General features: G+C 44.7%; 7 protein-coding genes across 23 annotated transcripts; 3 read left to right on the top strand and 4 right to left on the bottom strand.

Annotated features, from left to right (window-relative positions):
- Nucleotides 1–5571: 5571 nt before the first annotated feature.
- Nucleotides 5572–6504, bottom strand: LOC311592850 (olfactory receptor 5P53; the record flags this gene model as incomplete). Its single annotated transcript, XM_084773698.1, has 1 exon — nucleotides 5572–6504. One exon carries the CDS (start codon nucleotides 6502–6504, stop codon nucleotides 5572–5574), a length of 933 nt encoding a protein of 310 aa, XP_084629824.1.
- Nucleotides 6505–22938: 16434 nt separating this feature from the next.
- On the top strand, nucleotides 22939–40566 carry LOC311591882 (uncharacterized protein; the record flags this gene model as incomplete). Its single annotated transcript, XM_084771702.1, has 2 exons — nucleotides 22939–23860; nucleotides 39593–40566. The coding sequence occupies 2 exons, from the start codon at nucleotides 22939–22941 to the stop codon at nucleotides 40564–40566; spliced, it is 1896 nt and encodes a 631-aa protein (XP_084627828.1).
- An 8737-nt stretch (nucleotides 40567–49303) lies between these two features.
- LOC311592845 (olfactory receptor 5P4-like) lies at nucleotides 49304–50242 on the bottom strand (the record flags this gene model as incomplete). Its single annotated transcript, XM_084773693.1, has 1 exon — nucleotides 49304–50242. The coding sequence occupies one exon, from the start codon at nucleotides 50240–50242 to the stop codon at nucleotides 49304–49306; it is 939 nt and encodes a 312-aa protein (XP_084629819.1).
- Nucleotides 50243–59528: 9286 nt separating this feature from the next.
- OVCH2 (ovochymase 2) lies at nucleotides 59529–92826 on the top strand (the record flags this gene model as incomplete). Its single annotated transcript, XM_084771701.1, has 16 exons — nucleotides 59529–59616; nucleotides 62207–62316; nucleotides 63844–63935; nucleotides 65944–66116; nucleotides 66453–66548; nucleotides 66807–66958; nucleotides 67445–67634; nucleotides 70257–70347; nucleotides 70456–70580; nucleotides 71454–71594; nucleotides 71925–72055; nucleotides 75259–75352; nucleotides 76150–76281; nucleotides 79107–79188; nucleotides 92464–92550; nucleotides 92739–92826. The coding sequence occupies 16 exons, from the start codon at nucleotides 59529–59531 to the stop codon at nucleotides 92824–92826; spliced, it is 1872 nt and encodes a 623-aa protein (XP_084627827.1).
- Nucleotides 92048–100188, top strand: CYB5R2 (cytochrome b5 reductase 2). Of its 7 annotated transcripts, none has more exons than XM_084773709.1 (10): nucleotides 92048–92155; nucleotides 92469–92550; nucleotides 92859–93006; nucleotides 93195–93267; nucleotides 95452–95558; nucleotides 96244–96373; nucleotides 96947–97030; nucleotides 97740–97825; nucleotides 98869–98968; nucleotides 99786–100188. In XM_084773709.1, the coding sequence occupies exons 3-10, from the start codon at nucleotides 92926–92928 to the stop codon at nucleotides 99956–99958; spliced, it is 834 nt and encodes a 277-aa protein (XP_084629835.1). In that variant the 5' UTR covers nucleotides 92048–92155; nucleotides 92469–92550; nucleotides 92859–92925; the 3' UTR covers nucleotides 99959–100188. The 7 variants fall into 7 exon arrangements, with proteins under 7 accessions (XP_084629835.1, XP_084629836.1, XP_084629837.1 ...); XM_084773710.1 differs by having other exon boundaries at nucleotides 92052–92155; nucleotides 92464–92550; XM_084773706.1 differs by lacking the exon at nucleotides 92048–92155 and adding an exon at nucleotides 92177–92265.
- A 1988-nt stretch (nucleotides 100189–102176) lies between these two features.
- On the bottom strand, nucleotides 102177–248107 carry PPFIBP2 (PPFIA binding protein 2). 11 transcript variants are annotated; one of them, XM_084773638.1, is made up of 25 exons: nucleotides 206957–207053; nucleotides 193464–193678; nucleotides 164887–164979; nucleotides 160562–160675; nucleotides 148500–148631; nucleotides 137339–137431; nucleotides 132233–132344; nucleotides 129618–129679; nucleotides 128557–128632; nucleotides 127068–127171; nucleotides 125185–125252; nucleotides 124618–124675; nucleotides 123869–123910; nucleotides 119729–119867; nucleotides 118276–118417; nucleotides 117546–117674; nucleotides 110749–110899; nucleotides 110367–110478; nucleotides 110066–110154; nucleotides 109634–109756; nucleotides 108189–108314; nucleotides 106893–107081; nucleotides 105701–105877; nucleotides 103680–103745; nucleotides 102177–102566 (listed from the first exon to the last, which is right to left on the bottom strand). In XM_084773638.1, exons 1-25 carry the CDS (start codon nucleotides 207018–207020, stop codon nucleotides 102516–102518), a joined length of 2727 nt encoding a protein of 908 aa, XP_084629764.1. In that variant the 5' UTR covers nucleotides 207021–207053; the 3' UTR covers nucleotides 102177–102515. The 11 variants fall into 11 exon arrangements, with proteins under 11 accessions (XP_084629764.1, XP_084629765.1, XP_084629767.1 ...); XM_084773641.1 differs by lacking the exons at nucleotides 102177–102566; nucleotides 103680–103745 and adding exons at nucleotides 118809–118841; nucleotides 247805–248107 and having other exon boundaries at nucleotides 105156–105877; nucleotides 206957–207056; XM_084773640.1 differs by lacking the exons at nucleotides 102177–102566; nucleotides 103680–103745 and adding exons at nucleotides 118809–118841; nucleotides 247805–248107 and having other exon boundaries at nucleotides 105156–105877.
- A 3619-nt stretch (nucleotides 248108–251726) lies between these two features.
- OLFML1 (olfactomedin like 1) lies at nucleotides 251727–274497 on the bottom strand. The gene is made up of 3 exons (XM_084773660.1): nucleotides 273973–274497; nucleotides 269448–269736; nucleotides 251727–253008 (listed from the first exon to the last, which is right to left on the bottom strand). The coding sequence occupies exons 1-3, from the start codon at nucleotides 274099–274101 to the stop codon at nucleotides 252218–252220; spliced, it is 1209 nt and encodes a 402-aa protein (XP_084629786.1). The 5' UTR covers nucleotides 274102–274497; the 3' UTR covers nucleotides 251727–252217.
- Nucleotides 274498–288358: the final 13861 nt, after the last annotated feature.

Here is a 288358-nt window from a genome sequence, read left to right as displayed (position 1 = left end):
TTTGATATTCATCATCTTCTTTGAGGTAGGCTGAATATTGCCAGAAGTTAAACTGTATTATTGCCAAAGAATGTTTAAAACAATAAAAACAACTTTAAAAGCCATGTTCTATAAGTCTCTGAGGTTTTTGAAGACCTTATCTAACTATTTTACTTTATATATTCATAGAATATCTGTTATACCTAGGATGTATATTTTTGTGATAAAAATAGACTAGTAACTGACATGAGCATGATTTGATCAACTAAAAATTACCTTGTATAATTTGCCATCCTAAACAGCCTGCAATAGCACTTTCAAAGTATTGGAGGTAAGCCTTGTATTCTACTTGAGCTGTGTAGGTACAATACCTCATATGAGAGTAGAAATATATATAATGTGTGTGAAGAATAATCTTAAATTTCAATTCTATAGCAATGTATCAAAATTAAACTTATTTTGCATCAATATACAAAATTCTACACCAATGAATTAAAAGTTAAGGCCTTAAGTTGAGGGATAGACTCAATAATCTACTTTTTCTCCTATCATCTTTATATATTTCTATATTTCTCCTTCTTTCTTTTCAACACCCATCTCCAAACCTAAGAAAGAAATGTAAAAGAAAAGAGAGACAACCCTGAGTCCAACTTCATTTTCTCTCTGAATAAGACCAATAGTAACTTATAACCAACTCCTAATGAAAATAAACATCTATACCCCAAGAAAGCAACCAAAAACCTACCCGACATCCCTTAAAGGAAATGGGGCATCATTCTCTTAAGGTTTCTTCTGGCTGATTTGGGATGAATAATAACTTTGTAGGGGGCCAAATAAAATTGAGGAAAATGATTAAACAAGCATTTGGAATAGCATTTGTGGACCAGTTTCTAAATGTTGAGAGAATCCAGACTTAATAGAAGTCCTGTGTGTGACAGTCTGAAATTGCTGATCAATTGGGACCAGAAAATTTCTTAAAAGCTGTCTTGGTAACTGCCTGTCCTGTTCTGGTGGGGAACAGCAACTGAAAAACTTGGTGCTGGAACATGGAGGATGCAGGATGTCAGCATCCAGCATGTTGAGAGGAATGAGTTTTGTCAGGTCTGATCCAGCTTCAATGTCTGATTCTTTTGTTCTGAAAACATATAGTTTCTCACAAGCATTATACAGTCCTAAAATTATAAATGTATGAGGTGTGCAAGGTACTCATAACTATTAAGGCTGGTTCTCTGCTCTTTGTACGAGCAGAAGAAAGACATCTGTAAATCTTCATTCATGTCATAGGAAGAATGGCATCTAATCTTAAATCACAGGGAGTCTGTAACCAGCAGGAAGCATTGTCTATGCTCACTCATGTCTCAGCCCGTCTCAGAGCTATTCCCATGTACTGTGATTAGCACTATAAGTTACCTGTTTTCTCTGCAGTTAAAATTCTTTACATCCTAACTGTAGCCCCCTACCTCATCACCTCTGGATCCCACCCTCCCTTTCCCCATCCCCTCTCCCTCCCTCCCCTAGTTCTCAGAAAGATGAGCCCTCCTCCCCTAATATCTGACCTCAGCCTATCAAGTCTCATCTGTACTACCTGTATCCTCTTCCTATGTGGCCTGGCAAGGCCATCAAGCCAGGGGGAAGTGATCAACACTGCGGGGCCAGAGTCCACATCAGAAGAAGTCCCTACTCCCCATATTGGAGAGGCCATAAATTTAAAAAGAGAGCAAGGAAGAGTATATGAAAGGATGTGCAGAGAGAAAAGATGTGGGGAGCCATGCTAAATTCAGCCATGTTAGAAATCCAGTGCTTAGGCTGTACACTGTGACCTTTGAGTTGTTGACCTTTACTGAAGGAGGTCTTGTGTTTAGGATTTTTCAATTATTTACCTTTGAAAGAAATAGGGACATTCTTACAAGGAACTACCCAACCAGAAGATTAAGGAAGTTCTTACTGGACACTACCCAGAGGATTAAGGAAGTTCTTACAGAGGATTATATTCTTGCCTGGGGCCTAGGGGAAGTGAGATTACCATAGAGCTTCTGGTAACCTTGCTATATAAAGTCTACTCACCTGCATTAAAGTGATTCTTGATCAGAAATCTCCAGACTTCACTCAATTTCTCACATCTCCGTCCCCCATTTTCTTTTTTAAATATATTTTATTAATTTATTCATATTACATCTCAATTGTTATCCCATCCCTTGTATCCTCCCATTCCTCCCTCCCTCCCATTTTCCCCTTACTCCTTTCCCCTATGACTGTGACTGAGGGGGACCTCCTCCCCCTGTATATGCTCATTTTCAACCCCCCACCCCCTCTTCCAAGGAACCATGTTCAATTTGTCCCACAGGCTAAGACAAAAAGAAAAAGGAGAAATGTTGTAATTATATAATAATCTCAAAAATAAAATATTATTTTATATGAAAAATATTCACATAAAATCCAAAAGAAAAATTAAATTTAAAATAAAGAAATTAAATTTAAAATATGTAGGAATTTGTTTCCCAGAAAAGAAAGGTAAAGAGTTCCTACGTTATGGGCTACAACAGTGAAAAAGCACAGTGGGCACATGACAAAGGCGAGGTTAAGTAGGGTGGGTAAAAAGAAAATGGAGAAAGTGCATCTATACAATGACAATGAGGTTTCTAGGCCCTTTACTTGAGCCTTGAACATCATACTCTATGACACTCCCCCCAAAGAAAAGTGTATAATCAAAGTACTGAACAATTTTGTCAATATGTTGCCTGGCTTTTTTTGTCAGCTGTACAAAGGTCCATCCATAGGAGACTGGGGCAGTAGCGCATCCACTCACAGAAACCAAGCTATGGATGACTTCCTTACTCTTCATTCTCTCTCCTTGTGGCCCATCCACTTAACAACATCTACTCCTTTTTACCTATATTTTTTGTAAAGTTGTTCAAATATGTATTCAATTTTATTAGTGGTATTTCTTCATAGCAAACAAAGTATTAAAATAGAAGTTTAAAATGCTGAATAATAAAATCTCATTTCCATTTAACTTATCCTTCTTAGCTTTCATTTTTTAACTTTAATATACTATAATTTCTTCATATTACATCCCAATTGTTATCCCCTCACTTGTATCTTCCTGTCTCCACCCTCCCTCCCTCTTCTGCCCTATTTCCCTCCCCTAGATGTCTGACAGAAGAGGCCCTCCTCCCCCACCATATGACCACAGACTATCTCATCCAAATAGCCTGTGTCCCCTTCCTCTGTGCGTCTTCCAAAGCTTCTCCACCAAAAGGAAGTGATCAATTTGGGGAGCATCAGAGTTCATTACGGAGGCAGTCCCTCTTCTCTCAGCAGCTGTGAATAAGGGGCTGTTTGTTGGCTGTATCTGAACAGGGTGTCTAAGTCTATTGTATACATTGTCCTTGGTTGGTGCAAAGGTTTGTGCAGGCCGCCCTGGATCCAGATCCACCAGCCTTGATGGTCTCCCTGTGGGGCTCCTGAACCCTCTGGGCCCTTCCTTCCTCCCATTCTTCCATGCCACTCCCAGCGTTCCTCCCAGAATTTAGCAGCTAGTGTCAGCATCTGTCCTGATCCCCCATAGGGTGGAGTCTCTCAGAAGGCATCTATGTTGGACTAATATCCACTTATAAGTGAGTATATATCATGGGTGTCCTTCTGGGTCTAGGTTACCTCACTCAGGATTATCTTTTGTAGTTCCATCCATTTACCTGAAAATTTCAAGATTTCTTTGTTTTTAATAGCTAAACAGTATTGTGTAAATGTACCATAGTTTCTTTATCCATTCTTCAGTAGATGGACATCTAGGTTGTTTCCATGTTCTGGCTGTTATGAATAAAGCTGTTGTGAACATAGTTGAACAAATGTCCTTGCTGTATGGTAGAGCATCTCTAGGGTAAATGCCCAGGAGTCATAGGTATAGCTGGGCCTTGAGGTAGCACTATTCCCAATTTTCTGAGAAAGCACCAGATTGATTTCTAAACTGTTTGTACAAGTTTTCACTCCCACCAGCAATGGAGGGATGTTACCCTTTCTCCACATCCTAGGAAGCATGTACACTTGATTTTTGACAAAGAAGCCAAATCCATACAATGGAAAAAAGATAGCATCTTCAACAGATGGTGCTGGTCTAACAGGAAATCCACATGTAGAAAAATGCAAATAGATCCATATTTTTCATCCTGCACAAGCTAAAGTTTAAGTGGATTACATCAACATAAAACTAGAGACACTAAATCTGTTAGAAGAAAAAGTGGGGAAGAGCCTGGCACTCATTGGCACAGGAAACAACTTCCTGACCAGAATGCACAGGCTCTATGGTCAACAATTAGCTTTCATTCTTTACTATAAATTTACATTGAAATTACTATAAACTTTCATGGTACAGACAAGTAAGGTATTTCTGTATTGCTAGAATTTATAAATATCTCTAGTTCTTTGTGTCTCTAATGCTATTAGATTAAGGAAAAACACTTGAATTCTAAGTCTTACTTTCTAATTTCATGCTTTTCTCAGTATCTGCTTTAGAGTTCTCATAACCTAGAAAAGTTCATCGTCTCATTATCATGTTGATGATCATGGGTGTTAAAGTAGATCTGGCCCACAGTAAAACTGTGAAGTTCAATATGAGACAATATATTTAATATTTTTAACAAGTCCTAGTTTGTTCAGTTATCTATACCAACAGAACTAAGACTGTTGTACAGCCATTAACAGTAACATGGAGATTTTTAATATCCCCAATAACTACTAATATTTACATCATGGCAACTATTCTGTTTTTAAATGTGTGTGTAAATATTGCTATAACTCAAGCCAGATCTTGTAACTATGTTATCAAAATCCAATTTCCTAAAACTGGAGATTTATCTGGCTTTTGAGATTTATACTTACTCTTAGGTATGTATAGCCTAGGTAATATTTGCATGACATTTGTTGAAAATGGTGACTCAATATACAAATTTAATATTGGTGACTCTGAAAAGATCCTCTAGTTGATAACAGTGCTGACATCATTAGTCAGGGTGTGCTGGAGTGTACACTAAGTGCATGGTGCAAAGAAACAGTACTGAACACACACTCTCTGTAAAGACAACTATATTTCTCCAGGGATCTTTTCTTGTCTGAAAACAGTTATTCTGCAATGGCTGACATTATATGTTTACTGTAAAATTGAAATTAAAAGCCTCAAGATTTTGGAGACAAACTCTTTACATACAAAAGACCTACTTTCTGTCTTTGCTAGGGCCATTTATTGACAAAATAAAACAATGGTGCTACTTACTTAGGTTGTTTTGAGAAATAAATGAATTCATATATGGGACTAACACTTAGCATGACTCATAAAAGGTACAAATCATTTTTTCTATATAAATTCAATAAAGACAAAGATATTGACAGCTGTAAGAAGTTCTATAGTAATGACGATTATTTTGATCACTTAACAAACTTCAAGTAGTACCACAAGTGATATACAAGCGTATAAAGGTAAGAGCTAGTGCAAAGAAACAGGATTTAGTATCAAGCAATCATCTAAGCATCCTGTGATAGATACTAAGTGTGCCATGGGTAAAGGAAATCATCAAATTTTCTGAATTCAAAAAGAGTCTATGAATATACTCTGACAGTTGCCTTCCTCAGAGCATCTTTTACATCTCTGTTCCTCAGACTATAGATGAGGGGGTTCAGCATAGGGATAACCACAGTGTAGAATACAGACAGCACCTTGTTCTGTTCAGTGGAATAATTTGACCTGGGCATCACATAGATGAATGTGATGGTCCCATAGTAGAGAGTGACCGCAGTGAGGTGGGAGGTGCAGGTGGAGAAGGCCTTGTGGCGGCCCTCAGTGGAGCGCATCTTCAGGATGGTGATGAGGATGTAGATGTAGGAGATGGCTATGACAAGCACTGTCACCAAAATAATGGAGCCAGAAGAGAAAGAGGGAATGATTCCAATAATGGAGACATCTGAGCAAGACAGTTTCAGCAAAGGGGAGAAGTCACAGAAAAAGTGATCTATCTGATTTGGTCCACAGAAGGACAAATTTAACAAACAGCCAGTAAATGTCCAACCATTCATGCAGCCACCAACATAGGAAGCTCCCAACAACAGAAAACAGACTCTGGGGGACATGAGTGTTGAGTAGAGGAGAGGAGAACAGATTGCTACATAGCGATCATAGGCCATGGCAGCCAGTAGAAAGCATTCAGTTGACCCAAAGGACACTGTAATACAGAGCTGGGCCTCACAGGCAGCCACAGGTAGGGCCAGCCCATGTCCAAGGAGTTCCATAAGCATTATAACAGAGACTGAGGTTGAATATAAAATGTCTACAAAGGCCAGGTGGCTGAGGAATAGGTACATGGGTGTGTGCAGCTGGGAAGATATTCTTATCAATGTGATGATGCTGATATTGCCTACTAAAGTGGCAATGTATATGGCTAGAAATATCACAAAAAAGACTATACACAGTGTGGGGTCCTCTGTTAGTCCCAAAATGATTAGCTCTGTCACAGTGGTGTGGTTATCAGCCGCCATCTCTTGTGTGAGTTGTTCCTGTTGAAGAAAATGAAAATATTCGTTTTTATGCTGTTCTCATTTTGCCTGTTGCTGGTTGCACTGATTTTCCTCACATTTATTCATGGTTTTCTCCTCTGTCCAACACATAAATACTGTGTTCTTGGAATCATGGATTTTGTCTTTTTACCCTTGAATAACATAAGAATGATTTCTTCACTCTCTGGCATTTATTTTTGTATGTACTATTTCTTAAATGTGATTTCTCAATACTTTACCATCAATACCTCTCTACAGTGGTCCAGGTTTATATTTCAGTGATCTATTTATTCTCACATATTCATTGTTTATTGAAAATCCCACAAACATTTCTCACACTGTCTTTTCATACAAAGCTAACTCTTCTTTAACCATCCCACCTATATTTTGTATCTGAGTGATACTATCCAGCTTACCCTGTATTTAACTTGGGAGCCTTGCCAAGCATTTTTTAATTGTACTGCATATAATAAAATATACCTACATGCCATTTCTTTCCCAATTTCACAGCTTTTTAATACAAAAACATAGCTATCATCCCAAAACTCATGGAACTAGTTTATTCTAGAGTCAAATTATGAGTGACAATGGCCCAGATGGAGTCAGGTTGCCCCAACTACCATTATCCTATGTGACAACAGTTTTATAAGGAGTTTTGTAGATACAGAACAAGTAAAAGCCATAACTCATCACTTTACAAATATATTAGTGGAAACATCAAGTAGATATGGTTTAGAAATAGTGAGGAAATATCTGTTACAGGTCTCAGATGTTGTCTGATTACAACCTCAACTTATGGCTTGTAGTGGTTAATAGTCTAAGAAGACATTCTGAAAGATTTTTTATGCTAGCACAAGGATGGTAAAAAATAAAATTAAGCTAAATTTTTAAATGGATGTTATATAAGTCACAGAAATGGGCAGTTTGGACAGTGGGTAGCTATTAAAGAGTATATGATAGCCCAAGAATATTTAATGTAACTTTGACTGTTTTTGGTCAAGACTCTAGTCATTCTACTTTTGTATTTTGTTTACATTGTTTTTCTTTTATATTTTACAATAATATAAAATGATGACCTCTTTATTCATGAAATACTTTCAGTACTTTCTCAAATCTTTATGATGTTACATAACTTCATTAAAACAGTGTACATCGTGCATATCTGTGAGTATGATCTTGTCTCAGGGTGGTTTTGCCCACTACTCACACCAAACAAGCTGTTCTCCATTCTGGGGTAACTAACTCATCCTCATCTTTCAACATTATTTTCTCTATAAAATCTTCTCTGGCTCTTAAGGTTAGATCAGATTATCTTTCCTTGTGTTATAGATGTCTCAAATTCCATTTAGAACACTAGACTTTTCTTGACGGCATTTTGATCAGTCATTCTTCTCAAACCAGCATATAGTCCTATCAATATGGGTTTTATCCTTGTCTTTAAAATATCCAGTACGTGGGCATAAAATTGAATTTAAAAGTGGTGAACGTATGAAATGAATAGGCTCTGAGGCTCAAGATTTGATTATAATTTGTATCTCTTGCCAAGAAAACCAGGCTTTAGAGAGATAAAGAGCCAAAGAACTTTTACTTCAGGGAAAGTGCTACCATAGTACTGCACATGATGACTCCTTATTCTAATTTTTAAAATATTTATAACAACATTGGGGGAAACTTGAAAATTGCAAATAAACATTAAACATATCAACAGTGAGAAATTTGGTACATTTATGATCTTCCCTTTCCCTTGGTATTTATTAATTGGCCTTTAAATACATATTATATATGTAAATGCCTACATACGTATATGCATGCATATACACACATATGCACACACAGCACAATATCTTACTGTGACTCCCAGGCTAGCTTCAAATCTCAATCTTCCTGCTTCAGCTTAATGAAGGATATGTTTACAATTATAGGAATGTGCCACTCTGCCCATCTTAAATATAGTTTAGAAGTGCTTACTTAGTTAAAGTTGAAATAAAAGAATTTAGTTTATATTATGAGTCTTTATCTACATAATTTTGAGATTTGCAAGATATGCCATGAGTGAATAGAATATAATTTAAATAATCATCATCCTTTTCAGATATTCATCTTTTACAACTGTTAATTGTCACATTCATGAATCCCAGAAATATCCCAACCACCATGACACAAACATGAAAAATATAATAAATAATTATAGTATTCCGATTCTTACTTGTTTTTTTAGGGCATTTATTCAAGACACTTATCTTTTGGGCTCCAAGGTAGGTTTATCTACCTAATTCTCAGTAATGAAAACCACTAAGACAAAAAAAGAAAGAAAGAAAGAAAGAAAGAAAGAAAGAAAGAAAGAAAAGCAAAATACTAAGACAAATTGCTCCCTATAGCTCATTGATTTCTGACATTCTTCTGGAAAGCTGTGGCGTGAAGGCAATGGAGTTTTCCAGAACATCATCCCTGCATCCACAAGTGCTGCCAAAACACTTGTGGGCAAGGTCATCCAAGAGCTGAACGGAAGCTCACTGACATGGCTTTCTATGTTTCTATCCCCAATGTGTCCATCATGGATATTGCATGCTGACTGCAGAAAACCACAATGTATGATGACATCAAAAGGGTGGTAAGGCAGGCACCTGAAATCCCACCAAAGGGCATCCTGGGCTACACTGAGGAGCAGGCTGTCTCCTGCGACTCTAACAGTGACTCCTACTCTTCTACTTTTGATGCTGGGGCTGGCGTTACTCTCAATGGCAACTTTGTAAAGCTCATTTCCTAGTATGACAAAGAATATGGAGACAGCAATAGGGTGGTTGACCTCATTACTTACATGGCCTCCAAGGAGTAGAAGCCCTGGATCACCAACCTCATCAAGGACACACGAGCAAGAGAGAGACCCTCAGCTGCAGAGGAGTCCCTGCTCCAACTCAGCCACTCACAGTGAGCATCCTACTCACAGTTTCCATCCTAGACTCCCAGAATAACGGGAAGTGCCCAGGGAGCCCTGCTCAGTTGAATATCATCAATAAAATTCACTGCACCTTAAAAAAAAATCTGTGGCATTGCAATGGAAGCCCCATTGCCCTAAATTTCCTAACTGAGATATGAAATTCTTAATAGCACCTTTATCATTCTCCTGGGCTTGATGTCCAGAACAATGTAATCCACCGTCAATCATTTCTCTAAAGGAATCTCCCTATAACATATAATCCCTTCCATTACTTTTCAAGAGTCAAGATAGAGGATGCCATGTGTGTCTCCCCACGCTTATTATATTTCATATGCATATAATACAATGTTCTGCTGACAATGTGTTTCTGCTGACAATGGCTCCTAAGAATATTTAAACTTTACTGCAACTAGCAATATCAGTATTAAATATCTTTCAAATATATCAACTCCTTAAATGTGAGCCTGAATTCTTCCAATAAATTAATTGTGAAGAACAAGGAATCAATAGTTAAATGTACATATGTAGCCCATTCAAGGGTGTCATCTATCTTATCTCCTATGGATCCTGATTGTGTTCAGATAACACTAGCAACAGGTACCTTGCTGCCTCGATGTTAGCTCTATCATTAAAACTGCTTTTCCTTGTATTAATTGTCAATATACAATGGTACAAACTATCTTATGCATACTTGAATAAGGCTATCATCCCTTCACTGCTTTCTGTATTCTAAAATGAAATAGTCACAATTTCTTAGAAAAATAAATCTAACTATCAAGCTTACTGGGTCCACTGAACTCTTCTCCCTGTGAAATCACTTTGGTCTGAAGAACAAGGTAAACACAACATACCATCTGTGCTCCGGGCGTCCAGCTTTGATGCTCAATGCTGGCAACCCCGCTTTCATTACACCAGCATTAGGAGTCATTCTGGGCTGGCTGCAAAGTCCTAGGGAACGGAGTCAGACAAGGCAGCTCATCGGCTGAGTTAACTCGCACACGGCAAGCTCTTTGCCTCCCAGATTTGTGTTTGTTCAAGGATGTTATTTATCCATATACTGCAGCTTTCTTTTAAGATTAAAATAAATGGGGTCTACAAACCAGTAGAGGCATTTTGTCATACAGATGTGCTAAATAACTTTTTTCCTTTTATTGAAAGTTAATTTTTTCTCACATAATATATCCTGATCATTGGTTCCCCTTCCTCCCAGTTCTTTCCCATCTCTCCTTCCATCTGGATCTACACTGTGTCTGACTTTCATTAGAAAACGAACAACCTTTTAAGGAAATTATAATATAATATAATATAATATAATATAATATAATATAATATAATATAATATAATATTAGCATAGAATAGTAGGTAAGATATAACAAAAACTAACATGTTGGAATTGAAAACAAACAAAACAGACGGTAAGAGCCCAAGGGAAAAAAAAATCAGAGTCCAACTCATTCAAACACTCAGGAATCCCGTAAAAACACTAAACTGGAGCCAGAGTGTGTATGCAGAGGACCTGGTGCAGACCTCTGACACCTATGCAGGCCCTGTGCATGCTGCCTTGGTCTCTGTGAGTTTATATAAACCTTGATCATGTTGACTTAGAGGGCCTTGTTTTCCTGGTGTCCTCCATCCACTCTGGCTCTTACACCCCTTCTGCCTCCTCTTCAACAGGATTCTCTGGGGCCTAAAGGATTTGTTAAAATTAAATAAAATAATAATGTTGGCGGTTTCAACTGTTCCATGTTTTTAAAAGAATAACTTGACTTTCTACATGCCAGGGCTTCCTACCACACACCTCCACGTAAGCACAGTCTCTGCTGCTGCCCAGGCATGGACTGAGACATTCTTATGTGTGCTCGCTGACTCCTGTTTGCCCTTCTCTTTCTCCCTACTACACACTTAAGTTCCTGATCTGTAGAGTGGCGTGTATGCTCGTCACCAAGGGTCGGGAACAGTGACCATTCTAATATCCTCCCTCCTTACTGCGTCAGTCACTTGTGATGGTAAAATAGGACAGACCACTAGACACCTAATCCAATCTAAGTATCAGGCTTTTTCTCCAGATTTCTTTTTTTTTTTCATACTCTCAGCTCTCAGGCTTAGCAGTGGTTTTGGCTGACATGGACCCATAGACCCATATTTTCTTGGGTTCCAAGGTCCAGCTAGTTCAGCTGTCTGAAGAAACCAAAAGGCTATCTTGCTCATCATCTTCAACCAGTGAAAATCCATCTCAATAAAACCCACTGCTCTGGCACTTACCTTTCAGAAGCAGAGTTGTGACACTGAATTCCAAAAGAGGCTTTATGAAGGTGTTTTCCATTTGCTTCTATGAGAAAGTCAAAGGCTGAATATACTTTGAACTATTGGATACTTTTGCTGGCCAAGGATATACATGCAGTGGGAATAGTGATGGATATCTTTGAGCATGAAGGGAAAGAAAAGAGTCTCTCAGCAAGCATGGGAAACCCTTGGGGCTATTGCTGCCTGCCCCTTTGAGAGACAGGTCCCTTCCTTGGGTTTTTTGGTACAGAAATAATATCTGGAACAAGGTGGCTCATTAAGGCCTGGCTGACCCTCCCTAAGGGGCATCTACAAGCTAAAGTATACTTTGGAATTCTTTTTCATTGTTTACCAAAGGCCAGTTAAGTGGCTTTTGGTTTCCCAGAAGAATATAGGACATTCATAAAAAAAAAACTTATTTTAACAATTGATGCTAGGTACTGTGGTGATGTAAGAGGGCTTTCAAATTAAACTTTGAATCAAATTGGAAAGCCATGTCTAAATGAGAGATAAATGAGAAAATAATGAAAACACTAACTCCAACTACTGTTCAATTTCCTGAAGAAACATTAAGATGATGCTAGAATTCTGTATATGAGATTCACTCTTTTTATTTATTTTTTCACCTTTATTAATTTATTCTTGTTACATCTCAATGGTTATCCCATCCCTTGTATCCTCCCATTCTTCCCTCCCTCCCATTTTCCCCTTATTCCCCTCCCCTATGACTGTTCCTGAGGGGGATTACCTCCCCCTGTATATGCTCATAGGGTATCAAGTCTCTTCTTGGTAACCTGCTGTCCTTCCTCTGAATGCCACCAGGTCTCCCCCTCCAGGAGACATGGTCAAAGGTGAGGCACCAGAGTATAGATTCACTCTTTTTAATTAATTTTTTATTTATTCACTTTACATCCCAATCATAGCCCCCTCCCTCCTCTCCTCCTGGTCCCACTCTCCCTCCCTCTTTCTTGTGTCCCTCTTTTCCTACCCCTCAGAAAAGGGGAACTTCCCCTACCTACCCATCCCAGCATGTCAACTCGCATCAGGACTGAGCTTCTCCTCTACCACCTTGAGCTGGCAAGCAAACTCTGCCAGAAGGAAGTGATCAAAGAGCATTCAAGAAAGTCCATGTCAGTCCATGTCAAGATAGCCCCCATTCTCCTTACTAGGGTACCCACATGAATACCAAGATGCCCATCTTGTACATATGTATAGGGGGCCTAGGTCCAGTCTATACGTGGAGATTCATTCTTTTTCAGGTATCTTGAACCTATTTCTTCATACCACTCAACACAGGAACTTTGCAGACACTAAGCCAACTGCCTTAAACACTTGACTCAAAACACCAAAATACTCCACCTTCCTCTCTGTGTCTTAAAGGTTTGATGCAGGCATCCATCATTTCTACAAGTCTTTGATGAATACCAGAATGCAGAGCATCTGAAAGTGATTTGTTATGCTATACATAACTGTCATAACTGCCCTCTTATACTGCACCATACATTTATTTTCATGTCCCCTCTAGAATCATTTGCCCACTTGTACATTCTTCAACACAAAGCCATCAGAGTAATATTCTTCTGCTGCAGGTGGAAGTAAGGCCTCACTGTGGGTCCTGAAATGGCCCTCTAAGGCAGCTCCAACTCCTGTCAAGTACATTCTAAGACCCACAACCTGTGTGAGTAAAGGTACCCCTGGCCATAGATGCAGACATAAAGAACTTAGCTTCATTCCAATCATTAACAAAAGTTATTCTATATTTTCAGCACCTCCCAAACACACACTGACAATTCTGAGTGCACAGACACTTCACAGTCTTCCATTTAGACTCCCATGGACCCTAAGGAAATATAAGGAATTCATGACCTCTGCAGACTCTCTCACCCCCACGTCTCTGTCTCTGTCTCTGTCTCTGTCTGTCTGTCTGTCTGTCTGTCTGTCTGTCTGTCTCTCTCTCTCTCTCTCTCTCTCTCTCTCTCTCTCTCTCTCTCTCTCTCTCTGTGTGTGTGTGTGTGTGTGTGTGTGTGTGTGTGTGTGTTACATATCTTTGTTCATTCTTATGTTGATCAACACCTAGACTGATGTAATAGCATAACTATGTGAATTGTGATATGGGAAAGGTGGATGTGTAAGTATCTTCTTGGCATATTGGCTTATATTGCTCTGATATATACACGGTCCTGTATAGATGGGTCATATTATATCTCAACTCTTGAGTTTGTAAGAAACCTCAACATTGACTCCATGGGTATTAACCCAGTCTACTTCCTTCCAGGGATAAGAGTTCCTCAGTCTCTATACCCCATTAGCATTCATTGTCATTTGCTTTCTTTATGACAGCCATTCAAACCAGCTTGAGATGGATTTTCAAAGCAGTTGTAGCTTGCATTTCCCAGATATGTGTTGGCCATTTGTATTTCTTCTTTTATGAACTCTAACTTGAGTTCATTGGGTTGGATGGCTTGGGTTGTTTTTCCAGTGGTTAATTTTTTACAAGTCCTTACAAAGTCTGGATGTCAATCCTCTATCCTATGTGTATTTGGCAAATGTTTCCCATTCTGCATGGTGTCTCTTCACTCTGATAATTGTTTCCTATGCTGTGCAGCAGTTTTAGTTCATGCAATCCCTTTGGTACTTCTGGTGACTAACTACTGTGATACCACTGTATTTTTCATAGACTCCTTCATATGTCTGTATCTTGAAGTGTTTTACTAATGTATCCAGAAGTTGCAGGTTCCAGTCATGTGTTTGTGTCCTTGATCCATTTTGAATCAATTTTAGTGCAGAGTAGAAGTATGGTTTCATTCTTCCTCGTGTGGAAATCCAATTGCTCCACCATGATTTGTTAAAGAAACTTGCCTTTGTCAGTCTATTTTTTTTATGCTTTTGTCAAAATTGGATGGCAGTAGCTATGTGCATTTGTTTCTGTATTTTCCATTTCATCACACCGGTCTATATTTCTGTGTCTGTTCAGTACAATACTGCTACTATGACTCTGTCATATGACTTGAAGTCATTACAATGATATCTCCCAGACTGCCCTTTCTGCCAAGGATTATGTTGGCTTTTGTACTTCCTCTTAATCTTTAGAATTGTTTTTTCTACACATGTGAAAATTATCTTTGGGAATTATATTGCTCATTTTTAGCAACATGAGCCAATTTTACAATATTAATTCTGTGGCTCTTCAAGCATCTCCTTTAATTTCTTCAACGTTTTAACATTTCACCTTGCAGGTCTTTCAATATTCTAATTAGGTTTGTTTTGGGGTGTTTTTTCCTCCATAAGCTCATGATTGGTATATAGAAAAGCTATTGGAGTTTCTGTGTTGATTTTGCATCTTGTTACATTTATAAGGCTATTTATTTAAAGTGTGCATATATTGCAGTAGATGTATACAGTTTTCTAATGCTTGAATCAAGTTAATTATATATCTTTTTAACTATTTTCTCATTTCTTAATGGTGAACATATTTAAATCCTTTCCTTTAGTGGGTTTTCTTTTCCTAAACTGAAGGATTAACATGTAGTTATTGGTAGAGTTGCAAGAATAATTACTATAAGACCCATAACTTCTAAAAAGTATGTCATTTGTTTGGATAATATTTCCTTAATACCCTCACTAGTTAATAGATATAGTTCAGCAGATTATTCAAGAAATTTCCCCCGAAGTGCAAGATAATAGATATCAATCCTGGGAGGCAGCTCAGTTGGTAAAGTCCTTGTGGTGGAAATATTTGGACCTGAAATTTGAAGTCCCAGAACTTACGTACGGTCAGGATCAGCTGTGCACTGGGCAGCAGGTTCATGAAGCTGAAATAAGAGGATCCCAGGGCCTCACTGATCAGACGGCTCCGCTAAAGCAATGAGCGTCAGGTGTCACCAGCAGGATCCAGTATATCTTATGACCTCACTGGGCTGTCAGCCCAGTCAAAACTGCAAGCTTCTGGTTCAACTAGCAACTCTGTCTCAGGAAAATAAAGTTAATAGAGAAGGACACCTGTTGGCATAATGGTCTCGTGGACTGTGTTCAGTTTACCCTTGTTCATTCAAATGCTGGTTTCTCCACCTCACTATCTGGTTTCAATCAGACATTACATTGTGATGTTTATTCTCAGTATCTCCTGTCTCAAGTTGTGTAAACATGTCACCATTTGTTGTTTGTATTGCCAATAAAATCCAACTAGCCAATGCTGAGCAATAATGGAGAATAGGGTGGGACACCCTGGTCTAGTGAGGGGAGGAGAAAGAACAGGAAGGAAAAGGAGGGATTCACATGGAAAGGACTGGGAAACATCAGGAGAAATAAACCATGCCTAGGAGATGAGTAAAAAGCAAGTATAATGTGGGAAGTCTGAGTGGGAGGAAACTATACTAGTTTGGAGGTCTAGCATACAGTAATTATTGCACAGCATTGTGTGTGAGGTTAGTTAAATGGATCCTAGTCTCTCCATATGGTTATTTGGGTATAAATCCTGTTAAAGAGTAACACTGATTTATTAAAAATTATAACTCAATATTAAATATTAATAGCCTTTTCAACAGACACCCAATATCCTGCTCTGGCATCTGCATACACATATACAAGCATAGGCACCCATGCACTCATGAGTGTGCAATACATTCAGATACACGCACAATACAAACCACCAGTACACATGAGCATGTGTGCATGCTTTTGTGTGTGCACGTGCACACACACACACACTCACATACACATGATTAATATGTTGTACCCATTTCACGAGACCCTCAAAAGACCAACAGGAGATGAAACCGATGCAAGCACAAAAGGATCTGTATTTTCTGCTCAAGGCGGGCTCTGACTATCCCCAAGGCAGTGGTATATGGAGAAGAGCTTGGAACCCTGAGCTGAGGGTAATTTATAGGTTTCTTTCCCTCTCAGCCTCCCAAAGCAGGGGAGTTCCAGCCTGGCATAAACCTGTTGGTTGAGATACAAAAGCGATATTGTGCTTTAAAATGACTGGTTGTGAGAGGGCACCAAAATCACAAAAAGTTCTGGTTTCTTCTCCCTCTCTCTCTCTCTCTCTCTCTCTCTCTCTCTCTCTCTCTCTCTCTCTCTCTCTCCCTCTCTCTCTGGGCCAGTGTCCTAGCAACCTTATCTCTTTTGGGAAGAAAGGAATGCAACAAGACTGGTTGCTGCTTCTTCCCTGCAGCTGGCCAGAAATGCCTTTTCATGCTTGGTCTCTCCTGTAAGCCTATTTCTTAACCTTTTTCCAGGTACCCTTGAAATCCAATTTTAGTCTTCTGCTCTTTCAAATAAGTAAATAAAAACCAGAATGAAACAGGTACAAAAACAGACATGCAGAAACATGGATTAGAAGAGGGGGCTTATTTATATAAATAATCTATACAGCTACAGCCTAACTTTTGATAAAGATATCAAAATCATACATTAGAGAAAAGATAGACTGTTGAACAAATGATTCCGGCTTACTTGGACTTCCATGTACTGAAGAATGTAACTAGATCCATATCTTTCACTCCCACAAAAATCCATTCAAAATAAATCAAAACTTAATGTAACAACTGAAACTTTAAATGGGAGAGACCAAACATAAAGAAAATATTTCAAGATATAGACATAGCTGCAAGGACAATTTGGTCTGTAGCATCTGTCACCAAGGATGATTCCACTGATCTGTCTGGCTAACAGGTGCTGCCTTTCTCCATAAATGATTCGTGTTCATTTGTCCAAAGCTGTGCATTCATTCAAAGAGGAAGGCCATCACCTATAGATCTGTTCTTCAGTCAAGGACACATGTGGGGCTACACTCCCCTGATAGAGCCTTCAAAAGCAAGTCCTCAAGATAAAGTCGTAAGAATCTCAATCATTAACCAGTATAATTATATGAAATCTAAAGCTTCTGCATAGCAGAGAAGTTGACATCAGAGCAAAGAGATAACACACATAATGCCAAAAATTCAATAGTGTACTCAACTGCACATTAGAAAGTGGATTACTGTCCAGAATATATAAAGAACTGTAAAATTTAAATACTAAAAATAATTATTAAGTCAACAAAGGGACTAGTGAGATAAATAAACTGATATCAAAAGAATTGCAAATAGCCAGTAAGCATTTATAATTTTAAATTTCCTTATCCTTTAAGGAAATGCAAATCAAAACTGCTCTGAAACCCAATCTCACCCAAATCAGACAGCCATTACTAAGGAAAGCAAAGACAGCAAATGCTGGTTAGGATGTGGAAAAAGATGAACTTTTGACCTGTTGGTGGGGACTTTATTTTGTGTTATCACCATGTAAATGAATAAAGACTTTACTAACAACTACCACTATCATATGGCCTACCCATACCACCCTTGGGTATATAGTGAAAGCCTTTATATCAACATACTGGAAAGACACTTGCACATCCATGTTAACGCTACATTAATCTCAATAAAGAGAAAACAGAGCTAACCTAGATGTCCATCAGCAGCTGAACACAACACAGAAAAATGGTAGATAAACAATGGAACTTTATTCAGCCATTAAGAAATCTTGGCATACACAGGAATGAGATGGAAGTGGAATTCATTAAGGATCGCAAAAGTATATTCATACAGACAAATATTCCATATTTTCTCTCATGTATATGACCTACATTTAAATTTTCTTCCCTCCCTCTCATACTCCCTCCTTCCCTCTCTCCTTCTTCTACTCTGCATGTGTGTCTTAGATAGGGTTTTCATTACTGTGAAGAGACACCATGACCAAGGCAGCTCTTATAAAGGAAAAAAACTTATTTCAGAGGTTTAGTCCATTATCACCATGCTGGGAAACATGGCAGCATGCAGACAGACTGGCGCTGGACAAGGAGCTGAGAGTTCTACATCTTGATCCACAGGCAGCCAGGAGGAAACTGGATCCCACATTTGGAGGATCTTGAATATAGAATACTTTAAAGCTTGCTCCCACAGTGGCACCCTTCCTCCAACAAGGTTGCACCTACTCCAACAAGGCCACACCTCCCAATAGTACCACTGCCCATGGGTCAAGCACTCAAACACATGAGTCTTCTGTGGGGGCCATACCTATTCAAACCGCCTCTGTCTTTATCTCTGTCTCTGTTTGTCTCTGTCTCTGTCTCTGTCTCTGTCTCTCTCTCTCTCTCTGTCTCTGTGGGGGGGGAAGGAATGATAAATATAGAAAGAGGATAATGGAAGAAGAAAATATCTTAAGATGTCTTAAGATGAAAATGTTAAGGTAATGGAATACATATGACATAAAAGCAGAAGGAGTTATTTCCAGGAGGGAGTGAAGGAGAAACCACCAAAGAAGGAGGTAAAAGCATGTTGGAGAGGATAGCAGGGGTGGAGGATAAATTTGAGCAAACTAAAATGATACATATGTACAAAATACATAATGGAACCCTTTACTTTGTGTATTAAAGATAAAGGGTAAAATGGGGGAGGGATAAAACAAGAAGTTGTATCTAATGACTTAATATGCATTCTATATCAAATAATGTTGGCTTTGTTTTAAGAGATATTTATTTAGAATTTATGCTGGTCAAACATTTTTTACCATATTTCTTTTTTTTTTTTTCTTTTTTCTTTCTTTTTTTTTTTTTTTTTTTTTTTTTTTTTGTCTACATTGAAAAGAAACAGTGACCCAATGAAGCATTGGGAATTGTATAGTTGAACAAATAGGTATTAAAAAAAAACCTCATATGAGTCACTTCAAAGCATGAAGAAGATTAAAACCTCAAAAACATTTATATTTAAAAGTGTTCAGAACAATGCAAAAATAACATATTGAATATCACATGGAAATTAGGAACAAGAAGGGAGTTTTGGTTCATCCTAAAAGGGAGCATTAGTTTAGACATAATATTGGCTTTGGAAGGAAATGTCTTTAATAACTGCAGTGCTGCATAACTTAGGAGTCCAGCATTTAGAGTGAAAACACGTATATGTGAAAATGTCAATACTGAACTAAAATGCAGATCACTTTCACACAGAAGCAAATGTCACATCTCTTCCTGTAGCATCCTAAGGTGTAACTACAAAACACACAATGATGCTCAGAACAGTAGTAGTTCCAAGCACCTGCTTCTTGGAGATGCCACAGATGAGCATGGCCTAGCCCACACTAATTATAATTATCCAAATCAAGTTACCAAACCAACTAGATCTTTGCAGTTGTAATACTGTCTGTTAATAATGAAGAGAATCCCTTGGGATTTTTAAGGAATATCTCAGCTAGCAAAGTGTATATGAAAACAGATACACGCAATTTTCTTGTCTCATTGGATTTTCTCCCACTGGAGTTTCAATAGTATGCTAATAAAGATGAGTGTGTCTAGTGGTGTGGTATTTATGATCTAACATCACAAACGGTCCCAAGTCTTGCATAAGAAAGCCCTGCTATAAGAATATGATTCCTGAAGCCTGTTCTTGCTGTAATATTTGACCAGCAGGTAACATTTAATCTTTCCATATATATTAATACGTAAATGTCCCAAAGTGGAGCATGAAGGCTCCTTCTGAACTAACCCATCTCAGGTCAGAACATCACCTCCACTTCTTTTACTAAATAATGCTATGTTTATTTCTTGATAATTTCAGACAACGTATTTTATCATATTCATTCCTCTCCAACTTTTCCCATATCCTCCCATGCCTTTCTACTCATCCACTCAACCAACCAAATCATAGGCTCTCCCTCTCTCCCTCTCTCTCTCTCTCTCTCTCTCTCTCTCTCTCTCTCTCTCTCTCTCTCTCTCTGTGTGTGTGTGTGTGTGTGTGTGTGTGTGTGTGTCTGTGTGTCTGTGTGTCTGTGTGTGTCTCTGTGTGTCTGTGTGTGTCTGTGTCTCTGTGTGTGTGTGTGTGTGTGTGTGTGTGTATGCATGCGCATGAGGGCATGCACACATTAGTCCATCTGTCTGTCTGTCTGTCTGTTTCTTTCTCTATGTGTCTGTCCCTCTGTCTATGCCTCCTGTCTCCTAAGCCTACCCTCTCCATTTAGTGTTGGCATCTACTCCTGAGCGTGGTGTCTGTCTTGAAGTGTGATCAATATACTAGGTATCACTCCATTGAAGAAACTGACTTCCACTCTCACAAAAGTAATCAAATGCCAATAGCTGCTCAGACAGGAGTGGTACTCTGTCCCCACCTGCCCTCCTCCATGCTGGGTTCTTTGTCAGTCTTGAGCTCATTACAGGTCTTGTGCATGCTGTCACAATCACTGTAAGTTCATATGTGCATCTGTTGTGTCTGAAAAACACTGCATCCTTGAAGTCATCCCCTGCTTCTAGCTCGTAATCTTTCTGTCACCTCTGCATAGAGCCCTGAGCCTTGAGGTAAGGGGTGTGATGCAGATGTCCCATTTATAGATGAGGACTCTGAAGTCTCTGCACATTGTCCAGCTGGGAGTGGTCTAAATACCATCTACTGCAAGAAGCTTCTCTGATGAGGGCGAGTAATGTGCTGACCTATGTATAGCAATGTCACTAGATGTCATTTTATTTTTTGTCCTTTTAGCTAACTCACTAAAACCTGCTTAAGTCTAAGTGGTAGTGACTTGAACTCCTAAACATACATGCATCCACGAATGGACTCTTAAATTACTTTCATATCTTGGCTACAGTTGGTAATGTTAAGAGAAACACAGACATAGCTCCAACATAACAATTTCTGTGAACATATACACATAAGTATAGTTGCTGCACTTTATGGAGATTCCACATTTAGTGTATTGGAAATCTCATTTTTCAAAATGACTGTGCTAATTTAAATTCAAAGTGAACTGTGCGCAAATATCACCCTGGTGAATTAATTTATACTCACCTAATGATAACTGAATGTATCTATTGTTTTATTACCTAAGTTGGTAATCCAAATTTTCTTTCTTTTTTGTTTTTTTTATTAATTTATTCTTGTTACATCTCTGGTGCCTCACCTTTGACCAAAATTTCATAGAAAATATATTAGGATATTTCTTTTTTTTCAAAGATTTGTTTATTTATGTTCTGTCTTTCTGTATATCTGCATTACAGAAGAGGGCATCATATCCTATTATAGATGGTTGTGAGCCACCATGTGGTTGCTGGGAATTGAACTCAGGACCTCTGGAAGAGCAGCCAGTATTCTTAACCACTGAGCCATCTCTCCAGCCCCCAGGATATTTCTTGTTAACACTATTTCCTTAATAAGAGTCTACCTTCATTTTATTGTTCTGTTCATTCTCCTGATTAAACTACTCATTTAGTTTTTATTAACTGATTTCTTGAGGTTCCTTTCATATGAAACAATCTGATGCCCTCATGTGGCTAACATAAGCATCTGATCTTTTCCTAATATATTTCATAAAATACCATAATATTATAGAATACATTACTTAGCTCATTCTTCACAGTTCTTGAAGTTCAAATAATGACCTCATATAGAATTATCTGTCATGCTTTTCTCAGGATTAATCTCCATGTAAAACTTCTATTTATACTAATTTGTAAGTATATTAACAAGCTGGTATTAAGCTTCCCCAATAAATTAGCCTTGGAAAGTTAGTATGAGATAACACAACAGCCCTATGTCTTACTTCCAGTGCATGTACAGTATATTCCCTGTTCTCACACTTGAAGCCCAGACTGGTAGAAGGTACAACTGTGCTGTAGATGAATCATGTCAAAGGTTTCACTGTGGAAAGCAAGTGAGTTGCCCACTGGTACTGCAGTGTGATTCTGAGAAAACACCATTCACTTTCACAACAGATTGGCATGCACTGCCCTCAGTGGCACATAGCTACAAGAGGATTTGGAAGGGTGGGCTCCAATGGGACTGAGAAGTAGCATTGAATTAGATGCTGTAAACACCAGCATACATCTGTCACATCAGCCACTGGGCTCCCAGGACATCAGGACTCTATGCATTCATTACACCTCCTGACTTGATCAAATGTCACATCTGTAGTGAGTCCTGTGTTCTGATCTGAGTCACTGTTCAGCTTGTACCCATGGCCTTAAGATAAAGGATGCTTAATATTCTGAAATCATGCATGATGCATTTTGGTTTAGAAACTCTTGGAGGATAATAAACACATGACCAAAGTGAGATCTATGTTTATTTTTAATGGTATAAATATGGAATGGAGTGTAACAGTCATGAGGTCACTTAATGTATTCTGATAGCCACTGTTTTTATTTCAGTAGGAATTGTCTCCAAAAAAAATGGAGCCTGGAAACTATACAATGGTGACAGAGTTCGTTATTTTGGGCCTAACTGAGGACCCCATCCTTTGTCGTGTCTTCTTTGTATTGTTCCTGGGCGTTTACCTCACCACTGTCTTGGGCAATGCCAGCATCATCATGTTGATCCGAAGAAGCCCTCAACTTCACACCCCAATGTACCTCTTCCTCAGCCATTTGGCCTTTGTGGACATTGGGTATTCCAGCTCAGTCACACCTGTCATGATCGTGAGTTTCCTGAGAGAGAGAACTGCCATCCCTGTGGCCGGCTGCATAGTCCAGCTTGGCTCTGATGTGGTCTTTGGGACCGCTGAGTGCTTCCTGCTGGCTGCCATGGCCTATGACCGCTATGTGGCCATCTGCTCACCCTTGCTCTACTCCACTCTCATGTCTCCCAGGGTCTGCTTCATCTTACTAGTTATTTCCTATGTGGGTGGCTGTGTGAATGCTTCATCATGCACCAGCTGTTTGTTGAGCCTGACCTTTTGTGGATCCAATAAAGTCAACCATTTCTTCTGTGACCTCCCACCGCTGGTGGAGCTTTCTTGTACCCATGTTTACCTTGCTGAGATGTCTCCTGCCGTCTCGGCAGGCTCCATTATTGTTATCACCCTGTTCACTATCATTGTTTCCTACCTCTACATCCTTCACTCCATCCTCAGGATGCGCTCTCCTGAGGGCAGGCGCAAGGCCTTCTCCACCTGCACCTCCCACCTCACTGCAGTCACCTTGTTTTATGGGACAGTTACGTTTGTTTATGTCATACCAAAGTCAAACCACTCACCCAACCAGATAAAAGTGGTGTCTGTGTTCTACACAGTGGTGATTCCCATGCTGAATCCCTTGATCTATAGTTTGAGGAACAAGGAGGTAAAAGAAGCCATGAGGAAATTGATGGCCAGAACACACTCCTCATTTTGAATGAAATTCAATATGAATCTACAAATCACTAAGCGATCATTTTGGGGAACATATGTGATCAATATATTAAATTATATTATATTATTTATTATATAATGGCTATTAACTCAATTTGTGTGTTGTGTTTACGTATACAAAAGCATATGTGTGTGCAGGTGTATATACATACGTGTGCATGTATATCTAGAGGTCAGAGAACAGTCTCAACTGTCATTTCTCAGAACATCATCCATCTCGATTTTTTTTTGAACCATTGTTTTTCAGTGGCCTAAAATTTGCCAAGTAGACTGGGCAGGTTGACCACTGATTCTGTCTCTATCTCCCACTGTAATTATAAACATTCACTATCCTGTCTAACCTTTATATGGGCCCTGGTGAGCAAACTCATATGCTTGTAAGGCAAGCACAGTACTGACTGAGATATCAGGTTTATTTTATATTCATATACATTCTATTTATTATTAATATTATGTAACTTATCACTGTCTAAAGTCATACAATAAAATATTCAATTTTTTCACCTGTCTGCTGGGGTTCAAATTAAATGTATACATTTGGAGATTAAGGTACTTTTTCTTCCTTCCACAAATAATTATGAGAATCTATGGCTTTAGGATTTTTTCTGTCAATTAATAAATATATCCAGATGTTATCTTATAAATTACCATCTTAGAAGTACCATGTGCTCCATGGCCAGGCAATTGATGACAATATTTCCCGTGCTCCTTTATCTGAGAATTCTGCTATCTCTTCTTTAGCAATAGCATAATAGTTCAAAATAATGAAGTTTTGTAGTACACATATATCAAGGGGAATGAAGTAAACTGATTTTGAAATTTTCTGTATCTTTTCTTATATTTTTTTCCTTTCTTGATAAGTTACTGAGATGTGTTTTTAAATACTTTTCATGGAACCATAATGCAGTTCTCTATTTTGAAGCCTCATTGCTTTTGTGAGATTCAGCTGTTAACTGAAGCATTGTTTGCACTGCCTTCTGGCTGCCATAGCCTCTCGTCATTGTGTGGATTCTGTTTGTACCTGATCTTCTCAACCCAATGTGTCCTAAAGTCTTCATCATCTCATTTAAGCCTCCTTATCTCTCTGTATGGTGAATATTTGAGCATTTGAAAGAAAATATTTTTGAGACAGGGTCTCTCTGTGTAGCCTCAGCTGTCCTGGACTCACTTTGTAGCCTAGGCTGGCCTCATACTCGCAGAGATCTGTCTGCCTCTGCCTATCCGAGTGCTGGGATTACAAGCATGTGCCACCGTGCCCAGAGAGAATTTGAAAATTTACCACTTGAATTTTGTGTCTGTCCTCTACAAACCAAAGGAGGTAGATCACTTCTTCTGTAACGTTTCTCCTTTGCTGAAACATCCCTGGTCAGATAACTTTCATTGGGATTATCCCCTGTATGTCTTCTGGCTCCATTGTGTTTGCCAGGGCTCTCTCCTCATCGATATCTTCATCATCATCCTGAAAATGTGACCCATCAAAGGCTTTCTCCACCTGCACCTTCCATCTCACTATGTTCACTCTGCTTTATAGGCACATCACGTTCATTTACTTGAAGTTGTTCATCTACAGTCTGAGGAAGGCAACTGTCAGAATATATCCTTAGAATCTACCCTTCATTTCAGGATAAACTATAAAGTTTCCATTTCACAGTATCACAGTTCAAACTGATTGTTTAAGCTTTAAAAAAAATTCATGTATAATGTATTTTGCAACCTGTGGTTTTATGCATGCTGAACAAGCATTCTACCACTGAGCTACATCCCCGGTCTTTCATGTCTTTATTCTAATTCTCTCTTTTTTAAAAGATTTATTTATTACATATACAATATGCTGCCTGCATGTGTACCTGCCTACCAGAAGGGCAGCAGATCTCATTATACATGGTTGTGAACCGCCATGCGGTTGTTGGGATTGAACTCAGGACCTTTGGAAGAATAGCCAGTGCTCTTAATCTCTGAGCCATCTCTCCAGGCCCTAATTCTCACTTTTAAGCGCTTCCACACCAATTAGGTAGGAACTTGAGAACCATTATAGCAATGGCCAAGTTCCTTTCTTACCAACTGTGACATTTATTTGTCTGTTTATTTACTTATACTCTTAAAGATTCTATGCTTTACAAATTCAGACTGTGACTATTGTTAACAAATTAATTACAGTGACATAAAATGGAATGAAATGACACCATGCTGGACTCCTACTGTATTGGTTATTTCCCCCCTTTGGACACAGATTATTTATTCACTTGAAAGTTAAAAATAATGGTAATAAAATACCTTGTGGTATTGTAACAAGGAGATGAGTTCATAAAAGTAACCTGCTCAGAATAAGACCTGGCATACTGTAATTGTAAGTTATTATTTGCTGAATAAACAAAGTGATTGACACCTACAGTTAAATAATAGTGATCCTTTCTGCTACTATTCCTTATGGTATCTCAAAGAAAGCGCAGATAATCCAGACCTCAAGACAAAGTCACTACCTTTACCACCCTCAGATCCCAATAGGAGTCTTGTTAAGGTAGTGATTCCTCCATTACAAAGGTTAACAAATAGAGAAATCCCATCTTATCACCCTATGTGACTCAGCAGTTAGACCAAGTACCATCTTGAGGGTGGGCCAGTTGTTGAAAACTATGCTGCCCTAGGGGCCTGAGAACAGGGAATGGCCACAGATTTGAGAGTCTCGATTTAGAATTCCATAGTCTCAGAGTGAGGGAAGGCCAAGGAGGTAGCTGTGAGAAAGCAGAAGAGGCTAGGTGTCAATAAGCCCAAAAATACAGGTGGCAGGAGGCTCAGACCAGAGAGAACCATGCATAGAGATACCATGACCCTCAATAGCCCACAGCAAACCTCAACTGGGGATCACCTTAGAGCTCAGTACCTCTGAGCCTGCAGCCAGAAGGCGGATAAACATCTGCTCCTCAGCTTCATAAAAGCCTTGGAACTCTGATGTTTCAGCAGTGTATTGGAACACCCTGTTGATGCATCAGGGTAATTAATGCATAGAAGGTCTTGAAAGCATAAAATAATGGCCTCCATGTATTCAGATCACAGTGCTGTGATGGTTTATAAATCCCCAAAACATATTGGGAGACACTCCTAGCTGTGATATTAGCCAACTCAGGGCTTACAACTTGGGACCTGGGGGTGTAGGAGAACCTGTCCAATTCATACACTTTAAATCTGTTTGTGGCCAGCAAAGGTCCCTGATACCAAAGAAGGAAAGCTACCAAAGTGAAAGCAATTTGTCAGACCTCAAACACCTGTTCAAGGCAGCCTCAGGAGCTCCTAAACAGTAGAAAGGACAAGAGGCCGGATCCAGGCACTGGACATTTTGTGAGTACTCTCTGACATTTGGAAACCCAGAAAGAAATTGCAACAACACTTCATCTTTTTACAACATTTCCCTCTCTTAAGGTGCATGTGTGTGTGCAGGTGCACGCGTGCACATATGAGGGTGGCTGTAGAGGCCAGAAATTGACATATGGATCCCATGGGGCTGAAGCTCCTGGCAACTGGGGTGTGCCCTCTGGAACCAAACTTAGGTCCTTTGCAAGAGCAACATGAGCATTTTATGTTTATGACTTCCTTTTGCTTTTTACCAGACTTTTTAGCAGCACTTTTATTTTTGAAATTTAGATTTTTTTGCTATTTCCCTTCATAGTCATTTTAATGCAGTCTTTAACATTATTAGGCAATACATTTTATTTTTCTTAGGTTTTGGCTTTGTTTTTTGTTTTAGCTACTGTTTCCTCTCTTTCCCCCACCACAGCGTTTAGTAGTATTTTGACGTTTTTCTCTTAAATGCATCTTTTTGTTTCTTACATTTCTCTACTCCAAATTCTGCTCTTTTTTTTCATTATTGGGATTCTTTCCTTTTCTTTTCACTAATATCTTGCTCTTTTCCACTCTGTCGACATCTCCATTCTCCCTTTTCTTTGCTTAAATCTGTTTCCCCATTCTTCCTTCTCCTTTCACTTTCCTCTATCATTTATGATTTCCCCACTTACCATAAGTAAGTTTTAACTTCATAGCATGCTCTACAGTGAGTTTCAGTTTTACGCCATCGGTGCAGACTTACCAGGCTTAACTCCATTTTAGGTGTATGTCTGTGTCTTGAAAGGTGTGGTGTTACTGTTGCAATGGTTTATTTTTTTCTAAGTGCTAGTGATCATCAAAACTTCAGCAGCAAACCACTCAGTGAGATCCTCTCAGAAATATCCACACCAGGAGATGCACACGTTGTAACATGAGAACACGAAAGACACGGGCCAGCAAGGCGCAGTGACTCCTCTAGAAGATCCCATCTCCTCAACCATTAAACTCAAAGATACTTAAGTACATGAATGCTAAAGAGTTTTAAAATTTCAATGGTTTAAAAAAATGATTAATGACTTGGATGGAGGAATATGCAAAGAAAGCAGATAAATTCAGCTCAGATAAATTCAGAAGAAAAAGTGAGAAAAATAAATGAGAATGTCAGCAGTGTAGATGAAATGTTACCAACATGACAGAAGACTTCCACAAAGTTGAATTCTATGGCCAGAGCTACCACCAAGGCCATACATACATGTCCATGGTCTGTGCTGCAGCTGAAGTCATGTTGTTTGTGAGTCACGGATGGGTGGGGGCCCAGGATGCTATGCTGCCACCAAAAGCCATGATGAGGTCAGGGTCTGTGCTATGGCTGGGTCCATGATCTTACTGCAGCTGAGTTGGCATTGATGTCTGTGGCCCATGCCACCAAAGGCCACATGGATGTCCGTGGTCTGTGCCTCAGAGTAAAGCCATATTGATGTCTGTGAGCAATGCTGCTGCCAGGAGACACACTGATGTGGATGCTACCTGGGTCCATAGTGATACCTGAGCCTGTGCTGCTGCTGAGCCAGGTCTGTGTTGATGTCCATGTCCTGTGCTACCACCGAAGGTGATGTTGGTGTCTGTGGTCTGTACAGCAACCAGGAGCCATGTTCATGGGCTGTGCTGCCACCAGGGACCATACTGATCTGAGTGCCCTGCACTGCCATCTAAGGCCACAGTGATGTCCTGGTCCATGTGGCAAAGAGGTTCATATCTGAGTCCCATGGTTACTCGAGCTGGGATGGAAAGTATTGCCTCTAGGTTCTGCAAGGGTTTCCGTGGTTTTTGCTGCAGCTGGAAGCAACGTTGATGTCCATGATCCAAGCTGCATCAGAGGGCCTTAACCAGTACCATGGCCCTGCTGCAATGGGGAACCCTGTTCCTGGACTGTGCTGATGCCAGAAACCATGAGGAAGTCCATAATCCATGTTCCCATGGTCCACAAAGAGCAAATAAGCTGCCTTCGCAGTAATATAGATCACTGCAAACTCACAGTTAAGAAAGAGAAACATAGGAGACTTCAGTGGCAACTCCAACCCCCGACCTGCCACCCCACCCCACCCACCCCAAAACAGTAACAGCCTAGACAGAAATCCATCAGAGAGAACTCTTAAAAACTGTGATAGAGCATCACAGAGAGAGTATCAAGAAGAGACTTGATACCCTAGGAACATATACAGGGGGAGGAGGTCCCCCTCAGTCACAGTCATAGGGGAGGGGAGGAGAGTAGGGGGAAAGCTGGAGGGAGGAAAGAATCGGAGGATACAAGGGATGGGATAACAATTTAGATGTAATATGAATAAAATAATTTTTTTAATATATATATGTATATACAACTGTGATAGAATGCTGGGGTACCGCCCCCCACAGTAGATGACTTCCTGCAAGGATATGGGAGAGGAAGGACTGAGCTCCAGCTACAGGAAGACCACTGAGTTTAACCACGCCCCAGTGAATATAGACATAAGACAAATAGGACTTTTTTTCTTTTGGCATTTTTTGTTCTGTGTTTGTTTGTTTGTGTGTGTGCTGTGGGGGGGGGGGTAAGAAGGGTACAGGGGAGGACAAGGAAGGACTGAGAAGTGATGTGGAATCTCCAAAGACTCAATAAAAATATTATGTTAAAAAAAAAAAGAAACCCTGGAATGAAAAGGCAAGTGAATCAAAAGTAAAACTTGATAGAAAGCGTCACAAATTACCTCGATGAAGCAGAAGAGAGAGTATCAAAAACACAGGACAACAAAATACTATATTCAGACACCAATTAGGAAAAATAGTATGAACCACACATACAGTCAAAGCAATGAACCTAAGAATCCATGGAGCAGAAGAAGAATCTCAGATAAAGAATAAAAGCACAGGAGAATCAAGCCAATAAAATGATAACAGAAAATTCTCCCAGAACCCAGAAAGAGAAATTGGCATTTAAATACAAGAGGAATTTAGAACACCATGTAGTCATAAATGAACCAGAATTTTCCACAACATACTACACTATAAGATATCAAAGACAACAGAAAAAAAATATTAAAAACTATAGGGGAAAGACATGGACCCAAGAACAAAGGCAAGCATGTCAAAATAGTGCCAGAACCTTCATCAGCAACCCTGGAAGCCAGGAAAACGTGAAGTAACATAGTTCCTGCCCTGAAAGTAAAGAACTGTCAACCATGGTTGCTATATCCAGGAAAACTTTATTATAATGTCTGTGAAAGAATACAAACATTCAAGACAAACATAAACTAAGGAAGTTTGTATTTACACATAATATCATACATTTCTAAATTATACCATCTTGCACTAATGAAAAACATTTCTAGGTTTTCCACTCCCTTTAAATAATGAAATGCAAATATTTTTCCATGCTCTGTGTCTCTGCATAGCTTACCTTGGCCTCATTTTTTTTATTTGTTGAAGTTCCTGAGAGCTTTGCATTTCCTGTTTATGTCTGGCCATCTTTCCTTCCCTGCTTGCGTCAATGGGTCCCTTGCCATTCTTACTCAGATACCATCTACTATGCTTGCATTTTTTACTCACTACAGCTACCCTCTAGGCAACATGTAAATCCATTGGTTTGTTTCTGCCACACTGTGTGTCCGCCATGCACTGAGTTTATTGGTAGATAAAAGAATTTTAATACAGCAACACAGCTGCTCTGGCAAGGGATCTCATCCAAAGACCTGTGATCCAGCTGGCATACAGACATACACTTACTACACATCTTTAATCCTTATGGCTGGCATCCACATCCCTTAATCCCTCTGATTGGAATACCAATGTGACAAACCTTTAATCCCTCTGACTAGAATCTAGTACACATCTTTAACTCCACACAATGAAGTCTAATTGAAGGGCAAAGAACGTGATGAATTAGAAAAGGATTTGACAGAATGAGTCAGAGATAGGATACATCCAACTCTCACTAGAACAGACAAGAAAGATAAACGAAGAGCAAAGCAGAAAAGAATAGAAGAGTTTGGTAGTACAGCACAGTTCAATGCAATTTAGTTGAGTATCATTCAGTTCATGGAGTTCAGAGGCAGTTTTTCCAAGCAGAACAATTCAGGGAGAAGTGGAGAGTAGTCAGTTTGAATCACTCAGCTTAGAGAAGGTTTTTTGAGCCAGAACAGCTGAGTTGAACCAGCTATCCAGAGTTCAGAAAGAACTAGAAAGGGTCAGCTTCTTCAGCAGTTAAGTTTCAGAAGCTAAAAATATTCTAGGCCTAGGTTAGCAGACAGAGGCTGGAAGCTGAAGCCTCAAGGTCCAGGCTTGCAGATTAGATTGTACAGAAACTAGAAGATTCCAGGCCTATGCCTAGGTATAGTTAGAAAAGAAACACTCTGACTCAGCCCAAGCCATGTGTTCATAAAGCTTGGGTATAGCTCTCATCTCATCCCGTCATCTGAGGAAATAAAAACTGCACTTATATTTATTTTTTATTTTTAATATTTATTTATGTTTATTTATGTATGTGCCTCTATGTATATACCCATATCTGCTGGCTAGATCCATGTCAACTTGCCACAAAATATAGCCATTTGAAAGGACAGAGCCTCAATTAAGAAAATGATTCTAGGGGATCCACGATGGCAGCAATCAGACACTGTGTGATCAGTAGTAGGACTGAGCCAAGGGACAGGGCTGGGAGCTACAGAGCACAAGAGCTGGAGTGCTCTGGGTGGGAGGGGCTCACATTATGTGGAGCACAGGTGGGGCTGGCCTCAGGCTATCTAGATGCTCCATGGAGGAGTCCCTTGGTCCCTGAATGTGGTGCTCAGGCCCCAGAGTCTGGACACATACCTGCATGCAAGCTGCATCTGCGCTCTACATCTCAGACTCTGTGTCTCAGACTAAACTGTGGCCTGCAGAGCACCAGCATTTGTGTCCCCCAGGGTGTGGAGCATGGGTAGATCTGACCTCAGATCACCCAGCCAATACATGGCAGGCTCCAGGGCCTAGGTGGGCACAGACACTGTTGCTAAAGCCTAGCCACATGCCAGCCAGTGCACTGCATTGGCAGTCTGTCTTAGACTGAACTGTGCACTACAGCACACCAAGGTCTGGAGCTGCTAGCCCAGGGGAGACTCCAAGGTGTAGAGTACAGGTGGATCTGACCTCAGGTCACCTGGCTAATCTACTGAGAGTTCCCAGGTCAAAGCAGGTACAGGCACAGGCTCCAAAACCTAACTACTGCTCTGTGTTTCAGATGGAACTGCGGGCCTTAAGGCAACAGTGTCTGGGCGTTAGTGCCCAGAGGAAACCCCACGGTGGATCTCAGGCTACCCAGCCAATCCACAAAAGTTCCCAGATCTGAACTCAGATCACCTGCCTGAACCACAGAAGGGTTCGTTAATCCCCACAGGTGAGGGGTCTCAATCTATAGCCACTACCTATGAGCTGCTCTCAATAGCCAGTGAAGGACACTAGAAAATATCACCCAATGTAAGAAACAGCAAGATGATTAAAAACCAGTGTGAAAACATAAACAACAAAAGCCAAAATAATATGACATCTCTAGAACCAAGTTATCTCAAAGCAATCAGCCCTGGAATCTCAAACACAACTGAAACACAAGAAAATGACCTCAAGTCCTTCATAATGAAGATGATAATGAAGGAAATGAATAAAATTCAGAAATAAAATCCAGAAAGATACAGCCAAACAGAGTGAGGGCCTTAGAAAGGCCATGACACAGGACTATAGAGAGGAAATGAAGAAATCACTGAAGAAATTCAGGAAAACACAATCAGGTGAAGGAAATTAACAAAAGGGTTCAAGATCTGAAGATGAAAATAGAAACAATGATAAAAGCCCAAACTAAAGAAAGCCCAGAAAGAGAGAATTTAGAGAGGAAAACAGAAACTGCAGAGATAAGCATCGCCAACAGTATAGAAGAGATAGAGGAAAGAATATCAAGTGTAGAAGATACAATGGAAGAATTTGATACAACCATCAAAGAAAACGTTAAATCTAAAAAATTAGTGATACAAAACATCCAAGAAATCAAGGACACCATGAAAAGATGAAACTTAAGGATAATAAAAATTAAGAAAGGACAAGATGCTCTGCTCCAAGACACAGAAAACATTTTCAGCAAAACCATAAAAGAAAAGAAATCCCAATTTAAAGAAAGAAATGTACATAAAAACATAAAGAGGCCTACAGAACACCAAATATAGTATGCCAGAAAATAAAATCCTTCTGCCACATAATTATGAAAACACTAAATGTGCAGAAAAAAGAAAAATATTAAAATCAGCAAGGGAAAAAAGCCAAGTAACATAACATATCAGAATCACACCCAACTTTTCAGCAGAGACCAAAAAAGCCAGAAGGGCCTGGGCAGAGGTCTTGCAAACCCTAAGAAACTATATATGCCAGTCCAGACTACTATACCGAACAAAAATTTCAATAACCACAAATGGAAAAAACAAAATATTTCTTGACAAAAACAAATTCAAACAGTACCTATCCACAAATATAGCCCCAGAGAAAATAGAAAACTCCAACTCAAGAAGGCTAACTACACCAAAAATAATACAGGAAATAGATAACTTGACTTTAGACAAACAAAAACCAGACAAACACACTACCACAATCAATATCAAACTCATAGGACCTAACAGTCACTAGTCAATAATTTCCCTCTACATTCATCAATGGTCTCAACTTTGCAATAAAAAGAAACAGACTAACCAGAATGGATGTATAAACTATACCCAACATCTGCTGCATTCAAGAAACATATCTCAGCCACAAAGATAGGCATTACCTCAGGGAAAGGGGGCTTTTAAAAGGTCTTCCAAGCAAAAGGGCACAAGAAGCAAGTTGAAGTAGCCATTCTAATATCTAATAAAATAGACTTTGAACCAAAATTAATCAAAAGAAATGAGGAATGACACTTCATACTCATCAAAGGAAAATTCAACCAAGATGACATCATAATTCTCAACATCTATGCCCCAAATATAAGGACATCCACATTTGTAAAGGAAGCATTAATAAAGCTTAAACAACACATCAATCCCCACACATTAATAATGGAAGGCTTCAACACTCCCATTTCACCAAAGGATAGGTCAATGAAACAGAAGATAAACCGAGAAATAATGACATTAACCAATGTCATGAATCAAATGAACCTAACAGATATCTACAGAACTTTTCGCCCAAACACAAAAGATTATACCTTCTCCTCAGCACCTCACAGAGCCTTCTCCAAAACTGACCATATAGTATGGCACAAATCAAGCTTCCACAAATACAAAAAGATTAAAATAATACCTTGTTTGCTGTCAGACTACCATAGACAAAAGCTGAACCTCAATAACAACAGAAATAACAAAAAGCCTACACAAACATGGAAACTCAACAACTCTCTACTTAATGACAACTAAGTCAGGGAATAAAGAAAGAAAGAAATTAGGAACTTCCTAAAATTTAATGAAAATGAAGGTACAACATACTCAAATTTATGGCACACATTGAAAATAGTGCTAAGAGGAAAGTTCAAAGCACTAAGCACCTTCAAAAAGAGATTGGAAACATCTTATACAGGCAACTAATGGAAGCCCTAGAAGAAAAGAAGCATAAACATCCAATAGCAGTAGACAGCTGGAAATAATCAAACTCAGAGCTGAAATCAATAAATTAGAAACAAAGAGAACAATTCAAAGAATCAACAAGAGCTGGTTCTTTGAAAAAATCAACAACATAGACAAACCATTAGCCAAACCAACTAAAAGGCAGAAAGACACTATCCAAATCAAAAATCAGAAATGAAAAGAAAGACACAACAACAGACACTGAAGAAATCCAAAGAATCTTTAAGTCTTATTTCAAAAAACCTATTTACCACAAAATTTGAAAATCTAAAGGAAATGGGCAGCTTTCTTGATAGATTCCCCTTGCCGAAGGTGAATCAAGATCATGAAAACATATTAAATAGTCCTAGTCATCAAAAGTCTCCCAACCAAAATAGCCCAGGGCCAAATGGTTTCAGCACAGAATTCTATCAGACCTTCAAAGAAGAGCTAATATCAGCATTTTTTAAACTACTCCACAAAATAGAAATGGAAGGAACATTACCAAACTCATTCTATGAAGTCACAGTCACCTTGATACCTAAACCTCACAAAGACCCGACAAAGAAAGACAATTTCAAATCAATTTCTTTTATGAACATTGATGCAAAAGTAGTCAATAAAATACTCACAAACCAAATCCAAGAACACATCAAAGATATCATTCACCATGCTAGGATTCATCCCAGGGGTGCAGGGATGGTTCAATATACAGAAATCCATCAGTGTAACCCACCATATAAACAAACTAAAAGAAAAAAAACCACATGATCATCTCCTTAGATGCCAAAAAATTTTCTTACAAAATCCAACACCCATTCATGTTCAAATTCTTGGAGAGATCAGGGGTACAAGGCACATACATAAACATAATGAAGGCTATATACAGCAAGCCAATATCCAACATCAAATTAAGTGGATAGAAACTCAAAATATTTCCATTGAAATCAGGGACAGGACAAGGTAGTCCACTCTATCCGTATCTCTTCATTATAGTTCTTGTAGTTCCAGCTAGAGCAATAAGACAACAAAAGGAGATCAAGGGGAGCCACATTGGAAAGGAGGTCAAAATATTGCTATTCACAGATGATATTATAGTATACAAACATGACCCCCAAAATTCCACCAGAGAACTCCTACAGCTGATAAACACCTTCAGCAAAGTGGGTGGATTAAAAAATCAACTTAAAGAATGTCAGTAGCCCTCCTGTATACAAATGACAAATGGGCTGAGAAAGAAATTGGGGAAACTTCACACTTCACAATAGCCACAAATAATATAGAGTATCTTGGTGTAACTCTAAGCAAGCAAGTGAAAGACTTATATGAAAACAATTTCAAGTCTCTGAAGAAGAAAATTAAAGAAGATAACATAAGATGGGAAGATCTCCCATGCTCAGGAATCAGGAGACTCAACATAGTAAAATTGGCCATCTTACCAAAAGCAACTTACATATTCAATGCAATCCCTCTCCAAATACCTACACAATTTTTTAAAGACCTTAAAAGATCAATTCTCAACTTCATATGGAAAAAAAACCAGAATAGCTAAAAACAATCCTGTACAATAAAAGATCTTCCAGAGGAATCTCCATCCCTAATCTCAAGCTGTATTATAGAGCAACAGTACTGACGTAGAAATAGGCTAGTTGATCAATGAAATTGAGTCAAAGACCCAGAAAGAAACCTACACACATATAGACACTTGATTTTTGACAAAAAAGACAAATCCATGCAATGGAAAAAAGATAGCATCTTCAACAAATGGTTCTGATCTAACTTGGTGTCTTTGTGTAGAAAAATGCAAGTAGATCCGCATTTATAATCCTGCACAAAACTAAAGTCCAAGTGGATTAAAGACGTCAACATCAAACCAGACACACTAAATCTTAGAAGAAAAAGTGGAGAAAGCCTTGAACTCATTGGCACAGGAGACAACTTCTTAAACAGAACACCAACAGAAGGGGAGGAGGCCCCCTTCTGTCAGAGGTCCAGGGGAGAGGAATAGGGTGGAAGAGGGAGGGAGAGTGGGAGCGGGAAGATACAAGTGAGGGGATTAACAATCGGGATGTAATCTGAATAAATTATAAGAAAAAGAAAGTGCCTCTATAAGACTTGGCTGTGAGCCAGCCTGTAGACCATTTTCTTAATTAGGAATTGATGGGAGAGGACGCAGCTCATTATGGATGGTGGTTCAAGCCCTATAAGAAAGCTGGCTGAGCAAGACGGTAAGCAGCACCGTCTTTGCTCTTTGATGTCCTGTCCTGACTTCTTTAGTGATGGACTACAATGTGGAAGTGTAAGGCCAACAAACACTTCCCAACTTGCTTTTTTGGTCATGGTGTTTCATCGCAACAATAGAAACCCTAACTTAGACAACATGTATGTGTGAATAGGTCCCCACAGAGGTCAGAAGATGACATAGGATCCTGGAGCTGGAGTTAGAGGCAGCTGTGAGCTGCCTGAAGCGGATGCTGCAACTGAATTTCAACCCTTGCAAGAGAAGCAAGTGTCTAAACCACTGAACCATCTCTTCACTCTTGCACATTCTGTGTTTATAAAGTTGGTTCATTCTCTGCTTCTTTTTTCACTGAAATCTCAAGTGCATGAAAAAATTTTTATTCATTAGTTTATCTTCAGTGTTTAATGTAAATTGAAAGAACTTATTTTCCACCTGTGGCTATAAAATTATGTGCATATTTTAAATAGTCATGTTATTTCCACCCCTATACTTCTAAAAAGAAAAAAGAAATAGCCAGGTGTTGGTAGTGCACATCTTTAATCCAAGCACTCAGGGGGCAGAAGCAGGAACATCTCTGTGAGTTCCAGGATAGCCAGGGCTGTTACACCAAGAAACCCTGTCTCAAAAAAGAAACTAGAAGAAAAAAATGGAATGCCCTTTATTTATCATAAAACACTTATTTATAAAGTGAAGAGAAGTTAGCTATGTTACATATTTATATTTTCAATTTTGTATTATTTTTATTAATAAATTTCATTATTTGACAATTTCAAACATTTATATAATGAATTATGGTTACTCTTCCCTTGCCAAGATTTATTTTCTTCCCACGCTGGCCAGCCTTCATTCTTTATAAATCACTTTCTCATATGTACAGGGCTTGTTTTGTTTATGTACCATAGGCTAACCTGGCGGGCTAATCTGAAATAGCAAAGTAAACTTAGTATTAATATCTAGGTAGGGGACAACATGTTATATTTCATTCTCTGTAATCACTAAATAAAAGTGTATCACTGCTTACTTTAAATAGACATTTCAGGATGGATAAAATCCTTGAAAATTAGATATATTGGTATGAAATTGAACTATTCAATATTCACTTGAGACTGGGATCATGTTCCCTGTTGGATTTGAATTCACTTTTTAATTTCTGGCATCTTCAGAGACGTATCCTCAGCCAAACTTTATAAAAGACGGCTTAACTGCTGTGAAATACTAATAACTGTAAGATAAGTTCTTCCTTCAAGAGGTAAGATTTGAGCTTTGTGAACGAATCTTGTTTCTTTCCATTTGCCACTGACAAGAACTATTCCTTCAAATAGTATCTGTATCTTAAAGCCATCCTTTAGCAATAGTGCAGATATAACAAGCAGTTTGCTAGACAGTAACTTCAGCTATGGTGAATTAAATCCCCATTGTAGAGTTCACATGGACAAAGTAGCATGGTCTCTAACTATATGAACTTAGCACTCCGCCATGAGGCTAAAATAGTGAATAATTTTTTAACACTGGTAATTTATCTTTAGGAATTTTCCTTTAGAGAAGCTTGCTTCGTTTATTGATATATAGATGACTTCTTAAAGCTATGGCTAAATTGAAAATATTTAAAATATTGTTTAAATTTTAAATAGTGGCTTCATTTGTAACTTTAAGTTCCTCCCTAGGTCTTCCATGTTCTATGAACAACATCTGGCTTTTTAGTTTAAATTTTGTTCTACAACATAGTCTTGCTTAGCCAATAAGCATTGTGAACTAGACAGCAAAGGAGGTGCCTTGCTGGAGCACCAGAAAGCTAAAAAGTTAGGCAGCTGCTCCTGTTTCCTGTTATGGTCATTTACTTGACTGGGTTGATGACTCCATTTACAATACAGTTCCAGAACAAAGAATAAAATGAATTCAGGCAGCCTGAGTCTGATATTCCGATCCACTTCCTGACGTAAGTAGCTTAACATTTCCTTGCCTATAAGATAGAAATCATAAAAAGTATTTAATATTATCTCCTGGAAACTAAATTATACACCTACATATGAACTTCTGGGCTGGTAATTTAGTAAGCATTCAGGAAGTGTGACCACATAGCCCAATATTTAGATGCTGTAATCATTTTGTTATATTTATGATTCCTTTTTTTTTTTAAAGGCCCTGATCAATAAAACCGGTCAGCACATTTAATAACATTTAATTCTATAAAATGTTACATATTGTATCTAACTTACAAAAATGTTTTCCTACAAAGCTCTATCTGGGGAGCACTCCTGAAACAAATTGTCTGGTGTTGCCATTAAAAACAAATTTTGATATATAAGAAGTTTCATTGTAACTAAATATATAAACTCTAAGACTCTGGAGCAAAATAACAGTTAAATAAAGAAAAACTAGTTTAAATTTTTCTTCAATGAATTTTCCTGAAATTTTTAAAAATTACATATTTGTTCATAATAGCATCCATATGCGAGTTAACGAAAATGATGCTGCATACTTATTAACCCCTTCCTGTACTGTCTCCACCACAGCCTTGATCTGGCAGCAGCTACACTGGCCCATGGCTTTCTTGAAGGATGGGAACCACACTGCAGTGACAGAGTTCATTTTATTGGGCTTAACAAACGACCCTGTCCTTAGAGTCGTCCTCTTCACCATCATCCTGTGCATCTACCTGGTGACTGTCTCTGGGAACCTCAGCACCATCCTTCTCATCAGAGTCTCTTCCCAACTCCATCACCCCATGTACTTTTTTCTCAGCCACTTGGCTTCTACTGACATAGGCTACTCATCTTCTGTCACACCCAATATGCTTGTCAATTTCCTGGTGGAGAGAAGCACCATCTCATACATTGGGTGTACCATCCAGCTTGGCTCAGGTGCATTTTTTGGGACACTTGAATGCTTCCTTCTGGCTACCATGGCTTATGATCGCTTTATAGCAATCTGTAGCCCACTAATGTATTCAACCAAAATGTCCACACGAGTCTGTGTGCAATTGCTTGTAGGATCTTACATAGGGGGCTTTCTTAATGCTTCCTCCTTTCTTCTTTCCTTCTTTTCTCTTCTCTTCTGTGGACCAAATAGAGTCAATCACTTTTTCTGTGATTTGGCTCCCTTGGTAGAGCTTTCTTGTTATGGTGGCAATGTTCCCATAGTTCCTGCCTCATTTTGTTCTGCCTTTGTCATTATAGTCACCGTGTTTGTCATAGCCGTCTCCTACACCTACATCCTCATCACCATCCTGAAGATGCGCTCCACCGAGGGTCGCCACAAGGCCTTCTCCACCTGCACCTCCCACCTCACTGCAGTCACTCTGTTCTATGGAACCATCACATTCATCTATGCGATGCCCAAGTCCAGCTACTCCACTGACCAGAACAAGGTGGTGTCTGTGTTCTACATGGTGGTGATCCCCATGTTGAACCCCCTTATCTACAGCCTCAGGAATAATGAGATTAAAGGTGCTCTGAAGAGACAAGTTGGTAGAAAAATATTCTCTTAAGTGGTGTCTGTTGTATTGTAAGATTTGACATAGTAACAACATCTTACAGATACAATAATGAAAAGACACTAAATGCCTGTCACTGAAATATGTGTTCAGATATATAATTAGCCACTTGGAAGGTTTTAGTACCTGTAGAGGGTTGATGTTCAGATATTAAGTAATAAATCATATTTTCATACTAATTTACATTTAATAAATTTAAATAAACTTATAATTAATAAAATAGTTATTTCTATAAAAAGTAATTTCCTGACAATTATTTTCATTTGCAGGCATTTGCTTTCAAAAGTAGTTATGTGCTATAAATTACCATTATAAGACATGCAAATTAAATGTATCAAATTTTGAACAGTAGCTCATTCTGCAAAATGCATAATAAGAATAATAATTTCTGAGGATATATTTTGAGAGAAAATGACAAACAAAATTCCTAGAGTTGTTCTCAGATTTATTTTATGAGTGTTTTGCCTGCACCCTGAGGTCTGTTTTGGGTTTTTTTGGTTTCTCTGTCTCTCTTTTTTTTTTTTTCTTTTGTTTTTTGTAAAGCACTATTAACTACCAGAGATATGTTTTGTGGACTCATTACATTCTGGTCTGGGTCCCTGGTCTGTGAATCTGGGAAAGCGAGCTTCTCATGAAAGAAAAGGACGAGAGCTCCTGATTAACCTGCTCTCCTGAAAATCTTTCACTTCCCTCTGTGGTGCTGGGGATGAAGCCTGGTGCCTGGTCCTTGGTAACTGGGGTTTGTATCACTGACCACACCGCAGCTCCTCCTGAGAGTCTAACCTGGGTCCACTGATGACCTCCACCTTACGCATCATTCCTTCCTCTCTTTCCCATCCAGCTTGGTCTTCTCTAGTAAGGGGCTCTGATTCAGTCCCCCTGTGGATTCAGAAGCATGAAAATATACCTTCCTTCTCTGCACTCCTTCATTTGGTTATAAAATTTTCTATGTTTGGAGCCACAATTTATTTACTTCTCTCTGCCTTCATTGCCAGTGCATCTGCTTCAGGCTGACCTCTTTCACAGTCAGCTTACTAACCAGTGAGGTGGTTAACTTTAGCTGTGACCTTGAAAGTGTGTGTCACCCAGGCGCTTGGTCGGACACTAGTTCAAATCGACTTTTGATGATATTTTAAGACAGTCTTGACATTTAGACTGACAGTCATCAAACACAAATTCCTAATATAGATGGTCCTTGTCTAACCATTTAAAGAGAAAAGCCCAAGGTCCTCTGAAAAGGAAAAGTCCTGGGATTCTAGACCTCTAGACTGCAACATCAACTCTTACCAGTATTTTCAAGCTGTTCGCCTACTTTACAGACTTTGTATTTGCATGAGACAAGACCTTAATCTCTCCTTTCTTTTATACACACACATATATAAATACATTTATAATTTTGGAAATATAAATCACCCTTATGTATATAATTTAAAATGAGATCAGGCATGTGAAATTTGTAAAAATATTGCAATATTGAAATAAGTATATGAGCACATAGTAAATATGCAAATAAGTGTATAAATGTAGATATCAATGTATTTTGTGGATATATACATAACTTGTTGTTCTAGGGAAATTTTAATGAATATAATACTAAATGAATTTTATCATCTTCCAAGTCATGCTACATATAATCACCATAGCCATATATCTAAATAAATTATTTTCTTCAGTATAACTTCAAAAGATTCTACCCTCTAACTAGGAAAGGGCCCATAAGAGTTGAAGAAAATGAAGCTTTAAGGAAGTAGAATGGAAAAGAACAAACTAGAAAGAAGAATATTGGTGCCAAATGATACAATAGGGAGGGGGAAGCAAGGAGATACAGGAGGGAGGGGAAAGACACAGCCAATATGAAATATGTATATGTTACTTTATGGATAAGATTTTAAAATAAAAATATTTTTAAAAGATTTGTTTATTTATTACGAATCCAGTGTTCTGTGTATACACCTGCACACTAGAAGAGGGCACCAGATCTTATGGTTGTGAGTCATCATATGGTTACTGAGAATTGAACTCAGGACCTTTGAAAGAGTAGCCAGTGCTCTTAACCTCTGAACCATCTCTCTAGCACATAAGTGTTGGTCAGTTTTTTGTTTGTTTGTTTGATTGATTGATTGATTGGTTGGTTGGTTGATTGGTTGATTGGTTGGCTGATATTCTGCTTTGTTTGTTTGTTGTTGTTGTTGTTGTTTGTTTTGTTTTGTTTTTTGAGAAAGGGTTTCTTTGTATAGCTTTGGCTATCAAGTACTCAATTTGTAGACCAGGCTGGCCTCAAACTCACAGAGATCTACCTGCCTCTGCCTCTGCCTCTTGAGTGCTGGGATTAAAGGTGTGTGCCACCATGGCTGGCTTAAAAATAAAATACTTTTAAAAGACCTTAGATATGGCCTTTGTTATCTCTGTCTCTCTGTGTGTCTCTGTGTCTCTGTGTCTGTCTCTCTGTCTCTCTCTGTCTCTGTCTCTCTCTCTGTCTCTCTGTCTCTCTCTCTCTCTCTGTCTCTCTTTCTCTCTCTCTCTCTTTCTCTCTCTGTCTCTCTCTCTCTGTCTCTCTCTCTCTCTCTTTCCTTTTCTTTCAAAATTTTTGCACACACTCTGCTGCCTCAAGACTCCCACACACCCTCTACTTGCAATTTTCTCATCCCTTCACTGGTGTAGCGCCTACTTTATGTTGCAGATACCAACCCATACTTTGTTGAGCCATTTATAAAAAGTCTTACTGAATCTCAAAAGCTAAGATCACCACTGTACCCCACAGGACACTGCTTATCTGTGTTAGTACACTACACTTTATGTAGGTAGGCCTTGGTTTTCACCAATGAGATACCAGAAGCATCTTGTAGCTAGACACAGAGATGTCCTTTTCTCCCAGTGTCTAATTCATACAACACAATAAGCTTAAATAAAAGTTTGATAGGAATGAAATAAAATAACTGATAAACCAGTGGGTAGAAGGATGAACACTTCATCTTGTTTGAACTGTTGGTACCACTGGGATCTAAACCTTATTTAACAGAAGCTGTAATTGAGGCATGCACAGAAAATATCAGGCTCACAAACACCACTGTGAAACTTTGAGTTCTAGTTTTGAACTCATAGAAAATGTTTAATATATCATATTAAGAGAGTTAATTTTTTAAGTTTTTTTAAATTGTAATATAAAGTACTAGATACCATTGTGACATTTTTTAACCAAGTGTTGTTTTGAGACTTTTTTTTTCTCCTCTATCTTCCACTCCCTGCTACTCCTCTTCCCCCTTATAACCTTGGTCACTGATTTTCTTCATCTTTTATGCCCCATCTGTATTTTTCCCATGTCTCCTTCCTCAATGCCTTTTTTTTCTCTGTGAGCCCCGATGGGCCCAGGTTAGTTACTCTGTAAGTCTTCTTGTGATGTCCTTGACCCCTTCAGCTACCGCTATCCTTCCTCCCACTCTTCCATAAACCTCCCCAAGCTCGTCCTATTGTTAGGCTATGGCTCTCTACATCTGTTTCCATCAGCTCCTGGATGAAACCTCTTAGAAGACAGTTATGCTAGTCTCCTGTCTGCAAGCATACCACAGTATCATTTCTAGTGACAGATGCTGGCTCTTTCCCATGGGGTGGATGTCAAGTTGAGCTACTCCTCTATTCGCCATTCCCTCAGTCTCTGCTCCATCTTTGTCACTACACTTCTTTTCGGCAAGACAAATTTTGAGTCTAAGATTTTATGGGTGGATTGGTGTTCCCCTTCCTTCACTGGAAGTCCCACCTGGCTATAGGAGGTAGCAACTTCAGGATCCATAAGCCTGATGCTAGGAGTAATAGCTAGGGTCACCCCCATAAACTCCCAGGAACCTTCCCTATCCCAGGTCATCCCTTCCACCACCACCACCCTAGCTCTCCCCATACCTGATCCCCACCCCTGTTACCCTCCTCACCCCCTCCCCCACCCAGATCCCCCCTCGATCTACTTCAGATATCTATTTTATTTTCTCTTCTGAATGAGATTCAAGCATCCTCCCTTGAGCCCTCCTTGGCTTTTTTTGGGTCTGTGGATTGTAGCATGATTATCCTATACTTTATTGCTAATATCCACTTATGAGTGAGTACATAACATGTGTGTCTTTCTGGATCTGGGTGATGCTTTGTTTTTAATAGCTGAGTAGTATTCCATTGCGTAAAAGTACCACATTTTCTTTATCCATTCTTCTGTAGAGGGACATCTAGGTTGTTTCCATTTTCTGGCTACTATGAATACAGTTACTATGAACATAGTTGAGAAAGTGGCCTTGTTTTTTGGTGGGACATATTTTGGGTATATGTCCAAGTGTGGTATAAATGGGTCTTGAGGTAGATCTATTCCCGATTTTCTGAGAAAACTCCAAATAGATATCCATAGTAGTTGTACAAATTTGCACTTCCACAAGCAATAGAGGAGTGTTCCCTTTGCTCCGTATCCTTACCAGCATATGCTGTCATTTGAGTTTTTTATCTTAGACATTCTGATTGTGGTAAGACAGAATCTCAAAGTCACTTTGATTTGCATTTCCCTGATGACTAAGGACACTGAACCTTTCTTTAAGTGTTTCTCAGCCATTAAAGATTCCTCTGTTGAAATTTCTCGGTTTAGTTCTGTACCACATTTTTTATTTAGTCATTTTGGGGTTTTGTGTTTAATTTCTTGAGTACTTTATATATTTTGGATATTAGCCCTCTGTTGGATAAGATTGGTGAAGATCTTTTCCACTGTGTAGGTTGCCATTTTGTCCTGTTGACAGTGTCCTTTGCCTTACAGAAACTTTTCAATTTCATGAGGCCCCAGCCATTAATTGTTGATCTTAGTACCTAAGCTGTTGGTGTATTGTTCAGAAAACTGTCTCCTGTTCCAATGAGTTCAAGGTTATTTCCCACTTTCTCTTCTATTAGATATAGTGCATCTGGTTTTTGTTTTGTTTTGTTTTTTGGTTTTTGTTTTGTTTTGTTTTGTTTTTTTTGAGGTCTTTGGTCCCCTTGGACTTGAATTTTGTGCGGGGTGAAAAATATGGGTCTTTCTGCATTCTTCTACATGTTGACGTTCAGCTAGATCAGCACCATTTGTTGAAGATTCTTACTTCTTTACATTATATGGTTTGGTTGTCAAAAATCAGATGTTTGTAGGTGTGTGGGTTTATTTCTGGGTCTTCAATTAGATCCATTGATCAACATGTCTGTTTCTATGTCAATACCATGAGGGTTTTATTACTATTGCTCTGTAGTGCAGCTTAAAATCAGGGATGGTGATACTTCCAGAAGTTCTTTTATTGTACAGGATTGTTTTAGTTATCCTAGAGTTTTTTTTTTCCATATGAAGTTGAGAATTGCTCTTTCAAGGTCTGTAAAGAACTGTTTGGTAATTTTGATAGGATTGCATTGAAACTGTAGATTGTTTTTGGTAAGCTGGCATTTTTTACTATGTTAATCCTACTGATCCATGAGCTTGGGAGAGTTTTCCATCTTCTGATATCTTCTTCAATTTATTTCAAAGACTTGAAGTTCTTGTCATACAAACATTTCACTTGCTTCGTTAGACTTACACCAATATATTTTATATTAGTGGCTATTAAGAAGGGTGTTATTTCCCTAGTTTCTTTAAAGGAGGACTATGCCTTTTTAAAAATGTCTCCATGAGGAAAAATGGCTGATGGGCTGAGCAGCTGAAGAACAACTCACCACTAGAGGGCGCTGTGCTAAAGTATGTTAGGGGAGGAGGGCTCCCCTTTCTGAGGACTAGAGGAGGGAGGGGGAGGGTATGAGGAAGAGAAGGTGGGATCAGGAGGCAACTAGGGAGGGGATTAATTTAAAAATATTTTTTAATGTTTAAGTTCTTTCTAGTAATCCTTTTCATTTCCAAGGAAGCATAGAGTTGTTCATGTGTCATAGTGTGCTATGGTATAGACTAAGTGCATGGAGCCTAAAACAAACTTGAAATCACATCTATATCAAATAATCCACTGGAACTTCCTAATAGTTAGAGAATTCATAATTTCCAGCATCATATAACTCCTGTGAAAATTGAAGTGAAAAAAAAACAAGGTATTTTGGGAAACCAAATACTCTGGATTCAAATAACAAGTACGTATCTTCTAAGCTAAATCACTGTGGGCTACCTACTTACATATGTGGGGCCTCATGTTATTTATTTTTAAATGAAAACTAACAGGGCCTCTTCATTGGGTTGTTATAAGGAATGAATGATCTAATGAGAGTAACATTCTTAGAATGAGATTTGACGTTGTAACTACAAATTGTTTTTCCTAAATAAACTAAATAAGGAAGACTGGATGGCATTTTCAGAAGTCTAATAACAGTAATTACTGCTATCTCTCTCAGATAGATAGATAGATAGATAGATACACAATTTATAGATAGATGATAGAAACCTACATACATATATACATAGATGATGATTGATAGATATAGATAGATAGATAGATAGATAGATAGATAGATAGATATAGATAGATAGGACAGATGATATATAATACAACAGATTTCATTGCCTTCCAATTAGATTACTTGTGCTTAAACCTGAGAATTACTGATGGGCAGTCATAATGCACACCTTTAATACTAGCACTCAGGAAGGAGGCAAAGGCAGGTGGATCTCTGTGAGTTTGAGGCCAGCCTAGTCTACAGAGTGAGTTCCATTACAGACAGTTACCCAAAGAAACCTTGTCATGAGTTTGTTTCAAGTGATAACTACAACAAAGTATGATCTTAATTTAAAGAATCACATACATATCAATTGGCAGATCCTAAGGATGACACTAGTATATGAAAATTTTTAAAGGTTATCTTTAATTCAAAGAACATATCCTATGAATATATTCTAACAGTTGCCTTCCTTAAAACCTCCTTTGTGTCTTTGCTCCTCAGGCTGTAAACGGGATGATTTAACATGGGAATCATCACTATGTAGAACCTTGTTCTCATCCATTCGTTCTAACCCATTCAGCAACTGTTAAGGTTAAACAGCATAAATGAAAGAATCCATTCATAGTAGAGAATGAGTGCAGTGAGGGGAGAACCCCATCTGGAGAATTCCTTGTGTAGCTTTCCAGTGGAAAGAAGAAGTAGCAAAGGAAATGAGCTATCTGATTCCATCCACAGAATGGACTCAATATGCCATTAGCAACTTTCCAAGCATTCACACAACCACCTACATAGGAAACCGCCTTAGGACATAGACCCTATGTAGAAGACAACCAAACAACCAATATAAAATATGTTTGAAAACCTGTTACCTGATTAATAATATTTTTTAAATAAAATTAAAATATTGGGTCTAAATTTCTAAATGGACGTTAATATCTATCACATCTCATCTCTCTTAACTTAAAACATCTATCTTGATCTAAAAACATCTTAACCTCTAACCTACTAAGCTTAATTGAAAGACTAAACTATCTGGTCTTCAAACCCATCAGAGACTTGAAGGGATAAAACTTAAATACCTGAGTGAACCTGGAGTGCAGGTTAGCAGCTTCCAAAATGAAAAATTGACTGATACGAATAAAATAGGAAAGATATTTACTTCAAATTTGCCAAGTACAAGTGGCCAACTCGCTATGAATGTAACATTTATATAATTCCTGATTGTCTCGTGGTTCTTCCTGTTGTGTGTAGTTTATTTTCCTCATGTGTAATAATGTAAATGTATACGTTAAAAAAGAAACATAAAAATTTTTTCAAAAAATGTATACTATTATTTAGAGACCTTAGATATGGCCTTCGTTTCTCCTCTCTCTCTCTCTCTCTCTCTCTCTCTCTCTCTCTCTCTCTCTCTCTCTCTCTCTCTCTTACCTTTCAAACTTCTGAGCATGCCCACACTCTGCTGAGCAGACAGCCACTTGAGCCACAGCAGGGAACAGGAAGCACTCAGCTAACAACCCAAACATCACCAAGGAACAGAGTTGGGCTTCTTAAAAACAATGAGCTTCAAAATATCAAAACTGTTAAAATTGATAGAATTAAAGTACTTTTATTAAAACTAATAGGGTTAAGCCTTTCAAAAACTTTGATAATTTTTAATACAGAAAAAACATTAGTGAAGATGTAAACATTTCAAAGATTAGTCTGATTAATCCTGCTGAAATGTGTATAGTGTAGAGTTTCACAATTTCTGGATTCATGGTGATCCTATTCAAGAGTTGCCAAGTATTCCAGATGCATGGTGATCCTGTGCAAGAGTTGCCAAGAGCTCCAGATACATGGTGATCCTGTGCAAGAGCTGCCAAGAGTTCCAGGTACATGATGATCCTGTAAAAGAGTTGCCAAAAATTCCTAAGATAAGGATGAGAGCCATCAACATTTCATCAATTGGATTGAAAAGGAACACATGACATATTCCAGGTGATAGTTAACATTTTAAAAAATACAATACTAAATACATGAGAAAGTAACTGTAATCATAGACCACCTAAATAATACAAAGTAAAGAAAATAATTCTACATCATCTTGGCATTACAACCATAAAATATACACATTTAATTTTAGTCAAGATTTTAGTGCAAATGATCAATTTTCTTAAACTCTTGAAAAGTATAAAATAAGTTTTCATTTATAAACATACCACTGCACATTTAAGAAATGTGTGTAAAACAAGGCAAACAACATATAACTATTGCATTGTTTCCAAAAAAGTGTGTGTGTGTGTGTGTGTGTGTATATATATATATATATATATATATATATATATATAATTGTTTAAAATGAGGAGTGTGTTCTGGCCATCAATTTCCTCATGGCCTCTTTCACCTCCTTGTTCCTCAAACTATAGATCAAGGGATTCAGCATGGGAATCACCACTGTGTAGAACACAGACACCACTTTCATCTGGTTGGGTGAGTGGTTTGACTTTGGTATGACATAAACAAACGTAACTGTCCCATAAAACAAGGTGACTGCAGTGAGGTGGGAGGTGCAGGTGGAGAAGGCCTTGCGCCTGCCCTCAGGAGAGCGCATCCTGAGGATGGAGTGAAGGATGTAGAGGTAGGAAACAATGATAGTGAACAGGGTGATAACAATAATGGAACCTGCCGAGACGGCAGGAGACATCTCAGCAAGGTAAACATGGGTACAAGAAAGCTCCACCAGCGGTGGGAGGTCACAGAAGAAATGGTTGACTTTATTGGATCCACAAAAAGTCAGGCTCAACAAACAGCTGGTGAATGATGAAGCATTCACACAGCCACCCACATAGGAAATAACTAGTAAGATGAGGCAGACCCTGGGAGACATGAGAGTGGAGTAGAGCAGGGGTGAGCAGATGGCCACATAGCGGTCATAGGCCATGGCAGCCAGCAGGAAACACTCAGCGGTCCCAAAGACCACATCAGAGCCAAGCTGGACTATGCAGCCGGCCACAGGGATGGCAGTTCTCTCTCTCAGGAAACTCACAATCATGACAGGTGTGACTGAGCTGGAGTACCCAATGTCCACAAAGGCCAAATGGCTGAGGAAGAGGTACATTGGGGTGTGAAGTTGAGGGCTTCTTCGGATCAACATGATGATGCTGGCATTGCCCAAGACAGTGGTGAGGTAAATGCCCAGGAACAATACAAAGAAGACACGACAAAGGATGGGGTCCTCAGTTAGGCCCAAAATAACGAACTCTGTTACCAATGTATGGTTTCCAGGCTCCATCTTTTTTTTTTTTTTTGAGACAGTTCCTACTGAAATAAGAACAGTGGCTATCAGGCCTCATGACTGTTACACTCCATTCCATATTTATCCCATTAAAAATAAACACAGATCTCACTTCGGCCTGGTGTTTATTCTCTTTGAAATGTTCCCAAACCAAGTAACATCATGCATGATGTTTATTATCCTCCAAGAGTTTCCAAATCAAAATGCATCATGCATGATTTCAGAATATTAAGCATCCTTTATCTTAAGCCCATGGGTACAAGCTGAACAGTGACCCAGATCAGAACACAGGACTCACTACAGATGTGACATTTGATCAAGTCAGGAGGTGTAATGAATGCATAGAGTCCTGATGTTCTGGGAGCCCAGTGGCTGATGTGACAGATGTATGCTGGTGTTTACAGCATCTAATTCAATGCTGCTTCTCAGTCCCATTGGAGCCCACCCTTCCAAATCCTCTTGTAGCTCTGTGCCACTGAGAGCAGTGCATGCCAATCTGTTGTGAAAGTAAATGGTGTTTTCTCAGAATCACACTGCAGTACCAGTGGGCAACTCACTTGCTTTCCACAGTGAAACCTTTGACATGATTCATCTACAGCACAGTTGTATCTCCTACCAGTCTGGGCTTCAAGTGTGAGAACAGGGAATATACTCTACATGCACTGGAAGTAAGACATAGGGCTGTTGTGTTAGCTCACACTAACTTTCCAAGGCTAATTTATCAGGGCAATTTAACACCACTTAACCCGGTTAACATAATTCTAGGTTATTGTAAGTTTCACATGGAGATCAACCCTGAGAAGAGCACAGAAAATAACTCTATTTGTGGTCATTATTTGTATCTTAAAAACTATATGGTATAAACAATAGAATACATTTCCTAATCTTATTTAGATAAGGCAGTTAATTATGTTAAGAAAATACCAAATGTTTGTACTATGCCAGCCATGTTAGAACAAGCATGGTAGTATACAAGTAGAAGGAATAACAAAAGGAAAATAACTGATCAAAAAGTAATTAGGAGAATGCAAAAGATTAAAAAAAATGAAAGTAATATTTCCTTCTAAACAACTCTGTCAAGAGGGGATATCCACCTGTATTGTCCTTGGCTGGTGCCTTAGTTTGAGCGGGACCCCTGTGCCCAAATCTGCCTATCATAATGTTCTACTTGTAGGCTTCTAGGACCCTCTGGATCCTTCTACTTTGCCATTCTCCCATGATTCTCTCATCTAGAGTCCCACTAGAATGTCCTCCCCTCTGTCTCGGTTTCCTGGTAAGTGAAGTCTTTCGTGGGACATGCCCCTTGGGCTAATATGCAGATATAAGTGAGTATATACCATTTGAGTCTTTCTGCTTCTGGGTTAACTCACTCATTATGATCATTTCTAGCTCAATCCATTTATCCACAAATTTCGGGAATTCCTTGTTTTTAATAGCTGAATAGTATTCCATAGTGTATATGTACCACAGTTTCTTTATCCATTCTTCTATTGAGGGACACTTAGGCTGTTTCCATGTTCTGGCTATTATGAACAAGGCTGCTATGAACATGGTTGAGCAAATTTTCTTGTTGTGTGCTGGAGCATCTTCTGGGTATATTCCAAGGAGTGGAATAGCTGGGTCTTGAGGAAGCCCTATTCCCATTTTTCTGAGATAGCACCAGATAGATTTCCAAAGTGGTTGTACTAGTTTGCATTCCCACCAGCAATGAAGGAGTGTTCCTCTCTCCCCACATCCTCGCCAGCTTGTGGTGTCGCTTGAATTTTTGATCTTAGCCATTCTGATGGGTGTAAGATGGAATATACCTTAAACCCCTACCCAGATCTAGACAATGGACAGAACACTCTCCACAGTAGAGTGGAGAGTGGGATATTACTTTCTCACATACTCTGGTGCCTCACCTTTGACCATGTCCCCTGGAGAGGGAGACCTGGTGGCACTCAGAGGAAGGACAGCTTGTTACCAAGAAGAGACTTGATACCCTATGAACATATACAGGGGGAGGTAATCCCCCTCAGGAACAGTCATAGGGGAGGGGAATAAGGGGAAAATGGGAGGGAGGGAAGAATGGGAGGATACAAGGGATGGGATAACCATTGAGATGTAACAAAAATAAATTAATAAAGAAGAAAAAAATGAAAAAAAACAAAAACAAAAAAAAGAGGGGATATCCAAAAATATTTTCAATACTTATACTTTTAACTTAGGTGATAAAAGCATGAAAAATGTTCAACATCTACAACCACTATATAGATGCAAATTAATTCACAGTGGGATTGTACCTCCCCCATTTTAGAATGCTTATTTCTAAAATGATATCTGCACAGAGGACATTGTGCTGTCTTTAAAGGGAAGGAAACCTCATAATTGCACTAATATAGAAAGTTCTAGAAGACACTGTATTAGGAAAGTTAGGGAGAGAAAAACAAACGCTGAATAATCCCATTCATATTTTGAAGCCAAAAATTCATTACATAGAACAAAGAGCAGAATGGTGGTAGAGAGTTGAGGCAGTAAAATACAAGAGTAGAGAATAAGGGAATGAACAAACTGGTACAGTGTTAAAATTAAATAGTAATAGTGTATCTTAGAAATTAGTTGCACAGTATCATAATCATAATTAATAAGATAATATATTCCAAATTTGTTAATAGATAGATTTGAAGATTTTGAAATGCAATGTTAAAATGGCAGAAATGTAATTTGATGGATATGGTGAGCAACTTGATTTGACGTTTCTACAACGGAAATACATATGCATCAAACTACCATGTTGTGCACAATAAAATATATAACTACTATTTGATCATTTATTGATTTAGTACTTTTTAAGTAAGAATTCAGAAATTGAATTCTGTGAAATAAAAGATCTTATTGGGAGTTGATCACCAGCATTAAACTAGCAACTATACAACCACACTATCTAGAGATGCGAGCCCCACTCCAAAGCTGAGGCTATGCAGGCATTGAAGACAGAGACATGAGACAGTGGGGGGTAGAGAGTTGAGGTTCCCAGGCCTTCCCCCCGCCCCCCTGCCCAACTTCATATCTACTCGAAAACTGCAAGAATCCCTCTTTTGGACCTTAATGAAATGGAGGCTGAAAATATCTCCCTACCAGCCAAGGGGGATGAGAAGGAAAGTTTTCTATCTCTACCTGATCTCTGGGTCAAAAACAAATGCCAAACAGAAAGCAACAAAACCCTACGTATGCTCCCCTCTCCTAAGACGTCTTATAATTGTTCTTCCTGAAGCAGACTTCAAATTTGAATTTACATTTCTTTTTTGGCTTAAATAACCAAGCTTTGAAGTATCATAAGTAGTAACACTTTGGTAATAATGTGGAACTGATTACTGCGATACTCTATAGACATTGTAAATTATAGATTTCTTTGTGAAAGATTAAAGGTGAATGCAAATTTTTTCCCAGGAAATGCACACATCACTAGCAAAGAATGAGTGTTACCTGATTGCTACACATTAAAAGGAAACATTTCAGGAATCATCCTCACATTGTAGGGCTTTCTTCTGCAGGACTCAGGACCGTTTGCAGTGTAAGACATAAGTACATCATAACCAGACATGCTCCTATCTGCTAGCGTCTTACTGAAAATCCAGGGGGAGATAATCTAATGAGATGGAGAAATTGAGTGTATTTGTGTTTTCATTTATTATTGTGCTGAAAAAGTCCCAAGGGCTTCACTTATTATCTTCATTATTGGTAGGCAGTACTACAACTGCAATGATCTCATTAAATTTGAGACTTGATTTGTATAAACACAATTATCATGGGCTATGCTGTGATAATCTGTGACCTAATTGAGAAACAGCCATCACCATGTACCTGAATTACAAAAGGACCAAGGGATAGAATAACATTAAAAAGGGAATAGACCAGGAATATAGATCAGGAAGGTCAGCATATAAGAGTCTCTTGAGAGTAAGAATGGTGAAATCAAACGAGGTAAGATATTTGTAGGGAAAAGGGGCCATCAGAGGTAAAATTCCCCTAGGTACCACCTCAGCAAGCTCATCAGATCTCAGGAAACTAACTCAATATATTTCAGAGTGCTTAGTAAATTTAAAATATCATAAATAAATATTATATGGAGTTTCTTGAAGTGATAAAAGGAAATTTTAGTATAACAATGATATCTCCTGTTGCCATGTTTTTCTTGGCCTCTCATCTTGAAGAGACTCATTCTGAATTATAAATGAAGTAATATAATACCCAGGTTTTGTTTCTAAAACAAACTTAAGGAGTGGAGTGCTGAGAGTATCATAAAGAAATGAGAAGAGATGAATGTGAGCCACTGTTGAGGCCACAAGATGTGTACATAGAGGTCCCATATTCTCCTTTCTCTACTTGTGTATTTTATATGGAATTTAAGTTGGTCATTATTGTTCATAATATTTTATGTCCTCTAGCCTGTGTATAATTGACTGTTGTCATTCCTGTTAGGCATTCATTGGACTTTCTCATTCTTCTCTGAGCATGTAGGATATATAGATATAGATATAGATTTTTTTTTTTTACTTTCTGTCCACCTCTATCCTCACTCTCACCAGAGTAATTTCTTAAGATCCACCTTCCAACTCACTATCTCCCTATTCAGTTATGTCAAACCTACTATTTATCACATCTTCCCAGAGTATATAGTTTGTAATTAGACTATCTCTGTTGGGTTTTTTTTTTTCCGTTTTGTTTTAAACATGTACGGAATGTTTCATTGTAGCTGTGGATGTGGTGGTTTGTTTTGTTTCTGTGCCTTTCTTGGAGTATTTGTCCTTTTATTTCCTCAAAAATCTTAACAAAATATAACAGCATTCTATTATATATCCTGTTACTTAGCCTCCTTAAATATCTAAGTCTTCTCTCTGGCACATTGATTAACTTTGCCTAGGTTTAGCTTTTACAGCACCTGCTTTCTCTCATTGGTTCAAGACTGTGATGCTAATTCCTGTAGGCGACTTACAGATGTGGTTCTGGCTTTGGAGTCAATGATACATAAAATGGGTTTTGAAATCTTCCTCCATGGCTAAGGAAAGCTTCTGAGGTCAGGCATGTGACTAGGGTGTTCCTACAAGGGGGATCAGATAGGCCATCGCATTAAAGCTATGAAGGTGAAGCCTGGATTTTGATGGAGGCCCAAAGATATTGGAGTTGCCAGCACAGTAGGATAACTGCCAAGGAGAGCAGCTGAGCAGGTGTGGTACAAGCCAAAGAGAGAGCAACGTGCTCCAGTCAAGAAGAGGAGTTGAAGATTGGAGAAACATAATGAATATCAGGTGTGAAGATGTAGAATTTAGAGTTAGTCCTGATGGTTTTTCGGTCTTGCTTTGGTTCATTATTTGGTCCCCCTTTCCTCCCTTTTGACGTGGTAATGTATATTCTGTGTAAAAGTATGTAATTGGGGTTTTTTTTTAATTTTGATTTTACAGAGTGTTACAGTTAGAGATTACCATGAGTCTCAGAGACTTTGAACTTTGGACTTTTAAAAAGTGTTGAGACTGAGATAGACTATGAAGACTTTGGAAGTTAAACTGAATGAAATTTGCATTATGAAATGTCTACAACCCAGTGCGGGCTAGGAAGTGGCATGTGGGGGTTTGAGTATGAACGGGCCCCATAGACTCATACATCCAAATGTGTATCCACCAGGGACTGGAACTCATTGAAGGAATTAGAAAGATTAGAAGGTGTGGCCTCGTTGAAGGAAATATGTCAGTAGAGGTGGGTTTTGAGGTTTCAAAAGCAGATGCCAGGCATAGTCTCTCTCTGCCTCTCTATCTGCAGATTAGTATGTAGCTCTCAGCTACTTTGTAAATACCATTCCTGCCTGCCACCATGCTCACTGTCAAGATGATAAGGGACTAAGTCTCTGAAACTACAAGGAAGCTCTAACTAAATGCCTTCTTTTATAATAGTTTGCTTGTTCATGGTGTCTCATCAAAAATAGAACACTAATGCAAGATTTATCCCAAAAGATGAGTGCACCAAATTCTTAATTCCCAGCTTCCTGTTGTGCATTGGTGTTGATATGCACTCACAAACCACTGAATATCGATGTGCATTCAGTGCGGTGACAAATGAAGGAATAAGTAGAAGCTTGTTATATTGTGTGTGCACACGTGTACACATAAGTGCATGTGTGCATTCTTAAATAAAGAGAGATAATGCTTCACTTCTTGGTCTAGCATTCAGTTTGCTATCCTGTGATGCTAGAAATGAGCAGTACGTAATATCTCAATGATCTACTTTAGGTTCCTCAACCCTGAGAATCCCATGTCTAATTCATACTTTTGGCTATTAGTAGCACACAAAATTTAGGGAGAATGTGATAGTTTGGGGAGTCAGGAGAGCTATGAGCCAAGTTACTCTGGAAAAGGACTAGAAAAGCACAGAAGACCGTGTACAAATCACACAAGAGCTCTTGCTATCAAAGAAAGATTGAGGTTTGAATTCTAGTTTAACCATGGATTGACTGCCTATATTGTGTAGTGTATATCACACCCAAATTAACAGCTTCAAATTTTAGCATCAGAATTAAAGCATATGTAGACAAAGTTTCAACCGTGAGTTTTATTTTCCATCTTTACATAAACATTTCCTAAGTGTGTAGCAATCACAAATTTGAAGGGTTAAAAATTATCTTGTTCAGCCCTAAGTAGAAAAATCTTTGCAGCACCCTTACTCTAAAGGTTCAAGCTCACTGTGGAAGAGAGGGTGGAAACAATACAAGATCTCAAAGTGGTGGGTGACTATACGTAGACTGTCTTCTGGACACAACAAAACACCTGCACATATAAACTCATGGTAGTCCTGACAGCATACACAAGATGTGCAAGCTCAAGCCAAACCAAATCTCATCATGTAGATCGGTGCTGGACATGAAGTTCAACCTCCAGCAAGGGAGCCATTGGCAACTGATAGATGTTAGGAGAAGGGGAGTCTATTTTCTCTGATAATGTAGCCCCTGGTAAGTCAACCATGGCCCAAAAGAAAGACATGCATGCAACATTTGGGGAGCACAAATTGCTCTTGAGAGGTTTAGGAGAAAAAAGAAAGATACAAGTTGGGTGGGAAGTGGAGGTAGATCTGGGAAGAATTTCAGGACAGGGATGATGAATATAGTCAAATTCCCAAATAACTAGTGAAATATTAAAAATGTAATATCATTTAGAGAGAAAACTCTGAACAAGAAAATTGAATTGCTTTGAAAACAGAAATAATTATTATGCACTTACAATTGTGTGTGTGTGTGTGTGTGTGTGTGTGTGTGTGTGTGTGTGTGTGTATGTGTGTGTATTGGTTCACAGATTTAGTTTGTACAGCTCAAAGTTTTGTCATAAAAGAGCTAGGAGACTTTGAGTTTGTCACTTGCTATTTTTGAATATGTAATTTCTAGAAAGCTCACAGAAACATTTCGTGTTCTCACATGCTTATTGCACTGTCCATATGCATCTCTTGCACACTGTGTGTCTTAGTTGGGGTTTCTATTGCTACGATAAAACACCATAACCAAAAGCAACTTAGGAAGGAAAGGCTTTATTTCATCGTATAGCTTGTAGTCAGTCCACCATCCAGGGAAATCAGGGCAGGAACTGTGTCTTCTCTTGCTCCTCCTTGCTTGTCCAGCCTTTTTATACCATCCTGGATCACCTGCCCATGTGTAGCATTGCCACGGTGAGCTGAGTCCTCTCACATCAACTGTTACTTAAGAAAATACACCGCAGACCCTCCCCTAATCAAACCTTATGAGGCATTTTCTCAATTGAGTCTCTCCTTCTAAATGGTTACAGCTTGTGTCAAGTTGGTATAAAACAACCTAAGAAAAAAAATCAAGAAAAAAAAAAAGAAAGTGCTGGATGTTTGACAAATGTCTAGATCTTCAAAAAAATTTTTAAAGATAAGATCAAAAACAATCCTTTGTCAGTTAATGATTAAAAAGTATACCCCAGAAAAAAAAAACTGCCCAACACAATGTGCCAACAAATTCATCCAGGAAAGAAGAAAATAAGGAAACAATCATAGCCACTTTTCTGTGTCTAGACATCTACCAAGTGTAGAAGTGGAGATTGCTTGCCTTCTAGAATATTTTTCTTTAAATGGTGGGAAGTGAAACTTCAAAAACACCATAACAAACAGCATCCTAAAATCCTAAACGTGTCTGGCAGCATGCCTTACAGAGTGTGCTACCGAGCTACATTTTTCTCTTCTTCCTCACAGCCACATGGTAATACTAACCATGCAATTACACTTAGAAGAGAAGAGGAATAAGATGTTTTAGTACATTCTGGTGGGCTATTTGCAGACAGCTAAGAATGTTTACCCTTGCAAAGGGACAATGTTGATATTTGTCGTGTGGAAAATTCTTCAGAGATAAAACATTTTATCACAGAGGGAACCCTTGAGGACTTAGGAAATTGTAAAGGGAGGCTAGTTAGGGCTCAAGAAGTAAACAAACCAAAAGCTTTATGAAGTCCCTGGAACTCACCAGATTCACTAGGCCCCACCCTTCCAAGCATCTGTAAGCAGTAAAAACTGTGGAAAGACACTCCTGGATCCACTGAGCCACCTAGAAGAGGCTTGAACCAATAGAGCTGCCTACAAAAGACTCTCTACCTGTCCAGCTGTCTGCAGGCTCTGCATTGTGCTCTAGGTTTCCAGTTTTTATGAGCTTTTGAATATAGATTTCCAGCTTTATGTTACCCATGCTGGGGTGGGCTTTTGTTGATGCACTATCTTTGAGTCATTTCAGCTCCTGTGAGTAATCCCTGCCCCCCCCCCAGTCCTATAAGTAACACCAATAAAACCCATTGGTCCACCAAGGTGGCTGTGTGTGGTATCCTTACTTTAGTCTGTTATCAATTACCTATGAATGGTGCCTAGAGAGTTGTTTTCATCTTCCCAGGACTAGTGTCACACATTAGTGTACACTTACAAAAAAAAGAAGGAGAAAACAATCACAACAAAACCTCAGACTCTTTGCCAAACCAGAAACACTAGGGGAAGCAACTTATTACTGTAGGTGGAATAGAATATGTTAGGGCTGCTCAGCCAAGACTTTGCTTCCGTAGTTGATTCCTCCACATCTTACAAAAGACATTTCCAAGAAACCACATTCAGAAAACATCCTATGGACAAGGTTGAATGCCTCAAGTCTCGGTTAATAAGTAAGCATGTTTTAAGTTGGACAGTTGCTATTCTTCCAACACTTGCCACTTGCCCCCTTCATTTTCTTTAACCTTTAACATTGCAGGGGGAAGCTTTGGCTCTCGACATGCCTATAAGCAAGAACAGGTTGATTTTAATATTAGGGATGGTCTGTTTGGAACAAGGTCATTCTGCAACTGTTTCTTCCATCAGAGGTAAGTTTCAAATTAACCCCAGAACTACCCTCGTTCTTTGTCTGATGGGATCACTCTCCTGAGGCTCAGAGTAACAGCTCCACTTCACACTCACTTGGGAATTCAAGAGAAGCAACTGTTTCAGAAATGTAATTGGTTCTCAGAAGCATTTATTTGGCTTTTTCTTCTGTGATCAGCCTATGAAATTGAAGCAATATGAAATAAATATAAACATGTATAGAGAAGCTAAGTATTTTCTTCTGGTTTTATCAACTGGCCTGGGATTGTCCACTTACTTGGATGTATAACACAACCTTATATTCTTTCATGGGGCAAATTCTAGAGATCAGCACAGACTTGGACGCATTTAGAATCCTCAGGGAAATTATCCTGCTAGGCATATGATGCACGCTCACTGACATATAGTATAAATGACTTCTCTGCCTTGGTTCTAATAAGCTGAAAACAGTTCTTGGCAGGCTTCTCTATGGTCAGACTTGTGCCAGCCTGGAGAATCAGCGTGTTTTCTGTCTCTGTTTCAGGGACTTCAGGGAATACTAAATTTCATGTCTAGCAGATTTATGTCTCATTCATCTGAAGCATTTGGGGAAGCTTTTGATCATACCTTCCCTGAGTTCAGAATGAAAGCACAATTGGTTGCTTCATGCTCTGCTGCTATTAGCTATGGGTCTCTTTGATTTTTAGTTTTCACATCTGCCGCGTGAAGATGTAAGTGCTTTTTTTGCAGGCAAGGTGTGGGGATTAAGCAATAAGTTATATGGGGGAGCCGTATATGCTTTAAAGTTGATCTAAATAGCTGTCCTCTTAAGGATCTATTTCCAAGAAAAGTCATTTGCTCATTTAGTCATACTTTTCAAGTGCAACTTGTAAGCCAGGAACTGGGATAGACCTTACAAGTGCAGAAAAATAGGAGCCTCGTGCCTACGTTTCTCACTCAAGATATCTATAGACAAGTGAGACAAGTAAACAATTTTCTCTCACAGTGTAGATTTGAAAGAACTGTTAAAGGGTGGCAGAGAGTAGGGAGAGAGAGCTATACTGTGGAAAATATCCAGAACCCAGTCTGAGGAAATCAAGTAAGACTTCTCAGATGAAATGGTCAGGAAACATTCAAAGAGTCATTCAGGTGAGGAAGCTGAAGATGATGAGGCAGAGCTTTATATGAACTCCCTGAAAACCTCATAGGAAAAAGTAACCTCAGAGGAACAAATTCACCACTGAATTATCCAGTGCAAGCAAACAAACTTAAACTCGCCCCTTATCCATGAAGTCAAAAGCCCACATAAATATACACATATTCAAGTGTTTTCAGGGATTAAGTCGTTTTTGTGACATTTTTCTTTCCCTTTACCTGACAGGCACCTGTTTTAACACTGGTATGTGAAGCGAGTCTACCATTATACCACTGTTCTTGAACAACCTGTTTTCTGCCCTGCATTAAATATAACTAGATTAGTTCAGATCTTACTGTGTGGCAGGCACCATTGGCCATGGTTTCAGACTCAGTCTCATGGGCATAACGGAGGGAGCGAAGTGAAGACAATTATAACTAAGACAGACCAGAGTATCATCTACAAGTTAACTAAGCAACCTTGTACACCAGGACTTGTAATATCTGTTGTGCATATGGCAGATGTGGTATTTCACTCCTGTAATCCCAGAATTCCAAAGGCAGAGGCAGGAGAATCATGAACTCAGGTCATCCTGAGTCCAAAGTGAAATGAAATGAAAAGGAAAGAGGGAAGAAAGGAAGGAAAGAAGGAAGGAAGGAAGGAAGGAAGGAAGGAAGGAAAGGACTAAATCTCCATCTCTGTGTAGTCCACAGTCTAATTGGGTTGAAAGCCAGAAAGGATCATCCTAGTACCCAGTAAGTGTCATGGGGTACCACAGAGTGCTGTGAGGAACCTCTTTTTTCAGACACCAGAGAGCTCAAAAAGAAAAGAGGCTGCATTCCTAGCAACCCAGCACCAATCTATCCCTGAAGCCTTTAACCTTTTTTGTCCATTGGTCTGGGGAAATGGTTCAGTCAGCAAAATGTTTGTTGTGCAAACATAAAGGACTGGTTTTAACACCCAGAAACTATTTTTTAAAGGCTGATATAGTAATGCACATTCCGGAATGCAATCCTTGGGAGGCAGTGACAGGCAGATTCTTGGGGTAAACTGGCTACCAGACTTGCCTATTTGGAGAGTTCCAGGCCAATGAAAGACCTTGTCTCTAAAAACAAGTGGAAAGGGGCAGAGGAAGATAGTCAAAGTTGATCTCTGGCCACATGCACATGTGGACACATACAAATGAACACACACACAGAGAGAGAGAGAGAGAGAGAGAGAGAGAGAGAGAGAGAGAGAGAGAGAGAGAGAGAGAGAGAAACATAGAAGCTGTCTCTTGATAGCATACATCATATGTGTGACAAAACCTGTAATCTCTTGTTTTGCCAGACACAGCTAATCCCAAACCATCAACTTAAAGCCAGGTTGTAATTTTCTGCATATCCCACAGACTGCATTTTGTTCTTGCTGAGGAGATTTCTCTATATATCTCAGTCCTAGAAACTAATGACTCGGTGTCTGCTTTACCTTTTCCCAAGTTCCCAACTGTGGGCAGAGTCTGGTTAAGCCCCAGCCTCAGAATTACTTCAGCCTTTTCAGTCGCATTGTTGGAGGAAGCCAAGTGGAAAAAGGTTCCTATCCCTGGCAGGTGAGTCTCACAAACCCTTCTCTGGTGGGTGAACTAAGACGTGTCCATCTTGTATCCCCCAGGGTCAAATGCTACCTCCCTTAGGTCACCCTTTCTTAGGGGAAAATTTTCACAACACACCCAGAAGTATGCTTTCCTAAACTTGAAAGAAGAGTAATATTAACAGTTGAATTTGTGCTTACTGGGATGCCTGAGTGCCACTGATAAACTTAACAAATACTTGTTTGAGTAGATGACCTGATCAATTGGTCATCTGTTTACTTCAGAAGTTTATATTCACATCATAAGAATGGTAACCCATTGTTTTTTCTTTCTTTTTTTTTAAATTCTATGTCTTCTATCCTTAGCCTTCTCTTAGTAGTCCTCCTTTTTTATTGTTCATTGTTTGTTTAGTTTGACTCAAATGATTTAATCTAGAGCCTAAAAATCTCTAAGCATTCACTGCACTGCTGAGCTGGATAGCCTTGGATTCACTGTACACTGAGCTGGGTAGCCTTGGATTCACTGTACACTGAGCTAGGTAGCCTTGGATTCACTTACACTGAGCTAGGTAACTTTGGATTCACTGTACACTGAGCTGGGTAGCCTTGGATTCACTGTACACTGAGCTGGGTAGCCTTGGAGTCACTGTACACTGAGCTGGGTAGCCTTGGAGTCACTGTACACTGAGCTGGGTAGCCTTGGATTCATTGTACACTGAACTGGGTAGCCTTGGATTCACTGCACTACTGAGCTGGATAACCTTGGATTCACTGTACACTGAGCTGGGTAGCCTTGGATTCACTATACACTGAGCTGGGTAGCCTTGAATTCCTTGTACACTGAGCTGGGTAGCCTTGGAGTCACTGTACACTGAACTGGGTAGCCTTGGAAGCTTTTTCTGTGTCTCTTTGTGTTTCATTTTTTCTTTTTGATTGTTCATAAGTAATTTGTACTTAAGGGTGAAATTTTTTAATAAGCTGTCATTTTCTCGTCCTAAAATATGCGAAGCTATTCATTGAAGGTATTTTCTTGTCAGTTATAAGCGACCATAAAATCAAATTGAATGTCATGAATAGATTGAGTTGAAGACAGAATGTTAATAAAGACCAGAGACAGTTCAGTGAGCAAACTGAAACCTGATTTTGATCTCAGAGATCACATGGTAGAAGGAAAAAACTGATGCCTAAGGTTTGCCCTCAGATTGCTACATACTCACCATGCATGCTTGCAAATGTGTACACACACACACACACACACACATACACACACACTCCAAGGGGATGGAGGGATAAATAAATAAACATCATTTTAAGTATGTTGAAGAGGCAAACTGAAGAACAGTCTTGAAGTTCTAGGGGTCAAATAGTTCATTAAGAATATGTGAAAGCAGTAGGCCCAAACTACTGTCATATACACCATCCTGGTGCCTGAGTCATGAGCACTATGGTTAAACTATCTGTATCTGTCTTTCAGAATAAGCTCAGTCATAGTTTTGGGGGTACCCCACAGCATTAACTTTCACCACCTTAAATCTCCATCCTCTAGGTGTCTCTAAAACAAAAGCAGAAGCATGTCTGTGGAGGAACCATCATCTCTTCACAATGGGTCATCACAGCTGCTCACTGCATGGCTAACAGGTAGGAACACTTGGCTTATAGAGAAAGACCAGGTTACCCCAGTATTTCCTTTAGAGTCAGAATTGATTACTCTTGTAAAACACAAGGAACTTCCAAATTGGGTTTCACAAATGAGGCTTGGTGACCTTGTAGGCTGAGCCTCAAGTTAGTAGGAAAATGATTCTTGCAGAGGTCAAATACTGTATTTACATAAACCCACTGACGTCAACAGAGAGTAATATCAAAAGACTGACTAGCAGAAGTTTCCTACTAGTTTTGATAAAATATTACAGCAAAAAGCACTACCTGTTTCATTATACATCTTAAGTAGGTTAGAGAAAGCAAAAACAGACCAGTAAAATATAGATTTCCCAAAGACCAACAGAGCCAACAAATCTGGGCCCAGAGGGGAGAGCAGCAGAGATGCACCAAACAAGGACCATGTATGGTGAGGACCTAGGCATCCCCACTCAGATGTAGCTGATAGGCAGCTCAATCTCCACATGAGTCCTCTATTATGGAGGGCAGGGGCTGTCACCACCATGGGCTCTGTTGCCTGCACTTTGATCACTTCCCCCTGGTGTAGTGCCTTACTACGCCACAGAGGAAGAGGATGCAGGCAGTACTGATGAGGCTTGATAGGCTGGCCTCAGTTGGTAGGGGAGAAGGGCTCCCCCTCTCTCAGGACTAGGAGTAGGGGAGGAGAAGGAGAGAAGATGGGACTGGAAGGAGATGAAGGAGGGAGCTACGACTGGGATGTAAAGTGAATAAATGTTTAAAAGTAAATTTAAATTTTAAAAGACAGACAGAAAGATGATAGATAGATTCTCATGTCTTCCCTCCCTCCTGTTGGTCTTGTTTCTCTGAACTTCAGCCTGTGAACTTTTATCTTTTATCATATTTCAAGTATTATCCAAATATTGCACTCTCCGTGTTCTGTGCATACACCAGGCTGTAACCAAGATCATGTTCCTTTCATTTCAAGTCTGTAAACAGTTTTTGGGATGCTCACTAACTGCATCATGCCCCCTAGAGGACCCATAGTTTAAAAGAGAAATTAGCCTTAATGGTGGTGAACATTTGTAGGCACAGCTATTTGAACAGCTTGAACAGCTGAAGCAAAAAGATTTCTTGAGTCCAGGAATATGGAAGCAGCCTGAGAAACATATAAAGACCTATATGTTGAGGTAAAGTACAAATAAACAAGCAAACAAACAAATAAACAATGCCCTTAGAGTATAGGCAGCGGTAAGCTAGAGAGATGCTTTGTACTAGAGTAAGAACCTGATATATCCAAGATTCAGGAAAACATTCCAAGAGAAATGATGCTGCCCTTTCCAATATTGTATAATTGGAAATTGTATAATTGTATAATTGTACTATTGGAAATGAAGGGTCCCCCAAAAATGAAAAGCTCAAAGTGCTTACTCCATCCCATCTCATCCTATAAAATTCCTCCTAGATAACACTGACTTGAGGAAATGGCATTTTTCTCATTTCATGGGATGACTATAAATTACAAATATAAAGAAGGTAAAGAGACAAGTCCCACTTTCCATCGTTGTATTTGGTCCAAAGTCCTTCAGTATGCATACTCCCTGGAACATCAGAACTGGGTTGCTGCCCTTCATAATACACACACAGCATGAGATTTTTAACACTGAAGTAACACTGTTACTGGGAATCACAAATAATTCACAAAACAACTCACTGATACTATGACTGGGACAGCCTTATAAGATAGTTGAATAGTTTCATATATCTTTTAGCTCCCTGAATTACAAATGCACGTGTATTTCTCTAGCTGATTACAAGTAACACTGACAAATATTAAATATATCCTGTCACTATCTCAATACTATATTTCCTTTTCCTAATAGCGATGGACTCATTCTCATTTGCTTTGCTCGGCACTCCCATGCTCCACCTTATCCACCCACGTCACTTTGAAGAGGCCACTTTCCCAGCATTTACAGCCACCATCAGAGGATCATTAAAAGCCCACCCTTATCCTTCTCCCTTTTTATAGAAACATTGCATTAACTTTGAACGTTACTGCTGGGGAACACAACTTGAGCCAAGCTGAGCCAGGAGAGCAAACGCTTGCCATTGAAACCATCATCATCCACCCACAGTTCTCCATCAGAAAACCTATGAACTATGACATTGCCCTTCTGAAGATGGCTGGAACCTTCCAGTTTGGTAAACGCTTACGGTGCACCCTGAATTATTAACCCGATAACCTTTCATTCACACTATGCCCCTACAGATCATGTTATAGCATGAGAGCAGCTCTTCTAGATCATCACTGGAAGCAGAGATTTTTCTAGAGGGTCCCCCTTCTTAAAATGCCCTTTCCCTATGGCTCTGGGTGTAGTATTGGGTGGAGTTAGGAGACAGGAGTTGACACTGAGCCCTGAGGATTCCAGGCTGACCTATCACGATCTTTAAGGGCTCTTTGGGGACCACCCAGCTGCTGACAAATGGAACTATGATAGATTCTTCATACGCCAAGCCTTGCCTTGATCTTTTCTTCAGGCCAATTTGTGAGGCCTGTGTGTCTTCCAGAGCCAGGAGAACACTTTAAAGCTGGATTTATTTGTACAACTGCAGGCTGGGGTCGCTTGACTGAAGGTAAGAGCTCCGGCGCCACTCCTCTTAATCCAAAGTCAAAACTTTCTGGTAGATAACCAGAAATTTAAAAAAAAAAACACTTTAAAATTATTTTTTCTAAACAACCAGACAAACATTTCAAATTCAGGAAGAGAATTTCACAACATGGTTAAGAAATTGAGACTCTTCCAAAAAGACACAAACCTGCATCCAACTGCTCGTCATGGATGGATGGGGAAGATGAAGGCTTACCTGGATGTGCCCATCTCTTCCCTCCAGGTGGCAGCCTCCCACAAGTCTTGCAGCAGGTGAACCTGCCAATTTTAACTCAGGAGGAATGTGAGGCAGTTCTGTTGACCTTAAGGAACCCCGTTACTGGGAAGACATTTCTCTGCACAGGATCCCCTGATGGAGGGAGAGATGCTTGTCAGGTAAGCGGGCACAGCTATGCTCCAGGACCAGCTGTCGAGGAGCCTAAAAAGGCTGAACCCAGATAAAACTGGAATCCACAATTATAGAGATGGTACCGAGAATTCAGGGTTCTCCCATCCACTAAGGATGTCTCTTCTTATTTTGAGAGGTGTTGGGAATGTCGATTCTCAATGTTTAGGAAGACAACAATCAGTTGTATCATTAGGCAAGACGTCCCGGGTTGTCTAGGAACAGGAATGAAAAGAAATTCTGCTGCTTTGAGGAGAGCCAAGGGAGGGGAGAAGGAGTAGCAATTGACAGATTCTGATGTTTGGGGATCAAATGAAAATTGTACCCAGATATCCCCCCAGGGTCCTGAGTCTAAATTATCAGAAGTGAGGACGTGTTAGTGTTTGTTATTATCATCCGAGTTGGGAAGAGAGAGAGTACTTTGAGTCACCACCACCACAATCACGCTAACAGAGGCTTCCTTCTTCCTTCCTCAGGGAGATTCAGGAGGGTCACTCATGTGCAAGAATAAGAAAGGGACCTGGACTCTGGCTGGTGTGACTTCCTGGGGCTTGGGCTGTGGTCGAGGCTGGAGAAACAATGCAAGGAAAGATGAGCAAGGATCTCCCGGGATCTTCACAGATCTTAGGAGAGTGCTTCCCTGGATCCACAAACACATCCAGCCTGGTAATGAAGCCATCCTGCCAGCTTAGGAAGCTACAGATCTATGCGGGTACCCAGCATCAGCAGGCTAGACAAGTTGGCACTGGGAGGGCCACTTCTGTAACACATAAAGATTTTTAAATGTAGGATCTAATATAAGAGCAAATGATCATACATATCCAAGTATTAAAATGTTCACTGAAGAATGAATGCATTCCTCATAAATTGCTTAAACTTTGCCTATGATTAAAACTATGTTACCTGGTGATACATACATACACACATGCATACATACATACATACGTACATACATACATACATATACACATACATACATACTACATGCATATCCATCTACTTGGTAACTGCTCTAGCAAGATTCAGCAAGCTAAACCATAGCTCAGTAATGATCAACCACTGATAATCAGACCACCCAGAAAATGATATTGGGAAATATTTTATATGTTACAAATAAAGAAGGGACACCAGCACCTAGTGAATAGAGGTCACAGGAACTGCTAAGTCATGCACAGTACAGCAAGTAGAGTCCACCATAATAAATAATCTCACCTCAAATTAGTAAAACAAAGATTGAGATACCCAGGCACAGAAGCAAAGTGGTAAATCTGAGGGGCAGGCTCCACACTCTCCCTCCTAGCAGACCAGCCGGAAAAAAACTGCAGCTTCTTTTCTACTTCCAAACTCAACCATTTCCTTAACTGGTGTCCTCCAATCTCAAAGTGGCTTCCATCATTTCCCAACAGGTTAACTAAAGTTAACTCACAACTGGTTTTTTTTTCCCCAATAGTATGACCCAACAGCAGATATCTGAACCTTAATATGTGACTATTCACAATACTCATTCTTAGAGGAAGATTATTTCTATCTCTGGCCTCCACTCCCAAGCATCCTTGCCTCTTTTTGTTCTGTGTAATCTCCAAGTTAATCACTGATTCTTTGTTAGTAAGAATAAAGTGAGATCAACTCAAAATGCCAGGACCTCTGTCCTTCTTTGTCATTTTGTCCATCCTGCTCTTTTCACAGATTAAATTTTCAGTATTTGCATATTGACTTTAAATGATCTGCTTATTATTTTTTTAATCAGTTTCTTCTCCAAGGTACCACAAGCTTTGAAATGCATCTTTCTTTTCTTTCTCAGGCCATCGGAGAAAGGGCAGAAGAGGTGGGTGCTTGTTGCAGCCTGCACTCACAGAAGCATGAGCTAACATCCTAACATTTCTGAGTCAGTTTCTGTCATCATCATCAAAAATCTTCCTCTGGTGGTGTTTCTGTGAGCTCTTGGCATAAAACTCTGATGAGCATCCACAGCTATCCCTGCTGGCCGACCAATTCCATGACCATAGCGACCCACTCCCCTTCCCTGTGTCTTCTTGGCAAGCCATAGCTTTGACTAAACTCAGCAAACACTAATTGGTAAACAACGTCAGTAAGATAATAGGAGAAGAGGGAAGATGGTACAGACAGCTAACAATGGTTCTCCCTTGAAAGATTCCCTGCTAACACAAAGGGCGTGTCCCTGTTCGTTGGGACTCTTCAATGAATTCAAAAAGATTTGGGGCAAGCTCTTTTCTCAGTTACATTATCCATAAAGAAATGAGATTAGATTTTGGCTTAACTATTCACTGGGCCTTTGACCTGGTAGGGCTTTTTTTTTTCCTTCAAAAAACAATATGGAAAAGTAGACTCCCCAGAGTTAAGCTTCTCCCACATATAAATGACCAGTCTAGGCTTTGCAACAGAGACATCCTTATCCAGGATAAAGCACAAAGGGTAGAGAAGGAAAAATATGGGGTGAAACAAGTCAACCAAAGCAGTCTTAGTGTAAGATGTGTAATGAAGTCACATAAGAAAAGAAAAATAGAAAGATAATTTGAGATCAAATTCTGAAAACTGCACATTTCAGTCAGAAACCAAACTTCATTTTACAATGGAAAGTTGATTTAGGTAAATACATCACATCCACACTATAATAAAATAACAACATAAAGAAGAATAAGGGAAGAGTAAGTCAAGTGAAATTCATGACAGATTTTTTAAAATGATGGATTAAAACAAGGTAAAGGCCAGAAGGTGAAAAGAAGGAAATAGGGAGAAAAAAAACACTTAGAGCCAGTTTTGAAGAGAGAAATCCAACTTGACTCTTGATACTATCACAGCTTTCCAGCATGAGGGACTGAAAGCTCACACCAATCAGATCAGAAGCAGCTGCAGTTTTACTGACGAGGCCAATTCCACTTGTACCATGTTGAGTTTGGGGAAGATAGCTGGACATTAGTCTAAGTCTGACCTAAAGCCCAGAAGAGCAGTGGTAAAAGTTGAAACTGTGGTGTGACTAGGGCTATGTTGGTGCCCCTGATAGAAAAGGAAAAGGAAGGAGAGGGCAGAACCTGGGAAGTGCCTGCACTCTCAGAATGAAGTCTCGGGGTCAGGGGAAAAGAGGACAAAAGGTCACAGCATCTCAAGAGTAAGAAGGACCTAAAGGGGACAAAATTCTAAACAAAGAGACATCATAGAAGCCAAGACAGCAAAAGAATAGTGCAACTAAAGTGTACAGAAAGGAGAACCAGTGCCTCCCATGTCTTCAGCATTGGCTGCCAGCCCTGATGCTGTGACTTTCCCTCTCAGCCTCATGCAGTGAGCCTGATGGGCTAATCAGTGGGTCTGAGGGAGAACTGCACTTCCCAGAAAGCCTCCACCTATACTACGAGAGCAAGCAGTGAGTACTCCTTCTGTAGTCCTCCCCGAGACTCCGCCTCCAGCCTGACTGTGCCATGGCTGTCACTTTGTGTCTAGAGGTTACACTTTCTTGTGTATCTGCCTGCAGACTGTGTGTCTGGACCCTGCTGGTTCCAGAGGACATGCATATGTTGTTCAATTTCTCCCACTTGGATGTAGAGTCTTGTCAGCACAATTACCTGGCAATGTATTCCTTAGACGACAGGCTTGTTGGTGAGTGGACCTTCACACTGTCATATGGAAAGCTAAGTGGACTTAACAAGGTCTGGGTACAATATGGCTGTCACAGAGCCATCTATAAATGCTACATTTTCCTCTTCTAATTTTTAGAGTCTGCGCTAAAATGGGGGGAACTGAGCCTGAGCCTGCGGCGGGGGAGGGGGGGCACTTCAGCGGCTCCACCTGATACTTGTAAAGCCAGGATGCCTGGATCTTGACCCCGTTAGGAGTAAACTTTACATGCATTGCTATGGCTATCCCCACCCCACCTCCCAGTCACCTCAGGTGCTACACTGCTTAACTGTGGGTACAAGTGGCTCTTATCTGCCTCAGTAGGCTATGAAGGATGATACCAGGATACAACCATGGGGGGGAAGCAAAGCTTAGTTATATAAGAAAGATAAATGAAGCCAGGCACAGTCGCATACATCTGTAATCCCGGAATTTCGGAAATTAAAATAGGAGGAGTGCAAGACCATGGCCAGCTCGGCATGTAGAGTGATATTCTGCCTCATTCAATCAAATTACAGAAATGGAGTGGTGTTTCTGTGATTCTCGCCCTGAAGTAATTTCACTCACCCCATTGGGAGATACTGGGCAAATTTTTAGAAGTATTCTTTGCTGTTACAACTGAAGAGAGCATATAGGAGATGAGAGAGAATATGGGAGAGACATTGAAAAATATATCCTGCAAAAGCCAAAAAGCAACATAAACACAGAACATTCTGGATCAAAACCCTACTAGTACAGAAGCTGAGAAGCCTAATTCAGAAAATCCTGAACTTCCAGGACAAGCTCACATCTCCTTAGGTCACGTGTGTGGCTCCATTTTCCAGACATTGATCAAAGCCTCTCCTCACACTGCAGGGAAATTCTGTGGAGAACGCCTCCCTTCGTCCATTTTCATTGGCTCCCGTTCTATCCGGCTGAGATTCATCTCTGATGCCACAGACTATGCCGCTGGGTTTAATCTCACCTATAAAGCTCTCAAGCCAAGCTACCTTCCTGGTAAAACTACTTGCTTCCGTTTCTTACTATCTAGGCCCTTTGCTGAGGTTTGACAGCACGGGAGTGGGGGGAGGGTCAGCAGACCCACCTGAGCTCCGCTGACTCCATAGTGGAAAGATGTAGTCTCTCCTCCCCTGTCCCTGAAAGTTCCTGGCGATCACTGACCCTTGAGCTGAGAAGACCTTAAGAGTTGTGTGAGCTAGTGCACATTAACTCTGCCTTTGTGTTGGTTCTGCTAAAAGATGTAGTTTATCACTTGGCAGAGACAGGAGGGAGACACAGATAGCCATTCTTGGGTGCTCCCATTTGTTCCTCCCTCCCTTGTTGTAGATTCTGGCTGCAGGTCTCTAACTGTCCTCTTTGAAGAAGGCACCATACAGAGTCTTCACTACCCTGAAGACTACAGTGACATGGCTAGCTGTACCTGGATTTTCCAAGCCCCCAGCCATTGCCTAATTAAGGTATGGATTGTGTTAGTCCTAAATCAGACATGATATAATCACGAGAAATTTGGCAGAGGTGTTGTGCGGGCAGAGGTTTTATCTGATTTTTTTTACAGCCATATTTTACCTGGCACACTACACACTGAACAAATAGTCACATGAAGGGCCAGGCTTGTTTCCCCTGCAGTCACCACTAGATGGCACTTGCACTCTTTAGGTCTTTTTCAAAACAAACAAACAAAAAATAAGTTCCCAGTGTTGCTCTAATCTTTAGACATGGGGACTTTCACGAGTTCCATACCTTCTTTTAGAAACAAACATTCTTTCTTATAAATACAAATTCTGGAAAAAGACATTATGACTAATTAAGAAGTTGATAACAATCATGTCAATGTCATGAAGAGTTCCAAGCAGAACAGTAAAAAGGAGCCAGCACAGGCCAGGGCCAGGGAGTCTCCAACTCCCCAGAGTTAGAAAGTGTACTTAGAAAAAATATGAGAAAAAAAAAATATGAGAAAGTGAGGCTGAGGCCAAAATATAGGCCGTTACTGTCATGATAAGTGCAGTGCTCATTTGACCTCAGTAGTGTGACGGCCACGTGTTTGCTTCCAATTAAACAGCAGTGGCCCCTCTGTGAAGATACGTCACTACATAGGTGAAGGCGGGTCAACAGTCAGGATAGGGATGGAGACCGGTATTTGTTTGTTAAATCCTTCTCTAAAATAATAAATGAACAGAGGCATATGAAGGAAAGGAAGGTAAAGGGGAAGGAATAAACCCTAACGCTCCTGCCCAGTCAACTCCACTGGTGTAGACATCTGTATTAGTTCTTTTCTTTATTGTCCAACTAAGCCCCTGACAAGAAACAGCTGAGGAGAGGATGGGTATATTCAGCTTCTCAGCTTGAGATGATACAGACCATCATGGCATCATTGCACATTGGCAGTAAATAAGGGGGACGGTCATATAGTATCACCACTCAGGAAGCAGAGGGTGGACAGAAAGTGGTCACAAATCCCCAAGGCCTGCCCCACAGTGACCCACTTCCTCCAGCGAGGCTCCGCCTCCTCAAGGTCTCACAACCTTTCAACACATCCCCATCATCTAAGGATCAAGTATTCAAACATGTGAGCCTAATGGGGACATTTCATATTCAAACTATGATATTATAAAGCCTACCTCCCTAAACCAAGACAAGTACATCACTAGGCGGCACAATCAAGGAGTTCGTCGTCTTACATACCGCAACATTGTTGCTGATGTCTAACTGTGTCTGAGGAGGAAAGGAGTCTAAGATACTGACAGAAAACCAAACTGATGAGTCTTTATGACAGCTCATAAAATGGAGCCTTTAAAACACAAAGCAAACCAAATGAACAGATGTGACCAACACTTTGGGTTGACCTCAAGAGTTAAAATTTAGAGAGAATGAGAATGAAGAATGAATTATCCAGTCCCTACTCCACTCCTCAAAAACAAGGCAGACTAATAGGACTGACCTGTGAACATTTGAGAGAAGCTGGGATTCGTAGTATGTGAAATGTCAGATACTAGCAGAGGTTAGAAGCCTAAATGAAATCATAGTTGGCTTTAAGAATGGACTGCAGATGGAGATTGCAGGACAGAGAGAACATCTTCAATGATTTCCAGAAGTGGTCCAGTGTTTTAACTTTATAAAAATACAAAATGGTAGAAATATGCCTAGGTACCTTTCAGAAATTGTTGGAAACATCATCTTAATCCCAAGCCAAAATTCTTTCCTTAGTTTTCCTAACTTCAAGTAGGCAACTCAAACAGAAGTTCTTAAAACCAAATGTTCTAACACAATCCAATCCAAGATCTGACAATCTGACTCATCCTGGGCAATGATGGTAGGGAAATACTTGGATCTCTGGTTTTTAGAATGAAGCTACTGTGTCTCTATAAAAGCGGAAAACTTTGCATATGCAGCAAAAACACCCGAATTCATAACAGGCGCTGGGATTGCTTCTGAACCATGGTGTTTCGTGCAGCATCCATTTGTGTTGCATTATGCAACGGCATGCTTAGTCCAAGGGGTGCTTGATACATGTTCCAGAACCAAGGCTGTAGTAAAGTCATATGATGCAACACAGGCAAGGACACAAGAAACACTGTGGATTCGTACCATGTTGATTTTTAGTTAAACTCTGGCCATTGCTCCTTAAGAAAATGTTTAATGATGCCAATTTGTTGGCAATTCCTTCATCCCCTCCATATGAAATCACAACCCGCAGTCTGCCTGCTCTTCCCTGAAATCCTTCCCTTTGTCTGTATACTGCCCCTCCCCCTGCCAAATGCAAAATAAGCACACCTGGTAGAGACCAGTGCAGAGGAAGAAAGGTAATTGCTTAAAGGTAGCTTCTGACACATTTTTTGAGATAACACAGTGGTACCATGCACAAGAGAGAGAAACGAGCCAGGCTTCCATTTAACATTGGGATCACAGAAACCATGCAGGACTAGAACTGTCATGATTGGTTCTTAGTAAACTGCTGGGGTTTGCGGTCAGCTGGGCACCAAAAGCACCTCTCTCTCTCTACCCTTCACCAAGCTTCCTGCTTACAGCCGTGATTTCTCCAAGCTCACCACTCTGACCCCGAGTTCCTTCTGCAGGTGCTTCCAGTAGCTTCCAGGCAACACGTGTTTGGTAGCAGCTCTTGCATCCGTTTGTGACTTGGTGAGGCAAAGGTACACAATAGTAGCAATAGGGAGCAAGTGTGACGATGGGTCAGACTCATCCTTCTGGGTACATCCTCCCAGGTAGAAAGACATGCCTTGTGAGAGGTACAGTTACCTTCAGCTTTGAGTCAATGAAGCTGAAAGCCTACATTTAAATACCAAGAACAAGGTGTATGGTGTAAGATCCCGAGAAAAGCTGCATGTATCCAGACCAGCACTTACATATCTAAGTAGCACAACCCAAAGTTGCCTCCAGAGAAGACAGTCTCCACAGGGTGGTTCTTCCATGCTCCTGCGGCTACTAGGGAGCTCAGATATTTGCACAGATTCCCTCCCTTACACGCGGACTGCATGTGATAGCGTCTATGTGTCGGGATTTTGGGAGTCTACTGTCTTTTCCTAAGTAACTTTCCCACTCATGAATATCTCTAGAACTTTCTCAACCAAGATCGTACTCTAGAGCAAGGCTAGTGACTGGGAGTTCTCTGCTCACTCCTGGGTGTAACCAAGCGTCTTCTCAGCTGTCGTTTCAGAGCCTAGAAATAGAAGAAAATGGAGACTGCACTTCCGACTATGTGAGTGTACATAGTGATGTCGAGAGGGAGAAAGAAATAGGTTTGTATTCCCCTGGAGCCCTGGCTTGCCCTTGGGCCTGATCTTGAGATGAGAAATAAAAGGATATATCTTAATTTTCCTTTGTCCCCAGCACCTTCCTCCCACTCCCCCCACCTCTCTCTCTCTCTCTCTCTCTCTCTCTCTCTCTCTCTCTCTCTCTCTCTCTTTCTCTCTCTCTCTTCTCACTGCCACTCCCTCTGCTTTTATGTGGAGGAGTGAAAAGCAAGAACCAAAGAACGATTTAAACAAAAATGTGAAATGCCAACGAAGAGGAATCAGATAGACAATCCTCACCGGCTAGGGAGGCAGCTCGGTGGTCGATTGCTTTCTGAGCATGCGCAAGGCCCTTGGTTTCACTCAATACCCTGCCACCTCAAAAAAACTGCCTAAGTCTTGTGGCTAGAGGCAATTCTTTAGCACAGTGATTCCCAACCTTCCTAATGGTGTGACCCGTTACTACAGTACCTCATGTTGTGGTGACCCCCAACCATAAGACTATTTCATGATTACTTGATGACTGTAATTTTGCTACTGTTATGAACCATAATGTAAATATCTGACATGCCACCCCCAAAGGGGTCACGACACACAGGTTGAGAGCCACTGCTTTAGCAGCACTTCAGGAGTACTTGGCAGCTGAGACAGGGAGCAAATACACATTTTGAAGAGGCATATCCCTTTGTATTGAAGACGAGTTGTGGTATTTGTTATAAAAGCCTGTCAACAACTGTCTAAAGCACACTCGTTTTTTCTTTATCCACCCACTTGGCATCACTCCCCTATGTGGGGCCTCACAGCTCGGCTCTGTGGCTATGTGGTACCCGGCCCTGTCCTGAGCTCCTCCAGTGTGATGCTCATCAGCTTCCAATCAGATGAAAACGGCACCTCCAGGGGCTTCCAGGCTAAAGTCTCTTTCGTTTCCAGAGCAGGTAAGACGTGAGAGGCATCAGCTCTCCGGTTCCCTGTTCTAATCCTCATGTCCTGATAGAAAAGGACAACAAGCATGCATACTACCGATGCTCCTTACGGCAAGGGCATCCTATGAAGTCACCAAGAACACTGAATAGGGGACACTAAAGCATTTGATGTTCCTAGGAATAAATGTGGTTAGGTTTTAGAAAATGCTGGTTATAAATGTCTATGCACAAAATAAAAATTTAAATTAAAAAAAAAAAAGAAAGAAAGAAAATGCTGGTGTGTGTCTATCAACCAGTCAGTATATAAGTTTCACTAAACCTATCTTATTTAACGTATATATTTACTCGTTAACATTAAATTCATGGGGCACAGCACTATAATGCAGATCTAAAAGAAGCTTATCTGACATGTGTATTTTGTTTTGTTTTTGCTTTGAGACTGGCCTAGAACGTGACGTAACCTCAGACTATCTTCCTGCCTCCTCCTCTGAAATGATGGGATTACAGACTGTACTGCCATACCTAGGTCACGCATTTCCTTTCTTTCTTTCTTTCTTTCTTTCTCTCTCTCTTTCTTTCTTTTAGAGAGAGAGAGAGAGAGAGAGAGAGAGAGAGAGAGTGTGTGTGTGTGTGTGTGTGTGTGTGTGTGTGTGTGTGTGTGTGTGTCTACACATGCACAAGCCACAGCAGGCATTTTGAGATCAGAGGACAGTTTGCAGGAGTCTGTTCTCTCCATCCACCATATTGGTGCCAGGAATTAGACTCAGGCCATCAAGTTTGGTAGCCAACACCTTTATCAGCTGAGCCATATTGCCAGCCTCAAGGTGGTGTATTTTTCATGTGAGATATAGTATGCTCTTCTTGGCACTTCATCACTATGCTTAGGAGCCATATTAAACAGCTAAATCACCAATAAAAACACAAAAGCACACACACAAGCAAAATGACAGAGCACTAAATAGACTGTGAAAAGGACTTTTATGGGCTGGAGAGATGGCTCAGCGGTTAAGAGCACTGACTGCTCTTCCAGAGGTCATGAGTTCAATTCCCAGCAACCACATGGTGGCTCACAACCATCTATAATGTGATCTGATGTGCATTGTATACATAATAAATAAATAAATCTTTAAAAAAAAGTAGAATGCTTTTAAAAAAAAAAAAAAAAAAGGACTTTTATTTGTAGAATAAAGGTTGGAACAAGAAGGTAGAATGTGAGCCTGAAGAGGTGGAGGTTAAGAACACTTTCTGCTCTTGCAAAGGACCCAGGTTCAATTCCCAGTATTTAGGGCAGCTTATAAGCATTTGTAACTCTGGTTTCAGGGAATCTAGCACCCTCTTCTGGCCTCCCCAGGCATCAGTCTCCCTCTCTCTCTCTCTCTCTCTCTCTCTCTCTCTCTTTCACACACACACTCTCTCTCTCTCTCTCTCTCTCTCTCTCTCACACACACACACACACACACACACACACACACACACACACTGCATATATATACATGCACATACATGTAAAACATTTATACACATAGAATAGAAAGAAATCTGAAAAAAGAGAAGAGCGCAGTGGCTAAATGTTGCCCTATTCCACCTCTGCTGGTAGCTTGAGCATCAAATGTTTCACAAAAGCACCATGACTGTTGCTTACGGGGTTATATCTTACCATTGCTGTAAAGAAACACTGTGACAAGGCAATTCTTATAAAAGAAATCATTTAACTAGGAGCTTAAGGGTTCGGATGTTCAGTCCATTACTATCATGGTGGGAAGCAGACAGATGTGGAGCTGGAGCAGCAGCTGAAAGCTTTTCATCCTTATTCAAAGGCAGAGAGAGAGGGAGACTGGACTAGGCTTGGGCTTTTGAAACCTCAAAGTCTACTCGCAATGATACACCTCCTCCAACAAGGCCACACCTCCTAATCTTCCCCAACAGTTCCACTCCCTGGTGACCAAGAATTTTAATATATGAGCCTAGGGGAGGGGCATTCTCATTCAAACCACCACAACTGGGCTTTTGAAGCTTCTAAGTCCACCCTTAGTGACACACCTCCTCCAACAAGGTCCTACCCCCTAATCCTTTCCAAATTGCCCACAAGCTGGGAACTGAACATTCAAGTATATGACCCATTCTCAACCAAACCACCACAGGTTACAAATAAACTTTAGTGACTAGGCAGGCTCACATATGGAATCACAAAGAATGAGGAGAGACTGTCGGTCTGAGTCTTGGCTAGTCCTTTCTAGATGTGTGGTCTTAGGAGTGTCATCTAAGACTCATTGCCTCCAACCTTATGATGGGAGAATAATTCACACATCAGAGTGGCTGGGGAGGTGCTATCTGAAGTAGAGTACCTTCTTAGCATGCATAAGGCCCTGGATCCAACTCCTAGTGCAGCTAAGAATAAATAAATAAATAAAAAGAAACAGAGTGAGATCAGGGTTACACCAGAGAAGATTTGATTGGCTATGAGCAAATGTGTAGTGCACATCCAGGGAACAGGTCACGAAGTACCTTCATCCATCCCCAGGCCCTGGACATTTGCTCTACTCAACCTCCACATCTTCACATTTGGAAGTCCTCATGATACTTACTTCTTCTGTGAGGGAAATCCAAGGAGCCAGCTATCTACTTCCCAAGCTTTCCATTTCACTTAGAGCTTAAACAGCTGCTGAAGGGGAGCCAGGTGGAAGTTAAAATACCATCCCACCCCTCTGTTAAGAGACCCTTGTGGCCTTTTTGACTGAGCTGCCTCCACAATTCTGACAGTGTTACCGTAAGTCATGTTCTGATTCCCCAGTCTTGACAGTCTGTGAGCCAAGCAATCGCATTATGTTTATACTCAGATTTCAATGTCTCCGTATCAGAGGATGAGCCAGTGCCTCTTGAGACATGGGATGTGTTCACCTGGAGTAATGGAAGTTTCTGGTAAGCTTCTTTGAGGAATGTGACTAAGCAATCAACTCAGGGCCCAGTAACAGCTGGGATAAATTAATGTCTTCGAAAGTGAGCTGGAATCATAAACTGCAGGACCCCAGAAGGTGACCCTTACATTTGGAGATGCAGCCCGTATAGAACTAACTGGTTTAAAAGTGGGTCATTAGAACATGCCAATTCTGTATATCTTATGTCTTTGTAAAATGGGGATATTTGGATGCAGAGAGAGAGACACCCATAGATGAGCACTATATGAAGATGAAGACAAACACTGGGGAGACCCCAGCAACTGAGAGTGACCTACAGAAGCTTGGGGAGAGGTATGGAAGGCATTGAGAAGCAGTGCAACCCTCAGAAAGAATCAACCTGCTGGCACACTCACCTTGAGCCTCTGTCCTGTGGAAATGTGAGACAATAAATCTTTGCTATTCTAGCCACTGGTACACTTTGTGGTGTGTGTGTGTGTGTGTGTGTGTTTTTTTTTCCTTTACCAGAAACTTTAGCAAATTAATTCATCGGAAGTGGCTAGCAAATTTGTCAGGGCTGACTAAACCATCCACAGAGCTGGCAATCAGAAAGAAAAACTAAGGGAGCACCAGAGTCCAGGGCTAAAGTTGTTCCTCACCAGAAGCCTCTCTCTGTCTCTCTCTGTGTCTGTGTCTGTGTCTGTGTCTGTGTCTGTGTCTGTGTCTCTGTCTCTGTCTGTGTCTGTGTCTGTGTCTGTGTCTGTGTCTGTGTCTGTGTCTCTGTCTCTGTCTCTGTCTCTGTCTCTCTGTCTCTCTCTCTCTCTCTCTCTCTCTCTCTGTCTCTCTCTCTCTCTCTGTCTCTCTCTCTCTCTCTGTCTCTCTCTCTCTCTCTCTCTCTCTCTCTCTCTCTCTCTCTCTGTTGTGTCTCTCTGTATCTTTCTTTCTCTCTCCCTCCCTTTGAGCCAAGGTCTGATATAACTCAGGCTGACCTCAAGGATGACCGTGAGTACCTGATCCTCCTGCCTCCTGCTTCAGTGTGATGGGATTACAAATGGGCACCACCATGCCTGGTTTATACAGTGTTGGGTATCAGACTCAGAGCTTCAAGCACGCTGGCCAAACACCCTATTGATATAGCTTCATACCTATCCGTCTCCTCTTTGGGGGGTTGGGGTGGGGGGAAACCACAGCCCTTCCTTGGAGGGCTTTTAACTAATCAAGCCAGGCCAACCCAGATAGTCCAGGATGGTGTGTACCTGCAGGTAATAGGTTATAGATTTTAGTTACACTTTAAGATTCATTCTCAGCAAATCTTAGGTGGGTGCCTGGTTGAAAATCTGCAGGTGGTAGCCTGGCCAAGTCGATATCATCAAAAAAGCTAATACAGAGTGGCGTGAGAAATAATCATTGTCTTTTCTTCTCAGAGCAGCACAAAAGTTTCCAAACACAAGGAGAAAAAATTCCTTTCCAAGCCTGGTGAGGAGGCTCCACTGTGTGTCAAGTCATGGTCTTGCTCATCAGACCCCTACACTGAGCACTATCAGCTGGTCTGCTATGTTCTTGTGCCAGTGAGCACTGAGAAGGGCTGGCCCTTTCTTTTAGGTGGTTTCTTCATGACACCCATGACCACACTGTCACATTTCATACGGAAAATACAGTAGTGAGGGGACCAAGCAAAAGATGGAAGTGGGGAAGCTTTTATAATGTGCCATTCTGATAATCTTGTAAAAGAAATAAAGAAAAGCAAGATGGGAGGAAGGAAGAAAAGGAAGAAGAGCGAGAGGGGAGAAAAGGGAGTTTTCATTTTACTTTTTTTGTCGTTATTTCTCCACACTCTTTGACATTTAGAGCCACCAGGTAATGTAACGAGGAGAGTAAGGCTGCCTTTAGTGAGAAGGGATTTGAGTGACCTTTTTTCTTCTGGCTTCTTTGACATTGGCACTCTTGGTAGGGAGACATCCAAGGTGACGTATGCCGCAGTGTTTTCTTCTCTTGGCCACGAGGGGGCACATTTAGCAAACGGATGTTAGCATCCTAAACCAAGACCAGTATTTTCTAAGGTAGAATTACGACACTGAGCAAAGCATTGTCGTTTTATTCCCACGGACTACTGGGGTAACCAGAGCATATAAAAATTTGGTAAATAAAATATAATCCACAAATGGCCCCAAAAGTCAAACTTCAAGGAGGAGCAAACCCTCACAAATTTCTTGCTTTGCACAAGGATCAAAGAACCTTTAAAAATAAATAAATAAATAATTTTTTTCCTCTTCTTCATATATATATGAAGTTCTCCAATTATAATTTCAGAACTTTGGTTTCCTTCTTGCTTTTGGATTGATATTGGCCATGTATAAAGCAAGGAATAAGCCAGGCAACCTAACAGCTTCTGAGGATCTCATCCTACTTGGGAAAGTGTGGTCTAATCAGTAAATTTCATATTACTTATTCCTGCCCAGTCCTTACCACAGTGATTCTTAACATGCAGATTAAGGGGTTAAGGTAGCAGATACAATATATAACAATCTACAGTTGAAGACTCACAGATATCTAATGAGACCCAAACTCATTAGAAAATCTTACCTGTTCCTGTTTGCTTTCAGGAAGCTCTGAGCATAATTATTTCCGTCAAGTCTCCAACCCCCTCAGTCTTGTAGATATATATTACTATATCATCTTCAGCTTTGATTTTTTGTTTGTTTTAAAATTTTTTATTATATTTGTTTACCTAGTTTGTGTGAGACAGTGAGAGAGAGAGAGAGAGAGAGAGAGAGAGAGAGAGAGAGAGAGAGAGAATAAGAGAATAATAGAGAGAGAAAGTCAGAGAAACACTTGTAGGATTCAATTCTCTTCTACCATGTGGATCCTGGGAACCACCCTCAGGCTTGGTAGAAAGCGCCTTTAGCCACTGAAACATCTCACCCACCCTTGTTTTGGTTTTCTTGAAGCAGGGTCTCATTAGGTAACCTAGGCTAGCCTAAAACCCACTATGTGCTCCAATCTGGCCTTATTTTAAAATCCTTCCGCCTCCACCCAGCGAGCGCTGGAGTTACAGGCATGCACTGCCATGGCTGGCTTACTGCACCCCTTACAGGTGCAGTCAGCTTGAGCCCGGGCTGAGGACAGATTCACACGGAGATGCTTCCACGTGCATCAACACCCTTGTTGATGGTTTCGGCCTGCATCTTCATGGTAACAAGACTTTAAAAGAATATGTTTGCTGAGTTGTGGCACTTCCTTCTCATAATGTCCACCCTAATCCTTCTCCCCGCGGTTTTCAACAGGAGTCATGGAGCCTTCTCTCTTGAGAAAAGACCTCATCCCTGCTCATGAAATAAGTACATGTGATACCCTAAGACTCATGTTCAGAGGAGATGAGCTCGTTAGTAGCAGTTAAAGTGAGGCCTTTTGTCTGTTGTATTAATAACCTAAAAAATGTTTCAAGTAAGTATTTGTCTAGAAAGAAGCAGAGCAGTAGATCCAATAACAGGAAGAAAAGCATAGGAAAGGGGACACATTTTCTATTGTTTCTGACTTCTCTTCCACCATGCCAGAAATCCAACTTGTTCGCAACAAAGGCTAGGCTGGACGACCCTGCCATCTCAACTCACATGACCCAATTATAGTCCTTCTTCCAAAAAGCATCATTTAGCATCTGTCTCTGGGCCCCATCAGGTAACCATGCTTTCAGGAACAAAGGTTGGGAAAGAGACACCGTTCTGACGGTTCTGACAACTTGTCAGACCACCTTGCAGGACAGACTGAAGCTGAGAAAATGACATGCCTGTGCCACATCTTAACCAGGACTACTTTAATTACATAGACCACTCGTCTTCTTTTCAAATGTTATTCTTGTGTGAGGAGCCCAAACCCAACGATGGGCCTCATTGTTTGTCTTCCTAGTGTGGCCACATTCATTACTACTGATTGCCTTAATTGCTCTGTTGAGGATGTGTGTGTGTGTGTGTGTGTGGCAGGGAGGGGGGAGGGGCGGTCAGCACTGCCAGGATCCAGGCTCTAACCCTAACAACTCTGATAACAAGCTGTCAGATGAAAAATGAGGACGTCAACTCCAGCCAGGGAAACAGGCTGACTGCAAATCCTCCATCTCTCTCCATTTCTCCAAGTTCAACACCCCAATCTCATGCCCATCTCTGTAGCAGGACTCCTGTGGCTCCCTTCCCCCACCTCATCTCTGATAGATTCCCACAGATCTTCCTCTCCTAACCTCCCTCCCCCAGCTCTTTGCTTTGTCTCACCCCTATCTCCAGCAGGTCCTCCCTGAAAACACACTGTCCATTCCTGCCAGGGAAGCAGATAGGTAACTACAGATATTCTCCCCCCCCCCCCTGCTCTTCCAAATCAATTCCCCCCTATCTTTTCCTCAGCTCTGCAACAAAACACCTGCTGCAGCCTCCCCCATCTCCTGGAGAACCCGCAGGCAGATCCTCCCCTCCCAATCTCCCCTGCTCTCAAATCCAGCATGTGCTTTCTAGAAACCCTCAGGCCATCCCTGCCAGGAAAGCAAGTGGGCTGACTGCAGATCCTCACCTCCTCCTCCACTCCTCCAAGTCCAGGCCCCCACTGTCATCCCCAGATCTTTAGTAGGCTTTCTGCTCTGCCCTTTTGGCACTCTCTGCCCAGGTTCACAGAGGACTAATTAAGCAGACCCTGGTAGAACAGCCAGCTTTTCTCACTTTTGTGAAGCCCCCTGACGATCCCCATTCCTAAGTCTCAGGTCCTAACACCCACAAGCAAATTTTACCTGGAACCCTCAGTGGCCACAACTATCAAGATTCCCAGAAGAGTTTCCTAGAGGCAACACACAGCCATTGCTGTCTCCAAAAAATCCAGTAAGGAAAAAGAAACCAAGAAATAAAATACCCACCCAACAAATACAAAAGCAGCTATCAGTCCCTAGAAGTACAGATGCCTGCATACAAACACAGTCAGTCTAACCAGGACAATGTGTCTTAACTAGAGTCCAGAAACTAGAGTCCACAGCAGACCCTAAACATTCCAACACATGTGGACCACAAATAAAAGACCTGAAACAGCCTTTATGAATGTGAGAGAGGCCTATAAAAAGGAAACAGATAAATTCCTTAAAGAAAATTATAAAAAACATAGTGGGAGGAAATGAATAAAACAGTTCAAGACCTAAGAATGAGAACAGAATCAATAAAGAAGCCAAAATGAGGAAAAACTAGGAAATAAAAAAGCTTAGGAATTTGAACAAGAAACACAGAGGCAAGCTTCACCAACAGAATACAAGAGATAAGAGAGATGGACTCAGACACGGAAGACACAATAGAACAATAGAAGAATATATATATATGTCAAAGAAAATGTCAAATCTAAAAACCTCCTGGCCAAAAGAAGGGAAACGCACACACTACCAACAACAATATGAAATAACAGGAATTGACAATTATTGGTGATTAATCTCTCTCAACATCAATACACTCAATTCCCCCAATAAAAAGACTTAGCCTAACAGAATGGATGTGAAAACAGGCTGCATCACTCAGCTGCATACAAGAAACCTCAGCAACAAAGATAGGCATTACCTCAAAGTAATGGGCTGGAAAAAAGTTTTCCAGGGAAACTTGACACAAGAAGCAAGCTCAAGTGGCCATTCTAATATCTAATAAAGTAGACTTTCAACCAAAATTAATCCAAAAAGATAGGGAAGGACATTTCATACTCATCAAAAAAAATCCAACAAAACTACATCTTAATTCTGAACATCTATGCCCCAAATGCTAGGGCACTCACATTTGTAAACACACACACACACACACACACATACACACACACACACACACACACACACACACACACACACACACACACACACAAAACAAACTTAAAAACAAAACAAAAAACATAGCTAAAGCTTAAATTACACATTGAACCACACATGGTAATACTGGGAGACTTCAACACCCCACTCTCTCCCATGGACAAGCCCTCCAAATAGAAACTAAACACAGAAATAATGAAATTATCAAATGTTATGAATGAAATGGACCTAGCAGATATTTACAGAGCATTTTACCTAAACACAAACGAATATACTTTCTTCTCAGCATCTCACAGAGCCTTCTTCAGAATTGACCATACACTTGGCCACAAACCAAGTCTCAACAGATACAAGAAAATTAAAATAACCCCTTTTATTTTATTAGATCACCATGGACTACAGCTAGATTTCAACAACAACAGAAACAAAAGAAAGCCTACAAATTCATGGAAACTGAACAACTCTCTATTCAATGACCACTGGGTCAAGTAGGAAATAAAGAAAGAACTTAAAGACTTTCTAAAATTCAATGAAAATGAAGACACAACATACTCAAACATATGGGACACAATGAAAGCAGTGCTAAGAGGAAAGTTCATAGCACTAAGCGCCTTCATAAAGAAATTGGAGAGATCGCATACAAGAATTTAAAAGCACACCTGAAAGCTCTAGAAAAAAAAAGATGCAAACACACTCAAGAGTAGATGGCAGGAAATAATCAAACTCAGGGCTGAAATCAATAACTTAGAAACAAAGAGAATGGTTAAAGGATCAACCAAATCAACCGTTGGTTCTTTGAGAAAATCAACAAGTAGTCAAACCCTTATCCAGAGAGACAGTATCCAAATGAACAAAAACCTCTCTCTCTCTCTCTCTCTCTCTCTCTGGTTCTCTTGGACTCTTTTCCTTCTGTTGATCCGACTTGCTAGTCTTCAATGTGATAGTTTTTGTTTTATCTTATATTTTATTTTGTTATACTTGTTAAAAATGAATGATTGAATGCTGAATGAAGACCTAACCACTAGGGTAAAGGTTAACAATGGAACTGTCATTAGATCTGCTGGGAGATGGAAAATTGGTTTTCTCCAGTGGGATAACACTGGGTACATCATCCGCCCCAGGGCAGATCTCAGAGTCAGGAGTAATTGACTACAAATAATGGACTCCACAGTTTTTTGGGCGGTGCTTTTATTAGGGCACAGTTTGGTGGTTGGTTGGTTGGTTGGTTGGTTGTTTTTAGTTTTTGTTTTGCTTTTCATTTTTGGATGATGTTGTATTTTGTTTTTTAGGTTTTGGGTGCTTTGTAGTGGGTTTGTTTTTGAGAGATAATGTAAAGCTGGTTGCCTAGGAAGGAGAAGAGGATCTTGGACAAACTTGGAGGAAAGGATAAATACGATTAAAATATATTAAAATTTAAAATTTGTTTGAAATAATAAAAAATCTTTTAAAAAAATAAAATAAAATTTAAAAAGAAAAGTGAGGAAGTATTTTAAAATTAGAAATCTAGAATCTAGATTCTATACCAGGCATGGTGGCTCACACCTTTAATCCCAGTGCTCAGGAGGCAAAAGCAGGTGGATCTCTATGAGTTTGAGGCCATCCTGGTCTCCAAAGAGATTCCAGGACGGCCATGGCTACACAGAGAAACTCTTTCTGGAGAAAAAAAAGAATCTAGCTTCTAATTGCACCAGAAACAGTTTTCTCTGTATATTTACTGCTTGACAGGATGATGTGGTGGGGGGATGTTATGATACAGCGGTGATATGATGGAGGGATGTTGTCATACAGGGATGTGATGGTAATGTTGTCATATAGAGTGTTGTTGTATAGGAGTGCTACAGTATAAGGGTGCCATAGTGTAGGGCTGGTGTAATGCAGGGATCCTGTGGTACAGGGGTGCAGGACGGCTACCGTTTCTAAGTGAGACTTCACTGTGAAGCCTGTGACTCCGCGTTAATAAAGTCAGTGGAGACTTGATACTGCATCTTAGATTGTCTGTAGTCTGATTTATTCTGTCTTCACTTCATTTTTAAACTCACTTCTGAGACATACATTGTCCTTACAATAAAACCCTTTTCTGAAAATCCCCTGCTTCTGTGCTTTTAAGAGATAAAATAAACACTGGACCAAAGCTGTGAACATCTCAAGTGTGAGGAGGTAAAATATGCTGCTCTAAACATACTTCCTTGGCATATAAAACTACAGATGGGAATAGCTCAAAAATATGTCCTTCTATGAAAACAATTTACATCTATCTGCGATAGTAAAGTCGTGGAGAATGAAGGCGAAGATGTGTCCTCTGAGATGCAGGCACCTATTTATCTTGGAAAGATCTTTTCGCAGGAAGAACAGGTAGGGGAGGGGTTCTCACACCTGCCCAGCCAAGATCATGGCAGGTTTTCCTTTGAGAGTTGCTATGTAGGTAACCGGGCTTTATAAGGCAACACTTGGTGCCTCCTGTTAGTGGACATTTAGGGTGGAGACCTAACAAACCTTGCAAGCTAGACTTGGATACCAATCCTCAACATACCAATCAAAAGACACATGATATCGAAAAGCAGAAAGAAATGATTCAGGCAGCCACACAAGAAAGAGCTATAAGTCCATTTTCAGGGCTCTGACATAAGGGTTAGGTGTAAATTGAGTGCACAAGATACACAGACCCATAGTCCTGGTCAAAGTGTAGCCCCATCATGACCCATCTTTGTCTCCTGGCTCCCAGGCCCATCAGTCATCACAACTGAGTGAAATCTCTTCCAGATAAGCCTCCCCTCTGGCTTTTCCTTCCCTAGCATGACACTCCTGAAAAAATTCCATTTCTTTGAGGTCCACTGTGAGAACATAGGCACAGGTGTCCCTCTCCAGCATGTTTCCCTGCTGCCAGGACAGTTACACACACACACTTCCTCACTCACTTTTTATTTTAGCTGTTTTAATTTTTACTGTATGTATACAGGTGTTCTTTGCCTGCATGTATGTCTGTGCACCATGTACATGCCTTGGTGCCCAAAGAGGCCAAAAGAGGACTCAGATGCCCTGGGACTGGAGTTATAGATGGGTGCAAGGAATTCAACTGGGCCCTGCTGAAGTACAAACAGTGTTCTTAACCCCTGAACCATCCCTCCAGCCCCACCCTTCCTTCCTTGACTATCCCATGGCTTGTATTGTCATGTTACCACCTCAAATAGCCTCAACTCCCTCTTCCTTTGTGTAGCATACAAGGGACAAGCATCTGTCCCTTCCCACGAGACTCAGAGTTTGCTAGCCTCTGTGTCTGTATGATTTCTGTTAACCTGTGGAGTGTCTGTTCATTTCACAGAGTAAACTACCAAAATTTTAGAAGGAGGAGAGGAGAATGTTAAGCTTTTCTACCAGTCCCAGCTAAATTCAAGTGGGAGTTGGGGAGGTTCCCCTTAATTTCTCTTCATGCACCATTCCCCTTCCCCACTCCTGCAGCCCACCTCTCTCTGACTGGAGGTCTGGGGATCTCATCCTCAGATTGTAGGACCCTGTGCAGGTGGCAGGTCCCCTCAGGAACAGCATTTGCTTCCCCCATTGACTCCCTGTGGCTCCCGGCTGCCAGCTCACAGTCACTCCCTTCTGGAGCTCAGCCTCTGCCACAACAGACGCTGTTTGGGAAGAGTTGGAGCAACTGCTGTAAATAAATGTGAGGAGCTTGTCTAGCATGGTTGGCGTAGCTCAGCAGACATAGCTGTTAAGGAAGAGGAGATCCCTGGGAGTGGGAAGGACCACAGGAACAGGATTCTGCAAGCTGTTCTTTTTCACTCAGTCTCCAGCCAACTCTGGTCAGTCGGGAGTCTCAATCCTCTTTGCCTTTCGACAGTCTTGCCTGAGAAGATCCCTGAGGTCCCTCAGAGATGTGTAAAGCTTTCCATAGCCTCCTTTTTGTTTTGAGATAAGGTCTCTCGTAGCCCAGACTGGCCTCAAAGTCATTATGGAACCTAAGATGACCTTGAAATTCTGATTCCTCTGCCTCTGCTTGCTGGCTTACAGGTATGCCAGCATCTCTACATGTGGTTTATGCAGTGCTGAGGATCGAACCCAGGGCCTCATGCACACTGGGCCATCACTCTACCAACTGAGCTACATGCCCAGCCTACCATCAGCATAGTCACATTTCTGTTATGAGTGTCTAGGTTGAAGATATCTCAAAACTTCAAGTGCAGCCACACTTCTATCCCATCTGCAGTGCTCAGTGGGGAATCTCTGACCAGGTAGCAGCAATATGCTTTATTCTCAAATCCTTAAAGAGAGAATAAGGGGAAAATCCAATTCTGCCTTAGTCAGTGTTGATGCCTAGAGTATTCTAGTGCCTCATAAAGCTCATTCCAGGCAAAGAAAAGTGGTTGCTATGATGCTTTGTCCTGGGTGACATTTTTAGCAAAATACACAAAGGATGGGGCAGCACCAGAGGGGAGAGGAAAGCTGCTCATGTGGCCTGGCAGAGACAGTGAGCTGGAGTTGTGACCGGACAAGAGGCAGCTTATGAGGAAAGAGGTTGGCAATGAAAGCGATTAGAGCATTAGAAAGGGGAAAGACATTTCTGAGCCAGGACACAGGCATACACACAACTTAAAATTGAAAACAATTAGCCATTTCTTAATGATTATTTGTAAACATTTGTTCTGGTTACATATTTTATGTATCTATCTACTCAGGGTTACAAAAAATTTTTCTGCTCTAATTCACCTTGATTCTGTGTGAGAGTGAAAGATACAAACACTTGCTATACACTACTATGATTAGAACGGTGTATGACCACAGGGTTGGGCAGCCAGGCTGATGGAGAGAACAGTGGAGAGGCAAGGCTCACCCATGTATGAGATTGATGCGTGATGGGATGTATTGCAGGTCTGGCATGTACAATTTTATAAATGTTTTTGAGAACACATTAGACATACAAGAAAAACAAAGTTGGGTCCATGTCTCACATCATGCAAAATTCTTTATCACGTGTTTGGGAAACTTTTAAGCAAAAGCCTTAACACCCCAAGCCAAGGCTGGTGACTCAGACACTGACTACATTACAATGAGAAATGTCTACTCATCAGACACACACGGGGGGGGGGGGGGCAGGGCACATTTAAGAAGAAAGTTGCATATTGGGGGAAAGCCTTTATAACTCATCTGTCTGATACACATGCAAGCCTCTTCAAAATCACTGTGAGGCAGTCAATGAACAAGAGTCCTAAGCTGTCATAGTTTTATGTAAAGGTAAGAGCACCGGGTATCAGAACTGAGATGATGCCCTTTATTGTACCTTCTTTTAAAAAAAAATATTTATTTATTATTTACACAGTATTCTGCCCACACGTGTGCCTCCCCACCACAAGAAGGCACCAGATCTCATTATAGGTGGTTGTGAGCCACCATGTGGTTACTGGGAATTGAACTCAGACCTTTGGAAGAGCAGACAGTGCTCTTAACCTCTAAGCCATCTCGCCAGCGCTTATTGTAGCTTCTTATGTGATGTAAATGCCTTCCTGAGATGCCATTTTACACTTTAGGCTTGCTTTCCCTCTGTACTAGAGACTCAACTCGGGCCTCACACACGCTAAGCTAATGGTATCCTATATGCACAGCCCTTTCCTTCTGTCGTTGCTGTTGTTTGGCTGGATTTTGTTTATTTGTTTGTTTGTTTGTTTGTTTTTAAATTTTGAGACAGAGTCTTACTAAACTGCCAAGGTTGACCTTAAACTCATTCTGTAGCCCAGGCAGGTCTTGAACTTTTTGATCCTCTTACTTCAATGTCCCACAAAGCTAGGATCTCAGGCAGGCACCGCCAGCCCTGACTTTATATTTTAAACACTTAAGCTGTCAAAAAAATCAGGTTATCTGGCAATGGCACGTGGGCCCACGCAGGTATCATGGGAGGTGTCCTTGCGTGTGCCTGCGCGTGTCTGCTGAAGCTAGTTACTTAGCAGAGCGGAGCATGACACGTGTGCTGTTTTCCCTCACTTCCCTGTCTTACACCCCCAACTCCAAATACCGACAAATGTGTCCTCAGTGGAGATAATTGAGGTTATGAAGCTAATCCAGTATGCCTGAGGTCTTCATTACAACGGGAAACTTGAACTCAGGGACATGCATAGAGAGGGTGGATGATATAAGAGAAAAGCAAAGGAGAAGGGCACAGGCTCTTCACTCCCCAGCAGTCCTCAGAAGGACCACCCTGGCTCGTTGCTTGATTTTCAGATTATTAGCCTTCCTCACCTAGTCAGTCTGTGGTCCTAGCCCAGTGGTTCTCAACTTCCCTGATGCTGCGACCCTGAAATCCATTTCCTCATGTTATGGTGACCCTCGATGAGAGAATTATCTGGTTGCCACTTCATAATTGTAATTTTGCTAGAGTTATGAACAATAATGTAAATATCTGACTGATATGAAGGACATCTGATGAAATCATGGCCCGCAGGTTCAGAACCGCTGTACCTAGCTGATAGGGACCTGTTTTCTGTTTTGGTTTGGTTTAGTTTGGTTTGGTTTGGTGTTTGTTTGTTTTGTTCTGTTGTTTCTTTTTGTTTGTTTGTTTGCATCTCTGGCTCTCTCGGAATGAAATGAATTTACTTTTGTCACTAGCAAGCGTGGAAAAGGAAACCAAGATTCTGAAATGCATTGTGAAGAACCCTCAGAAGCTGCACTTCTTCATCTTGTCTCCCAGAGTCTTGTCCTGTCTCCCACTGGTGAAGGCATGACATGCTGCATCAGCCCCATCCTGCAAATACTTAGTCCTGGGAGACTCAGGGTAGCAGCTCAGGAGGCATGTCAAATAACACACCTCGTAAGCTTCCTTTAGGCTATAACTCCCATTTCTTCAGTTTGTACTATAACCGGTTTACAGCAGCTCCTTCCTCTGTCGTGACGCGGTGTTAACAAGCTGAGGAGGCTGAATTTTCCTCAAGGCTGTTCGAATGCAATGCGCAGGGAAAGTCAAGATGCAGAGAGACCCCTGTCGTGAATAGGAGATCTAGAGATGTGCCCCATCCCCACAGGGCCACTGAGGAGGCTTAGGGCTGGACCAATGCCAAAGTCACGTGACATAGCAGCCTGACTTTGTCGCTACAGCACAGGAATCAGCTCGTCCCTGGCCACAGCTGGGTGTCCGACTTTCAGGCAATCAAGAGGCCCTGCCCATCTCGAGGACAAGTTGGGTATCTCGCTCCAGGTGGGTTCCGCGAGAAAGGCACAAGGCGCGTGGGGCAGGAAGGAACCCCCGGGGGCTGGAGACAGCCCCAGGCGATGGCTGGGCAGGACTCACTGACGGTTCCCCAACTGGTGCGGACACTGGGCCTCTGAGCTAAAGGACTGGGCAGCGGGAGCCGGCGGGCAGACTTCTCTGGAACAGGTTGGGATGTGAACAAACAAACTGGCCTAGTAAGGGAGTGGAGTGCGGGGCGAGAGGGCGGAGTTGAGGGCGGGTGTGGGGAAGCGGGCCACACCTCTGGCAAGTGAATGTTTACTTCTGTTACCAAGTCTAGAAGTTGCTAGCGAGTCACCTAGCCACTCACTGCACCACTGCTCCCGCGGGATACGACGTGAGTGTGGGAAATCTCTGGAGAGGTGAGCCCTGCACCATTCGGCAAGCATACCACAGTCATGTCCTAGGTAGCCTGTTAAAACTAATGCCATCACTTCTTCCCAGCCATTGCTGGGCAAGGAGTCCTGGAGACACTGGCACTCTGGGGCAGATGTCAGGCCTGGTCCAGGGGGCCTGTTGGACTAATCTCTTTCCCCTCTGGTCTCCACAGGCAGCCTTCTGTGTTAGCACCTTTCTCTCTGAGCCCTTTGAGACATAAGATCCGCCATGCTTGGAGCTGCCTAGCCCAGGATGGGTGAGATCTGAGATTTGTGTTCACACTGTCTGCCAGGACCAGTCCCCTGCTGTTGGCCCTTGGTGCCCTCAGGGCTGCTGTGATTCTCGTGGCCCTGAAGAATATGAACATCAAAAAGAAGAATCATTGTATCACCTTACAGGACCCTGAAGCCAAGTACTCTCTGCCCTTGATTGAGAAGGAGGTAGTGTGGGTCACCCAAACCTTCTCCTGGTTAAATTAAAGAGGACAGGGGTTTGAGAATGCTAGCTGGGAAGGTGGGGTGAGCGGTCACCTCAGGACCAAATGGAGTGTTTTTCTAAGGATCTGGGTTGCACAGCAAAACTCCTAGAGAGCTAACAGAACCTGCCTGATTTTTTTTTTTTTAATCAGCAAATTAACCACAACACCCGAAGGTTTCGCTTCGGACTGCCCTCACCGGACCATGTCTTAGGACTTCCTGTAGGTGAGCAGCGCTTGGTGGCATTTCCAAGTCTGGGCTTTTGGGGTCACTGCACTCCTATTAGCAATGGCTTCCCATTCTCATGGGCTGTGGAGGGTACATTGAGATAATCCTGGAGCACATAAATGGAGGGAGATAGGCAGGTGGACTTGAGGACAGTGTCTGTGTTGTTCCACTTGGACTGTCACAACGGCAGTACCATGAGGATCACTGAAAAGAAGTAAGCCCAGAGCCAGAAGGTCTAACATTTCATTAAAGCTTCCTGCCCATGCAATTTAAGTCCCTCAACCTCTCTGACCTTCTGTCTATAAAATAGTATTTCCCAGGGCTGTCTGCCTACTTGAGGTATAGTGAAGGTAAAATGATTAATAAGTGTGAAAATTCAGAAGCTTCATACTGGAGTGAAGGGATGAGAAGAGCAGATGTTCCCTCGGAGTCGACACCCAAAATGTGAGGAAAGTCAGTAGTGATGCAGATGCCCTACATAGATGGATTGTCTGAGAGGCCCTGAGACTCACAGAAGGAGGGACCCACTGTGGAAACCAGCCCTAGGTGTCCTCCTCAGATTCTGAGTTGCCCCATTTCCAGTGAATCCACTCTCCTGGGGTGGAAAAACCTAAGGGACAGGCATGGGGCAGAGAAGACTTGTCGCTTGCCTGCCTATTAGTGGACAGTCTGATTGGTGTCCCACTTTCAAAGAAAACCCTGACTCCAACTTCTGTCAAGTGATGGAATTATAATACAAGGACTCCTGCTGCCTGCCACTGCCCCCCCAACCCCCTACCCCGAGCCTGCTTGCTGTCCCTCACTGCTCTGTACATAAGGGTGCTACGTCACTGTGCCTTCCTCTACTTAGCCTGTCACCATCCTGTTGGGTGGTAGCATAAAAGCATAAGCCACTTGAGGAATAGATTTCACAGAGACTTTTCTGACCTGCTCTCCCTGAGGCCCCAGTGGAAGCAGTGTGGTCCGTGGGACAAGACAATGTAGTGGCCTCTGAGAGTCTTGATAGCAAAACTGTGGCTGCCTCACGGTTCAGCTGACGTGAAGATGGTTAGAGGCGGGGCCTTGGGATCCAAGACCCAGCTTCATTCTGTGGGGACGTGAAGGAACTGACCTTCTAGGTCCCCAGCTTCAGACGAGCTCTCAGAAGGAAGCTGCTGCTTCAGGCCTGTATTGTCCAGTGTCCCTGGTGCCCAACCCAACCCATACCCAGGCTCTGGCTAGAAGTTTGCACCTCAGCCTCAAGGGATTCCTCCAAGGTCCAGATTTACACTGCTTAACATTATGAACTCAAGCACCCCACTCCGCCTCCTTCCTTTATGTCCCCTCCTCATCTCTGCCTCTCTCTTTCTGTTTCGATTTCTGTCTGCATTTCTAATTTCCCAGGCCCACTTAATTTCTACTCCATATGAAGTTGGCCTGGAACCTTCTTTTGCCTCTAGCTTTTAGCATCCCTTGATGCAGTTCCTCCCTTCAGTACTAATCGCCTTGGTCTCTGAAGTCCGCTTCTATCTGGCCCATTATCTGCCATTGGGCTACAGTTCAAACTCAAATGTCTTTGGCTCTCCAAGCCTATAGAGTCAGATTCTGGACAGGTAAAGACACAATGTAAATGTCCCTGCTGCCTCTCAGCAGAGCCAATGGCCAGACTGCACCCACTGTTGCTTTGTTTGAAACAGGGCTGTCCAGGACCTTGGACCCTGTAGCACCCATGAGGATGGAACTCAGATGGGTGCTGGTGACTCCCTCTCAGTACCCAGGTTAGAAAGAAAAAACTTTACACACAGATAATAGCTTTCTTTAAGTGGAAAATTTTCTGATTTCTTTCTTGAGACAAGAAAGAAAACGCCTCTTGGCCCAGACTGATCTACAACTTACAGCCCATTTTAGCTTTGAACTCACATCTTGTCTCTGATACCCAAGCACTGGGATTACAGGTATGAGCCACCACACCTGGATCCTTCTGATATTTTTAGTATCCATTCCCAGCTTTAGTTAAGTCTTACTCTAAGAGTTACAGTGTGATCGTGGCTGGACAGGTGTTATCAAAGTGAATCCTTAGGGGATTCCTGAGTCCTATTTACTGTTCTCAGACTTAACATTTGATATATATATATATATATATATATATATATATATATATATATATATATTTTTTTTTTTTTTTTTTTTTTTTTTTTGTAGGTAACTATGTCCATCTCTTGGCCCAAATTAACAATGAATTGGTGATCAGGGCTTACACGCCTGTCTCTAGTGATGATGATCAAGGCTTTGTGGACTTAATTATAAAGGTAATAATGCCTGGTTTACCCAGCTGTCTGGAGCCCCCAGGTATCCTAACAGAGAGCAGTGCTTTCTCTCTGAGGGGACTCATGGCCTGGACAGCGCTTTCCAATAGTCTCATATATCAGCAATGCTACACTTTGCCCTGTAGTGCCTCAAAGGATTACTGTGGTTAGTTCAACTGTCAACTTGCCACAATCTAGAAATCACCAAGAGAAGAGTCTCAATGAGGGGCTGTCTAGACCAGGTTGTTCTGAGGAAGTGTCTGTGGTGAGTCATCTTGACCATATTAGTGTGGTGTAGAAACATCCAGCACACTGCGGGTGACGCCATTCCCTAGGCAGAGGACACTGAACTGCATAAGTACAGAGAAGGAGCTGAGCGGTACTAGGCGCCCATGCATTCACTTCCCTCTGCTGGAGGTGACGCGGTGAGCTGCTTCAGGGGCCTGCCTTGACCTCCCTGCAGTGATGGACGTTAACCTGGAATTGTGAGCCAAAATAACCCCTTTCTCCCCGAAGTTGTCTCGCCGGGATATTTTATTGTGGACGCACAAACAAACAAACAGTTAAGTTGTTCACAGTGAGCGTGGCAGTATTCGCTCGCATGACTTCGGCTGGCACATGCCCTTTCCAGCTGCGTGCAACTGTAGCCAAAGGCTTGCAAGTGTAAAGACCTGGACTTGCTTTTCAGATCTACTTCAAGAACGTGCACCCAAAATATCCTGAAGGAGGAAAGATGACTCAGCACTTGGAGAACATGAAAATTGGGGACACCATCCTTTTTCGGGGGCCAACAGGGCGCTTGTTCTACAATGAGCCAGGTACCAGGTGCTGTTGAGTGGGGTCTCACAATCAGGGGAGTCCTGCTGTGATCTCACTGTGCTCTTCCTTAGCCCTGGAACACATGGGCTTGCATTTCAAGTCTTCACACATGCATTCGTGTGAATACATGTATAGCAGCTTCTGTCACTGCTCAAACTTGTTTCAGCAGTTTGTCTGCTTCATCTGAAATGTCGTTACTGTCCCTGCACAGAGACCTAAAAGGCGCCTGCTGATGTGTGCATGGTGGAGGGAGCCCACATTAATTGGTTCACCCAGATTCTCCATTTACTCACTCATTTCACCATTATCATAGAGGAGGTTCTAGGAGGTTCCAGGTTAATTGCAGCTTGGCTAAGGAAAGGCCCAGCTATGCCCTGGGATGCCCAGCCTCAATTTCCACTCTGTACACTGGCATACAAGAGGTGACCAGCGAAGCTACTGTGTCTCACGTCCCTGGCTTGGAATGCCACAACCTGTCCCTTAGCTGGACTTGCTTCCTAAGAGTCAGATATTTTTTTTGTAGGCTGCCAGACAATGGCTGCAGAAGTCAGAAACATCCTTTATGTTTCTAGGAACCCTTACAGTCAAAACAGGCAAAACAAGTGAGCCTGAAAAGAAGCTGGTTCATCACCTGGGCATGATTGCAGGTGGCACAGGTAAGAGGTTGCTGGGGATCCTTCAACCCTGTGAGAGGTGATGTGAGCAATTCATCCCTAGCTATGGTAGTGGGAATGTGGACTCAGACACAGAATCTGACCCTGTTCCTCTGCTCCCTAGAAGCTATGAGACCCTTTCAAGTCTGGGCTGTGGGGCCAGGCTGGGCAGGCTTTGCTCACTAGTTCCTAAATAATGGAAGATCCAGGTCCAGCCTGACTTTCCAAGTCCTTTGAGAATGAACCCTCGGGGAGACGCGCAGCTTTGGCTAGTACGGCACCATCACAGGCAGTTTTAATACTATCATATTCACTGGCCATTCATTCTATTATGCAGATGAGGACATGAATTAGTTCTTTCCCTCTTGCCATAAGAAAATAAAGCAAGCGGGCTGACAATGTGGGAGAGTGTTTGCCTAGCACACGTGAGGCCCTGGGTTCAGTCCCCATCCCCACATAAAACCAGGCATGGTGACACATGCCTGTAATTCCAGCACTTGAGATGACCAGAAGTTCAAGGGCATCCCTGGCTGCATAGCGAGATGAGGGCCTGAGATATATGAAACCATGTTTCCAAAAGAAAAAGTGGCCTTTGTCCTTCTGTTGTATTAGAAAGGAACACCAAAATGAAGAGCTCTTCCCTAATTTGGGTTGCGGGGGGGGGGGACAGAAGGGAAAGTGGGAGCAAGCTGGCCTGCCTACTGTTCCACAGGCATTACACCCATGCTGCAGCTCCTTCGTCACATCACCAAGAACAGCAGCGACAGAACCAGGCTCTCTCTCCTCTTTGCCAACCAGGTCAGTTCTGCAGAGTCAGCCCAGAGCTTGCCACCGTGGCATGGAATGTTCCCTGCGTGGGGCTCTCTATGGATTCATTCCTCTCCTGTTGCCTGGGAATGCGATGCTTGGCTGCTCGCAGCTGTGGGTGGCTTAGTGGGCTCGGCAAGTCTGCTGGCAGTAGAAAAAGCTGGGCCCAGACTTACTCTGTTCGTTTCTGCTTAACTCTTATTTCCTATAGACCCACTCCATGCACTGAGCTTTCTCCTTAATGCCTAGTTCTCTGTTTTTCTGACTATTAAATAGTGGATGTTCCCACTAGAAATTCAGAAGAATATAAATACTTTGTCTTTTGTCTTTTTTTCCCTATACATACTATGTATTTATATGTGATATACACCCACATACTATTTTTTCCACTTAATAGTGTCACATTAGCATTTTCCCCTCGCTAACTTTAAATATTCACACCAGAGTCAAAGTAATGTTTTACTAAAAACTTCATTTAGGTTCTTTCCAGATACTGGTCATAAACAATAAGTAATTATGAGTAACTTGCGAATGACCTGGTAACTTTTATTTTCTGAAGCAATGCCAGAAGTAGAATTACCAGGAAAAGGGGGCCATGGAGGGTTTGAGGACCCAGGCCTGGCCACTCTCATGGTGCCTTGGACTGCTTTTCCCAGTTAGGAAGGTAGACCGCCTTATTCTTCACATCACCAGCACCGCCCTCCCCTGGCTCCTCACAGAAGGCCAGCCTGCACTAGCCTGTGTCTGTTGGGCTTGCTGGGCTGGATCCCTGGATGTAGGGAAGTGAGGACCTTTTCATGCAGACAGTGGTCTGTGTAGCCAATCCTTCCAGCCAGAGGGAAGCCTCAGTGTTGGTACCCCGACCCCACGCCTCGGCGCCCCCTCCCCAGCTCCTTATGTGAGAGAGACAGGGAGTAGCAGCACCTCCGAGGACAATGGCAGTTCAGGTGTTAATGTGCTAGACCCATGTATTCAAGCTCAGGAGCATACTGGCAGTTCCTAGGAGAGCCTTTGTAATGTTGCTTCTTTTCTAGACAGAAGAGGATATCCTGCTGAGAACGGAGCTAGAAAAGATCACCACAACTCACCCTGACCAGTTCAACCTGTGGTACACCCTGGACAGACCTCCCGATGGTATGACCCATGTTGCTTTCCCTTATTCTGAGCCAGCTTGCATCCTCTGACACAGCTATGGACTGGTCTCTATGTTCTGTTTGTCTTCCTCGTTTGCCTTTAAGGTTTACCGCAAAGGAGACTAAGCCCAGGGGCTCTTGTTCTGTTATAGGGCATGCAAGAATCTGAGTGGGAGGAGATTGGGAGCAGCGGTTTGCAAGTGGGCATCAAGGGCAGGCTCTGAATACCTCTACACTCCACACACTGCACTGAGTATAGAATGAGCCAGCAGGCTACTTGAACAGTCAGCCTTTCACAGTCGGCACATTGCGCCCAATATGACCACTGCTCCCTTAACCTCTTGTATCTGTTCATGGTTACTCCTCCTCTCATTACCAACCTCTTCTGTACAACTGCCTTGATATGCTGAGCCTCAGCCAGCTCTTGCAGCCTCAGCTAGCACCCCTGGAACCACCATGCGCCTTGCACCATGGCATACCTCCTGCTTCCCTCATCTATACCTGTCTTGGCATATACCAAGATGTCCAGCAGGGGGCGCTGCCCAATTCCACAAACACCAGAGTGACCTCACCCACCCCTACCTAACAGCCCCACTCTTCTCAATGCTTAGAGCAGGGAGGCATCATCCTGAGTCTGAGTCCAAGGCTTGAACCTGTAACCTGGAGAAAAGGCTACAGATGGCTGGGAACCCCTATGTCTGCTTCTTGGGTCTATAGGAACCAGCAGCGCAGATATCTAAGCGTTTGTAGGGTAGCCTGGTCTCCAGCATCAGGGGGAAATGCAGACCCATGCTTTTCCCTGCTCTGGTTCATTTCAGGCTGGAAGTACAGCTCGGGCTTCATTACTGCTGACATGATCAAGGAGCACCTTCCTCCCCCTGGGGAGGCCACACTCATCCTGGTCTGTGGCCCACCACCTCTGATCCGGGAGGCAGCTCACCCCAGCCTGGAGCAGCTCGGCTATACCAAGGACATGATCTTTACCTATTAACACCTCCCACTCTCTTTAGCGGGTTCCTCTGTTTCAGAGTGAGTTTGGCTTCACCCTGTATTTCCAAAGCGTCTCTCCATGCGCCCTCAGGCATGGGGTTTCTCTTGTTTGTGGGTCTAAGAAGAGTTCAGGGGGGCTGAAGACAAAGTGGTTGCAAGCCTCCAGGTGCGGAGGCTGGGAAGGAAGCCACTGTCTCCGCAGCTTAGTGAAATAAACTGGACTGCTCTTGATTTTGCTCACAAGTGTGCAAACAGGTAGGGAACACACTGGGCAGCCTGGACCTGCCAATGTGGCGTGGGGTGGGGGTGAAAGGGAGTAGGGGTGTTACCAGAACTGACAATATAGCAATGGTTATGGGATAGAATTCCTGCAGGATCCAAGCGGGGTCCCATCAACTCCTACTACCCACTCACAAACCTTATTTACCTTCCTCTGCTTTGAGGACCAGACTCACAAGAGGGGGAAAGGCCTTGTGTGTTCTTCCTTCCCAAGGGGGGCACTTTGAGACAGGAATCCGATTAAAAAGCTGTATGTCAGGGCAGTAAATCCGCAATAGGTGGGCTCCAGGAACCCTTTCCTAACTCCCTGTGTTTTGTACAGCACGTGGAGACATGGGGGGAGGTATTTGTATTTTAGCGTCCTCCATCTTGGCAAAGGGGCAACATAAGCATGGTTAGAAGTTTCTCAACTTACCAATTCTGGTTGTGTTTCAAATCCCGTTATTCAACCCAGATAACATGGGGACCACTAGTGCCACCTGCTGTTCAGAGGGAGAATAACACACTGCTGTTCTGCTATTTCATGTAACTCCACTTCATATAACCTTTATAGCAGACAAATAAAAACCTGCTGGGTTTGTTACTCAATGTGCACATGTGGATTTGGGGGATGGGGGTGGAGGGTACAGAAAAAGACGGAGAAGAGAGGAATGTGGCCCTAGGGGGCTTTGCTATACCCTTGAATCTCACACACAAGGAGCCAAACACAGTCTCAAAATTGACGTGGGAGGGGCACACCTCCTTTGATCCCACTTGTGCTCAGTGTTTCCTTGGGGAATTCCCTACTCAGGGAAAGACACGTGCGCCCACTTCAGCTACACTGCCCAGCTTGGCCTTGAACTCACTCTGTAGCCCAAGTTATCTGTGAATCCATAATCTTCCTGCCTCAGCTTCCTAACTATTAGCTGCTAGGATTACAGGCCTGTGCCACCAGATTCAGCTGCAAAGCCTTTTCCCGTTGGACTTATAGCAACATCACTGGATTTTCTTTTTCCTTCTCTAGGCCTTCCACTCTGACCTCATTTTCCAGCTTAATGGTTTTAATTGGGGGGAGGGGGGTTGTTGGATGGTTTCATCCTTCAGGGTACATCTGACAAAGCCTGTAGACACTTTTTGGCTTTCCTAACTGGGGGTGGGGATGTGTGCAAATGACATAGCAGGGAAGACTAAGGAACCTTATCAGAAAGCAGTACAACCAGGACCCCGCCACAGAGACTACAGCACTTCACCAGGTTTATGCAGCAGGTCCAAGTGCATGGTAGGATGGCAACATAACCTCAAAGACGACCGTGCACATCTCAGAGGCAAAGGCAGACAGCGCTAAAGGGCAGGGGTGATTTGGAACCAGAAGAAAAAATAAAGAGAGTGAAGAAAAGAGAAACCAGTGGACTCACAAAGGCTGTTTGAGACAGATGATGGAAAGGGGCTGGCACGCCCATCCGTGGGCATTCTGTGGCTATGCAATTCAAAGCAGAAAAGGTTGACAATGTGACAGAGGTGGAGAATGTTTGGCAGGGACCAACTAGGAAGGTGAGGAGCCAAGTAGAAAATCACGGGCGGCGATTAGATTAACAAGGCTGGAACCAGAATTGTCATGGCCTGGGTAACAGGGCCAGGGTAACAGAACCGGCTTGAGTTTGCAAACTATCCACTAGGGGGAGATGTTTGATCAGACACCGTACTTGAGGCAGGTGAGGGGAAGTGTGTCAAGTCACCTTGGGTGTCCTGGGATGTCCCTGAATGGAGGCTGCTAGAGGATTGAGGGAGGACAGGATCCTGGAAATGGCAATGCGCACTTCTATGAAGCAGCCCCAAAGGATGCCGCCCCCCCTCATCCCTTATCCCCCAGACTCACTTTACCCAGCCACTGCAGGACACTCAGAACAGTTTGTACAATCCCTTTCCCCCCCCCCCCCAACCAGAGGCTTTTATGGAAAAACAAAAACAAAAAAACAGCTCATGGCCTTTGCTCTGCATTTAAAACCACACTTCCTTCTCCACAGAGTGATCTACAGTTTGCATATAAAAGTAGAAAAGGTAGAAAGGCTGTAATGAAAAGCAAGCATTGACAACACAGAGTGACGCGGGACACTTCCGGACACCCGTCCCATCCCTCTGCTTTTGCTCCTGTCAGCACCTACATCCAAGGTGGCCCATCAGCCCTGTCTGGGTTCTGTAGATGGCTCTGGGCCAATTCCCCCATTGAGGCAAACATTCAGGCTCCGCATGTGCCTCTCTGGGCTCTTAGCCATGACGAACGTCATCCACAGTCATCAGCGTCAGGGACCGCCAGGCGAGTCATTCAGTAGTTGGTCCTGGCTCAGCAGAGTCTGGAAGAACATAGCCAAAGGGGCAATTTAACAGTCCATAGGCCAAGGCTACCCTGCAGCACTGTCATGAAAAAACAGAGAGGGACATTGGGAGTGGCCCATCTCCAACACCACTGACCTGCAAAGTTGTGGTGTCCCAGGGAGCCTGAGCGCTGAGTGTGGAAAAGTGGGCTGAGGGCAAAGCTTGGCGTACACAAGCACTTGCCTTGCTTGCACAATGTGCTAGGTTCAATCCCCTATACACCTATACATACATAACACATAAAACTAAGCCCTTCATTTAGAGGTAAACTTAGCTCTAAGGTTTCACCAAAGGTTTGGCAGAGATCACGGGCCAGGATTGAACAGAGACATTTCCCCCTACACGAGCCAAGAGAAAAAGCCTGTTGCATTGACATAAGGAACTCTTCTATTTTGCCTTTAGATTTTTTTTTTAAACTGCAGGTAGCTATTTCTTGCTACCTCTGGTCTCCCTTGTGATTCTAAGAAGGCTACCATTAGCCTGCATTACAGGTAGCTAAAGCTAGCCTCAGTGGAACAGCGGCACACCTAAGCCCCTAGGGCTAGTAAAATGGCAAAAAGGACGCGATCACTCCTACCTTCCCCCAAACTGTCCCTCCCTTGGGACCCAGCTGCCCCCCCTCATGGACTGATTTGTATTCTTAGTCATGGCAGGCTCTCTTAGCTTGTAGGGTATATCCGTATTGTCAGAGAAGTGATGGAGTGCACGTTTCTCCTGTGCCAAGAAGGCGGCAGGACAGTTTTCACTGGGCCAGAAGTGAATCTGGGCTTTGGTCGGGCTGGGTGGGCGACCTAGAACTGCTTGGGGACTGTCCTATCATTTACCAACTCTGAGACCAGAAAAAAGATCCAGCACCTTGCATGTTTTGGCTGACTCTGCAAGAGGCCTGTGAGCCGCCAATGCCCTGCTGAGGCTCAGAGCCAGCAACAGGCCAATGGAGGAGGTCTTTGGGCTGCTGTGTGCCTCAGAGCTGGCTCAGGCTGTCACCCACGATCAAACATCATCCTTTCTTCTCCTGTGGCCACAAATGCCACCACAACAAGCTCACTGGGCTTCCCTGACCATGTCACAAGGAGGAGTCAGAATCCTACCGTGAGGCGGTGGATGTCTTGGGAGAGGAGCCCTATCTGTGTCACGGTACCTTCCGAAGATGCCATCTGTAAAATGGGCAGCAGCCTGGTCAGCAACCAAGGGTTAAAGCCTATGCTTTGCAGACACAGTGGCATGCAAAGCCCCTTCTACTCAGGCCTGTCCCCTCCAGGACATTCTTCCCTGGGGGGTGGACATGGTGCGTTCTAGGCCGAGGAGTGACTGCTGGTGAGACCCATGCAGTTTTAGCTCCTGCACGCATGCATGTGCTCCACCCAAGCCACACTCAGCATCAGCGCTCAGTAGAGAGAAGCAGGCAATGGGCAGAGCCTGCCTATCAGCTTCGTGCACGTGTCCAGTGGTCCAGCTATTTCCAAAAGCAAAGAGCAACAGGGATGAAAGCCTCCAGGTTACTGGACAGAAAGATGACTTCCAGGCACAGGACTCCGGATACCAATGCTGTGGCATTAAGAGAGCATCTTCAGGAGGCTGTGGCCTCTTCAGGGCACAGAAACCTCCTTCTCCTGCCTTCCTCCTCCTTGGGTACTGCTGGCCCACTCCTGTCTTCCTTACCCGGAAGCTGCAGACTTGGAGGCACCAAGATTAACCCCTTATATGAGGGAAAACTCAGGTCCACTAAGGGAATGGGAGTCACACAAGGCCTCACAATCCCATGCAAGGATGCAGACAGGTGCATGCGGCTCCTCACTGGAGCATAACCAACAAGACATAAAGCCTGGCCTGACCTGCTCTACAATAGCACTGGTCATTGGGTACCAGGACCAAACACTAGTATTGCACCTGGCAAGCTTGGGCCCCTTTCTCTCACTAGGCAAGACTTCAGGGGAGGTGGCGGCCTTAGGTAACAGACTGTGGCTGAGTCTTCTGTGTGTGCTAAGAGCCAACTGTTAAGCATCCCCTGCACCTGAGGCAGAATCAGAATGCCATAATGGGTCCATTGGTCCTGCCCTCACTGCCAGATGGCCATAACACTGCTGTCATTCTATAGACGGAGCCCGCTGGACCCAGAAGGAGTCAGATGCTGGCCAGTCCCAAACTGGAATTCCCTGAGCATGAGCTCAGACTGGCTGGCAGAGTACACATGTCTCCCCGGTCAGTCTCCGGCCAGACACAGGCCATCTGGTGAGCCCATTACCAGCTAGTCAGGGTCTAAAGCAAGAGACCAGCTCTGTTTCTGCTCTTCCAGGGGACAGAAGTGGGCAGAAGATGAAAAGCAGAGGCTTGCCAGAAAAGCTGCCTGCTCAAGACACCCAGGGTCTGTGTGACAGATGTGACCTCCAGCCAGGGTGTGTGTGACACCCAAGCTGCCTCTTGGCTTCACGGAGGAAGACAATGCCCAAGGCAACAGGGCCACAGACACCCTGTAACAGACATTCCAGCCCTTTGGTTGAATCCTAAGCTATAGGCTCTAAAGCAGTGTAGTCAGTATTGCCCTACCCCCAACAAAATTAAACATGTTTTGTACTTTCTACATAAATACTGTTTTTATTATCAGAAAGAAGTGGCCACCCCATAGTAATGTACAATCAAATTATGTTGTCACCATGGCCTAAATACCCGCTGTTGCCTCTTTGATCTCAGCCAAGATTCTGTGGCCCACAGGCCTAAGGCACTTGAATTCTTCCCTCAGCTGGAGCAAAGGGGCAGTGTCTGAGAGCTGAGCCTCTTGGGGTTGCCCAGGGCTGCCTCTGCTCATGTGTTTCCAGCTGAAATATGGATACGGAGAATGACAAAAAAAACATGTACAAATGTGTTCAAGTGACTTCCCCCGAGTCCCCATTTGGCTATGGTCCCCAGAGTCTGTCTCCTTTGCAGCTGTGTAACTGCACGTCCTGCCCATCCCTGGGGTGTGCAGGGAGACCAGCCCAAAGGTACACAGTTGCTGTTTTCCGCAGGTCATGCACAAGGGCGCAGTGCAGTTACATGGTGACACTCGGTGTTACTGTAAGCTCTCCATGCACAGAGAAAGCAGGTGACAGGGGTGTCAACTGGTCTGTCCCACCTGGTCCAGCCCATCTAGTTCATGGTTATCAAGGGGACTGAGGCCCCGGTAGGCACCGTAGACCCTGTGGCTGTCACTGACAGCATCGCTGGGCTCCATGGGGCAAATGTAATCCGTGGATTCATCAAACTTCTTTTTCCTCATGTTTCCAAAATGTGAAAATCCAAGTTTCCTAGGCTGAAACAGCAAATGCAAGATGATGAGAAGGAGCTCCAGGGTGGCTGTGCAGACGCGACTGACAATATATTTGGGAGCTAGCTCAGGAGGAAAGAAATGAAAACGCCGTGGGAAGCAGGGCTCCTGAGGACATATTAGATGCTGAAGCAAGGCTGACCAGATGGATGACCTTGAACACGGAGAACTGCTCCTCTGAGGCTGTGCCTCAAGATGAGGCTCTCTCCCCCCAGTGACTTCCTGTTTCCCAAGATGCACCAAGGCGTGCCCTGGAATGCTCCTGTCTGTACCTGAGATCAAGCCCAGGAGACCTGTCCCATCATAGCTGCTGGCATGTGAGTGAGGAGCACTCAGAGTCACGAAGACCCTGGAGGGCCCCGGGCTGGCCTTCTTCCTTGCCTTAGTTTCCCTATGCTGTTTCTGCTGGACTCCCAAGACATACTACCTGTCCTGTATCCTTAGGGAAGGGAGGAGGTATAGCTGGACCTTAGACACCAGCGATTGCTTGGGAAGAGCTCAGCTCAGCCACTGGAGGTCATGTGTGGACTGCAGATAGCTTCAGACTGAGGATTGTACGACTCAGGCTAGTCTTAGAGATGCTTCGAGATGTCCTGGCTACATCACAGACCAGGGCGAGCTGCTATAGGAGCACTCCTAGTGCTAGCAAGATGGCTGTGTCCAAGACCCCAGGGCACTGTGGCGCACACATGGGCCTGACTAACGGGAACCCAGAGCTCATCTGCTTGGCAGAACTGGAGTGGAGAACAGCTTCACCAGGAAGAGCTACTTCCTGTACATGTTTCCAGTGTACAGAAGTCTGTGCTGTTTTCCTGGGACTTAGGCCAAATGAGGAATGGATCTAATAAAGATGAACAGACCTCGGGAGCAGGCTCCTGCAGCAGGAGACACATATGCCCCCCATCATTGGTTTGGCCCAGGCATCCAACTAACATATGTTTAGCATACGGTTCAGAAGGCAGGCCACAGGGACCCATCCACAAAGGCTTGGACAGCTCACCCGAACTTTGGCTGTGGTGGTCAGAGGTGTATAAGCTGGTGAGGCCATTTTATCTCGCTTTTCCTGTTCAGCCTCGGGCCCAATCAGGGCACTGAACTTGGTAGTCAGATGGCGCCTGAGGAGCGTCTTCTGCGGGGGGATATTAAGAAGCATAGCCAGAGTGTCCCCAGTGAAGCGTGGCTCCAGGATCTAAGAAGAAAACACAGACAAACCTAGCGTGAGTGCACATCGGGGGGACAGGAAGGACTCGTCCCTCTGAGTCCTGAGTGTCTCAGGAACAGAGGCTGTGTTCTGTGTCCCACCCACGCCGCCTCCCCAGCACAAGGCCTGGCTTTTAACAGACCAGCATGTTTGTTGACTGACTACCTCATCTTCACATGCCAGCAGAGAACCAGGACCTCTCTGATAAGGCTGTTTTCCAGTCCTCTCTGATGGCATCTAGGCCACCACCTCCACACTTCCCTTCTGGCTTTGACACTTGACAGAGCTAAGTGGCGATAAAGATCATATCACGACAATCAGGAAGTGGCAATATGGTGACCTCCCCCTCACGTCCCCAGCCCCCGTGTTCCTCTGGGAACAGGTGGAGCTGCCACGTTCAGGGCTGATCTCATGCAATGACCTGACTAACTGGAATCTTCTGGAGTGAGGCTGAGGGAGTCCTTGCAGAAGCCATCTTAGCTCTTTTTATACGGCACAATAATGCTCGACCAGAAACTACAGAAATACGTTGAGGTTTCAGATTCTGTAAACTGGTTCAGATGAAGAATCTCATTGTTTTTCCACCAGAATGTCTGGCCCTGACAAAGTAGGAGGCTCAGCTTTATTCATCAACTTGACACAGCAGAATGACCTGAGAAGAGTCCTAAGGAGGAGTTGCCTGGATCAGGGTGGCCTGCAGGCGTGAGTGTGAGGGATTTCTCTTAATTGATCAGGTTAACTGAGGGGGGAAGACCTGCCCTGATTGTGGGTGGTACCATGTCATGGCCGCCTTCTGGATGGTGTAAGAGTCAAGAAAGGGACTGAGCAGAAGTACGCCTGTGTTCATCCTCTCCTCACAACTGCCGATGTCACGTGACCAGTGGTCTCAGGCTCCTGCTATTCTGACTGCCCTGAAGCGATGGATTAAAGCCTGCAATTGAGCTAAAATAAACACCCTTCTTCCCTATGTTGCTTTCAGTGGGGGTATTTTTTTTTTTAAATCACAGCAGCATGAACAAAAACAGGACAGAAAGGTGGGTTGGGAATACCCCAGTGTGCACCAAGGCATGTGGGCTAACCCAGAGAGCCACTCACAATGAGGCCACCATGGACGCCACTCCCTCGAAGATTGGGTGCATATTCTGCCAGGTCCACAGATCGCAGCCACTCCATTACCCTGTGGTTGGACCACTGCACAACTTCTGAAGGAGAAAGGTTACTCTGTGATGGAGGAGAGTAAAGAAGTTAGGTACCACATGGTCCTCTGTCGGGAAGCTTCCCTGGAACAGCAGATTCTCAGGCCTTGCAACCCAGGCCATCCTGGCCACATGCCTGAAAACCCACCTAAGAAATCAGTACCTTACTGAATTTTGCTGCATTGTCTACACTTAAATATCTGAATCTACCATCCTGCGATGCCCTACTTTTCTGGCTTATTTTGGCACAAATGAATAAAGGCACAGGTTTTTATTCAGTGATTCAACAGAACTTTAAAGATTCAATTATGAGCCACGTGTTTTCTAGGGAAAAGTACTCCCTGGCATGGGCAAATATTTTAAGATCTTGAAGCTGGGCCTTAAGAGATAGCTCAGAAAACAGAGAGTGAGAGAGACAGAGACAGAGACAGAGACAGAGAGAGAGAGAGATAGGTAGATGCTTAGCAGTGTATATTCTAGAGGCCCTAGGTTCAATTCCCAGCACCCATGCCAGCTGGCTCACAACCATCTCTAATCCCAGCCCCCAAGGGATCTGCTGAAGTCCTCTGTCCTCTGTGGGCACCCACATTATGTGTGACACATACACATATAGAATAAAAAGTAAATATTTTTATAAAATATAGAAATATCTACATACTTTCACATAGCTTTGTGGGCTTCAAAAGGCTCAGCTCTCACACAGAAGGTGTGCAAGATCTATTTGTTGGATAGCAGGGAAATAGAGGATGTAAGGTAAAGGCAGGCATTTTGGGACCCTAAAGTATCATAGTTAGACCAGTTCTCCACAAGAGAGGAGGCGGCACATGATCCACAGGCCTTCAGTTTGGGGCCCACCGGGGAGTTCTGATGTTTACAGAACATGATTATGTATAGCACCCATTTGGGGTCCTTTGTTTGTCCTCACTAGCTCCCCTCTACTAAGGTCCTGTGCATCTAGGCTGAAGGCTAGTTAATCTTGTACCAGCAAGGACAGTAACCTACTCTGAACTGCCTGGTCCTCTGGGAAGCCTTCTGTCCCCCTGGACTCTGCCTCTTCTGCCTACTTTGACACCCAGGCTCCATGCTGTTTTTCCGGTCTTTTTTATGCCATATCAAAACCTTAGATCATTATGAGGACTTAGAAGAGCTACACTGAGTGAGGATCAGGCATCAGAAGCTTAGTGACGACCAACAGACACAAAATATAAGCAACAGGGATGTTTTAGGTACCAGAATCATAAGCCCCATGGTCTATTTTGTGCTGGTATCATCCTTATTTTTTCACACTCGCTATTTCAGGTGTCCTGACTCAGGACCACCTGGACAGCTAGCAGGCTCCCTCACCTCATCAGCAGGCCTCCTGTGTAGGCAGTGGGGGTTGAACTTGTTGACATGTAGCACGTGAATAGCACATTTGATGCTGAGATGATGTAGTTGGCTGGTGACTTTTAAGAAGAGTAGATCATTCTGAGGGAGAAAAAAAAAAGTTATGGTTGATGAGCCAGTTTCTGAGGTAACAAAAGACCCCAGAAGTTCTTTCCTGACCAAACAGACACACCTTCCACATCTCAGAAAGGTGCTCACAGACGTTTTGGCAGCTTCACTTAGCACCATGGTTTGCTCTGGCACTTGACATGCCTTATGTAATAACGGCACCATTTCAGGGCCTTAGGAATGTGCGGCAAGGAGGAGAATCAAGTTCAAAGTAACAAGAATGGGGACACCGGGGTCGAGTGCTCGCTGGAGCAACAGGAGTACTTAAGGGAAAGTTCTTACCACGGTTAGGTACTGCAGCATTCGCCCATCAACTCTGGATTCATGAAACTGGTCTTTGTATTGGGGTAAGCCAATGTCATCGAGCCATCCTACAAAAAGAGATGTGTTAGGATTCATGAGACTATCTGGTGTGAATGTCAAGGGGAAAAGGCGACAAATGCTTTATTTCCCCCCGAAGCATCAGCAATCCATTCATCTGTCACACATATACTGCTGTCTTTGAGGCACATGTTCAATGGGAAAGTCCTTTGCCCTTCAGAACCACCAGAAACATTCTTCATAAATATATGCCTATCCTTACGTGTCACCCAAATGTGGTCAAGCAGTGCAGACTTCTCCTCCTGCTTGGCGTTGATAGCTTTCACGGCTAACACCAGCTTCTTCCGATGGAGGGGGTGTTTAATCCCCAGCTCCTGAAAGCAAAAGATGAAGAAGACCACATGTGAGGTTTTGGCAGACAACTTGGTCCTCAGAGGATGTCATGTCAGGATAGAGATGGCGCTCAATGGTGGTGGTAGTGCCTGGGGGTAGGTGCACAGTGCCCTGCAATGTTAATCTATACAGCCTTCCCCACGCACCTTCTGTGTATACGGGGCAAAGGGAGACCATCACCTACCCATACACTACTCCCCATCCACTGCTCTGGGGGAAAACAGGAACTTCTCCTCACACTCAGCCCTTACCTTTTCCATGTCCTGAGGGGTAGCTGTTAGTAGTGTGTGGCCAGATGTCACCCACTGTCTGGCAAAGATCACGTACTGAGCCAGGCCGAAATCCTCCAGCCATGCACACACACGCTCTGTGCTCCACTGGGCAAAGGGGGCATTGGCATCACTGGGAAGCAAAGAAGAGCATGCTTCTGTTATAAGGCACCTGGGGCTTTGCATAACATAAAACCTCAAGGGAAAAGAAAAAGCTTTTAAAAGAACCAACAATGTGAATGGCATTCAAGGATAACCTACCCATGTGTGTGAGGCTCCAGAGCCACCTGATACCAGGGTTAGCATTCCACCTTAACACCAGGGTTAGCATTCCACCTTAAAACCAGGTGTTAGCATTCAACTGCAGCTTCTCTGAGCATGCAGCAGCCTGGTGATGCTCTCAGGGACTGTTCAATGCACACAGGTCCAGAAGAGCAGTATGAAAACCTATTATCAAATTATTTTGTCTGTAGGACTCAGCAGTCTGTGAAAAATGCTTAGTAAGCTTGGAAGAGACAGTCCATCCTCTAAGAGGGAAAGGTGGAAAAGCCAGGCCAAAGCTCATTCTAACAATGAATACCTTATTAATTAAATATGAGGCGCATTTCCATTATAATCAGCAGAAATGGGTATGTGTATGTGTATGTGTGTGTGTGTGACTATTAATACTTATTAATAAAACTGGTAGAGAGATCTATCTAGGTAAGGACAGATAAAAGAAGTAGTACAGCTTTAGAAAAGTAGAAATAAAGCAGGGTGTGGTGGTGTATGCCTTTAATCCCAACTGTGAGTTCGAAGCCAGCCTGGTCTACAAAGCGAGTCTAGGACAGCCAAGGCTACACAAAGAAACCCTATCTCAAGCAAACAAAGAAAAAGAAAGAAAGACAGAAAGAAAAGTAGAAATAAAGACCCCAATTCTTTTGATACTACATGATTTCCTACCTAGAAACCGACAACAGCCAAGTCACTGGAGGACAGAAAACAAATGTATATTATTTATGGAAACAAATGCATGTGCTTATACGTATGGAAATGAGCACTACATGCAAACGTCAATCTTCTACGTATTACCCATGCAGATACTATGGCATACTATGGCTTTTATTAAAACAATGAAAGCCATCCCCACCAGACCAACTGGAATTATAATCTTTCTAGGAGCTGCCATAACAAGGAGTGTGGACGCTCCCTGGCTGTGTATGAAGCCAGGATGGAACACAGTGAGTTGACGTAGCTGCAACACTCGAGTGAACACATAAAAAAAGAGACATGAATAAATGAAGAGCTGGGTCATGTTCCTGACAGGACGCCTTGGTATTAAAAACCATCCGTTCTTAAGAACATAAATTTTTCATTTGAAGCGTGAATGTAATGGCACATTCGAAATCCCAACCGAGCCATGGGGGGAGGGCAGACAAAACAACTTCATATTCGGTTTTAAATATAAATGGGGATGGAGGGATCTAGAAGACTAGCTAGTCAGAGGGATTCCCTTCTAGCAAAGTACAGTTCTCCCCTGGTACCCATGGAGGATGGATTCCAGGAGGATGCTCCAGCCCCAGATATAAAATCTAGTATTTACGTAGAAACTACACACTCCTCCCAAATACTTTACATAATGGCCAGATTACTTACCACATCTAATGCAACACAAACAACATGTGCAAATGTCACCTTTTATTGTCAGGGAGTAACAAGCAAACAGTTCGCGCGGATTCAGTACTGCCTACGTAACCACTGTGGACAACCTGCACCATCGAGCCTCATTTGGTTAAATCTGTAGACCCAGAAGTCTCGGGTACCTAGGGCCAGCTGCAGCCCTAATATGCAGGTATGATATTAAGAGCTTTTTGAACACTTAGCTAAACAGGAGATTCCTTAAAGGGCCAGAAAGAAGCCAGCATTCTAGAATAAATACCAACAGAGGTTCTAAACACTCTCGCCTAGAGCTTGGGTTTCAGCAGGTCTCCAACAGGTGCAAATTATAAGCCTAGAATTCATACAAATTGGAGTGCCCTCTGCACAGAAAAATGTAAATTTTAAATATAAAATTGAGGAATATTTGGAAGGAGAAAACATTGTAAAAAGCTAGAAATTGAATGTGAACCCACAGATACGTACAGAATTCAAAAATTTTAAATCAATTCCTAGCTACAGCTCTGGAGTACTTTTCCACGTTCACATTTTAGGTGTGTACTCTGAGCAAAACTCTGTAATACCTTCTATGAGAACAGAACTTCACTCAGACTGTTTTCTAGCTTGACTGCTAATACATACATATTTTTGTTTTTATTTTTGAGACAGGGCCTAATACAGAATGACCTCAGACTCAATTTGTAGTTAAGGGTAACTTTGAACTTCTGAACCTTCTGCCTCCTCCAACTCAGGCATACTGAGGTTGCAGGTGTGCACCAGCATGCTCACTTTGTGCAGTGCTGGGGATGGCATACAGGGCAGCATGCATGTCAGGCAAGTGCTCTCCCACAGAGCTCCATCAGCAGCCCTCAGCATCAGCTCCACGCTGACATGTCAGTGGCAGCACTATACAGTTCAGCGTTTTCAGTGTGATAGCCAATTGACCCCTTAAACGGTGTGGTATCTGTGTCCTGCCAGTAGGAGCTGCTGGAAGATTTACTGAGATTTATGCTGCTTTTGTTGATGTCAGTACATTATATAAAAACAGGAAAAAATGACAGCCTTTTTACAGTGAGCCCACGTGACTCAGTTTATATGAATATCAACTTTCTCTCCACCACTTCTATACGATGTTCATCTCCTGCCTTTACTGCTTTTGGTGTGATCTGGCATTCTGGCTTATAATTTGTTTTATTTTAGTGCTTTGTGTTTTGAGATAAGGCCTTATCCTTCAAATGCTGGCCTTATAAATATGAGCCAACATAGCTTTTTAGTGTGTTTATTTTGCATGTGCATGTATGCACACATGCATGTGTGCTACACTCATGTGTGGGCATGTGCCTGTATACACACTGTGTGTTTGGATCCCAAAAGCCAACACCAGGTGTCTTTCATCATTCCCCACCTTATATGTTGAGTCAGGGCCTCTTGCTGAATCCTGAGCTCAGCAATCGGCTAGACTGCCTGGCCACCAAGCCCCAAGGAACTGCACATCTCCAGTCACCTCCCTGGGCACTAGGGTTGCAGCCACCACACTTGGCTTTTCCCAGGCTGCCGGGGACCTCAACCCAGGTTGTCAGGCTTGCGCAGCAGGCACTTTACTAGTTGAGCCGCATCCTCAGCCTGATACTTTGCTTCGTAACAAGAGAATTTCTCTCTATATCAATGTTCACTTTATCTCTTGTTTCACATGTGTATAGGTTTTCATTTCATTCATATCCTCTCCCCCGCCTCCCTCCCTCCCCCTCCCCCTCCCCCTCCCCCTCCCTCTCCCCCTCCCTCTCCCCCCCCCTCTGTGTCCCCCTCTCTCCCCATCTCCACCCCTCCCCCTCTCTCCCTCCCCCCTTTCTCCCTTTCTCTCTCTCTCCTCCCTTTCTATTTCTGGAAACTGGGGAAAACATTCTATGTATTTCCTTCTGAAGGAGGGAAGTAATTGTTTCTGAGATTACAATTTGAAAACTCTGGTCCTGTGTACCTTTCAAGGCAATCAGATACAGCTGTGTCTCTATTTTCAGGCTCCTCCCACCATTCCTTTGTAAACTGCCCCCCACCACGCTTCCTGTCCTATAGTATCAGAGCCAGTACCTCCACATCTGAATTCTGTTCCCCTCAGCAAAAACAAAGAAGTCAATGGACCTCATTATGTGTAAATATAAACATTTCATTGATCAAAGTATCACTATCAAAAGTAAAATTCTGGTATAAGCCCCAAAGCATCTTACCAGTATTTGTCAGACATGGCTTAACCTTAATATGCAGAGATTGAACAGAAATCTATAACAAATATTAAAACTGGCCCATAATACAGAAAATTCACAAACTAAATTGACAAATGTGAAAAGCAAACTGATAAAAACTGTAAGCTTATGGAGTTCTGTAAGAGTAGAGAAAAGTAAACAGTAAAAACTTGAATGTATAATTTTAGTAAGGCTGTGGTGGCAACAGCCTCTCTCTGTACAGTGTGCTATGGGGCATAAGTCAGTAAGACCTTACCTAGAGGGACAAAAACAATGAAATTTGTTTTTCCATGATCTGAATTGTTCTATAAAACATTACCAAAATACAAAATACATAATTTTCATTGGGAAAAGAACTGGGGCTGGGAGCTCTCAGGAACCAAGCACTTCTCTCACAAGAATATTAGTGGCAAGTTTTTTTTAAATAAAATATTATGCATTAAATATCTATGAATTGCATGCCAGAGGGCATGGGCATATAATTATATTCTCCTGAATGGTACTAACAGTCTTTTTTCCTGGGAAGGTTGCTACGACAGGCATTAGTAAGCTAAACAAAGCCAGCTCATCGGGGTCCCCTCACTCTTCTTCCCTTCACCACCCACTGCCATGGCCAGGAAAGTACAAAGACACCAGCAAAGCCGCCTCTGGCACTGCAGCTCCTTCCTCAGGCAGACGGGGTTTCTGCCATTGTCACTCCTCCCCTGGAGTGACAGGAGCACCGAGAACTGGCTAAGAAAATGCCTGCTGGTCTTTCAAACGTTCTTCCAGCCTGACACAAGGATTCCTCCTCTACGCTCTCTCCCTTAAGACACAGCCAGAACTAGACCAAAGACCACTCACTGAAGTTTACTGTACCTTTACAGTCTCATGTCTAAAAACCCAGAAACAAAATGTCTAAATTAAAAAAAAATATTGCTCAGCAATGACAATATCTAATTATGGAATATACAGGTGAGCTTTCTTTGGCTCTAAATTGATTGACACCCTTTGAGGTTGTGCCTTTAGATTCCCTAGCCCCGCCCCTCCCAAAGGCTGGTATTTACTGAGGATATACAGCCAAGATTAGAAGGATCAGCACCACCCTCCTCCTTTGATCATGGATTACAATACAGGCGTGAGGATGTCCATCCATGTGGAAGCCAATGGGGGAAGGTCCTCTGTCTCAAAACACTGTGAGGATCTGGCAACATCTTGAAATTTGAGGGTGGTAATAAATTAAAGATCTCTTCCTGGGAGGGGTGGGGGAGAAAAAAAAGGGCACAGCAGGTCTTCAAACAACAGAACATGTTTCAGGAAATGATCCTTTCTCTTAGTTGGAAAGCTGTTATTTCAGAGAACTATTATTTGCATTGCGAGTATCTCCCAGGCCTCTCTCCCCAGTGTGTGTCAACCCTGAGGGCAAACAGAGTTCGTTTATTTTGGTTAGGTTGTAAGTAGCACATTCCAACCAAAGCTGGCTCTGCAAAGCAGGCTTCCGAGGCTCTGATGGAGGTGCCCATGTAAGGGGGTGGGACTGATATAAAGGGGGTGGCACCACAAACGAGCAAGGACTCACAAGTGCAGGTTTGTCCAGAGAAAGTAAAAGAAGGGGATTAAGAAGAATAATGAGCTGGGCGTGGCAGAGGCAGGTGGATTGCTGTGAGTTCCAGGCCAGCCTGATCTACAAAGCTGGTCTAGGACAGTCAAGGCTACACAGAGAAACCCTGTCTCGGGGCAGGGGTGGGGGGAGAAGAATGGGAGCATGTCCATTAGGGACACCTCCAAACAGAGTTGTTTTTGTGTCTTTTTATCAGGGCATGACGGGACAGTGATGTGAAACCCAGCATTTTGATGTCCATGCCACTCACACTTAGCAGCCCCCTTCAGTTGCCACCTTTCAGTGCAACTTGCTACAGTGCAGCCATGAGGGATACTGGCAGACGCTGGCTGCCCCAAGACCCTCCGCAGAGCCAGGAGGAGGAGGAGGACACTGGCCCAGAGGCAGGGAAGAGAGCATGCTCTCTCTCCCAAAAAGACAAGAGGATGTTGACCCCTGAGTGGCAGGTGGCTAATGCCTGGGTTGAACGTGCAGCGGATCACATAATTCTAATTAAACTTTAACAAACGCTTAGTTTCAATCCCCACTTCACACATGGGGAGTGGAGGGGCAAAGGCTGCGTAACAGCAATGCAGCTTCCAGCTAGGATGTGCTTGGACAGAGGTACCGACCCAGCTTTGGGAGGATGTGCTTGGACAGAGGTACCGAGCCAGCTTTGGGATTCTAGCATCTGCTCTGGCTTTACCATCTGGTATCAAAGGCATCCGTGAGAATGAGTGACAGGAACAGAGCCACCACCAGCCGTTCTGACGCTTAATCCTGTCAACTTGGCAGGACCTATCATCACTTCTGTGAAAGAGTGTCTAGGTTGGGTTCATCAGGGTAGGGAGAGCCACCCTCACTTTAGACAGCGTCATCAGCTGGGGTCGCAGACTGGGTGACAAGGCTGGAGTGAGCTGAGCACCAGATCTCATCTCATCTCTTCCTGCTTGCTGTCTGAAGATCGGGCTGCCACCTCACGCTCCTGCCACCCTGCCTGCCTTCCTCTTCACAATGGGCTGTGAGCCAGAATAATCTCTCCCTTTCTCATGTTGCTTTGTCAGGATTGGTGTTTTCCTGTTTGTTTGTGAAAAGTAACTAACATAGCCTTCCTACCCCAACTGTGCCCCACTGCAGGGAGTCTCACGCACTGCCGCAGCACCTGTGAGTGTGAGTATATCCACTCACACCAAGCAGACAAGTTCTGTATGGAAGACTCCTGCCTTTAGCCTCTCAGGCTGTGGGGCACCCAGCCCGGCTCCAGGATGCACTGCGTCCTGGCCAGGGTTTCACAAAGCTCTTTGCACAAGAGCTAGATGGAACCTTACCATTTCTGTCCCTTGGTGTCCCTGGTTCTAGAAAGCCTTGGCCCTGCAGTCGCCCGGAGCCCACCTCGTCGAAACTCTGCCATCCCTGGTGCATCCGTGTTGAAGTTTCCTGACTGAGTTCTTCGGATTCTGCAGGGAGAGGAATCCACAGGGACTGTGAGGGGCTAGACAGGCCAGATCAGGGCTCTGAGCAATGCCGTCCCTGGCCCCTAGCCTGCAGCCAGGGAAGATGACCTTATGACACTGCTTCCGCTGGACTCCAGATCCAGTCCTGAGCCTGACTCCGGGATCTGAGCTACTCCTTGTAGGATCAAAGCGAAGGCTGGTGCCTTTGAGGGGACTCCAGTTCCCCCCACTGCTCAGAATCAATCAGCTGGACTAGCACGGACTTGGCTTTGGGGCTTTAAATATTCTATGAGACACAGGCTGGCTCCTAAGAAAGAAGAACGTGCTCAGGTCTGCTTCTTCAGAAGTGCAGGCAGTGTAATGTGCTGAGAATGGAAACGGATGCAGGGCAGAGGGGCGCCTAGGAGGGAAGCTGCAAGGCAGCTAGCTCGACTTGAGGAATATCTGCCACACTTCTTCTCTGAGTGCTGAAAAAACAGCTCATATTCTTCTCTCTGAACGTGACTTTTCTGCGTTTGCAGACCTGCAAACATGTGACGGAGCAGAGACTCTCACGGCATCTGCCTGTCTAAACACACGATCCCCACCAGGCCCACCAACTCACTTTCCCCAGAATTTCTTGATGCCTTTGGGGCTCCGTTTGCCATCTGGTGTTAGGGGAGACTGGGGGCTGGACTCGGTGCCAGATGAAGTAGATGAGAGTTCATTGACCACGACTGCATCTTCCCAAGCACCTTCTGTGTCTCCTAAAGTGGGCAGGATGAGAAGACATGTGGGCGAGAGGGAGGAGGTACCGTGGGCACCCCTCCCCTACACCTGGGCTATCCTTTGGGAACCCAGAGCACTCTTCCCAGTGCTGCCTCGAGAACTGAGCTTCGTACCAAGATACCAGGAGCCAAAACAGCTTAAGAACACCTCCAGGGACTCTCACTAAGAACTGCAGAGGAGGCCAGTGTGTGCAACCTGGGTGATCTAGTGTCTTCAGATTCTGAGGCTTTGGGGTCCAATAATTGTAGACTATTCCAACAAGGAGCTGGCTATTCAATCTGAGGGAGACTTTGGGATGTGGGCAGGGCATCAGAAGTGGGGAAACAAAGGTATTCTCACAGTGTACCTCACCTGGAACAGGTACAGTACCTAATACCGGAGCACTGACACTCCAGCCGCGATCTCCAGCAACCCAGAAGCAGAGAAGCCACATGAAGAAGCAAGAGAGGCCAAAGTCCAGCCCAACAGTAACGGAGGGGGCGGGGAGCAAAGAAATAAAAAGAGTATCATCGAGCAAAAGAGAAAAACTCAAACAGAAAAGAAAACAATCCCACAAAGGACAAGGAAAAGGATGACCAAGCCTGGCCCGCAGGGTCGGCATGCTGAGGGGAGGCATCAGGCCGAAGGATCCTGGTGCCCTTTCCTCACAAGCTGAGGTGCCCTCGGGCAGGGGACGAGGGTCAGCAATGGCAGTGAGGGGCATTCTGAGCCATAGGCACATCCTGCACAGGTCTCAGGTACTCATACTACGGCGACACAAAGCAGTCTGCACAGAACTGAACACAGTTAGTTAAGGGCTTGTCTGGAGCTCTGGAAGCCCAGGGCAGAATTGGGTTTCAAGAAATAAAGCAGGAGGTGGCCCAGGCACAGCCAGGTGGAGCTGCTGACCACATTTGCCTAAGGAAATACTAATGTGGAGTGTGTACCCTGTCCACTTCATGGTAACAGGGGCTGCATCCAAGGCAGACACACAGAGGAGAGAAGGCCAGGGTGACAGAGGAAAGAAGCAGGCCATGAAGAGTATATGGACATGTTGGGAGGGGACGACAGGCAGGAATTCTAGGCGGAACGGACACAGGGGAGAATGGAGGTACAATAACTTGGGAAGCAGCTTATCCAGACAGGGGGATCTTTAGAAGTGGGACCACTTTGGGATACATCCTGCCCAGGAACAATCCCCTCCCCCCCACCCCCACTGCCCCCGATTCTTAATCGTGGACTGCAGTTCTAGCTACAGAAGAGTTAAGGACACTGTTGATGAGGCCATCAACCTGGGGCTGGACACTCACTCAGCCTTGGCAGGCTGCCCCCTGAAGAGTCAGGCTGGGGGGAGACAGTGGACGGAGACTTGGCAGCTTCTCCATTGGGCGTGGCTCCTGAGAGCTTCCCAGGTAATGTTGGGTATTTCTGCTCCAGGAAAGAGCTGTCCTATTGGAGGAAGAGAGAGAGGGAAAGGGGAGGGAGAGGTGGCAAATTAACCCTCAGAGTTCAGCTCACACCATCTAGGAAATCCGTGTGTGCACAAACCCTTTCTGCAAGAGCCACTTTTCACTTAGTTTGACTCAAAGATCTTGCCAAGATCACTTCTGCTAGTCCAGGAGAAAGGTGAAGATTTACCCATGCGGCGAGACAGAGATGGCATCCAGCCCAAGTCCTGAGGCGACTGTAACTGCTCTCAAAAGGGAGCTCTGTGCCTTTTGTCCCGTGTTAGAGGCTCAGTGAACTCAGAGTCATGAATTCTCCCTGGGTTCTTCAAAACCATGTGCCACAGTTTGCTGGCTAGTATTTCTGTTGATCCCGGGGGAGAGGAGAGCAAGGGGAGTCTGGTCCAGGTTTCCCTGCTCTCCCCATATGTGCTTTCCTCTGGTCAGGAAAGGGAAGCTTTTGCTAAGTAAGTAAGACCCTTATTCAGACTGAAGCTGTGGTCTTAGGCATGAGCACAGATTACACTGGCCACGGCTGATGGGGGGCCATGTTACAGCAGTGACATAAGAATGTACAGGGACTCAGACTCGTCCTGTTTGAGGTACTTCTTCGATGCAACAAGCCCTGTGGTTGGATCCTGGCTGAAAAGAAATCCCAATGAAGCAAGCTGATTTAAAGAGAAAAACTAGCACTTATTTTGCCAGGAAGTATATAAAGATCACTAATGCTACAAACAGGAGAAAAACAGAAGACATTGCAAGTGTAAGGATAAAGACAAAATAAGATGACATCACTGAGAGACTCGACCATGGACCGTTTGATTGGACCCAGAAAAAAGTAATATGAGAGGCAGAACCAATTTTAAAACCAGCAAGTCAGAATGGGGCTGGATGATTGCCAAGACCAAGACGACACCTTTGAAGCTTCATTCACTGAAAGTCAAGCGTGCAGTACATTTCTGAATTCACTTTGCTTCCATGTCCTAGGAGCTGTTTGAAATTCAGTTCATTCACTGCACATTGACAAGAGCCTCCACAGATGAGCTCAGAAATGAGAAATATGGAGGGAGAGATGACACTGTTAAAGCAATCTGGTCCATGAGTAGACATGTGAGAGCCTCCAGACATGAAGATCAACACATCGTCCCGCTTGTGATGACTTGCAGGGCAGAGAGGTCAGACACGACCAGACATGTGGAGCAGTCCAGAAGCTTCCCAGTGGTAGCTCATCCACTGGTAGATGCCTCATTTACCTGAGGCACTGTGAAAAACAACACTAACTTGCAAGCTCCTCCCTGGCTCTGTGAATTAGGCCCTCTAAAAATGAACTCATTTCAGAAGCCTGTATGTTTAACAAGCGTCTTGGATTATTTTGATGCTCAGTCAGACTCAGACCATGGGAAAAAAGTAGTCAACACAGTTAGTGAATTGTGGGTTGAAAAGATGGCTCTGTAGTTAAAGGAGCTAGCTACACAAGGCCATTTACCCAAGTTCAATTCCTGGAACTCACATAAAAAGCCAGATGTGGTAGCATACATCTGTAATCCCAGCAATTCTATGATGACAGGAGAATCACCCAGAAACTTGAAGGTCAGCCAGCCTGCAGTGAGGTCAGCTAGACTGCAGTGAGGTCAGCCAGCCTGCAGTGAAGTCAGCCAGCCTGCAGTGAGGTCAGCCAGCCTGTAGTGAGGTCAGTCAGCCTGTAGTGAGGTCAGCCAGCCTGCAGTGAGGTCAGCCAGCCTGCAGTGAGGTCAGTTAGCCTGCAGTGAGGTCAGCCAGCCTGTAGTGAGGAGGGCAGCAACAGAAGCAACAAGAGAGGTCCTGCTTCACTGAAGAATAAGGTGAAAAGAAAAAACAGCAGCCTAAATTGACCTCTGATGCATGTGCTCACACAGACACAATAAAACAAGTTGTTTTTGTTTTGCTTTAAGGTTAGAGAATCAAAGAGCCTGACATCAAGTTCCATCTTCCATAAGAAATACCAAACGAGGAAGGACTCTCAATATGGGTTTTTGTTGAGTCACAACATAAGATCCCCCAGGACACTACATAAGATCTGCCGAGACGGCAGAAGACACTGATCATGACTGTGCAGAGTTCTCTGAAGAGCTTAGGTTCAAAGAGAATACGCCCTAACCTAAGGATGAGTGAGGCTTCAGGCCAATAAGGAACAGAAGGCAATGGAGTAGGCTCTCTGCGCTCTGCCTCAGCCAAGAGGCGAAGCTGAGGGAATGAGTCACTGGGGAGTAAGAAGAGCCATGTTAAGGCAGGACAGGAAGGAGACAGGAATTCCTGACCCCAGTCCTGTCTTCTGTCCTCAAGTATAACCCCAGGGGCAGGGAGCCAAAGAGCGGGGCAGAACCTATCACCAAGTGGCTTTAAATCAGAACTTTAAAAGGATGGCCCATCAGCTAGGTCAGAATGACTCAGGGGAAGCCCTTTGCAGTTAACCTCTCAAACCCTCTCTTTGGTCATTTCTAACAGACTAACAACTGCCCAGGACTAGTTGAAAAATAATATCCACAGAGCAAACAAATCGAACGATAGCAAACATAACAGGCCGGGTCCCAGGGGGGACAGCAGCCAAGAACAGACCGTTGGCCCAGAAAAGCACAGCACTGGCCGCATCTAGACTACCATGCCCACCTGTCCCAGGGCTCACTGAAAAAAAAAACCAGTGCTTTGACGGCTGCCAGCCCAAATACAGGAAAAGCCAATGAATGTACAGCTCTGAGCAGGAAGTACCTGCAGAGGGCTGGAGGGAGTGGGAAGAGACCGATGCGTTCCACAGGAGACCAGGTCAGGGTGCATAGTCTGGGGAACTCCGGAGACATGGCTAGCAGTCAGAACGCAAGGGTGACTGTGACGTAAGGAACACTAAGGAATGAAAAAGCTTGGGTCTAAGCCCAGGCAGCATAGGAAGAAGATGCTGTGGGAAAACTACTGTACCTGTTGAGTACTGCTGGGATGAGGTGGCGTGTGTGTGGAGGGAAGAGGTGCTCATGTTGAGCTAAGGGAAGTTTCGTCACATTGTAATTATGATCAAAGGTGTAGGAGAACTAGTTCCAACCTGGAAGATGCGCTCTTTGTAAGCAGCTCTGCGCCACTCAGCTTCCACGGTAAGCAACTCTGTGTCTTAAAGCATGAGTGATGAGCCAGCTGCATCCACAGAGGAGGAGGAGGCCACTTACAGGCATTAGTTAGAGACAAGTGTGAATGGCTTCTCAGAAGCTGAGGCTGGAAGACTGATGGCTGGCTGGGCACCAGAGCTTTGCCAAGAGGCCACAAAACACAAGGCACCGGCTCAAGAGCAGGCAGAAGTCAATTAACAATCCCCATGGCCTGAGGAATGGCTGGCTAGCCACAGCACTGACTGCCATAAATAGAGCAGTGAAGAGAAACTCTTTCCTGATATGAATGTCCCGACGATGTCTTTCTTCCACAAAGAGTTAGAAGAGCAGGAACGCCCCATTCTGCCAGGATGGACTAAAGATATAAACACCTTCTCAGGCCACATGCAGTAAGGCTTCGTGTCTCCTTTGGATGGCAGAGGGGACAGAAGGGCCAGGCCCAGTACATTTCCCTTACAATGGTGGGCGGGTGGGAATGGCACTAATTATAGAAAGCCTCATTTTACCATGAGCTCAGTATTGGCCTACCAGCCTAGGGCTGTAATCACTGGTCATTGAAGAATTCTAGGAGAAAAAGAGATCTAATGGAGTTTTGATAACATGACTTGTTCCCTCAACATAAACTGAGTGCATACCTGTGTATTTAACCGTGGCATCTCAGCACAGAAGAGGAGGGTTGCCAACATTCTTCTGTGTAGAGGTTACAGCACCGTGTGGACCACTCAGTTGTGGTACTTCCCTTTCCCTCATCCCTTCTTAACGCTTACTAAACTCTTACAGTTAACACATTTTCAGGTTAAGAGCTAGACCTTGCTAATATACTCCAGCAACCATTAGAACCAAGGACAAGTGATAAAGACATAAATAAACGTACCTTGGGCTCTCCCACCAGGGACAGCTGGTTCCCATCAACACACTACGCAGTGACAAGAAGAATTCAAACATGAGGAGAGAAAGAGAGCTGCGTTAGTCATGATTAGCCCCTCAGAACCACCTTGCTGCTTAATCTGATGCACCACATAAGTACACTCTGCCTCACTCCTTCCCGCCAAATGATCACCAGCAAGAAACAAGCCCCTTTTGAGCCAGGGAACAGGGAACAGAGCAAGAGGCACATGGCCAGGGGCTGCCTCCTGTGAACTCTAACTTCTGTGGATCTCCATCGTGTCACTCTCACAGAGACCAGGAGGCAGGATGAAGCATGGCTCACCAGAGGCTCCATCAGGGCAAGGCTGTCCCTTCTACTGTCCCTGCCAACACTGGGCCCAGTCACATGGTCAAGCCCACCCTCACACAGGGGCCACAAAGCCCTCTTCAGATTGCCCCAGACTTTTTATTTTAATCTCCCTCTCTAATCTTCTAGGTTATCCCAGCCTGTCCTCCTGACATGACCCCCTTTACCTAACTTACTCCTTCATTGAGAATCCGTGCAGAGATCCCAGGTACACTGGGGAGACGAGGCCAGAAGCCATGATCTTCTGTGGCTTGATGTGACATATGGCTCTGACCTGGCTGGTCCTTCTATGATTTCCCAAAACCTGCTTCTGCCCACCCATGCACCCCAGCACTTGGCAGGCCTACAGGAGTAACTCAGTAATTGGCACAGCTGATTAGTGAGCTGACCTTATCCCCAGATTCACGTCTCAAGTCTTCCAGACTGCAGGAGAGTTTCTTCTGGGCCCTGGATAAACACAGAAAGGGATCACAGTGACCATGAAAAAAGAGTCACTTGGTGTCATTTATGCACAGCACATGTTAGATGCTTAACCAGCAGCCTGCCTTAGGCTTGGAGTAAAAGTCAGAGAGAAATCACCCTTATAGTAGATAACCCATATATAAGGTAAGACCTTGGGGGAAGCCTGGCCCAACAGTGTGTGGTACTGATGAGAGATGACTGCTGGGTCTCCCTAAGGGAAGAGGCTGTTCTGCTGAAGACAACAAATGCACAGAGAGGGGGCAGTGCTACCAGTTGCTATACAGGAAATAGTGGGACTACAGCCTAGGAATCCCCTGGCTAGCTCTTTCCTCAACATTAGTGACTTCAGCCTATGGGAGAGGAACCCCCACTCCCAGGCGAGATTGGCTTGACACTGTGCCCAGAACCTTGTGGCTATGCTCAACACACCTGCACAGTCACCATCTACCTTGTGAGCCCCCAAGAAGAGAGCGACAGTTGTTCAATTCTCCTACCTGGTCTCCAGTGATTTCTGCGGCAAAGGAGGTGGCCCTGGACTGGGAGAGCTGCATCGTGGTGATATCTGTTTCACAAACAAAAGGGCAACAATGGAAGGCAGTTACCATTTGGTATCCAACCTTTCTCCCTGATGACTCCCCTGAGAACAATCTATCTGCTCCTGGCTACAACAATGGTGGGTGTACCCGTATGGGTGCATTGCTATTTCAAGAAACTCTCCTTCGGGATAAAGTAAAACCACCGAGCTCGTTCTGAGAGACAATAGACATACCAAGTCACTAGGGCCAAACCACTCTCTGTCCCTAAGCCCTGGATCTTAGACATTAGTCCGGATCTCAGCAGCAGACTCCCAAGCCTCAGGGGCCATCACGGGCTCTGTCCTCTCATGGCTTGTCTCTTACCTTCTTCACTCAGTGGACCATTACCCTACACTACCCAAAACACTCCCATTGGCTTAAGCGAGCCACAAGTCAAATCATCAAATCCTGTGACTCTCACTGAGAGGACCCTGAGTCACTGAGCAATCGTCCACACCATCTATTGCCTGCTGACCCTCTGTGAGGAATGAAGCATAGCCCACACCAAGAGGCAGATTAGTAAGCAAGGATAAAGAACCATGCCACCTGTCTGTGGCACTGGCACCAAAAACATAACATGGGATGGGGGAGGGACTTCCGTCTCCACAGGTAGATTGTGACGTGACTTCAGAAAGAGAACACTAGGGCTGAACCTTGAGAAGTGAGAAGGGGTTCATTAGGAAGGAGAGAAAGAAAACACTTCAGGGTGAGCCGGAGACAATGAGGATGACAGTTCTGTCTTCAGGGCTGTACTGACCACAGAGCCCTGTCTTTTCCCTCAAGCCTCAGGCCTTTATGGTTTGTGCTAGAAAACTCTCTAACATCATAGCACAGGTATTAAGAGCTTGAGCCCGTTAGTCAGACAGACCTGGGTTCAAGTCTTATTCTGCCAGCTACCTGCAGTGTAGGGATAGAGACTATTACTCACCCTTTCTGAACCTCAGCCTTACTGCAGTAAAAGAACAGCCCATACAGGATGTCATGAGAACTGAGCCACGCATACTGCTCATGTCAACGACCACCAGACACACTGAGTGAGTCCTGATCATTGCTCGGATAGATTTACTAGTAACATAATGTACCTTCATTGAGAAAATAATGGGGGATGGGCGTGTCACTGGATGACATTTGGTCCTCCCGTAAAGAAGTGATTAAGCTGGCCTGTTAAACAATCGCTTTCAGTTTGAACTTTCTAGATCTCATGAATTTGTGGGCCCTGGTGCAGCCCCACTCCCTCAAGGCTTCCGTCTCTGAACCTGTTTATTCATCTGTGTTTAACCATGGCCCAGAGAGTAATACTGTACAGACAGATTTTTAAAGCAAAGAGAAGAAAATCTATGTACTCTTAGACGGGCTGAGGGAGGCCTGTGTGAGGCAAGAATATTGCTGTGAAAGCTGCTGTCTCTCTCTACATGGTCAAGACGGACTCATTCGTTCATCAGATATGCTGAGGTCCACTTGTATAAGCCATGACTGCAGACCCTAGAAAAGCCCTGGTAAATAAAACAAACACCACCCTTGTGCTGTCTTCATGCCAGAGAGGAAAAATGAACAGGAAGTCAGTTAAAGAGGAAAATTTCTGCTCTTCAGAGTGCCAATGGCCACCATGCTGTCCCTAGGCAGAGCTCAGGCCTGAGGTCCTTGCTCCTCCAACCTTCTTGCCAAAGCTTGAGGACCGTGCCCTGGACTGAACGACTCATTAGTTAAGTTGTACAATGGACGTGTGTCTGTCTGTTCCCTCTCTAGGGCAGGGCAAGCATCAACGGCAACTGAGCCCTATACTGTGGGAGGAAGTGCAGTACCTCTTGCTTCAATACTTCCTCTGGGCTTTTATTTGTGGCGTTCCATTTCCTGAAGCTTCCTTCTAGTTCATCCTCACTGATTGAGAGGGTTCTCTCTGAAGACCCTAGGAATAGTAAAACAGTAGTGGTAAATCACTATTGAGACTTGCTCCGAAACTCATACCATGAAACCCTAATGGTGTTTGATCTTCATTAACAAATACTGAGAAGGATTGCTTTGGCTTAGGGGTTTGAGTCCACTCTGTCTAAAAAACAAGAAAGGCTAAGACATAGGTAAAGTGTTATGGTTTGTGTATGGAACGTACATCACAGGCTCATGTGTTCGGGTCTCGGCTGGTACTGCTGTAGGGAGCCTGTGTCGCCTTGCAGAGCTGGAGCCTCATGGGAGGAAGTGGGCTGCTGAGCTGAGTGGTGCTCAGCCCATTGGGACCCATCTTTCCACTTCCTGGCCAACCAGAATACAGGAGTCCCTGTTACACACTCCTACTGCCATGGCACACTGTGCCTTCAAACTGTGAGCCAAAGTAAAAATGTCCTCTCTTATCTTGCTTATCAAGTATTTGACCAGAGCAACATGAAAATTACTAATAAGGAGACATTTATAGTGAGATTGGGAAAAACTCTTCAGGGCATCCAATCAAGGGTTGCCACAAAAGTCACTTTAAGGTCAGAGTTTATCCCTGAACCAGAGGTAAGCTGCTTCCTGCTTCCAACTTCTTATTTATTGGCCAAGGGCGATGAGGTCCCATGAGGGATTTGGCCCAAGATCACAAAGAATTAGAGAAAAGAGGCTGCAACATTTGTGTGGGGCCTGGCGGGTGCCTTGGGCAGGAACCAGTCAGTTCCCATGTCAGCAGAGAAAGGTTTGCTTCCAAACAGAGTCAGTAGCTCAGCCAGAATCAGATATCCTCAGCCAGCCCTCCTGTCAGAGAAATAACTGCTCCTGCAGGACCAGCAACGGGAACGAGGTCCAGTGCATGCCCACAGAGCAACACTGTGCTCATTCCAACATACAAAGTGCCTGTAATGCTCCACTGGTCTGGGTGGTAAACATGAAACACATGACTTTCTGTGGCAACCTGGGCACCTGGCGGCTCACGGAAGTCCCTGTGTGCCTTCTGAATCTGCAGGAAACTCCAGATTCTGTGAGAAGCTGGTGAGCTCTTAGGCCCACGAGGGCTCTGACTGACCCAGTTTGACTCCTATCACACCTCGAAGGGGGATACTAAGAAGGCCGTTTGGAGACCCTCTAATGACAAGGATTCCCAAGAGCTAAAACTGAGTGGGCAGTCCCTAGAAGTTCTGACCTGACTGCCATTTTGGTGAAATTTCCAGAAATCGCCATCTGCACCACTGAAGTATCTACACACAGATCCACTCCCAATCTATCTCCATCCAGTGGCAAAGGACCTGACAGCAGAACTGCTCTTGCCTCTGACAGAGTAGACAGAATATCTTTCAGGGAAAATGGGAGTTTCTCGTCTCTTACCCTGAGTTGCCATCACAATCTCCTTCATCCTTAGGTACTGGTTCAACAGCCCCGTCAGCTCCTCTATCCGACGGTCCTGCCGTGGTACGAGAACAGATCAAGATTAACACCGCCGCTGGTCCCTAGTCAGCTTTATTTGGAGCACAGTGAAGAAAATCCCAAAGACCCCAAAGAGAGAAAGTCAGGGTCCCCTGGGCCCTGGTGGCCTGCCTCACAGGCAGCTATAGACACTCACGGCCCTATCTGAAAGTGTGGGCCAACAGTCACGGCATACCCTTGAAAAGGCCTATGTACTGGCAGAACTGTAACCTTTCCAGAAACAGCTTTGATGAAGTATGCATCTCATTCCTGTGTCACTCTCTGGAGCTACACTTAAGACATGTCCCAATCTCCTCACTTGTCCATTGGAAGTCTGAAGTACTTTATGTAACAGAAGATATTCCTAGAAAGGATCCATTTCCAGGCTACAGTCTGGGGACTTCAGTCACACAGATCTTGACATTCGTGGGTTTGAAATCTTAGCTCTACTATCTGCTGGCCACCTGACCCTATGCAAAATTATCTAAGCCTTTTGAGTCTCTTTCTTGAGCTCAGAGTATGGGGCTGTGATTCTCAGAGACATTGTTTACACCAGCTAGATATTTTTCTGTGTATGGATGTGGTTATTTTATGATTATGCAGGAATCAGATATGATAAGGTAGCAGGGTAAACTGAGGCACTATATGCTGCTAAGTGTCTCTTTGATAGTTCTGGCACGAAAGGTAAATTGCAGACATGGGAACTGTTGCTGAGTTCACTAAGAGTTCTGACACGAGTGGGCCCAGAAGTTTTGTCACCATACTCCTGTGAACAGGCAGGGATCCCAGCTGCCTTTAGGAGATTCAGCTTAGGTGACATTCTCAGGCATCATACACAAGTACTGAGGCAGTCTCTAGTGACAAGAGCTATTGTCATCTTGCCAGCGACAGCACAGCACTGCCCAGTAGAACAGAGACCAGAGGGACCAAAGAGTTACAAGCACCTGCAAGGAAAGGACAGGGCTCCATAGCAACTGTCTTACCTTATCCTCATTGGCAACCAGCAGCGTTTCCATCCCCATCTTCAGATGGTGGATTTCTTGGTCTAAAAGAATTGCGGTGCAGAAGGAATTACTTGTACAAATGCAAAAAGCTATTCACCTATGCTGATGACCTTCACGTTCAAACTTAAAGACTTGGCATGTGAATGTGGCTCCTTTTTATTTGTCCAGAGAGCCCAGGAGGGTGTCTAGCATTGTGTGCCTCATTAGACATTTGTTGCACACATTTATGAATAACCTAGTGCTTTGTCTTCTCTTTCTAGATAGGCATCTATGGGCAAAAATAAAAATATCATGTACTCAAAACTAACAGAGAGAAATAAAAAAATTCATAAATAGCATAATCTAAGAACATAAATATTCATACTCTAGGTAGGCATATGTCTAGGCTCCTGAGTAGTCTGGGGAAAGACCATGCTGTCAGACAAACTAGAAGCAGAGGAAAAATGTAGAAAAGAAAACCCAAAATAATGTATGGTTAATAAATGGAGACTGAGCATTACATAAACATTTGGTAGCTGGTTTATTTTAAAACTGAATGATCTTTAAAAAAAAAAAAACTGATCTGTGAGCATGGAGCAGTAAGCCGGTCACAGCAGCTATTCCTGGGCTGAGGTGGGAGCTACAAGGCCCAAGCCTGGCCTGGCCAACTTAGTAAGACTCTATCTCAAAAGTAAAAGTTTTTTTTTCTTTAAAAATAGGCAAGAGATATAGTTTAGTGGCAGAATAATATGTCTTCTATGCACAAGATCTTGGGCTCAATAGAAAACCTAAAGAAAAGAAAATTAAGGGGGAAACGGGGGCGCAAGATGACTCTGTGTATAAAGGTGGCGGCTATCAAGCCTGACAACTTGAGTTTGAGCCTCTATGAGAGAACTGACTCTCACAGGTAGGTTATTCCCTGATATCCAAACATACTATGGCATGTATGCACCTGCTTGCATGTACACTCTCTCTCTCTCTCTCTCTCTCTCTCTCTCTCTCTCTCTCTCTCTCTCTCTCTCTCACTCTTTCTCTAAGTAAATAAATAAATATATATAATAATAATAACACCAAAAACAAAATAAATGAATGTATAGATCCACTAATTAATACAGGAGAGCAAATGTTGTGGCTAAAGGACAGAAAAATGTGCAGGTTTGTGCAGGTCCATGGTAGAAAATAATGGCTTTCTCCAAATTTAGACTTAATGGGGACACGCCTGACTGTGAGTGCACAGGCCAATGCCTGAAGCGGGAAGAGGCCATTTGTGAGATTCTTAGAGGTTTGGGAATGGGAACAGACTAAGATATTCTAGAAAAAAAAATTATGCTTAATCCCAGAATGAGATAAGCAAGCAGGAGATGTTGTATAAGAACAGCACAAGAGGACAAGGGATCCCAAGTAGGACAGTCCTTTCGTGACGGTTCATGAGAAACAGCTTCAGGGTGTATGTGGACTTTGTGTGAGCAGCTATGGGACTCGTTCTCAGGGTGGAGTCTTAGGCTCCTGGTACCAACATCAGTTCTGCTACTCAGTTTGCCTGGGGCGGGGCAAGTTGCTGAGGGTGGGAAGGTAATTTCAGATAAAGACTGGTCAGAACCCAAGCTGACTGCGCATAAGCACAGGAAGGTTACCTGTGAAGGGGGGGGGGGGAGGGGTGAGCCTGATGGTCACTGGTTTCTTTTTCTTTTTCAAGCTTAGATCCTGACACAAGACTAGAGAATGCTCTCACTCCAGCTGGAGATCCAAGCTAGGCAGTGCCGAGACACACAATATAAGGCTAGGCAGTGGCAGCAACCTATAGGACTGACGTTGCTCAGTATCCAGGAGGCAAGATCCAGGTGTGTGATCTTTCTGTTTCCTTGGAGAACTGCCACAAGCATACCATGTATGTTAAGAACATTTGAGGGTTTCTTCTGTTTCTGATTGGTAAGACTTGAACTCCCCAGGGAACATCCAGTATCATTTCGCTTATTTGATGACTCAATTTTAGGCTGGGCCAAATATTGTGCTAGACTCTGTGGTGATTTTAAGTGAAGATAAAATCCTTGACTCAGGGTAGGGTGACCTCAAGACCTCTGTTGGGAACAAGAGCCTGCTGAATTTGAGAATAAGAGGATCAGAGTCACCTACTTGAGGTTAAGAGACCAGGAAGAGCTCGCCAAGAAATGACATTTAAGTGGAGCTCAAGGATGACAAGGAAGTGGCCTGCTCCTGTAACCTTCGGGCCTTGTACAAATGTCAGGCGGCGTGAACCGCTAAGCCTCCTCTTTGGTGGTAACACCGAAGCAAGGCCTTTCAATCCAATGACGTCAGGTCGGTTTTAGGGAGAAAGCTCCAGAGGGGGCTGCACTGAGCTTCAACCAATGTTGTGAGAAAAGCCTTCAGTGCTGAGTGTTCTGGATAGGGGAGCAGGTGTGACAACGGTCCCACACCAGAGCTCAGCCTCACAGGCAAGAATGTAAGTGCACGCTCACACACACAGATGCATGTGTGCACGGTATTCACACCCACGTATGCAAGCACACACACACTCATTCACAGAGACATGCCCACTTGTAAGAGTGGGGCCCAGAGGCTAAGACAATATGTTCTGTCACAGGCAATCTAGTTACCTCGCTCCGCATGGTCACTGTGGAGAGCTGCACTCCGGGAGAGTTGGCTGTGAAGACGCTCAATTTCTGCATCTTTTAGGGCCACCTGTTCTTGCAGCTGGGCCACCTCAGCCTGAAGAAGCAACAGAGAATCCCCTTCCAGGTCAGAGGGACTTCCAGCTCACAGCAAAGCACCTCATGTCATAAGCCCAGAGACCGGAAGAGTGAAGGACACAGGTAAGGACTGAGCGTGGCCAACCGCCCTCCCCACCACGTCGAACTCCACACAACAAACTCACTCACCTGCCCTCACCTTGCTCCTGCATCCCCTTAGCAGACCAAGCTCTTTCTCTTCCCTCCTCTGTAAGGCCTGGGTAAAACTGAGCCCAGAGGAGCTGTGATCATATCCCATGGGAAGGGTCTGTCCCTGCTGTGTGAGGGGGGTTGCTGATTTTGCACATGGTGTTTCCTCTCCTACCATGCACATCCTCGCTTAGGTATGCCATTGTAACAACTATGTGTAACTCGACCTTCCCACCACACTTGGAAATAGAGTGGACACCAAATCACTATCGCTGACACTGAGGCCAGCCAAGGGTCCCCTCCATAGCTACCTTGCTTCTGCGCAGCCAATGCTTTTGCCTAAGCTGCAGGCATGGCTGCAAGCTTGCACACGTGTACACCTTCAAGCTTTGGAGTGTGTTTAATATGCATACATTTTCGTATGTGAAGGGCAAGCACAGAAGCACACTGCACACGCGTTCACATATGCACACACACTGGCACTGGGTAGTTCCCATGTCTCCACTCTGCATAATACGTTCACACACAGCACTATGGGTGGTCATCCAGGCTCTCCAGACCGATTAAAAAATCGGAGCTCCTTCTGTCTTACTCCAATAGGCCCTTTGTAGCCAAACAGATCGAGGCCCTCTCATGTCCCAGTTGGATGACCTTGAACAGATAATTGCAACTTTCTGAGTCTTGGCTCAATAGCTCCTACTTCATGGCCTGTGGGAAGACTACATAATATAGCCATTATGAGCAACTAGGTCTAATGCTTATCACATAGAAGGAGCCTAGTAAATCCTGCAGAGAAAGCATTCTTTCCATCCTATTCCTTCCCTTAGGGAAAAAAAGCTCTATTCTGAACATCAAACCAAGAAAGGGGTTAGAACTGAGCTTGGAGCAAGAGGACACACAGTGAAGGCATCTGCCCTGCCCTCTGCTTCCCAGGCAGCAACCTAATCATATTCCAAGCCTGGTCATCAGAGTATAATGTGAGGCCCAAGTGAACCGTGAAACAGCAGCAAGGAAGCAGATGAGCACTGGTCCCACTGGTGACTCCTCTCCCTGCCAGGGCTTTCCTGCAGCCACTGTTCTCACTACTTTCAAATCCCAGGTAGTTTCATAAGAACCCATGGGGGAAACAATATTCCTGGAAGAAAGCAGGAGCAGTACAGGTATCCACGGGAAACCAGACAGCTAGTAAATGACCAGGCAAGGATGCTGTCTTAGTTACTGTTCTATTGCTGTGAAGAGACACCATGACTAAGGCAATCTTATAACAGAAAACATTTAATTAGGGGCTGGCTTATAGTTTTAGAGGATTAACCCATTATCGTCATGGCAGGGAGCAGACAGGCATGGTGCTGGAGCAGCAGCTGAGAGCTTTACGTCCTGATGCGCAGGCAGCAGGCCAAGCAAGAGCAAGATTGGGCCTGGCATGGGCTTTTGAAAAACTTAAAGCCCATCCGCAGTGACACATTTCCTCCAACAAGCCCTAATCCGTTTCTAAACAGTCCACTAACTAGGGGCTGGACATTCAAATACATGAGCCTATGGGGCCATTCTCATTCAAAACAGAACAGATGCCAACCTGAGACTATGCGCTCTCACGCACAGTGCTACCCACCCAGCCTGCCGGCTCCAATGGGGGAGCCTTACTATCTCAGGCTCCCTGCTCCATCACAGGACTTCGCCAGCCAGCCTGCTGCTCCGACGCAGAGCTTCACCCACCCACTCAGTCTGCTCTCCGCCCTCCTGCCCTGCTGCTCCAAAGGAAAGCTCCAGGCGCTCCAGGCTGCGTGCCATCAGAAGTCTGGTAGTAAGGCAGAGATGGGGGCTCCGAGTCCCTGCAGGGCAGAAATGGCTATTCTGTGTCCATACACGGCTATGTATTACTAAGCTCAGGGGACAAACTCTACCGCTGCCTGCACTGAAGATGAGCCACCTTTAGGGACTGAGGAAGCTTACACAGAGAACTGAACAGCTCACAAACACAGGAAGGATTTCAGGCAGAGAAGCTGCCACTTCAGGAAGAAGCAGGAAGGAGCAGAAAGTGGAGACCAGGGCCTGAACCTCACCTTGGCCACTTGAAGTCTCGTGTTCCTTACCAGCAAAAACCAGCATCAAACATACCCACTGCACTATTTTCTGACTTAAAAAGGGAAATTGTGCAAAGGGATGGGTGGGTCTGGCAGGAGCTGTTTCACACCTGGTAATCATTAAAGACGCCTCAGCCCGCATCTCACGGGTCCACATGCCAAGGCAGAGAGCTTGGGTGAGTTAAAAGGAAAAGAGTTCCTTGGTTTTATAACAAAGGGTGGTGTGTGTGCCTTCAAAGGCTTCAACCGAGGCTGGACTTGCAGGATTGAGTGCCGTAGTGGAAAGTTTTGAGCTACTGGAAAAACAAGGTTCTTAGAATTGGTGACAACAAAGTCCAGCACACACACAAAGCTGGATGTGCTCACACAATAGCCTGTTGACAGGCTAGCCTGACTGGCTGTGAGAATGTGGCAGAGTTACTCAATCTCTCCAGGCTTCCATTTTGTCATCTGTAAAAACAGCTAAGCATATATTTTATATTTATGCATGGGAATATGATTATATAAATGCTAACATTACGTTCAGCGTTTCTGTTTTCTTAATTTAAGAAGTCATAAAATTTTAAATGGAAAAAAAAGCACAATATACATTTTTAAAAGACTTATTATATGTATAGTATTCTGCTTGTGTGTGTGCCTGCAGGACAGAAGGGGACACCAGATCTCATTATAGATGATTATGAGCCACCATGTGGTTGCTGGGAATTGAATGACCTCTGGAAAAGCAGCCAATGTTTGTAATCTCTGAGCCTTATATAAATCACCAACACCAGAAACTGAGGAAGAAATGGGGAGAAGGAGGAAGAGAAATGCAAAGTACTGTTTTAAAAACTTGAACACAAACTGAACACTAAAATGGCCACCTGCATCACCAGGTGTCACCTGTGGCCAGTTCTCCACGACTGGAAAGGCAGGAAGGGCAGGAGTGTTTTCTCTTAAGAGCAGCAGCCCAGGCTTCTTCCTCCAGCAGAAACCTGATCTAGGGTTGCTAAAGAGTTTCCTTCCTCACTCTAATGCCCAGATGAAATCCTTTTGACTGAATCACACTACCTGTCCCTCCCCAGAGGGCACAGTGTGATACAGCAAATCAGGGTGATCAGATCTTTCATCTGCTCCACTTCTGTGTGTTAAGAGTTTCTGTTCTTCTATTCATTTTGGATTTTTTTTTTTCAGACAACAAATTTCTGGGCTGGCAAATGGCTCAGCAGGTAAAAACTCTTGCCACCCAAACCTGGCAACCCAAGAGAACCCCACTCCCCAAGTCATTGTGACCTCCACAGGTAGCCAGGGCACATAAATATTCAAACCCCCTCCCTCCCTCCCTCCCTCCCTCCCTCCCTCCCTCCCTCCCTCCCTCCCTCCCTCCTTCCCTTCCTTCCTTCCTTCCTCTTCTTTCTCTCTCTCTCTCTCTCTCTCTCTCTCTCTCTCTCTCTCTCTCTCTCTCTCTCTCTCACTCTCACACACACACACACACACACACACACACACACGGACAATTATGTTTTAATGTGATGTTTCCTGATGCTCACTTGACAACTAATTTGCCATTTTAAAAAATATAATATGCGCTGGGCAAAGCGCAGGCCTGTAATCCCAGCACTTGGGGAGGCAGAGGCAGGAATAAAGTGAGTCTAAGACAGTCAAGGCTACACAGAGAAATCCTGCCTCAAAAAATTAAAAATAAATAAATAAACATATTATGCAAAACAAAAGTAATTACATCAGTTTTGATTGTTTTTGTTTGTTTGTTTTGCTGTTACTGTTGTTTCCTGAGACAAAAGCATGCTATGTAGCACAGGTTGGCCTGGTACCAACTATGTGGTCCAAGATGGCCTCAAACTCCAAGTGATCCTCCTGATTTGATATCCTGAGTGTTGAGATGACAAGTACCCCACCAGACCCAGTTAACCCAGGACTTTTAACCCCGCAATACAACAAGGAAGAAAAATTGTCTCACTGAAGTATTTATTTTCGGTGTCCTTTATAGAACAAACTCTCTAATACAGTAAAAATGCTTTGTTTGGGAAAAAATAAACCACATACTTTTATCATTTTAGGAATGCATTCATTTCTAAAACTAAAGCACGATTATTATCATTCTTTAGAAAACAAAGGCTAGAAAGATGGCTCATTGGGTAAGAACACTGGCTGCTCTTCCTGAGCTTTGAGTTCAATTCCCAGCACACACATTGTGACTCACAACCATCTATAATGTTACCTGGTGCCTTCTTCTGGCATGCAGGTGTACATCCAAACTAGAGCACTCATATAATATATATATATATATATATATATATATATATATATATATATATATATATATATATATATATAAAAGTATATATATATACTTTTAAAAAGAAAAGAAAAGAAAAATCACATTAATAGGGACTGTTGGGTTTAAAATGATGTCCTCAACAAAACACTGATGTTCACCCTCCCTCATTCTATTTAGGATTTGTCACCTACCACTGTCACTTATCTGCCAGCCCACTCACCCACTCAACTAAGAACCTCCTTGGGTAAGTCCACAAGGGACAATAGGATGGCTGGGGCATCTCAGCAGGTCTCACTTCAGTGTCCCAGGCTCTTATGAGGAGCCTTCTTCCTGCATCAGATCTGCCTGCTATGCTAGTCTGGGTACCACTGTGTGGGGCTGGTTTGCACTTTCCCAAGGGTGAACCCCTCCCAGCAGAGCCGCCAGCCTCCCCCTCCGTGGCTGTCTTATGCCGCCTTTTACCTTAGTGGCCTTCAGCTCCCGCTCGTACCGGTTTCGCTCATTCTCCAGCTCTTCCACTTTGATTCTGAGGTGCTTGAGTTCTTGCAGTAACTCCTGGAGAGGAGAAGGACAGTGACAGGGCAGTGACAGATACAGAGCAGAGCGTGCACTAAGTCTCTGGATAAAGCTCATGCAGAAGGAGCCACCCGGGGCCAGCAGCAACTGCACCAGGCTCCGTGACTGCAGCTCTGAACTTTAACCATGGTCTGCGATCCAGAAAAGGCTGCGTATCCATTTGAAAACAAAGGCCAGGGAGATCCAAACAGAAGAGAGAAAAAACACGTGCATTTGCATGTATATATGCAGACTAGAAGACAACCTTGGGTATGTTCCTCAGCCACTGTCTTTTTAGAACAGGTCTCTTGCTGGCTGGCCAGCAAGCCCCAGGGGTCTCCCTGTCTCTGCCCTGCAGTGCTAGGGCTGCATGTGGACTGCACGTGGTTGTTTGTTTTAAACATGGGTCATGGGAATGAAACTCAGATCTCATGCTACCCTCCCAGCCTAAAACTCAAAATGATCCACTTATCCTTATAGTCTGTCACCCCCTTTATCTGACATCTGAACCACCCCCAAGAGACACGCCCAGTCATGCACAGGGTGTCAAAAGCAGACAGGTCAAGTTTGTGAGTGCGAGGAGCAGAGATGTTGAATGCAGGCAACTAACTGCCCTGCTGGTGCAGAATGGGGAGCAGGAAGCAAGGAGCACCTCTCTGTGCTGAAGATGGGGAGCCCAGAGGAGGAAGTGGCGATCCTCGGAGGCTCCACAGCCAGTAAGATTAGGAGAACAAACACTAAGTGCCAAAGGTAGATGCCAGTGTGAGTGTCCCGATTGGGGGAAGAGGTTAAGCAAGAGGACGCAGTGCAGGCATGCAGACAGGAATCACAATCGGAGGCAGAAGGTGAGACAGCCCATTGTGGTGGCGCAGAGATTAGATGTCCGCTTGTTCTAGAGATGAGACTGGGGAGCTGGGGGCGGAGGCTCTACAAATGAGAGTATTCAGAGTGACACCGTGTGGCCTGGGAGCCAGTGAAGCTTCCTGAGTGGGGAAGGGATGTTCAGACAACTTTCATATCCACATTTGTACAGGTAGTGAGAGGGGCCAGAACTCAAATCAAGCTCATCTCTTCCAAATCTAGGACCCGTGGCTGAAAACCTCCTCGATAAAGGGGGCAACATGTGTTGTCTTTGTTGGTTTCATCTGTTCTGTAGAGAGAGAATCTCATAGCCCAGGCTGGCCTGTAACTCACTACATAGCACAAACTGGCCTCAAATTTGCAGTCCTGCTTTTACCTTCCAAACATTGAGGATACCACTGTGCTCTGCCAGCATTGTTGTCTTGAACCAAAGTTTACTTAATGGACAATCAGTTCAGGTAACAACTACTTCTGATCATAAGAACTGGCATAAAGGTCATTAATGCTATTTGGAGCCAAGCTTTATCTATGTCCCGCCCCAGAACATTGTTACAATATCTCATTTCCCTCCCATCATACACCATGACTCTGATCTTGCAATGAGATCTGGTAGCCTGAGTGTCTTCAAACGCTTTGTCCTTTTGTGACCTTGGCCCTATGGAAAATCCGACTGCTAAACAAGAGGAACAACAGTGTTAGCACACCCATCTGATCATGGCATTCTCCTGCTTCTAGAAGCTTCTAAACCTGAACTCATGAACAGCCTGCCTTGCCCCAGCTAAGCTCTGAATGTCACACTGGAGAATTTTAACTCCTCTTCCTAGCTTACACCTCTATCCATGCAGCACTCTCCTTCTAACTGCCCACTATGTTAGCTCCTGTCTTTCCTTCAGCCTCCCCAAGCAAGGCTCCCCAGACCTCCAAGTACATTAGACCCCTCTGCAGGACTCTCCGGTGTTTCCCAAAGATGCCCTATAAGGCTTAGCTGTAGGGTTGCTAATGGATAGCTCTGTTCTCCTTTGTGAGGTCTGGGAAGTCTTTATGAACCTCTTACCCAGCCGGTCCTGGCAAGCAGCTGTTGATGACTGAATACCTGATACTCAAGTCATTATTTGACTGGCTTAGGCGTCTTTGCATTCCGAGATAATCTACCGTGAAGTAACACTGCTTCCACACGAATCTTTGAATTTATTAAAAATGACTTAGGGCTGAGGTATTTCTTAGTACCTGCTGAGGAGAAGGCCTGCTAATCTAAGGTGACTGTGCGCTTCCTCTTCAGCACTGGGCTTCAAGACTTCTCGCTGTGTGCTTGGACTTGCCAGAGATTCAGAATCATTTTCTAGTAATATTGTTGGCCCTGCCTAAGCTGCCCCAGCCCACAGCAGGAAGGAAGAGTCTATCTGTTCATCCTGCTCCTGTCTTAGCAGGGCTGCTCAGGTTGCTCTGAGAGGGCACCACGCCCGATGGAGGCAAATCAAGAAAGCACAGGCTACTGCTCTCTGGGTTCTTGTGACTTCTTTGGCATATGGCCCCAGATGTCATGAACTCTCTATACTGTGACTATGCTGTGGGCAATGTTTTTCCTGGAAATTCAGGTGATGACTTAATTGTTCGTAACAAATGAAACACATACACACCCCATGTTGTGTTTACTCCCTGGGGTAGGGGTGGGACTAAATATCTCTGAATATGAATTTGAAAGGGTTTTTAATTTTTTCCCCATGATACTGTTTTGTTTTTTGTTTTTGTTGTTGTTGTTGTTTGGTTTAGTTTTTTCTTAAAGAGAAGCATACAACGAGGCTTCATTAAACCCCAGTTTAGGGCCAGGGATGAGTGTCTGGATCACACACTGGGAAAAGAGAACCCTGAATCTTCCTTCGGCCCGGATCCCCCACCATTCAGAGCCTGCGACACACCTTGATCTATTCCTAAAGAAGAGGAATCTGGCCTTCGGAGGGCTACTGTCACCTGCTCAAGCCCTGCTTGATGAGGGTCCCAGCGCCCATCTAACATCAAGAGAGGCCCGTGTGAAGGCAAGTTCTGCCCTGAGGTAACAGCAGATCCATGCAAAGCCACTGCACACAGTTCTGGTTAGGAGAAACCTCAGCCTTCCGCCACTGATGCATCACACACACACATGCTCTGATATACTTAAGTATGGTGCCTACAGGTGACCCCTCCCAAGGGGCATAGTCCTGGCTGCAGGTCTGGGGCTTGGCCTCATGGTCACCGGCCACCACCTCCTCAGGGTGGTCCCTATCGAGTAATAGGCGCTCTTGAATCTGCCTGTGGATGTCCAGCTGCAGCCTACACATCTGTTCCTGCAGCTCACTGATCACATTCAGAACTGACTGTGGGGAAGAAGGAGAGAAAAGCACTCAACATCAGTCACCAGGAGATGCAGACCACCTCGGGAGAACAGCTGAGAAGAAAAGGAAGTATGCAGAGGGTGATCATGATGGGGGGCGGGGTGGCCCCCAGTCCACGGCCAGGTCCCTCTTTGATAGAACAAAAATACTTCCCCATCCCCCTCCCGGTCCCCCTGTGGCCTGCTCCATCCTTGGACCTGTCTTGAAGTTTGACATCTACTTTGTGCCAAACTGGATGGATGGCCATTCATCTAAGTCAATAGGTAAGGTACAGAATCTGGCAGATCCCTTCATCCAAGCAGAAGCAGCAGCAGCAGAGGTAGATGACACACAACACAGGTGTGTGCACACGTACACACACACACATACACTCTCCCTCCACACCTCCATCCATGCCACACTTGCCTACACCCACCCTCACATTCAAACATGTCAACTCCTGCTTACAGGTGAGCTCTCTACAACACATACCATGCTTATACAATGATAACGTATCCCCAACTCTAATCCCATTCAGATACTAATAGGCTTAGTTTAACATGCAGCCTATATTCCTTGTCAACATATGTCCCGAGCAATGCTTTTGTAGCGCTGCACTGAAGTATGGGGGTTCCTGGTCTATCAGAACAGACCCATTTCCAGTCGCGCCAATGAGCAAAGTCTAATGAAACTAATACCTTAATCTGTGTGCACGCCTATCTGACTGACAGACAGACAATGACTAGACCAAAGGACAACCTTGGCTGTCTTGACCCGCCATTTTTTGAGGCTTGGTTTCCCACTGGTCTGGGCCTCACTGATTTGGCAAGGCTGGCTGACCAGTGAGCTCCAGATAGCCTCCTGTCTCTCTCCCCTTGGGATGACAACTATACGCCACTAGACCCAGGTTGGTTGGTTGTAACTTCTAAGAATCAAACCCCAGATGTGACTCAGTCTTTTTTCAACATTAAATTACGTTTAGCTATTTTGTGTTTGTGTATGTACAGAAATGCGCCAAAATGTTCCTATCCAAGCCAGAAATCAACTCAGAGTGAGTCAGATCGCTCCTTCTACCTTGACGCTGAGTTCCAGGCTTACAGCGAGCACCTGCACCCACTGACGCACCTCACTGACCTGTGACACCCTACTTTAAGCTTCTCAGATCCCTCAGAGGCTTGACTCTCACTTCAGAGAACCCATATAATCTTTTTTTTTTCTTCCAGTTTTAAGATTAAAAAGAGACTGGTTCATTTCCCTGATGCCTTAAAGCTCACACACAGTGGCAGGGGTGACACTGCACGGTACAGCTCTTACCTCGCACACACAAGGTCCAGGCTTAACTCTCTAGCACTGAAGACAGAAGAAACAAAATAAGAAATAAAACCTCACTTGCAGCGGGCAGTGTGGGGACTGCTGTCCAAATTCTTCACACCTGTGGGAGGCGCAGCAAGAATCAAGTCCACCCTTTCTTTCTTCTAAATAAAAACATACCTTTCCTTTAAAAGGCTCTTGTTCTCAGCATTGTCCTTTGTTTGGGGTCTGACCCACTTCATACGGTTCATACAGGTGCACTTTTGTCCTTAGTAAAAGCTCTTTCCCATCTTTGTGCTGGTCCCTGTGAAATCCAGTTTCCCTCAGGGCTAGCTACGCTAAGCCCTTCCTTCTCGTTGATACTGCGTGGGAAATGGTGCAGTCAGAACTACCTTAATTCTCAGCTGTGCAGGATGAGCGAGTCGTCTTCACTGTGGAGTTGTCAGCCTTTTCATCACTGGAACTATGCCTATGCCTAGCTCTGTCCTTGATCAGCTTCATGAATCTCTGGGTAACAGTGGCCACTTCCTCTCACCCACACCACTCTATACTGTCTCCCCTTAGCCTCTAAACTGAAACCAAGTTGCACTTCCCCCAGTTTTGGTTCCCTGGCGTCTGGGTAAGAAAAGCAAGAAAAACAATCAAACATATTTGAATCATGTCAGCTTCGGCTGAGGACTTTTAAGATCCAGACAGCTGTGCTCCCTTTCCTCCACTTCCGTCTTTGTGTGTATCAGGCAGGTTGGAAATGTAGGTCAGAGGTTGGGCACACACCTGTCTTCCTCCCTCTGCCTCAGCAGGACCACGTGGTACACTCCACTTCCCTAATGGCATGCTGTTGTTCTGTGTGTCGCAGTCCTCAGAGCTGGCACTGAGACTGAACACTCCAACTCCAGGGCTGGCCACCTTCTCTAGTCCCAGGTCGTTTTCTGTCCTGTGGGGCAGAGCCTTTGGCAGCACTAGTGCATCCTTGGGTTGCCAATCATGAAGTGCAGGTGATAGTTATGAGTTTGTAATTGCTGCCCTATATTGTAATCTCAGCTGATTTTGTATCTTCACTCTGCTTTGCCAAATATCCACTCCCTTTTCCAGGGTTCTGTCTCTGGGCAGCTATTGAGCACCTCCCCTAACCATCATCTGTTCTTACCTGTTAAACCTGTTCACAATTACCCTTGTTCTTTCTCCCGCTCTTCCTTCATTCTCAGCTTAGCAGTGGCCTGGCCCTCTCCTAGCACACGCTGCTGATGAGTGTATAACCTCTGTATTCTATAGAGGGAGATTTGGAAATACCTATGTCAATATTTCAAGTGCAGATGCTCCTGACTCATCTCTTCCATTATGACAGCCTCACTCATGTGTAAGATTACTTACTACAGCATTGCAGAGAACAGCAAAAACTTAGAAACAAATTAAATGTTCATCAAAACATTGTCCATCAGCTAACTCTGTTAGCTACATGAGGGCGTAGAGAGATGCTAGAAAACACGCAGACATAAATATAAATGAAGAAGGGTTTGCTGTTTACCATTCTTTTTTTAAAATATATTTTATTAATTTATTCATATTACACTGTTTACCATTCTTGCCATGGAAAGAAGTGTAAGATTATTCCTTGCACTTAAATAAATAAATAAATAAGTATGCCGGGCATGGTGGCACACATCTTTAATCCCAACACTTGGGAAGTAGAGGCAGGTGGATCTCTAAAGTTCAATGCCAGCCTGGTCTACAAAGTAAATTCTAGAACAGCCAAGGCTCCTACACAGAGAAGCCCTGTCTTAAAATACCAAAAAAAAAAGCAAAGAAAAACAGTATGAAAATAAAGGAAATAAGTGTGCCTGTGTTCTGTGTTCATGTATGTGGAATGTGTGCACATGGTGTGTGTCTGTGTGTGTGTACGCACGTAGTATGTCTGTGTGCAGTGTGTGTGTGTGTGTGTGTGTGTGTGTGTGTGTGTGTGTGTGTGTGTGCCTGGGATATGGTGTGTAGTCGTGTGTCCATCTGTCCATGTGCATTCACTTTTCCTTGCATAAGATAACTCTGGAAGAATAAAAACAAACTGACAACACTGGTTCCTGCCTGCCAGCTACAGAAGAAGTGTATAAAACCTTTTGTTAAACATCCTTATGAACTTTTGATATTTTTCGCATTTTCTTTCAAATACATGAAAAAGTAAATGAATAAAACAAAACCAAAAATATTAAAATTCTTCTCAGTAGGCCAGTTCAGCTGAGCAAATACATCCTTCCCCGAACTTGCTCTGTGGTCCACAGCAATCACTCTGGTTGCTCTAGTCCAGAAATCAAAATTTCCCCTTTCTCATGTACAGAGCACAGGGATAAAATAGTGTGTTGTAAGCAACTGTGTGTTCTACAAGAAAACCCTAAAAATTATCTTTAGCTCTCGATTAACTAAGATGATGCCACTTCCTGGAGCCCACAGTATGTCCTCTGCTCTCCTCGCCTGACTCTGACAACTGCTTGAACCCCACTGGGTCCCACAGTGGGACCCAGCTGAGCGATTCCTCCCCACCTCACCCCCGTGCCCCACCAATAATCCCAGTGCAGAAGGAATCCTTCTAGCTTCTGACCAATGTGCTCTGGGTACCACAAAGAGGTTTTCTTTTGCCTCAGAAACTATCTTTTGTGTTCCATCATTTCAATTCTGGTATTTACTTCTCATGTTAGTCACTCTACTACAATCCTGCCTTTCAGAAGTAAATCTAATATCCAATCTTGGGTAGCTCGACATGACTCAGGAATACTGGAGAAGGCTAATGAGGGAAACTAAAGCAAACTTCTGCATTCACTCACATCTCGTGTGTGCCACTACCAATCTAGTCCTCGGAAAGCCTGGTCATCAGGAAGCCTGTACCTCCAAGCCCCCAGGCCTCACAGACAGGTCGCCAGGAATCATCTGTACAACTCAAGGACTAGCATCACTGACTGAAGCCACAGTGACTTAGGATCAGAATAGCGTGTGGCGATCCTGTTAAACACTGACCCTATTTTCACTGAAACAAAAATTGAATCTGAGGACAATGGCCAAGCTGCATGGAAGAAGCATTACGGCTTCAGTCTGAAATGCCTCACTCAGGAAGGCTCATGTGCTAAAGGCTTTGGTGATGGGGTATGTGGGGAAGGGACTTGATCATGAGGGCTATGACATCATTGATTATCCCACTGATGGGTTATAATTTCATGGTAGAAAAGGGAAGTCATAGGAGGCGGAGCCAGGTTAGATAAAGTGTGTCAACGAAGGCATAACTTGAGAGGTGTATCTTGCTCCAACCCTTTCCTGTTTCTCTCTACTTCTTCACTACCATGGCTTGAACAGCCTGCTCTGTCACACATCCCCTATTGTCACAGTGTTCTGCCTCATCACGGTGAAGCCAGCCTGGAATGCCTGAAACACTGAGCCAATAAATCTGTCATCTTCAATTTTATTTGCATGCTTCTATTTTGCCATGGTGATTGCTAGAGTTTGCATGTCAAAGGCTCCTCATAGACTCGAGTGTTTAAATACCTGGTCTCTATCTGGTGGCACTGTCTTGGGGGGCTCTGGAATATTTAAGAGGTGAAGTCTGGCTGGAGGAACCAGGTCACTTAGTACTGAACTCAGCCCGTAATCAGACACTCTCCCCCCTCTCGCCCCCCCCCCCCGTGTGTGTGTGTGTGTGTGTGTGTGTGTGTGTGTGTGTGTGTTTTGATCTAATGATGCTTAACAAGCCATGCCTTGAGCTCCTACTACCATGGATGGAGACCCTGTCACCATGTTTTCCATACTATGACACACTGTATTGCTTAAATATGAGTCAAAAATAAATAAGTCAAGTATAGTAGTGTACACCTTTAATACCAGCCCTGGGGAGGTAGAAGCATACAGATTTCTGAGTTCTACATCAGCCTAGTGTACAGAGTGAGTTCAAGAACAGGCAGGGCTATACAGAGGAACTCCTCCTCCTCCTCCTCCTCCTCCTCCTCCTCATCGATATAATTATAATAAACAACATTTTCCCCTTCTGGCTTCCATTGGGGAATTTGTCACAGCAACAAGGAAAAAAAGTGTCTAAAACAGTGACAGAATGCTAACTAGCAGAAATGTTTCCATCTGGGAATCTCAAAAAGAAAAACAGTATTGCCTTTCTTAAACCACACTCAGCCTTAGGCATATGTATTCACTGGTAAAAGCAGCACAGTTTAGGGACGGAAGAAACATTCACTCCCTTTATTCATGGAATTCCAACCACGAGTGACCTGAGCTAGCAAAATGCTCTCACTCAAATATTACCATCACGTGACAGCAGTAAGGCTTAAGCAGTGCTCACCGCATCCAGCCATTAGTGCTCCAGATAACTACACCAACAAGAGGCTACAATCCTGGCCAACCAGCAGAGAATGCTCAATTACAAGGAGGAGGAATGTGTTTCGGGTCATGTGGCTGCTCACTGCCTCTCACAGGTTTGAACAGCCTACAAAATTCCTCCACATGGAAACCTAATATTTGTACTGGCAACTGGGAAGGGCAGTGATCTGGCAGATTGGAGCCCAGGAGCTTGGGAGCGATGCTGCCTCACGCATAAACAGCCTGATGGAAGACAACCCCAAACTCGGATTTGAAAAACAATCCAACAGAGAAGAAACCAAGCTATCAGGGAAGCAACTGCTTTAGTATCTATCACAGAAAAGGGAATTCACCTCCTTCCGGAATCCCCTAGCCCTCCCCCCACCCACCCCCCGCCCAAAAAAAATTGGAATACCTGGTTCCACACTAACTCTGCATTTTCTTCACAGACAGACTGACTCACATTCACACACTCCAAGTGTTGTCATCCCTAGAGAGCCAGGCACAGGCAGGCTTTTGCTGGAACCTTTTAAGAAAGACTCTCTATAGATCAATCTAGAGCCATGGATGGCTCTCTTTGTCATGAAGGGGTCAGCCTTCCTGAGAACAAGGCGAACAGAGAATCAAGGACTGCCCTCAACTGGGCTTTTGAAGGCACAGTGAGGTTGTCTGGCTCTAATTATGCTGTACTCTAACCCTAGACTTCTCAAGTTGTATCTTCTAGCAACTCCCCTCTCCCCACCTCTCCCCCAGCTGCCCCCTTTTCCCTTAATGGCTTTGAGTCTCTGCCCATTTGCACTTTGCAGCATGTGAATGATCTGCCATAGTCTGCCTTTCCAGTGTCAGTGTGAGTAACACTGTCAGTAAGTAACCAGGAAAAGTTAGCAACTACTACATGACCCACGCTAAGCTAAGTCCTCCTCCAGTCCTCAGAATGGCCCGCGAAACAGCAAGCATTACTACCATCTTCTAGAAACAGATAAGCAAAAAAGAATCACTAAAGCTTTGGGAGTTCAATTAATGGCCAGGAGGTCAAAGCTAAGGACTATCCAAGCACCGCAGTCACAGATGAGATCCAATACACTTCACTCTTAATGAGAGATCCTGTTCACAGCTCACTACACATCTCTTCCTTTGAACACTACACATGTTACTGAGAAACATCTTCTCAAAATTAACTTAAGAAATGTTCCATACTATGTGAGCATACTATTAAGTGTTCCAAACTCTATTATCACCTCAGGAAAACAGGGCAGATGTCAATGCAAATAATGTTAACACTTCAAAGGACCACTTTTCCATCTTTTGACTTTTGAGAGGGATAGAGGGAACGAAATAGAAACCAAGTGCTTACGAAAATGCCAACAACTATCACAGCACGCAACATCTGTGATTAGTTGGTCTTTAATACATTAACTATTTTTATAAAGAAATTGATGTTCATACAAATTATATAATTGGTTTGTTAAAGTCCAGAGAGCTATTGAACGGATCAGTCGGTAAACACACACAGTTCTCCTAATGCAGCATTACCGTCTTCCCTGTGTCATGGCGCCAGGTGTGAACACAGAGCACGAGGGCGATTATCTAAGCTAAAGCATGCTGTTCCTTGGGAAGAAGGTGTTCTGGCCCTAAAACTCTCTGACTGCTATCCAAGGCAAGACTCCAGCATGTTCTAGCCAAAGATCTACAGAGTCTGAAAAACAAAACAAAGCAAGCCAGCAAACATTCTTTCAGAGATGGCCTGAATGTGGGCTCACCCACACAGCCTATCAAGAGGAGAGAAAAAAAAGGACACACATTTGGGAGGTGCGGGCAATGAAATATGTATCCAAAACTATCCTGAGCCTGCTGGGAGGCTGGCTTCCTTCCTGCTGTTGTCATTACCTTCGTTTTCACAAAAGGCGTCTTGTGCCCCTCCACATGTGCCTGATCCTTCCCTCTCAACTGCTTCCCGTTCCGTCCCAGTCAGCAGTTTGAGGATAGGGCCCTAAAGCCAAAACTGAGTGGTTTGGGCATTGCTGAAATGTGCAGCGGCAGCAAAACCTGATAACTTGGTATTAAACAGATCATTGTGTCTCTAGTGCATGAATATTCCTGGTACCCAGTGACTGCTGGGACTGCAGTTGGCCAGATGGCCTGGGAGCCTAGTGCAACTTCAGGCTCCACTGCCACCCAACCCCAAGGTGGCGCATCACACTCACCTCTGCTTTTCTCTGTTTTTCCTCTTGTTCTTTCTGCTCTTTCTCCATTCCGACCAGCTTGAGCTTTAACTCAGACACCTCAGTCATCAGATCCAGCTTCTGCGTCTCTAGAGATGTGCGACTTAGCAGCTCCTGTAAGCAAAAGTGGATCTCAGCATCATAAGCCGCCATGGCAACAAGACCAGCAGCAGTCCAATCCATAGCACATGAGGTAACATCTACACTGTGTCTGCCACAGCCTAGGGTGGGACTACTGCATAGTAGTCTGTTGGGTAGAAGTTTGGCTGACTCTAGGTTATTTGGGGACAACACAACCCCTGACATCACCCAGCATGCTTTGAAAGACATTTCTCAAAAAACATATTTCTCCATAGTAACCATTATTAATTATTTTCAGAGAAAATGAATGGGCACTTTCAAAGGATGAACATTTCCCATTTATTTCTGTTTTCAAGGCAAAGAAGCAAGCCCTCTGATTCAGAACAAATGAATATGAATTTGTGTTGACAATACAGTTTTGAAAAAGGAATTTCTAGACCAGCTCCTGAGTACAATCAAGGACCAGTCTAGTCTTCTACAAATCCCAATGTTAGACATCATTACAGTAAATGCAGAGAGAAGTCGGAGTATAAAGTGGGCTCCTGATGAGTGGTCCAGTGAGATGGCACTTTCCTGAACTACACAAAACTTACAACTAGGCACCATGGAATATAGGTAAGGTTATTCTTTACTTATTGTAGAATGACCAAGTTCATTATTGCTATTTCTGCTGTCACCAGGACAGCACTGACAACCATATATTCCAGCTCCTGGATACCAAGGCTCCCATTAACACATGCACACACACCTATTAAACACAAACAAGAGAAAACAAGAAAAGATATAGGCAGGACAACTATAGAGGCATCATACAAACCAGAAGCATTTCCCGAGCTACAGGCCAACTTCTCTCTGCATTTACTGTAATGATGTCTAACATTGTAGAAGACTATACTGATCCCTAATTGTACTCAGGAGCTGGTCTAGAAATTCCTTTTTTCCATCAACAAATGGTGGTGTCTTGATGGCTAAGATCCTGGTGCACGGTAAGCCTTTGCCCACGCAGGTCCTAGCACTGAAGATACACATGGTAACCAGAGGAACAACTGGAAAACAAACAGCCGCCTGCACAGCCTGAACATCATGTATCATCTCAGGCAACCCAACCCTCGCACAAAGAATGATGGTCTCTGAGCTCAGAGATACCAAGCTATCCTGCCATCATGAGTCAAACCACAGAGGAAAAGGAGTTTGAGTAGGAATAGATGCCTCACTAACCTAACCCTGAAGGCCACCTGGCCCCAATGAATCTCAACTACAGACTAACTGAATCTAACTAACTGGGCATCTAGAAGGTTCTCTTGGGCCCTAGGCCACGTAAACAGGTTTTTCCTGGCCAGCCAGACTTGAGGCTGGATGACAGGGCAGAGGCAGGAGCACTACAGCATTAGTGGGATGCTTGGCCACAAGGCAACAGTCTATGAGATGTCCCCAATAATGACAAACTTTGGATTTGCTGCATGCCTTCTCTGTAGCAGAGACTGCAGCTGCTTTTGCACACATTCTCTTAACACACCTCCCAGGATTTGGCAGCAAACATTGGCTTCTGAAAATGAAAAAACAGGTCCAGGGAGAGTAAGCACGTCTCCTGGGCAAGAACATAATCCTAATCATAAGTGGAGGTAGTTTGTATATCACCACCCACTTGACTTCAAAATTCATTTCTGTTGGACATATCATCCTGTTTTCCAAACTGTGGAGAGAGAAGTATGTTGTGAATCAAAGACTTTAAAGAGAAAGAACAAAATGGGCAGTCAAAAAAAAAAAATAGTCACTGCACCCAGAAAACATCCATACAGACCGCCAGGGTGTCACTGAACATATACTTTCTACGGAACTCTGTTGCTGACCCAGACCAGGCTGGAAATAAGTTCTTCCCCAGGTAGGTGGGTGCACCAAAATGAGGAGTTCTATTCTCTGGGACCTGAGTATGTGAAGTTCATAAGATGTTCAGAATCCTCCTTGCTTAGCACTGATTCTCTTCCACACCCCTTTTTCCTCTTCCTGTACCCCTTTTCTCCTCACACCTGTTTCTCTGAGTCCCTCCATCCTTGCAGCTACATGCTTTGTTCTAAAACTAGTTTAAGGCAGATTGCAAAGTAGCTATTCCTAGTTCAAAATGTATCAAAGGCTAGGGAGATGGCTCAGTGGGTAAAGAGCTTGCCAGGCAAGTGTGGGGACCTGAGTTCAGATCCCTAGAACTTATGTAGTAGGTAGCTGGCCACAGTAGCACATGTCTATAATCCTGATGCTGTTGTGGCAAAACGGGCTGCAGACACAGAGGAGTCCACGAATGCTGGCATACTACCTAGTCTGATGTACTCGAGGCCATGAGACCTGTCTCAAACAAGGTAGAAGGCAAGAAATAATACCTGAAGCTTTTCTATAATCTCCACATATATGTCACACACACACACACACACACACACACACACACACACACACACACACACACACACACACACGCCATATCCACAAAAGAAATCATAAAAGTTAAAGCAGGTAAGAGGAGACATAGTTCATAGGAAAACTAGTAAGTTACTACAAAGGACTGGGGATGAACCACAACATGAAGACATACAAGCTTCCCAGCTTCTGTGCACAGGGACAAAAGGACAATTCCACAAGGTAAAAATCCTTCTACCAACTGGAAAAGACACAACCTCCTGCGCGGCCTGAGCATCGTGCATCATCTCAGGCAACCCAACCCTCGCACAAACAATGACGATCTCTGAGCTCAGAGATATCAAACTATCCTGCCATCATGAATCACTTTGGGGTGATGAGATCGAAGAAAAAAAGGGGTCTTCTGTAAGACTTCATCCGTTTTTAAACACCTACCAGTGGCCAACGTTTAGGAGCACAACAATTGAAAACACAAGCCCTGTGGGCTGCACGGTGATCCTAGGATGATACGCACACAACACTTCTGTCCAGGGATCAGCATTCCAGACGCTGCTTTGGTGAACTTTAAAAAGCCTTGCAAAGTGTCTAAGTTTCCCTCTGCTCTCACCACCGTCAAAGCCCCCCTAGCTGTTTAAATTCCCAGGTTGCAATTAGTCACACCAATGTTGCAGCTGATGAGGACAGTGCTGTAATTAGTTCCAATAGCCATCCTAATTAGTCACGCCAGTGTTTGCATTGGTCATGCTAACACTCCAAGTGGACGTTTGGGTTGGACATGATCAAGGTTTAATTGGAAACCCGAGGTTGTTTAATTGATTACAGTTCACTGATAATAAAGCTTTTACGGGCTCCCTGGTGTTTCTACATCTTTCAAGCCTTTTGTTGATATCCCTGCTTTATCCTTGTCATGAAAATGACTATTCCAGACAATGAAATAAAAAAAAAAAATCAGGCTTTGTGTCCACACATCACAGAGATCCTTGCACATCCATGTTCACTGCAGCACTGTTCACAACAGCTATGTCACAGAGCCAACACAGGTATCCACTGACTGACAGATAGATTAAAAAAAATGTACATATACACAATGAAAAAATTTCAACCATAAAGAACAAAGTTATGTCACTTGTAAGAACTGGAAATAATAATATTAAACAATTAGGTTAGTCTCAGACACATGCATCTTATTTCTCAGTTTGGGACCCAGATTTTATGTAGCTACATAGAGTCATATGTATACAAGGTATAAAGTACAACTGAAACTGTGGCGAGAAAAGGGGAATTTACAGGAGGGGCAGGGATAGGGAAGGGGAGGACCCCAGCTATGCGGGAGGCCTACTGGACTACAGTATGAAAAGTTTGATTCTTTTTTTAACTCCTTGGAATTTAAAAGGGGATAAATCAAAGTGCACATTGGTAAGAAAGGGATCAGAAGTGGGACAAGAGAAGGTAATAGGGAAAATATGATCAAATTAGATTATATACACATGTGAGGATGTCATAATTGATATAGACTAATAAAAAGACCAAAAAAAAAAAAAAAAAGAATTCTAACGCTGATTGTTGTTGGAGGAAAAAAAAAATCAGCCTTCAATAAGATTAAGCCAAGCCCAGTTTAGTCCTCTATCTCAAGACCCAGCAAGGCCCCCAACCACTGTTAGGAACTAGACTCTCTCAAGTGCACAACTTAACGGACAGTAGCTATCCTGCGGCCTCCATGGTCCCCTCTACCTCAATGTGAACAGCAGTTGGATCTGACATGCTGTGTTTCCCTCTCCCCAGTCATTTCAGATGAGAAACACTCTGCCCACATCAATCCAACTTAGAGAGCACCCTTCTCCCCGTCTTAGGACTGCCTCCAACCCCATTCACAGAGATGCCTGTCTTCCACCTCAGGCTGCCTCCAGACCACTGTCTGTTCCCACCAATGGTCCTAGGACAGGGCTGTTCAGGTCTAGTACATTTTCCCAAAGGCAGTAGTTTCCACTCCCCCCAGGCATTTGTCTTTTTAACCAATGGCTTTTCTACCTACATTAGGTGATCTGCGTCCCCTCAGGAGCTTCAGCATCCTTGCGGATGACCGTCCCGTCCTGGGTTCTGTATCTTCTTGCAGACCTTCTGTTCAGCGTCACACCGACCTCGGCTTCTTAGGGCGTTCCTTCTCGGCGGCCGGGTCACAAGTAGGCCCTCATCTGTGCCCAGAATGTGTTTGCTTTGTCTCCAAAGTCTTCAGCTCTTAAGTTCTCTAGGCTGACCTTTTCAACTATCCCTCCTGCTCCCTCAACCTAGAATTTCTTCTTCTGTGTCCACTGGTTACTTAGTAACTCCCTGTTTTCCTGGTCTATCAACTTTCTTTAGCAATATTTGTCTCCCTGGCCACTCTGTACTTGAAGGTTTGTCATTTTATTTGTACTCATATCTACAGCAGAAAAGTCTGTCTCCCTCCCCCCTGCCCCCAGACTGATGGCCTTTGTTTACCAGGGCCCAGGTGGAGCCAAATCTCAGTTGTTATTTGTTTTCACTCCTCATGACCTGAGCATTGCTACTGAAAGTAATTTAATCACGCCCATCAGTTTCAATACAAACTCACCATATCTGATTACAGCTTATCTGACAATACTGTCTGGTAAGTCTTCTACTTATCCGTGGCTGTGCCTCTCAGTATTGTTCTAAATTGTCCTATCCTTCCAAGTTTTAGACCCCACAATGTCCTCTTGTCAAATAATCCCTCCTCCTATCTACCAAAAACAAAACAAAACGTGCCACCCTCAGCAGAACTTCCATCCTTTTTATTTCAGGGTTTTCCACATCAACTCGTTTGTCTTTCTTCAATCCCTGTCTCAGTCCTGTCTCAGTGGGAGCAAATGTGCACACACTTTGTTCTAAAGGTAGTCTGACATGACTGCACACTGTCATCTTCTGTCAGGCTCTCTCATTTTTATGATCTATTTTCTATCCGCCCCCCCAAAGCTGGGTGTGTTGACACACATCTGTAACCCTATCACTCAGAGGCTGTTGGGGGGGGGGGCAGGGAGATTAGGCTACACTGACCCTGCAGCCCCCCTCTACCCCAAGGGAAGGAGAGAGGGAGGGAGGAAGGGAGGGAAGAAGGGAGGGAGGGAGGGAGAGACAGACAGAGAGACAGATACAGAGAGAGACAGAGAAAGAGAGAGAGAGAGAGAGAGAGAGAGAGAGAGAGAGAGAGAGAGAGAGGAAGGCAGGCAGACAGACAGACAGGGAGGAGGAGGGGGAAGAGGACACAATGCTTCCAGAATGTTGTTTCTGAAATGCACCATTTTGACTGACCTTCCCACCTCTGCCCTTCAAGGCCTCCTCACACAACTTGGTGAATATCAGTTACGTTACCGTGGCAGGTAACCAGTAGTCTTTGGTGCTGTCCCCTGATCTTCCTCTAGCTAGTAACTCAGACAGACTCCCACTCACTGGGACCTAGCCACTCCCTTACCTTTGTGCTGCCTTGGAAGGAGTTCCCACCAAGCTAGTCCGGAATAGGACCATCAATCATGCACTCTGACCGGCATTTAATCTTGTCCTCACCATCAGCTCTCGCTCCTTGGGCTATAAACATGGTCAAATTTCTGACATTCTAAAGAAGCCTCTGAACTCCCTGGCCCTTCAAGCTACCACCACCAACTCTCCTGCCTCTGCATAAGTAAATGCATGCTGTGTGTGTGTGTGCCTGTACGTCTGAGAGAGAACCCTCTCTCCTATGCCCTTCTGTCATGCCTCTTCTTCCTTTCACTCCTCAGCAAGATGTCTGTCTGGTTGCCTCCTGCCTCCACCTAAGTAGGGGCACAAACAGTTTTACTTCTGGGATCCAATGTGTAAGCTGCAGCTGCGCCTTATTCTGGGCTTTTACATCCGCCACAACATCAAGTCAACATAAGTGCCTGCCAGCCACCTTGTCTTCTTTGTGCCAGGTGTCCCTGACCTTTCATTTTGCTCTCCCATCCCCTCTGCTGCCCTTATTCTGTCTACTTTAAGGGAAATGTCCTTGTGTCCCTGCTAGCCGTCACTCTAGGTCTTGGTCAGCTCTGGATGCACCCTGCCTGACTGGAGCTGCAACAAACCTGCCCAGGCTTCCTGACACAGAGGGTGGGGCTCCCCTCCCAGGCACTGCTTAGGATCCTGAAGCTACCATGGTGCCTGGGGGAGAGACAGCAGCAGGAAAGCAGTGGGCTGAGGGGAAGGGAAGAAATTTTCCCAAGCAGCACTGCGCTTCCTGCTCCTAACTGTTTCAAGGTTGCCTGCAGTTTAAAGGGAAGAGGGTGAGGAGGACGAGGGAGGGGCATGGAAGGCTTGCTTCACTTACTGTGAAGGACTGTGAAACTGGGTAAGATCGCTTTAGGGAAAAAAAAAGAATGAACAAAATTATCACTTGCTCCTCTCTTGGAGCACAAGAACATATTGTCTCTCAGAGATGAAAGAGAGTTTACATCTCGGAGTAACAGACCATTTCCTTTTTCCCAAGGCTCAGGTCCCGAGGAGCTGATAAAATAAAATAAAACAAAATAAAAAAATCTTCTGGCTTTCAACTCATTCTCTCCTTAAGGGGCCACATCTTGAAGCAATTACCTCCATCTTTAAGAGTGGAACATGAGCCAGGGAATTACTGACCAATGACAGGGGACCGCAGCCTGCTTGGCAACCTAAAACCAGAGTGAAAGAACGGGCTGTGGGGGGACAAGAAAGCAAAATCCTGTCCCTTTGCCCTTTGAAGTCAAAGGCTCCAGCCTTGCCAGGAAGCCAGGCGCTTGAGGAACACTGTAGAAAAGGGGCTTTCCTACCCTCCTCTGTCTACTCAAGGCTCGTTTCCCACTGCCTGGGTCCCTTTGAACCCACAGCCTCACCTGCAACAGGGGTTGAGGTAGCAGTCTGCGCTAATGTCTAGACATACAACATCAAATAAGATGAAGAAACTGGGTATTTGTGCCTTAAAATCTCTCAAAAGGGTTTCAGAGAATATGAGACGCCCATTTTTCTCCCTCACGGCTTGCTGCCTTGTCTCCCCTCCTCAGACAGACCTATGTGCTTGCCAGATCATGTGTGGGGTTCTATTTCATCCTGTTTTTATTTCTTATTTTTTTTAATGTTCATTTTTTAGCATGTTGCAGGGCCTGTGTCCTGGCCTTACAATCCTTGCACGGTGTCTTCAGGTACACTGGCCATTTGTATGGTAGTGTGTTTTTAACAAAAACGGAATGATTGCATACAACTTTGTGACTGCTTGGCACCTCCATGGGTAGCCCCTGGCTTTGTCATGATGTCTAGGCACTTCCTGCTTCTCCCTGGAGCTATCTAACTTGTCAGAACTTCCTTTCACTGGCACAGCCCTCTCCTTCACCTCTGTGCTGCCTTGGAAGAAGTTTCCACCAAGCTCTGAGCTCATCGAGGGCAGGACCATCGATCATGTGTTCTAATTGGCATTTACCCTACCCCTCACCATCACTCTGCTCTCCTATGAGCAAAGAGCAGAGATGCACAATTTACAATCCAGACCGTCATCTGTACTCTCTGCAACAAAGAAAAGCAGAGAGCCAGGACTCAGCGGCAGTAGTGTTTGCCTAGCATGCATGAGGCCCAGCATTGCAAATAATAACAATTTTTTAAAAACCAGATTTACTGGCCTTGCCATATTAACATACAGGCCCACTGACTCCCAGTCACTCCACACACCTCAGTTGGCGTCACATAAATGCTGGGGCTCTAGTTCAGGCAGAAGGCTTGAATGAAGCACACCAACGTTGTCCCCTATTTCTCCGAGCAGGATGGTGGCTAGCGAAACTCAGGACAATTTGCATCCTTCTTTCCTTTCCAGGGTATCTTCAAGTGTATCTGTGGTGTAGGAGGACCTGACCCTGAGTCCATTCTGTCTACTTCTGGTTTATCTAATACCAAGAGAGGGCTTCGTGTTTTCCTGGAGACTGCTTGAGTTCACATTGAGTCACACCAGGCAGCAGGGGGAGGATCTGAGGTGAACAGGGGCTGTGCTGGGCCGGTCTGGGGAAGTCTGAGGAGGCTAGCCTCTTCCTCTTGACTTCACAAGAGTCTGACACTGGTACACCAGGCTGTGTGAAAAGATGGCTCAGCGGGATTGCTGGAGCTGAGCAAACCACAGGGTTTGGACTATACATACTGCATCTGGGTTTTCTTAAGTCCATGTGGTGGTTTAAACGTATGGCCACCCCCTACCAGGCCACGTTATGTTTGAATGCTTGGTCCCAGTCGCTTGAATTTGGGATCTTGTTGGAGGAGGTGTGCCACTCGGGGGAGTGGAATTTGAGGTTTCAAAAACCCACACCGTTCCTAGCTAGGGCTGTCTGCCTCAAGCCTGCGGATCAGAGGTGAGTTCTCAGCTACTGTTCCAGCCCTATGTCTGCCTACCTGCTGCCATAGCCCAAGCCATGATGATCATAGACTCTCTGGAAATAGATTTCTGGAAATACGAACTCCAATAAACTCTTTCTTTACTAAATTGCCTTGGTCAAGTTATCTTATCACAACAAAAGAAAAGTAACTCAGACAGTAGCAACACACAGCTGGTGGTGGGGAGGGGAAGGTCAGTCAGAGCACACCTTGTAGGCTAGAGGGCCCCAGGTCAGGCACAACCTATAGTTACTTCCTCTGCAATTGACACGGGATATTTCAATATTGAAATGGGTTGTCAAATTTTAAAGATATCCTTAAATCTTTAATTTCCACCTCTGTGTAAAATAACAAACTAGACTGTCTTGTATTAACTGGGTCTATAAAGGCAGTACACCAGCACTGAATAACAGTTGTTACCTTTAGATAGGATTCATTAGTGTGCAGTGCTTTCTGGACCAGTGCATCCAGGAGAAACGCTGGGTTCCAGACAAACAGAAGGCCCTGCCGGAGACAGGGAAAGACCTCCTTCAGAGCCACGGACCAGGTCTGGCAGAAAGGAGCGAGTATGTTCATTCTCTACCTGTAGGTCATGAGTCACTCTTGTTCCAATCTCAGAAGCCAAGAGCCCTGCAGCCAAGGATATCTCAGCCAGACAGGGCAAGTCTCTAGCTGCCCCCCAGCTCATAGGACAGACGCATAACGTGCATCAGCACTGCAGTGCAAGAACCAAGAGTTTTCACCACAGCGTCGAGCAGATTCCAGGCTAGCAGCAGCCCTGAACTTGAGATCCAGAGCTGGAACCACCAAGTCTGCCAAACACCTCGTAGAAGCTGAGGTTCGAATGTGACCCCCAGTCTGAACATGTAATCTTTACGAAATGCTACTCTTAGAAGACTGAGAGGCTGTACAGAAAGCTATAGGCACAGAACTCGGTCAAGTTCTAGGTATCTCACAAGTGATATCTCACCTACAGCTCATGGGAACGATCTATAGTAAGTAGGATACAAAAGCTAATTGACCTAAGACTTTTAAAATGTCCAAAATGTGCTGGGAGGTGGTGGCGCACGCCTTTAATCCCAGCACTCGGGAGGCAGAGGCAGGTGGATGGATCACTGTGAGTTCGAGGCCAGCCTGGTCTACAAAGTTAGTCCAGGACAGCCAAGGCTACACAGAGAAACCCTGTCTTGAAAAACAAAACAGAAAGACAAACAAAGAAAATGTCCAAAATGCTTTCTGTGTGCTAATGCTGACAGATAGGCCAGCCTCTGCCCAGGCAGCGCTGGCCTCCTCCAGCAGGCTCCTTGACGGACAGGGGCACTGCCACAAGGGGAAGGTGAGCAGTCCAGAGGAGAGGCTGTAGTCAGGCACACAACAGCACCACAATGCAGCCATTCTCTAACCTCCGAAGGCATGGCTTCTAGCCAGGCACCGCCTTCCGGAAAGGCAGCCCTCTGACACGTTTCTCATGTATTTACTTTCATGGTCAAGTTTTCATGGTCTCTTTTTGAACTGTTCATAACAGTCTGTCATCTTCCTTCCTTAGCCCCTCCCCCTCGAAACCACACCTCAGGCAGACCTGAAAACTGGATCCACCTGTGTCCCGTGCAAGATTTTTCCCCCCTCATCGGACTATTTTCTTCTTCAGGTATTCAAGTGACAAATTCCTCCCCCCCCCCCCCATTAAAAAACCTTCTGGAGCTGGAGAGATGGCTCAGTAGTTAAGAGCACAGTCTGCTCTTCCAAAGGACCCAGGTTCAATTCCCAGCCACCACATGGCAGATCACAACTGTCTGTAATTCCAGTTCCAATGGCTCTGACACCCTCATGCTAAAATAAAATTAAATGAATTATAAAAAAAAAAATCTTCTTACTGATCATAATTTCTCAGGAAAAAAAATAATAAGAAAAATGGTATATAGTCTAAACAAAGTCAAACTGAGCCAGGAATAGTGAACTTTCTCAGGAATGTAAAGACAGCAGATTAGTAGCAACTGCAGGCAGCAACATAGATTCTACAAAGGCATGTCCATTGAGATACTCACTTCCCTTTTCTCCCCCTAAATTCTTCAAATGCATCCAAACAAAATTAACACACCCCGAAAGACCAACAGCAGAAGGCAAAGCCTGTGCTCACAGGCTGATCTTGACAGTTTGTGGAAAGGATTAGAATCTAAGGGAATCCAATCATTTTGAAAGAATGGCTTTTGTTCTTTGAATAGAGGGTGAGAGCCTCTTCCCTATGTCAGGTATCACATCAGCGGCTTCAAAGCACACGCGCGCACGCGCGCACACACACACACACACACACACACACACACACACAAGCTTCCAGTGTGCTGTAATTTCCAAAATAGCCCCGTCTCCCAAAAAGCAAAGGAAATCTATGAATAGACCAAATCAAAGGTGTAAGGATGTGCCCAGCAGGCCTTAAAGGCACCTCCTGACAACTCAGCACCCCTCTGTGAGCTCCAGACCACTTTTTACAATAGACAACTATTTGGGGGTTAGGTTAATTCTGATATTGCCACTTAAAACAACTGTAAAAGGTAGTACAGATGGCTACAGTTTTCAAGGAAAAGAGTCACCACGTCATATTTAAGCATACAAGCCCGAAGCACTAGCTGTCCCTCTGTGGGACTACAGCTTGGCAAATCATGTGGACATGAACTAGAAACAGCAGAAGAACTTAAGGAGAGAACTCTATTTACAAAGTAAGGAAGCAGCTACCTGCTGCTCTCCTTTTGATGTCTACTGAATTACAGCACGATGGTATTTACATGATAGTAGTTAATCAGAAGAAACTACAGAGGGAGGGAGAGGAGTCAGGGTGGGGGAAATAAGCTGAGAAGTTGACTTTCTACAACCCCAGATGCCGCCCCTGGCAGAAGGCAGCTTCTGTGATAAGATGAGGTGACACGGCCAGCAGAAAGAAAGTGCTCCTGCAACTCCGTCTAACCAGCTCAACAAGTTGTTCTCCACTGGGCAGCCCCACCCCGCCCCACCCCACCCTCAACGTTCAGGTTGGTTTCACCTGCTGTCTAAACACTGCACAGTGCAGAGCCAACCCCACCTCCAGGCATCACGGGAGAGTAATTGTGAGCCCATAAAGGGGCATTTAACACCAGAGCTGCTGCAAGCCCGAAGCCCTCCACCCCATCTGCCCGTACCTGCTGAAGCATCTCCTCAGCAGCATTGAGTTTCACCTGGTGTCCTTCCAGACACACTTCAAGGTCCCGAATCTTCTCTCCTTGGGCTTCCACTTGGTCCGTGAGGACGCTCACCTGTTATAGAACATAAGCCACAGTGAGGGATCTGGACTGCATGTGAGGCAGGGAAGTAAGTCCCCACTGTGGGGTGGGTAGGTGAACTGGGAAAGCGACCTACTGAGACTCACCTGACAGGAGGTCTGTCTTTTAGGTGAGTGAGGTTGAGGAAGTGTCCCAGAGGAAAACAACTCCAGTTAGAATCTCACCTTACCAGGGAATGCGAGCCACTGCCTCAATGACTGTTGGTGACATTTCCTGCTCTTGACAGAGGAAAGCACGTACCCGAAGAGTCATGAGAGCTGCCTCTGGGCTGGACTCCTGCTCCTTCCTCCTCTAATAGGGCAGCCTGGCTTCAAGGCATATCTCAGCTCTTGCCAGGGCTCTGCCACCTCATGGGGGGAAGAGCGATCCAAAGCTTTATGGAAAGCAACCAATGACCTTGCCTCTCTCACACGGGTGTGGGGACTGCTCACCTATCAAGCCAGTGTTTGGAAGTAATTAAGGAATGTGGGACGTAAAGAGCATGTATTAGCACTGACAAAACTTGGCTCCAGAAAGGTTTCTGTGCTGTACAGGTCAAAACATGACTCTAAGTCATACAAACACCGGAGCCACACTGCACACACATGGCAGAAACAAGTCATTTTTTCCTGAGGAACCCTAAGATTGTCTATGAAAATACTAAGAAAAATACATTTACACAAAGTCATCTTAATTATGCCCTATATACAAACTATAACTGTTTTGGGAGCTTCTTCATTAGCCAACTGACCCCTAGAACCTTTCCTGTTTTATTTTTTATGAGACAGTTCTATACAGGAAGATGAAAGATCATGGGTGACCTTCCAAAAATGAAGAAATCAATGAATAGTAAATCAAGACAAGACCTTCTTGGTTGAAGATACGGTCCTTTCTATATAGGTTATCCTAGTTAATTCCCCATTCTGTAATGATTAATGAAGCATGAAGAAGTTACTGTGACTTCATTTATGAATGTTTAAATGAATTTTATGAATTAGAAAGTCCCCGTTCTCAAAAGCACACATTTAAATGACCCTGCCGACTTTACACGTTGTTCTTCTAGACCCAAATGATGAGTGAATAACTGAACCATTCTTGAAGCTGACGGAGCGTGTGTGCACTGGGTGTGCCAACATTCCAATAATCAAAGATGGGCTTCTTCCATTTAAACAACATTTGTGCACGTGTTTGTTTTACTGTTAATATTTCTTTCTTTTATGTACATGGCTGTTTTGTCTGCATGCATGCCAGTGTATATGTGTGTGCAGTCGGTGCAGGAGACAGAAGATATCCTGGAACTGTTGGTGTTGCGGGTGCTAGGAATGGAACTCAGATCTTCTGGAAGGACTGTCAGCGCTCTTTTAAGTGATGAGCCACATCTCTAGTCCTGTTGTTTCGTTTGGTTTTGACCCTTGTGGCTGAATACCATCAGCATCACCGGCCTCTCCTACAAGTCACTCCACTTTCAAAAGAGTGGGGTTCTGGGGAATGATTTGCTTCCTGGGATTCTAAGTTTCTGTTTAGGAAGATGTTTTCTGGTTGGTCCTACTTACAAGGATTAAAATTCATAAAGCTGCACCCACTGTACTTAGGGACCAGCTGGTCGGGCAGGGAGGGGGTGTGTGTTGTGGAACAGTACAGGTTACAGGTCAGCTGTGCAGAAGACCAGAGACACAGGGCTGCAGGGGATATTCTGAGCCTCAAGTCAATTCTACTGTGAGTCAGGATGTATAGAAACTGGCACTAAAGATTTTAGGATTCTCTAGCCCCATTCTATAAAAACATAATTTTTTTTCTATATTAAACATAATTTTAGGTACGGGGAGGGGACAGAAGTGAATCTTGTTCTTCTACAAATAGGGTTCCGACTCATTAAGTCTGTCTCAACTGTAACGTGAGTTACACAAGAGGCTGTGCCCTGCTGAGAGTTTCCAGAGCAGCTCAACAGGCCACTACTGAGCAGGGCAGATGCAGAATGGAAGAGTTGCTGACTGCCTGCCCACAGCTCTGGGCCAAACAGGAACCATGAGCATCAACTTTCACCTTCATTAGTCGGCAGCTCCCCAATTGTGTTTAAGTTACTTATATAGGGATTAGTGGAGAATTTGGTAAGAACAGAAATGGCCATGAAAGGGAGCATTACTATGCGGGACATCTTTATTCATCGTAATTCCCACTAAAGAGCTGTGTGTTGTTTCAGCCAAGGAGGGTCCTAGTTCTAAAGTTTGCAGTCTCACACTGCTTGCTACACAATTGTAAATTGGACTTTCTTTCATGAATCATGTCTTGGGGATGAAGTTTCAAATTGCACATCTTTCAAGGGACCTGAGCTGGAAAAACAGGCCCTTGCTACCACCCACCCAAGAGGGTCCCCACCCTTTCTTTTCGGGGGAACTCCAGCCACAACAGCCCCTTGCTGTTCTGTCTACACACCAAGGACACTCCACCTCAGTGAGCGGGCTGGACTGACCAGCTCCTTTGCCTGGAATGCACTCCTCCAGCTATCCGTGTTTCTCCCCCTAGCCTCCTCCTGCCAGGGAGGTTTTTGAGTTCACAGGCCTTATCATGATTTATTTTTTTTCCATGGTACTTATCACTACTTGAAATATTTAGGTATTGGTTCAGGTTTGTTCTCTCTCTCTCTCTCTCTCTCTCTCTCTCTCTCTCTCTCTCTCTCTCTCTCTCTCTCACACACACACACACACACACACCATTTTATTCACCAATATGATACACCTACAGTATCTAAGACCAATATCTGACTAATCAGATATTCAATGACTTTACAATGATTTAGTTATTTTAAAAGTCACCAGGTGGTGGTGGCGCACACCTTTAATCCCAGCACTCAGGAGGCAGAGCCAGGAGGATCTCGTGTGAGTTCGAGGCCAGCCTGATCTACAGAGTGATTCCAGGACAGCCAGGGGTACACACAGAGAAATCCTGTCTCAATAAACTAACTAACTAACTAACTAAATAAATAAATAAATAAATAAATAAATAAATAATTTTAAAAGTCAATGAGGGAAATAAAGGAATAAAACTAGTCTACAAAATTATGTGTGGTACAGGCTCAATCATTGAAAGGGGTTAAGGGGGTACAACCAAAGGACAGATGTTAACTTAATCTGCTTCTTGAAATTTTCTAAAAGAATTGATTAATCTTATGTCTATAAAATAAAATAAAAACATAAAATAAAATAAAAAAAGAAATAAGCATACTGCCATCTCACTCCCAATCCCTAGTTCTCCAAACTAAGGACCACACTGTGGAGCCAACACCAGATCCCAACTGTCCCCTTGTACCCTTCCTCTATTTCACCACAAGTCACTTGTGTTGGGTGTGCGTGTATGGGGGGGGGAATGGGGGACAGGGGACAGGGGACAACTATGTAAACTTAGGATGACCCTGAATTTCTGGACCTCCTATTTCCGTGTCCCAAATGGTGGGATTACAAGTGTGCATCGTCTCTGTGTACTGGACACGGAATCCAGGGGCTTCACACACATTAGGCAAGCGCTTTACCAACTGCACCCCACATCCATCACCAGACCCATTCATCAGCCTTCAAGCTTTTTAAGAAGCTGAAATTAGGACATTTATCTCTACATTCCCCAAACTGTCAATTCGTATGTGATGCAGAGTAGACCCTGATACCCACTTGCTAAACGTATCTGTGCATTTGAGGGACAGCACAGCAAATAGCTCCTGCTGCAGTGTAGGCTCTCTGGAAGATCACCCACCATTATAACCTACCATGGAAGACGGGCTTTTGAAAGCCAGAGGCTGTTTTGGTGCCCTTTCTCTGCAAGAAGTTTCCAAAAGTTCCACTCCTCTCAGAGCAAGAGAGCCAGCAAATGCCTAGCCCATGCTGCCAGAGCAGGGATCTGGTTCAGTTTCAGACTCATGGCCCTGACTCCATTAGCATGCTCCCTGAGGCCTGTGTCACTCAAGGCTCAGTTTTATTAGTGACACAGGATGCACTCATCTCCCTTAGCAGCCTTACAGGCTCCTAGATGACTGGGCCCATTTTGCTTGTTGCTAGCATCCAGTTTGAGCCTGCCCACAGGGCTTGAAGTGTGGGGACACAGGTGCTCGGCAGCACAGGTTAAACAAATGGATTCGCAGCCCAACAGCAGCTTCCCACAGGGGACTCCCTCTGTGCCTCCCTTTGCAGGGGAAGCTATGGAGCAGGAGGACTCACCTGTAGTATGAGGGACTCCTTATCTCCTTCTAGCCGTGCCAGGCGTTCCTGGTAGGTTTCATTACTAGCTGCAGTGTGGTGGTTTACCTGGGACTGAAGAGGGGAAAAAGAACATGCTTAAAGGGCTAGGAAAACACTACCCACTTCCAAATGCAGCACTTGGTGTGTGTGATTTATAAGGCCAGTTTCTATGATGCTGTGTGCAAAACCAATCCCAGAACAAGAGACCTGATTTCAAGACAGCTCGGAGGACCAGACCACATGCCACTAAAAGGTGTGTCCTAGAAGATGGTGAAACCACCCCAGATGACCTCACCCATGACTGAAAGGGCCTTGGTAGAGCTTCCAAAAAAAAAAAAAAAAACCAGCAGGGCTTGACCTGATGTGCTGGGGCATGCTGGGTCTGGTTGAGCCAGAGGCACACCTATGAAGGGTCTGCTCTACGTGGAGACTAGAGTCAGCACCACTGGCCGAGGATATATGTGGGGCAACAACCTTGGGATCTCAACTTTTCCTCCTACCCTAAACATCTCAGTCATAGAGAGAACTGAGGAAGCCGATGGTAAGGTCCACTCCAAACCCAGCCATGATGAGTGCCTTGCCGGACAGCACGTCTCAGCAGTGCTCAAGCTGAGAGCAAAAAGTGCCACGACACAATTCTGAGAGGGATCTAAATGAATAACACCCAGAGCAGCTCAAAGAGTGAAAAAGAAACAGAGGGAAAATAGTAAGTGTAAAGTACCCAGGAAGTAGGAAGAAAAGGAAAGAGACGGGGGTACAAAGTGGTAGAGGATGACAGAGTCCTACAGACTGTCCTGAGCCAGAGGCAGGGGTTGTGACTTATAGGGCTTAGCAGGGAGTGGGGGAAGAGCTCCTAATGGCACTTAGCGGGGGTGGGGGTGGGGGAGGACACCCCACCCGTGCTTACTTCATACGTGCTTAGTAAAAGGCTGAAAGCTGGGCTCTACAACCAGCTGTGCAGAGGGTGGCCTGTCTGAAACAGATCTCACTGCTCACTGGGAAAGCATTATCCTAACAATCTGGGCTGGCCTGGTGTCAGCAATCAATTCCTGAGGGAGGTGTTTATCACCAGGGAAAAGTACGAATGTGCAGTTGGGCAGGTCAGAGAGGGCCAGGGTTGGCCTCAGCTGATCATGAGGCTTATCTCCCCACATTTCAACTTGAAGAATAGGCTCCTCACCCTCTCTGTGTGAGGAAGAGCACCTCCTCCTCTGCCCTTCACTCCAGGTGATGAACAAGTGACAGCCACGCCCGACCTCAGGCAGCATGGGGACTAAGCACTCTGCAAAATGGAGCCTCAGTAAAAAGAGAAGCACTGGGCTTCTGTTGAGGGGACAGGAATGGGCTGAGCCTGGGCACTTCCCAGACAGCCGTGCCAAGCACAGTTGAGATGGTGCATGGCACCTGGTGACACCACTGTCATTCTTTCCAGCTCAAGCCCAAACCATCTCATTGACGGGTATAGAATCTCTTTTATGCCACAGACAAAGGGCCTTCATAATCACAATGGCTCCTTTGTGGATGGCAGCTTACTGTTGCGTGAGGAGCTAATACTCTCGTACTCCCACACAGCAGACGGTCCCCTAGCATCCAGAGGTGGGTCACAATCAGTTTTTTTTTCCCTGAAGTGGATAAGACTCTTAGTAGCAGCACATACTCTCTAGCTAAAGAACTCATAACAGAATTTTCAGAAGACACAGAGGAAAGTTGCTAGTCACCCAAATGACGATGCATTTTTGAGACCAAGGTCAAAACCAGCATATCTGTAAGTGATACTTGTCCAACTGTAGAGTCACAACTTTGTCCAAAAGGAAGTAGATAAGAGAAGGCCAAGGGCTAAAGGGTCGATCTGTCCACAAGACTCCAGCAAGTCCCCATGGGTGCTGTGCTATATTCAGTTATTTATAGTCTGCACCTACAGTAACTGCTACAATTTTATGTTCCCTTGAAACATCGTTTCTGTTCTGTTTTATGTGAGAGAGGGTTTCACTCTGTATCTCAGTCTGGTCTTAACCTCACCATGTAGCCCAAGCTGGTTTTGAACTCACTGCAATCCTTCCTGAGCCTGCCAAGTACTGGGGTCATAGGCATGTACCACCATGCCCAGCTGTAAACATCTATTTTTAAATACAAGCCTAACTTTCCCATGCCAGAAATAAGGTCCAGTCACCCCTGACAGTTTGCAATACTCTACAAAACCAAAATGGCTCTGCCTCAGAGACCAGTGATAACTCAGAAGCCTCTCTCTTTTCCCACCGCTCCTTCAGAGGCGCTTAGACACATGCCAACAAGCTTAAGGTGGCTGCTATCTCCCTGGTTTGATCTAACATCTGCTCTCTTTAAACGCACCAATTAAGGCTTCCCATGGGAAACCAGTCTGCATGATGCTCAGATGCTGCCTCATTCTCTCTGCCTTTGTTCCTGAATCTTCACGTGATCCCCCTGTGTGTGCCACACAGCCCCATGTCCACACACAGTAAAGGCTCTTACTCTCCTACACTGTCTCCCACTGACGCTCTGCCTGAACTCTGACCCCTGGCAGGGAGAGACTTAGGAAACCCAGGCAGGTGGCACTCACACAGGTGGGTTTTGCATAGATACTCTTCTGTCTGGGCCTCTGGTGGTTTCTGGGAACAGTACCTACCAGCTAAGTTGATAACAAAAGTCATTCAAACCAGCCCCTCATTATAATACAAGGTCTACCTGTACAGGTGCGCACTGCAGCAACCATCTGTGCTAAATGACCCAGAAGTTATGTTAAGAAAATAAGTTCAGTTAGTACAGAAAATGCCTGCCAAAGGTCACGGCACACAGTAGGAATCGCTGAAGGCACCGGCTCCGTTCTAGTAGCCTGTAAACAGCAGGAGTACAGTGTGTTAAAAGCTGCACACACTGGAAGCTGAGAGGCTGAGTAAGGAAAATCATATGATGACAGCCTGGGCTACTTAGGGAGATCCTGGCAGATGGGTCAGTTCTAGAAAAATCAAACTGACTACCTAAGACAGGTCTACACCTATTCCTGGGGAAGAAAGAAATTACTCTTGTTTTCCCAGAGCGATTTTGTGTAATGGGATAAACCACATCTGTGATGATACTGTAAACAGAGCTCGGTAAAAGCCTTTGCTTTCCTGAGATGCTTACAGACAGACGGAAGGACAACACACACAGCAAAGTCATAGCAGCTCTCGGATCAGGACAGTATTGTCTGAGCACAGCACCCTTAGAACAGAGCATTCAACAGAAGCCAGGCTCTGCTCAGAGCACTTTACACACAACCACTCATCTATTTCTTCCTATGAATTCATGACGTGAACACTATTTTATTCCCATTTTACAGACAAAGAACTATGGAGCAAGTAACTCATATGCTCGAATTACTAGGTAGTGTAGTAGTATGCTTTCTGTTGTTTGGGCTTACTTTGGGGATAGCTCAACTCTAAAAATTTGGGTTTTGTATTGTTTTATTGAGTGTATGGCTAGCCTCATAGTTGGAAAATATCTCTAGGGGAGTAAACAAAAGATGGCTTTTCTCTAATATGGACCACTTACTTGTAGCATTGAAAACATTAAGGCTCGTATTTGTACCTAGCATTGAAATACAAGATGGGTAATGTACAAAGCAAAATACAAGAGGCCCATGGCATGATGATGAAGTGCAACACAACTCCACAGCTAATTCCATACGTGTGGAAAATAGGAAAGCTCCCAACAGGTTCCCTCACAGCTTTTTAGCAGTATTTTCCTCTGGGGATGAGGTAAATCTATAGAAAGGCAGGAATGAGATAAAGGCCAATGGGACTTTGGCTATAACATTTGAGTTTCTTTCTTTCTTTTTTTCTTTCTTTCTTTTTCAGTTTTTCAAGACAAGGTTTCTCTGTGTAGCCTTAGCTATCCTAGACTTGCTTTGTAGACCAGGCTAGCCTCAAACTCACAGTGACCTGCCTGCCTCTGCTTCCCAAGTGCAGGGATTAAAGGCGTGAGCCACAACACCTGGCTAACATTTGAGTTTCTTAAAAGTACTTCTTAGACTGACAAGGTTGCCCAGGGGTTAAAAGCACTTGCTGCCAAGCCTGATGACCAGAGTTTGATCCCCAAGATCCACATGGCGAAAGGCAAAACCCCTGACTTTATATGTGCACTATGGTGTGTGTACACAGCATCAACAAACAAATAAATAAAAGTAAATGATAAGAGTTTTAATACTATAAGTCACGGTAGTTATCTAAAAATATTGGGGGAACGGGGAGCCTGTGATCTGTATGAAACGTAGACTGTAGAGGAACATTCCTGTATCCCTTGCATTTTAGCTAAGGAATGCTAGTGTGAAACACACCACCTCTCACATCACAGAACTGAAGTAGAACAAGGAGTGAAGGGTCCCTCAAGATTTCTTCTATGTTTGTCATCAATAACATGTAAAGTTTCACCATCATAAAGACAAACCACAGTTGTTCCTTTCAAAGCGTGACTCTCCAAAGACAAGGTAAAGTCCAATCTCAGGAGTTGGAGAGAAGGCTCAGTGGTTAAGCGTGCTTACTGCTTTGCAGAGGACCCAGGCTCAGTTCCCTGAATCAACATCAAAAGTCTCACTACCTCTTGGGTCTGCGGATCCAGGAGATCTGACGCCCACTTCCATCTTCCTCCTCAGGCACTTTCACTCATGTGGAACACAGGCTTAAGTACAGACACTCACACACACACATAAGATGAAAACTTTTAAATATTATAAAAAACCAAAAACCTCACATTTCTGGGAGGCAAATTACAAAACACAAGAGGCGTCATTTCAACACCTTCCCTGAGCCTTAGGAGTCATGTTCCAAAGTCCTCGGGAACAGGAACAACATGTTTCCTTGACTCTCAAAGGTCATCTCATTTTCTACAGGATTGGCTACTACCACTGGGGCTAAACAGACCTAACCAACAAATCCCTTGAGTAACAGCCTAAGGACAGCTGCTTCTAAACACCAGAGTGACGGGTTTTATGAAAATATGGTGCCGTAGATGGTGTTTTTTTCGTTGTTTTGTGTTTGTTTGTGTCTTGTTGGCTGGGGATCTTGGGGTGTACCCTGAGGGTTAATCAGACTCAGCTAGGAGAAGAACAGTCAAGGGATGGAAGGATGGAAGCCTATGTGTGTCCAAGAGGGATATAACTGGCTATCAGGGTTACAGCAGGGGTAGTATTTGCGTAAAGAGAGTCTGGGGTCTATACAAGAGCATCTACCTAACAGACCACTACTGAACCTCTCACATCTGTCCCTGGAGATCTAAGATGTTTGCTTTTTTTAAAAAAAAATAATTATTTGTTTAATTTATTTACTTTTTCTGTGTATGAGTGTTCTGTCTGCATGTATGTCTGTGCACTACTGTGTCCCTGGTGCCCATGGAGGTCAGCAAGTGTGTCAAGATTCTCTGGAACTGGAGTTACACACAGTCATGAGTTGTCATGCAGGTTCTGGAAATCGAACTCAGGTCTTCTGAAAGAACAAGTGCTCTTAGACACTGAGTGTTTACTCAGCTCCCAAGTGTTTACTCTGGATAAGTTCCTCCTGCACGGAGAGCCTGAAGCTGAAGGTGGACTCAAGATGGCTTCCTACATTTTGTAGACACTACATTTTGACTTAGTGCTGAGCCTTTCAGGGAACACTTAAGTCTCCAAAAAGAAACCTGGTACATTTGTAAACACTCTAGACTACCTTACACATTTGTGAGAACATCCCTTTGTTGTTTTGCTAGGGAAAAGAAATAAAGAAAGCTCGCATTACTTACTCTCGGCAGAGTTCCCTTCTCAACTCTGCCTTAATGTGATCATCACTTGTCCAGAGTGGGACAAGATGATCATCTTGTCACAAAAGGAACATGCACCAAATACAATAAAATAAGTAAATAAAAGGAGGAGAGGGAGGAAGCAAGGAGAACGGAAAAGAAAAAAGAAACAATGGTGAGAGAGAAGACAAAGAAAGCAAAGAGCTATGGGGGGGGGGGGGAAGGGAGGGAGAGAGAAATGAACCCGGATGGTGTTCTCTGGTCTATGTTATCTAGAAGCAGAGCCTTCCTGTCCATCCTCTCTGGGCCTGGCCTAGTTCACACTGAGTTTCAGTAACCTGTGACCAGAGAAGCCTTGCTAAGGCATCACTGTCAGCATGATCACTGATGTTTACTCCTTCGGAAACAGATTTCTAGGGAAGAATTCCTGCAATTTGCATACAGTGCTGAATTACAAAGGAATTCTGCCTTCCCTTGCTTGGTTTGCTTGGGCTGGCAATTTTTAAAACCAGGCAGCTAGTTCTAAACCCACTATAGTTAAAAGCGGGATTATCATATCAAGGGCTAAAGTGTGGCTCAGGGCATGTCTGTGAAGGATGTACTGGGATTAAAGTGGCAGTGCATCTCCTTTGTGTGTGGAATGCGTGGCTTTCTATCCACCATCTGTCTGCCTCCAGCAAGGTGAAGACAGAGATGAATACAAGAATAAACTGACCCAGAGGCATGTTATTAGGGTGGGGTGGGCTAAGGGAAAAGAATGTAGATGAAGACAAGAAATAAACAGGAAGTGAAGCCCAAAAGATAATGGTGAAATGGGAGCTGTACCATGAGCGGTAAATAAGAAAATAAGCCTACCCATTTAAAAAGCTATGTTGGAAGAACTTCTATGTCCTGCTCAGCTGTACACATGGGCAGGGCTGGGAACTAGGAGCCTCAAAGCTGGGCCCCATCTCTTCTCCAACTGAACTTCAAGGCAGAGGAACCCTAATATGTTGCTGGAGGCTTCCACATTCATTTACAGTTTTTACTGCCCCCTCCTCAGCTGTCATAGGACAGACCAAGAAGTTGTAGGAGCCAGGCTGCCATCTCAGGCAGGTCACCTCATCTCAGACATCCACTTCAACCACTAAAAAAAAAAAAAAAAAAAAATTGTCCACAGAGTGGCAGTGAGGGCCAGCCAGGTGGTCCATATATAAAAACATCAGGGAATAAAAGTACAGAATGCTTTTTAAAGCAGGGTGCTTTCATAATCCCTCAGCACCATAAACAGCCTTTGAATGCTCAAAAGAATATGGAAACCATTTAAAAGGCTTTGTCTAAGACCAGAGACCGACCAAGGTTCAATTAGAAGCAGTCATTTCCCACTCCCCCATTTTGCTCAAGAGAACAAGAGGCAGTGTTTCTGATCAGGACATCTAAGAAAAATCTACAAGCAACCCACAGGAACAATAACCAAAAATGTTTTCAGGCTGGAAAGGAAAATAAGAAAAGCCTGCCTGACCTCACACAACAGAACTGGAGTCACGCCTTTGGCACACACAGATGAAGACGTATTCACTTTTCCATTGCCGCGAAAAGGTGCCTGTGGCTTGAGTCAGGTCTTCGTGGCCACAGTTTTTCCTCTCTGCAAACATTCTGCTGTGCTGCATGCATGTTTATAATAAATGAAGTAAAACTATCCAATAGCCATGAAAGCTGACATTTGAGGGGCTAGGAGATGGCTGCTCGGTGGGTAAGTTGGGTTTTCCCTGAAACGGGGATAACCTAGGTTCAGGTCTCCAGGACTCCTATAAAAAGCCAGGCAAGGCTGAGCACATGCCCCCAGGGCTGGGTGGCAGGCATGAAGTGGAGACAGGAAGACTGCTGAAGCGTGCTGGCTACCAGCCCAGACAAAACCCAGTGAGTTTTAGGTCCCGTGAGGGATGCCACCCCAAGGGAAGAAGGTGGAGAATTAAGAGACAGAATGGCATCTAACAATATCACCTTCCGGAGTCTAGGTGCACAGACAGACATACACACTTAAAAAAAAAAAAGATTGAGAGTTTTACTTCTGTTCCGCTCTAGACATTAGGCCAGCTAAATCACGCCCAAGCAGCCTCTTCAAAGCCAGCACCGACTACAGTGGCTCATGAGAGTCCACAACATTTGTTTGTTCCTAGCCTGTCCTCTCTACTGGATCCTGACCAAAGGACAGCTAGCTATGCACAGCTCTTCATGGAGTGCTGGATGCCCTTTGAGTACCTGATGCCATGGCTGGGGTAAACAGAATCCCAAAGACAAGACTGTTGTAACATGCCCAGTGTCTATGGGAGAACACAGCCTTCGCTTAGTACATACACTGGCACATTCTCAGGGATGCTGGGTGGGAGTAATTTTGCATCATTCCTGGATTGACATGTCCTAGAGACTACTATCAGTGCTGTACTTGACTGAACTTAGGGACATAATTGGTTCCAGATCAAATGGATCAAGGAAGACTCATAATGAGGTATCATTAGTTTGCAGAAAAATGCTAAGGAGTGTGGGAAAACCCTAAGACAGACCCTCAACAATAGCTCTGGCCATCGCATCACTTTGAGAGCTTTAAGGTTGTCAGAGTACATCCGTGCTCCTGTCTTGATATCAAGACTTTAGGCTTGGCGAGATGGAGCCACATTTCCTGCAGCACTTCCTATAATGCCCTGGACTCCACTTCCAAGATCCTTGTTATAGCGCATATACTGTTCCAACTGGTCAGACTATGTTTACTTACATCCAAGCACTGTATCTGTAAATATGTTGAGATTTTGAGTGCATCACACTAGGCAGTTTCTTGAACTCTTTTTTTCCTTTATTGTGACAAAGTCTTACTGACCTTGAACTTATGATCTTCCTGCCTCATCTTCCTGAGTGCTAGAATGTACTACCATGCCCGACTCTTTCTTCATTAGCCACTTAGATAGCACATGAGAGCACGTCAAATCCCGAAGTGGGAGCATCACTGAGCAACAATGCTAGGCACAGGCAACATTTAGGGCACTACAGCTGAAGCTCAAAAGTACTACTGTGATGGCTAATGCCATCAGCCTGGCAGGGTCTAGAATCGCTGTGCAGAGAAAGCTCTATTTTCCAGACTGTGTAACTTAGGCAGGAAGACCCACCCTAAATGTGGCCAGCACCACTCTTTAGGCTGGAGTCCAGGGATGAATAATAATGAGAAAGTGGTTTTTTAAGTTCTTGGAACTCGAACTCGGGTCCTCAGACTTTCACTGAAAGCCTGATTACCCACTGAGCCATCTCCCTAGGCCCCCAAATTCAGGCTGTTAGGATGAGTCATTGACAGATATTGAAATTCTTTTTGTAACCATTATAAACTGTACTCATCTCTGCTTCCTGACTTTGGATGCAATGTGACCGGCTAGCTTACTCTCCTGCTACCATGGCTTCCCCGCCACAAGGGACTGCACCCTCAAACTGTGAGCCAACAGAATGCCTTCCATCCTTAAATTGCTTATGACAGGCATTTTATTACAGAGAAAGTAAAGTGCCAAGGACATTCCATGCAAGCCTTTAAAAACAGCAAATACAGACCTTAGGGAATCCCTGCCTGGTATAGTAAACCTGGCCAACTCCCTGTGGCTGGTGACCGTGCAACCTAGAAGAAAACCTACTACTGTTAATTCCCCAAACCAATATAATTCCCAATTATACATTTCATTTAATATTTTTAAAAACACCCTAAATACCTATCTTATCCACAGATAAGAGTAGCTCTCAGACTTTATCAAAGAAAACTTGTTTGTGCAGCAACCACAACTGTTCAAAATGTAAAAAAACCACTGACTGTGAGGTGCCCACCCCCAACTGACATTTCTACAACACAAACCCTACACCAGCAAGGTAGCCAAACAGTATGAGCACAGGCAGAGCCTGCACATGGAGAAAACATTCCCTACATTCTTTGGCTTCCTGGTAGTCATAAACTCACTTACTCCCAAGACAAGTTCTACTTTCTCTGCTACCCGCTGTCTTGTCTTTGGCACAGAGTCAAACTGCAACGTGAACAGAGAGTGAAAGCAGACTCCAGCTGCCATTAGTCCAGCAAGAGACCCTATGCTAAACTTGACCCTTTCCCCTCCTCTAGTTGGTTTCAATTACACACACTGGGAGGTCAAGTGTTGCTGGTGGGATTCTGGTCATCCAGTGATCTAAACCCCACCTTTCGGAAATCCAGCCGAGTCCACAAGTAACAGATTAAATAGCTCCTTGGTTAACCAATATTTGTGTCATCGTATTTCATTCATGCCGTTATTCAGTGACTAAGGTATTGCTGCGCATCCTAACAGGTATAATAAATACATTCCAGAGAAAGTTGGCGTGTGTGTGTGTGTGTGTGTGGTGTGGTGTGTGTGTCAGTCAATAGCAAGGACATGGGAAAGAGATTAATGGATTTTTACCTTCAAAAGGCAGAATCGACTTTGTAGAGGAGGCCCCACTTACAGGATTAAGTCTGAGGCTATAAAAGACTTCTGGGAGAACAACAGCACCCTTGCACACAGCCTTCCCAGGACAGCGAGGCTTTCCTTGAGGCCAACATAATCACTAGCCTTCAGACATTATGAATCCACAAGCTTCCCAAGCAAAGGGTGGAGGAAGGTTCCCAGCTCGCCTTCCTTACAACTCGCATTTGGACAGAAACGTACGTGACTTACCAAGCTCTCTTCCCAAAGTTAGAAACATGGTTCAGGTCTGGCTACTGCTAAACACCCTTTATGGGTGGTTGGGTATATAAGGAGTTTAAAGCACTGAGCTACAGAAGTGGTATGTGTACATTTGTGCCAACACCCTGTGAAAGGGTGATGCTAAAATCAGGAGGAGAGAAAGAAGAGAAGACTCTTTGAAGGATTTCCTCATCCTGCCAGTTCCAATAGACGCCATGACTCATTATTGAAAATACCATCAGAGACAGGGCCGCGTCACTAAGTGTTGGAGTTGGGGTGGATGAGCCCTGTGTTTTAGCTATCTGGAGGCACTATACCTAATTGTCTGGTGCCTCTTAGACAGTTAAACGATTATAGAAATGCCAGCAGCCCTACAAGATCCTCAAGTGGGTGAAGGTGGGGGGCTAGAGTTGGAGGTCAGGCTAGTGTGCTTACCCAGCATGTACAAGGACGTGGGCTCAACCCCCAGCACTGCAACACACAGGGTGTAGTGGCACATGCCTGCCCTCTCAGCACTTGGGAAGTAGAGGCAGGATGAACAAAAGTTCAAAGTCACCTTCAGACATTAGTTTAGGACCAACTTGGGCTACACGAGACTTTAAAGGGTGGCAATAAACTCGGGAGGAAATGGATAGAAAAGGTTGCTTAGAAAGCACATAATAGCATGGGCACTGCAGAAGAGAGTTCTAAAGGTGACTGTAGGGACAAAGGCATCGTGCTCAGGGATGGAAGGAGGGAGGAGTAGACACAGTACGCGTCTAAGCCCTTCAAGAGCACTGGTAGAGGAAGGTGAGGGTTAAGGCAGCAAAAAAGATGCAAGAGCAGAGACAAAGATCATTTTGATTTTTTTTTCCCTGAGAACTAAAAAGAAAGCATTTCCTCTAAGAGCAACAGAGCAGACAGGGAGCCACCAAGAGAAGAAACAGAAGACTAGGAAGAGCAACATGAGGTCAAAACAGACATTGGGACAGCCTTGGCTAAGAAAGAAGAACCCAGCCCCTAGGGAGTTCAGAAGCAGTAGCAGTGAGCATGGTCGGACCTGTCCCCATGAAGTCAGAAATGACATCAGTTGACAATAGCATGCATGGAGAACTACAGCACTAAGGTAGACTGCATAGCATGCTCAGGTGGTTCCATTTTGTGACTGACTGTAGGGTGGGAATTTTCTTATGCACTGCAAGTGCTGAAGCCAGACAGCAGTGTGAAGGTGCCCACACGCCACAGTTTGAGTTCTCTTCCTGGGAAAATGAACTCCCGCTCAGAGGGCAGTGGGTTGGTCCCACAGAAACTGCTGGGAGCAATCTTCAGAGACTCCTTCGTGGTTATGTGGGCTGGATCTACCGATCTCAGTGCAGGACTGTGGGTGAGTCAGGAGGCAGACAGCTGAGGAGGGTGCAGGCCTCTGGGGGCTTGTAGCAGGAACTACCTAGTGCTTAGACTCAGTGTCTGTTCAGAGGATGAAGTGGAGGGTGAGCTCCAAGCAGTTTCTACTTAGCAATGAGAGAGAAGCTGAGCAGAGCCAGCAGTCAATGGGCCTCAGGTTACACATGCTGGGCCAGGCTGCAGCTGCCTCTTCTCGCTTCAGTCTTGGTTTGAGACCTAGTTCTGGAACATGAGGAATCCAGAGCTGAGCGAACGGCCTAGCATACATGTCTAGAAGCCCAGTGCATTCTCGCCTTCTCCTTCCTGCTAACAGCGTGAGCAGTTGACTGTAAGCATGAGGCTGAACGGTTCCTATACACAAGCAGCACTATGCTAAGCATTAGCCTTACTTGATCCTCAAAAAGACTGACGTGTAGAAAACACTATTATAAGCTTCCTTTTCTTATAGGTAAAAACAAGTCCAGGCTTTTGAGTAAACAGACCTAAGATCACATACCTGGTAAATGTGGCAAAGCCAGGATTCAAATCCGAACCTTACTACAACTGTATGCCTACAGCTATAACAGTACACACCAGCTCATCACCCTCAAAAGCCCCAAAGTGCTGTTTAATTTGCACACAGATAGTTCTCTTCCAGCTTGCCCCTCCCTCAACATAGTGTGTTTTGACTTAGTTTTGACATCTTGTGGGCTTGGTAAATGAGACGCAGGTACTAGTTGAGCCCTATAAGCCATTACCCTCTTGTCTTAGGTAAAAAGGGCAAGGCTCCTTCTAGGCACACTAGCTCACAATTCATACAGGGATCTGTTCTCTAGAGCCTACCATATCCATAAGTTCAGGGAAAGCTGGTTTCTGCATAAGCACATGAAAAGATAGATGGGGCGTGCTGGACACCTGGACTGGAGGGCACCTAGAGGGACTAGGTCAGTGTAGAAATGCTTGCAAAGAAGGGGGCTGATGGAATCAGATAAAGAAGGAGGGGTTAAGGGGGTGGAGAGATGGCTCAGTGGTTTAGAGCACTGACTGCTCTTCCAGAGGTCCTGAGTTCAATTCCCAGCAACCACATGGTGGCTCCCAACCATCTATACTGGAATCTGATGCCTCCTTCTGGCATGCAGGTGTACATGCAGATAAGACTGAGCATATACATAAAATAAATAAATAAATAAATCTTAATGGAAAAAACGCAGAGGTTAGAGAGGAGGGCAGCTGAGATAAAGCTTAAATTAAAAAAAAAAAGCAAATATACATTGAGGGTTACTAAAGCATGAAATTAAAAAGGTAGGTTGAAAAGGGTTAGACCCAAAGCCTGAAGAAGCTCAAGAGGCTGCACTTTCTCTTCCAGACCGAGACTGAGTCCCAAAGGCTTGTGGCTAGTGTCACACACAGTAGGAGCATCTTCTGGCTTGGAGAGATTTAAAAACCCAGCACGAGGATCTGGAGTAAAGAAGGGAACCCATTCATGACACAATATATTTTGACTGACACATCCATGTTTGATTTACTGTTGTTAATGATTCTTGAACTCCTAAAAAGCAAAGGAAATGTATTTGCTATGGGTCCTGTAAGGGTTCTGAAGTTGTCACCTGGCTCAGAGGCCATCAGCCAACTTTATGGGAACCAGAACGTCCATTCTGTGTCTTGGAGCAGACAGAACTATCCCATTCTGCCTTGTGGGAAGAACTGGCTCCTGAAGACAGACCCTTTGTCCAATGGCTAGTCACAGCATCCATGCAGAGCTATGGATATGGCTCCTAGTATCGCAGGCACATGGTGGCTTGCAAGCCCTCACCGTTAAAAGCGTTATTTTGGTAATGAGGAAACAAGGACTAATGGTAAGTATGCTTCCTAGCTCCCTCCAGGGTCTCCCTCATGCGGCTTTTTAAAAGCTAAGGATGGTGCCAACCTCTGTGGAAAGGTCTGGTAGACCCAGCATGCTCTCTGGGCTAGGATATCCTACTCCCTGCAAAGCAGAGGTTTAGCACAGACAGAATTTCTGTCACATTATGAACCAATCATTTCTGCATATTTGGCAGAAACGATGAAGGAACAGGACCAAGAGACAGAGAAAAATGGTTCCAGACCAGGCTGCCTGACCACTGACTAAGATAGCAGCAGTCGCAGTGTCCTTGGCCTCTCTTGGGCTTAGCTAAGGCAAGGCTGGCCCTGGATGACTCCTATCTGGCATCCAACTCTCGAATCATTCTCAGCAGCCTCACATTCCCAGCACAGCATCACGCCACATCACAGCTACAAGTTAGACCCCACGACGGATCCCATGCTGCTCCCTCACTACAAAGCCTGTCATTACAAACCACTGTCACCCACTGCCCCGACATGGCCTGTGTGCTCTGGCATCCGCCTGCCTCTACACACCCTGGCTGGGTCCAGCAACAATGGCTTTCTCTGTCTTGAAACCCTCCAGACTCCCTTGCCTTAGGACCTTTGCACACGCCTCACCCACTTTTGCTTTGGCCTGAAATGTTTCTCCTCCCAGTTTCCCACCTGCCTCGTTACTACTAACCCTTTGGGTTTCTGTGAGGGGCTATTTCCCCAAAGAGGACTCCCGAGCCTCCTCTTCAGTCACCAACAGCCCTTCCTTACTGCATGCTTGTAATCTGACACTGATCTTCCCGGCACTTTGTGACCTCCACTTCCCGCTAAGGTGGAGGAGGTTAGTTTAACTTTGCTCACTGCTGTACACACAGTACCAGGAGGTCAGTATTTGCTAAGGACACACTGCAGCTGCAGAGGTACAAAGAGGCAGCCAGCCCAGTGCCTAGGAGCTGGACAGTGAAGATATGCGTGTCCCTTCGAAGGAGGACTCTTCTGTCCTTCTGCAGTTACAATGTCAACCCTCTTATCTGCCGGGTGCTCTTGCCCTTCTCCCTCTCAAAAAGCCTAAAGTTCCTGAGTGTGAAATGAATGTGAACCCATCTTACAATAAAAAGAACACTAGAGTTCTGAGTACAATGCCATCTGGCCCCCAAGCCTCATTCACTCCTCATTCACACTCTACACAAATCCCTATGCCCTGAAGAAATGGCAAGAAGGGCTTGCAAAGAGAACCCTGGGCTTCCGGACACTGCAGAGCGAACTACCCTGGAGCCTTGCTCCGGAAACACAGACGCGCGCTGGGCTGACAACACATATATGCTCTGCTCCGGATAACATCGGGGCTGAGAACAAGCTAAACGACTTCCGAAGTCAGGCATTTAAGACAGCAGCAGCTTCCTCTCTCTGCCCTGGAACCCAAAAGCACTGGACAGGATTGTCTGGTCACAGTGTATGGAGCTCCTGAATGCTTAAGAGCCAAAGTTAAAATAACTGAACTTTCTTCACGCTGTTCTTGCCTTTCAATACAGAGGCTCATTCACTAGGCTGTCAGAGCAGAAACAAAGGCAGCTGCCTGTTTTCTCCTTTGGTGTCTATAATTAGATTCTCATGAAGAACTTGGCCACAACAGGGTTCGCTGGACAAATACCTCCCTCTATGACACATACACACACACACACACACACACAGCCAAAACACCCCAAAGTGTCTCTCCCCATACTCATCTCCAGAGAGACCCAGACAAAGTGGCCAGTCACTTACCCTCTTCAGCCACGAGAAATGCTTGTAAACATCAATGTCCCCATCCATGCTGGGTACCCATGTCAGCAGTTAGAGTCCTTGGTTGAGAAAAAGCCCTTCTTGCTGGCCGGAGCTCAAGCCCTTTCCTCCTCCCGGCCTCTTGCCCCCTCCCCCGCAGGAACAGCAAGCTGTGCTCTACTTTCCCCACTTCTCTGGCCTGTGTCCTGTAGCCTTTCTTTCCCTAAACAGGGTCAGCTACGCAAGACTCAGACTTGATGGTGTTGCTCCAGGGTCCTCCCCCACCGCCCCCACAGGCAGGCAGGCAGGCAGGCGGCAGGCAGGCAGGCAAGCACATGGACACACACAGAGACCCAGGACTGACTACAGAGTCCTTCAGAGCAATGAAACCTCATCAAAAGGGGAGGCAAGAAGTTGTAAACACGCGTACACTTGAACACACACACTCACTCACACATGGGCAATGGGAACCCTTCTCAGGGAGAATACCAGTGCCTGCCAGAGGGAAACAGTCCGGAAGAAAATGCCTTGTCTGGCTTCCCCTTTCTGCAGTGGCTGGAACTCATTACCGAGAGCCCCCGATTTCCTGTCTCGGCTTCACTCTGCATTTACCCACAGGCTTCCAGCTGCTCTCAGTTTATTTGGGACTAGGGAGACAACTAAAAATAAGCACAACTCCCAGAGGAGCTTGCTGGTTCCCACACACAGACACACACACACAGACACACACACACCCCAAAACACAGACACACCCTCCCAGAAACTCACACCTACCCTTCTCACAGGTGGACCACGGGCTCTGCCCCCAATGAAAGCCTTTGGAAAGGGTTTCCAAAAAGGACAGATTTAGAACCAGCTCCTGTTCCAGTTCTGGACTCAGATGTGTGCCAGGCCTAGGTAGAGTGACTGCTGTTGTTGGCACTGCTGGCTCTACCCACTAGAGACCAACTGCTACAACCTCGAGACCTTTACTACTGGCTCCCTCAGGGAGTGCTGCTCTGGTCTGTGAGCCACCACCCTCGGAGTCCCCCAGGCCACATATGACACTAGGAGATACTGCTTCTGTCAAGTCCCAGCACTGCCTCACGGCTGCCCTCACTTCTGTAGGACCTGCTTTACAAAAGCAGGCTATAGAAGGCTGAGTTTCCGTGAGACTTGGGGAGGGACTCCCCGAGATAGGTAGCAGCCCAGGGAAGCTTGGAGGGGAACTGTGTCTTTCCCACTGGTGAGTCACATGCCATGCTGGCTTTCCAAGGTACCCCTCTAATACTCCTCAGATGCCACCGTACCTTCTCGCCTCGTACTTTAACATCTCCTCTAAGATACTTTGAGAGCGCACCCTAAAACAGCTTTCTTCCCTTGCCCAACCCTTAATGTATGGCCTTTGGCTATGACTGATTATGAAAGTGATCTTTGATGTGGGTGCAGTGGGTATGGTGGTTACAGGCAAAGGCTCTGTGCTCAGCTGTCTGTCGTGAATGACTTGCAGACGCACATCATGTGACCGCCGAGGCCTTCCTGTGTCTTTCCTGGAAATCCCAGCATAAAGACAAGACTCCAGTGGGTGTCAACAGCCCCCTCAACATGGCATCAACACTCACCACAGCCCACAAGTGAAGCCAGAAAAACGGCATAAATCAGGCTAGCAGCAAAAGTCACAGATTGGCCAGGGGAGGAGGGCTCGAGCAGGCAGCTGGCATGAAGGGAGGAGTAAATTCCTGCAGACACACCCAGATCAGAGGGCAGAAGGAAAAAGCAGGCTCACTGCCCTGTCATGAGCTCTGGAGCCTTCCCTCACCCTGGCCAAGTTCTAGTTTGGTCTAAGACCCTCACCCCCACCCAATGTTACACACACACACACACACACACACACACACACACACACACACACACACACCCCTGACGCAGACCTCAGTACAGTGTGTGAAGAGTGCAGGGGTAGAGAGATTTTTTTTTAATAGTCTAGGAACCTAGGAAAGTTAAATGAAGCAACTCATTAGGTAAGAACAGAAAACACTTGTTCCTCCTCACCAAGACAAATAAAATGTACTTCCTTGCCCTGAGTAGATAGAGAATTCCCTTTCACAGGATGTAATAAAGGTGTGCAGAGGCTGGGGAGCTGGTCGGGGGGCAGAATCGCACTCCCTGAGGATAAGTGCTTTCCACAGAGGGGCTTAGCGCCTGCCTTTACTTCTGCTAAGAGAAGAGGGGTCGGGAAGGAAGGAGTGTAAGGAACCACATCTCCCCAGCCACTAACTTACCCACGCAAGAGGTGGCTCGGATGCCTCGGGCAGAAAGCATCCCTACCCCTGCACTCCTCATCCCAATCCTCCCATTGCTGGCTAGAGCTTTCCACCCGAGACCCTAGGGATTTCCAGCCCACGGCAAACCACAGCCACTGGTGGACAAGGCTCGAACGCACTGGACTGTGGGGAGTGCATCTTACTTCTGACTCACTTCTTTTAACATTTGAGCCCCGTACAATTCTTGTTACACGGAAGAGATTTGGGCATTTTCAGAATGAAAGAACAAGGCTCAAAACAGTGAGACTGGCAAAGCCTTATCCTCCCTAGAGAAGGTGAGTGTCTGATGGCCTGTCCGCCTGAGAGGGATGAAACCAGGAACAACATCTATTAATTCAACGTGTGTGTGATGGGGTGGAGAGGAAAGGAGAGAGAAGCAGAGGAACAGATGAATTCTTAGCACTTTTATGTCTGAAAACAGGAGTTCTTACCTGAGTCTTTGACTGTTTCATTAAAAACATTAAAGCAGGTTTTACTTGATGCATTTCAACCCCAAACCGACAAAACAAACAAACAAACAAAAAACCACCCCAAAGAATCTGGAGCAGAGCATGAACAGGCTGGCAGGAAAGGTGGTGCAAAGGAGTGAGATCCGTGAACAGGAAACTTTAGGTTTCAGCAAAGCCCCAGGAGCTCAGCCAGGGCTCCCTCGAACCACTGCAGATGAATCCAGTTGCACCACACCCACCCCAAAGGCCATCCTGACCAGGAGTGCCTTCAGATAAGACCATAAATACGTTCATAAAATATATGCACAAAGCATCTCTCTATGGCTCTATGGGTCTAAAGCTGGTTTTCATATTATCAAGATGGTCTAACATGCACATGCACACACACTCATAGGGGGAGTAGACTGGCTTCATCTGACAAGAGCTTTGGCTTAGGTTGCCCTTGATATTTTAATGAGGGGAGGGGTTGCACTTCCTGTTTCCATTATATGGCTCCTTTAGGTTAGGGTTGGAACGAGTCCTAAGACTCAAAAAAGGGAACACAAATAGGGGTCAGTACACTTACCTTGATAACCATCAGCGCCTTCTGACAAACATTTCATCTCTGCCCAGGCTCAACCCACACTCCTGGATCCTGAGGCAACCAGCTGGGTGCTGAGTGGCCAGGGAGGGGAAACACAGGTTCACCTGGGCTAGGCGAATTGTGTCTCACTTGCACCACCCACCCAGGTGAGTGCTAGAGTTGCCACCCACCTGGCCAGCATTCTGAGAATGAGTTAGTGGCCCCTGAGGTCTCAGTCCTGCCAACTACCAGAAGTCAGTAGCCTGCTGCAGGGCGGAGCTATGCACTGGCCCACCATCTGCATCCCAGACAAGGCTCTCTGGGCCATGTTAACAGCTGGAAGGACTCCCCTCACCCATCTCATCAGTCAGGCAAGCAAACAGGGACCCCATGCTGCAAATAAGATTGGAAGGAGAGGCATATGAGCTCAGAGGAGAAAGTCCTGACTATATGCTTGCATCCTGGCCACCATCGCCCTCCACCCATGTTCCCAGACTGCACAGGCTTGGAGAACCCAGCTGTACAATGGGTCAGGATAAGAGACAAATGCTATCATACTTGACTGACATCTGTAGCATGAAAGTGGTCATAGCCAATGCTAAGCCAACAAGCGTGCCTGAGCTTTGGTAAAACCTTCTCTACGGATGATGAAATATTATTTTTTTTATCATTTCCACATCATAAGATATTGTGACTTTTCTCTCGTTATTAAAATGTGAAAATCATTCTTAGCTGATCGGCCAAACACAGGCCAGAGTTCACAAACCTCTGGGTTAGGACTAAGCTTCCCTTTCTATAATGAGTTGCCTGGGTAGGCGGGGCTTGTAGTGAAAATGCCAAGTCTGACCAGCAGGGTAGGCCTGGAGCCTTGATTTAACTGCACATTGCTAACAAGCTTCCAGGGGGAGATGCTGACATTGCTGGTCCCAGGACCACACCTGGGGTAATACATAATAAGAAACCCACTTCCAGAAGTTTCCCAAAGAACTTGGGACTGGGAGAACGAATTCCTGTGGCTTCCTACCAGCCGCAGCACTGCCAAAGGGGCACAAGGCTCTAGGCGGTGTATCCCACAGGCCCTCTCTGAGGGTTGAGGGTAAGTGGACGTCCACATGCTTAGACCTCAAGTCAACGCTAACCTGGCAACACCCCCTGCCACGTCCCCTGGGCCTGAAGCAGGAAGCTCAGAGGGAAAGATTTATCTGCTATTTCACCAGTGTTTGTACATTCTTGGCCATTTATAAACACTGGTTCCTGGGGGCTGGAATAGTCTCTTTTGGTCAGGTCCTGAAAGGATCCAGATTGCTAGGATATACTTGCTTAGGGAGGAGGAGGGGAGCAATAAAAACCCAGGGAGAAAAAAAAAAGGAAAACTGTTAAATCCACAGTAACTGAGAGTCCCTCAAATGTCGGTTGCTGTGCCAGGAAAATTGTGTTCATAATCCCCCAAGGCACAAGGAGTGTGTCTAGGGCTGGGCTGACAGACACCACGTGGCCCAGGAAATGCCTCCTGGAACTGAAAAGCCATCCTCCTGTGTCGTGGCCAAAGGAAGAAGGGTCCCAGAGCCTGGGGAGGGTTTCTTGCCACTAACAAGGGAAAGGTCAAATCTATGTTCCTGCAGGCCCAGGCTCCAACAGCCTTTCTCTCTTTCCACAGCCCCACAATGGATCCTTCCCAGCCAGCTGTTTGTCTACTGGTTTCTAAAGAAAATGAGAAAGGAATCTTGTTTTTTGGCTGACCCACATGCACTGCTCAGCAGCCTCACAGGAAGAAGAAAAAACAAAAATTCAAACTATTTTCTCTTATAAAACTACCTGATTCCTGGTCCTTGGCCTTTAAGACATTCTAGCTTTTGTCCCTGACTGCCACCTACTGGCTATCTGCAGTACTGCACATGGATAAAGCCCCACCACTGCACCCTGCCCACTAGGGACTGGTGGTTGGGAGAGACTAATCCCTTTGTAGTCTGAGCGCTCACTCAACTGCACACTTTCTCTGCCATTGGAATTAGCTCACATATGCTGCACTTTTTTTTGTTCTACAAAACTAAGCATCCTCCAACCCCTCTGTGTGTGTGTGTGTGTGTGTGTGTGTGTGTGTGTGTACACAATCAAGCCCCAGGCCTCCTGCATTCTAAGCATGCACACTACTACTATGTTATAAGCCACTGAATGGCATCGCCATCTTCTCTTTTTTAAGACCCAGAGGAAAAGGTTTCCCTATAAAGCCCCAGCCTGTAGCTTTGTACAATCAAACTATTCAACACAAACATATGCAGAGCTGTGTTTAGCTCCTGCGGGAAGAGAACAGTGACAGAGAAATGAGAAGCTCATGCTTCTTATAACCCATGAGGCAGCTTTCCCTCCTACCTGTCCTGAATCACTCACTCTTCCTTTCCAATGTGGAAAACAGATTTGTTTCTTTGTCCGAGTGAAGAGTTACAAACCGAATGTGGCAGGGAGGACAACTCAGCCTTGTGTGAGAACTGCAATGGAAAGAGCCACCGTCTGCAACAAGGTGGCTGGAAACTTATGCGGGCAGAGGCCAGGCTCCTTCCAAGGCTATTCTCTTTCTTTGTTGAAAGGCTAGTCCAAAAGCTGTGTGAGGGGGTCTGCATTGACTGGTTAAGATTTCAGAGGTGCACACATACCCTCCATGGGGCCTCCCAGTGTGCACAGCAGAGGCTGCCTACGCACGACAGATCTCTGCGCATGAGATGCAGGCCTCAGCTGAGACTCCCTCAACTGTCTCCACTTTGAAAACTAAGAAATGTGGACTAAGACCAAGGCTGGTGTTTCAAAGGAGGCTTGTTGCTCCAGTTCCCAGCATAAAACACTGGATAAAATGTCTATTCATAGGGGCTAGAGATACAGGTCGGCTGGTCGAGTATTTGCCTGGCATACACAGAACCGTGGCATCCCCACCACCACAGAAGCCTGGAACAGTGAGTGACATGGTCCACAGCCTGAGCACTAGAAAGGTAGAAGCGCAAAGATCAAAGAGAATTCACAGCTGTGCGGTGAGCTGAAGGTCTAGGCTAGGGTGAGGAAACACGGGAAGGAAGGAAGGAGGGACGGAAGGAAGGAAGGAAAGAAGGAAAGAAGATAGATAGATAGACAGATAGACAGACAGACCGACCAGGTCTTACTGATACTGAAACTAAGTTGATATTTCCAGTAGGAAACTGAGTGTCAAAGCAAAGGAGAAGATGGAGCACTGGCCTTTTAAACTCCTTCCTACTTCCTAAACCCCCTTGCCTTGGTTCACCTCACTTTCACATGCCTAGATTTGACACCTGCTGTATTACAAAGGAAACCTGGCCTCTGGGGTGGGGCTTGGGGATGTGCATGTGCCCCAGTTCCGAAGAGAACAGCAGCCTCTTGGAGTGAGCATCTCTGCCAACTGCTGGCCCACATCCTGCAATCCTGCCTTGACTTGCCGTTGGCTGGGCTCCCCTGCCCCTTTTCTGACTTCATCTTGAACTTTGACCAGGATCTCCTCGGCCCACGCCCACAGTACCAAACAGCAGGGTAAACCAGATGCTGGCGGATGAGGGCTGCATGTACCAGAACGCTGGAGAAACACCCACAGCCGCTCCACCTGGAGACTCACACATCAGCTCTCCACTAGCAAATGTGTCTAGCTGAATGCTTGCTTCTGGATGGCCAACCTCTTTAGCAGGCTCCACCCACAGCCAAGCTGGCCACAGCAACAAAACTACTCAGCCAACCAAACAGGTATGGAAAAGCAGACACGCCCCCTGCAAACCACATGAAAGCCCTTTTGAGGCACAGCCAAAAGTAGCAGAAGCAGGCCTAGTGGAACGTTTTTTTTTTTACTTTCTTGTCAGGCCTCTAAGAAACATCACTCTCTTCTTAGCTTGAGGACTGTCTGCTGAAGTTCAGGAGCTCTTCTATCCGCACTCGCCTGAGGGGGCATCAACTTGACCTCAGCACAGGACAGAGAAAAGGAAGCTGCCCTGTCTGGAAATGAGCTCCATTTCCATCACAGGACAGATGGCACAGACTTCCGGGGTGGGGGTAGGGGTACTGGCTGCACCTCTGTGAGCACCAATCCCAGCTTCACACCGCCCACCAGACACAAAGGACAAGAGCCCTATCGTAACACTTCCGCTGCCTGCAGGACAGGAGGAGGAAGACTTGCTGCATCCTCTTGGCCAGTAGCCTCAGCATGCCCTGGACACCAAGAAATTCTTAGTACAAAGGCCTTGTCAATCAGCTTTCCAGGAGTATGTCCAGAATTCCAGACAGACTCTGAAGAAATTTATTTCCCTGAGACCCCAGAGAGAAATCCTGGATCAGAGAGCCCTGCATTTGCCTTTCCAGGCCTGGAGCCCACTTCTCAGTCCACATACTGTCGAGGGACAGGGTGGGGGTCTAGGCCACAGAGCTCTAGAGACTCTGGTCTTAGCGCTGATTAATCTTGAGCAGGTCTGCTGCTCTTTGAGGTAACCCGGGCAGAATTTGACCAACAAGGTTCTTGCAGGCCATGTTGCTACAGCCTTGCCTCGGGCCTGCCGAAACCCAGCAGGAAGAAGCCTTACGCTCAAACACACCCAGCCTTCCAATATGAGGCAGCAGGAGCATCTAAGAGGTAAAGGGAAGGCGGGCCCAGTACTAGTCAATTTGTCCTATTCCAGTCAGCAGTCACTGCCCCCGCACCTGACGCTACATCTCTAGCAAGCCTTCATCCTAGGGACCCTATGTTATCTGCAGAACCCTGAAGAACAGCAGTAGCAGGAAACCACACATCCCACGACACAGCCCCTCCTCCTCTCTGGCCAGAGTTCAGTGCTTCTTAGCAAGGGTCATCTGACGCAAGGGCAGCTAATCCTCAGCTCTGTGGAAGTTTACATCTGGACCAAGGAGACAGCTCAGTGTGAGTGAAAGCACTTTCTGGGTGTACAAGCCTGATCACCTGAGTTCAGGTCCCCAGAACCCACGTAAAATCCAGATGTGGGGTATATCTGTAATCACCATATGCCAATGGCCACGTGAGAGGCAAGAGAACAGGAGAATGTCCTGTTAGCTCAGGGGCCCGAGAGCCTACGGTGTCCAGCCACCAACAGATAAGAAAGACCCTGTCCTAGAAATAAGGCAGAAGGTGGAAACCAACACCCAAGGTTGTCCCCAGACGTCCGCATACACTCTGTGGCATGCACACACTTTTACACATAAGCAGGAACATACGCAAAGAAATAGAACCTTTTTTTTTTTTAAGTTTTACATTTCTATCTCATTGGCAACCTCGTACTCTTATGCACCTAAAGGATTTAGCTATGAAGTTATGTAGCGGGTCAGTGAGATTCTCTGCTTTGTGGATTTGAGGTTTTGTTTGGTTGTTTTAATGGAGGAGAGCGTGCTGGGGATGTAGCTCAGTTGGTAAAATGTTTGCTAATATGTACGAGGTCCCAAGTTCAACACCCAGTGTCACCTAAACTAGTTGGATCCTATCATAAGAGCTTGTATCCAAAATAAAATATAAAAAGGAAACTTAGAAATGACTTGCTGTTTAACTAGATGAATAATCCCCTCCTTTCTCACTCTTTCATATACATATTTGCTTGGACATTTTGGGATGTCGTCCTGGGGGCCACTCTTCCCCTCTCCTCTTCTCCTTTCTGAAAGCAGCTGCCTTCTGTAAGCCAGGCCTCAGCTCACCTTGGACTACTTATTATGACAAACTGAAGTCAATGTAGGGTGAATTTCTCTTGTCTGAAATGCTTAGGACTGGCAGTATTTCAGGTGTTTTCACTTTTGCTTTTTAAAAAAAGAGGATGATGATGATGATGATGATGGTGATTACTTACACAGAATCTACTGGCTAAGCATACCTAATCAAAAGATGTAAAATAAAATTTCACAATATCTGAAATCCAAAGTGCTCCACATCTGAAACTTTTAGACGTCTTGATGAAGGAGGCCCAACTTGGTCTGGGCTGATGCCCTATTATTCTTTCCCGGCCTCCTCTAATGTTCCAGCAGCATCCTGGGCACTGGACCAATGGGAAGTGTGCTGGAGGGTTTCAGAGGAAAAAAATCTCCCCCTTAATTAAAAACAAATAAATATGGATATACTGATCAAAAGAAACTGATCCACTCTGGACAGAGCTGTACAGCCTTGGTTCCTCAGCCTCATCAACCATTAAAGGATACACCTGAGGAAAATCCAGCCTGAGGAGACTGGGGGAAAGAAAAATGGGAGGAGCCAGAGCCAGAGTCATTGTAATCATCTATGGGAGGAGCCAGAGCCCGTGGTTTCACATGGCATGCGCAGCCTCCCCACACTTTCCTAGTGATCTAAACCCTACTGTGACATTGCTTTTTTTAGAGAAAGTACCCCAAGAGATAATGAGGTTAAGCAGCAGAGCTGGGACCAACAAAACAGGAACTCTGAGACACGTCTAAAGAGAGAACAGTGCAAACACGCCCCCAATGTGCAGTCTGTGTTGAGCAGGAGGCACAGATCTGTCCTGCCTTGTCCCTCAAACTGCTTCTCTCATTCCAACTCCAATCTTAATCCACCTGAAAGACTTTAAAACAAACAAAAAGAAAAAGAAAAACCTGGGTGTGATGGCACAAGCCTTTAGTCCTGGCTTTCAGGAGGCAGAAGCAGAAAGATTTTTACACGTTCAAGACCAGCCTGATCTACAAAGCACATTCCAGGCAAATCAGGGCTACATAGACCCTGTCTAAACAAGAGGGCATCTTAAAACAAAATCAAGTGGAGTCTCAGTGATTAAAGCAATGCTTTTTAAAATTTAATGAATCAGCTCAAGATAGTTTGATGGCTCATCTAAAGTCGACATCTTTTCACAAGCTCCTAACCAAAAAGAGCAAAGTTTGTATGATGAGTCTTTCACCGCAAGGAGCAATCTAAGGCGCCTAGTGACCTGGCCACGGCTCTGAATTAGTGGTTGCACCAAGAAGACCTGGTGTGGAATGTGTTGTGCAGAGTCGAGTGCAAACTGACCTTAGCTCAGCCAGACCTGAAACGCAGATAGGCCATTTCTGCTCAGGATCCAACCCTTAACATGCAGCTCTGGTTTCCTGGAATGTTTATGTGAACTTCTGACCCGAGGAAAGTACACCATTCATAGGTGGCTGATAGGCATTACTCTAAAAGATTTACGAACGCAACAGCCTGTAGGGGAGTCAGTCGGTCTTAAGCAGTGGATTGTTGCAACCATTGTAAATAATCAGCCCCTAAAAACTATGCAAACCTGCACACAAGGTGTTTCCCCGAGCATGAGCATGTTATCTGCATTTGGAACAATTATTTTTAATATACATCTCCAAAATATTTTAAAACTTGGATCAACTTTTTTCTTGCTACACATTAAAAGTACTGATGAGTTGTGTCAACTGTGACAGAGAAGTGAAACCATGAACCCTACTAGAGGGAGAAGTGGGTACCTAGGCGTTTGATGTGAGGCTCTTGTAGAACTATGAGGAAGAGAAGAGACCCAGGCAGCTAGGAGCGCTGGAGAGCTACAAGCTTCTAAAGCCCTATGGCCTGAGAAGCACAGCACTTAGGAAAACATACACCCAAACAAAATAAAGGGTCGTTTCAATATGCTAATACCAAAACACCAACAGAAAAATGAGCACAGATATGAACAGAGGGCAAAACAGACTTGCCCAAGGGGTTGAGGGGGTATCCAGGTTGTGTGGGAAGAAAATGTAGAACTATTATTGGATTTATCTTTTCAGATCTTCCATTTGAACATTTTACTTTGATAATTTAGCTGTATCAGTAAAGCAATCCGTATGTGATCATGTATATATATGGAATTTTTCATGCAGGGTATGAGATTAAAAGCTTAGAAACTATGGAGAATACTAATAAGTTAATGAAAGAACATTTGTCTTTTCACTGGAGGAAAAAATGTACAAAAACAGCAGTAAACCTTTTCTCTTATGAAACTTCTAAGGCCATTTTTTGATCTTGGTGATTATTTCTGACCTCTGGACAACATGGGAGCAGACTTTGCTTCAAACTTGGCCACTGGAAATAAAAACAATGAAATTCTTCTGAAAAGAGATTTGGAAAACTGTGTCAAAGGCTTAAAGATATTAACATTTTTGGATTACAGTTGGCAGGCTTAGCCAACTGCTCAGAGAATACCTAATCACTGTTATTCATTGCTTATCTAAAATTCAAGTTTAACTGAACATTCTAGATTTTAAATGGTGACTTTATTGATCTCTGCAATAATACTTCTAGAAAATTCTAGAAGCAAAAAAGGATAGTCATTGCAGCAATGCTTAAAATAATCTAAATGTCAGTATTAGAAAGACTGTCACATAAATGGAGGTACATCCATATAAGATGACCAAGGGACATATGTTTACTATAAACTGTACAATGAAGAAGAAAGACAAGAAACTGATGAGCTACAGGCAGACAGGACTTCCGTTCAGAAATAAGTGTCAATGATTGTGACTGAAAGGTTCTGGACAGAACTGAAAGGGAGCCAGCAAAAGTAAGACCTTGGAGAGTCATGTAGGAAGTCAGAGAACAGAAGATGTGTTTATTAGGACTCTTGTGATTAGATAGGGCTATCTCGGCAGTCCAAGCTATGTGCCCCATTTTAAGAGCAGTTCGTTTGAAACTGTATTCTGTCTTCTTTCCTCCCCTTCATGTTTAAGGTCATCAACATATTCACAGGCCTGGCCATTGCCACAAGGCATCTTTGAGAGACCATTATACTGCCTACTGCCCTGGTACAGGTGCATGGCACAAGCACCAGGCAGGCAGCCTATATAATGAGAATATTAAATAACACATGTAATGAAGATAATGAGGAACTGGTCAGTGTTGAGGAAGGCATGGGACGAGATGTGCTGACAGATCCCTCTAGAACTGAAAGGAGACTGGGACATCTGGGATGGAGGCTGTTTAATCATAAATGACATGATTTATGGATAAGGATGTCTCAACTTCCAAGATCAGCCTCTCCCTTCAAGTTTGATGTTCCTGCTCCTGCCTCCCACCTCGGTACAAGCTTTCTAATTCTGAGCAGGTCTGCAGGGCTGTAGCATTAGAAACCTGTACCCCAGCCTTCATCCTCAAATTGAGCTTAGGTGGCCAAGCTAGTGCACCCTCCTTCACTCCCTCATTCCTTCCCTGGCTTCCCAACACCCTTCCTCTAGCCCTCCAATGGCCACATCCCAGTTGACCTCAATGAGCCAGCTCCTCACCTTCCCCACTCCAGATAATATGAGTTCTTCCAGACTGACCTGCCCATGTCTATCGGAAAACACGGAAGCTAAAGCCATAGCAAGTCTGCAGAGTGATCACTCAGTCCCTCCCTCTACAGACCAGCAAGTCCCCAGGCCTGTACAGGAGAAAGCAGAAGTCAAAAAAAAAAAAATCTCTATTGCACTTTGGAGCAAAAGGTAGTTCTAGGGCAAGGATCATATGCAGAAACAAAGAAATGAATGAAGCAAGCAAGGTTTAGGTTATGGGTTACAATGCCACTAAGGGACTCTAGCAAATCACACATTTAAGAGTGTTTGTCTGACCCTGGATTTCCTCCCTTCAGAAGAGAGTGACTGTAGACCTCAAGAAGCCGTACAGAATGGCTTACATAGCTTGACTAGGATTTTTATTCCTGCTGAGGACCACCTGGGTGGAGGACACCCAAAGCTATATAGAAGTGGGGCAGGGCTGGGAGATGCAGAGAGATGTCTTCAGCTCCGGCCACTGGTAACACCCCATTGCTCCATAATTATGTGTCCCACAATTCCCTTATCAGGCCATAAACCAACTCACCAAGCTGTCCTCAAACCATTCCTTTATGTAAGCAGCGGTTGGGCCAGGGATCTGGCTCAGGAGGGCTTCTCTGTCCTCAGGAAGTGCCAGCATCTCCAGGGACAGTCTCAGGTCCTCGATGAGATGGAGCACGGGGACAGAGCTCATGCAGGAGGGTGGAGGAGACAGCCCAGGCTCACAGGTACCATCACCAATCTCTGCACCTGCTTTAGTGCCTGGAACAAGAGAGGCAGAGACCTTGGTGAGAAGGGTGGACGTCAGAGTCAGTGACCTTCTCAAGACAACGACAATGAGAAGAAGCACAGGGGAAGGGCTGGAGGCTCGCTCCTGCCTCCCATGGAAATGTGGCAGCATCGTTATACTGAGCTGCAACGGCAGGAAGAGTGGCCCACCAGAGCTGGGTATAGCCCATGGAGTCTGATATACAAAGCTAGGCATGAAGACAACTGATAAAACACAGCCAGCCCTCACCACCAACTACCACCAGTGAGACCCAATTCTTCACCTTTTACAACTGTATTTGTTTTCTCTTAAGTCAGTGTAAGACTGCACAGATGGCCGCTCCAAACTCCTCCCATCTGCTTATGGGCATTCCATTCCTCTCCCTGGGCTGGCCTAGTTGCTGCTACCACTGGAATACCACAGAAATGACTGTGCCAACCACAGTCCGGGGCTTGAGAGGACTGATACCCCCTGCTCTTCATGTCCAGTGCCAATACCTTATAAAAAGGCCAGCTACCCTACAGGAAAGACAGCCCCAACTGCCATGGACCATCTCACTGCTGTTACAGACTTGCAATGAAGCCATCCTTGGTCCCCCTACGGAACACTACCACAATCACGGATTGATAAAGGAACAAATGGCAAGGGCTGACTTGAGTTAGCTCATTGTACTAACGGACAAGGATGACTACACTCATTCTGGTGATGGATTATAGTGAAGTAGACTTGTTCTGGATGCTCCAGCTGGGAGACTGCTTTATTAAAACTATATTAGTTCTATGCATATCCACAGCCCATCTACCCACGGTGGACTGCACGGACCCTCTGAGCCGAGTCTACGCCAAGCATAGCTGAGTCCCCAGCATCCAGTGCATGCTGACACACAATTAGTTCAAATGACTGCACACACACTCAAGTGGACAGCTAAAGAGAGAGAAATGACTGCCAAGATTTCCTCAGAGCTCTGGGATGTGGAGTTAGTTCCTTCTAATTTAGTATGTCTAAAATAGGACTGTTTTTTGTCCTTCTAAACCCTATCATTCAACTACAGAAAAGCCCAAACTGACCTCACAGAGTGCAGCACATGCTCTCAGCAATAAGAAATATTTTATAAAAATGTAGTTTAAAGGATCACTTTTTTTTTTTTTTTTTTTTTTTTTTTTTTAGGGCACTTGGATTGTAAAGCCCAATAGGGTCCGATGCTTAAAGTTAGGACTGTTCTAGAGAATGGGAGCTGGTGGGCCACTCTGCCCATGGGTCTGGCATCTAATTTCTGGTCCCTTTATACTTTTAGAACCCAGCATCACCCTTGCAGGCAGTTTGGGAAGGAAAACTCCACACAGACGGAAACAATTACCACAAGATTTGATTGCCAGTTTTTGCCTTCTGAAAAATGTATGGCAGAGGGGATCATGGGTCATAGTCCACAAACAAGTCAGGCTCCGGGGAGCTAGGACACCGCAAAGTAACCATGCTCTGGTGTGTGTGTGTGTGTGTGTGTGTGCACTCAGCGCCAATTTAGAGCTGAGTGGGAACTGCACAAGCCAAACCTCGAGGAAGAAAATGACAGAAACTCAGCAAGCCCTCCAACCTCCACACAACTGCTCAGCATCACTCCTCTGCGTTCTGAATGCATATTTGTTCTGTTTTTAATGTAAGGGGTGTGTGTGTGTCTGTGTGTGTGTGTGTGTGTCTGTGTGTGTCTTTCTGTGTGTATACACACATGCCACGGTAAAAGTGCAGCAAACAGGACAATTTTGGGGAGGCAGTTTTTTTCTTTCTACTGTGGGTCCCAGGAATTGAGCTCAGAACATTGGGCTTGCATAGCAAGTGTTTTAGCTCACTGAGCCATCTTTCAGGCCAACACTCTCATTACAAAGAGTTTCATACAGGTGAAGCATACAGTGAGTTGGGCTGAAAGAGAGTGAAAAAACAGGGTTTTTAAAATTCAACTTTTTGTGATTGTGTGGCCTTGGGTATATCAGACACAAATATAAAATTTTTAGGCATGAGGATTGTGTATAAATACTAAAGTATAAGAGTATAAAGTAGATGAAAATTGGATTAACATTTGATAAGCACAAAAGTAACAGAGCAAAATATAACATAACACTGCACACCTACTATATATAGTTAATTTCTGCTACATAAAAAAAGCATGCCTGAAAGCACTACTTATAACACTTATAATAAAACATTAATAGATCCTTCCTAAGGAGACACCTTATGAATCACTTCTTACACACAAAACAGGCATAGGGTTTAACATAACTTACTCTGGGGCATCTACAATAACACGAATAGAAAATTAAAATATAGAGATAAAATGTTTTCTGGGTAGTTCATGGAACATTTTAAATGTTCAGTTTTTCATGAATAAAATTATCAAAGTTGAAAATGCAATGATCAATGTTGACATACATACAGTGAGAACACTCAAGGCCTGTTAAGAGACACAAAAATTGGCCCAATTTGGGAAGATAGTGTAAAACTATTCATACTTCCTTAATTAGCAATTCCAATTTTACAAATCTAACCTAAGAAAATGAAAGCAAATGTGAGTCAAAGATTAACACACAATAATCATCTCAGTGGTGTACTAATTCTGAAAAAAGTAGGGTAAAACCCACCAATTAGGTGAGTATTTAAATTCCTTCTAGAATATTCAAAGCTATAATTCATATGTTTGTACATATATGTGTGTGTATGTGTGTATATATGTGTGTGTATGTGTATATATATATGTGTGTGTATGTGTGTGTGTATATGTGTGTGAAATAACAGTCCAAGTAAACTGAAGCATGAGGTCCTGTACTAATTTGTAAACTACATAATTAAGGGAGCAAGGAGATGGCACTGGCTGACCTCCCAGTGGACCTGGTTCAATTCCCAACACTCACATGACCCCTCACAATTATCCGACTCCAGCCCCAGGGGATGTGATTTCCTATTCTGCCCTCCATGGGCACAGCATGCAGGTGGTACACAAACATACGTGCAGGCAAAACACCCGTAACATATAAGATAAATAACCAAAAAAGACTTTTAAAAAGAAAGTATGATTAAAGCATATGAATGTTTAAACATCTACATAGAAGAATTTTTAAAATGTTGGCCATGACTTTCGGAAGTGAGAGATTGCAACTTGGCACTTAGTTTGCACAGGTACTCCAAGTTTAAACATGTTTTATAAATATTTACTGGATATTATACAATGCCAGCACAAGAGATTTCAGGAGTGTGTGTGTGTGTGTGTGTGTGTGTGTGTGTGTGTGTGTGGTATTTGTGTACTATAAATGTATGCAAGTCTGTTCATGTCACTTCTTTGAGCTCATGGCTTTAGCTTGACTGCCCAGCCAATGAGTTCTGGCATCTGATTGTTCCCCCTACCCAGGCTCCCACCCTCCCCAGCACTGCAGTTTCATGTGCACGCACCAGGCCTGGCTTCCACATGGGTGCTGGAGATCTGCACTCAAGTCTTCAGGTTTACCCAGCATGCACTTACTCTCGGAGCCATTTCATCACGCCTCTGGCCCTTCTTTAAATATTAAAGGGTGAGTGAATACAAACTCATGTTCTCCTTGAGCCCTGATGAGCTTTATTTCATACAGTAATTGTCAAGTTTAGATCTGGTATATTTTCAAGCAATCTCTGAAATCTACTGCTGAGTCACATGCTCTGTTGGAAAGCATGCAAGGTCACAGGGGGGTGGGGGGGAGGTGGTGTCAACTACAGAAGCATAGGCCCCACTGCAGAGAATCAAATGTTTTTAATTGGTCTCAGATGTGATCTAAGGCAAGGAAAGGGTTTCCAGGTATTCTAAGATAAAGCCAAAGCGGAGATGATTGCGTTAGAAGGTCCCTCAACCAATGCTGGTTTCTGACGCCTACACAGGATACCTGGAAATGTTCATTTTAAAAAGTAAACTCCATCATAATGAGTGAGTTAACCCAGAAGCAGAAAGACTCAAATGGTATATACTCACTTATATCTGTATACTAGCCCAAGGGGCATGTCCCATGAAAGCCTTCACTTACCAGGAAACTGGGACAGAGGGGAGGACATCCTATTGGGACTCTAGATGAGAGAAGCATGGGAGAATAGCAAAGTAGAAGGATCCAGAGGATCCTAGAAACCTACAAGTAGAACATTATGATAGACAGATTTGGGCACAGGGGTCCCGCTCAAACTAAGGCACCAGCCAAAGACAATACAGGCGGTAAACTTTAAACCCCTACCCAGATCTAGCAAATGGTCAGAACAGTCTCCACACTTAAGTGGAGAGTGGGATATGACTTTCTCACATACTCTGGTGCCTCACATTTAACCACGTCCCCTGGAGGGGGAGACCTGATGGCACTCAGAGGAAGGACAGCAGGTTACCGAGAAGAGACTTGATACCTTATGAGCATATACAGGGGGAAGTAATCCCCCTCAGGAACAATCATAGGGGAGGGGAATAAGGGGAAAATAGGAAGGAGGGAAGAATGGGAGGATACAAGGGATGGGATAACCACTGAGATGTAACAAGAATAAGTTAATAATAAAATTTTTTTAATTAATATAAATAAAAAATAAAAAGTAAACTCCAAGCGTACTCTAGATATAGCAATTTTATTTAATTTGCTCAATTTAATGATCAAATCATTGTTGAGGATAAGACAAAAGGAGAAACACAAATTTTTGTTAGTAGTGGTTAATATCAGCTTACTTGCTAGGAGCCTACCTTCTATGGAGTGAAGTCTGCAGCCAGAGGCCAAGTTCACTTTGCTGTGTGTTTGGGCTGGAATGCATGGCGGACACTGTTTATGATCCTAATCATAGCTTCAGGCTAAGCCAACGTCTCAGGTCAGTTACACAGCAGAGCAAATGTCTTCATCTCCGTTTGTATGGAGTACTCACCCCACCTGACCCCGTGTCTAGTTCCTGGTGCCTGTCAATGTGTCTGTCACCTCACACGGATCAAGGCCTCTATGGGCGTAACTGAGGTAACCCAGGCGGTGCTTAGAGTTGTGATCAGCCATTCCTTGGTCTATAGAAGGAGAAACAGGCCGCGCATTTTGGAATGCCACAGAACTCTGATAATCATTTTGCCGGAAAACTCACCAAATTATATAGAGGAAAAACTTCTAAGATACCTATAAGTACAAAAGTGCATGCACACATACACAACACTTCCACAGCCATGGACCTGAAGGGGAGCTTTGGAGCTCAGAACCTCTGTGGTAAAAGCAACTGAGCAGTGTTTGGCCTATAAGTCACTGCCAAATCCTCCATGAGCTATAGTCTGAGCTTTTTGGTTTTACAACTTTTATTTGTAACTTTAATTATATGTATGTAGGTACAACTGTGAGTTTGTGCATGTGAGTGCAGTGCCTGCAGAGGCCAGAAGAGGGCAGTAGATCCCTAGGAAGCTGCTAGTTTACCCTGGTTCTGGGAACTGAAGTCAAGTCCACTGTGAGAGCAGTGCACTCTCACCTGCTGAGCCATCACTTTACCCCCCTAAGGTCTGAGCTTCAACGGGGCCACTTGAGGGAAGGGGAGCTACCTTTAGGCCTGAGCAAAGGTGAGGATGAATGGAAGGTCTCTGTATAAAGCCAGGACACAGAAGTAAATAATCTCAGCCAATCAATCTTAAAACCATAGTTTTAACACTTGGGTTTGGAATTGGAATAAGAACACACAAACAAGTCAGGATTTATGTAAAATACCCATAATTTGAGGGGCCAAAGCCCAGCACCTAAGGGCTAAGGCAGTACTCCAGTTGTAGAGTGCCTGCCCAGCACGCAGGAGGCCCTGGCTTCAATCCCTAGCACCACACACAAACAAATGAGTAAAAGTCCACCATCTTCTATGAGTCCTTGAGGATTTCTGAAATCCACCTGACAAAAATAATCACCAGGGACAGAGAAAATGCAAATTAACTATGCTCATAAGTTGGTGTAACTAAAAATAGGGGTCGCTGCACGTAACAAGCAGAAAAACGTGCACGCCCACGTGTGCACATGGAATATTAGTGAACGGTAGTGATGGTTTATCTAGGCGATCCATCACCCCACGAGTAAGTGCAACCAACGCAAGGTAAAAATCAATTTTAAATATATGATGTTTCTTTTTTAACGTGAAATTCTGAAGAAATAATACATCTATAAAAGTAGGAAAATAAACAGATATCAAAAAAATTGAATACAGATCAAAATAGATAGGTGTGCAGTGTAGAGATCTCAGTATGTACGTATGTAACTATTCACAGAATAACATATACAACTAAGCACACACATTCATGGCAACTGATTGATAAACCCAAAAGTAGCTAATCTAAATAGTAACAAAAAGACTATCTCTAGTGAGCCTGACCCTAATACAAAGGCGGCACAGGTAGTATTAAGAATAAACACAGGAGGCCGGGCATGGTGGTGCTCACCTTTAATCCCAGCACTCGGGAGGCAGAGGTGGATCACTGTGAGTTCGAAGCCAGCTTAGCCTACAGAGTGAGTCTGTGGGAAGGACAGTAAGCTTTGTAAAAGCAGTGTTGGTGGGCTTTGCCCTTGGACACACCACGGATACTCCCTGAGATTAACCTTGAGATAGACTGGGTGGAGCCATCCTGGGCCTAGAATTCAGGAAGCAGACAAGGGGACTCCACCTGGACTATTGTGTTTCTAATCGGCCCTCAATGGGAGAGGGAGACCGCCCCTTGCACGTGACAGACAGGCAGGCGGAGAGGAGAGAGGAGCAGCAGGCTGAGCACAAGTGCATCAGAAAAAGGGTCAGCGCACAGGCGGGACCAGCGCACGGACCAGAGACACCTAGGGACCCATCCCGTGGACCGGATACTGAAAGGTTCACTCTTGTTTCCCTTTAACTTTTTTTCCCTCTTGTGTAAGCTAGTTGGGTTGTATAATAAAGTTTAATTGTTAAGAAACAGAGCCAACAGTGAGTCCAACAGCATGGCTACAGAGAGTGACCCTGTCTCAGGGGGAAAAAAAAAAAAAGAATAAACCCAGGGCCTGGGGAGACGGCTCAGTGAGTGAAGTGCTTCCTACACAAGCCTGAGGACCTGAGTCCCAGCCTCAGCACACACGCACAAGCTACATTTGGGATCAGGCGCCAGTGTTTACAGCACAGGAAGTCAGAGACAGGAGGCGCCCTGGGGCTGCCTGGCCAGCCAGCGTAGCCAAATCAGCACATTCAAAGCCTCAGGAAAGGACTTCATCCCATAAAACAAGGTGGCCTAAGGACATGGCTCAATTGCTGAAGAGCTGGCCATGCAAGGATGGGGACCAGAGTTTAGATCCCCAGCACCAGAAAAAACCAGACATGGTGGTCACACCTGCCTTCCCAGGATTTGGAGGAGACCAAAAGGACCAAGAGGCTTGTCCCTGCTACTGCAGTCAATTGGGGAGCCAGAGTTAGTGAGAGACCCTGTCTCAAAAATTAAGTTCAAGAGCAATAGAGGACACTGATGTCTATTCTGTTCTCTATATAAATGTGACTCTGCACATATCCATATATATACATGCTGAAAAGGACCCAAGATTAACTTCTGACCTACACTTACAGGGACACATGTGTATATACACTTGTACATGTACGTGCACTTGTACCTGAGTGCATGAACACACACACAAATGATTTTTAAAATTTTGGAGTATGTATGCATATATGTATGTATTTATTTTACTTAGAGACAATATCCTCCTATGTCTGGCCTCAAAGTCATTACAATCCTCTTGCCTCAGCCTCTTGCATGCTAAGGTTAGACATGTGATGCATATACCCAGCTTGCAAATTTCTTCTGAACGGAAGAGCTGTTACAGGGCTCTCAACCTAAACTCTGAACGGGAATCAGGCAGCAGAAGGGGTGTTCTGTTACTGCTGACTGGCTTCGCTGATGTTCCTCAGAGGAACGGCTAAGACCAACTAACAAGTACTGGGACGACAGCCATATCCTCAGCCACGAACCCCATGGCTGATATTCAAGGGCCAAAGGAACCATGTCAGTCTTGACCAGAACTTTCCCACTCCCATGAAATCTTTGTTTCTCCCTTCACTCATAGCCAGACACTAATCAGGGCTGGCGGGAGGCCCAGAAGATGGGTAACCACTTCCTTAGCTGTCCCAAAACAGTCGTGGCCCCCTCTATCAGTAAGTACAGCTTAGAGATAACTGCCTGAGTGACCTTCTGCCAAAGCAGAGAGGGATAAGTGGCCCTCTGTGTCCTGACCATGAGGCTCTGGTCCTATGCCAGGAGGGGCTTGACAGAGGAGCACTGACCCTGTGTGTCCACACAGCAAAGGCCTATGTAAGCTCAGCATCCACGTCGGTGCCCCTCCATCCACGGGGATGTAATTAGGCAACACATGGCTGCACTTCCACTGCCAACAACACAATTCGATTACAGTATTATCTGCAGATGGAGTCATGGGGACTATAGAGAAGGAAGACTGGACGGAAGGTTAACATCCTGCTGCAAGCTCCAACAATGGTCTCTGTATTAGAAACAAGTCATTACTGACACTGGTCCAAGGGTCTTTAACCATCGCCTGCTCTCGACTTTCTCCCACAGATATCTGGGATTTCAATCTATAGGGATTTCATACCTATGCTGTACCCATTCAGATTGCAAGAAATTGTGTTTATAAGATTAACAGTTCTGCATTTCTTTTTGCACTTACAAAAACCAATTTCTATCTTGCAAGCCCCCCACTCCCACCCCAGCCACTGATCTCCTTGCGAGCAATATCATCACACTGAGGCTCTGCACGGGGTGGGGCGCACCTGCCAGCAGGACAGACTTGTCCAGTAGGACAGTCCTATTGTCCTCATCACGTATAACAACAACAATGATCAGTATTCCTTCCATTAATTGAAAAGTATGTTTGCCTTTTAATAGTGAAAGTAACATTAATAATTAATATCAATAAAGCAGAGCTGTTGTAGACCAGCTGAGTACTTACCAAGTACCAGGCCACTAAAGTACCTAATCATCAGTAATTTGGTCCTCACAATAATGAGACAGACAACAGCGATGCCGCTATTTCAATTACATGGAACCTTGAGCTGTGGAAGGGCTATGCAGCTGTCAAAGACACCATGGAGGAAGCAACTGGCTAAAATGGACCGCTTAACTCCACAGACCACAGTCACAATTACACAAGTTCTAAGCTCACAGTCCCAGCCTTCTTGAAAGTGAGGCTGGTATTAGAAATCTTGAGGAAAAGTGTTCTGAAGATAGGCATTCGGTAATTGTCATTCTCTTCACTAAGAATGCCCAGAGGCACATGCCCTCCAGGCAGTAATAAACTCATGCTGAATTGTGTCAAATGCTGGTGTGGGCTAACTGCAACTAAGAGACTACTCATAGGGTTTAAGCAACTACTAAGTCTTCAAAACTAATGATGTGATAGTCTTAAAATACAAACTTATCCAAGCTGGAAGATGGCGGCTCACGCCTTTAATCCCAGCACTAGGGAAGCAGAGGTAGGCCTACCTCTGAGTTCAAGGCCAGCCTGGTTCCGGGACAGCCAAGGTCCCTTGTAAGAAATCTTGTCTTGAAAAAACAAAAACAAACAGACAAACAAGCATACTCATGCAAAGGTCCAAGTAGAGAAACTAAAATGAAAGTCAGTTTGATGATGAAGAGAAGACACACACAGTATCTGCCTCCTAACCAGTGAAAGGATTACTCAGTCACGAAGGCAAATAAAATACGGACATGACAGGCATTTACTAAACAGCTACTGTGTGCTGCAGACTGGTGGAGAGATGCAGTGGTACAGCCTCTGTCTTCGCGGAATTGGCACTCCGGTGCAATAAAAAGGGCGATATGAACCTAACAGGTGACGAATGTGCTATAAAGACATACCGACCGTGCAGGAGAGATGGCTCAGTCCACACGCAGTGTGCTTGCTCCCCCTACCTCCTGATTTCCCATACAGGCATCCCTACAGCAACAGAGCCTCTGATGCAGTCCTCTCTGCCGCTGACGTTACTTACCTGCCCTCTGGAGGCCTTGCCTGGGCTCAGGATCTCCAGGTGAGAATCTGGGACAGGTGTGGAGGGAAGGGGCTTAGGTACAGCCTGTATAGAACCTAGGAGACTCGTTTCCCCACTTTCCAGGACAAAGCGCCCCCTTCTTTATCCTGTTCCATGGTCCTCTATCCTGGAAGGGCATCTGGACAGGCTCGCTGGTTTCTGTCTGGAAGAGCGGTGAGAGTTTTGCAGGTGGGCAGGGAGGAGTGACTGTACAGACGACTTGGTTCCGATCCCAGCTGTACCAGTTGTGTTTGTTATCTGAGCATCAGTTTCCTTGTGTTTAAGTGGGACTAAGAACAGCTTCCACCTGAGGTGGGGGCTGCGTTAAGCACTTACACCAGTTCTTGACATAGAGTAAATACTGTAAGATAAACACTAACACTTTGTCAAGACAAGGGCTTACTATGTAACTCAGGCTGACCTGAAACGTAATGATCCTCCTGCCTCAGCTTCCAAAGTGGTGCAAGGCTACAGTCAGCTCTCACTCTGGACGCTCCATCCCCACCTGGGTTTTATGGTGTCTTCTGTAAGGTGTGCACATTCATCCCTGGACATCACAGGCTCTGTTAGACTGACATATAGTCCTCATTGGTCTCTGTGTTCCTGGCTGCCCCCTTACAGACTGTCTCACCCGCAGAGCATCAGAGCACACCAGAGAACACAACTGACGTCACATCCTCCCTCCCATGCCATCAGGATAACGGCTGAAGCTCTCCCCATACAGCCATGCCATAATATGATTTGTCTCTTCTTCATCTGGGGCTGTGTCCCTTTTCCTTCCCCTGGCTTAATCAATTTTTAGCTATGTACACAGACTCTCTCCAGCCCTTGGAGCTTTCTGTCACCTCTCCTGGGAAGCTTTTCTCCAAATCCCCTCATATTTCCAATAAAATGTCACCAGATCAAAAGGCCTCCCCTGGCCTTATTTCATGCAGAATTCCCTATCATTCGGTCCTCTTGACTTGTTTATATACTTTTGAGTGTGTGTGTATGTCTGTGTGTCTCTGTGTTGTGTATGTTGTGTATATATGTACGTGTGTGTGCTGTGTGTATATGTATGTATACATGTGTGTTGTGTGTTATGTATGCATGTGTTGTATGTGTGCATGTATGTATGCATATGTATGTATACGTCTGTTATGTACTTTTTATGTATGCATGTGTGTATGTATGCATGTGTTATGTATGTATATATGTGCGCATCTTTGCACGTATGCGTTTATGTATATAGATGTATGTATGTTTATATATGTGTGTGTATGTGTGTGTGTGTGCACGCGCACATGTGCACGTGTGTCCAAAGGACAATCTTTTTATCATTCCTTTGATGCTGCACATCTGGTGTTTGAGACAGGTCTCTACTTGGCCTGGAACTCACTGATTAAGCGAGAATGACTGTTAATGAAGCCAGGGATGCTCCTACCTCTGCTTCCCGGATGCTGGAGTTAACAAGCAGGGACCACCTCACCTGGCTATTCTACATGGTTCTGGGACTGAACTCCAGTCTGCACTTTACTTAGGAGGCAGCTGATTCATCCTTCAAAGAGTCGACACTGTCAAGACATCAGCTCTTGTTCTTTTGAGCAGAGATGGGGACTGAATGCTGGACCTTGCACAAGCCAGACAAGTGTTCTGCTGCTCAACTGCATCCCTAGCTCCTACGCAATGATTCAACAGAATTCCAGCCATAATCCCAGTAAGTTGTCCTCTGTGTTTGGACAAACTGATTCTGAAGGGGAGAGAGAGAGACGTGAGGTAGGAAGGGAGCATGAGCTCAAGGCCCAGGGTAGCCAACACAATGTAATGAACAAAGCGCTGGCTTTAAGGCTTACCAAAGAGCCTCAGTAAGAAGCATGACACTGGCAAAAGAACCAAACAGAGACCTCAAAAATAGTCCTATGTAATTCCTGGTAATAATCTTTGACAAAGGAACAAAAGGAATATAGTGAGAAACAGTCATCATCTCATTCCTCCCTCACAACCGTCCGTGAGTCCTGGCAGGGGCTCAGTCCTCAGGCCAGGGCTCAGATGTGCTGACCTGTCAGCCACAGCCTGACCCTGTGGCTTTTATCTCAGTACACGTGAGGACAGCTAGATCAGGCGTTGGAAGTACACTGCTAGGAAATCCGCCCTCCTGATGGTGTCTTCTCACTAAGTTATCACAAAACCGAACTGAGAACAGGATGTCTGCAACCATGGAGACTTAGAAAAGCAGACAGTGGTCACAGCCTTTCAAGGACACCCCCTGCTCGTGGAGAGACAGAGAGCCTGCCAGATGACAGCTCGGCTGAGTTACAGCGGAACCTGTAACATGAGGCAGCTGTGGGAGACACACAGCCTCCCTCACCCGAGGCTCCGACTCCCAGAACCCTCCGTGACTCAGATGTATTTCTGCAATGGGAAGAAGCAAACAACAGGAAGGGAGACGTATCAGATGTACTGAGCACGTCCTACGGTCGAGCCCCCCTCAGCCTTCCTCCTGTGACAGTGAGGAGCAAAGCCATGAAGCGCCATACTCTGTCTGCAAAAAAGGGGCACTGAAGTGGGTCTGGTAAGGACAGAAGAAAGAAAACCCGGGATCCTCTGGTAAGGTTTGCAGTAACAGCTTTGTTACACCGAGGATGGCTTCCTGATTGCTCCCATCAAGGAACCCATCACCCAGGACGGCACAATGGTCATCTTCCCCAAGCATCCACAATTAGACCGTAACCTTCCCAAAGTCCCTCCTGACTAACGCAAATATTAAAACCAAACACTCATGGTGAACTTAAAAAATAAATAAATAAATAAACGATAGGAGGAAAAAAAAACAACGCTGTAATCATGGTGTGAATCAGAGTTGCCTGCCCACTCCTGAGCACACTAGGTGACAGCTAGGGAAACGAGCAGGCGCTGATTAGGAACAAAGTCGGCTCAATTTCAAGAGTCAGATCCACGGTAATAAGCCATGATGCGCTCTGAAAATTTTACAACAGAATCAATCTCATAGCACCCAAACTGCCTCACGGCCAGCATCCAAACTGTGGCAGTGCCGTGCAGAGGCACTGGTACATCCACCCAGCTCAACAGAGACGCCGAGGTTATTACACCAGTACAGCAGAGTTCCATAAAGGGGGTGGGGGTGTACATAAAACTACTACGTAAATGGTAGTCTCACAAAGGGCTTTTCCGTATGCCAGTAAAAGGTCCCGAGACGGGGTTATGGGCCACTGGTCCTAAGAACCCGAGCTCACCTGCAATGATGCCGTCCATCTGCTCCAGCGCAGCTTCCAGCATGTGACTAGCATCAGAAGTCATGGCTCCTTTTATCTGCTTAGTCTCCTCCTGCTGCTACTGAAAATGCAAACACAGAACAAAGGAGAAATTACAGAAGTTAGGCACTATAATACATGCAAGACCATAAAAGTGTTTTAGATCCACCAGCATATATTTTCCAATGTTTAAAAAAGTAGCTTTGCTGAAGTATAACTGGTAAACAACTGCATACATTTAATGTGTGCTGTCTGTTGAGTTTGGACATATCCAAAAACCTCTTGACACCATGACCAAAATAATGGTAGTAAGTATAGCAACTTTGTAAGTTTGATTCATTTATTTTGGGGCCAAGTGCAGTTACCATGAGTGAGATAGCTACTTTTTCCACAAATGCTTAAACTGAACCTCTGACATATTCTCTGGTGCCCATGATTTGATCACTGCCCATTGGCAGGATGGCCTTGTGGGCACACAGAGGAAGGGGATGTAGGCTATCCTGATGAGACCTGATAGGCTGTGGCCAGACAGTGGGGTAGTAGCCCACCCCGCAACCCCCAGCAGAGGTCTAGGGGAGGGGAATAGGGCAGAAGAGGGAGGGAGGGTAGTAATGGGAAGGTAAGAGTGAGGGGATAACAATTAGGATGTAATGTGGATAAGTTATAATAAATATAAATACTTTTAAAAGAATTCAGGCCAGGAGCTTGGCAGTGGCGGCGCACGCCTTTAAGCAGCACTCAGGAGGCAGAGGCAGGCGGATCTCTGAGTTGGAGGCCAGCCTGGTCTATGTAGTAAGTTCCAGGACAGGCAGGGCTATACAGAGAATCCCTGTATCAAAAAAAAACCAAAGGGGAGGGGGCAAAGAATCCAGGCCAGGGGCCAATGAGATGGCTCAGCAGTTGAGAGCATCGGTTGCTCTTCCACAGGTCCTGGGTTGGTCCCAGCACCCCCACGGCAGGCAGCTCACCACTCTCTGTAACTCTAGTTCCAGAAAATCCAATGCCCCCTTTTTGGCCTCTGCAAGCACAGACATACGTGCAGATAAAATATGCATACACATAAAATAAAAATAAAATCTTTTAAAATTCCTGGCCAGGGCTAGCAAGGTAGCTTAGCAGGGAAAATGACTGCTGTGCAGTCCCGATAACCTTAGTCCAGTCCTCACCACCGTGTAGAAGGGGAAGGAGAGAACAGAGGCAAAAGTTGGCCTCTGACCTCCACACACGTGCTGTGGCGCACACACAAAGAGAACAACAACAGTGGTGAACATGATGATGGGGGCAGGGGGATCCCTGCATCTCCACAGCCTTGCCCTCCTCGTAAGAATATTTTGCCACGAATCTTGTGCATTCAAGTTTTATAACAAGGAGCCACCAGTTCAGAACAAATAGCCAAAAGGCTAAGAACGTAACATTTATATAACTCCTGATTGTGTCATGGTTCTTCTTGCTATAGGTAACCTATTGTATATATGTGCAATAGTATAAATGTATATGTAAAAAAAATTTAATTAAAATTTTTAATTTAATTTAGAAAAAAAGAGCTACCTGTTGACACAGAATCTCCGATGGCAGCAAGGTAGTCGTTAGACCTCTCAGTGCTGACAGTCAAGGCTCCAGAAGCTCTAACAACCACTGAGGAAGGCCCTGCTGTCTCCTTGTCACATGTGCCCCTTACACACAGTCCTTCCTTTGGATGTATGTGATCCTGGATGAAATGCTGCAGCTGTCACTTTCCTTTCTCCAAATGACCAGTGAGCCCCACCTAGGAGGGTCACATTTACAAAGACGGGGACGGCTATCCCAAGGACACTGCCTCTGACCATCTTACCTGTTTACCCAATGGCAATCTAGGCTAAGTCCCATCCTCTCCAGGCTCAAGAACAAACACCTCCCAGGATGCACAGCCCAGCCCTCCCTAATGCTCAATCTCTACTCAGGGCCCATAGCTAATGATGACAGACATCCTCCCCTCAGTCCCATCCTCTAATCCCAGGGCAATTACTTCCATCTCTAGACAATTTTACCTCTTAGGAAGGCACTGAGGCTAAGCTGCCCTGCTTGCTGCCTCCTCTCATGTCTCCTGCTTCTCACCTCCCTGGATGACAGAGAAGGTCTTACAACAGCATTTGTCATCCTAAAAAGATACTGAGCTCATGTCTGTAAACCAGGAGCAGGAGTCATTGTTTATTTGCTCATTCAGCAAAGCCTACGCGTGTGCCTAATGTGCATCAGTACTCTGAATGACCCAGGCATGATTCCCACGCCCGGGCATGAAAAAATAGTTATGAGGGGGCTCCACTTGCTTCCCCTGTGATGCGGAATCCCTGGAGGAAATTAGGCACCACAAGGAGTCATTCAGGAGACGAAATAGTTAAGGAATATAAGACAACAAAGAACTAGGCTGAGTCCGGGCCCGGATCTACCATTTACTATTTACTGTGTGTTACCTGAGCCTTGGTTTCCTCAACTGCAAAATGAGGACAACAGCATCTAACTCACAAGATTGGTGTCCAGACCAGAGGGTCAGTAAAATCATACTGAGCGCTCCTTGCATACGATAAGGTCTGGATTTGCTGTTCTGCTTTTAAAGTGGGGGAAACCTCTAGACATACATTTGCCAGACCAGTTCCCAAGGTGAGATTTGAAGCGAAAATGCAGCGGGGGAAGGGAGAAAGAACCCAGCTACACTCAGAGGCTGGCTCCTCTGCAGGAGCGCATGACAAAGTAAGGAGGTCATTTTGTACACGGACAGGGTAGCAGAATTCCACAGCGGCAAGCGCCAAGGAAGGTTTAGAAGCCAAGGGCACTGGGCTAGGGGTAGGAGTGGGATAGGAGCGTGGGGCAGTTGGGGGTGGGTGGGCTCTGTCTAGAGTCAAGAACCACTGCACAGCTACCTGAAGGGAACAAGAACAGTCACTCACAGAGGGGACCAGGGGACCTGACTAGTACTTCAAGATCCTCATAGGGGCCATACACTTTGAAACAAGGGCCAGAGCTCCCAAGAGGAGGGAAAGTGGTCTAGGCTGGCCCCAGAGTGTGGCATTATTGGAATCTGAAAGGGAAGCAAGTTTGGGTGAAGGGAAAGCAGCAGAAGCACGGCTTGTCCAGCCGTGGGGACCCTGAGGTCTGACACACTTCCCCCCAAACCATTGCACTGTTCCCCGAAAAGGAAAAGGGTTGCAGTCCTTCCCGTGACCCGTGACAACAGTGCCACTGCTCTTCCCATAGCATTGGCCTCCCATCTGCTCCCCAAACTCTCTAAGACTGTGCCCTCCCAGCTAGTTGCCACCTGCCATCCTCTCTGCTCCTGAGTTCGCTCCTGGGCTTTCCGCAAAGCTGGTTTACTTGCATCCTTAGGTCTCAGAGAGGCCTTCTCTGGACATCACCTCTTAGGTATGTGGGTCCTGAGCATCTTATCCATATGTTCACTCCCTGCTACCTTCCCAGTGAAACGAGGGACTCCGTCGGCCCTTCCTACCCCTGTTGTCTCAGGGCCCTGCAGGGTGCCTGACGTAAGCAGTTTGTAAGGAAATTCTTGTGAGAAAATAATGAGTCCAGGTAGCCGTCATCCTCTGAACTCTGCTGTGCTTGGCACTGGGGATGTATTTTGATAGCTTCTCCCATGGACCAGATAGTCTGCTGGAAAAGACAGAAAGGCAAGCAAATACTTATGGCATACCATGAGGCATACCGATAGAGGCAGCCTCACTCAGTCTTGACAGAAGAGTAAGAGCTTTCTCAGAAGGGAAGAAAGAGAACGGTCTTGCAGGCAGAGGGGGCGTGCATGAGGCAGGGAGGCAGGTAAGGGCAGGACACAGTTGGCTAGAGTCAGAATGACTGAGAGTATATAGGAGCAGCCAGCCATTGTCAATGAATCAGAGCCTTTTATTGACTCCATAAGCAGTCAATAAGAAGAGCCTGAGAACCTTTATTTCACGGCTCTGAACATACATGGGACATACAAATGGTCTCAGATGGAAATGGAGTGCAGATTTTTAAGGAAAAAAGTCTCATATTTTAGCAGGCAGGCAGGTTCCCCTGATGAGTTGCAGTTGGCCTATACTGAGGCCTGGGACCAGGGTGAAAATTGACGGGGTCAGCTCCATGGGCTCATGATATGTACCCCTGCAACAGAGAGGCATTCAAAGAACAACCTGGACTGTCTGCCCAGTGACGAGTTCGAACTTGGCAAAGAGCATGATGGGTGGACCCTGGGAGCCCGCAGAAAGAGGAGGATGAGTCAAAGGTGTATCCTTGCCACAACCCAGGAACTGCAGCAGTGACACCGGGGAAGCTGCTCTGGGCAGAGCTGATGAGCTCACTTCTAGGAGGTTAACAGCAGGACACGTGAGTAATGCTAGGCTGCTGCCAGCTCTGTCACAGTGCTACTGTGAGACATCACGGTGTCAGGTGTACAAGGGACAGCATGCCACAGGAGCCTCCTCCCAACTGTGTGAACACAGACAATCATACTCAACCAAGGAAGCCAGGAGGTCTCCGGCCACTTTTCCACTTCCTAAGATAGATGCTGTGTTAGCCAAAATACACAATGGAGCAGCCTTTGCTTCCTTTGCTTCAAGAATCTTAGGTTTAAAAAAAAAAAAAGAAGACAAAAGCTTTACTTTTCTTTTCACACTTAGGACATTAAATGTATATGGTTTTCCCACACCAAATGTTTAATTTTCTGTGAACTGCAAAGGGTATTCTAATTCAATTCAATTTTAACACTATATAGCAGGAATTTGTCTCAGAACTCACAAGTTGAAGGCTCAGTCCCACAGGCTGGCCCCACACCAGATGCCACTGAAAAGTTCAGCCCTCTGCACTGACTAGTCCATAACCCCTTCCTCAGATTTGATCATCTCCTAGACTGCTCATAAAACAGACTCGGGCTGGAGACTTGGCTCAGTGGTTAAGAGCACTGTCTGCTCTTCCAAAGGACCCGGGTTCAATTCCCAGCACCCACATGGCAGCTCACAACTGTCTGTAACTCCAAGATCTGACACCCTCACACCAACACACATAAGTTAAAATTAAATAAAAATATTTTTTAAAGCTTAGACTCATATTTTGCAAAGGGTTAAGTGTAGGGTTAAGAGTTGGAAACCATGGGGCTGGAAAGATGGCTCAGCAGTTAAGAGTGCTTACTGCTCTCACAGAGGACCTAGGTTCAGTAACTCTAGTTACAGGAGATCCAATCAATGCCTTATCTAACTTGCATACACATGGTGGGTACACATCCATACACACACACACACACACACTTAAAGTTAGTTCTAACCCTCCAGTCTCCTGGTTGTCCTGGAAGTCATACTATCTCAGCATAGATTGCTGGAGGTTTATTATAAATAACAAAAAGCTCTTTTGTATATTTCTCTTGTTGTTTTAAAAGAAAATCCCAACTGTTCCATTTTACCAATGAAGACTCAGGAGCCAAATGCTGGGGTGAAAACCTGCAAGCTCAGAAAGGCAGAGAAAGCACCCAGCTGACTTCCCTACTTGGCTCACATCCTGATGGAAAAGGACCAAAGGGCTCACTAGCCACATGACAGCCCAGGAGGAAAGGCCAAAAACACCCCAAGGCTTCCCTGCTTGGATCTATGACATCCTAGCCACAGGTTTTGTTTTAGTGTACAGCACCAGGCTTGAACTCCCTCTTGTAGAGCAGGCCTTAGCTCCAATTGGAAGGCTGTTGGTCTTACCCGTAACAGCTGAGCCACTGTCGCACAAACAGGCACATCCTACCTGGCATGTTGGTGTTTTCACATGCAGGGTCCACAGGCCAGCAGGAATGTTGGTGACAGTGCTCCACCAGCGGCCTGCAAGGCCCCCTCTAACAATACAAAGCTAGCTGCAAGAGTGGACATTTCTTAGTGCGCTCCCAGCTTAATGTCTCCATGTCCCGTAGGCAAAGCATGCACACGCAGTGTCTTCAGCAATAGAGGCTTACCATCTAGTTCTGACATACCAGCAGCAGCAGCAGCAGCAGGATTAGCTTTTATGATTTGTGGGGCCTGGTGGGGGGGGGGGCGGGGGGGGGGCATGACCTACAACCCACAGTAAAGTAGCCCACTCCTGGCACTGGGTTTTTATTCGGTATCCTTACAGCCTCTAGGGGTGCCCCTTCCCAACCTAGTAAGGTGCCTTTTGGATTTTAACTCTTTAGCTGCTGTTTATAACAACCTGTTTTTTCCTTTTGATTAACCCAGCCCAGGTAGGATTACAAGACAGGTGGACGCACCAGTGTACCTGGCTGTCTCTTCAACAGCTTTCCAACCCTGCAAGGCGAGCACCATGTCTATACAACAAAACCTTCTGCAGCGCATGGGCGGGACAAGGCAACATCTGAACCACCACTTAACAAAGATGACCTTGCCGAAGCACTCTGAAAGTCTGTTCTCCTCTGTTCTGAGCAAGTGTCAGCTGATCCCAGAAGTCCACAACTAAGAAGATACGCAGGTCAAACATAAGGTCTAAGACAGCATGGGAAGGTGCCATCCATTGCTTCCTCCACAGATCAAGGTTGGGTACACAGCATGGATAGGGGGCGCTAGCTTAATTAGCTCCTGTAATCCTCAGCCATCCTCTCTGAGCCATTACGTTTCCGTATCCAGGAGCTTTTCCACGGAGCCTCCCTACATTTCTCTCTACATACGCAATAAACTCAATGGGCCTGATTTACTGTGCTCCAATCTGTGGCCCAGAGTCAAAGGGAACCATGGTCTTGTCTCCCGGCAGCGCCTGCTTGTTTCTTGGGTCAGACAGGCCTGTGTTGGCACTAACAGCCATTTCCTCCCCAATTACCATACCTAGCTGCTGGAGGAATTCCCAACTGGTAAAACCGTCTCCACCTCTAGCATAACCTTTCCTGGAGGGAAACGTGCCCTCCTTAGTCTAGGGGGACAATTGCCCAGCCCTGGGACAGGTTGGTTGGCTTCACCTGTACTGTTCATACAAGTATATCTTTTCTATTAACTGCTCCCCAGGCTTTAAAGCTTTCCAGAAGCTCCTTAGCACACAGTTTGGCTTTCTATCAATTTTGGTCTTAGGAATCTGACTAGATCCTGCCACATCTGTCTTTGAGGAACCCAAACAGACCTCTTCCTCGGTTTTACCTTTTGGGTTTGTTTAAATTTTTTTAATTCATTTTACATCCCAATCGTAGCCTCCTCCCTCCTTTCCTCCCTGTTCTATCCTCCCTCTCTCTTCCCTCAAACCCCCTTCCCTTACTCTTCAGAAAAGGAGAGCCCCCTTCAACCCCCCCAACACCTTTGTTCATCTCCTCTGCTTACTCTTTTATATCACATGCTGGTCTAAGTTACTGAGATCTGCCAAAGCCTTTCCTACTTTATAAAGATCCTGCCCCACCAAAGAGCTCAGCGAAGCCACCAGAGCTCCACACCAGCCTCACTGGACCCATCTGTTAACTCCTCTGTAAACACAATTCTATTTGACTGAGTGAACTGGGCTTCAAACACTCGAGACACTGATAACCAAGTGCTCCTAATGACTCTGACAAGCCCCTCCCTTGGGAACCAGTTTCCCTCCGACTTTCTCAGGTCACGCAGCCTCTGCCTCAGGGAGGGAAGGGTACTTGTGTTACTCAGTTTTTCTGCCTCCATACCAGTTAGACTGTTCCCATCCACTCTCATGTCCCACAGTCTCAATGACAGGCTCTTTCATTACTTGTTTAAAAGTCTCCTCAGATTCCAGCAGTTCCAGTGCTGAGTGTTCCTGGTCACCCTAGTTTCCTGACTACTGTTAAGATCCATCCTTATGTTGGATCTCATATTTTCCCTCTTGTCCTGTAAAAAGTCAGACCCTCGGCGTATTTCCTGCTGCTTTTACCATGTTCTCCTCTTCCTCACTCTCTGAATCTTCCTTTGCGTTCCAAATTCTTGGACCCCAGGAAGGGCTTTTGAGCATCTACTCTCTTTTCCTTCCAGTCCCCCAAGCCCTAAGAAGTGGCAAGCCTACACCTCCATCTCATCTTGAAGTTGATCTAATTTACTTGCCAAATCACAGGCTAACCCAGAGGATGCTGGCTCATCTCCCTTTCTCATTGCAATTCCTCCTTTATACAAACAACTTCCTGACTTAATATCTGCCCCAGGTGCATTTCTAACTACATACAATAGAGGCCAAGTGACCTCCGCCTCTGCTTGCCATCGCTCTTGACTCTTGTGCACTAGCCTCAGAGGCTGAAGGAGTTCCTCTGGCCCTCAGCTGTTCTCAGGGCACCTCCATAGTCATGGAGAGGATCACACTCAGCAGGTAGGCATGCCACCTCACATTACCTAGGTGAAGACTGACACCCAGGGTTCACCCCACAGACACGCCCAGTCCGGATGACTCAGCCTTAGTTGCATGACTCACTGCCATAGCAAGGACCATGGCACTGCTATCATGGCACACAGGCACGCTGACACGTAACATACAGAAAAGGACAACTCCACTGGAATTTCCTCCACAGATGCTCCCCCATCAGGCTTCTCAGCCTCAGATGCAAGCTTTGTTACCCATATCCAGGATGATGCACTCACTCCTCCCCAACTCATCTTTGGTTCTGTTGGGTCTCTGTTCAGGCACCAATTATACTGTGTGACAAAACTTTTCATGGGGAGATGCAACACACACATCTACCGACTCCTGATTGTGAACCCACAACAGACCGAAGAACAGATACTACCATTGTCCAACTTAATGAAGCAATGACTTTTATTGGGGTTACTTACTCAAAGACAGCTGTATCATCAAGGCCCACCACAGCATGGGTGACAACTCACAAAAGCTGGGAGCCTGGAGCACACTGCTGAGCCTGCAGGCAGCTCAACAGGTCCTTTCCAAAGGATTCTGGTATAAACCTCTTCTAGGCAGCTCAATTGGTTTCTGCTGCTTCTAGGCAGCTGGTTTCTTCTTAGCAACTTTCCTCCTCTCAGTCTTCTTGGCAGCTCAGCCTGAAAGTCTTACTGGCAGTTGGGCCCCCTGAGGGTCTTCTTTGCATCTGGGCTCTACTTACTCTGGCAGGAAGGGGCCTAGAGAATCTGGTCAGTTTCAGGGACCTCCTGGGGTTATTTTGAGCTTTTTTATTTTCCTGCTTAAGGAGCTTCCTACAGCATAGAATGTTTATGTCTAGGAAGAAAACTATTAAGACAGCAGGAGGCAACTTTTCCCTCAGCAGTGAGGTTCATTGCAGATGTATGGCTAATGTACAGAAAGCTCCAGAAGCAACGTGCTAGGGGTATCCAGAGAGAATTAAAGTGAGCAGCGCATCTCAATGAGACACCAACTGATAGAGGCCAGGAACAACTGACAGAGACTAGGAAAGAGACAGCCAGAATGCAAGTCCAAAGAGGAAGTTGGGTGCCCTGTAAGCAGATAGTGTGAAGTGCTCACTTTCCCTACCCATGGGAAAAGGCTTGTTGGTTTTTATACTGTGGAAGAACAGCTTAACCATTCTCTAACAGCAACGTACGGGATACAGCGCAGACAATGGGGATCAACAACGTGGAGAGAAAGGAGTCCGGAAGCACACTGCTCTCAATATGCCCAACGCAGTGACCCTAGTTATAATGGACACAGTTAAACCATACCATCAACACTTAGCACAGCCCTGCCCTTGGCACAGATGAGCAGACGTGCTTCTGACACCAAGAAACAGGTCCATCCTTGACCATAAAGATAAGGCAAGGTGCTCTGTTCAGGAAACGGTGTGGTCCACATATCATCTGCCTTTCCTTGTGCTCATAGGTCTCTATGGATGACATCTGTCTTTCTCTGTGAGTATGACTAAACCTGCAGCTCCTGCTAAGGCAAGACCTTACTTTCCTCTTTCCTACTAGATGAGAAGAAATTGACCCTTGTGCCTATGAAAGAGGCCAGTGAGGAAAGAATGATGATGTTCTAGAATAGCAACCTGTGATGATGACACCATGATCTCATGAGCTGCACAACACGAGACAACTGGACACCCTGAAGGTGAACAGGGTGTAGAACAAATCGGGAACAGGGCTGGAGCTCCCTGGAACCCCTGCTCCTCAAGCCTGGGAACAGCTGAACCCAGCAACCATTCATGGTAGGCAAAGATCTACACAAGCCCTTACCCCAGGGCCACACAACTTCCATGATGTGTTGCCTCATCCCATACCCCGTCTCTCCCCAGATAGCCCAGAAATGATAAAGGAGTTCCACCATACATATCACAAGAATTTGAAATCATCTTCCTGTAACACACAGGCCTCCCATAAACTACAGCTTCTCGTAAATGGTTACTATAAGAAATGGATTCTGCTCTCTCTGAGCTTGAGAGTCCACTTCTATAAAGGCCAAACGAGCCATCTCTTTGGGAAAGGAAGAACAAGGAGCCGTTTAAGTGTGGAGGAGGAAAAGAAGAGGACAGAAGGAAATTCCTGGCAGTGTCTAAAACCTCAACCACATCTGTGAAGCTCCTCAGATAGGCTGTGCAGCGGGACAGACTTCCGTTGACACCTAAGGCCCGGGACAGGCAAGATAGCTCAGTAGGTAAAGAGTTTGCTGCATGAGGATGAGGAGCTGAGCTCTGATCCCCACTGCCTTCCAGAAAAGAAAACCTGGGTACAGTGGTGCAGGCTTGTAATTCCAGAGACATATAAGGGGAGACAAGAGGATCCAGAGAGCTCACTGGTCAGCCAGTCCAGCAACCAGTGAACTCCCAAGTTCAGTGAGAGACTCTCTCGAAAAATAGCAAAGGCAGAGTGTAGTGGTACACACTTTTAATCTCAGCACTCAAGAGGCAGAGGTCAAGTGGATCTCTGTGAGTTCAAGGCCAGCCTGGTCTACATAGTGAGTTCCAGTTCAGCCAGGGCTACATAGTGAGAGACTCTATTTAAAATTTAAAAAGAAACACTGGGCATGGTGGCACACGCCTTTAATCCCAACACTCAGGAGGCAGAGGCAGGCAGATGGATGTGAGTTTGAGTCTAGCCTGGTCTACAAAGCGAGTCTAGGACAGCCAAGGCTACATAGAGAGAAACCCTGTCTCAAAGCAAAAAAAAAAAAAAAAAAAAAAAAAAAAAAAAAAAAAAAGTTTAAAAAGAAAAAAACCAATAAATAATTAAAGTGGAAATTGACAGAGGAAGATATCTTACATATACCTCTAGTCTTCAGATGGACTCACAAGTATATAGACCTATACACACACACACACACACACACACACACACACAGAGGCAGAGAGACAGAAAGATAGAGACAGACACAGAAACAGACCTGAGCTCTTTCACATTTTGGCTGTGGGTTTTTATACAACTGATTTAACTTCTCCAAGGCTCCACTGTGTCATCTTCAAATTCATATAAAATGAATCTTACTGTTGGGGCAAAGTAAACAAGGCCAACCTCAAGTAAACGTAGGCATCTGAACCTAAACATCTAATCTAGCTGCCCACTAAAACAACACAAGAATTTACTTTGGGAAACATAAGTCACGAGGACACAGAGCATGTGACAGGGATCACAGAGGGGATGCCAGGGTTCCAGCTGTGCACCAAGCATGAGAAGCAGGCAGCCCCTCAGCTCTGGGAGAGGTTTCTGCAGTAACCTGAAGCTGAGAATGCCACAGTCATCACAGTGAAATCCCACATACCAATCCCACTGAAACTACACTGGGGACATGGGTGGACGGAAGTGCTGGTGGGGGTTACAGGGTAGAGCTGGAAGCACAGCAGAACCCTCATCCTTGGGGTTTCCACAGAACCTACAGATCACGAGGCTGATGACAAACAAGTAAAGGAGAGAAGTAGCAGAACATGTGACATTTTAGACATGAAAATGAAAACTATTAAAACATTTTCAGTGCCTGCATCTAAGGAAGAACAGTAGGAGTGTGCAGATCTGAGTGTCTGCTTTAACAAGTTATATACTATTATTTGGCTCTTTAGCTTGTGTGACTGTATCATAATAATACAAATTTAAACAATCGGGGTGGGGGGGGGGAGATGGATGTCAGGAAGTGCATGCCATACAAGTATGGGGGACCTGAATTCCGACTCCTCAAACCCACATAAAGAGAAAACCCAAGAGTGGTGGTGCGTGAGGTGTATGGGGGCAGGGCGCTAGCTCCCCAGACTCCCTGGCTAGCCAGCTTAGACCAATGAATGAACTGCAGGCCAATGAGAGGTCCTGTCTCAAATTTAAATGGATGGAACCTGAGGGAACAACACCCTACACTGTCCTCTGGCCTCCACATATACACACATGTACACCCATACACACACACACACACACACAAACACACACACACACACACACACACACACACAAGGCTGGGGTATAGCTTAACAGTACGACACTTGCCGAGCATGCCCATGGCCCTGGGTTTGAGCTTCAGGACTGAAAGTAAATATTTGCCTAGGCACAGCAGTGAACATCTTTCATCATAGCACTTGGGAAGCAGAGGCAGGTGGATCTCTGAGTTGGAGACCAGTCTGATTTACACTGAGTTCCAGGGCAGTAAGAACCATATAGTGACACCGGTTTCAAGAAAATAAATAAATAACACCAAGAAAGACGTGTAGTATGGCTGGCACAGGACCAAGATTTAAGTGATGTGAGCCCCAGTTCTTCTTTATACTCTCTTCCTTTGTTGGGTAGGAACTTGTTAGCTACTGGGATCAGAATTTATCCTACTTTATGGCATTTCCTCCTCACACACCAGTTAGGACTTATTCCCCCTCTGTTAGATGAGAAAACAAACAAAGTAAATGACCTAAGAATAAACGTTCTTCCTTCCTCCCCATTCCGGAGACAGGACCCACTCAGGGGTTTTGAGCACACAGGGACAAGATAGGACTTAGTTAAAGGATTTACTGGGGCTGCTGCTCAGAAAATACACAGCCAGCGGGAAACAGCTGTGACCACGGGAAAGCTGAACAAGAAGAAAAGGTAGTGTAGGCAGTGATGGCTGTAGGAGATGCCTGAAGTCCTGACCAAAGTCAGAGTTCACGAAGCCAGCTAAATTTCCTGACAGACTACACTCAGGCCTGAGAGAAAAGCTGAGTTTGCCTATGAGGTTCCGACCCCGAGTCTCTGGGAGAACAAAAATAGCAAAGTGCCACCCAACCAGGACACCTGGACTTCTGGGAAGGTGTGCTAAGAGGCCACCTGGAACTCTGAGTCATGTGTTCAGAGAAGTCTTGACAGCAGTTTGAGAGTTATCAACACAAAGTTGTTTAAAGCTATCAAATGAAATGGCTCATGAACTGGTACAGAGTAAAGGAAGGGAGTGCCTGGGACGCCCCAGAGCATTCCTACACAGAGAGAAGAAAACGCAGCCAGGGAGATTCCAGACGAGATGCAGGAGGAGAGTGTTATCAGGGGGGCACATAGGAGACGGAACAGAATAACCAGGTGCGCCCATGCTACGGTGGAAAGCTAGGCAACAGCATCTCTCCAGGCTCCGGCCAGCAGTGAGCTCATCTGCTCCCACAGCCTCAGCTGGCCCTCTATTACCTCACCCAGAGGATTACAAAATCTGCCCAACTGGTGGCTTCCCTCCCGGCAGCCCTTACACTGAAGATGCACCCACCTCAGGCATCCTCAGACTTTGATGTTTATCAGAATTGCTTGGATAGCTCACTGAGCTAGCAGAGCCCCAGCTTCTCTGGCATAGATGAGGATCTAGATTCTGCTGAGAATTTCTTAGGAGCTCAGCGGCACACACAGGACGGAATCTGTGGCTTTTTACCACGTGGACTCAAGCCTTGGCAGCCTTCTGCCCCATCCCAACTGAGTGCCTTGTTACTATTGGTGCAGTCCTGAATGTCTGACAGTCTCACTGGCCTGTCTTTCTTTCCTGCTTTTATGCCGTGGCAACATCTTCCCTGTTGAGCTCCAACCTTCCTCTTCAGCCAACAGTTCCAAGAAACTGAGCTCTATCTTGTCCACCGAAATGTGATGTATCTCTCCTAATCTCCTTAATCCTGAAGAAAAGACATGATAGTGGCTGTATACCTTGCCTCTTCCCCTCCATCCTGATCACGTGCCTGGACCTGGAGCGCCCACTCGGCAATCCATGGAGAAGTGTTTATAGATTTACTCATTAAAACAAACCAATTCACTCATAGTCAGTGTGACAGGTGTAGGAGCTGGTGCCCTCCTGCTCACACCTAACACCCACCTCCCTCCCTCTATCTTCACACTGGGTGGCCCCAACAAATCACACTCTTAATGCTCCTCCTCCCTACCCCCCCATCCCCACCCCCACCCCCATTTCAGAGATGCCTGTGCCGTTACCAAGTCAGACACCTGGAGCCTTCCCTGAGTTTTCCCTTCTCTCTAAATCTGGTGGGTCACCAGGTCTGGGAAAGTCTCCTTCCTTGCCCATCCCCAAGCCTTGCCCTCACTGTCATGCCAGTACCTCCAGTAGTGGCACTGCCATGTAACTTGCCTATTTTAAAATGCTTTTGCTGTGTATGAAACAAAAAGACAAAGGCATGACATCGGGAATTGTCACCCAAAAGGAAAGGGGCACGCTCACACCCATAGCGTGGTGGAGAAAGTAGGCAGACAACATTATATTAGTTATAGTGACCACAGCAACACTGGCAGCTGAGGCTACAAAACAGCTGGTATATTCAAGGTGAGTACAAAAATCCTATTGCTCCAAATCACTTGTGCCTTTCAGAAAAGGACATAGAGTCCATAGGCCAAGAAGTCAGCAGTGCCCACCTCCTCTGGCTCTGTAGGAATCAGGAGATAAGACTAACCCACTGTCTTCTCAGCCAAGGCCAAAGGAGAGGGACATTTTCAACAGAAGACTGGCAACTGAATTTTGTAATGCGTATGCTGTGATGTGTGCTGACATCTTCTCAGATAGAGTATAAAACATAAACAAAAAACAAAACAAAACAAAACAAAAAAAAAACAAAACCATCTCAAGAAGCTATTCTCTAAAATCAAACCTATCCCTTCCACGTCTCACAGACTTGAGAGTGTCCTGAAGACAAGATCTCTCATCCCTCTACCTGCCAACTAGACTTACAAATTCTAAGCGATAAGCCATTTAAAAATCTATAGATAATTCTAGTCTAATTTTGTGTTTTAATTTGCTATCTCTTGTGTTTCCTTTAGTGTAAACCTTCCTAACACTGAGAAGCTTTAATACACTTCTTTCATGTTACAGTGCCCCCAACCAAAAAATCATTTCGTTGCTACTTCATAACTGTAATTTTGCTACTGTTATGAATCATAGTGTAAATAAGGGATATGCAGGTGTCTGATATGTGACCCCTATAAAAGGGTCATTCCATCCCCAAATGTGTCATGACCCACAGGTTAAGAACTGCTGCTTTAGACACAATGTAGTCACATATATATTCTCAGTGACAATGTTACAATTTTATACTATTTTCCTTCTAATCTATGCCACAACTAAATCCCTTTTTTCCTCTCTCTACCTCCCCCTCTATGTCTGTCTGTCTGTGTGTAGGGAGGTGATGTGTGGTTGGGGGTTGTAGGTGTGTATGCCTGATGTTTGCACATGTATATGCAAGTAGAGCCACCAACACACGAGCCCATCCAAAGGCCCAAGGAAGGATGTTGGATGCCTTCCACTTTCACTTCCCACCTTAGTTTTTTGAGACATGATCTCTCCCTGAACCTGAAATTTGTCATTTTGGGGGCTATTCCATCTGGCCACTGAGCTCCTAGGACCCCTGCCCACCAGTTCTATGGGGCAGTTACATCCGGAGTGGCCATGCCCAGCTTCAACAGAACTGGTGCAGTGGACCTTATCTCGGGTCCTCTTGTTTTCACAGAGAGCATTCTTACCCACTAAGCCTTTCCCTGACCCCATATTCCTCTTTTAAATTGTTCCTGTATGTTTTGACACAGTCTAAGAATACAATCATCAATATGTTGGGTTTTCTTTTTTTTCTTTTTTTTTTTTTTTCCCCTTCATGGCTCTCCAACACCTTGTTAAAGAAATGTTATTCTATTTTTAGTGATAATACTAAAATTAGGCATAACACTCTACTAAATGCTTTATGGTTTTGCAGTTTGATGCATCAGATAACAGCATCTTTTCGTCTACATTTACAACAAATAATGCTTCTTACATCTACAAGCTCCAACCCTTTCTATGTCCCTGTCTTGACCAGAGAACACTGCAGAAAGTAAGGCTTCCACCATCAGATTAAGGGAACAAAGCCTTAGGAAGGAGATTGAGGCAGAACAGAAAGGCAGGAAAACTTAATGGAACACAGAAGGGTTAAAAAAAGGCTGGAATCAGTTTGGTCAGAGAGCTCAGCAAACTGATAAAAGCTGAAACTGCCTGCAGAGACAGTGTATCTTCCTGAAGACATCCCAAACAAAGCTGTTAAAAGCTGCAGACTGTGCTTACACAGGGCCTCATGTTTAACTGTGCTGGCATTCCTCTCTCCTCCCAGAATAAACAATGCACCCAGTAGAAACCACCTCAAATTCTTATCCACCAAAGAAAATCTCTCAGAAAAATAAGTAAATCAGATTCTATATTTGTTTACTTGGTTTTTAAACTTTGCTTAATCTATAAGCCTTGTTGTATAGCACATACTCTAAACCAGATAACTCAGAAGGCCACAGAATCATAGAGAAAACCAGTTTAAAGACACTTGAGAGCCAGGACCCGTGACTTAGGGGTACACACTAGCCTCTTCTTACGCATTTCTCTTGCTCTCTAAATTGTTATGTGTGAGTCTAAAGCACGTGCTATCTCTCACCTCTGTGGCAGAAACTCAGTAATTCTGCTTCACCCTGGCTCATCCTGTGGTCTAATCAAGGGTCTGCTTGTATATAAGTGGGAGACCCTAATGGGCAGGGGAGCTCTCCCCAGGCCACTGGCAGCAGCGCTGGGCTGCGCCTCCCCACTGAGGGTGACTGTCCCTTCTTTCACTCTCAGCTGGCAGGTCACATGCTCTGGGAACATTTCCTTCCTTCTCCCATCCCTCTACCCTCCTGAGCTATCTGACCTTGGATCTCAGCTCATGTGACTGAGGAAATGAACAGACCACATGGATGCCTGCAGAAGGTAGCCTGAGGTTAACAATAAAAAAAAAAAAAAATCCAGGGCTGGAGAGATGGCTCAGTGGTTAAGAGCATCGCCTGCTCTTCCAAAAGTCCTGCGTTCAATTCCCAGCAACCACATGGTGACTCACAACCATCTGTAATGTGATCTGGCGCCCTCTTCTGCAAGTACATGCAAGCAGAGTACTGTATACATAATAATAAATACATAAATCTTTTTTTTAAAAATCCATTTATGAGCCTGTGAAACAAGTTACCAAGATGATGAGACAGGCAAAGGACACGGATTCCCATGCCTAAAGGGAGAAATGGAACAAAGAAAAGGGGCCACAGAACTGCCACAGAGAGGCTCCCAAGAGTGGCAGGCCAAGATACCCCTGCCTTCTGCCTGAGTCTGGGGCCCTGAGGCCATGTCAGGATCTGGCAAGCCCAGAGGTCACATGTTCTATAGGGTAAAAGCCTGACTGAAGAAAGCAGCATAGTCTACTTGGCCTGAGACAATCCCCCAGAGCTACAACCTCTGTGTCATAAACCTAGGACAGGGCCACAGGCACCAGGACCCCTGAAGAGAACACAGCAAAGCATTCTCTGTGACAGAGGAGTCAAGGCAGCACAGAAGCAGGAAACCTGGAGAGTTGTCCCCAGAGATGCCAGAGCCCTTCGGTGGACATCTGGGTCTAGTAAGAGTGAAGAGGGGACAACACCACCTCATGTAGTCTAAGAAAAACTGAGTAGGAGAAAATAAAAGAATGGCACTCTAAGTAAATAAAGAAGCTTGCTCCACTTGGTGCTCCAAATCACATCTTCAGTAACTCCTAGCAAACACTAGGGCTTTGCAGCATCAGAAACACTTTTTTCTCACGCATGGCTTGGAGCTCTGATGCAGCAGAGCTCCCTTAGCATCTTTTCCTGTTGTGCCAGGCTGGCGGGCGGCACACAGTGGGCATTCCCAGCCACTCCTTAAAGGGTGAGTGAGTTCCAAGCGATTGCTATGGACTTTAGTACTGCATGCAAGCCAGCTCTACAGAGCACACTGGGAGGACTTCTTTGGCTTTCTGGAAGGTCCATTTAAGACGTAGTCCCACTCCCATCACACGGCCTTGCCGCTCCACCACCAACCTTGTTTGGCATAACCTAACCCAGATGCTTCCACTTAGCACATACCCAAATATTCCAGCCCCTCTCACCAAACCACAGCCCGCTAAACAAAAACCATAATCCAACACCATGTAACAGCATCAGCTCAGTCACACAGGGCAGCACCCTCCTCTACAGGGCACAAAGAGCATCCCAGGGCACCGAGACTTTACCTCCAAGTGTCACAAAGCCAGACTTCCGGCATTGCTATCCCTAGGTATTGGGAACAGGCCTGACATCTCCTCCTCATTAAAATGTGAGCTACTTAGGACAGACACCACCCCAAAGACAGAGCAGCAGCCATTACCCTGTAGGGCTGAACCAACTCCACTAAGTACAATCTGGTCAGGAAACCAGCGTCTGGAATGGCTTAGACCCAGACAGCACATCTGACCCTAGAGGGAGGAGCGCTGAGAAGGGGGTGACGTTTCCCTTCATTTGGTTATTTAATATCTCCAATTGGCATTCTCACCTTCCTCCGGCCACTCCTCCCTCCAAGTCAGCTCCTGGCATTCTGCTCAGCACCAAGCTGGCCATGTCTCATCCAAAGATAATTAATTGATTCAGAGTAGGGGTGGGCAGTGAGGTTGGCGTGTAGACCTCTGGAAAAAGTAAGACGGGGAGCCAAGCATCACGTGGATAGCAGAACATCACAGCCTCCCATCAGTCTGCCCCTTAGTCATATCAAAGGACAAGCTGATCTGTCTCCACACTGAGGGAGGAGCCCTGTAGCCACTGCGAGAACTTTGTAAAAGGCAAAAGGTTTATTCAATCTAAAGAGAATGGAAGGTTCCTTGCTTGCTGCTGAGTGGCTCAGAAAATGAGAATTAAAAACATCAATGTGGTGGCTGAGGGGGAAAAGGACCAGGAACAACTCAGAACAGCGCCCTGCCCAGCCAGGTCCCAGACCATCCCGGGGCTGTTCCCAATGCATCACAATGAGGGCAAATGACTTCCTGAGCAATTTCCACCGGCCTGTAAAGACCGCCTTCTGGGAGCTCACAGCAGGCTTCCTGCCTCCCAGGAGTGAATAGACTTTGTCTGCATTCTCTCATTAGTGAGGAATACATTACAATTATCAGCTCTGTTTTGCAAAGTCTGCGACAGGAGACCAGACAAGGTAACAGCAGGTGAAGCTGAGGCCAGCCGGGGCCAGCCAGAGAACAGCCTCACCTCCACTCACCTCAACCTGTCTTTCAGGTGAGTGCAGCCATGATGGGTGCACTTGGAAACCACCTACTCTTCCCAGTAGTAGTGTAGGAGGATGCAAAGAGGAAGAAGCAGCGCAGTCCGTGGTGGTGGTGGTAAAGCCTTAGCTGGAGTTAGCCTACCCAGGTGAAAACTCCACCTTAGCCACTCAAGCTCCAGGACAGCATCCTCATGCTCCGCCCCCCCCCCGCTCCCCCCTCCCCCCCGTGTCCTTTGCATGCTGTCTCCTCAACTTAAAGGCCCCTTTCTCCAGTCTCTATAAAACATTGAAAATTATCCTTTCAGTGTTCACACCATTCTATACTCTGCATGACACCATCCAAACCATCTCTGCTGAACCCGCAACAGGCACTCACTGCTGCATTTAATGTTTCACGTTGCCGAGGAAACAGCCAACAGAAGAAGACTGGCATCCTCTCTTACGTGGCTATGTATATGACTGGTGAGCATGAGAGAAGGAACAGAGCATGGACAGATCTGTCCTGCCCTTCCTCTCTCCTTAGGGATGTATTAATGAGGGAAGTGGCCTGTCTCTAGAGGAGACTACATTTATATACACCCGCACTAAAGGTGGGCATGTTAATTCTGCTAAAGGATGCATAGGAATCCTATGGCCACATTCTCTATAAATAACTCCATCAGCTATAAAGCTGATAGCTTAGTCTTACCTCTAACTCCTGGTCTTATTTTTCAACTGTTGCCAATTTAAACAGCATCAACAATTCACATATCTCAAGTGAAGCCCATCCAGTGAAGGACAAAGCAACAGTGTTCATAGAATTATTGGTCCCCAGTGTGGCACCTGGTGACTGATACACCATCTTCAAGGGTGGAAAGGAGCACTCTCAGTAGCTACCAATGGTGATGGACCCACCTTCCCCACGTGCTCTATCTGGGAGCTCCTCTCCTCAGAAACCTGAAGTTGATGCTGTAATTCATTCTCCCAAGTAGGGCAATACAAAATAAGGTGGTCTGGGAGGAAAGGCATCTGGGTTGTGGCCGCTGCCGGACAATGCCTGCCACAGTGGATTATCTCTCAGTGTCTGGAGTTTGGATAAGCCTTGTCAGGTCTGTCAGTGTGAATCAGGTCCTCACCAACACGAACATTCCAGGGCACATTCGGGGTATCGTACCCAACAGACTGCCCTCCTAGAAGTACTTATCTCTATTTTCTCCCCAACTCCAAACACCTGCCACCATGGTACGCAAGCCCTTACACTCCACTGTGAGGTTTGTGTCTCCTCGGGCCTAGAAGCCACCTTTCAAAAGAAGTGTACTCGCTTTTCTTCTCACTGCAGCAAACACACATAAGCACAAATACACATTTACACACTCAAGTCACCTTCGGGGAGGAACACATGGATATGATGCCATTATATTGACCAAGAAGCTGATTCAGGCTGGAGAGATGGCTCAGTGGTTAAGAGCACTGCCTGCTCTTCCAAAGGACCCAGGTTCAATTCCCAGCACCCACATGGCAGCTCACAACTGTCTGTAACTCTAAGATCTGACACCCTCACACCAATGCACATAAATTAAAAATAAAATATTAAAAAAGAAAAAAAAAGAAGCTGATTCAGTGAAAAGCTTCAAATTGAATACTTTCCCCAAAGGTCCATCTCAAAAACCATTCCAGAAAAAATAACACCAGCAAGAGGTAGTGAAGCCAGTTGATAGGTTGGCAGATCTAGTAGGGCCATTCCTTCAAGTCTGTGGATGTCAGAATTTTATTTTAAATAATAAACTGTTAAAGAGTCCACCGTCTAAGGCTCTGGGCTTTTTTTTGGGGGGGGGGGTGAGGTTAGTATATAGGATTCTACCTTCTCTTCCAGAAGAAAGGAGATCTGATGGCTCTCTTGGCTCTAGCAGTGCCATTCAGAGAGCCCTGAGTAAGTTCTCCATCCAACCCTCCCTCCCCTCATCATGTCTCAGACATACTGCCAAAGCTGCCTCCTCTGGGCTTCTGAATGCATCCTTTCCAGGGCAGTAGGACATGGCTCATGGAGCTGCTCCCCAACCTTCCACTGCCGGCCCCCATCTACTTGCCATGAAAAGAAAAGGCCTCGTTTTGTAGCCTAGCAAAGGTGGTCCACCATCCGGGTGCATTATCACCAAACAGTGAGTCCCAAACACACCAGGATTCTCCTTACCTCTGAAAGACGTAAAGGTTTTCTTGTCAAAGAGCATGGAGCTCCGCTGGTGGAGTGCTTGCCTAGCACACACTCAACCTTGTGGCTCTGTCCCAGCACCATTTAAACAAGGCATGGTGGTACAGGACTGCAATCCCAGCATTCAGGTGGACGCAGGAGGATCAGAAGTTTAAGGTTACCCACTGCTAACACAGTGAGTTTAAATGCCAGTACAGGATTCAGGAGATACCGCACTGTTTGCTTGTTTGCTTGTTTGTTTTAATAGGGAAAAAAATGACCACCTACAGACCACCTTTCCTATTTCCCCATTTACTACTCTAAGTACTTTCTCCATCCCTATTTCAAACTCTCCCTTAAGGCCTTATACAAATGCACCAGGGGCCTTCCTAACACTTACACCTGGTCCCAGTCCCCAGGGATGCAGGATGCCTCCAGTCTTTGTCTCTGCCCCACCCAGAACCCATGTTCATCATCAGAGCTATTTACACTGCTCAGTTACAATGGCAGTAACTGAACCAGGCATGGTGGCTCACACGTTTAATCTCAGCACTAGGGAGGCAGAAGCAGGCAGATCACTGTGAGTTCGAGGCCAGCCTGGTCTACAAAGTGAGTCCAGGATGGCCAAGGCTAACACAGAGAGACCTTGTCTCGAAAAACAAAATAAAACAAAAAAAGAATGGCAGTAGTTTATGTTTTGATGTATTTGTCCCCACTTCTGAACTGAGTGACTTAAGAGTGGGGATTATATTCCATCCATCTTTCTTTCTAGGAGCCCAGGGAAGAGCATGGCACAAGTGGCCACTCAGTAAACGTCTACGCATCTTGGAGATACAGAGCAGTATTTTGTTCAGCATTCTGAAATAAGGGCTGGGAGTCAGACCATGGTGGCCTTTCCCTCCCAGCTTTCTCCCTTCTCCCTGACTTCCAGAGGCGATGGCTGTACCACCATTGAGGAGAGCCCAGCAGTGCTTGGGTCTGGCCTGGATGAACAACAGGCAAATGATAGATGCAGCTGTGTTCCCGAAGGACCAACCAGAGCAGAGGATATGGCTTACCCTGGCAGATAATAATGCCAGGCCTTTCTCCTTTCTCATTAGCTTAGGATGCTAAGCAGCGAGAAAAAAACAGGTCTGAAAAAACTGGCATGCTCTGTTTACTATCTAGGGTATCCGGGGCCTGTGTATAGCTAGAAGCTACAGCAGCTACCTCCTACAAGCCTCTCTAGCTGTCCATGGGGGCTGGAAACCCCAGAATTTGGCATTCACAAAGTGCATACTAATTGAATCATTCAAAATTTATTTATTTGAACCTTTATCTTAGCATTTGTTGAACAACTTAATTCTGACTTAAAGCAATGGCTTTCCTTCTGCATTCAAGAAAGGAGTGCTGTGTGGTGAGTGTTATGTGGTAATGTTGTGAGGTGATGCTATGCAGTGAGTGCTGTGCGGTGAGTGCTATGCGGTGATGCTGTGGGGTGATGCTGTGGGTGATGCTGTGGGGTGATGCTGTGCGGTGAGTGCTGTGCAGTGAGTGCTGTGCAGTGAGTTCTGTGCGGTGATGCTGTGCGGTGATGCTGTGCGGTGATGCTGTGCGGTGATGCTGTGCGGTGATGCTGTGGGGTGATGCTGTGGGTGATGCTGTGGGGTGATGCTGTGGGTGATGCTGTGGGGTGATGCTGTGCGGTGAGTGCTGTGCGGTGATGCTGTGTGGTGGTGCTGTGCGGTGATGCTGTGGGGTGGTGCTGTGCGGTGATGCTGTGGGGTGATGCTGTGGGTGATGCTGTGGGGTGATGCTGTGCAGTGAGTGCTGTGCGGTGATGCTGTGTGGTGGTGCTGTGCGGTGATGCTGTGGGGTGGTGCTGTGCGGTGATGCTGTGGGGTGATGCTGTGGGGTGATGCTGTGGGGTGATGCTGTGCGGTGAGTGCTGTGCAGTGAGTGCTGTGCAGTGAGTTCTGTGTGGTGATGCTGTGCGGTGATGCTGTGCGGTGATGCTGTGGGGTGATGCTGTGGGTGATGCTGTGGGGTGATGCTGTGCAGTGAGTGCTGTGCGGTGAGTTCTGTGTGGTGATGCTGTGGGGTGGTGCTGTGCGGTGGTGCTGTGCGGTGATGCTGTGCGGTGATGCTGTGCGGTGGTGCTGTGCGGTGATGCTGTGGGGTGAGTGCTGTGCGGCATGTGTTTACAGCTCTAGCAACTGGAAAGACTAAGACCTAAAGATGAATTAAGGAGGCACAGAGGAACGGTGTCTGGAATGTAAGCGGAGGAAGGAAAGGGACATCTAGAACGCTGTCTTCCAGGCACTGCGTGGCCTTTGCATTCTTGGGCCCATAGCAGTGGTTGCCACCTGCACAAGCTTGGCCCAAGCACCATCTTATCATAAAGGGGGAAGAGATATTTACGATACGCCACCCCCCACCTCTCCTTGAGGATTTGCCAGCAGTTAATGGGTAGTAGGGTGGAGAGGCTCACATGGCCTCACCCCTCCCTAGGTAGCTAATGGTTGCTGGGAGAAGGCAGAGACATTTTCTTCAGTGGTGTAGCCAACTGTAAGGTGTTCAGCTCCTGTAACCATGCTTCTGTAAGCCACCTCAATGAAACTCATGAGGTCACCAAAGAGGAAAAGATATCATAGAAGGGTATAGAAATACTTTTTCTGGAAATGTTCTTTGAAACATACCTTTATAACTAAACTTTCAAAACAACAAACAAACAAACTAAACTCTCTCCTAACGTGTAACCTAGTTAATAATGTACTTTGAGATTATTTATAACTATATTCTCATTTTGCTGACATACTGGGGACACCGCTTGTCCAGGACTCACTTTTAAGAAAAGCAATGTAATCAGTCTTCCTAGGTTTTCGATTCCCAATGTAATCAACTCCTACAAGCTAAACTAAATGCATGGCTCTGTTCTAATGCTATGTTCTCTATGTCTCCTTCATGACCCATTCATGCCCTTGACTCAGAACAGTGCGTGTGGGATAACAAAACCTAAGAACACTCACTACAAGCAGTTAGGAATTGAAAGCAAGTCCCCCACAACTGTGGGCGTAGACTGATAACATCTGATTGGGACTGTGTCCCTTATGAGTCAATAGAGTCAGAAAAACAGTATATTGCTTTATAAGAATCCTGCAAAATACTGACTAAGAACAAAGTTCATCATTCCTTCTAGAGATGATAGTTGCTGCGCAGTTCAGTACAGTAGACAGACTTTGGGGAATCAGAACTCATCAGAACAAATCAGGCTCAGGTTCAATCTTGGGTAAAAGACACCAAGGTTGGTTCCTTTTCCTTTATGCCGCTCTGCCTGAGAGGGAGGGTAGATGACAAGTGAGAAGCGGGTCTATGGGAGTGGAAGAGGGGACAATATAGAATAAATAGGGAATGAATACAATCAAAATACATTATATATAATATATATATAATACATATATAAAAATGTCATAATGAAATCCAATTATGTATAACTAATTTACTCTAATAAAAAACAAGCATCACAAGAAGACCAAAGTCTATCCTTCCAGATTCAGCCTGCGATACGACTCAGGCTCTTGTTCCTGTCAGAGGAAAAGACGGCTTCCTCACCACCAGCCTGGGCTTCCTGGGAGCCATGAAGACACTGCAGGACTCAGCACTGTTGGACAATCCCAGTGGGAGGGGGAAGCCTAGGCCCTGAGCATTCCCAGATGAGTCTCTGGACAAGGTCAGTCAAGCTTCTGCTACCAGTTGGTCTAAGCCTATCTTCTTTGCCAGAGTCAGGTAAGCGCCTCTCTGTCCTTCATGCTGACACTGAGACTTGCTCGCTGAGGATTCTAAAAGCACCCTGTTAGGACCTCAACTGCGGTTCCTAATTTTGCAAGTTGAAATTCTGACTCCCATGTCATTGTGTTTGGAATGTGACTGTATTTGGAAGTAAGACCATAAAAGAGATAATTACGTTATAGTGAGACCTAATCAGATACAACGGGAGTTCTTAGAAGAGGCTAAAACCCTATGTGTAAGAGAAAGACCATGTGAAGGCGCTGCTAGAAGACAGCTACCTACAACCCAAGGAGATTGGTGCCCAAGAACCAACCCTGATCTTGAGCTTTTAGCAACCGTAATTGTGAGAATCACTTGAAGCCCCTGATTTCTGATTTTCTTAGTTTGGCAACCCAGGCGAACTCAGGACCACTCTCCCCTTCAATTTTGCATACATAGTCAGGAAAGCCCATGTGACGAAGCCCACCCTGGAGCTGGTAGTGTTTCCCTCTCTCTCAGTGCAAGGGAGATTTTTGCTTTACATTCATACATTAAATACCCAAGTGCAAGCGTTTCTTAACATTCATCTCTATTCTTTATGAGTCAGCTCTTGGGTGAATTGCACCGAGGGACAGTGAGAACAAGGAGGAGACCATTAGACCTGCAGAAACAGCGGCTATCAAGCTGCATTCAAGAAACCAACAGCCCTGGGCCCAGCCATTTTTGCTTCAGTCCAGTGCAATAGCTCCTGCATATGATTTGGGCAAGGAGAGTTTAGGGCCTGTCCCCTAACCTTTAGCTGGCCAGTCACAAGACACTTGTCACTTAGATCACTTTCCTGCCTGTGAGTTCTTAGGCCAGAGGGTAATTTGGGGACTTTCCCAACAGTAGGGTGCCAGGAATCCCCTCTGTGCTCATGTGCCACTGCAGACCAAAGAAAGGCCTTAGCTAGTCAGGTTTCTAGCACTGTGACAAACAGCATACCCAAAGGCAACCTGAAGAGAAAAGGGTTGATCTCATCTTTCAGGAAAAGCAAGGCAGGAACCTGGAGGCAGGACTGAAAGCAGAGACCATGGTGGAATTCTGCTTACTGGCTTTCTCCCTGTGGCTTGCTCGGCTACCTTTCTTGCATTATCCAGGCCCTCCTGCCTAGGGATGGCCCTGCCCACTGTGGGCCAGGCCCTCTGACATTAGTTAACAATTAAGAAAAATAACCCACAGATATGCCCACAGGCCGATCTTTGAGAGTCAATTCCTCCCTCACGGCCCCTCATCCCAGATAACTCTAGTTAATGTCAAATTGACAAAACCAACCAGCCGGAGCCTGCAGGAGCTGGATTCTGAATGGGGGTCCCTTCTCTGTGGGCCCACACAGTCTCATTTTTTACAGGGAGATAAAAGTGTTTTATAACCGCCAATTTTTATTTTTATTTTTTATATTTTTTATTTATTTATTTATTTATTTATTTTTGCCCCTTCTCTCACACACCCAGGCCTTAGTCCACCACAGAAGACACACCATCAGTTCCTCAGAGTCAAAGGATGAAGTGAAATGTACGGGGACCCCTGTAGTTTGACTCAAAGGGATCACATCAGGACATACAAATCCCAGGTTGCCCTATACCACCCCAGCCCACCCAGAGCCTCTGGAAATTCCTTTGTTATCAAGTAGAGATGGGCTTTCCCTCCTCCAGGATAAGAGGAGTGGGTACAGCAGCAGGAGGCCAACTCTGCCTCTGCCTGAGTCGCCATGGCAGTGTCACCATAAGTTGGACAGGTAGCAGCTTATCAACAACACAGACCTATTTCTAGTAGTCTGAAGACAGGGAGTCCAAGCCAGGGGATATACGGTGTCCAGCGAGGGACTATTGCAGGTTCCAGCTGTGCATGCACAGGGTGTGAGGGACTACATTCCTTTCACAGGTCCCCTTTAAAAGGGACTAATCCCACTCATGAGGGCTCAACTCCCACATGTAATCATCTCTCAGAGGCCCACTTTATACCATTACATCAGGAGTTAGGGTTTCAGGAAATTAATATGCATGAGGGGAACATATTCAGGTCATAACAGAGTTGGACAAGTAACTAAATGCTGGCTCTGCTAAGTTTTGTTGGCCTTTATCTCAGGAAATATCCATCAAGCTCTCGGGTTATTGTATACTGGGGATGCTATCACACCTGCTTCACACAAGGCTGGACACTGTGACAAGAAGGAGGACAGAGGGCTGGAGAGATGGCTCACTGGCTGCTCTTCCAAAGGTCCTGAGTTCAATTCCCAGCAAACACATGGTGGCTCACAACCAACTATAATGAGATCTGGTGCCGTCTTCTGGCATGCAGGCACAGATGTACATGTAAACAAAACATTGTATACAAAATAAATAAATAAATCTTTAAGAAACAAAAAGAAAAAAAAAGAAAGAAACAAAGAAAGAAAAGAAAAGAAAGAGGGTAGAATAAGCCAATCAGACTCAGTGCCTGGCCCAGTAAATCGGCAACACTTGCCTCACCTCACCCAGGGAACACATCCTTACTGCTCTATTCTAGAAGATGGATTTGGCCAAGACTCTATGTGACCTAAAGATGTGGAGTCAGAGTGCATCCTTGACTCCCTTTGAGAAGGACCATATACCTCCAGGTCAGCCCCAACATAAGTGGACACTGAGGGCACCAGAGTTCAAATACTGTACATGTGTCCTCAGTTTTCTGTGTCTTTCTAACAGTATCAGACAGAAAAACAGCAAAGCCATGGCCTTCCTGAGCCCAAGTCTCTCACAGATCACATGTTTACACTCACAGATCACATGTCCGCTCTCACAGATCCCATGTCCGCTCTCACAGATCACATGTCCATTCTCACAGATCACATGCCCATTCTCACAGATCGCATGTCCGCTCTCACAGATCACATGTCCGCTCTCACAGATCACGTCTGCTCTCACAGATCACATGTCCGCTCTCACAGATCACATGTCTGCTCTCACAGATCACATGTCCACTCTCACAGATCACATGTCTGCTCTCACAGATCACATGTCCACTCTCACAGATCACATGTCTGCTCTCACAGATCCCATGTCCGCTCTCACAGATCACATGTCCATTCTCACAGATCACATGCCCATTCTCACAGATCGCATGTCCGCTCTCACAGATCACATGTCCGCTCTCACAGATCACGTCTGCTCTCACAGATCACATGTCCGCTCTCACAGATCACATGTCTGCTCTCACAGATCACATGTCCACTCTCACAGATCACATGTCCGCTCTCACAGATCACATGTCCACTCTCACAGATCACATGTCCGCTCTCACAGATCACATGTCCACTCTCACAGATCACATGTCCGCTCTCACAGATCACATTTCCGCTCTCACAGATCACATGTCCGCTCTCACACATCACATGTCCACTCTCACACATCACATGTCCACTCTCACACATCACATGTCTGCTCATGTCCACTCTCACAGATCACATGTCTGCTCTCACAGATCACATGTCCACTCTTACAACATGGGCTCTTTGCTCAGCCATTCACCCAGAGACTTAGCAGCTACCTCTGCCCAGGGAACGTAAGAAGGGCAGGTTTATGATGCTCAGGGCCCACTTGGGGACTGACTTGACAGAGAAGTCACAGCCAGGGGAAAGGACCTGAAGGTAGTAGCCCTCATGGAAGCTAAAGCAGAAGCGGGCTCTGTAGACTTAGGCCTTTCCCCAAAGGCCCTCCTCACATTCCCAGCTAGCTTCAGTCTTGACACAGCGGGACCTCTGTCCTGTACACTGGTATCAAGAGTGCTCAGATCACGTCCAGCGATGACTTTGAGGGGAAGACAGCCAAGTGGAAGCAGCTTCCTAGAAGCCCCATAAATGCTCCTGGTGGAAGCCAGACTCTGAGTGGACATCAGTATCCACGGATGGAATCGGTCCAGGGACTAGGCAGACACATGTCACTTAACAGAATTGATGGCATACCTTTCTCACATTCCTTAAAGGACTCTCTTCGTTGACACCATTCCTCATTCATCTGTCGCTTTATCTAAAACTGTCTCCTAAACGTAGGCGCCCTGACACTTGAGTGTTGGACTGTGACAGTTGGGCACCCCTCAACGTCTGTTAAGTGCTTCAGTTTGGTGGGTGGGACACGGAGGACATGGAGATTCTCCCTCCCCAAGAAGTAGCCCCTTAACCAGAGACCTCAGGTCGCTACGGCCTAGACACTACCAAGTCCTCTGGATACAAACAGTCACTGTTTTAACAGCCTCCTCCCCTGATCTCAGACGTTCTGAGCTGATGGACACCTCACACAGGCTCACACAGAAGACAGAGCAAAGAATGGGGTCCTGAGTGGCAGGAGGCACACCATGCTGGAGAGAGGATCAAGACCAGGGCAGACCTATTTAGTGATCAGCACCAGCTAGGTCTCCAGCAGACCGAATCAGAAAGATCCCTGACTTGACCCGACAGCTCCCACCAGCGCCCACCTGTGCAGAGCCTGAACATGCCACACGTGGGAACAATGCTGTCCTTCCATGCAGGGATCCTGGCGCCCACGCTAAACCTCTGCTTGGGCAAGCTCTGAGCAAACGCTTACCACATTGTATCAGCCACGCTCCTCCACCCCCGTAGCTTCTCCTGGGTCACTGCCCAGGTCGTCCTGCCTCTCGCCCTCTCTATGCCCGTCCAGCCCACTCCAGAGCACCACTCTTGCTAAACATCCCAGGGTCCTAAGATGATGGAATTGTTGCAAATGATGTGACTAATGATGAAGTACCTAAAGCTAAGATGCCTTTTATATACATTGAGTCTATCAGGGTCACCACGCCTTATTTTTAGCATATTTTCTTGGGTAAGGGAAAAATAGAACTTGGAATCCAGAAATTACCTATAGTAGAAAGGTATTAATAGTTTATCTAATACCTTTTAAAAACAGCCATGTAGGCACTGGAGAGTTGCCTCGACGATCAAGAGAACCTGCTGCTCTTACATAGACCTGAGTTCGGCTTCTAGCAGGTTCCATGGTGGCTCACAGTTCCTACCCCACCATAATCTCGACTCACCCCCATTTACCTGGACCCAGTAACCCTAGGTGTCTGAGAGATCTGAAGTCCTCTTCTGGGCTCAGAAGGTACCAGACACACGTGTGGTGCACATACATACATGTAGGCACTTACCCAGACATGCACCCTCGTACTCATACACACGCACGCACGCACGCATGCACATGCACCTTAAAAACAAAAACAAAAACAAAAAGAACAGCAATGTGTCACTATTTTTGAGCTCTGTTAACTAGAACGGGAATATGTTTGTGACGATCTAGCCACAGCTAGCAAGTGTCTCTGAAGATCAACATGGTCAGGCACATGCTGACTTGACCGTCTTCCTGCCTTGTCACCATTAAGGAGGGGGAAAAGCCTTCAGTATAATTGACTGCTTGATCTGAACCCTAAATGTGGTGGCAAGGGTAGAAACAATATGCACTTAGGGTCAGAACGAGCAAGCCTAAATGTGAGCCAGTCACTTACCATGTTGAGCACCTTGGGAAAAATCACATGTCCTGTCAGTTTCCTGCAGAATTCAGGCTTGAGAGGCTGCCAGTGAAGTTTAAGTGTGCACAAACCCTTTGCTCAATGCCTCAGGCATGGCGGGTGCTGACTAACCGATGACAGTCTGTCTCTGGTGCTCTACCTAACTTGATGACTCCTGGGTCAACCTAACCATTGGCTGTTTTCTACCCAGTTGGTTCCAGCTCTTAATTTCTGAGCAGGGACACGACCTTCTCAGCCAGAGCTCCCACTAGGCCTGCAAAGAATGGTATGAAAATTATCTAGCGACTGAAATAGTATGGCTAGAGGACCTAGAAATTATCCTCTACCCCTGTTCCTTCAAGGGTGGGAGTTTCCCTAGACCTGGTAGATTGGTTTCTACTCAGCCCTGCTCCCTCCCTGCCCTCCATCCAGCCCAGGCTATCATGCCCCTTGGCCATCCACAGGGCTTAACCACAGCACACCCCACCCAAAACCTCAGCTGACTTGTATAAGGCCCTGGTGACCACAGCCTTTCCCTGCCTGCTCTTGGCAATGGAACCTCACTGTAGCCCAGGCTGCATTAAGTCAGACTTTTCAGTGCTCCTGCCATTACCCAGGAATCCAGGGCCTTGGATCAAACTTTCCCCTTACCCATCCATCTACACCTGTTATGTACTCTACTTTAGCAAGGGAAGGCTTCCTCCTTATTTCTTGACCTCAGTTTCCTCAATTATGCCTCTGGGTTTTTTGTTTGTTTGTTTTTGTTTTTGTTTTCAAGACAAGGTTTCTCTGTGTAGCCTCACTTTGTAGACCAGGCTGGCACATAGCCTTGGCTGTCATGGGCTCACAGCGATCCAGCACCCTCTGCCTCTGGAATGCTGGGATTAAGGGCGTGATACACCCTGCATTTTGTTTTGTTTTGTTTTTTGAGACAGGGTTTCTCTGTAGCCCTGGTTGTCCTGGAACTTTCAGGCTGGCCTCGAAATCTCAGAGAGCCGACGGCCTCTGCCTTCTGAGTGCTAGGATTAAAGGCTTGAACTGCTTAATTCATCGCATTTGATTGACCACGGATCCCGGTATTCAGTCCTCACTCATACCAAACCTTCCAGCTGCCCAGCACATGCAAGTCTGGGCAAAACATGGGAGCTGCCTCATTCACCTGTGTGTCATCCCTATGTGCTGTTGTCTCTTCTGCATGACAAGAGCACTAATTTTGCAACATTTTAGGGGGTCCTTCCCCCAACTTGTCTCCATGTGACAAGTTGGGTAAACGCAAGGAAAGTTCCCCTCTGCTTCTATTAATGAAGCCAAGCTAATTTACATGGGCTTTTTCACACACAAACTGATTTTGGGAGCCTAGGGACAGGACTTTGTCCTGGCCCAGCCACGTCTTACTGAGCAGAGCTCCGTGTGTTTCCCTTGTCCAGTATGCTGATGACCGGCCATCAGGGATTGGCCTCTACGGACTCCACTGTGCACTGTCTTCCCGGACTTCCTGCTCCCCTGCACCATGGCTGTCCTTTCTATGTCACACCCGCTACTTCCCTCTTGAAAATTCAGGATAAGAAGGTAAACTGCAGCCTGGTTTGGTAGCGCAGGCCTGTAATCTCAGCACTCAGGGTCTGAGGCAGGTGGACTGATGTGAGTTTGAGGCCAGCCTGGTCTACAAAGTGAGTCCAGGACAGCCAAGGCTACACAGAAACCAAAAACCCTGTTTCAAAAAACCAAAACCAAACAAAAAAAAAAAGGAGGAGGAGGAGGAAAAGTGCAAGGCTACTTCATGATGTGAACCACATCTTGACAAAATGTTTTTCTCAGGCCTCTTGAGAAAGGAAAAAAATAATGATAGTACCATTTGCTGACTGCCTACACCGTGCCAAGCACTGTAGCCAACAGTGATTGCGTCATCTCATTTTACTCTTCACAACAACCAGATGAGGTGGGCCTCTATTAGCATTTCACCAATCAACACATGAGAAACTTTTTAAAAAATCAGAAAGGTGAGCGGACTTCCTCAAAGTTGCAGCCTTGAACCTGCGCAGCACAGGGACTCAGATGGAGAACCGTTTGATTCATAGCACTGCCAAGGTCTTCAAATCAAGGGCAGGCCAAGCCTCATGATGGGGAAAACAAACTGTCTGCCATAAAGGAATGACAGGGTGGGGAGAGCAGGAGGAGGAGGAGGTTTCCTCCTTTGCAGAAACAGGACAATAATCTGTGTCGTTCCCTCCCCCTTGTCCCCACCCCCACCCCACCACCACCCCGGCCCCGCAGTGAGCTGGCATGGTGAAAACCTAGACAAGATGCACAGGGATGTTGTTGCTGTTACCAGGTGAGCAGAGTTACATGGAAATACCAGATGTCTTGGCGGGGTGCGGGAGGAGCTTATGTAATAAAACCTTTTCAGGACATCCAGTCAAGGTCAGGTGCCAAGAACTATTCCTTTGCTCTGGCAAAATGCTGAGTGAGCAACACTTGCCATTTCTTACCGAGATCACAATTTAACTTCTCTCCTTCCGGCATGCCAATGCACTCTCCCCTAGCTCCCTTCCCCCTTGCTGTCCCTACCCGCTCACAGAATTTGGGGTCTGGGAAAAGTTTAATGCTACACACCCCAGCTTGCCTGAGGCAGTCCCACTGTGCCTGGCTTCGTAATGCCAAATCTAGGAAGCAGAGAAGAGATCACTGGGGCTGGCTGGCCAGCCAGCCTAGTCTATGCAGCGCAGGAGAACCAAGGAGAGACCTTGTCTCAAAATGACAAAGTGCTAGCTAGCATCAAAGTTGTGTCCCACAAAACAAAGTGGATGGCTCCTAAGGAAAGAAACCCAAGGCTGACCTCTGGCCCCTACATGCACCTGCACACACATGAACACATACAGAGACAAATTATTCATATTGCAATATTTAAAGGTAAATCTATTACTCTGGAGCCTTCAAAAATCTGTTTGCCAGAGATGGGGGCACTAGGTGGAAGTATACACAAACTCCTGAGTTGGAATCCCGGCATGGTGTTCTGCCTCATGAGATAAGACCTTCGTCACACATATCAAGCAGGCTGTCCCACCCTCGCTCCTCTGGAGGAAGCTTTTTGGGAGGCCTCACTATCCCTCTGTGGCCTCCACTAAGCAGTCCCGTACTGAGATCAATTAAGGACTTGCTTTTACCAAGCATCTCTGCATCTTTCTACCAAATGCAAACTGGAGACATTTGTTAAGAAGCCGTTTGGAACTCTGATCTATGCAATGGACAGGACATTCTCCACAGTTATGTGGAGAGCGGGGACTAAATCTGACATGAACTCTGGTGCCCCATATTTGACCATCTCCCCTTGGTGGGGAGGCCTGGTGGCACTCAAGGAAAGAATAAGCAGGCTGCCAAGATGAGACTTGATAGCCTATGACCATATAGTGGGGGAGGAGGTCCCCCTCGGTCATAGACCTAGGGGAGGGGAATAGGGTGAAAGCAGGAAGGAGGGAGGAATGGGAGGATACAAGTGATGGGATAACAATTGAGTTGTAATCTGAATAAATTAATTATTTTTTTTTTAAAAGAAGAAGAGGAAGGCATTTGGAGACAGAAGAGATGGCTTATCAGTCAAGAGCACACACTGCTCTTGCAAAGGACCCAAGTTCGATTTCCAACACCCATGCCAGTGCACTCACAGCTGTCACTCACTCCAGCTCCCAGGGAACCTGACACCAATGACCTCCAAAGGGCACTCACACTCACATGCACATACCCACATGTAACACACAATTAAAAGACCAAAAAAAAAAAATTACGGAAGGAGAGGGAGCAAGGGCTCACTTCTTGAGACAGCTTGTGTGGTCACAGGAGCGGGCCTTCAACTCGGAGAGATCCTGGTAAGCCCAGGATGCCAGGCTGCATGTGCACTGGGAAATTACATCTTCACCGTGGAGAGGGAGGGAGGCATTCTGACTATTCTTCCTAAACACCCTCAGGCAGTCAACAGGGCTCTGAGCAATCCCCATGAAGGCAAAGAAATCCCAGGACTTCGATAACTGCCTCCCCTTTGGAATTGTTATCTCTGGGAAGAGGCAGTTAGATTTAAAGAGTAGCCCTTGGGAATTCTGCAACAGTGGCGAGGCCAAGCATTCCACAGTCGCTTGAACTAACTAATCTCTGTTAATGGCTTCTCCTCCTACCTTACATCTGCATAAGTCATTCCTAAGCCTGGGGCAACCCAAGTCTGCTGTCTGTGACTGTCCCTGCTACTTTAACATGGGTGAGCAGGCTCAAGCACATATTTAAGTCTCATTAGGATTGCATGACAAGGATACTAACTCAACCTCAGAACAAGGTGAGGCAGAAGAAACAGGCAAGAAAATGCCAGGACGGCTAGACAAGCTCACCTTCAAAGTCAGTTCCCAGCACAGCTGAATTACTGCTTGGGTTTGCCAAGTGATTAATTCCGGCTGTTTCGTATACATTACCCTATCCAGTTCTGTCTTAGGGGCTATCCAGAACCTCTCTCCTGAGGTCCACGACCTGTCCTGGGAAGCCTGGCTGGTAAGAAAAGTGCCAAAGGGATGGGTGAGGAGGAAATTCTGACCCCAGAGCCACCAAGTCTCTCATAGGTAGCAGACAAGGTCCTCTTCGCATTTATCGCTCAGTCATCACAACCCCCACCCTTCTGAGGACAGAAAGGCCTGAAGACTGGTTTGCTCCCTCAGCTAGCTATCATTCCCAGCACCTTCCCCTCTTTCCTCTCCCTACTCAGTCACTACCGTAGCAGCACCTTATGCAATGTTCAATGTGTCCCCAAAGTTTGTCTGGGAGAGAAGAGAGCGTTGGGTCCTTAGAATAGACATTTCCAATGGCTTCATGAAGTGTTTAATGGTCACACTCCCAGAAAAACCTGACCGTGCACAAGGAGCACACTGAGAACAGAGCTCTGATACCACAGAAAGCACTGCTCTACCTGAGTAGCCCCACCTATGGAAAGAGCTCAGGAGAAAGAAAAGAAAAAGGAAGGCGGGCCTCCTGAGTCTTCAGGCCATACTGGTGTTGGCTGCTAGTCAACATTTGCCCTATATGGTTCCAGCTTCCCTGTTCTGTTCTACAGACTGAATCCCCCAGCCTGGTCCAATGCCTGTTTTCACTGGCCAATGGGATCTCCATCTGGACCTTCAGGCACCTCTCCCGTGGCCAAACAGCATGGGTGCTACAGATGATATGAGACAGAAGCCAAGAGGCTAGGAAGCCTGGATCTGCACCTGACAATGGGGTGACTTTGGGTATACTACTTTGGGCTTTGCCATCCTCTTGGGTAAAATTATAAAGGGTAAGCAGGAAGCTACCCAAAGTTCTTCTGACTTTAAAATGTACCACCACCCTCTTTCCCATCTGTCTTCTAAGAAGTTCCTCAGTGGCCCCACACCTACTCACCATCACCTCATTCTGACAGTCAGCTTACAAGAGGACTCTTTTTCTCTCCCTCAATTCCAGTCAGTCATTTTGTGACTGGTGTACTTCTCCATTGCTATTGTCATTGCCTTGGTTAGGGACCTAAGAGTCTCCTATGGGTTACTCCAATAACACGTCTTTGTAAGTACTCCCTCTAGTCTACACTTCACAGCCCAGAAGCCTCCTGAAAACAAACTTGCACAGAGCCTTTCCATATTACTCATAGCTTTCAATTGTCATCAGTACCAAAAAAAACAAAAAAAACAAAAAAACAAAAAACAAAAAAAGACCAACTAGATGAGTTTTACCATGCCACTAAGTAGCTAAGACTCTAAGTGTGTGTGTCATCCCACAGGTCAAGATTGTGATGCTTTAGCTCCAACCTCCAGGGCCTTCCACCATCTTTTTTTTTTTTACCTTTCCAGACTCCAGCCTTTCCACTCCAAATGCCCTCATGGTGTATGGCCATTTCCACCGAATTGAAACACTTCCTCCCGAAGGGAACAGGAAGACTCACACAAACCAGGAAGCTGGTGAAACTTACCTAGCGGGTACTTGCAAGTCCCAGTAAGTTGGGATGTCACAGGACACACAAGAGCCCTCCCCGAGTTACAGAAGCAGCAAACAATTGCTGGAGAAGAGAAACGACCCGGCCATGCTGCCTGCAAGTTCGTTCTCACCCACGCGAAGAGACGTAGCTGTCGACAGTCACCCACGCTCCTGCCACTCATAAACCCACTGGTTTGCCAGGCTAGGCTTGGGTGTAATCATTTCTTGAGTGTGTCACCAGAGTCTTATCTGGGCTGAATAGACATCTGCTCATGTCTCCCCAGGAAAGTCACACAGCCCCCACCACACCCCATAACTCTAGCCATTGAGCCATTCTTCCTTGAGCCTTGCCCTTCCTGTTTTTAACTCCGTTCCCATTCCTTCCCTCACAAAACAACCTGCTCCCGTCCCTCGTTACAGAAGCAAAAGCTGCCAGCCAGCACAGGACCCACATGCGTGCGAAACACTGGCTGGTATCTGCTAAGTACTAGGCCTCACACAAAAGCCAATGTAGCCATAGCAGCTCAGAGTACGGACAGAGAGGTGGACGGAACATGACAGAGCACAGACTCCACTGTAACTCACGTATGGTATTAGTGGAAAGGGTGAAATGATTTGAGAGTGAGGGGGTGGCTAGGGTTTTCACCCATGTTACAGAGCGGAGACAACTGTACCTTCAGGAAGAGGACACTGTGACGGTTGTCACATCTTGGATAGAGACACACAATCTTAGTCGGTGTTTGAATATTGCATCTATTCTGTGTGTACTCACTCTTCTCGTGTGTTTGCACTGAGGGACTCGCCAGGGGATTTTTAAGCAGAAAAGGATTGTGAATGGATCTGTACTTCCCATTCATGACCAAGCGAAAAGTAATGGCCAGACATTATAATCTAAGAGACATACATTCTTCAGCCAGACAGGAGCAAAACTCCTCAGTTTGGAGAACAGTGGAGATGGAGTTAGAAAAAGAATTAGTCTAAAAGTCACAAGGATGCTATAGTTTATCTTATCAGAAAGGCAGTTTTTTTTTTGTTGTTGTTGTTGTTGTTGTCTTTTGAGACAGGGTTTCTCTGTGTAGCCTTGGCTCCAGGCTGGCCTCGATCTCACAATGATCTGCCTGCCTCTGCCTCCCAAGTGCTGGGATTAAAGGCGAACGCCACCACACCTGGCTGGAAAGGCAATCTTATCCTACTTATGTCTACAGATGTGTTCCAGACATGTACAGATGTGTACAAGATAACTACACAACATGGGAGTTAACAAAAGGCATCATGTGCTTGGCTCTCACGTGCATAAATGTGCGTAGAGACACAGAGAGGAAATGAAAGCGAGAATTACCAAGGAGTACCAAAACAGCGACAGTAAGGTCCAGAGAAACGCTCACTTTGCTTCAGACAAAGTTCAGAGTCTGAATGCCCCTGGAAGGCTGAGGCCTTCTGGAGAGCTCCACAGAAAGCTCACCAGGTTGCTTTAAGGTACCCATCTCCTACAAGGCTTTTTATCACAAATATTAGAGATAATAGCAGCCCCTTAGGAGAGCCACTAGGCCCAACAAACTGCCCTTTAAGACTTTATAGGGGACAGAGCTCAACTTCCCTAGACTCTAAAAGTAAACACACATAGGTGCTTTCAAGCACCAAGCAAGATACTAGGACGGCAAAGGGCAAAGGAAGTGGAACTCCTCAGAGGAAGGAGGAAGCAAGAAAAATAGTGACTCAGGAAAACCCAAGCCCAGAGTTTTAGCTTTAGTTTTGGTGTAGTTATGCACACTGAAGGGTGACTGTCATATCTTACATGGAGGCATACAGTCTGTGAGGCTTAATAAATGTTTAACGTGTGCCACCTGTCGTGCTTATATTCATTCTTTCCCCTAATATTTTGTACTAAGAGCTTGGCCAGACGATTGGAAACAAGAACAAATCACAAACGGATTTGTATCTCTAGGGAAAAAACAAAACAAAAAACCTTATGGACAAGTACAAATTACCTGCTGACGAGCCTCGGTGAAGTAGGGCCGCAATCCTTGCATCCAAAACTGAAGTAGAAATCTCCAGGAACTGTTCCTTTTCCCAGTGTCTTATTCTGCCCAATCGATATAAAGCCTGACACCTCCCATTTCCAGAGACTCAGTATTGCTAGAGTCACTCTCATTACATTTACCCGAATTGGCCTGCCCAGCTGTGGTCCTCCAAGCACTGCCAAGCCCAGGAGCCTATCCACCCGGCTGTTGGCAGAGACATCTGGAGAACTCTGTAAGAGTACCTCGGATCTACTTTACCTGGAAGTTTCCGAAACTCCCCAGGCAATTCGAAGGTTTGTACATCCCTGCTTTGCATTCTTGACAGGAGAGAGATGGGTTAGAAACGTAGAATGTAGGATTCCACCCGTGAGGTATAGAGTCAAAAATCCACATTGATGAGCGTCAGGTGATTGTCAAGCGCGGATCTGAAGAGGGCTGTTCTAAACTATCAGCTGACCACTCACGCCACAAATGTTTACTGGATTCCTCTGTCAGGCTGGGAGTTGGGAAGGTCAAAGTTTAAGGTCTCTCTACCTTTGCTAAGCTCAGCTGATCACAAGTCAGTCTCTGCTTAGCGTCCCCTGCATTGACACCCATGGCCTTGCCCTCACCTTAGGGGCCGGCTGGGACCACTGGTTTTGCTTTGTCTACCAATCAGGCCAGGAAACAAGGAGGACCAGTAGCCATTTCTTGGAGTCAGACTGAGACTGCATTATAACCTTCTCCATGACCCAGGTCACCCCTAAACATCTTCCGGAGAGGTCCTTCACACAGACTGCTCCTTAAAACTATCCCAGATTTTCCTTATTTTGATTGAAAAAAAAAAAAACCTAGAATTTCTGCAAGCTTGTACCAACCTTCTGCTACTTATCTCTTACGCTTATGCGTATCTCTTACATTAGCCACTTACTCTTAAAATCACAGCACATCTGTCTTAGTTACCAAAACACCGAAGGTAGCTTTGAGCCTGTCTCCACCAGAAACAATAAACTAAAACTGGCCATCATCAAATCTCAAAGGAATATGCTAATATGTTATATGAGGGCTGAGGGGAGGGGGTGTTGCTCAGTGGTAGGAGCACTTGCCTAGCTAGCATTCACAAAGTCCTAAATTAGATCACTGGTCCCCATCGCCACTAACCTTAAAATGCCAAATGAAAATAACACCAAAAGACTTTACCCATATCCCACCTTAAAGTCACTTAAATATGAGTATAAATAAGCTGGTTCTCTCAAGATGAAGAAAGACCTAACTAATTAGGTCTGTGGTTGATGAGCATTTATCTGCATACAGGTAATCTTATAAACACTACAGCCTACAGTATAACCGTTTAAGGACCATGAGAGATGAAGACAGAATAAGACCAAAGTATGGAGAGTAAGACAGCGCAATAATCAAATATCTCAATGTTCTAAAAGAAAGAACTGGATGCCTATTTGAATCCTACCTGAACCTTGGAAGTTCCAGTCTTTAAACATATAACCTTATTTTCAGCGGAGGGAAAACTATGGGTCTGGCCTCAGGATGAAAGGGGGATCCACTTTTTAAAATAGAAGCACCCCCACACCCTAATGCCGCTCTGCAGCTAGCTACTCCACGCCTTGAGCCTATGGAAGGTGTTGTATTTAGCAATTAGTGTACAGAACTGCTCCTCGCCTAGGCGCTCCAGACCAAGGCTTGATGGAACAGAGATTAACCTCAGTGAACCGTCCTCAACTTCCTCACCACCTTGACGCAGCTGCTGCTCTCATGGGGCACCAGGCTCGGATAAAATTGCCCGGAACTCTGAGATATCAGAACGTCACGGTATCTCGGGGACCACTTTACCACCTGTAGAAGCGCGGGGCTGGTGGCACATTTTCTCAATCTCCCAGCTAAATAAGGGAGTCCCTAAGTCTTGAAAATATTAGGAGGTCTAAAGTCCCATAGACCCCCCAACTACCCATGTGGTCCTTGAATCTGGGGGCACTCAGTTCCCGGGATAGCGGTGAGCCGGGTCTGGGAGAGCCCACTAACCTGGATGCTGGAACGCAGCTTCCCTCCTGGAGGCTCAGGTGTGCGGGTCGCTCCCGTGTCCCTCTCACTTTCCAACATAAGAACCGAGAACCCAGCGACAGGCCACCGGCACAAGGACCAACTGCCAGCCAAGTGGCCAACCCGCCAGCACCGACCCGGTTCGGCTCCCACGTGATGGGGGCGGGGACCCCAGAAAGGCTTGTCCGGGAGTGTGGCTCTCTGGCTGCTGGGGCCTTCCCCTAAGGACCGCCCTTCTGCCACCCCTCCTCCTTCTCGAGCACCGCTTTGGCCGGCGAGGACCCAAGAGCCACAGTTCCAGTTCCACGGGGACTGGCCTGGTCAGCCCCGCCCCCAGGCAGCGCTCGCGTGCGGGCTCAAACTCCGCCCCTCCCAGGAGACCACGCCCCTCCCTGGATCGAACCTGCTGTTTGTCGGACTTTCTCACCCTTCGCGGCACAGGGTCCCCGAGGCACTTTCCTTGTACCCAACTGTGCTCAGGTCTCCTGAGCTTCTGTAATCTGTCAGCATTGCTCCCAGGACGCGGAAAGAGACGGCATGGAAGCAGGACACTTGTGCGGAGAATTGCAGAGAGGAGCACCGAAAACCACACACGCGCGCGCGCGTACACGCACACACACACACCACACTAAACCCCACCCCACACACACCATACACACACACACACCACACACCACACACACCGGGCCGTGTGTGAGCCCATTAAGATTGAGGGTGGTCTAAAAGCTCCACCATTCCCAGTCTCAGCCTAGACCAACCCCACTTTGGCGGGCTCCATGTCACCCTTAGGTCTGTCTATGCTCAAACCCCCGCGACCTCTCCTGAAGGTCCCTCTAGTGGCTGACAACCAACCAACAGCTCTGGTGTCCTGTCTTGTGAATGGCTGAAGACAGAACACTTCCTGTGCCCAGCAAGATCAGGTAGAGTATGCCAAAGAAAATTGCGGTGGTGTCTGCCCATAAGGGCTGGATTCTCAAATCCCAAAGAACTGTGCCCTGGAGACCGAATCCCGGCACCTCCCTCTAGAGCTGAGGCTTGCGGTCATATCAGGTGCGTCCCTGCTGGGGCCTCCGAGGGCCGGTTGTTCAGTTTAACTGCTTAAAATCCCCAGGGCCTCAGATGGCAGGGACTCTGGCAGAAGTTGGACTTGAGTCACTTAAAGCTGGTGTTGACAGACTCTTCAGGACACGTTTGGGGTTTTTTGTTTGTCTGTTTGTTTTTGTTTTCAAAATTAGTCTAAAATTACTGGTGTGGCCAGAGGCTTTCACACGTGAACAGAGCATAAACACTCTTGCAAACAGGTGCATGAGCACTGCGGCAATGTGGCCAGCACCAGGGCAGAGGCAAAGCCAGGAGAGGAAGGCTGGGGCCAGGGAGACTTGCATCACAGCAGGCCACCCTTTGGTTTTTTTCACTTCCTTAAAATAGCAGCAGAGAGGCCTTTGGAGACAGAGCCTATGCACTTCACATGGGCTTACGTGCATGTGTTCCTGGGCACTTCCGAATCTCACTGGGGTGGAGGGGGCGGGTGCAGTTTTTTACCCAGGGCCCCAGAAACCACTAGCATTTTCTCTGATCTAAACAATTGTTTTGTAAAATGCTGCATGAAATTGGTTTTCTCAAGCTTATGTGCAGTTTGGGAGGGACTTTAAAATTACAGATGCTTTCCTCCCATCTCCAGAGGCTCTGGCCTAATGGTTTGGAAGGTATAGCGTGGATATTAGGATTCTTAAAGTTCCCCAGGTGATTCTTATGTGCAATCGTGTAAGAGCCGCTGGCATGGGTCATGGAGACGTCATCAATCCTCATTTAAATCCAGCCAGAGCTAAAAAGCACATGGGAAAGATACCAAAGCAGGTGCCCCGGGGCCTACACACTGTTAGGAAAAGTAGCAGTGAACAGGCCCTCCCTGAGGAATATGTCACCACCTAACAGGGATTAGGGATTATATACTCTACCCAAGGGGATTCTGTGTACCAGGGTGAGCAGTCTGAGACAAGTCTGTCTTGCAGAACCATCACTTCCCAGCATTTCCCAGAGAGACAGCAGACAGCATGCTGCAAGTTAACTACTCTCTTGATTTCAAGAGGGCCATGCATACAGGACCCACTCCTTTGGATAATGCCCCTGTGCCCTCCCTTTTCTTTGTCAGTAATCCATTTTCTTTTGTCAGTAAGGTAGGTAACATGACTTCACTCATAGAGCAGGTATTGACCCTGGATTCCTGGAGCAGGTATATCATGTTTATTCATTTATATCTATCTGCCTTTTGCTGCAGAAGATTTGAGCTCTCAGAGGCCATTTCATCAGGACAGCGGGTCATTCCATTCTGCCACAGAGCTACTCAGATGGTATGGGGGTGGATCTCTCTTTACTGCTTGTGGTCCCAGCCTGCACTTGGCAAAGACAGAGGAAACAGCTGCAAGCACACAAAGCAAGCCTTCTCATATGACCAACCTGGAGAAGCAGAGATCTCAGCACATGACACAGGCTGGCACTGCAGCCTCACTTGTGACCTAGACTCAGGCGAGCAGGACACACATGTCGGGAACACACTTTGAAGAAGAGGCCCTCTCAAGAGTCGCACTGCCCTCCGTAACACCTGGCATGCCTGTTGTGGCAAAGCTGCTTGTCTGGTATCTGGCTTCCATCCAGACTAGACTATTCGCCAAGGGCCTTAGTGTGTTAGGGATTGTTCACAGTGAGCTCTACACAGATAGTACTGGAATGCTTTTGTGGTGAGGGGATATAGGCAAACAGAACCTAATGAGATTATTTGCTTAATCTCACTTTTATTGTATTGGAAGCAAGAAGAAATAAGCAGGCAACAGAAAGACAGGGTGAGGCTAGAGTTGTGTCCTTACTCTTGGACTGGTTTTTCTGGAGAAATCTGATTTTGAAAGACCTATAAGAAGACCTTGTAGAGACATGAAAACTGACCGAGGGACAGGCTTTTATGTTAGGCTGAACCGATGGACACATTGATTAAGGATAGGTGGGCAAAAGTACGTAACTGATAACTTCCTTCCTTGGGTGATGGAAGTTCAAGATTTGCAGTCTTTCCTAGCTCTTTCATTTTGTAGCTTGCTACTTTGAGTAACTCACCTGCACTCCCATCTCTAGCATAGGAACTATAAAGATTTATGCATGCCTCACAAAGGCAAAAAGAATTAAACAGTGTGCAACAGCTTTGTAAGTAGAAAATAACATCCAGGGAGTCATGGTTTGACTTTGTTACTATGGCCACTTGGCTTGGCAGAAGGGCAGGGCTAGGGGAAGTAAAAATTAAACGTCAACAAGAAATAGTGCTTCCCGGCTACTGTGGTTGAAATGTGGCCCCGTAGGCTCATGTGTTTGAAAACTTGCTTCCCAGCTGGGTACAGGCTTTCAAGTGAGTCCTAACTAGAGGTGGTGAGTTCCTATTATGAGGACAAGCCTTGAAGTTTCATGGTGCAGCCTCACTTCTGGTCATGCTCCTGCTGCCACACTTCCACTACTACTGTGATAGACTATATCCTTGGTTTTCTTTAATAATTTTATTTTATTTTCTATGCATTAATGTGAAGGTATTGGATCCCTTGAAACTGGAGATACAGACAGTTTCAAGCTACCATGTAGGTGCTGGGAATTGAACGTGGGTCCTTTGGATGAACAGACAATGCTCTTAACCACTGAGCCATCTCTCCAGCCCCATTCTTGTTTTGTTTGTTTGTTTGTTTGTTTGTTTGTTTTCTTAAGACAGGGTCTCACTGTGTAGCCCTGGTTGGCCTGTAACTTACCATGTCGAGCAGGTTAGCCTCGAACTCACAGAGCTCCACCTTCCTCTGCTTCCCAAATGCTGGGAATTGAAGGTGTGCACCACTGTGCCTGGCTTCCCTTTAAAACTGTGAGCTGGCAAAAAAAATCCCTTTTCTTTTGTAAGTTGTTTATTGTCAGGTATTTGGTCATAGCCACAAGAAACATGACAAATACAGTTGGACAAAGATTCCTCATAAACATTGGCAAAAGTGGGCAGAGCCGGAGTGAAGGTGGGAGAGGAAATCAATGAGTGGCGAGGTCCTAATTGCTGATGGGGAGTAGAGTCAGAGAACATGCTGGAAGGCAAGAAGGAAAGAGTGGGAATAAGATAGATCACATGGAAGAGGCCTAAAGCCCCATCAGATTTGGAGAAGAACAGGGTAGTGGTGAAAACTTCTGAATGACAGCCTCATCTGTGCTCTCAAAGGATACCGAAAGCAGTGACATTTGAAAAAGAAAGACTACATATTTCAACCATCAGAACCTTTTCCTGTGTGCACATTGAAGGATAGATACTACACCATAAAGGGGCCGTGACCTCCGTGTCCTGCAAAGCCTCTGCCTAAGCCCCACCATGTTCCCTCCCAGCAGCCACAGTTACTCCAGAGGCAGCTTTCTCTTTGTCTGGAGTTTGTAAATGATCTGATTGCCTTCGTTCCAGGCATACAGCTGTTTCTCTCTGGGGTTGTAATGGATCATGGAGTGACTGCTGGGCCGCCTGGGGAAGAACAAGTTGGGCAGATGCTCCTCCCTGACAGTGCCCAGTGGATCATAGACGCAGGTGATATGATGGGGGCCTTGGCCACCAGAACTGTAGACTACGTAGAGAACCCCACACAGGACGAACGAGGCTTCAGCATCCTGGCTTCTACATGGCGTGTCCCATGAATGCTCTATTCCCAAAGTGCCAGGCTCAATTTTTGTGAGAACCAAGTGGCCTTGGATACCTGGTCCGGAGTGAATGGCCCAGAGCCCGTGTTCATCCACAGCTAGGTCAATGTAAGTGGATAGGGTGTGTTGATAGATGGGTGCTCGGCCTGCCCCTCCTGGGAGAAGCATCCGATCTTGCACCATCTTCTTCTGCAGGTTATACTTAATTATTTCGTTAGGAGTTCCTTGACTGTGGAAAAATAGAAAGCCTTTGTAGATCACTTGCCCTGATCCTTGCCAGGAAAGGGGTAAGATTAGCTTCCGGGGACCAGGCTTGGTGCTGTCTTCCATGAATGCCCGCAAGTTTGCAAATTCCCAAACTGTGTTGCTTCTGGATCCGGTTAATAGATACACCTTTGCGGAGTTGCCGCCGGCATCTTTCATCCAAGAGCCATCTGGGTCCATGGTCTTCTTCACTATTTTCAGAGACTTGATACCCATCAGCATGTTGTCACAGCCTAGCCAGACAGGAGGAAAAGGATGGGTTAGTCAGAATGCTCACAACACCTGAAGCATCCTGCTTCCCTTTAGACCTAACACTAAGTTGGGCATATTCTCATGTCTCCTGGGATGCCATGACCTCTAAGAGAAGAGTTTCCCTTGGAGAAGCCTAGACAAAAACGGAACACAGGCACAAGCTCCTCTGAAAAAGCAAACACCATTAGACATGAACGGCCTCTGTTTCCTGTCCCTTGCTTACAGCAGAATTAGAAGAAGCTGTGTTATGTCTTCTTTCCATGAATAATGCAATCACTGGATGCAGATCATATCCTGTCCTGGTCTCTAGATTCCTCAACCAATTGCCCTATAATCTTTCATTTTTTTTCTTCACAACTAGCTCCTAGGCTTAACTTATATGCATCTTGGTTGCTCTAGTTTTTTAAATCTCATGGCCGGGCATAGTGTGTATGCTCTGGAGGCAGAGGCAGAACGCTCTCTGTGACTCTGAGACCAGCTTGGTCTATACAGCAGTTCCAGGCCAGCCAGGAGCTGCATAGTTAGGTCCTGTTTTAATGATAAATGAATATCTCCAGCTAGTTAACACTTTCTGGATTCTGTGTTATCTTTTGCACCATTTCATCCTCGGCTTCTCCTGTAGAACAATCTATATTTTCCATATGTACTGTCTCACCTCCCACTGTCACTTTATAACAGAGTCTGCTCTTGATCATGCAACCAGGAAGCCCCTAACTGAAGAGCCCTTCCCCTCCTTCATGCAGGCATGTTGTTCCATTGTCTGCAGTAAGACAGCGCTCACCGGCTCCTTCCCCTTGTCTCTTCTCTCCCATCCCTGTCTCTGTGTGTGTATCCCCTGTTTTTCCTCTGACAGTGTCGCAGAGATCATGGCCTGTGCTCCTCCGTTTCAGCTCACTTTTTCTCATTGCACGTGCAACTACATCCCGTAGTCTCCTTTGTGGTTAGGCTGCATGCACTGCAGATGATGGGATATAGACAGGCATGGAATATGCTCCTCCCATATAAACCTTAAGTGCGCCATCTTCTAGATAACCTTAGCTTCTTGGAATCATCATGGTGGCCATGTCCAAGAGGTCAGCACTACTGGTCATTTCAGGAAAAGTAGGTCATCAGTTCCAACTTTGGACTTTTTGGTGGATCTCTTTAAATCTGGCCAAGAACCCACTGCTAAGGATCTCACAGGCCACAGGCGTGGCCCAATTATTATTATTTCGATAAATGGATATAGATTCAAACTCCTCTCTAAATTGATCTTGCTATACACCTACCTAAAAGTGCAGCTCTCAGTCATCATCAGAGTGGTTTCTCTGTGCTGTAGAAAGCAGTTACTGAATTTACAACTGGTTGGTGTGCAAAGAATAAGTATCTGGGGACTGCTCAGCCACAAATGGGACATCTGTATTATACTCCCTCCCTTCAAGTCTCAGGGACCACCACAAAAGAGGATCCAGAAAGACTGTAAGAGCCAGGGCTCAGGGAGGACTGGAAAGAAACCTCATCATCAGGACCCAACAGGAGTGCTGCACTCATGCTACCTTAATGCGACCCAGATGAGATCAGTCCAATTGATACTCCAGTCAAGGGGGTGATGCTTCAGGTCATATCCCGAGCTAGAGAGCTGCTGATAATTGATGGTTTCTAGGGGAGGGGATGCAAGTTGTCTTTATGGGCGTGGCTCCCGCTAGGTTAACCATATTCCAGTGATGGCCTCACACCCATGAGCACATGGGCAGTACAAATTGAACTTGGGGGGTTATAATAATTCTTAAAGAGTGTAGAGAGGTGGGCCTTGGGTTGAGTTGAGAGGAGTTGGGAGAAGTAGGAATTAATATGATCAAAATACACTGTACGCATGCATATAGGAAACTGTCAAAGAATTAAAATATGATATGAAAAAAAGTTTTTAAAAACTCAATAAAAATACTCAACTACATATCTCACCTTCTGCCACCTACTCTTCCCCTGCAAACATGAGTCATCATTTCTTGCCTAGATTACTGCAAATGTGTCTGATTTGTCTCCTTGAATTTAGTTTTGCTTGCTCATCTTCATGTCAAGTATCTATTCCACGAAGCTGCAAGAGTGACCTGGTTGTTAAACTTTATCTCCTTCTCTGTCACACTTAGAATAGCATCCTAATCTCTCCTGCCACGACCTATATAAGACTGTGTACTATGGCCCTTATCATCAGGACCCTGCCCTTTGAGGCTCACTGTGTTGTGATTACATAGTTTTTCTTTATGTCCTGTGAACGTGCCAAATTTCTTTTTGCGTTAGGAATTTTCCACTTAGAATTCTGTCACCCTCGCACCCACCCTCGACCCCTGCACCCCTTGGTCTCACTACGTAGCACAGGCTAGACTCAAATTCACAAGCACTAGAATTGTATGCATGCACTACCGTACCTGGACAAGTCTCACATTCAATATCTCCTGAACGGGCTTCTTCCTTTAGACCACTCATCACACTGTGAACTGTCTCGTCAGTGTCTTTACTAGCTTGCTGTCCACCTCCCTCACAAGACTCTCCAAAAACAGGGCCTGCAGCTTCATAGTTAGTATTGTACCCAGAGGTCTAATTCAATGCTTTCAGGATTCAGTAAACAACAGCTAAATGAAGGAAACAAAAAAACTCAGATGCTTTTCTAGGGTCTAACCAGTCCAGCACCTTCTGAGTTCCGACTGCAGATCCATCTTAAGTAAATAATCATTCATAAAGCACTTCAAAGCTTTTAAGATACTTTCAAACCCATTATTTCATTTTTAAAAAAAAGTGGATTCTAGGTTTTCTGAAGAGAACACATGGGACAGAGAGCAGGCTTAGCTAGACAGAGGCAAGTTCCAGAAAATCAGTTCTTCCAGTAGAAGCACAGAGGCCTCGCCTGGCTCATGTGTCAACATGGTCATGACCTGGCTACAGAAAGCAAAACACTTGAAAAGGCATCCAGAGAGCGTAAACATTGAAGAGGCAGATGGCAGAAGGAGTCTCTGCTGTACAGAGCTACTGGGGGCAGAGGGATTGTGTAGAGGAAGAGGACAGCCACCCTGATTCCCAGATGCTGTCTCTACTCAAGCACAGCTGCACCTGGCTGAGGTGAAGCCAGTGCTTGTCCCTGATCTGTCAACCACCAAGGAGAAGTGGGTGAGGCTGTAATCTCAAATAACCATAGAATGATTGTATAGGGGAAGAAGAGATGGGTCCATGGGTTCCTATAGATAACCATGTGAAAGAACACGTCACAGGGTTAAGGAAATCATTAAATATCTTACAAATAATTAGAATATGTTTGGTACTATATTGCATAACTTTATGTAATTCATGTAATTCTTTTAAAAACTTATTAATTAATTAATTTATTTATTTATTACACAGTATTCTGCCTGCATGTGCATCCACATGCCAGAAGAGGGCACCAGATCACACTATAGATGGTTGTGAGCCACCATGTGGTTCCTGGGAATTGAACTCAGGACCTTTGTGAAGAATAGCCAGTGCTCTTACCCTCTGAGCCATGTCTCTAGTCCAAAAATAGTTTTTGTTGTTGGTTTTTCAAGACAGGGTTTCTCTGTGTAATAGTCCTGGCTGTCCTGGAACTCTCTTTATAGACCGGGCTGGCCTTAAACTCACGGAGATCTGCCTGCCTCTGCCTCCCAAGTGCTGGGATTAAGAGTGTGCACCATCATGCCTGGCTATGTAATTCTTATAATAAGTTTCCGTGACATATATTTGAATCACTAGTTTCCAAATGAAGAAGTTAAGGCTTGCATTAGTTTCTTGGAAAGGGCACACAGCTTGTCAGTGGTAAAAAAAATCTTGTAAACTCAGAGTTGGGAGCCAGGCCACTCCCAGCTAGCCTCAGAGGCAGCTTAGTGTGGTAGGAAGGATTGGCGAGCCATGGGTGCCCAGAGCAGTACTAGTGAAGGCAACGGGCTCGCAAGTGTGACAGGACATCCACCTTCAGCAGGTGGCCCCCACAGTGCCTGTCATTCCTGCTAGGAAAGAACAGAATTGCAACTAAGATATGTAAAGACTGTGTCTTAGAATGAGGAACATTTGTTTCTTGTTTATAAAAAACAAAACATTCAAGCCGAGAGTGGTGGCGCACGCTCCCAGCACTTGGGAGGCAGAGACAGGTGGATCAATGTGAGTTCCAGGCCAGCCTGGTCTATAAAGCAAGTCTGGGATAGCCAAGGCTACACAGAGAAACTTTGTCTAAAAAAGAAAACATTCTGGGGCTGGAGAGATGACTCAGTGGTTAAGAGTGCCACCTGCTCTTCAAGAGATCCTGAGTTCAATTCCCAGAAACCACATGGTGGCTCACAACCATCTATAATGAGATCTGCTGCCCTCTTCTGTAAAGCACCCATATGCAATAAATAAAATAAAATTTTAAAAAGAAACATTCATTTACAATACATAAGAGCAGGGGCTAGGGATGTAGGTAAATTGGTAGACTATCTGCCTTGCATGCTAAAAGCCCTGGGTTAGATCCTCAGCACTGCATAAAATTGATAGCATTTGAAAGTTAGAAAGAAGTTCAAGATCATCTTGAGCTATACAGCAATTTGAATGTCACTCTAGACTACATGAAATCCTGTCTCAAAAACTACAAATAAGATAAAATGCAGAAGAGAGGCAGTTGTGGAGTGGCTGGTTTATAATCCCAGCACTCAGGGGGCAGACCCAGGAAGGTTACAAGTCATACATAGACAATTACAGCCCCATCTGTACTACATTAGGAGTTCCAGGATAGGCTGGGCTTCATAATGAGACCCTGTCAAAAAACAAATTTAAACTAAATACAATTTAAAAGTAATACACTATAGCCAGGTGTGGTGGCACATGCCTTTAATCCCAGCACTTGGGAGGCAGAAGCAGGTGGATTGCTGTGAGTTCGAGGCCAGCCTGGTCCACAAAGTGAGTCCAGGATAACCAAGGCTAACACAGAGAGACCCTGTCTCGAAAAACAAAAAAAAAGAAAAAAAAAAGTAACACACTGTAGAAGGAATGAACTTTTATCCCTCCCTTCTCTTTTTATTTCCCCTTCTTACTGCAGAACTCTTAGATAACAAAGGAAGAATATGTTGATGTATATTTTTGATTAAGGTGTTAAAACAGAACAATTTCCCCAATGTCTTTCTGCTACTTCTCCTACACCGTCAGATTTAGATGGAGCTCAGGACTTGGCATCTGAGACATGCAGGCCCTGGACTTGAGTCTTTGTCAATCCAGCCTTCATCCTGGCAGCCATAAAACTATGCATTCATGCTAGGTGCCTTCTATTCTTTTATCAAGTATAATCTAAAATTGTAAACGTTAGGGAACATACATTTTCAGTGTCCCAGTAAAAGGGAAAGTTAAAATTACCTGCTGTGTTTCTCTTGGGAACAGATAGTTAGCAGGAGGAAATAGTTGAGGAAATATTGGTGGAGGGAGGGAGGAAATGAGTCCAAATATGATGCAAATTATTTAACAGAGACAATGGTATGTAAAGTTTCCACTTGCAAACCAGAACACTGAAATGTATGACTCCTCCCACAGGCAAAATTTCAGACATGCAATTGGGGTAGAATTTAGCCCAAGACCTCGCATTGAGTTCACACACAAATATCACTTATTTGAATCTTTTAAAATACTTTCCTCCTTATTAATAACACTTGCTGGACCTGTAAGACTTGTTCCTCCATTGTTACTCAATCTGATGTTAGATACGTTGGTTCATCTCTGATAGAAAGCTAGCTGGAGGTGGGAACCAGGGTGGGGGGGACCTGAAGATGGAGTGACAGACACAGGGAGGTTAGGCAGTAGGTTTATAAGTGTAGTCCAGATTCAAGATACTAAATAGTGTCAGGCATTGATTCAAGAGACAGTCAGAAAGAGAGAGGTTGACTGCTTAGACAGAGGTAGCAAGATGATGATGATAAACCAGGACTCAAGAAGGGAGACTGTGGTGGTGGTGCACGCCTTTAATCCCAGCACTCAGGAGGCAGAGACAGGTGGATCTCTGAGTTCAAGGCCAGCCTGGTCTACAAACTGAGTTCCAGGACAGCCAAGGCTACACAGAGAAAGAAACCCAGTCTCAAAAGACAAAACAACAACAAAAAAGGAAGGGAGAGAGAGACATGACACTAGCAAAAAAAAAAAAAAAAAAAAAAAAAGGAAGAGTAAGTTTGCTTGGTGAAAGTCCATTAAAAGGACAATTATTCTCTAGGCATGAGCATTTTTCACCACTATATGAAATTTTGTCATAATTCTTGACTTTTCCAAGCCTTACTCTCGCTCCAGTTAATAAATGGTTCCATTGGTTAGCCCTCTTTCAGGATAGATGACTAGATAAAAGTGGCCTCCATTAGGCTCCTGTATTTGAATATTTGGTCCCCAGTTGGTGGAAGTCTTTGGGGAAAATTAAGAGATATGTTCTTGTTGGAGGAGGTGTGTCACTGGGCTTTGAAGTTGCAGAAGCCCATGTCATTCTCTGTCAGTTCTCTCTGCCTCCTGCTTGTGGGTCAGATACAATCTCTCAGCTACTGCTCCAGCTGTCATGCCTGCCTGCCTGCCTGCTGCCATGCTTCCCACCATGGTGGTAACTGACTTACTTTCGAAAACGGTAAACTCCAATAAGCCTTTCCTTCTGTAAGTTGCTGTGATCTTGGTGTCTCTTGGCAGCAACAGAAAAGTAACTAACACAGGCGTTATACTGGACCATGTGTTTCCTTACAAGGAGTCTTCTCTTCCTTCAACCCAACTCTTCCTCCTCCTCTGTTGGCATAATGTTCTTGTGGACTGTGTGCTGACTTCTCCACCCCACTATCTGGTTGCATTGTGAAGTTTATTCTAAGTATCTCCTGTCTCAGGTTTGTGTAAACATGCCACTGTTTGTTCTCTATATTCCCAATAAAAGCCAACTAGCCAATGCTGAATAATAACAGAGACAGGGTGGGGCATCCTCTTCTGGTGAGAGAGAAGAGGAGAAGGAAGGAGGCTGCCCCTATGAATGAAGTGGAGTAAGAAGCACAAGGCCCAGATGAAGAACATGAGCAAGTATTTGGGATTATGGATGGGAGGTAGCTTGATAGAAATTATTAGAAGCAGATGGCATGGGATAGGGGCAGGGAGATATGTGAGCTAGTTTAAGGGAGTAATATCTGCCCTGCCCCAGGTGAGCCAAGGCTATTTAAAAATATAGCAGGTGTCCATATTTTTATTGATTGATAGCAGGTTAGAAAATACTGCCATATAATTATAGCCCAATAATAAACATTTTTTCTTTTTTAAATTATTATATTTTTTTATAACATATACATATACATTATTACACATAAATAAAATAACTACATACAGCAGGAAGAAACATGAAACAATCAAGAGTTATATGGATTGTTACATTCATAGTGATTTGGCTGTTCGTATTTGGCAAACTTGAAGTAAACATTTTTCCTATCTTGTTGAGTCTAAAATTCTGAATGAAAATCCATATCTATCATACCTCATCTCTATTAACTTAAAACATCTATCTAAATCTAAAAACATTTCTTTAAAAAATTTTTTTCGAGACATGGTTTCTCTGTGTTGCCCTGGCTGTCCTGGACTCACTTTGTAGACCATGCTGGCCTTTAACTCACAGCAATCCACCTGCCTCTGCCTCCCGAGTGTTGGGATTATAGGAGTGTGCCACCATGCTTGGCCTCTAAAAACATCTTAACCCCTAACCAACTAAGCTTAATTGTAAGACTAAACTATTTGGTCTTCAACCCCATCAGAGATTTGAGAAGGAATAAAACTTAACTACTTGAGTGAACCGGAAGTGCAGGTTAGCAGCTTCCAAATTAGGCCTTACTTTTTAAAAACTATATTTTATTAATTTATTCATATTACATCTAAATTGTTAGGCCATCCCTTGTATTCTCCCATTCCTCCGTCCCTCCCATTTTCCCCTTACTCCCCTCCCCTATGACTGTGACTGAGGGGGACCTCCTCCCCCTGTATATGATCATAGGGTATCAAGTCTCTTCTTGGTAGCCTGCTATCCTTCCTCTGAATGCCACCAAGCCTTCCTATCAAGGGGACGTGTCAAAAATGGGGCACCAGAGTTCATGTGAATGTCAGTTCCCACTTTCCACTCAACTGTGGAGAATGTCCTGTCCATCAGCTAGATCTGGGTAGGGGTTCGAAGTTTACTACACGTATTGTCCTTGGCTGGTGCCATAGTTTGAGCAGGACCCCTGGGCACAGATCTGCCTGTCATAATGTTCTTCTTGTATGTTTCTAGGACCCTCTGGATCCTTCTATTTCCCCATTCTCCCATGCTTCTCTCACCTAAAGTCCCAATAGGATGTCCTCCCCTCTGACCCACTTTCCTGGTAGGTGAAGACTTTCATGGGACATGTCCCATGGGCTAGTGTCTAGATATAAGTGAGTATATACCATTTGACTCTTTCTGCTTCTGGGTGAACTCATTCATTATGATCATTTCTAGGCCTTCCTTTTAAATTCACTGCAACAGCCCTCCTTCTCGCCTTTCTCTTTCTGTCTCACCTTCTCCCTCCTTATCCTCCCGCAGTGCCTAGGACACACTATATACCTGCCTCCCCACTCAAACCCTTTCTGCTTATGTTCCACACTCAGAAACAGTTCCTGATAGTACAGGTGTTTGACACTGCCCAAACTTGTGACCTCAATCACTACTGTGCCAACTTAGAAAACAAATAGATTATCAGGGGCTGTCTCACCATGTGGGTGCTTCAGCGGACAGCTGGTGGGAAAACAGAACTGCTGCTTTGCATGGGATGTTTCTTAGTGACCCACACTGACTTGGTGTTGCTGGAGAGCTAAGCTATGGGTCTCATATTAAGGCTTAGTTGGGGCCTGGCATACAATAAACATTGTAATGTGCTGCTCCTGTTCTCACATACACGTTTGCATAACTAAAAGCTGATCTTGCTTGCTCCCTGCTTCCACGATATCAAGAACAAAAGCTCAAATATGGATGCAACTAGAGTTCATAGTGGAAGGATGGACCCTGGAGCCAGAGTTGGAATTTGCTTTGACTAAAAGAAAGTGGTAAAAATGACTAAATTAAGTCCATAGGGGACGTCTGTCCTCTCCCTGAGACATCTGCATTCATCATAAGAATAAGCCCAGATAAGCCTGCAGGGGAGCCAGGTGACATGTGGAGGACAACCAAGTCATCTCATAAGAGGCCCTCATCAACAACCACTCCTAGGCAATGTGCCAAGGATGGGAGATGTGCTGCCATCAAGCCAGTCCTGGCCCAGGTCAACAGAACTGTCCTTCCACCCTGCAAACTCCTGGGCAATAAGAATTGGATGTTGCTTTAACCTACCAAATTTTGGAGTCATTTGTTGAGTTACATTAATGTGGGATGAGGGCTTTTGGACACAGAGCAGAGATGGAACCTGCTATCTCCATGACAACTTTGACCCTATGACCTCACATGCTTCTGACACCTTATACATCCCTCTATGAGAGCAGTCCTCACTCTAGATTGTTATCCCTTCTGTTTAGATTGCTTCTCTGTTTTACTGTAAGTGGTTCTGAGAACAAAGATCATAGCCAGGGTCCCTTCTCTAATGTCCAGCACAAGTTGAAAATATATCTAGAATTTAGTTAGACGTTTGTTGAACCATAACAACAACTGGGGCTGGAGAGATGGCTCAGAGGTTAAGAGAACTGACTGTTCTTCCATAGGTCATGAGTTCAATTCCCAGCAACGACATGGTGGCTCACAAGCATCTATAATGGGATCTGGTGCCCTCTTCTGGTGGGCAGTCACACATGCAGGCAGAATACTGTATATATAATAAAACAGTAAATCTTAAAACAAACAAACAAACAAATGAGTGAGAGAGAATGAATAAATGTTCATACTAACTGGGATCAAAAGCTACAAGGCAACATGATGTGGGGCCTTTTGTTGATACCCGTAGTACCTAGAAATAACCTCACAAACCCCAGAATTTTTAGATCGAGAAACGAAGAAGTGCTATGCACACAGACCTTTCTGGACTCTTGGACATGCACTCTCTAGGGAATATATGTCCTGTGTTGCTGCCCTTGTGAATGCAGCAACACTAGATTTGTGCACACACGCACAGACAAGCACCCTTATGATCTACATTTCTGCCCTCAGACAGACCTCCAGCCTCCTCCTGTATAGTTAATACAGCTGTTACAAATTAGTTTTGTTTCTCTTAATCATCGAGAACCAACGGACCTTGAGATTTGCCTCACAGACTTGCGTTCTTTAGCTTTCAGTGAGTGGAGTATTTGTTTAGTTGTTTGTTTTGTTTGTTGTGGGTTTGAATACAGGCATGCAATTATCTACTTGGAACGTACTCCAGAGGCAGTCAGATATTCAGCAGACTTCTTGGAAATATGACCTAACAAAAGATCTGAGCTATTTAACGCAGCAGCAGGGTGAGGGCTACGTGAGGTTACACCCATGTTTCCTTGCAATAAAAGGAGCCAGCCAGGCTAGAGAAAGAAAATAAAATCTGTTATGATGGTTTGTTTTGACTGCCCTAGGAATTCGTCTTCAAAAATCTTCTTACAAGTTAAAAGGAGGTCAATACTTTTATCCACTCAAGAATGCATCATGTGGATTCTCCCAAAGCCTTCAGCTGGATAACCCAGCCTCCAGTCTGGGTGCCCGAGGTTGTGGCGCTGTATGATAAACTGGCAAGTACAAAAGGCAATTTTATTTCTAACACCGAACATTGGGAATGACTTTAAAGTTCAAGTCACTCATTTCTATTTTAAATCACATATGTGTGAGGAAGAAGGGAGAGAGGGGAAAGGAAAATTAAGGGTCTATGAATTTCACTTAATCTCAAAACATTCCTGGGATTAGGGGCCCACATGGACCGTGTTTGGAAAAACACCTCAAAATAAAGGTTGAAGGCTTTAGAACAGCTAGGTGGGGATTGATTTGGTAAAAAGTAACCTAAGCTGTTTTTCAGGACTTGGCCTTAGTAGTCATCTGAGAGATATCTAGAAGACGAGGATCATTCTAACATGCACTGGAATTCCCTTATATCTTAAGGTATAAGACTGAATTTTTCCCAGGTAGTTGTTGCCATCCATTCCTTAGTGGTTTTCCAAAGGGATGTTCTGCACAGGAAGACCTGTGGCCTGAGCTCTTCCTGATCCAGTTTGCCTGTACCCAGGTGCTGACTTCATCATTTAGGGTTTTAGTAAAAGCTGTGCAACTGGCATAGCCCTTGTAGGCCAAGAACATAATAGCAGGATCTTCTAGAAAGACAAGGTCAGATAGCAAACTGAGGCACGGTAGTAGGTGGAATGCCAAAGTGGCCCCTGGGGGGTTAATTGTGATAGTCAGCTTGCTGGAATTTAGAAAGCTGGAAAGCTGGAGAGATGCTCAGAGGTTAAGAGGCTGATCTGGAAGAGGGTCTTGAGATCTAGTCCCTGCACCCACATGGCAGCTCCAGTTCCAGGGGATCTGGCTGATGTCTGACTTCCTTAGCATCGGGCATACCTGTGGCGCACATCCATTTGTTCCGAGAAAACACTTGCATACATAAAATAAATAGTAAAATAAAATAAATAGAATTAAGATGGAGACAAACATCTAGGGATGCTGGTGAGGACATCTCTAGATTTGAGTTCACAGAAGTGGGAAGACACACTCTCAAAAGGGCAGCAGCATTCTGTGGGCTGGTGTGGGGAACTGCAGCTGTGCTGGTACTGACCATTACTTGGTTTTGTCTGCAGTTGAAACATTGTGCTCCACTGGTTACCTTCATTTTCCTTGTTTTGAGTCTCATTTGGCCCTTGGTTTGCCGCCTCTGGGGACTTTCCACAGTGCTGCTTGATTGCTGGTTCCTCCCCTATATAAGCAGTTCTGTTACTCCCATTAAATGGCATTCTCTTAGCACAAGTGACCCATTGTGTCGTCTTTTTAATCCACAGGCCTTCGCCTTAGCCTAGACTAGCAGCGCACACGGGCGGGCAGGCTCTGCATGCTGGGAGTCCTGGGCTGTATTGAAAGGAGAAAGCAACCACTGGGGAACAGTTTAGTGGCAGAGTTCAATATAACACTTGGAGAGAGATGGAGGGAGGGGGGAGCAGGGAGAGAGGGAGATGGGGGAAGGAGGGGGAAGAGAGGGAGAGAGAGAGAGAGAGAGAAGGGAGGGAGGGAGGGAGGGAGACTGATTGATTAGCTGCTCTCTCCTTTCTGACTGTGAACACAATGTAAGCATCTACCTGCTGCCCCTGTCCCTGCCGTGATCGATTACATCTCCTTGAACTGTAAAGGCAGAATAAACCCTTTCTTCCCAAAGCAGCATTGGTCAGGTATTTCGTTGCAGCTGAGTCAAGTAACCAATGCAGCTTCCCAAGCCCCACCCCCACCCCCCTGTCCTGTACAGGCTCCACAGGACTTTCTCCCCAGAGCACAGGCAGGGCCTGGGCATGTGAGACGGTGCACGCTGTGATCACGTGACATTATAAGACAAGGTTGCAGGGATTCTGTGATTAATAAGGCTCCAAACAGTGGATCTTGAATTAATCAAAACAATAATCATGATAGACAAGCCTGATCAGATAAAAAAAAATTCTTAAGAGAGGTGTTAGGCACCTTTTGAAAAACAGCACTGTCCTCTCAGAGGCATACTGTGAACTGCCCATGGAGTCAGAGCTGCAGGAAGCTCATGACATTGATCATGTAATTAGAGGCCATGTGTGGACTCCGCAATAATGAAATTGTATTGTTTTAAGATGCTGAATTAGCCGGGCAGTGGTGGCGCACACCTTTAATCCCAGCACTTGGGAGGTAGAGGTAGGCAGATCGCTGTGAGTTCGAGGCCAGCCTGGTCTACAAAGTGAGTCCAGGACAGTCAAGGCTACACAGTGAAACCCTGTTCAAAAACCCAAAAAAAAAAAAAAAAGATGCTGAATTTATGATGACCTGTTAGAAAGCTGATATGACATAGTTACTACCAAAACAGTCAAGCAACCCCAGTCACCCCTTACCACTGCTGTCATCACCATCACCACTGTGACCACTTCTACCATCAACAGCAATAAAATAAGGGCAGTCACATCATAAAATACACATAGAGTAGGGGAATAAGCTAGTTTAGAATTAGCAGTCTAAATCTAGGTCTGTCTGAAAATAATAGGTCATCTTCTAATTAGCTCCTGTCAACTGGACACCGGCTAGAGTTACCAGGAAAGAGGGACCCTCTGCTGAGGAATCATGTTCTTTGGATTGGCCTGTTGGCAAGTTGATGGGGCATTTTCTTGACTGATAGTTGATGTGGGGGGGGGGGCAACATCAACAAGCCCACTATGGGTGGTGAAAGCAAGGTGGTCTCGTGCTATATAAGAAAGTAGGCTGATCAAGCCATGAGGGACAGACTCCATGGTTCCTGCCTCTGCTCCTCCTTGAGTTCCTGGCCTGACTTTCCTTACTGGTCACTGTGATCACAGTGTGTGAGCCAAATAAACCCTTTCCTCCCCAACTTGCTGTTCGTTAGTGTTTTATCACAGCAACAGAGAAGCAGACTAGAAGAGGTCAGGTCAGGGACCACCAATCACACAGCTGTCACATGTCCTTAATGTAAGTTCTGCAGGGCCTCTACCACCGAGCTCTCTTCTAGGAACAATTTCTTTGGCCTCTTCCCTCCATGCTATGTCCCTGTTCTACACTCCATGAATATAAGAAGATTATGTCAGGATCTTTATTAATGGTCTGGTAAAAAAATAAGTTGTACATAAAATATGTGCGGTTGAATACATTAAACACTCACATGTGTGTCCCTATGCACATGTAAATATATATTTATTTAAGTTATAGCTGTATATGGATACTTTCAGAAGAGCAGAAGTTGAGTTTGGTTCAGGTCACTTTGCAGAAGGCCTTTTCTATGTAAAAGATTGAAGAGAGAGTAGACATTTTTTGCTGTTGCTAACACATGGTGATTAGTAACAAAAACTACTATATGGTGGAGTAACGTGATCTCTGTTGAGGTGTGTGAAGGCCTGTGTGACAGGAGTAGGGATCTAGGAAGCGAGAGAAGCCTAAGGAAACTAGCCCAGGATGCAGACATGGCCATCCAACAGCCCAGCTGACAGTGGAGCCAATGAGGGTTGGCTCAACCAGAGCTCCAGAGGTGACAGGCACGTGAGTGGCAACTCTACAGACATGGGCATCCAGGGTCTGCAGAGTGAGGCAAAGGGTGGGGGTTGAGAAAACACGAACTGCTGCACTCTAGCTAGAACGGGAAAGGCGTGACCTCAAGGTCTACAGGTCTAAGAGTGCCCCAGAATAGTAAAAGCTCGGGGATCCATCGCTAGGATTTGGGCTTGGTGGCCTGCCTGTGACCCTGTGTGAAGGGTCAGGCAACATTCTAGCTTAGAAAATACTAGTGCCCACATCATGTTACTAGATTTCCCAGCCTCTGGAGACCTACCTAGTAAACTAAACTCCTATTCTTTATAAGTTACCTTGCACAGTTCAGTTATAACACCAGAAAACAAACAAAGATGTAAGATCTTGGAAAAAATGTCAAGTCATATGTGCTTCCAAACTAATCTTGGGTCTTCTTTCTTCCTTTCTTTTCTTTTTTTTTTCTTTTTATTTATTTATTTATGTATTTATTTTTGGTTTTTCAAGACAGGGTCTCTGGCTAATCTGGGGTTTTCTATCATTACAGATTTCATACCAATTGATTAATGACCTAGGCCCCCAAGCCTTTGAAGTATCCTAGGCTCATGTTCCTCATTTATCCTTTACTTTCAATTCTTAGTTAACAAACCATGTGGATTTTAATTCTGAATAGCTTTCGGTTGGCCAGCTCTTTTCTGTCTTGTGAGACTTCATGCAGTCATTATTTGCTTAAATTACTTAAGCATTCCTGAACTTGTCTCCCTTCTCTCATCATAGTCTCTCTCTCTTTTTTTTTTTTTTTATATCATGTCCCTGTTTAGAATAATTAACAGTTTCGCTAGTCATGTTCAATCTCCTTAGTATGGACCACATGGCATTTCATCATCTGTGTCCAGTGCCTGGAATAACATCTTGGTTCCAATCAGTTTTTGTCAGTTAAGTAAGTGAACAAGTGAACAGATGGGGTGACTATTGGCAGCAGCACACAGCTGGATTAAACCTCTTTGGCTTCATGACCCTGTATTCCTTTGCCCTGAGCAGTTTCCTCTGCGCCAGATTTGCAGATGGACATATCTTTATAGTTCATGTTGTCCCATGGTCACTTCACTTAGACCCTCCACATTAAAAAAAAAAATTATTGAGACAAGGTCTCATGTTAAATTAAAGTTGGCCTGCTCCCAACTGAGGAGGATATCGGAGGCTGTCCTTAAATGGCTCATCCTCCTGCTTTGCCTCATGCTGGGGCTGGAACCCAGGGCTTCCTGCATGCTAGGCAGTACTCTACCAACTGAGCTACAGCCTCTGCCCCAAGACTCATAAAAGGATTACGCGGAGAAGCCCTAAAAAGCAAAGATGACCCCCCAGATTATGTTTTTTTGCCGTTTTATTTTGTTTTGTTTTTCAAGACATGGTTTCTCTGTGTTGCCCTGGCTGTCCTGGACTCACTTTGTAGACCAGGCTGGCCTCGAACTCACAGCGATCCACCTGCCTCTGCCTCCCAAGTACTGGGATTAAAGGTGTTTGCCAGCACCAGCACCACCACCACCACCTGGCTCCAGATTACGTTTTTATTTCCCTGCTGGAGGTTCCCAAACGTGCATAATTTTCCTGTTTGCAGTGAAATCTTTTCAGAGCACACAATACTGAGTGGTGGTGGGGCGGGGGAATGGTTCTTGCTTTCTTACTGTTTTAATGGACTCACGCTCAGGAAAATCTTCCCAGCTGTGATGCTTATTTTACCATGAGCTGCTAGATCCTATTACTGACTGCCTAGAACTGATACCGATGGGTCACAAGATGGGACAAAGCCCTGAATGCCACCACCCCAGACAGCACACAATAGCAAGTTGCTGCAGTGCCAGTCCTGAGGTTTGGCTGTCACAGTTTTTAGTTTCAGACTGTTGCTTGTTACATTGGCCACAGATCTCTGTTCCCTGGGCCCTTGATGTAGCCCACACCGGCCTGTCGCTCTCCCTAGAAAGAGCTGGGCCTACACGGCTATCAAGTCTATCAGGAGAGGACCTGAGCTGCCTCTCACACTGTAGACCTGGCCTTTCCTGAGGTCTTTAGAAACTCCCTGAGAAAGAAAAGCCACTTGCTTTTGTGGAATTCTATTGGGACACCTGACCCCTGCTAAGTTGCTCCCAGCCCAGACACACAAGGGGTGCACCCAGTTCTCACTCATCACGTGACCACACTTTCAAACTGCAGGGAGTTGAATCTCTCTAAGTGGGACAGGCCCTAGAAAGGGTGCTGGAAGAATCCCCTTACTTGCATTCAGTAGACTTTGGATCTTCTTTTTTTCTTCTGCTTCTTGAAGTACCATTTCAGCCAGAGTCTTCTCCTCTGATTCAACGCAGATGTCAGCTTCTCGGAGGTACTCCAGGTAGTCAATCTCCTGCTGGGCACGCTCCACCCTCAGTGCAAGGTTATCAACAGCGCTCCTATATTCGCTTGTGTGGGTCAGACAATTCCCCAGCATGATGGATATGTTTTTGGAGAATTCCTGGAATTCTTGGATGTATGCTCTTGTTGTTTGGGTACATTTTTCCAGCCTTTGCTTTAAACAGAAAATACATTACCAATGTTACCAAATTACTGTAAATTATTTCAAGTATCCAAGTACTATAAATATCTATCATTCACAGAGAAGGAGCATTAGATAAATATAACCAGTCAGAAGGGGGAAAATTCTACAATCCTAAATTCATAGGTACTATTGACATTTGGCATACTAGCTTTTTAAGTTTTCCAATGTATTTCATGGTATGTATAAATATATTTATACATGTGATTTTTCTAAATATCTGTTATTTTAGAATTGCTGATATATTGCAAACATTTAAATATCATTTTGTGCTATCATAACTATATTATATTATCTACTATTATATCAATATAGGACATACTACAAATTTTTTGTGTTGACTGTATTTTTAATTAATAAATGAAACTCCTATATAATTGTTGTACATGTGATATTTTGATGTGGAATGGTTAAATCATGCAAGTTAATCTATGTATTATTTTGCATATTTACTTTTGAGGTGATAAAATCTATTCTCTTAATTGCTAGGTATGTAGTATATTGCCATTAACTATAGTAGTGATAGGTACAATAGATTTCTTGAACTTACTCTTTTTTTATGTTTTTTTGAGAGAGGGTTTCTCTGTGTAGCCTTGGCTGTCCTGGATTCGCTTTGTAGACCAGGCTGGCCTCGAACTCACAGCAATCCACCTGCCTCTGCCTCCTGAGTGCTGAACTTACTCTTCAGTGTGTGTGTGTGTGTGTGTGTGTGTGTGTGTGTGTGTGTGTGCAGGTATACATGTGGAAGTAACAAAGCAATACCAGGTGTCTTTCACAATTGTTTCAACCTCTTATGTTTTGAGGCAGTGTCTCTTGTTGAATCTGAAGCTCACTGACTGACTACATCTCCTGGCCAGCAAGCCGCAGAGACTTGCATGCATCTGCCTCCACAGCATTTGGCTTGCAGATGGCCTCTCCACGTTACTTTTGTGTAAGTGCTGGCGATCTGAGCTCAGGTCCTCATACTTGGGCAGTGCACTTTACATCTCCCTACCTCCAGAACAGATAATTAAGCTATTATATTCTTTGTTCAATATCTTCTCATTTCTTAAACGTCTCTATTTTTATGAGCTCAGTGTTTTCAGATTAAATGTATAGTGCAATCATTCATTCGGTGTTTGTCTTCTTGTGGCTTGCTTATTTCACTTAGCATAAGATCCTACAGGTTCATTTACAGTGCTGCATTTACAGGTTCATTTACAATTTGCTGCAGTGCCAGTCCTGAGGTTTGGCTGTCACAGTTTTTAGTTTCAGTGTTTCATACATAACATTTACAGTATTATGTATGAGCTTCTTTTTTAAATTATATATATATTTTATTAATTTATTCATATTACTCTCAATTGTTATCCCATCCCTTGTATCCTGCCATTCCTCCATCCCTCCCATTTTCCCCTTACTCCCCTCCCCTATGACTGTGACTGAGGGGGACTTCCTTTCCTGTATATGATCATAGGGTATCAAGTCTCTTCTTGGTAGCCTGCTATCCTTCCTTTGAGTGCCACCAGGCCTCCCCATCAAGGGGACATGGTCAAATGTGGGGCACCAGAGTTCCTGTGAAAGTCAGTCCCCACTCTCCACTCAACTGTGGAGAATGTCCTGTCCATCAGCTAGATCTGGGTTCGAAGTTTACTTCCCGTATTGTCCTTGGCTGGTGCCATAGTTTGAGCAGGACCCCTGGGCCCAGATCTGCCCGTCATAATGTTCTTTTTGTAGGTTTCTAGGACCCTCTGGATCCTTCTATTTCCCCACTCTCCTATGCTTCTCTCACCTAGAGACTCAATAGGATGTCCCCTCCTCTGTCCCACTTTCCTGCTAAGTGAAGACTTTCATGGGACATGCCCCTTGGGCTAGTGTCCAGATATAAGTGAGTATATACCATTTGACTCTTTCTGCTTCTGGGTTAACTCACTCATTATGATCATTTCTAGTTTAAAGGCTGAACAATATTCTATTATGTATATGTATATATTATTTTTATATATGTAACATAATTTTAATAACATGTAGGTTTTCATTAAATTAAAATCTTATTGTTTGTTCCTTAAATGCCTCTTAATGCACATTTAGTTTTCAATTTTTTACTCAATGTTAAGAAAAAAGAACTATGTATCTATATTTTTATGTCTTTAGTTATTTTCTTAGGCTAGATTTCCAGAAATAAGTTCCATTCCCCTACACATGACATGAAGCTAAGGCTACAGTAACACTCAGTGACTGTTTGGTGAATGGAAGAATAAATGAGTGGAATGGAATTACTGGGTCCCAGAGTTGATAGTTAAAGCTCAGTTGGCAATTATGATTAAAACCTTCTTCCCAAGCTGGGTGTGGCGGCACACGCCATTAATCCTAGCACCCGGGACTCAGAGGCAGGCAGATCACTGTGAGTTTGAGGCCAGCCTGGTCTACACAGCGAGTCCAGGACAGCCAAGGATACAGAGAGAAACCCTGTCTCGAAACCAAAAACAAAAACAAAAAAAACCCTTCTTCCCAAATGTAAAACATTTTACTCATAATTGTGCAGAGCACTTTTACTTGGAAGAGAAAGAGACAGATACAGGAAAAGAGGCAAGAAGAGAAAGATAGAGAAAGAGAGAAGAGAGAGAGAGAAAGGAAGAGAGAGAGAGAGAGAGAGAGAGAGAGAGAGAGAGAGAGAGAAGAGAGAGAGAGAGAATGTATTAATAACTCCCCAAGTCTCTTTTGTCTCTTTTCTTCCCTTCCCACATGCCCCTCTTGGGACAGGCCCTGTATCTCTGAGTTGTCAAGCCTCTGCATTGGCCACTAGTGCTTGCCACATGGGACTTAGTTTCCCCTCCAGGTCAGAACCTAGTGTTCAGAAGACATAGCTTTATCTTCTATAGAACATATCTACAGAGCATATCCGGATCTTCCAAATCCACAGTCAGGACTGTGAACGTCTACTTTGTGTGCCTGAGCACAGCTCTGGCATTTTAAGCAGGCGACGTTGGTGCTCTGGCCAGGAAGAGAGCAGGAAGAGCCGGAAGAGGCCGTGGGCCTGGGAACACTTTATCCACAGCTTCCGGGCCTGCCAGATGGACAGTGTGAGAAAATGCACTTAGATTGCTCTGTGGTCTTATTTTACTGATACTATAGCCAGATGGCCCCATCATTAGGACTTATAGACTTATTCAGGAAAACAAATGTTTCAGATAAGACTGTTTTTTTGAAAGAAGACTTATAACAGGCCAACTTAACTTGCATAAGAGCCAGGCGTTCCAAGGTGGAAGGTTACATTTGTCCCTCAAAATATGACTGATCTATAAAAGTACTGTATTTTGTCCATTTGTTTTTGTTTTGAGATAGGGGCCTATATAGTCTTAACTGGCCTCAAACTTTCTATGTAGCCAAGGATGACTCTGAAGCCCTGGGTCCTCCTGCTTGCATCTCCTGAGAACTGATATTACAGGTACAGCCGAACAAACCTAGCTTATGCAGTGCTAGACCTTAAACCCAGGGCTCTGTGTATACTAGGCTAAGCACTCTACCAACTAAGCCGCATTCCCAATCAAGGCTTTTGCCTATTTTAATGAGGCGGAAGCTCAAACACCCTCGCTCTGCTTAACATTGCTGAAAAATCTCATTTCTAAGTGCAAGTCCACTCAGGATTAAAAAGCAAAAATCCACAATGAGCCTCCGCATATACTAACATCATTTTATAGTCACTTAACAGTTAATCATCAAAAGGGAAAAAGAAAAGCTGGAATCAGTTAGCATCCCAGTACAGGAAAAGATGGAAACATGACAACAGTTCTAACGTGATACTTTGAAGACAGAACTTTGGGTTTTAAATGTCCACCAATCTGGAAATTTACTTAGCGAGTCTCAGGCTATGCTCTAAGTATGGATTAACGACCCCACATAAAACAACTCGAATATCCCAGCGTTAAAAATCTCTGTGTTAAATCTTCAGTATATCTTTTGAAATTAAACTTTATCACTACGTCCATTTTATAGGTGAGAAAAATCATCAGGGCAAAGTATAGGGTAAATCCACGCTCAGGGGTCGCGATGGAGCAGGACTTGAGGTAGTATCCTAAATTGCCAGGCTCTGCAGGTCTGTAAATGTAATCTTAGCAGTGATTCATTCTGTATCCTGAAGACATGCATTCTGGTTGACAGGAAAATGGGGGCACAACAGAGTGACTTCCAAGAGGCCTACTGCCAGTGAAGGGAACACACGTCACCTACCTCCAAGACTTGGAAGCGCTGGTAGATGTAGTGAACCATGGCTGGGTCCTGGGCCTGTTGTGGTGGGGGCAGAAATGCTGCGAGGAAGAAAACGGCTGAGGCAGAAGCTCCCCGAAGGGCCACCATCATCCTGCACACTCCCTAGGAGCTTGGGTTCCCTCAAGAGACTCAAAGGTTCAGGTGGTGATCTCTGGTTTTCTGCCTGCTGCTGCTGTGGCAATTCCTTGGAAAACAACACTTTGCACAGCCAGAGAGAACAGAGTCCGCTTGTTATTCTACCCAGTGCATGATCTCAGTTTCGAGCTGGTGATCAAGTCCAGCTGTTGGCAAGTCAGTCCCTGGAGGCCTCGCTTGCTCACTTGGTGCCAAGAGTTCCCCGGGCCCAGCATCTGCTGCCTTCAGCTTGGACATGCACAGACTCTCTCCTGGCCAGTGGCTACTATTGCTTCCAGGTTTAGAGTGTATGGATTGGGGTAGGGGTAGAGAGGTCTTTCCTCCCCTCTACCTCCCCCCCCCCAGTTCTTTTACATCTGTTTCCCTCCTCCCTAATAGACTGTGCAGCCCAATCATAGGCCTAGCTCAACACAGGCCACCCCCAATTTCTCAGCATTGGAATTTCAGTTCAGTTTCTGGCAGAAATTCCTAGGATCCTTTTCCAAGAAGTTCTTTTAGGAGACCCCACCTCTCTTTCCAGACTTCTCTTGCATTCTTGTAGCTCTTAAAGGCATAGCAAGGAAATGTGAACACTGATCTATACCATCTCAGAAAAGTGTACAGGGATGTATTGTTCTGTGCACAGAGAGGTGCAGTGGGCCACAGGCCTGGCTACCCAGGCCAAAAGCTGAGCGTTGTCAGGATTGAGCTTAGATGCACTTCTTTCTTTTTAGTTTTAGATTTCATTTTTAATTTATGTATATATAAACATATGCATATATATACACATATACACACATGTGTGTGTGTATATACACACATACATGTATGTATACATACACATACATACATACATACATACATACATACATACATACATACATGTGGGTATGGGGGACCACCATGGCCAGAAGAGATCCCTGGGTACAGAGTTATAACTTCTTTGATATGAGTGCTGGGAACCAAACTCCAGTCCCCTGTGAGAGCAGCAAGCACTCTTAACCACTGTGCCATCTCTCCAGCCCCAGAAGAAACTTCTTCTGAGGAGAATGAATGGTTGACACAGTGGTACTTGGAGCACTGAGCCATCAGGAAATGTAATTGCTTTGTGAGGAAGTTCTAGACTTTCCTCAGTTCCCAGTATCAGAATTCCCATTAGCTGCAGCCCAGAGACAGGACCCTTAGTCCAGCTGAAGATAAATCACATTGCTAGAGCCAAGCCATAAAACTTTCCAAGTTTACGTCTCTTGTGCCGGTGTCCACCTATCGTTACCTCTTTCTCCACAGGCAGGCCCAGGACCCTGCCTCCACATTCTGTTTTGTTTTCCTTTTTTAATGAATCACTTTCAAAAAACAGGGGAAGCTGGAACATCTATGGACTATGGAAAGACCCCTAGGCAGGAGTCAGAAGGCCCGAGCTTGCATCAGGTCCAGACATAAGAAGCTAAATTCTAAAATCTGAGAATTTTCCAGTGGAAGCTCTTGAACATCCTTGTTAACAATAGATGTTCCTCTCTACTCTTCTTCATTATGAGTTTGGTCCCTAGATGGTTCTCCCCTACATCTGTGGTAAGACTCCAAGCAACAGCTCCTTATTCTTAAGAACAATTGCTCCTTTACAGAGAACCATCCTTGAACTCCTCCCAAACTAGCTGAACTTCAGCTGGCTTTTTTTTTTTTTTTTTGGTTTCTCTTACATCCTTATTAAAAAACAAAAACAAGAAACCCAATTGCCTTCTAAGTCTGCGTCTTTCTCCCCTTATGTGAGTGCAGCTCTTAGGTAGCATCAGAGAAGTCTCCCCCTCCTGTCCCCCGCCCACAGGTGGATAATAGTTTACACAGAAACTCACAAGTGATCAAACTACCAAAAATAAGTGACTGTAGTGTACTCAGCTACAAACGGGACATCTACATCACAGCCCTTCCCAAAGGCTTAAGTACCACCAGGAAAGAGGGAACCAAAAGAGTGTAAAAGCCAGAGGCTGGATAGGCTGAGAACAAAACAGCATCCTTTGGACACGATGGTACCTCTGCACACATTAATTCAGGAAAGTTCGGCTTCCTGCACAAGGTCAAGCTTGTCACCGTCCAGCATGGGGTGTGAAGGGGTGTGAGCTCCCAGCCCTAACTGAGGAGCTGTGAGCTGCTTATGGCTTCCTGAGGGAAGAAGAGTCACTTTTCTTTAAGGCTGTGGCCCCTCGTCAGTCCATCATGCTCCCATGAACAGCCCTGGCCCTAGAGCTGCATGGGCAGCTCATACTGAAGTGAATGGGCGTTTAAGAAGTTCTGAAGGGCTGGAGACACAGTTCAGCAGACCTACTTGCCAACAAGCCCACAGCCCGAGGTTCCATCTCCAGCATCCACTAAACAAACAAACAAACAAACAAACACCCAACTAACTTCCTGACTCAGTCTCCTTCTCAAAGTGGAAATCCTCTCCCCAAAGCCTCTTGTGCTAGTTTTTGTTTTGTTTTGTTTTGTTTTCATAAGATACCCGCATACTTTGCTGCTTTTGTTCCACAAATGCCTCACGTCCTACCTAAGGGATTTTGAGTTAAGATGGAAGAGTGTCAGTGGAGGAAGTCCTTGAGTGCATCACAATTAACACTGCGTGACTGTGCGTAGCCCTCCCCGGGCTTTACGTAACATGCATACAAAACATGCATTTTTTCTTAAAGGAAACACACATACAGTGAAGGCTCCAGAAGGCCCAGGCAATCAGTGAAGAAGTATCTCCCTGCTTAGACCTCATCTGTTTCCCAAGTCCTCAAGTTGCCTCTTGGCTACTGCTGTTCCTGTTTTGTTGTTGTTGTTGTTGTTGTTGTTGTTTTCTTTTGGGGTGGACTCCAGAGAGCCTGCCCCAGCCTTGGCAGGGACTCCCATCTCAGCCTGTTAGTGACTCAGGCCCTGATCTCTCTGTAGTTGCTCAGAGAAAAAAGCCTGGCTTTTGACTGACCCTAACTGGAGTGAAGCACCAATTCTCGAGATTTTTATTCCTTCAAATCCCAGACAGAGGAAACAAATCCTGTGCTAACACCTCTAAACTGTAGAACAGATGAGCCAGAGGACAGATTCATGTTCTTGTGACCAGAGGGTTCATAAGGAAAATGTAAGTTTACCTTGGATACTGTCCCCAAGTTTGAATGACACACACTGGCTTGCTATGTACTTTTCCTGCTGAGTGGCTACTGTGTTCATGAGAAGAGAAGGAGCCTGCTGACCTTAGTCATTCACCTTGGTCTGTCCAGTGTTTTCTTCACATCTAACCTCTGGCCTTGACTATCACTCTAAGTTAATAAATAAGGAAAATGACCAAGTACTGGTGACCCACTTGTTTCCTCTACAAGTACCACACTTCCATATTCAGACAGGAAACCCTTCAGCTCTTAAGAGACCCATGGCTGTTTCCTTAGCATGGATGGATCCAGGTCCATAAGCCTAGATCTGTGACCCCAGCTCTGATCTAAGCACCTTCCCTAAGTGAATGACCAGTTAGCCACCTTCAACGTTGGTGGCTCCTTTTGTTATGCGTCCTTCATATTAACTAACCGCTCCCTTGACTTCTAGAGCCTTCTTGGCTCTAATAGAGCCAAGTGCTAGTAGATGCTGGGCAACTCTGAGAAAGTCTGTGAGGGGGGAGGGGAATCAGCCTGATCAAGGGTTGAGAACCAAACTCAACAGAATCCCACCAGGGAGGCAGGGGGTTCTTCACTTAGGTACGGGTGGGTGAGGAGTTCCTGCTTCCTCTTCTCCCTCTTTTGATTCCTTTTTCTTTTTCCCCTCAGCCTTATCCATTTATCTGTTTGCCACCGCTCCCGCTACCCACCCCCCACGTAATAGCTATTGCCTTAATGCCTTGCTCAAATCTCTCAACCTCTTACAAGTAATTGCCTTGTTTCCTGCATGAGTGATTGCAGAAGCCTCTAATTCCCTCCGTTCATCTCTAGATAAAGCATTGACTGATTTATGGCAAAATGAGAGAGGCTCTTTACAACATGACCTTGGTCAACCTTTCTTACTCTTACCACTGCCCACATTCATCCTCCACAAGAGCCACATCCAATTGTGTCCAAACTTCACAACAAAATTTAACAATGTGGTGGTTTCTATGCGTGAATTGGGGGTGCCCGGGGGCGGGGGGGGAGAGTACAATCTAGAATATTTTCTCCCATTGTAACTACAAAGTCTTGCTCGTCTTTCTCCTCAGGTCTTCCTACCACCTAACTGCCACCCCAGGCAGAATAGGCCCCTCTCCCATCTGTTCTAGGACATGTGGAAATCTGAATAATGGGGATTTGAGGGAGAGGTTGTCCTGGACTTGGATGCTCTGGTGCAGAGGTAGCACCCATGGGCAGCCTCTAGGGCAGTGGGTGTGGGAAGAGGAAACAGTGCACTATTTTTATGAGCTGAACTGTGTCCATAGATTCCTGTTTGCATCCTGGTCTCCATGCTCTCAGAATATAGCTGTATTTGGAGATAGAGGTGTGAGACAGTTCTTGTGGTAGACCCTAAACCCATCTAACTAATGTCCCTATAAAAAGAGTGAATTTAGACATACGTAGAGATGCAGATAAAAGACTGTGTGGAGGAGCGATGAGAGGGAGGCCATCTCCAAGTTGAGGAGTGCCACCTCAGATAGGCAAACATGTTGACACTTTGATCTTGACCTTTTAGCTGCTGGAACTGAGAGAAACTAATCGTCTCTTGTCTAAGTCACCTGGTCTGTGGTATTTTGTTCTAGAAACCGACGGTAACTAATAGAAGCACCAATTTATAAGATGCATGGAGAGTTTAATAATGGAGGGCAGGGTGTTATTGATAGAAGTGAGTTGACAAGGGGAACTTCCTGGGTGAGGTATTGCTGAGCCCCAATTCCAACCTTCCCACTGGTCATTTGTGTTTGAATATGAGTTAAACACAATAAATGTGGCCTCTTTTCATTTATCTTTTTTGTCAAAGTTCCTTCAGAATTATTTCTCTAAGCCAGCAGTGTTGTGTTTTATTTCTAACAAAGGCAGGAACACACACACACACACACACACACACACACACACACACACACACACACACACACACTATGTCCCTTTAAAAAATCCTGCTAACTCCTCACTTAAGGACATTTCCTACTCTTTTATTTGTTTGGGAATTTTTGTTTTGTTTTGTTTTTTGAGACAGGGTTTCTCTGTGTAGCCTTGGCTGTCTTGGATTCACTTTGTAGACCAGGCTGGCCTCAAACTCACAGCGATCCACCTGCCTCTGCCTCCCAAGTGCTGGGATTAAAGGTATGGGCTACCACACCTGGCATGTTTGGGAAATATTTTTTTGCTACCTTTTTGTGTTCCAGGTATCGGACTATTCTCTAGGGATACAATGGCAGACATGGTAGACAAAATCCTTATCCTAATAGGTGAGTCAATTATATGGGTACATAAGTATAGTGTATTGTAATTGTTATAATTACACAGTTGTAAGTACAGTACCAATTGCCTTGACAGCATCAAGTAGGGCTCAGCAAATCTGGGATGACTTCTCAAAGGAGGTAAACCTTAATTGAGACTTACAGGATGATAGAAATTAACTCCACAAAGTGGATAATGGGGGAAGAGAAGAAAATGTCCCTCCAGTAGAAGCAGCATTTTATGCAGAGAACAGTGGCCTAGACAGGGGCTTAGTGACTTGGGGAGCTAATGTGAAGCATGCATGGTGGCATTTCTATGGGGGAATAGGAGAATATTGTTCTTTAGAATTCCCAGGAAATAGACTTGAGGCCATTTCACACATAAGGTATCTCTGAGGGTGTGCTTTCTGGAACAACTGTATAAGGGAGTAATGGAAGAAGACCAGGCAGAGGGAGGAATTGAACTACAGTTGTAACACAGGTCTCAACTGATGCCACAAGAAGGCTGGAGTCTGGATGGGCTGTTTCAGTTAAGTGTCTCATTGAAGACAAATGCCTGACCAAAGCATCTTAGGGAAAGGAGGGTTTATTTTGACTTGCAGGGAAGTTATGATGGTGGGAGCATGAGGCAGCTGGTCACGTTGCATCAGCAGTCAGGAAACAGCGAGGTGAATCTGGTGCTCAGCTGATTTCTTCTTTTTATTCAGTCCAGGAACCTTGCCTATTTAGGGTGACTCTTCCCTTTTCACTCAGTCTTTCTAAAAGCGTCCTTCTGGACACATCTGGAGCTATGTTTCCACCGTGATTCCGAATCTATCATGTTAACGATGTAGATTGGCTACCCAAGAGTCCATTAGGTGTGCCCTACACTGAGGCAAGAGGTCTCTGCCCTGATACCCATCAATTGTTCCTTGATGACGTCAGAGAGTACTGGTGAGGTAGCTTCCCTAGGCTCAGGACAGTTCCCACAGAATGCTACAGCTGGGAGTGGGCAATGATCAGACAGCTTCAGGGATGAACCTCCTTGAGTTTAAGAGTAAACATAGGCAATGTACCAGTGACTCCTTCAGCATCACAAGGAGAACCCAGACCTTGCAGAGTGTGCAGGGCAGACCAAGCATAGAAGCCGTCATAAGAACGACAAGAGGACTGTGGGATTTGAAGTGAGTTACCTAAGTAGATCTGTGTTTTAAGGAGACCCCTCTTTGGAGGCCAGATGACGGTTAGGCTGCAGGGTTGTAAGATGAAGACTAGGTACGAGATGGATTATAAGGCCTTTACAGGGATTTGTGGCAGAATATTCAAGGGCTAAAATAGTGTCAGTGGAAAAAGTTCTAAGTGGATGCCTTGCGTGTATAGGATGTAGAACTGACAGAATTCAGTTACTGATTGAGTGACTAAGTGGCACGACGAAGGAGTCTGGCCCGATGGCCAACCTCCATTCTCACCCTTTCTATTGTCTACCCTGTAGCCATGGTGATGAGCAAATGTGCCAACTTACTGTGTAATTTTTCTGCTCAGGAGCCTCAGTTGTCTGCCAATTCCTCCCTGCTAAAGCCAACATTCCTCAGACTCAGTGAAATCTTTGCAAGTAAACTATAGCTGAGATATAGAGGAGTAACTGCCCCTAAAAGGAAGAGGGAATGTGTATGCATACCCCAGTGGAGGGGACCCGCATATACGGTACCATTTAATGCAGCTTTGGCCAGAAAACTTATCTCTTAGAATCAGACACTTTCCAGTCCAGTCTCTGCAATGCTGCCCTGGCCTTGTCACGTGTCTCCTACTCAGTCTTGGCGCTTTGTTGAACACCACACCCTTGCCTGAACTAACCCCTTTCTTCATGCTCTGGGCTCAGATTGGTTTCTGGAACTGACTCTTCATGTAAGTCACAATTCCTTAAACTCTGGGTCACCACCCAGTGAGGATCACCTTACTAGATATGGGGCTCATGAAAAGTTGGCAGCAATTAAAAAGTCTGGACTCAGGTGAGCTGTGGTGCCATGCGATTCCACCAGTGCCTCCCAGGACGACTCTGCTCAGATGTGACACTGTTGTATGTCAGCAGTTTCAGCTTTTAGTCTACATATTAGGGTTTCTGCTGTCCTGAAACATAAAGGTCTCATTGCAGAAAGCATTTGTAGCTAAGGGTGGAAAGGTTTATGTGGGATGGAGGTGGGGGCTGGGACAAGAGTAAGCAGGCATAGGAAGGGTTAACCAGAACTTAAGATGTATGAAAAAAGCTTATGGAACCATACTATTTTTTTTGTAAAATAATTAAGCATATAATTAAAATGTTTGAATACAGTTACCTTTTGTGAGTGGAAAATGCTGCTCTCAGAAGCCACAGGTTATTAAATGAAATATTTAAGAGTTGTTGGTCAGGGAGGCCTCAAAGGCCCCCCTAAACAACACACAGCATTGCCATTGTTCTTGTCAGCAGAACTAGATGGTAAGACCCCGTTGATAAGGATACTACATACTTGGGTGGCAGAACATAGGAAATCAAGCTGGAACTGAGATGGAAGCATCTTTCCTCATGGACTGGCTTTCAGAGTATGGGGAGGTGCCATGCAGGCTGCTGGGAGACATAACCCAACAACTGCCTTACCCAGCTGTGGACTCTGGCCTGACAGGCAAGAGGTGCTCACTGGAGCAATAGTGGCATGGCTGGTATTGAGAGTAACCAACTATTTTTGTTTATTTTTGAGGCCATGTCTAATACTGTCAACCTGGTCAAAAGTCCATAATTCAAGAGACAGTTAACAGGGAGAAGCTGCTAGTGTTGTTTTGCTAAGTGGACGGAGGGTCAAACTGCCTTCTAAATACGTTTATGCCCACGATTAGTGTCGCTCTCAGTCTTTGTCAGAGAAGTCTGGGTTTGCAGTGGATGATGGGTAAGGCAGAGTCTCATAACTGGTCAAAGAGGTGAGAATAAGTGACTGTTGAATGCTCTGACCTTGGTGATACAGATATCTCACCTTCTAGAAAACTCAAAAGGAATTTTGTGGAGAGGAGGCAGGAAGAATGTTAGATCTGGATGGCGCAGAGGAGTGCTGTTGACACCATTTCCTGCATGTGATATGGCCATTACACTCATGAACTCGCTGTAGCTGTGGTTACCTGTACATCTTTCTATAGCTGCAGGGAAATGAGTAAAATTGGAGCCATAAATAAATACATTTTTAGAAGGCAGAATGCATTTTTTCTCCACTGGAAAATACCAAAACATTTTAAATTCTATATTTTAATGAAATTCCTCCCAAGCATATTTCAGACTCATTTAATTTTTAAAAGCCATTATTGCTTTAAAGATGATGATGATGACTTACTACTACCACCACTATTTCTTTTTGTTTGTTTGTTTTTCTAGACAGGGTTTCTCTGTGTAGCCTTGGCTGTCCTGGACTCACTTTGTAGACCAGGCTGGCCTTGAACTCACAGTGATCCACCTGCCTCTGTCTCCAGAGTGCTGGGATTAAAGGTGTGCGCAACCACTGCCCAGCTACTATTACTATTATTGAGGGGTACATCCCATACCCCACTGTGACAATCAGAAAGCAGCTTTGTGGAGTCAGCTCTCTCCTTCTACCTTTACGTGGGTTCTGGGCAATGAACTCAGGCTGTTGTCAGCTTGCTTGTCAAGTGCTTTTCCTCATTAATCATCTCACTGGCCCAATTATTGTTTTCTTTAATTTTAAAAATTTTATCCTACGTATATTGGTTTTTTGCCTGAATATATGTCTGTAAACCATATGTGTGCCGTGCCCAAAGAGGCCAGAAGAGGGCATTACATCACCTGGCATTGAAGTTATAGATGATTGTTTGCTGCTCTGTGGGTTTTGAGAATTGAAACTGGGTCCTCTGAAAGAGCTCTTAGCGGCTGAGCCATCTCTCAGCCTCACCACTCATTGTTTTTTATACATTTTTAAAATGTACATATTATTTGTTTTTATGTGCATTGGTGTTTTGCCTGTGTGTACGTCCATGTGAGAGTGTTGCATCCCCTGGAACTGGAGTTATAAACACGTGTGAGCTGCCATGTGGGTGCTGGGAATTGAACCCAGGTCCTCTGGAAGAGCCAGTGCTCTTAACTGCTGAGCCATATTTGCAGCCCTTTATCGTTTTCTTAATGACATAAAAATTCCTGGATGTTTGTCATTGTACAGGCCTCTTTCAGAGATTGCTAAGGAATGTGGCACAGTTTGCAAGGGTGCTTACCAGGTGAGAACTGCTAGAAAATTTTGGTTTCTGGATCTGCCTTTCATATGGTCTCTGACCTTCTACCTACCTTGTCTCCATCCAACTCTTTGTAAATGAAATGAACCAATGCTGGGCTCGTTCTAACCTCGCATATGAAACACCCTGCTTGGGAGTAGGTTTGAATGTGGCTTCAGGAATTATTAGGAACTGTAACTCCTTTTTCTACTCAACTGCTCTATTCCTCCCCTTTTCCTAGACCTCAACCTGATCTGGTTAACATGTCCTTGTAACCGGACTTACAGTTGGACTTTCATTATCATGAGGGCCTCACAGAAGGACCCCAAAGACCCATGGGACGCACCCATACAGGTGGATGCCCAACTCTGCTTTCTCCTGAAGTCACACTCTGTTGTGTGAATTCTATGTCAGGATTTCTTCACGCTCTACCAGGCTGCAGCAAGCACACAGTTGCCCCCGAGGAAAGCATAACGTTTTGACAGAGGAGTTTAAGAAGGGCTTTGTAGGGTTGGTTTAAGGTCTCCTTGTCACTTCTGAAGCTATACAAAATTTCTTTTCCAAATATTGAGCACATTTTGGGTCCTGTCATACTTCCAGGGGGAACCATCCTCCTTGCCACCTTGGAGAGACGGGGAAAGTTTAACTTGAGCTGATGGCCTTTGTGGTGGCTGTGCAGAGAGGCCTTCTCAGGAAGAGTCAATGTTCACAATCCAGCCTGCTTTGGGTCAGGGTGGCAGACACCATAGGAAGCACTGTTGGCTCGTTATACTAAATTAGTTCTTTAAAAAAAATTCACAGCCCACTTCCCCTCGGTGGGGAGGCCTGGTGGCACTCACAGAAAGGATAAGCAGGCTACCAGGATGACATTTGATAGGCTGTGACAATATGGTGGGGGAGGATGTCCCCTTGTCACAGGCCTAGGGGAGGGGAATAGGATGAAAGAGGGAGGGAGGGAGGAGTGGGAGGATAAAAGTGAGGGGATGACAATTAAGATGTAATCTGAATAAATCAATTAAATAATAATAATAATAATAATAATAATAATAATAATAATAATAATAATAAATCTTGCAGGGCTTGGGAGGTGGCTCGGCCACTTAAGCTTTGACAGGCAAACGTGAAGACCTGAACTCAGTCTGCAGAACCTACAACTTCAAACCCCTTCCTGAGTGCTGAGATTGCAGGCAAGTCCATCACCACACCGACCTAAGTACAGCAGCATTCTTAACTCAACACTCTCAACTTCTCGAATTTTTGCCAGGTATACCTTTATCAGCTCTGTCTGCAAAGTCCTTTTGCTGTGAGTTGCCAATGGTCTTAGCTTTGCTGCATAGACTCTTGAATAATAAGCATTTGTTTCTCATGGTCTGGAAGCGGGGAGGCTGAGATTAAGGTGATGCTGGATTCAGTGACTGGTCAGGGCTCACTCTATGGTTCATAGACAGATATGTCTTTTTTTTTTTTTTTGACAGGGTTTCTCTGTGTAGCCTTGGCTGTCTGGACTCGCTTTGTAGACCAGGCTGGCCTTGAACTCACAGAGATTCACCTGCCTCTGCCTCCCAAGTGCTGGGATTAAAGGCATGTGCCACCACACTCAGCTTTGACAGCTGCCTTTTAACGCGCCCTCATGTGGTAGACACCATGCTCTGTCTGCTCTCCCTATTTTATGGACTTTTTTTTTTTCTAGACAGGATGTTATATATAGACTAGGCTGGTCTTGGATTTACAGATCAGACTGACTGGGCTTCCTAAATGCTAGGATTAAAGACATGTACCATGATAGTAGGCTGTCTGTCTATTTTATAAAGATCTACTCCTGGTAACCTTATCTAATTGACCCTCAAAATGCCCAAGTGCCATTGCATTGGGGGCTCAAATGCAACATAGGAATTCAAGGGAAGCCGGGCATGGTGGCATATACCTTTAATCCCAGCACTCGGGAGGTAGAGGCAAGCGGATCCCTGTGAGTTCAAGGCCATCCTGGTTTACAAAGTGAGTCTAGGTCAGCCAAGGCTACACAGAGAAACTCTGTTTTGAAAAACAAAAACAAAACACAAAGCAAACAAACAAAAAAAGCAAAACAAAAGAAAGAATTCAAGGGAACATAAACATTTAATTCATGGCACCAACCTTTACCTATCAGTAACATCATAAATAGAATGAATGAGATGTCTCTAAGATGCTCCTTTCATATTTTTCTTTTTTTAAAAAAGTGTAAGGTGGGTGGTGGTGGCGCATGCCTTTAGTTCTAGCACTCAGGACGCAGAAGCAGGTGGATCTCTGAGAGTTCGAGGTCAGCCTGGTCAACAGAAATTCTGTCTCAAAAGAAAACAAAGCAAACGTGTGTGTGTGTGTGTGTGTGTGTGTGTATGCATCAGAGAATGAGAGAGCGAGAGAGAGAGAGAGAGAGAGAGAGAGAGAGAGAGAGAGAGAGAGAGAGAGAGAGAGAGAGAGAGATGCCTGTATGTCATGGTGTGCAACTGGAGATCAGAGGACAATTTTGTGGAGCTAGTTCTCTCTGCTCACAAGTTTGTGGGTTCTGAGATTTGAACTCAGGCAGTCAGGCTTGCATGGTAAAAGCTTTTACTCACTGAGCTGTCTCACTGGACTTCAGCTCCTCATCTAACCCTACTGCTTTCCTCTGGCTCAGTGTTCCCAGCAGCCTCTCTGTTCTGGATACTTAACCCCACGTTTTACTGGAAATGCTTTCTTCTCAGTCCTTTCAGATGCAGAACAGTAGCGCTACTCTCTCAAGCAGAGTCCCGCCTCCCCCTCCCCCTCCCCCCTCCCCGCCCCCACCCTCAGTTCCCAGGGCGAGACAGCTGCTTACCCAGCATTCACTGGTAGAATGGCCTCCCTGTGTTCTTTGAAATCCCTAGAACTCTCACACCTCGTCATGATCATTCTGCTTTGGCTTTTGAAAGCCACCTGTGCAGCTTCCTGTTGCTGGTTCTCTCTGGAAGCTGTGTCCCGTCCTTCCTGGCGCTAGTCAAATGCTGAGCACGCCAGGTGCCTCTGGCTGAGTTCCAGAGCCCGCTCAGAGCCTACTCCTTCGCACCTGGTAACCACAGCTCTGCCAAGGGCTTGTAGGATCTTTCACATCGTCATATAGCTTGGGTAGCTTAAGGGTAGGGTGAAGGCTGCAGGCCAGGGGGCTGACCAGGGAGAGCCACCGATGGGCAGGATGGGGACTAGTAACATTCAAAAGCATGGTGTGCAGACTTGAATAGCATTTCTTTATAAGTAAGTCTCGCTGTAGAAATGGCTCTCACTGCCCCTCCCTGCCTCCCACATAAGACTTAGCCTTGGTCTCTGCTGCCCAGGGATCTCTGGAGTTCTGTGAATTTTTACCATACTGGAGACAGGTTCCCCAGGACTTAAAGCTGAGGGTGGCTTTCCTGTTGTTCTCACAGTGTGCATATGTGGGTAGTGTTTCCTACCTAAACACTGAGCCAAATTTTCTATCAACTACTTGGAGCCCTTTGCCACTAGAGAGCAGACACTTTCCAGGTAGTCATCTGACTTTGTAGACCGAATGAGAACTCAGTCCATCTAGACAACATATCCTTGGCCATGATGGCTCCTGCCTGTGTCCTTTGTGCTCATGTGGCTTGGCAGTGTCCTCCAGAGGAGACCCCAAAGAAGACCTGTTGGCTCTACCCAGACAGGTAGGTAGAGCCAACTCCACTCTCTTGGAAACATCACTGCCTCTGTCTTCCCACTCTTCCACAAATCTTTCTCATTTTCTCCTCCAGTCTGACAGATCTTCCTGACTGAACCAAGTTCTGAGTTTTTAATCTTTCAAATATTGGCTGTGTTATAAGGATGATGGTTTTTGTAGTCCACAGGACATCCGGCCCTTGACATGCACATCTCAATCCAGTGTGCACAGGGGTGGATTCTGCAGCTCTGTGTGAGCTGTGCAATTGGAGGAAGCAGGCTTTATGCTTTGACATTGCCAGACACCTCTGCCTTGATGCTATCAGAAACATAGATGGTGAACTGTGAGCAAATCTCCAAGCTTCCTGGGATGAAGACGTCTATCAGAGCCTTAGATAAGGGATTACAAGCTGGTGCTTAAGTAAGTAGGCCAGGAAAGAGTGCTCATCCCCCGCCCCCTTATCCTTGGTTATGCCATCCACAGAGACACACTCATTCTTGTTTTCATCTCTGTCTAGACGACCCCCTCCCTGAGAGCTGCCCTTGTCACTCAGCTAACACCTTCCCTTCCTTCTGGGGTTCTTGCTGAGCCTTGATGAGCCCTCTGCAGGGTGGTTATAAGGAGAACCTGTTTTGGTATTTAACTCAAGATGGATCGTTGAATTACATAAATCCCAGTTTTATGGTCTGCACCAGTCTTCAGTGGCTATTATAGAGGCTTTCTGGCCACTCAAAATCAAATTCCTTTCAGATTACTCGTTAAAAAATAAAAACTCATTGAAAAGGGAACAGAAAAAGAAAGAAAGAAAGAAAGAAAGGAAAGAAAAAAGGAGCAAGGTAGAGAGACAGTTGATGCCTTCAGCAATCAGATCTCCTCTTGCAGAGACAGGCTGAACTGGGGTTGCTGGACCAGGTGTGTTAAGGCTGCACAGCTCTGCCTCAGCTCCACGCCTT

This window comes from Acomys minous, assembly GCF_964271855.1.
Source record: "Acomys minous genome assembly, chromosome: 2".
In the NCBI taxonomy this organism is placed as follows: Eukaryota; Metazoa; Chordata; class Mammalia; order Rodentia; family Muridae; genus Acomys; species Acomys minous.
This window is presented reverse-complemented; position numbering and strand designations above follow the sequence as displayed.

What these genes read in the sequence shown, in the direction of transcription:
- CYB5R2 (XM_084773709.1), top strand. Translation starts at nt 92,926, where the DNA reads ATGAACATCAAAAAGAAGAATCATTGTATCACCTTACAGGACCCTGAA. An exon ending in TGTCTTAGGACTTCCTGTAG is followed by an intron (nt 93,268 to 95,451) that starts GTGAGCAGCGCT and finishes TTTTTTTTGTAG; the next exon opens with GTAACTATGTCCATCTCTTG. An exon ending in CATGATTGCAGGTGGCACAG is followed by an intron (nt 97,031 to 97,739) that starts GTAAGAGGTTGC and finishes ACTGTTCCACAG; the next exon opens with GCATTACACCCATGCTGCAG.
- PPFIBP2 (XM_084773640.1), bottom strand. Translation starts at nt 247,882, where the DNA reads ATGTTGGAAAGTGAGAGGGACACGGGAGCGACCCGCACACCTGAGCCT. An exon ending in GGGCAGCCTGCCAAGGCTGA is followed by an intron (nt 118,842 to 119,728) that starts GTGAGTGTCCAG and finishes GGGTTGCTGGAG; the next exon opens with ATCGCGGCTGGAGTGTCAGT. An exon ending in TGCTGCAGTACCTAACCGTG is followed by an intron (nt 109,757 to 110,065) that starts GTAAGAACTTTC and finishes TTTCTCCCTCAG; the next exon opens with AATGATCTACTCTTCTTAAA.
- OLFML1 (XM_084773660.1), bottom strand. Translation starts at nt 274,101, where the DNA reads ATGATGGTGGCCCTTCGGGGAGCTTCTGCCTCAGCCGTTTTCTTCCTC. An exon ending in AGCGCTTCCAAGTCTTGGAG is followed by an intron (nt 269,737 to 273,972) that starts GTAGGTGACGTG and finishes TTCTGTTTAAAG; the next exon opens with CAAAGGCTGGAAAAATGTAC. An exon ending in CCAAAGTCTACTGAATGCAA is followed by an intron (nt 253,009 to 269,447) that starts GTAAGGGGATTC and finishes CTGTCTGGCTAG; the next exon opens with GCTGTGACAACATGCTGATG.